Here is a 288,358-nt window from a genome sequence, read left to right as displayed (position 1 = left end):
GGGTGACAGCGACGCTGAAAAAGGGGGTCTTAACAGCCCTACATACGCGTCACCTCCAAAGTTGGAGTGCCCCCCGGGTTTGACAACATTACGTGCACGTGATGACTTTAAAGAGAAAAATGGAAGACGAAATATTTAGAATTTTGATAAGTCCACGACCTCACACACAGGACCATGTGCGAACTGCATCAAGCAATTCTGACAAAATCTAAACAAAGATATTCATCAAATTACACATTTTGCAACTAGACCACATCCAAAATAACTCATATGAAGGATCTATAACATATTCCTGACAGTCTAATATCACTTAAATTCATCCAAACCGCGATTTATGTGAAATATCTAAATTTTTAACAGCGAATCTCAAAAACTTGCCTATCAATCGGATCCGACGAGTAAAAGAAAGATTTCCACGAGGCGGTGAGGAGAGGCCCCGGCCTTCGTGCGCTCTGATTGGATGACGGCGATAATTAATTGAACCGAATATGCGCAGAGGGACCATAAATAATGTGTTTTTCATTTCTCCGTACCAGAAATCAAATTTAAATGGATACTACGCGATTTGGGGGTAGGAAAATGAAAAGGCGATTACCCAAATATAATATTATGTGTTGGCTTGATTTACCAATACCGTTTCAACAATGACAATGGTACCAAAATCTGAATTTTGGTGATATTTACGATCGTCCGGATGAACAAATCACGGAATGGGCCTTTAAATATGCATATGGTTCCAAGATCATTGATTTACTTGACTCGGTGGTTATAATTATCATAGAATGTATATATACCGTAAAACCCCGTCTACAAGCATATAGAGTGCATCTAATGAAAGCTAATGTAATCCAGGCGCCATTATGGAGTTTGAACAAATAAATTACAGCATATACAAACAAGTATTATTATTGTAAGACCAATCTTTTGTATTGGCATGGACAATTTTGGGCCTAAAACAGTGCCGAAATACAAAAATGTCAAATGAGGAATATAAATTGAGAACAAATTTACAAAATTCTGGTCAATCAATCAATCAATCAATCAATCAATCAATCAATCAATCAATCAATCAATCAATCAATCAATCAATCAATACTTTCATCAATCTCATATAAACAGAACAGCAAAGGTAATACAATTATTGTACATTAACGAGTATTGATGAAGGTAGCTCCCGACGTAGGTACATCTCTAAGCCGAGGCCTGGGACCGATACACCACCTTAAAACAAATATAATCTAATCAAAACTACGAATATACTAAAGAAAAGAACCCAACAGAACCCAATAGAACCCAATAAGACAAATTTAAGTAACAAATAATTAAGCAGTATTTGTTTGATAAATAGTAAAGTGAACAATATAAAGTCAGCAAAACATGAAATTATGAGAGGCATTAATTGCTACATTTAAATACCTTAACATGCTATTTTTGAATTCATTACAGTTACCAGTTTAGGGACCGTTCACAAACACTTGTTAGGGGGCCTGATTTTCTTTTCGGGCCCCCTTTAAATACCTCAAAATTTCAACCCCCTCCCTTTTTGACATGAAAATTATGGGTCAACCCCATAGAAAAGCATATAAACTCAATTTTCCCAGGAAAATTTATGGTCATTTTTTTCAGGACCCCCCTTAGGAGTGTCAAAAATTTTCAGGGCCCCCCTTTTTGCATCAGCCCCCCCCCCCAACAAGTGTTTGTGAACGGTCCCTTAGCTTCTTTAATTTCACTTGGCAAACCATTGCACAACACTAGGACCAGTGTTAGAACAGGATGAGTGATTTTATGGATATCATCCCTGGTACCATCTTTCTGGTGTTACAATTGTGAATAGACTTTATGTTTATATTTATGAACATGTTGTTAAATGATCTTGGTAATAAACTCTTATGATATTTGTACATAAATATACCCAGTCTTTATTAAATAATAGTCATATATTAAATAAATAATTTACTTAATATATGACAATTATTTAATTTATTGTATTCTTCGAACAGTAGTTTGGTATGGCAAAGATACGAACAATTGTGATATTTCTTACTGCTCATTTTCGGAGCTTCACAATTTTGTTTAAATTAAAATTATTAGCGGAACCTCGTAATATAGCTTGAGTGATATGGAATGAGCGTTTTGACAGTATTTTGTAAGGAACCTGAGAGCACCTCAGGCGTATCGAATTGCATTTTGAATACAAAGCATGTCTTTCTGATATCAAATAATTTTCATTTTTGAAAATCACGATATAATACAAATTTTATGACAAATTATAAAAATTTGATATTTTTCAAATTTTGATATATAACAATCCTCGAAGTAAATTTTATAAATCTAATGATATATTCTTAAAGTGTATGTAGCTGGGAGAAAAGAAAAAGCCGACGATCAATTGAAAATTTTGACCTTTCATATTGAAGATATGGATTTTTTTAGCAAAAAGACCTAATTTTTTTTTGGTGTTTTGGGAAAAAAATCCATATCTTCAATACGAAAGGTCAAAATTTTCAATTGATCGTCGGCTTTTCATCCCACCTACACGTTAAGTGTAAATCATCAGATTTATAAAGTTTACTTCGAGTACTGTGAAATATCAAAAATATCAATTTTTAATGATTTGCAATAAAATGTGTATTACATTGCGAATTTCAAAAAATCAAAATTATTTGATATCAGAATGACATTCTTCGTATTCAGAATGCAACTCGATATGTCTGATGAGCTCTAATGTCCCACAATAAATACTGTCCAAACGTTCATACCCCTTCCCTTAATATTATAACATTTTTAAATATGGTACGATTAGTGTACAGTACAACGTTCAACTGATACAAGCTTGGTTTTGGTAAAAATAAGTTGTTTACGACACCGATATTCCTAGAACAAGTGTTACTAATGTTGTTAATATGTGGCCTCCAAGTTAGGTTATCATCAAGTAGAATGCCCAGATATTTGGCATCACATACTCGTGAAAGTTTGCATCCATCCAGGGATACATTGTGGATATCGGTTATATTTTTTGTTTGATGAGGTGTTCCAATAAACTGGCATTCATTACACTTAAACCAGTTAACAATCCCCGTCAACTCTTTACTCATATTAAGGTGGTATTGGAGGCATTATAAAAGTGCTCTAAACATGTTTTAAACAGATTAATTGAGTAGAGCAAAGCACACCTATCAATATGCCTTTTGTTTGAAGCAGATTGGACATACGGTTTTCCAAATATATCAATTTATATTTTCTTTATATCTTATTGTTTTTATCAATAATCAATATAGTTAATGAGCTAAAATGACTGAAGAAGCTCATTAACATATAATTTTTTGCCAATATTTTGCTAAAAATCCATGCATAAATGTTCAAGGTACTTTTATTTTGCATACTTTTGCCCTGAAACTTGGTCAAAGTGTTCCTAATGTGTTCTAATGTATTATATAATGAAGCCGCCCCCTAATTTGCATAATTAATTAGCATTTATGCAAATTAGCTCATTATTTATGCAAATATGCAAATTAGAGGGCGGCTTCACTATATAATACATTAGAACATATTAGAAACACTTTGACCAAGTTTCAGGGCAAAAGTATGCAAAATAAAAGTACCCTGAACATATATGCATTGAGTTTTAGCAAAATATTGGCAAAATTATATTAATGAGCCTTTGCAGTCCTGTTAGCTCATTAACTATATTGATTATTGACAAAAACAATAGGATACAAAGAACATATATATTTATGTATTATGGAAACCGTATGTCCGATTTGCTCAAACAAAAGGCATATTGATCAGTGTACTTTTACCCTACTCAATTAATCTGTTTAAAACATGCTCAAAACATTTCCTAATTTCTAGAAAATGCATCCAATACCACCTTAAGCCCACGTTGTTTATCAGAAAGAAAAACAGTTGTGTCATCTGCAAATAATAAAGGTGATATATAGGTTTGATGTTCTACTGATGTCATTCAACATGTTCAATAAACAATAGTGGACCCAGGATGATTTTGCAGAATTAAAAGATACACATTGTTTACGGTTTGACAGATAGTTTCAAATCAGTTATATGGTACACCCTCGAAAGCCATAATGGTACAACTTGGGTAATAAGATGCCGGGTTAATAGTATCAAGGCCTTTGACAGGTCCATGGCGATACTTGAGTATACATATTTTCATCAGTACCTTTAATAAAAGATAATACAGCCATATACGAAGAATGTTTAAATGGAAACCCATGTTGTCGACGTACAGTAATTCTTTGGCACTAATTTTAACATTTGACCTTTGACCTCTAAACTTTGACCTTTGGGGTCATAAATATTTTTAACATGTTAGGAATGTCATAAGGATCATACTTGTCGAATTTGAGCTCGATTGGACCAATTTTAAAACTTAACTTTTTACCCATAAACTTTGACCTTTGCGGCCCTGATTTGGTAAAACGATCTAACTTGAAATTGGGACATTTTGAGATAAATCCATATCATGGGTAATGTGAGGACTCTCTTTCCATTGGTGACATCCTAAGATCACCACCATGCCACCAAATAATGAGATTTTTATATTTCTAAGACATTAGATCTGTTCAATAATTTATTTTATTCAAAAAGAAAAACGTCAAGTGTTCAAACTTTAAAGCTCTTTTTCTCGAAAGAGCGATTTTAATTTCAAGTTAGATCATTTTACCAAATCAGGGCCGTTTGGGGTCACAAATATTTTTAGAACGTTCAGGATGTCATAAGGATCATTTCTGTGCAAGTGGCATCAACATACTATGTTACATGTAACAGATATGAATTTTTGAAGATTTTTAGATTTTAACCGGAAATGACCCCTTAATGACCTTTGACCCCAAATCGGAAATTAAATTTTGTGCACCCGTTAAGGTCACTGTATATGTAAATCCCAACTCTGTACTACTGTGCGAGAAGAAGCATTATGAAGGCATTTCGTAAATGACCGGAAGTGACCCTTTGACCCCAAAACGGAGATTATGTTTTATGTACCAGCGAAGGTCAATGCACGTGTGTAAGTCCCAACTCTGTACTACTTAATTTGTGCGAGATGTAGCATTTTGAAGGTATTTCGTAAATGAATGCTGAAATCACGTTTTTGACCTCTATAGATCTGAACCTAGTCGTACCGGTAGCCGTTAAGCAGAAATGACCCCTAAATGACCTTTGACCCTATTAGGTATTTAACTGTTGTACGACAGCCAACATGGATAGAAGTCCCAGTTCTGTACCACAAAATTTGTAAGAGAAGTAGAATTTTCAAGATATTTCGCATATGACCGGAAGTGACCCCTTAATGACCTTTGACCCCATTTTGAAGGTATTTGGTTATGTGCCGTAGAAACTCCCTTAATGACCTTTGACTGGGTGTTAACCCCATAGGCCCCGGGTATATAGCCAAGGTCAATGTCCAAATCTCATTATTTAGAGGTTAATAACTGCGCATCGGTTATTTGGAGGGCATTGTGAAAAATCTAAACATTTTGCTTTGGACCTCGGAATATTCCTCGGTTCCAAAGGCAAAATGTTTAGATTTTTCACAATGCCCGACATATTACCGATGCAAAGTTATTAACCTCATTCATAACCGTCACTTTAATCTCTTCACCTTACAAAATAACACAAAATTTTGCTCAAAAGTTTATAAAATAGATGATTTTTACATCTTCCCTTGCCAAAAATCGATCAGGCTAAAACAGAACGACCAATAACAAAAGTGCGTATCACAATCTGTGCAAATATGGTAGCGCGAAATCCAAATACGGCAGCCAGCGCGCGCGCAGTTTGTTGGACGCACAATACCGCGCACGCAGAAGTCAATTGTGTCCGTCATTGGAACAATTACGCATTTTGCGGTCAATTGTGAGATATTAATGACCTCGATTTGCGTTCGCGTTTTCGCAAATAATAAAATATGATTGGATCGCACGCATCGCGTTTATTAATGAGGTTATGAATTAGAGGTTAATAACTGCGCATCGGTTATTTGGAGGGCATTGTGAAAAATCTAAACATTTTGCCTTTGGAACCGAGGAATATCCCGAGGGCGCAGCCCCGAGGATATTCCGAGAAATATATCGAGGATATTCCGAGGAATATTCCGAGGATATTCCGAGGAATATTCCGAGGATATTCCGAGGAATATTCCGAGGATATTCCGATCCCTCGGGGCTGCGCCCCTCGGGACATTCATCGGTTCCAAAGGCAAAATTTTTAGATTTTTCACAATGCCCTCCAAATAACCGATGCGCAGTTATTAACCTCTAAATGTAATCTGTAGGAGAAGAAGCATTTTTGATAAAATAACATTTTTAGCCAAAATTACTCATGCGCGACGTTTGACCCAAATGGGTCTGGTCAAATGTAAAGGCTGGGGTAGTGGAGCTTTTGCCCAAGTTTGGTTATGTGTCCAGGGGCGTAGCCAGCTTTCTTGGTCAGGGGTGGCAAAATAAAATTTTGGGGGCACAGACGAAAAAAATTGCAGTTGCATCATACAATAGATAGAGACTGTATGTCTTCGAGCTTCCCGAAAAGGGCCTTATTGGGATGATGTGCGCACTATTTTCGCCCATTATCCGGCTTAAAAAGGGCTTTATTGTTACAATGTGCGCGGGTAGCGCGGAAAAATTTTGTATTTTACACTATTTTGGCCATGAATTTTGCTAGAAAAGGGGCTCCTTGCCCTTTTTCTTTTCCTTTGCCCTCCTGATTTTCTCTTTCATTTTTTGTCAGAGGGGCACTTTTTCTTTCATTTTTTTGTGTGGGCCCCCCTTCCCCCCCACTGGCTACGCTACTGTATGTGTCAGTCTGTACCTCTGCACCATGTAATCTGTAGGCAAAGAAGCATTTTGAATGTATGTGGTTATGTGCCGGAAATACCCCCTTAATAACATTTGACCCCACATCTGTATTTACCCCTTAGGCTCAACTATAATTGATGCCGATGGTCAAGTTTCATTACTGTACCACCATCATCTGATCTGTAGAAGAAGAGGCATTGGTAAAAAAATTTTAGCCAAAAATTTTCATGCGTGACATTTTAACAAAAATGGGTCAAGTCAAATGTAAAGGCTGGGTTAGTGGAGCTTTTCCTTTTGGTTATAATTAGTCCATACAGGACCAACGGAATATTTAGCACCATAATCAACGCCGTCAGGCGTTGGTCCTTACACATTGGGTCGCTACCCCCAGCAGTGCACCCTCATTATAATAAACAGTGACCAAAACCAAACCAGTCGATGAGTTACGTCATGAATCCAAATATGGAAAATAGCCCCGCCCACCATGCGGGCCATCATTCAACCGCATCTATTACATAACTGGGACTCTCAAGTCATCTCTAGTACTTGGTATCTCAATCGATTGATTTTGATAATGCAATAAAAGCAATACAAACTTTTGAGGTCGCTTACCAGTGCATAGTAGATATCTACTATTTCCATGACCAGTGTAAATCGGGCTAGTATGAATTAAATGAAAGTTTGTTGTTGCTATATCAGTGCAGAGATAATGTAGGCATAATCAGTGTTAACAAAAAGTCATTTATATGATTCTAGGTTTGTTTTCTTTTTTATTTAAAATTGTCACATTTGTCGATAGGCCTAACCGTGATACAATTAAAAAAGCTAAAAGAACATTAATTCTACACACCGTTTATTTGGAACTGAACTTTGATTTATTAAAGTCTGAAAGTCATAATGTACGATCTTATATAAATATGAATTTGGCATATTTGTAATGTATACACATGTCACAACTTCCACCTGAATGGAATCAGCCAAATTTGTTGTGTTTGTATGTAAACAGAGCAAAGTTTGACATAAAGTCATAATTCAAGAATTATGACTTTATGTCCTCCTATAGAACTGCGTGTTAAACGGCCAAAATAACAAGCAGTGTTTACCTCGTTATTTCCGCTCAAAATGGACAGAAACCATTCCCGATAATTAGGGCCTATTACTGGTATTATTTCAGCATTTTGAATATATAATGACAAATTTAAAATTTGAAGGAAATCGTACATTAAGCCTTTAACACCTAACTGGAAATAATAGAGTGAGTAAAATAAAACAAAAGGCGATACAACTCGCAAGTACTGTTGATATTTCAAATGCATGTGAAGAAAAAAAGGAACGGAAAAATTACAGTATATTTCTTTAATCCCGAAGGCATGAAAGGGCCTGTGATTACTATTTGAATTTAGGGTTTTGATTTAAACTATTTTAATATCAACTCTTTAAAAAACAACATGGTCCTCTCGTTTTAACCGAGGGCATGGGATTCACCACTTTTAATTGATCAATCGAAAATGAATTGATGATTTAATAAAATAATATAAATTTAATGTAAATAAATAAATATTTTCTTTCTATAAATAAATGGATAAATAAATCAACAAATAATTCGAATAAAATAAATAACAACCATAAGCCTGATAAATGGCAATATATAAATCAATAAATAAATAGAAAATAAATAAATGAATAATAAAACAAATACTGATGAATAGAAATAAATATATATATTAACGAATAATTAATGAATACACATTAGGTTAATTCCTTTTCTTGAAAATAATAAGTTCAGCAAGTTCTTTCTTTCTTTCCTTCCTTCCTTTTTTTCTTTCTTTCTTTCTTTCTTTCCTTCCTTCCTTCCTTCCTTCTTTCTTTCTTTCTTTCCTTTCTCCCCTTCTTTCTTTCTTCTTTCCTTCTTTCTTTTCCTTTCTTTCTTTCTTTCTTTTATGAGTGAAACCCAAAGTTTTTATGAAGCGTGTGCCTCCAATTCTATATTTTTCTTAAACATGTTAAACGAATAGGCCAACTATCACAGTTAATAGAGGTTGTGCATATGACGTATCATATACCGTAAATATGGCGGACTACTCAAATCCATTCAACAAAAGCATGAGTGCAATCTACCGAGACAGTTCGTCTCACATACGTAACAAATGCACTACGATCAAATAGGTTGATTACAACATTTGATTAAATGGACTGCACTGGCCCATGATTACGGTGAAGGACACCGGTTCAAATCCTTTGTTTGTAGCCAATCACTAATTTCAAGCACAATCTCTATACAAAAATAGTAACGAATCGTGGTTAACCAGGACAATATTAAATGTAGTGATGACAAACAAAAGGAATTGATTGTGTGCAACCTACAGGTCAGTGAACTGAGGGTAAGAACAAAACCGAGTATTATAATATCATTAACACATATCAACTGAAGAGGATTAAAAATCAATTTCGTTACGCAATACTTGTGTCAATCCCAAGCTAGAAGCTAGTGCTCTGGTAGCAGGTAGGCAAGCCACACCTACTGACAGCTATTGATGATATTCAGTCAATCGGATTGGCTGAATATCACTAGTAGCTGTCAGTAGGCGTGGTTAATCAGTTTGACATTTCCCCCGACTTTCCGGGAAGGATATGTCTAATGTAGAAGGACCCACGCCTGACGGCGTGGACTATCGTACTAAATGGAGCGTGGTCCTCCTTGAAGGACTAGTTATAATCGGTCCAATAATGAAGCAGTTAATTATGTCAAATGTTGACAGAAAGAAGGAAATAACTAGATATGATTGCGGTCATCTGCAACCGCGAGCATGCACAGCCAGCATATACAACGATATGCCGATATGACAAGATTTGGTAGATATCCAAGAAATTGCTCTGCGCTGTTATGCGAGAAGAATATAGATGAGTTGACGTCATTGCCTGGCATGCGCACGCATCATCACAATTTCCATTGTTTTTTGCATGACAGTATGCGCGCGCATCATATTAAGTTCAGGGCTCGTGTTTTTAAACCTCCCGCCACATCACAATTAGGCTATTGAACAGTCAACATAGTGGTTGCATAAGATTCACTCAAGCATATCGATATACCAGCCCCTTGCCTTTGTGTATAAACATTGAGGTCAACTTATCTATAAAGTGGTATTTGTAGCCATTTATACGCTGGCGAAGTTACGTAATAATCGGGGTAACTACCATAGCAATAGCTGAAAACAATTTTTGAATATACAGCGCTGCACTGATACGTTCACGCGGTACCTCTTCATTGAACCATATCATGCTGATTACTTGCACCTGTAAGATTAGTATCTTTGAAAAGACCAGTATTGTATTCAATCTATGATTGCAGACATACACAGGTGATGAGTGTAACCTACTTGTAGTGCAGCGCGATATGTTCAAAGTTGTTTTCACCTATTGCTGTGGTAATTAATCCGATTAATAACAAACTTCACCGAGCACCACTAATGATGTAATTAGATGTTTTACACGTGACGCGTTTCAACAAATCACAGTGCGCGATTTTGAATAATGGATCGTCGAGGTAATAGAGTATAGTAAATTATGTTCTGATCCACAAGTTGTGGACGAAATCTGTATCATGCCTGTTGTATGCCACAATATTAAGGCAAGTTCATGCTCAGAATTCATGCTCAATGCCCCGGGCTCATTGATACGAATCGAATAATAACAAGTCAATAGACTGCTCGCAGTCAGACGTGCCTTTCATTTTAAAGGGACATGTGTAATAGTTGTAATATTATTGTTGAATTGTACTTTTTACCATTTGGTGATGGAGAACCTGCATATTAATTGTAAACTGTATTCAGAGCACAGAATGTGTAACTATTGTGATCGTAGCTTTGACCAGCATATAGCATGAGAGTAACTATATCGGAACTAGGTATGTCAAATTATTTTGTTTTGCGCATGTATGACCAGTAGAATATTTTGGCGTGCCTTTTGACCAGATTTTTTCAGTTTTGAATTTGTAACATTGTGCAACAAACCGCACAACTCTACACCTTTTAATTATCATGTAAGATCAAAAGACCACACTTCGCTTTTCGCCAGCCCATACGCGGGGCTGGTATCTATTTCTGAGATTGGGTTTGTATACTCAAGAGATTAACTTTATTGGTATTGGTAAGAATTATTTTATTTTACTTTTTGAGGTGGAATGTTTTAAAATTATTGTTATTCGATTTGTAAGGAAAAGTAAGTATGTTTTGCCGTTTCAACGAATGAAAACGAGTGAGTATTACCAAAGTTATGTTTGAACTAATTATGACTTTAAAAGTTCTATAGGTATAGGCCTAAATGTAACACTAATAGTTAATATACAGCATCATCAGATCATTATGGTCAGCAGAAGAAAATTACATCACCTATGATGTCATACCAGTGTCCTTGACCGGGGGTCCTTACTCCTTGACCACTGAACAGCGTGATATCATGTTGATAACAGATCTATAGAATCAAAATCTTCATCATATCACAGATTCTCAACAATCTGTGATCATATGGACCATATTGATGTGAAAGTAGTTATCTATCATATCCTGTGTCGTTTTATGGATAAAAATGACTCAAAATGTTATTGATGAAATGGTTGGTATCATAAACATCAGTTTTGTCTTTTCAATGGGAAAAATCCGATGCAAAATAAAGTTTTTAGGGCCTAGCTATAATATGGGCATAATTTATGCATGTAGGCCTATATAATAGTATTGAACAATGTACCCCATTTGACATGCACTTATAGATAAATAAATTGTCTTACTTTATTACTTTATTAATTTAATAACTTCTTTATTATAAATAAAATGACACATAACTTATGTGAAGTCACTTTCTATCTTTTTTATTTGATTCATAAAATTACATTCAACAAAATGATTGAAGAGAAAACACACAAGGCACTAGGCAGACTGTTATAGAATGGAGTAGGTAAGATGCCATGTCCATAGCTTCGCAGGAGTTTCCGACTAGCAAGCAACATGATCAGCACATTCAGAAAAACACAGTTTAAGAGTGAAGATTGTAGTGAGTAATCAGTCCTTTATAAATGTGCTGGCCACTATCTATTATAATATAGTAGGCTTAAACTATACATTGCGAATTAATATCAAGTTATTTTAAAATAAAATGTACATGTAAGTTAACTCAAACCGGCAGTGTATTTGTGACGTGGTATATCGAAAGCAGTGAAATCGGACATTCCTAAGCGAAGATATTGAGTTCGTAAGTTCTGGTATTACAAAATTGGAAATTGAGATATCGTGGGTAAAAAGCTGAAAAGACAAAAACAAAAAACAAAAACAAAAACAACACAAAAAACAAACAGACCAGAACAATTTGGAGTAATGAATTAAATGAATTAAAGAGTTGACATGAGATTAGGAATTAATGTTTTCTGCTGTTTTAGTGTACATGTTCTCATCGTTGATGGTTTGGTGGACTGTCATGTAACATGGATGTAAGCGTGATCCTAAAAATGCCTTTCACATTGACCAAAACTAATTACAAGACCTCTTCTACATCGAGGCTGGCTTTCCCTTTTAAAGGGAATTTTTATTATATTAAACTATGAACACTTTAATACACTACATTTAATACATTAATTACTGTTACTATTAGACCCCTATTATTATTATTATTATTATTACTATTATTATTATTATTATTATTATTATTATTATTATTATTATTATTATTATTATTATTATTATTATTATTATTATTAACACCACACAAACTATATCATACTATTATATACTATTTATGCCACTAGGATGGATATGATCGAGGACCAATGCCTCTGGATTTAAGGCTTTCTGATATTTACAAACAGAATTGGAATGAAGAAGTTAACAAAATCAGTCAATGTAGTAACTATAAAATAACCGAAGTCATCAACCAGATCCTGTGATCATCCGATTCGGATCTATGTTCGACAGGGATGGGATCTTGCTTCAACAGCGAATCAGGCCATTTTTTAAGGATAGGAAACCGGTTATGGCTTACACGGATCTTCCAAGAAGTATGAAGCAAGACAGAGGTAAGCTGGTCCAACATGGAAAGACTTTACGACGAGAAGGGAATCTTACACGTATTCGAACCATCGGACTGGATGTGATCCTGGAATTCAAGGACAAGGGAAACAGAAGAGGAGATTGGAAGAGATTTAATCTTAACAACTAAATGAAGGAAACTTTCAAACTTAGGTTTTCAGCTTAATATAAGACTTTTCTACAAGAGGCAGTTGAAACTCAGTCATGTGAATATAATGATCTAAAATTGTGAACAATTTACTTCATTTTGTTATACTCCTATGATGTCTGCGATATGAATTATTGCCTTGATGTGCTTTTGGTTTCTTATTTTGATGTCATATTTGCTGTAATATAAAGTTATGTAAACGCAAAAGCTACCCATGTAATCATATTGTTTTTGAAGCTCTTTTAATTTAATTCGTTTTGAATAGATAATTTTTGGGAATATGCATGCGTACCTATAGAGGATTAAAAAAAAAAAAAAGGAAAAAAAGGGATACAAAAATTGAAGATGATCAAAACGTTTTTCTCACACTTTGATGCAATTTGATATGTATGAATATTAGATGTTTACATGTAATGCTTTATTAACAGTCGCTTATCATGCTTATAGCTATAATATAAAGTTATGTATACGCAAAAGCTACCCATGTAATCATGTTGTTTTTGAATCTCTTTTAATGAGGTTTTGAATAGATATTTTTTGGGAATATGCATGCGTGCCTATAGAGGATTAAAAAAGAAAAGAAAAGAAAGGGGGGATAAAAAAAATTGAAGATGATCAAAAACGTTTTTCTCACATTTTGATGCAATTTGATATGTATGAATATTAGATGTTTACATGTAATGCTTTATTAACAGTCGCTTATAGCTATAATATAAAGTTATGTTAAACGCAAAACCTACCCATGTAATCATATTGTTTTTGAAGCTCTTTTAATCACGTTTTGAATATATAATTTTTGGGTATATGCATGCGTGCCTATAGAGGATTTAAAAAAAAGGAAATAAAGGGGATACAAAAAATTAAAGAAGATCAAAAACGTTTTTCTCATATTTTGATGCAATTTTGATATGCATGAATTAGATGTTTACATGTAATGCTTTATTAACAGTCGCTTAGAGGCGACAATTTTTGTGTACGCTCATATTGACGGTCAGACTTTCCTTGACAATTGTCAGTTGATTTTGGGTTCAATTTTTTGCTTTGACCTACCTTTTGGTTTTTGTATTTTGACTTTGTCTCTTTGTCCTTTAATTTATTTTTGTTTTTTTGTTTTTTCTCTGGTATCAGAAAGCGACAGCTTAATTTATATGAAATGTACTATACGCAGTTTTGGCTTCTTATACATGATCAGTCTAAATTAAATAAATGTTTTGCATATGGATAGCTCAGTTAAAATATGTTCTGTAAATTGCAGGGGATTGAATGATAAAGTCAAGAGACGTGATGTTTTTAATTATCTAAGGAAAAAGAAATTTTCGATATATTGTCTTCAGGATATACATTGGGATCAAAATTAGAAAATATGGTCAGGTCTGAATGGGGTTATGAGATTTATATAGCAGGTCACACTACGAACTCAAGAGGTGTGGCAGTTTTGATGAACAATAATTTTGATTTTAAGGTGCGGAATATACAGCGTGATCATGTTGGAAATTGGATTGTGCTCGATATTACTTTGTTATCTATAGATATCACTTTATGTTGTTTATATGGGCCAAATGATGATCAGCCATATTTCTATAGTCGTGTAAAAGAGGTTGTGGAAACTTTTGGAAACCCTTACTCTATTATATGCGGAGACTTTAATTTAGTCCAGAATCAAGAAATGGATACTTTCAATTATGTAAATATTAATAACCCGAAAGCAAAAGAAATGGTTCTTAATATAAAAGAAGACATGGAAATATGCGATCCATGGAGAGTTCTGAATCCAAATATTAGACGTTTTACTTGGAGAAAAAATAATCCAATAAAACAAGCCAGATTAGATTTCTTTTTGATTTCATCTGAATTGCTAAATTTGATCGATTTTGCTGATATAACACCTGGTTACAGAACTGACCATTCTATGGTGATCATTGGCCTAAGTAGTAGATAAAGGGTGAGAAACAGACCATTACCATAGATAATCGGTGCCTTGTTGAGGTATGGTGAGCATGTTAGTCGCTCGGAAGGCGAGACCCCGAAGGGGTCGAGCCTTCCGAGCGACTAACATGCGAACCATACCTCAACATGACACCGATTATCTATGGTAATGGTCTGTTTTGAACCGTTTATCTTACATATACGGTGAGCCAAAATAAACGAATTTGTTGTTATGGTTAATTCATTTTCCAAAAGACAAACTGGAAAAGCTGATATGATTATCTTGTGTAAGTTTATGGTTTTCCAAAAATAAAAACACACCGGGACAGTGTAATATTCTTCCCGTGTGTCCTGCGTTTGAGTCTACGAGTCTTATCTAGTGTCAATTGCAAGTGATTTAATCAAATCAATACAGCATTGATTTTAACCGGAGATTCTATTCATTCACTTGTGGTCATGTCCCACTCGATTATACATATTCGTAATATTAATAATGAATATGTAAATAGTTCAAAGGTCAAAGTGGGTGTGTTTTACCTAGACATGGCGGTAACTCATTTAACACCGTAGAATTTATATTTATCTTTAATATACTTATAGAACAAATGTCCTGAACCAAATCAACGCATATTCCTGGGTACCTTCCTCGACCTTTTTTGGTTGGGGTTGGCCGCAGATTGTTGTAGTTTTTCTACATCTAGTCTTGTGGCCTGTAATGTACTGCATTTTAGGTGCAAAATATCCTTGGTTGAACTTAATTTGTAAGACCTCATGGCTCTTGTTTTGTTACCTACTTTGTCGGAATCTGCGTTAGTTGGGAGAGGGGGACAAAGGTAGATTGACATCCTCGTCCTAATTATACAGGCTTTAAGACATAATACAAACTAATTTGCATTATTCAATAAAGGTGTTCTTGGTGTCATTCAATACACACAAGTATTGTTTACCATCTTCATTTAAATCTAATATGCATAAACTTGCATAATAATTTATGCTGATCGTGTAAAATATATTAAACTTTGATGCATTTTAAGTTTGTTGAAATGTCCAAAAAGTCAAATAATGTGGCCAGTGTTTCTAAATATGAACATGTAGTTCTCTTGTTCAAAATTGATCGACCTGACCAAGATTATCTTGACCTGACCAAGATTATCTTGACCTGTCCAGATTATCTTGACCTGTCCAGATTATCTTGACCTGTCCAGATTATCTTGACCTGTCCAGATTATCTTGACCTGTCCAGATTATCTTGACCTGTCCAGATTATCTTGACCTGTCCACATTACTTGATATAATCGACAGTTGACCAGACTTTGAACAAAAGAAATACAATAGATAAGGTTGTTTTGTTCGATCAAAAGCTAAATGGATAGAAGAAGGGGAGAAACCGTCCAAATATTTTCTTAACCTTGAAAAAAGAAACTTCGTAAATAAACAAATATGTAAAATTACTAAGAAAGATAACACAGAGGCAACATCTCAGGAGGAGATTGAAAAAGAAATTTTGTTATTTTACAAAACTTTGTACAAAGAAAAGGAAGAAAAAAACAATGTCAATATTGATGATCTAAATTTATGTTTCAATAAATTAACGCAAATGCAGTCAAATAATTTAGAAGGTGAGCTGGATTTGTCTGAGCTCTCAATTGCTTTGAAAAATATGAAAAATAACAAAACTCCTGGCCCAGATGGTTTTACAGTAGAATTTTATAAAATGTTTTGGGACGACATTTCCATTTTTCTTCTTCGGTCGTTAAATGAAGGTTTTAGGAAAGGTTCTCTTACAAAAGAACAAAAAATTGGTCATGTTACTCTTCTACCAAAGGGGGATAAACCTCGTCATTTCCTAAAGAACTGGAGGCCTATATCACTCTTAAATGTTTCCTATAAATTAGCATCTGCTTGTATTGCTAACCGCGTAAAATCAGTTTTAAACCATCTAATTTCGGAAGACCAGAATGGTTTTGTTCCAAACAGATTTATAGGCGAAAATATTCGCCTTCTCTATGACTTGTTAAATTATACAGATATTCATAAAATACCTGGTCTGCTATTACTCATAGATTTTGAAAAAGCATTTGACACGGTATCACATGATTTTATATCTAAAACTCTAAAAGCTTTTAATTTTGGGACAGATATTTGTAGATGGTTTGAAACCCTATATAAGAATGCTTCTTCGTCAGTAATAATAAATGGGAATATTTCAAAACCGTTTCAAATTCAGCGTAGTTGTAGACAGGGCGATCCGCTTTCGCCATATATTTTTGTTTTATGTGCGGAAATTTTAGCTTTAATGATAAAAGAAAATAAGAATATAAAAGGAATAAAAGTAAAGGACATGAATTTTAAAATTACACAATACGCAGACGACACAACCTTGATATTAGATGGCACAGAAAAGTCGCTAAAAAGCGCATTTGATACTTTGAATATTTTTCGTGAAATTTCTGGTTTGAAAATTAATACTGATAAAACAGTGGCAGTATGGATAGGATCATATAAAATAGAATCACAAAATTTTGTGAAAATAAAAAACTAACTTGGAATTTTGAGGGCAATTTTGATTTTTTAGGAATTTCTTTCAATACTGATTTGGTGCAAATGGTTAAACAGAACTATGAAAAATCACTTGTACTGATGAAAAAGATGATTTCCAATTGGAAAAAAAGGAATCTTACTGTATTGGGTCGAGTTGTAGTGGTAAAATCGTTGGTTCTTCCTAAGATCAGTTATATTGCGCAGATGCTTCCAAATCCGAGCAAAGATTTTATCAAAACAGTTAATGACATCATTTTTAAATATGTTTGGAATGGGAAGCCGGACAAAATAAAAAGATCTCAGTTTGTACAAGATTATGAGAATGGAGGAGTTAAAATGCCAGATGTCGAATCTCATATAAATGCACTAAAAATAAATTGGATTCGCAGGGTTATTCAAGGTGACAAAAAATGGATAAAATTGTCAAAGTTATGTTTGAATGTGAAGACTAACGATATTTGCTGTACAGGTCTACTCCGATTTAATGCAACGAAAAATAAGGTAGACAATAAGTTCTGGTATGACGTATTTTTTCTTGGTCCTCTTTGATAAATATTGTTAATTATGGTGAATTAGATTTCAATCGTATTGCAAAGCAGTACCTGTGGTGGAATGATAAAATCAAAATTGGTGGTAATTCAATTCATTATGTTCATTGGAAGGAAAAGGGGGTTCTTTTTATAAATGATTTACTGTCAGAAAATGGGACTTTTATGTCAAAAGATGACTTTGAAGAAATGTATAATGTGAAAACAAACTTCCTTGAATACAATGGTATTATAAGAGCAATTCAGTCAAATTTCAATATTAACAAGTTAAAAGGGACAAAATTAGTTTCACCTTTTAGATCGAGTAATATGGACTTATTGTTTAAATATCGTAAAGGTTGTAAGTTATTCTATGATGTCTTTGTAGGGGCTAAGAGAATGAAACAATCGGGTAATAAGTGGAAAATAGATGTTGATATAGAAAATGAGGAGTGGAAACAATTATGTCTTTTAAATTTCAAGTTTTCTGTTGATTCGAAGTATAGATGGTTCCAATATAGAATTAACCAAAGGATTTTAGGAACAAATAGTCTGTTGCTAAAATTTAATGTAAGGGAGGATGATTTATGTACATTTTGTAAGGGGAACCCGGAAACAATTAAACATCTTTTTGTAAATTGTCAGGTCTCCCAAATATTTTGGAATACCATTAAATTATGGATAAAAGAAAAAAACTAATGTGGAATTGGAAATGTCTACTTTGACAATTCTATTTGGTTCTAAATTTGATTTGACTTTAACCCTTATAATGACAATGGCAAAATTCCACATCTATAGAGCAAAGATGATGGAACAATACCCAGATTTAAAAGCTTTTAAACAAGAAATTAAACATTATTATAATATCCTGAAATATCAAGCAACATGTAATTTAGAGCGTAACAAGTTTTCGAAAAAATGGCAACTATGGCGAAGTCTCTGCACTGGTTAATTGGTTTTAAAAAATCCTTTGTTAATCTTTTTTTTGTTAATCATTTAAGTAAAATATGTGTAATAATTATAGTATAGGCCCTATTTAAAGGTTTTATATGTATAACTATATAATAATATATAACAATTATAGTCTTTGCTGTCAGGAAAGTTTTGTGAAGGGTCCGGTGGTTATTTTGTATGTTTTCTTCCCCCACCGGACTCAAGTACAGGGAATAAACCATAGACAGTAACACCATGGCTGTCAAAAAAAAAAAAAAACAAACAAAAAAAAACTATAAAATCTTTAAAACAAGTCTTCAATTTGAAAATTATATCAAGACTCTTGACCAGAATGATCGTATCAAACTTTGCAAATTTAGATGTGGTAACCACAAACTACCCATCACCACTGGAAGGTACCAAGGTATCCCCAAAGAAGATCGTTTGTGCCCTCTATGCACAAAACATCAAGTGGGTGACGAATTTCACTATCTTTTTGAGTGCCCATCGATGTCTAACGAAAGAGATAAATATTTGACAGCACAATTCAGGCATAGACCAAGCGTGTTGACAATTGCATCAATTTTGAACTCTCAAAAAGACAGTGAAATGGTCAATCTGGCCAAATTCTGTATTATTATTATTATTATTATTATTATTATTATTATTATTATTATTATTATTATTATTATTATTATTATTATGCCTCTGGTGCCTTCTAACATTATGTTCCCAAAACTTTTAAGACCATTTGTGGCAGTACTCACACCGATAGAGTTTCTCTTGTTAACTTTGGTGTGAGTTCTGATGTGGATTTTAATTCTTTTACAGTCTACTAACATCAGTCACGTACAACAAATTCCACCAAGAATGGCTTTGGGTAATTGCCGAGACCAGAGTCACCTTCCAGTGAAGGAGGTGGTGAGTCGTCTGGTTTCTTGAATGTGAATTGGTGCAGCAAGTGTGTAAAGAAGATGTACAGCTCCATTTTGGCAAGGTTGTCTCCAATACAAACTCTACGACCTATACGATTAAAAGAATAAGAAATCAAGAAACATCTTTATGATAATGGATATAAATTACAGGCTGTCAGATACAAAATTAAACCTCCATCGGACAAGTAAAGTTTGTTGCGCAAATCTTTATTGATTGTTAAATTGGTTTAAAAAGAGAACATTTATGTCCATCATCACATTAAAAGCAAATCCCAGGCATTTGCGTATCAAACATGATGCATCATAATTATAATTATACTGCACCGTAATGCTTTTGTTTGTTTGTTTGTATGTATGTGGGTGTGGGTGAGTGGTGGTGTGTGGGATATTTCCTATGGAAATCGTAACGATATAGAAGAAATGTATCTAAAGTACTTCCCCACCTCCTATATATCCTGGGGGATATGGAGAGTTTCGGATTAATTACATTCCTCGACTCCTGGGGTTACATGTAGCACTAGGATCCACAACATGCTCATCTATCAGGGGCTCACTTCTTTAACCCCAATTCATTGAATGACCTTTGAAAATCTGGGTAAGGGTAAAAAACCCATACTCTGCAACTTGAGGTCAAATTGTGTACTATGATTGTTTAATTGAGGTTACTAGACTATGCCATTGGGATGAGGCCATCGTGGTCCATAGTCTAGGCATTATGCCCCCACTCTCCCGTTGTTTCTACCATCCAATCCTCCGGGTTGCAGGTTCGGGTGATTACACTAGCTCCACGCCCATGATACCCCTGCAGTGAGCACCAACCAGTGAATCCTATTATGTTATCACCACTACCGGTGCCCCATAATTCCCATCCCGTGGCAGTGGTGGGGTGGGGTGGGGTGTCGGAAATACTAGTCCCACGAATAGGACCTGTTTTTTCTTAGTTACCAACTGTACTCATCATGCTCATGCAAACTCTGATCATGTTGGACGCTCAAGAAAGTGTCGCGATTCGTCTTTCTTGCGCCATATGAGAAAGTAATCATAGTCTGAGCTGAACATAGTTTGGTAAATAAGAAAAAAAAGGTCCTACTAGTCCGACTAGGGAATACTTGCATAATGCATTACCTATTGAGAACGGTATCAGTTCTTCTTTTTCTTGCAATTCTCCGTCTTCGTCTAGAAATCTCTCTGGATTGAATTCATCCGGATTGGCCCACAAATCCGGGTCGTGATGGATGGCCCATAAATTAGGCAAGACTATGCTCCCTTTTGGAATTGTATATGGTCCAATAGTGGTTTCTTCGCCGCAAAAGTGTGCGATTCCCAAAGGTAAAATGGATGCGATTCTTTGGACTTCAAGAAGCGTTGCGCTAGTGAGTGCTAATTCTGTTTTATCCGCTAGCCTTGGTAGGCGATTTCTACCCACTACTGAATCTATTTCTTGATGAATGCGATGTTGAATTTCTGGAAAGAGGACCAGATACGATATCGCCCAACGCAGTGTAGTAGCGGTTGACTCCGTGCCAGCTACAAAGAGATCTCTTACAGTGTGGGACAGATTATTATCATTAACAGCAGAATGCGTGTTTATTTTCTGCCTCTGTTTGATCTCATCAAGATAAACATCGATGAAATCTGTAGGCTCATTTTGGATATGGACTCTCTTGTGTTCGTTCACATTATCACTAATAAATTCCATTATATTTCTTCGATTTCTTGACGTTGCCATAATTGCGCTGCGAGATGATTGTAGGTACCTTGCAAATGGAATCATCCTATTCAGTGCACCAGAGCCAACGGATTTAAAATTATCATTTAACATGCGCATCAGACGCTTAAAGCTAATATCGGAATACTCGAATCTCTTTCCGAAAACCACTGAACAAATGACGTTTGAGGCGGCATTGGTAAAGAAATGGCATGGGTCAAAGGCTTTGCCTCTCAAATTGCTGATCTCTTTTGCTAAACATTCGGCTTCCTCTGAGATGTTTTCTTCGAAGCTTCTCTTGCCTACTCCAAAACTATGCAAAATTGTCAGTGTTAATCGTCTTCGCTCTTTCCAAGGTTCTCCAGATGCCATCGCTAAGCCTACAAAGAAACAATGAGCATGATGAGGACAATAAGTACTCGTGAATCATTTTTATCATCATCATCATCATCATCCAAGTCATTCTCCAGCTAAATTGTATATATGTTACAAATCGTGAACACCTAATTTTGTTTATATGATACATTTTAAGGCATGCGCAATAGAAAGATTAAAATGTAAATATATTACATTTTAAGAAAAATCCGACTTTAGGGTTAGGATTAGTGGGTTAGGGTTAGGGTTAGGGGGTTAGGGTTAGGGTTAGGTATTAGGGTTAGGGTTAGGGTTAGGGTTAGGGGTTAGGGTTAGGGTTAGGGTTAGGAGGTTAGGGTTAGGGGGTTAGGGTTAAGGTTAGTGGGTCAGGGTTAGGATTAGGGTAAAGGGGTTAGGGTTAGGGTTAGGGGATTAGGGTTAAGGTTAGGGTTAGGGTGAGAGTTAGGGTTAGGGTTAGGGTCCCAGTATCAACAAAAACATCAATACAGCAGCGCCGGTATGCCCGTTAGGGTTAGGACAAGAGTAAACTTAAGGGTGACGGGCTGTCGATAACGAAAATGGGATCCTGTTATCGACAGCCCGTCACCATCCATACTTAGAGACAGCCCATCACCCTTTTCACACTTTCTACTTTTTTTTAATTTTTACCCCATAATTTCCCTCATTCTTCAGGCCTTGCCCTCTATCGGTGGCTAATTTACAGTTTAAGCTTGTTTGCTATTGTATTGGGAGCAACATTGTTTCTTTATAGGCCTGCGGCGCAACCTTGAACAATATTGTCCTTGAGCTAACGCCCCGTAGCAACCCTCAGCCAGCCACATACCTCATTTCAGTTTTTAACTTAACAAAATTCTGCTTTTTATATTTTTATAGTGTCACTTATTAACTCAAATATTTATTAACTCTCTTAAAAAGTACTTACTAAAGTGAATTTTGATCAACAAAGGGCGCTATTTACTGCCGTATAATTTGATGATGATGATGATGATGATCCTTGACTACTGCGCATCCATTCTTGCGCATGGTCATCATCATCATCAATTCATCAATATCAATTCATCATCATGATAGTTTTGCTTCCCTAATTGTTATAAATACCATCACGTCCCTTGTTATACTATCGCACTATTAAAATAGTATATTTTTTCATCTTAACTCACCTTCACCGTCATCAGCCTCGTCTACGCGAGGTCTGTCACTCACACTGGGATTGTTCAAACCTTCCTTCACATATTTGAAGTTGTTTAAGACAATAACCGACTTCCCAGCAAGGTTGAGGCTAAACACCGGTCCATACTTTTTGGCCAATAAATTGAGTAGTTGAGCCAGTGGTTGTCCTGTACGATATGCGATAACAAGATTTGGTAGATATCCAAGCAATGGCCAACCCCATGGTCCAGGTGGAAAATCTTTAGGACTTCGTAGCCACCATGATAGAAACAGAAATACCACCACACAAAAGAGGACTGATTGGATTTCAATATTAGCTATGAATATCATGATTGACACAAGATTTATTATGACAAAATCAGAGTTTAGATTTTCGTAGCAAACTATATACTGAGTGATGAACCAGTATAATGTGGTTCCGTATTTATGTTTCTGTTGCGTGTGACTGCTTTCGTCCAGAATTTGTGGAATAGGACCACGAGTATGAACTTACCTATGCAATAATTCATAAACGTGACATGTTGGCACAATCACATGGATACATGGACCAGCGGTCTAGGAATTTGCGGGAATACAGTACTTAAATTGCTGGTTCGAATCTCGGCGCAATCGTGCAATTTTTATTTTTTATTATTTTTATAAGATGTATTATAAACATGATAAAGGATCAGTTTATAAAGAGAAACCCATTCTTTGCAGTGGCGTAATATCATAGGGGCACAGGGGCCGGTACCCCAAATCGGTAATCAGTAAATTCCCGTCAAGCTTGCAGAGGCTTGTGGGTTTAGGGCAAGGGGAAGGCACTCAAATGTAAACTCTAACAATTGTAGCTCTTTAAGCTCAAATTTTGGAAAAAAAATGGAATTTTTTATAGCACCACAGCCTATAATTTGGTCCAAATATCAGTTCTTAAAGCCCCTATTTTGCCCGAAAATCAATTAATAGTTCCGAAAGTTCGGCGCTCAGCACCGCCGGCACACCACTACCAAAATTTAAGTTGAGTGTCCCCCGGGGTTTACAGACGCACCATTTTCAGAGGGGCCATGGGAGTTTGGGTCGGGTAGATTCGTGTGTTTTTTTGGCTGGTCGTGCCTTCTGGAAATGCAATGGTTCGCTCCTTTTGCCTTTGCTTGCGCAATATAAATTACTGTTGTTGCAGTTTTTGTTCTTGTTGTTGTTCCTGTTTTAAACAGTAAATTAGGTCCTGATCCACAAGTTATGGACGAAATCTGTCTCATGCCTGTTGTATGCCACAATGTCAAAGCTAGTGTCTGGTTCTAGTATTTATGTTCAAGGTCACGAATCAAATAATGATAATTCAATTTCAATAGACTGCGTGCAGTCAAGCATGTCTTTCATTTTAAAAGGTCATGTTCAAATATTGAATGGTACTTTTTACCATTTGGTTTTATTGCAAGCCTGCACATCAATTGTAAGATTTTATTTAGAGCCCAGAATTTGTAACTATATATCGTTATGAATTCGGCAGAGTGAAGAATCCAGACTTTTGAGCAAATTTGATTTAATGCCTGCTTCTGACTATGTTGTGATCTTTAGTTTCCACCAAAATAATAATGGAAAATGTCATTCCCCGACGTGGATATCGAAATTTGGATTTGGACAAATCGTACCATACTGCATTAAGGGGTGGGGTATGAACGTATGGACAATATTTATTGTGGGACATTAGAGCACATCAGACATATCGAATTACATTCTGAATACGAAGAATGTCCTTCTGATATCAAATAATTTTGATTTTTGAAATTCGCAATGTAATACACATTTTATGGCAAATGATTAAAAATTGATATTTTTGATATTTAACAGTACTCGAAGTAAACTTTATAAATCTGTTGATTTATACTTAAAGTGTATGTAGGTGGATTTTCCCCCAAAACACCAAAAAAATTAGGTCTTTTGGGGGAAAAAATCCGTATCTTCAATATGAAAGGTCAACATTTTCAATTGATCGTCGGCTTTCCTCCCAGCTACATACACTTTAAGAATATGTCATTAGATTTATAGAATTTACTTCGAGGACTGTTATCAAAAATGTGAAAAATATCAAAATTTGAATAATTTGTCATAAAATTTGTTTTATATCGTGAATTTCAAAAAATGAAAATTATTTGATATCAGAAAGACATTCTTCGTATTCAGAATGCAATTCGATATGTCTGATGTGCTCTCATGTACCACAAAAAAATACTGTCGAAACGCTCAAAACGCTCATTCCAGATCCCTTAACGGAAGTGTAATGAGCGTGAACCTGGTTTGGATTCCAGAGGAAGTGTACCTGTAACAGACACAGCCACCAGAAAAAGACCAGCTCAGATCGCGCGCCAAATAAGTTTGCAGTTCAGACATTTTCTCAGCCTTGAAAAAAAAATAGGCAGAGGTGGGAATCGAACCCGGGACCTCACTTTTATAAAACCCAGTACGTTACCACTAAGCCAATTGAGAAGCTGTGAGAAGTTTGATAGTAATCCTTGATATTCACTGAATAGAATAAATCATTGTCATTGAACTCAAAACAAGCATGGGAGACAACAAAATTTTGTGGTGGTCATGTTCTATACCAACCGAGAGATCATTTGGTTTATTTATAAAGAATATCCTCTATGGGATTTCTTAAGTATCTCATACCAAAGAAAAATGCCTCAGACACCAGACATAACCATAATCTGCGCGTATTTAAAGGCACATTATTTCTTATGATGTTATTATCAATTTAACAACTTCTAGATTCCATGGGAAAGTGACCCTTGACCCGGACAAGACCATAATCCGCAGCAATTTCAGGGCACATGTTATTCCCTATGGTAAATGCCCCAAAGCCAAACATGACCATAATTTGCACTAAATCACATATGTGCCACTTTTTCTACGTAAGAGAGCTGTCATGTAAATCAATGATAGATGGTGTTTATGTGTGTTGCTAATCTTCGAGTATCGAGTTTCGAGTTCGAGTATCGAGTTTCGAGTTGCAATTTTCGAGTATCGAGTTGCAATTGTCGAGTATCGAGTTGAAATTTACGAGTATCGAGTTGAAATTTTCGAGTATCGAGTTGAAATTTTCGAGTATCGAGTTGCAATTTTCGAGTATCGAGTTGAAATTTTCGAGTATCGAGTTGAAATTTTCGAGTATCGAGTTGCAATTTTCGAGTATCGAGTTGAAATCTTCGAGTATCGAGTTGAAATTTTCGAGTATCGAGTTGAAATTTTCGAGTATCGAGTTGAAATTTTCGAGTATCGAGTTGAAATTTTCGAGTATCGAGTTGAAATTTTCGAGTATCGAGTTGAAATCTTCGAGTATCGAGTTGAAATTTTCGAGTATCGAGTTGAAATTTTCGAGTATCGAGTTGAAATTTTCGAGTATCGAGTTGAAATCTTTGAGTATCGAGTTGAAATTTTCGAGTATCGAGTTGAAATTTTCGAGTATCGAGTTGAAATTTTCGAGTATCGAGTTGAAATTTTCGAGTATCGAGTTGAAATTTTCGAGTATCGAGTTGAAATTTTCGAGTATCGAGTTGAAATTTTCGAGTATCGAGTTGCAATTTTCGAGTATCGAGTTGAAATCTTCGAGTATCGAGTTGAAATTTTCGAGTATCGAGTTGAAATTTTCGAGTATCGAGTTGAAATTTTCGAGTATCGAGTTGAAATTTTCGAGTATCGAGTTGCAATTTTCGAGTATCGAGTTGAAATCTTCGAGTATCGAGTTCAATTTTCGAGTATCGAGTTGCAATTTTAATTTTCAATCTGCTTTTGAAGTAGGCTATAGGATGTCCCTCTCCGACATGAAGAGAAAGCACAAATGTTTAACCCTTCTCTATCCAATTTGTTATTACGTTCTCCACGGAATTCGTAAAAGCCCCGGTAAAAGCACACTAGTTGTTCATAAAAAGTGGTAGGCCTACTAGTGGATAGGTATTAACCTCGGGGGTATTACCCTCCCGAGTAGGCCTACATTGATACCAGAATGACTAAAATTAGACTAGGGTTAACTTATATATATACCGGGATATATACACGTTACCATTATATTAAGGGCTCGTGGATAACGAGAAAAAGGAAAATCTGCATCAGAAAATTCAAACTAGAAAATCGTTCATTTTAGCATACTTCAAGTTTCAAACTCGAAAACCTGCAAAATGAGCCTACTTCGAGTTTTATACTCGAAAATCTGTAAAATGTTTAATTTTAGAGTTTCATTTATACCTATTATAATGAAAAGCAAACTACTTCACATCATATTAGATTAACCCTACTCTAACGCAGGGGGTGCATGGTACCGTGGTATCCACCTCCCCTTACGGATGACTTTAACGTAACCCTAAAACGCTTTTATTTAGTTTTAGCACCTCTACTTTTTATATAACTCGAAAATCGTTCATTTTGGCATACGTCGAGTTTCAAACTCGAAAACCTTTAACATGAGCCTACTTCGAGTTTTAAATTCGAGAATCTGCAAAATTTTAAATGTTCGAGTTTCATTCATACCTCATAATGTAAGGTAAACTAAATTTACTTCAGATCATTAGATTAACCATATAGTCCAACGAAGGGGTGGTATCGTGGTATCCAGCCCGGGATCCAACACCCCAACAGATAAGTTTACCGTAACCCAAAACGCTTTTATTTAAGCTTTAGCACACATTTCTTTTGTGCATGCGCATGTGCGAAAAATGTATCATTTGTAACAGGAAAGTTTAACTCGAACTTCGTTCATTTGAGCGCATTTCGAGTTACAAACTCGAAAACCTGCAAAATGAGCGTTCTTCGAGTTAAAAATTCGAAAACCTGCAAAATGATTAATATTCGAGTCTCGTCCATATTTACTATATATGAAAGGCAAAATACTTCAGATCAATCTAGATTAACCTTTGGCCTAATAATATGTGTTTACCACTTTGATTAAGGGCCGCATGTGCGACAAATGCATCATTTGCAACAGAAACGTTTAACTCGAACTTCGTTCATTTGAGCGCATTTCGAGTAACAAACTCGAAAACTTGCAAAATGAGCGTACTTCGAGTTCAAAACTCGAAAACCTGCAAAATGATCAATATTCGAGTGAAATCCATATTTACTATATATGAAAGGCAAAATACTTCAGATCAATCTAGATCAACCTTTGGCCTAATAAAATGTGTTTACCACTTTGATTAAGGGTGATAAAGCTTAATAAAAGCGTTTTGGGGTTACGGTAAAATCATCCGTTAGGGGGGTCGGATACCATGATACCTCCCATTCGTTTGCCAAGGGTTAATGTAAAACTGATCTGAAGTAGTTTGCCTTGCATTATGATAGGCATGAATGAAACTCGAAAATTGTACATTTGCAGATGTTCGAGTTTAAAACTCGAAGTAATCTCATTTTAAAGGTTTTCGAGTTTGAAACTCGAGTATGCCAAAATGAACGATTTTCGAGTTGGAGTTTTCTGATGCAGATTTGCTTCTTTTCTCGTTATCGACGTGCCCTTAATATAATGGTAACATAAGTTAGCCCTAGTATAATTTATCCATTAGTTGTAACTCTCACGAACATAACTAAGGGGATGGGTGTTTGCCACCCGCCCTCAGAATGTCTATTGAAATCGTCATGAGTGGCATCCACCCCATTTACCCGAGGGGGAGATTAGGCCTACCCCGTTTTTGCAACAAAATGAGCGCAAAGGATGTCCCCAGGCCCCAAATAAAAAGGTAATGGGTGCTAAAGCTAAATAAAAGCGTTTTGGGTTACGGTAAAATCATCCGTTAGGGGGGTTGGATACCACGATACCACCCCCTGCGTTATAGTGTTAATGTAAAATGATTTGAAGTATAGTAGGTATAAATGAAACTCGAAAATTGAAAATTCTGCAGGTTTTCGAGTTTAAAACTCGAAGTAGGCTCATTTTGCATGTTTTCGAGTTTGAAACTCGAAGTATGCTAAAATGAACGATTTTCGAGTTTGAGTTTTCTGATGTAGATTTTCAGCTTTTCTCGTTATCGACGTGCCCTTTTTTAATGGTAACATATATAATATAAGTTAACCCTAGTCTAATTTAGCCATTATTTGTAACACTCACGATGGGGGGGGGGGCATCCACCCTCAAATTTGAAATGTCTATGGAGGTCGTCGTGAGTGGCATCCATCCCTTTACCCGAGTGGAAGGTTTTGTATAGGCCAACACGTTTGGCATCAAAATGAGCGCAAAGGATGTCCTCAAACCCCACAGCTATATAAAAAGTAAAGGGTGCTAAAGCTTACTAAAAGCGTTTTTGGGTTACGGTAAAATCATCCGTCATGGGGGTTGGATACCACGATACCACCCCTGCTTTGGACTAGGGTTAATCTAAAATGATCTGAAGTAGTTTGCCTTACATTATGATGGGTATAATGATACTCGAACATTGAACATTTTGCAGGTTTTCGAGTTTGAAACTCGAAGTACGCTCATTTTGCAGGTTTTCGAGTTTGAAACTCAAAATGCGCTCAAATGAACGAAGTTCGAGTTTAACTTTCCTTTTGCAAATGATACATTTTTCGCACATGCCGTCCTTAATCAAAGTGGTAAACACATATTATTAGGCCAAAGGTTAATCTAGATTGATCTGAAGTATTTTGCCTTTCATATACTGTATACAGTAAATATGGATTTCACTCGAATATTGATCATTTTGCAGGTTTTCGAGTTTTTAACTCGATGTACGCTCATTTTGCAGGTTTTCGAGTTTGTTACTCGAAATGCGTTCAAATGAACGAAGTTCGAGTTTAACTTTCCTGTTGCAAATGATACATTTTTCGCACACGCGGCCCTTAATCAAAGTGGTAAACACATATTATTAGGCCAAAGGTTAATCTAGATTGATCTGAAGTATTTTGCCTTTCATATACTGTATATAATAAATATAGATTTCACTCGAATATTGATCATTTTGTAGGTTTTCGAGTTTTTTACTTTATCTACGGCAGGTTTTCGAGTTTGTTACTCGAAATGCGCTCAAATGAACGAAGTTCGAGTTAAACTTTCCTGTTGCAAATGATACATTAGTCGCACATGCGACCCTTAATTAAAGTGGTAAACACATATTATTAGGCCAAAGGTTAATCTAGATTGATCTGAAGTATTTTGCCTTTCATATATAGTAAATATGGATTTCACTCGAATATTGATCATTTTGTAGGTTTTCGAGTTTCTAACTCGAACTACGCTCTTTTTGCAGGTTTTCGAGTTTGTAACTCGAAATGCGCTCAAATGAACGAAGTTCGAGTTAAACTTTCCTGTTACAAATGATACATTTTTCGCACATGCGCATGCACAAAAGAAATGTGTGCTAAAGCTTAAATAAAAGCGTTTTGGGTTACGGTAAACTTATCTGTTGGGGAGTTGGATCCCGGGCTGGATACCACGATACCACCCCTTCGTTGGACTATATGGTTAATCTAATGATCTGAAGTAAATTTAGTTTACCTTACATTATGAGGTATGAATGAAACTCGAACATTTAACATTTTGCAGATTCTCGAATTTAAAACTCGAAGTAGGCTCATGTTAAAGGTTTTCGAGTTTGAAACTCGACGTATGCCAAAATGAACGATTTTCGAGCTATATAAAAAGTAGAGGGTGCTAAAACTAAATAAAAGCGTTTTAGGGTTACGTTAAAGTCATCCGTAAGGGGAGTTGGATACCACGGTACCATGCACCCCCTGCGTTAGAGTAGGGTTAATCTAATATGATGTGAAGTAGTTTGCTTTTCATTATAATAGGTATAAATGAAACTCTAAAATTAAACATTTTACAGATTTTCGAGTATAAAACTCGAAGTAGGCTCATTTTGCAGGTTTTCGAGTTTGAAACTTGAAGTATGCTAAAATGAACGATTTTCTAGTTTGAATTTTCTGATGCAGATTTTCCTTTTTCTCGTTATCCACGAGCCCTTAATATAATGGTAACGTGTATATATCCCGGTATATATATAAGTTAACCCTAGTCTAATTTTAGTCATTCTGGTATCAATGTAGGCCTACTCGGGAGGGTAATACCCCGAGGTTAATACCTATCCACTAGTAGGCCTACCCTTTTTATGAACAACTAGTGTGCTTTTACCGGGGCTTTTACGAATTCCGTGGAGAACGTAATAACAAATTGGATAGAGAAGGGTTAAACATTTGTGCTTTCTCTTCATGTCGGAGAGGGACATCCTATAGCCTACTTCAAAAGCAGATTGAAAATTAAAATTGCAACTCGGTACTCGAAAATTGAACTCGATACGCGAAGATTTCAACTCGATACTCGAAAATTGCAACTCGATACTCGAAAATTTCAACTCGATACTCGAAAATTTCAACTCGATACTCGAAAATTTCAACTCGATACTCGAAAATTTCAACTCGATACTCGAAAATTTCAACTCGATACTCGAAAATTGCAACTCGATACTCGAAAATTTCAACTCGATACTCGAAAATTTCAACTCGATACTCGAAAATTTCAACTCGATACTCGAAGATTTCAACTCGATACTCGAAAATTGCAACTCGATACTCGAAAACTTCAACTCGATACTCGAAAGTGTCAAGTCGATACTCGAAAATTTCAACTCGATACTCGAAAATTTCAACTCGATACTCGAAGATTTCAACTCGATACTCGAAAATTGCAACTCGATACTCGAAAATTTCAACTCGATACTCGAAAATTTCAACTCGATACTCGAAAATTTCAACTCGATACTCGAAAATTTCAACTCGATACTCGAAAATTTCAACTCGATACTCGAAGATTTCAACTCGATACTCGAAAATTTCAACTCGATACTCGAAAATTTCAACTCGATACTCGAAAATTTCAACTCGATACTCGAAAATTTCAACTCGATACTCGAAGATTTCAACTCGATACTCGAAAATTGCAACTCGATACTCGAAAATTTCAACTCGATACTCGAAAATTTCAACTCGATACTCGAAAATTTCAACTCGATACTCGTAAATTTCAACTCGATACTCGAAAATTTCAACTCGATACTCGAAAATTTCAACTCGATACTCGACAATTGCAACTCGAAACTCGATACTCGAACTCGAAACTCGATACTCGAAGATTAGCAACACACGGTGTTTATGCGTCTAATGCACTCCCTCTTCGGGGCTTGTACATTAGACGCATCAACATCAGCGCGTGTGCATTATTTTGTCTATAAGTGTGCAATATGTGTTTATCTTTAACATGTCTTGAGTGACAAAGAGAACAGAATTTATCATGATAAAATCATTGACATGCACATGTATTTAATTTTACAGCAGAATGTGAAATATTTATTTATCTTTTAATCTGTTTAACGTGGAAAAAGAGAAACATTGTTCCTGTATCATGATAAAACAGTAAAAACAGTAATTTTTTGTATGGTTGTGTAATTGATGCATTCTTTTGATTTCACAAAGGTACTCTTGATAAACTTGATGCTACGTGTATCACTGATACATGTAAACCCTCTTCACAAGTAAAAGTGGCACAATTGTGATTTTACCCTTTCGTCGTTAATTAAACATATCTCGAGATTAAAACAAGTAAATTGAACAGAACAAATGGCATTTAAGAGCATAGACTACGCCCTTGACGTTGATGTAAGCATCATGCCACAACGATATTTACTAATTGCCAAAGAGGGCGCTTTTTACTTGCACAATTTATTTTGAGACAGGCTGTAAAGGCATATATGTACATATCACCAAACCCGGGACCAAACCGTACTATAGCTACTTTGATAACACATTTATAGTACAAGTACATAAAGTACCACACCACCAATTTATTGTCGTGTCATTTTCCAAGAATGTTATTGGGGTACCGGTTTTTTCGGTTCCTGCCTCATGGCAAAGGAGGTACAGGTTCTGCTGGGCGGTACGTTCCAACCGGCTCATAATTGATGTCATATCCAAGTGCTCTTGGTCCAATGAACTTTAAGGCTTGTGGAGATGTGAGTAACGGTGAGCAGGGTAGAGCTATAACAGATACACGAAGACCTACATGAACCAGCTCCGTCGTCAGTGGGTTTTCCTCCGTATCCACGACACTGATGATATCGGGAATGCTGGCAAGGTGCTGAAAAATAGTTATTTGCATAAAAGGTGATAAAGGTGATAAAGTTCGGCTGCAAACTATTGTTTTATCCGATCAGAAGGTTTTGCCATTATGTGAACTTTTTAAAATTTGAATAATAATGTAAAAGGTTGTTTTGACATCATATTCCCTGAACTATGCATCCTACAGAAATATGACAACTTGCTTTTTTGTTCCTTATGATGAGAGGAAAAGTTTGAGGTATCCCACAGCATGATCGGAGCAACTTTAACATTTTACATCATTATGATCTTTGACCTAGGCTGGTTACCATACAAAGGACATGCGATTTTGGACACAGGTATTTTTTAATTCTTATACACCTATACAATGTATATAAACCTATTTCCAACTTTTAACCACAATGTTGAGCAAATTTCTATCTACCAAAACACGTTTCAAAACGTAAAAAGGGGCCAAGTTTAAAAAATCTTTCCTGTGTGGCTTTTCACCCTTTTTTAAACTTGGTCCCATTCAGTAAAGTGGTACCGTAATAACATGAAGAATAAGTCCTAATTTCTACATGCAACAATTAGGTTTAAGACTGTTCGAAAGCGGTGCAATATGACGTAAGCTATGTATTATCAAAAACATTTGAAGGTTTATGTTTCATTATATTGCGTGTTCATAAAGAGTAGTAGAGTATTATATATACTTAGCAAATTGACTGTGTGTCAACCTGTTACATATTATAGGCCCTACATCTGTACATAAGGCGCAGGATCGCACAAGACGATGAAGAATTTAACAAAGTGAGTATTTGCTACTTTTCCTTAAATCAAAATACATTATAACGTCTTTACGGAAAAACTTCAATCAAGCACTAACATTAATTAATTTACTCTACAAAATGAACACTGACAACTAAGAAAACAAACAAGTAGCCTAAAGATGACTTCGTATGGGTCTTTAGAAACTTTCATAAATGGGACCAAGTTTAAAAAAGGGTGAAAAGCCACACAGGAAAGATTTTTTAACTTTGGCCCCTTTTTACGTTTTGAAACGTGTTTTGGTAGATATTAATTCTTTTTTTTTTTTATAAAGATATTGCGCGGTAAGTGGTTCTTTGTAGCCATGCGAGGCGAAGTAGTTGGATATCCATATTTCGCGGTTAATGGTTCTTTGTAGCCCTGCGGGGCAAACTAGTTGGATATCCATATTTCGCAATGAGTGGTTTTTGAAGCTTCGAGGGCAAACTAGTTGGATATCCATATTTCGAGGTTAGCAGTTCTTTGTAGCCCTGCGGGCAAACTTGTTGGATATCCATATTTCGCGGTTTGTGGTTCTTTGTAGCCCTGCGGGGCAAACTAGTTGGATATCCATATTTCGCGATGAGTGTTTTTTACAGCTTCGAGGGCAAACTAGTTGGATATCCATATTTCGCGGTTAGCAGTTTTTGTAGACTTGCGGGGCCTATGTTCGATATCCTCATTTCGCGTTTAGTGGTTTTTAAACGACCCGTAACCACCCCAATCAGCTGCATGGGGTAAAAGAATTATTTAAAAAGTAATAGCTGAACCCTATAGACGAATCCAACGAGCCAAGTCATGGTCAGGATTTGGTCGGCCATCTTTGGGTAGCCGCTAGCACCCACCAACCTGGTGTTCTGAGCGCCCTATTGTGCAAATAAAAGCCGCCTAACACCTAGAGAAGTGCAAGGACGAGGAGGGTTATATAGAATAATACAATAGAGATAATTCCGCAGGTAATCCCGTCGCATCTATTCATACATAGTCCTTTTATTCGCAAGTACATCCATTTGTAGCGTTTGATATGGTGTAGTTAATTCGATTATTATGTCACTTCAACAGCGAATAGACCATGTAGAAGCTGTGTGTTTTGCCGAAGGGAACTGTAGGGCCTATTGTATTGTAAACTTTAATCATTCTTTTGTCTACCTGTGTTTTCGCGGAAGATGTAAAACGGGTGATGGAATGCAGTTTAAAATTTCCGCCAAGGCCGAATCATTTCACATTTTGGGTGTATTGTAACCGACGGCTACCCAACTAAAGGCTGTTAGTCAGGTGTAGGAATGCGTGGATTTGGATTCGTCTATAGACGAATCCAAGTAGCCAAGTCATGGTCAGGATTTGGTCGGACATCTTTGGGTAGCCGCTTGCACCAACCTGGTGTTTTGAGCGTCCAATTGTGCAAATAAAAGCCGCCTAACACCTGGAGAAGATGCAAGGACGAGGAGGGTTAATAGAATAATAGCTAATAATATATATAATGGAGATAATCCCGTCGCATCTATTCATATACATAGTCCTTTTGTTCGCAAGTACATCAATGCATAGATACCGCGTATAGTTAATCCGATTATTATGTCACTTCAACAACGAATAGACCATGCTGTGTGTTTTGTCGAAGGAACTGTATTGTGTTATTCTTTTGTCTACCTGTGTTTTCGCGGAAGGTGTAAAACGGGTGATGGAATGCAGTTTAAAATTTCCGCCAAGGCCGAATCATTTCACATTTTGAGTGCATTGTAGCCGACGGCTACCCAACTAAAGGCTGCTAGTCAGGTGTAGGAATGCGTGTATTTGGATTCGTCTATAGTTTAGCCAGGGACTGGAAACGACATATTGATGACTATATATAGAGTGTATTCAATAAACCCAAGCGGAACGAGAGCTGCTAAGTAACCGCTATCCGAACCATAAACACATGAATTATCAGACAACGAGTGTTCCATTTCCTCATAGAGCGTGTTTATAGTGAGCCAGATTATCCGGTATTTAGCGTATAAGTACATCTTATACGGTATTGGTCGCCACTATAAACAGACCAATAGCGCTATTTGCCGCACATATTATACGGAACTGATATCCTTCGATATCGATGGATATTGCAGTATATTTATTCCGTATACGGCCACTATAAACAGACAGGGATTAACGATACCGTTATTCAAGGAAGTGGAGCAGGGTTATATAACTCTCCGAGCTCAAATTTGTCACTGTAATAACACATCACCTACAAATATGGTACGGTGCCCGGTGCTGTAGCAAAATGTTTAAAAAATAGGCCGGTATCGTTTCGACGGCAAACTGTTTGAAATTGGCACCATATTTGTGTCTCCCACATTGCATTGCGGTGACCTCGAACACGCTGAGTTCAACCACCTCGGATTCAGAATAGCGCTATTGGTTGCCACTATAAACAGCCGAGATAACGGATAAGTCACATTCTATTCTAATCCCATATGCGTATAAGGATACCGTATAAATACCGTACACCACTATAAACACGCTCATAGCTTCTCACGTTGTACACACGTCAGTCGAATTTGGCGGTGTTTGTTTGTTAGCCCTCCAAGTTATAACATCGTTCACTTTGTGTTGAACATTTTATGTGGGCCGCACTTTTAATAACATAAAGATCATTCTGATCAGTGTGATGATATCATTTCAAGAGGTCACTTCCCGATTAACATGATTAAGCTAAACAGCCTATGTGGAAGAATTTTATGCATGAGCATTGAGCAACCACATCAATGATGTAGTAATGAATACCCTCTATTGTTATCGGATTAATTTTTACGACCTTCGATTACATGGGAGTAGCAACGAGGACACGGTGTTTGATTTCACTCACATAATAGATCAATATTGACCTTCATCCAGCCAAGCACTACAGTGGCCAAGCACGAAAGGTTTCTTGTTATCTCTTCAAGTATTTTTACCTTAGGTCTATAATCATAATGCAGGCCTAAGGCTAGCTTCAGACTCCGTATTGTACGTACAATATTGTATGTACAATACTTTTCGTGACGTCAAAAAGTATTACACGTGCAATAAATATACGTGCCACGACGAGTTGAATCAGATTAAATAACGCGCTATAACCCTGACGGTTCATTGTTTGCTAAATCCAAGCGAGGTCACCAGAAAATCTATGCAAGAGAAATTTCTACTGCTGCTGATGAAAAATCCTAGAGTGCGTTTGGAGGTTTTTCTGCACTTTACCAGTAGGCCTAATAAATTCATAAAAAAATAAAAATCAAATAAAGATTTAGGGCGAATGTTTTTACTCACTGCTCATCTGATCCACTTTCCCAGGAAACTAAATACCGATACTCCTTAGTTTTTCCCTGACTTTCCAGACATAATTATGAGTAAACATCAAATTTAATGTTTACAAAACAATCAAATATATTTATTCAAGGTTTATATATGAAATCGTGTAATGGAACCCAAATTCTAATCAAAAATAAAAACAAATTTGTTATCAAATACACTAGGCCTATACATTGTATTACAGGAATTTAATAGATGGTGCATTTTAATAAATAAATAGATTAACACGGGTAATGGGCGAGAAATATTTGGCAATACCGGATTTACCACAGAGCCAGTGGATAAAGAAATTAATTAAAATTAAAACAAATTAAATGAGAAAATGAAAGCAAGGACATTTGGTGAAGTATTGTTTTAGAATTCGAAGGAGTCCTAAATGTTATCCTGGCCCAGGACACTGATTAATGTAAATTCGACCCATAGTTATTTTATCAACTTTTGCCAGCATTCAACTGTTCAATGTGATTTATGCCTATTTTAAATAAAATTCCGAAATCTGACGTATCAACGTTGTATCGTGCACAAATTATGATTCGAGACTATTTCATTTGACACAGTTGTATGGATTTCAAAAGATCGGTCCTATAATAGATATAGATTAGAGAATTACAACAAGAGGCTTTGAGGATGCCGTAATCCTCTTGACAATCAACCAATCAGAGAGACATATTTCAGAAATATATTCGTAGAATTAAACTCTGAAATATATATTTCAAGTAATCTCGTTTCACATTTAGCAGCAATCTGGCTTGCAATAAAGCCACGAAGGGGCGGTAATGCTAATATACGATTTCAGTCAAATATTGGTGCAAATATACGATTTCGGTCAACTATTTGGCTATCCTTTGCCCAAAATTATGATATGTTTATTGGTAACAACAACTCTTAGGAGGGTTTTCGAGTCATTTTAGCGAAATAATGAGGTAAAATAAAAGAAAATCCTCTTACAATTTTGGACGCTTAACTGTGGTGTTCTAGGGGAATTAAAATATCACAATTAACAAGTTTAATTCAAAATCGTTGTCCTACAAGAACATGTTAAATGGCTCGATTCATATTAGGTATAAGTTGGCACATTGTCAGATTGTGTGAACATTACAAACACAAACAATAAGGTTGAAAAAAATAGCCATTTAAAAATGATTTTAAAAGATCGTCTATTTTGTAGCTTTATGACACTGAATAGACCAAATATCTGCCTCTGACGAAAAAAAAAATGTTTTCCATGCTGATTTGTTTTTGTAACAAGTACCGTATGTCATTTCAAAAAGAAAGAAAAAAGGCGGATATTACTTTTTTAAACTCAACGCATTACTATTAATACGCCTATAATTAATGAAAAAGTATAGAAGGCGTTGCATCCGGTTCTGATGAGGGGGAGGGGCACAAGCCGTTTTCGGCAGTTTTCCTATGGGATTTTCTAAAATTTCAGATCAATAGGGGGGGCTTCCGTGCCCCTATAACGCTACGGTTACTGCATTAACACGTGTATGGATGTATTGTGATGATCATAAGTAGGCCTATAACATACACCATCATAACATGCCTCAACGATATTAATATGTAAAAAGGTGTTGCAAATTCATAACACAGCGTGTTATAATGTAACGAATGCTATGCCAAAACTTTAAAAAATAACAAAAATATCAGTATCAATAAAATCAGAACCAGAATAAATACAAAGGCCTACAAATAATACTTTTAAACTGACTAAATCAATATATGACTAAATATCAGTATAAATGAATCTCTAAATCAATTAATCAATCAGTAATAATAAACAAATAGGCCTAAATAGATAAATCTATAAATAAATAAATAAGAACTGAATGTGCCATTTATATTATTATTACAATTTTAATATTATTAATATTAGTATTAATATTATTAACTTTAAAAAGGTGCCCATTGATTATATAATAACTCAAGTACAGTTGAATACAAGAAGACATTAAAAGATGTTCATCATTCCGTGCACTCACTAAATTTACCACTCTTAGAAATTTGGCAACTCCGTATCAATTAAGCAACAAATGATTGTAGCAAAATATATATTTTCCCGGTACATACTATTTATTGTATGTGCAATACTTTTTGACGTCACGAAAAGTATTGTACATACAATATTGTACGTACAATACGGAGTCTGAAGCGCGCTTAAATCCCGAGCCTAAATTAAGTGTACTGTTCGAGTAGGAGGATTTGTTTGATATTATTCTTAATTTTGAATAATATTATAGTACCTGTTTGTTTCCATATATCGGTTATTAAAATTAAAATTCACCACATACACATTCCAGTTTGCGAGAGGTTTATAATGAATAAATGAATAGGTGTTATTATTTCGAATTATAATTATTTAGGGAGAGTGTTTTAAGATTTTGTTAGAAAAGGGATGATTGTTGATCATGTTTATTTTATTGTTGTATGTATTTTCCTGTCATTTCCTGCAAACCTAATAAAGATATTTTGATAATTGAAAATAGTCTGTATCATAAATCGTAGAGGTTGAAAGAGTCAACAAGCGTCAGAAATTATAATTTGCCATGGAACTTCGGTCATATTTTATTTGAAATATAACTGGATGTTAGGGTCTGCATGCATGGTATGCATAGTATGATGATATACAGACACTGACCTTTCCCTAAAACTATTAAGCAGGAAGTTGTGTATCACACCCATCATGGGTTCGAACCCCTTTATTGTATTTTATTGTTTAACCTGAATAGCGTGATTACTTTTGAATGAGCGGCAGCACACATATTTTGTTTGAGGATAGCTGGATCTATCTCCTTTTCCTCACATCTTCTCTGTAGTACAAAGCTGTCTTTTTATCTAGTGTTTAGACAATGTTTACTCAACCATTGCTATCAATGGACATTACTCGTTGACTGCCGATAAAACGCCCAATAAAGACTTAGTCACCGGACCGCGCCGGCCAGTTAAAGTACATACCCTATCACACCACTCCACACCATACATAAATTCTCCCAGTCACATTTCCCAAATATGAAATTAAAAAAAGTCAAATTTTAATTTACTTCTTTTAAAGTTTGGCAGAGGCGGGTTCGAACTCACGGCGCAACGCTTAGTACTCTATGAGCCTAGCGCCTTAGACCACTAGGCCACTTGTCTTCTTGTTATTCAGCTGAAACTTATTTAAAAATATAATCGCAACTTCAACATAGGCCTACCACGTGACAAGCAAAGGCAGAAAACTGCTTAAAACATTAATGTGTATTATAATAGAGCTACCATTATTTATATTGTTGAATTCTCAAGCGCATAGAGACAATTAATACGAGCGTCCTATGATACATACACAATACATAAAATCGATTTTGATCTTCGGCATTACTCGGTGACCTCCGATAAAACGCCCAATAACGCCGGTCAGTTAAAAAAAAATGCTTAAGTACATGCCCTATTGAGATAAGCAATCCTTTTGTGATATGTCCATTCATCCATATAATAATAGCAATCAGATTTTTGGATGGATGTTTTACACAGTGATTGGAGAAGAAGCTATGTAAATAATCAAAAGTACATGTCTACAAATTGACAAGGACAACTCCTTTTGTCAAAATTGTTTTCACCTATTTCTCAGTATGTTAATTAATCCGATTAATTACGTAATTTCGCCAGCGTATGATATATCAGTACTAATATGTAGGCCCAAGGAGGTTAGATATAGAAAGAAGAGGAAATAGATTACGTATCGCATAGGGGAGGAAGAAAAAAAGGAAGGAGGGGGGGGGGAAGGAGAGAGAGGGAGAGGGAGACCGATGGAGTCACAGGGCTCTAAATTACATAGGCGTAGATCGGGGGATAAATGCCACAATATTTTGCCAGGGGATGGTCAATATAATCACCCCCCCCCAATATTGACGCCTGTGTATTGGTTTGTGTCGAAATTAACCTCATATTTGGCCATTTTATAGCCACAGAATGCCATTTTTAGCGCTTTGCGCGCATTTATTCCACTTTTGTCCCATATTTCACCAGTTAAGTTTCAATAGGCCTATGCTAAAATTTTCGCGCGCATTTGTACCATAAGGTTCACTGTACTGGGTACTTTTAAAAAATCCTAACCTAACCTAAAACATAACTTTAACCCTTAGATTGGAGCTCTACTAGAAGTAAAAATATAGATAGTGAACGAATTTAGTATTTCTATATCTATGTGAGAATGATACAATAGAGGCCCTGCATGAAATTATTGATTGGCTCCAAACAAAGGTTTTCAACCGGTGTCCTTCACCGTAGTTATGGCGGAGTGCAGTCCATTCAATCAAATGTTGTCATCAACCTATTTGATCGTAGTGCAGGATTATGTGTGTGAGACGAACTGTCACGGTAGATTGCAATCATGCTTTTGTTGAATGCATTTGAGTAGTCCGCCATATTTACGGGATGATACGTCGCATGCAAGGCCTCTATATGACATGATGAACATAGTCATTGATGCATCAGTTTTAACATAGACTAGGCGGTTACCCATATTTGGCGGTTCTCGGCTGGGCGCGATTACCAGGCTGATGGTGACATGCCCATATGACAATTTTTACTAATTTGACCTCAGATGACCCCAGGGTGACATTGGATGACCCCAAAATGACCTAAACTTATAACTCTAAATGTTGACTGTACCTACCAAGTTTCATGCCCATATATGAGCTTTTACTAATTTGACCTCAGATGACCCGTGGTGACCTTGGATGACCCCAAAATGACCTTCAAAAAATGCTGCTTTAAATGTTGACTGTACCTACCAAGTTTCATGCCCATACGACACTTTTTAGTAATTTGACCTTAGATGACCCCTGGGAGGGGACCCCGTGGTCGGATGACTTAACGAACATAGACATCTTCTTGCCAGGACAGAACTACACCCACCCACCGAGTTTGAGCCCCGTAGGACCTAGTTTCATGCCCATATGACAGTTTTTAGTCATTTGACCTCAAATGACCCCTGGGAGGGAGCCCCGGGGTCGGACGACTTAACGAACATAAACATCTTCTTGCCAGGACAGAACTACACCCACCCACCGAGTTTGAGTCCCGTACGACCTAGTTTCATGCCCATATGACAGTTTGTAGTCATTTGACCTCAAATGACCCCTGGGAGGGGGGCCCCGGGGTCGGTGGACTTAACGAACATAAACATCTTCTTGCCAGGACAGAACGTCACCGACCCACCGAGTTTGAGTCCCGTACGACCTAGTTTCATGCCCATATGACAGTTTTTAGTCATTTGACCTCAAATGACCCCTGGGAGGGGGCCCCGGGGTCGGATGACTTAACGAACATAAACTTCTTCTTGCCAGGACAGAGCTACACCCACCCACCGAGTTTGAGCCCCGTACGACCTACGACGGCCTCACATTAGCAGTCACAGACAAAACCTAAATCTACAGAATATATCCATTACTCGTCGATACTCGAAAGAGCTCAAAATAAATAACTTAGAAAATTTTCTTGATGTCCTTTAACATGTTTTCATAGTTAACCATCGTTAGCCATGGATATCTATCATGAGAACTGACCGGTGACTAAGTCCGATTTATTGGGACGTTTATCGGCAGTCAACGAGTAATGTGTTGCCATTTTTGACGACATCTAACTTTTGAAATGCCCAAAATGAATCAATAAAACCGTGTATAAGATATTTGGGCGCGATTACAAAAAATTAGAAAATAAATGGGCACTTCTGGGTTGGGTATCTCAGGAAAGTTGAACAAGAAGGAGCGTGTTTATAGTGAGACAATCTTTCCGTTATTTAGCTAAACTACCGCGCAGTCTAGATTTGCAATGGTTAGTAAAACATAAACAAATATAGACTGCGTGGCAGTCCAGCTAAATACCGCATAATCTGGCTCACTATAAACACGCTCAAGGAGGAAGAACGGAATTATATCCTTGAGATAATCCCGTAGGTTATCCTGTCGCACCAATTCATAGTCCTTTATTCTCAAGTAGTTACACATCTACTTGAAAGTAGCCTTTGATGTGATGTGTGTTGCCGACTACGGTTGATTAATTTTCACTCCAAAATTGAAACCATATCCAATGTTTCTATAGATAATTCCTTGAAAGTATGACACGTGTGTGTTAAGTACCTGATGTTGCTCTGCAGGGATACCACACGTGGATACTATAAGAAAGAAATGTAGTTTTGTAAAGATTCCAAAAAAATCCGCCCATTTTGGAACATATATTAATTATTTAGGAGAGTGTTTTAGGATTTTGTTAGAAACGGGAGGATTTTTGATCATTTATATTTTATCGTTTTAATGTATTTTCCTGTCATTTCCTGCAAACCTAATAAAGATATTTTGATAATTGAAAATAGTCTGTATCATAAATCGTAGAGGTTGAAAGCGTAACCAAGCGTGCAAAATTATTATTTGCCATGGAACTTCGGTCATATTTTATTTGAAATAAACTGGATGTTAGGATCTGCATGCATGGTATGCACAGTATTGATGGTATACGGACACTGACCTTTCCCTAAAACTAGTAAGCAGCAACTTGTGTATCACACCCGTCATGGGTTCGAACCCTTTTGTTGTATTTTATTATTAAACCTAAATAGCGTTTTGCAATGGTTAGTAAAACATAAACAAATATAGACTGCGTGGCAGTCCAGCTAAATACCGCATAATCTGGCTCACTATAAACACGCTCAAGGAGGAAGAACGGAATTATATCCTTGAGATAATCCCGTAGGTTATCCTGTCGCACCAATTCATAGTCCTTTATTCTCAAGTAGTTACACATCTACTTGAAAGTAGCCTTTGATGTGATGTGTGTTGCCGACTACGGTTGATTAATTTTCACTCCAAAATTGAAACCATATCCAATGTTTCTATAGATAATTCCTTGAAAGTATGACACGTGTGTGTTAAGTACCTGATGTTGCTCTGCAGGGATACCACACGTGGATACTATAAGAAAGAAATGTAGTTTTGTAAAGATTCCAAAAAATCCGCCCATTTTGGAACATATATTAATTATTTAGGAGAGTGTTTTAGGATTTTGTTAGAAACGGGAGGATTTTTGATCATTTATATTTTATCGTTTTAATGTATTTTCCTGTCATTTCCTGCAAACCTAATAAAGATATTTTGATAATTGAAAATAGTCTGTATCATAAATCGTAGAGGTTGAAAGCGTAACCAAGCGTGCAAAATTATTATTTGCCATGGAACTTCGGTCATATTTTATTTGAAATAAACTGGATGTTAGGATCTGCATGCATGGTATGCACAGTATTGATGGTATACGGACACTGACCTTTCCCTAAAACTAGTAAGCAGCAACTTGTGTATCACACCCGTCATGGGTTCGAACCCTTTTGTTGTATTTTATTATTAAACCTAAATAGCGTGATTGCTTTTGAATGAGCGGCAACACACATATTTTGTTTGAGGATAGCTGGATCTATCTCCTATATTTACACCTTCTCTGGGTATCTATACGCCGTAGAAGTGACGTCATAATCGGATTAACTACCATAGCAATAGATGAATACAATTTTTGAATATACCGCGCTGCACTGCAGCAGGTTGCACTGATCACCTGTCTTCAATCATATAATAGATTGAATACAATACCGCTCTTTTCAAATAGACTAATCTTACAGGTGCCATCTATGGTTCAATGCATCGGTACCGCATGAACGTTGTAGTGCGGGGCGATATAGCCAAAATTGTATTCATCTATTGCTATGGTAGTTAATCTGATTAACTACGTCACTTCTACGGCGTATAGAGGCATGAAATTATTGATTGGCTCCAAACAAAGAATTTGAACCGGTGTCCTTCACCGTAGTTATTTGATCGTAGTGCAGGGTTATGTGTGTGAGACGAACTGTCACGGTAGATTGCAATCATGCTTTTGTTGAATAAATACGAAACGCCGGCGGTAGACACCAGCGATATCAGGGATTGCCGCGATTCTTGCAGTAGCTTTTATGAATAGAATACAATAGTGGATACAATAGCGGATACAATAGCGGAACAATAGAGCTCTCTTACGGGCAAATAAACCTCGTCGTGTTTTGCTAAATTTCACTTCTTCTTTTTCATGAACTAACCGTTATTTCATTAAGTAACCGTTATTTTTAAAACTTGGCAAAACCTCGACGCGAATTTGTTTAGTAAGATACGACTTTCGAAAGGAATGGATACGTGCAGTTAGCCTATACCGAGAAAACCGCCCCTGTTCTTTTTCTTATATTATTACTTGAAATTTAGTAATAACGGGTATTCGGTTATGATAATAGCTCGAATAAAGAGTAGAGGATGCAACCAATTTCGGGTTACAAGTATTCTTACTCTTTTGTACCTTTTTATTCTCAAGACCTTTGTCCCAGGCCACAAGATTTTCATTCTGGAAATCTATCGCTACCTGGTTCCCTTTTTTATCTACAATTGTGTATACACCGCGGTCGAAACCTCCAACAGTTCTGTGATCAATCTGTGTGACCTATTAAATAATTATAAAAAGTATTTAAACCATTGTTATATAAATTCAACTGTCATTCATTCAAATTCATCATCGTCATCAGCAGCAGCACCATCATCATCACAACATCGTCATTATCTCCCACATCGTCGTTTTCGCACTATTGTAACATTTGCTGAGGAGAACGCCTTTAATATTTTTCAAAATTATGTTTTTTACACGATTGTAATGTACGAGATTTTGAATAAAACGACTGAATAAGACGTTAAATTATATGAAATATTAGTCGAACGCGTACGCGATGTTCATAACACTGTACGTACATGGCGTGCGGGAAGGTCATAACACATCAAAAGCACCGACATTAGTCACGTCCGACGGAGTGGCTTGCATCAGCATTGCCGACATTTTAAACTCCTCAACAAAAGTTTGGAAAGTTTTTTCAAACATCTATATCTCAAATTATTTGTGACTTGTTCATATCGTGTTGCATATCAATGAACAGCTACTTTATTCCCCTTTAATATGAAACCACATTAGAATCAATCACCCTTTTCACGGCTGAGTACACATCTTGTGAAATGTGAATGTAGTGGGGTCTCAAACAGAATGTGCCAAATTTACCAATAATTCTGCACTCAAACAACGCTAGTCATTAACCTCAATAGCGGGTGGAAAATACTCAGCCACAACGGCCAGGCACCTCCTCCTCATGCTGCTCACCAGCCTGGTCACACGTTGCTGTGAAATGGCATTCCATTCTTCAACCAGGATTCGTCGCAGGTCGTTCAATGTTGTTATTCGTTGCATCGGCTACTTTGGCAATGTCTGGCACGCACAACACGACCAAGCTGGTCCCACAAGTGTTCAATCCGGTTGAGGTCTGGGCTGATGGCAGACCATTTCATTCTTTCTACTCCCATATTCCGCTGGTAGTCGTCGACTACCCTGGCACTGTTGGGGGGATTGTCATCTTGAAAGATTGCATTTAAGTCCCAGATTGTGAAGATATGGGATTGCAGCTTGCTGCACAGAATAATGGCAAATTTAGCACATTCTGTTTGAGACCCCACATGATGCAGTCATGTCTACAGTAGAATTCATCTCGACCTTTGCAGGACTTAACCCCATTAAAAGCTATTAAACCAAGATAACACTAATTGAAACAGCTCAACTGATTTAATCGGATCTTCTCTGGTTGTGCACAAGTGACTGTTTTCATGTGCGATATCGCAATAAAGCTGGTATTCATAGCTTCAGTTGGGTAACCGATTATAAAGGAAACGAAAGGAAACAATGTTATGTGTGGCTTTGTTCACGAAATCAGACAATGGCGTGCTTTTTGTAAACCAGCATTCTTGAAAATGAGCAACATAATGATTTTTGACTTAACACGGTTTGGAAATAATTTCTTCATATTTTTGGTGTTATCTGTCGTTTACATGTCCTTCCTAAGACACAACAGTACGACCCTCTCCAAACACCTAAATTAGCTAAAAATTTAGGACATGTTACAAAACTATATTGTCTAGAATTTTAGAAGAGTACTTTTAATATTGGCCGGTTATTTTTCACACAGCGACGTTAACTAGGCAATGTACTATTACCTATAACATTAACTAAAACACCAAAGTACGAATATTTCCAAACATCTAAATTAGCTAAAAATTTAGGACATGTTAAAAAACTATATTTTCTAGAACTTTAGAAGAGTACTTTTTATATTGGCCGGTTATTTTTCACACAGCGACGTTAACTAGTCATATCCCCATACTGTTAACGTAGGGCTATTTGTAGAGGTCACGCGTGAATGGGAAAGAGCACTGTGTATTGTGTATAGGAAAACGGAGAGTAACTGCAGTATGACTACTTTCACGAGACTTGCACTCAGCCGTGAAAAAAGGTGATTGTTTCAAACGTGGTGTCATTTAAATAAAGTAGATACCCATTGACATGCAAAACGATATGAACATGTCACAAATAATCTGAGATATAGATGGTTGAAAAAACTTTCCAAACTTTTGTTGAGGAGTTTATATGCGCTGGTATGAAAAATAGCAATTTTTTTGGTATTGCCAATATGTCGAGCCAACATTAAACGAGGACATATTTGACAGTGATAATTTTGTGGACAAGAAACGCAATTCTATTTCTTATGAAAATGTTACAATATGGCACAATGTTATGCAAAATAGTAGCCGCGGTTTGTTTTTGGGTGGGGCGAGTTCATGTAAAAGGGCGGAGGCTCCACTTAATCCTCAAAACAATTATTTTATTATCAATATTACATGAATTTTAACTAGCTGTCATTTGTAACGACGCAAAAGTAATATCATAAACATGATAAAAAAGAAATAGGTCCACAACTGCATGGTGGGTGAGGACCCAAGCTACCAATATTTGCCAGTTGGGGCGGTTGGGGCCCCTGCCCCTGACAGCTACGCCACTGCAAATACCCTTCAAACTTTTATTACCTTTCCATCCTTGATGAGAATTTTCCCATTCTCATAATCTACGACACTTTCGATTGGATCCTTGTTTTCCTTCTTTGCTGTTGTCATTATATCTCCAATTCTCCATGCCTTACTGATGGTGTATTTCACAGTATAGTTATCCACAGTTGTCTTTGGCATAGGTGCAAATGAAACGGCTGCATATGACCTATATAGAAATGAGAAGAAGTTCAACTTTAGGAAGGCATAATAACTACCTACACTATTAATAAAAGACACTGATGATCCTGATTTTGCATACTTCTTTCCTGTTCTCATATTGCACATAGACAAAAGAATGATGAAAGTTAATTACAACGCATAAAATACAAGATTAATTTTTATGCGGCTTTTATCCACAAATCCAGATTGGTGCGCATGGACCTCGTAAAGGCCGAATGAATTCTGACCACCACTGCGCTTGTTGGATTCGTCTGTTGATTCCTAGATCTATTATATATACATGTAGTCTTGCAGCTTCTTGAAGCTAAACTAGGATGGTAACAGGTGCTACTTATTATTGTTAACATGGTAAATGAATGTGATGAGTGACTTACCCCATTGCCACCACTTGATCTCTGAAAAACGATTCCAGACCATCTGCGGATGGACCATTAAGGGCTACACACCTTTGCCCCTTGTCACCAGTAACTGATGCTGGATATAAGGATTGATCGTACATTGCAGGTCCAAGCATCTATATAAGTTATATAATTACACATGTATCAATAAATAGTTGGGATATTAAATATTCTTTACCTAAACTTGATTTTTGACTTTTGGAGTAACATTAGAAACATCCGAAAAATGAACCTGGTATGTGGCAGATGTTTATGAAAATAGATTAATTAGCCAATGACTCCAAGTGTCATTGAAAGACGCACCAATATGACCACTGAAAGACTAAGGCACTGTTATCGAAAGACCCCTACCAAGCTATATTTAGGCACCACATTCAATTTGGTCGTATAGAACTATCGGTGCCCGGTTAGGTACCGATGACTCTTAACATCACTCCCTGAAGATGTAATACATTGTATCGAGCATAACAATTAACATTTGAATAGTGTTATTGTTTTTCATTTAAATAAAAAACGAATGCACTGTACAAATGTTCAGGGTACGAAAAAAGTGCCTCTTCGGGCACCGATAGCGCTATAGAACCAAAAAAGATATTGTACCTTACAGAACTGCTGATAGCCATGATCCAGCAAACATTATATGTTTATTAAACAATGTCCTAAAGCGTTGATCACAATGCTGTTAGAATTTTTTTAAACTCAAGTCTACATTTTACCTCTAGCTTTGGGACAGCCCTGCCTTCACCATCACAGTCAAGCACTGGCAGGTTTGTTTGTGCGGCTACAACAAGCGCTTGTAGTGTATTATATCCTCCTGATTCTACTGGTATCAATGCTCCAATCTCAAGATTGTCAACTTGGGGAGACGGCGGATTGTAGACGATAGGAAAGTCTTGAACGTATGTAACTTGTTCTTTGTCGCTGTCCTGGAGAACGGTACCAGCTACAAAAGACGCAAGGTTTAGGTAAGACATTAGAAAACCATTAGACAAAATTGAATTGTACTGTTGTTGTTGTTGTTGTTGTTGTTGTTGTTGTTGTTGTTGTTGTTGTTGTTGTTGTTGTTGTTATTTATTTATTTATTTATTTCTTATTTAACCTGGGGTGACCAATCAATGCAATGGCACTGTTCCCCCTTGGTTATAGTATTATTATTATATTATTATTATTATTGTTATTGTTGTTGTTGTTCTTGATAACCATTGGTAATCATTCTTGATATAATAAGTAGGCTAAGCAGTTCAACAGGTCAGGGAGTCCATATGGATCAGGAGAGACGGGCCAACACCATGAATTGGGACCTCGGAAGTTATCATACTCTAGATCACGGGTACACCATCCCACCCTGGCATGAGGAGACATCCGGTTTCCACGGAATATGCAGTGAACTATACACTTTTGAGAAAGCCATCATCGAAGATGGTGAAAGCTAAAGCTGTGAGTATATTTACTGGATTTGATCACCGGTATATTTCTAAAAGCAAACCAATCCTTCAGATGAAACTGTTTATCAGGGCACAGTTCTTTAACCCCAATACATTTGTACATTCATTCATTTGAATGACCTTAAAGGTTATTGAACTATGCCATTGTGATGAGGCCATTGTGGTCCATAGTGCTGTATCTAACCTGGTTTCCATGCAATTGACCAATTGTCTCCGTCTTTTTTGTATCCACATTTGTACAAATCTTTTATGCATTGTAAGGAATTCGTTCCTTCTGAACCGTTTAGATATTTCTCGAGAAGAACGGCAGGGCTTCCCATTATAGCAGTAACTGTTGTCATTTCATCATTTCTGAGCCTATTGAATGATAAAATAAATACAGAACACTCATGCGATACATATGTGACATGAAGTTAGAGAATGAAGACTTTTTCGTTACACGTGATATAAACATATCAAAAAAAGTAACTAACCCCCCTTGAATAATGGCTATTATTCAAAAAGGGGCTATTGCATTACAAATCTGTAAAATGCGTTAGAAGCAGAATTTATTTCTGCGCATTTTGACACCTCATATGATACAATAGCCCAGAAAACAATAAAACACCGGTCAAATTTAATGTAGTGAAGTCCAGATTTGAAAAAATTGAACTTACATACAAATTTTAACAATACAAAAACACTCAGATATCATTACACAGATTTCCTTCCATTACACTGTATACAAAATCAATACAATTTACTGCAACTTTCAAATCTTGGGTTACACTGATTTAAATATTTAGTCAATTGCTGCAAATGAGGTGTCAAAATGTGCAGAAATAAATTCTGCTTCCAACGCATTTTACAGATTTGTAATACAATCACCCGTGTTTGAATAATGGTCATTATTTAAGGGGGGTTAGTTACTTTTTTTTTAGATGTATATAAGAAATTGAAACACACCAGACCATTTAGGACATACCTTTCCGGGACTTTGACTCTAATCTTCCTGCCTTTCTTGAGCTGTTGCAAACCCATCAGCTTTCCAATCTCTGGGCTTCCCCCTCCACCACTGCCAAGAATACCGAGTCCAATACTTAATAATTCAAGATCATATTCAGACAGCACCCATTCACCATCGGAGTTTATGGTCGGGCCACTCACGTTGATACCTGTCATTCCTGTGAACTGAAATAAATAGTTTGTTGTATTAGGTTCATCTGGATTGTCATTTAACACTATTTTTGGTGACATACCTTGTTACAGTTTCATGCTGCTACGTAACAAGGTCGTAGATTTAGAGCCAAACTTCTTTGGAATGTTCTTAATAACGGAATTGTAGGCCCCCACCAAGTTGTGACGCAGGCCGCCTCCTCTGTTGAGTGAAAGCTGTTCTTTCTTGACATAGATCGCTTCCTTTACTCCCCTTTCGTACCACCTGCACTCCCTGTCTAAGATCACAACGTCCTTGTCTGGCAACACCATCTCGCCACTGGTCAGTGACCAATTGCCGACAGACCAACCGACGGCCTACCTAAAGGTGTGAAACCGTTGCCTCTCAAAACCGTGAGTCCAGTTGAATAGTTTTAACGAATCTAATTTTATATTTGATTATACCTGGATGAATGACAACCTTCACAAACGTAAGCAAAAATTTTATATTTTTGGCCTTTATATAATAATGTTATTTTAGCATTTTAAGAAATCTATCGATATGTCAGAAATCTGAAATTATTGCTTTAACTCTACCTGTGGAACTGATGTCATCCTAGCATTGTGTCGTAAGTACAAATTGCGGTCGTTTCTTGAAGATAATTCGAACCGGAAGCTGTGTGGATTATTTTGCCCCCCACTTGTGGCTGCCACATTTCTTCCCCTAGCGCCAAATAACCTCTTTGCAGATTGAAAAAGTCCACCTTCCTTTTTTTGACATGGCAGCAGCACCAACAGCCTCCGCAAACTGAAATGTGAACAGTTTCAAGTGATGAAACGAGTTTCAAGTGATGCAATGCTTGATACAGGTGGTATAGGACATTCGACACGTGAAGTACGCGGGGAAGTACGAGGCTGAAGAAACAAGGCTGACAGCCCGTTCAAAATAGACGGTTAGCAGTTACAAATTGAAAAAAAAACATACTTAGTGGGTTACTTTGTCGCACTGTTTGTGAAGAGTTCATGATTACGAGGTCAAAAATGGCGATACCGCATACGACCCGGTTGATAGGCCTATATCGTGTGCTTAAAGAAATAATGTGGGATTTGCATAAAGAATAGATTCCTATTTAAATGTTTGTTTTCACTGATCACATTATCCCTTTTAAATTTCGAGCCAAACAAATGAGGTATAACGAAGAAAATTTCGATTTCATTCCAGCGCCTACAATGCGTGTACTACGCTCGCCGATCGTATTATATGTAATACTACACAGAGCATCGCGCTCAATGTGTGTACACATAAACTGACATCCACGGGACATGCTAGCAAGCATTCGATCGGTGAACTCTGAGTAAAACCGGGTCTCCCCGATTTTAATATAAATAGTGAAATTTTACTGTTATTAAAGCACTTCAGGCTTAGTCTTTTACGTGGTATTTTAGTACACCACTGGGCATTATAATTATGTAAAAAGTAGAAATCCGAGTAAAATTGAGGTGTCGCTGTGAAGCAAATCACACATTATGGCTTTAAGCTTCCATGTTCTCGGAATATGGAAGTCTGGGAATAAGCAGGTACAGGTACTTTACCTCATAGTGTTGTGGTTTTAACAGTTGAGATATCCCACTCAATGTATCTGTTATCAAAGTACTGCCAAATCCAAGAAACACACCCGGAATATCCTTTGAACTTTCCTGTATAAACGAAGGAAAATAGTCCAAAAGAAAGAAAGAAAGAAGGAAGAAAGGAATGAAGAAAGAGGGATAGAGGGGGACAAAACGGACATACTCGATCATACTCGGGTCAGAGGGAAGCATAACTTAGCGGTGTAATTTGCGTTCAAATATTGCGACAGATAAAGCTGACACGCAAGAGGAATGGTATGTGAGTTATTCCGTATAAAGGATACCCCAATGCTCTATATAAGAGGTGTCATGTCCTCCCCATGTGCATTTGGGGGGGGTTCGGGAGGAGGAAAAGGCCCAAAGCTTTTGGCTTGATACATCATTTGCCTTAACTCAAAAACTGCAAGACCCATATAAATGTGATTATCGGCTTACTTGACCTATGTTCTATAAGATCAATGTATTAATATTAAGCAATACACTGCCGTTTTTTAGTTAAATTGCAGACACTGGCAAAATATGGCTCATGTCATCCCATTTGCCTCATTACGTGCTTTTAACATCATCTTTTAAGAGCATGGTTCAATAGATATCCACAAAAAAGCTTATTTTTTGACATTTTCAATAATTATTGATACTGACGTTGAATTCAGGAGTTATACGCACGAATACATGTATTACAGCGGTCTATAGGGTATACTGTGTTGTAATTTCGGGTTGTAACATCCCAAAAATACAAATTGGACAATATCTTTGTCAAACCAAAGAATCTACAAGAATCTTATGCACACAATCATGGTGTAGTCTTTTTTGGTGTTCAGTTGGGGGGATGAGGCTGTGGATCACAATGTACCCCTTTAATATCAATGAATAATTGTACCTTTGTCCTGTCAATGAGATCCTCTATCATTTCTCGGAACTTTAGCAAAACACGCAGAACCAAATCGCTACTAAGATGCTCCACTTTCCCCGGATCTCCCACACTAATGAGTTTTGCTGCTACTGCTACATCCAGGCATGTTAAAACACTACCACCAAACACCAATGCATCACTGGGTACATCTACGCTATCTGGACCAATGGATTGTACATCCTAAATTGTTGGAAATTCGAAATAGTGTGAATTATTTTCGTTCACCTATTTCATTGAGATATTACCAGTGATGCATACAACAACGTTGGTATATGTATATACAAACAACGTGGGCAAGCATGGTGATATCACCGCATATAGCAAATTGCCACCAAACATCCAAAGGGATGCCATGCTTTGAGTCCGCTCTCACCCAAACACCAATTTATTTACAATTCGTTACAATTAAACCATATTTTTTTATAGTTCACCACCCAAAGACCCATGCACATTTTCTTTTTAGAGCCATCACCCAATCACCAAATGACCGCATCTTTCTTCGAGTGTTTTTTCTTATTTACCATGTTTACAAGAACAAGTGAATTTTACAGCAGCCAAGGACTAGTCTGTCGAATAGGACCTGCCTTTTGCTTAGCCACGGACCATCTACTCAAACTCTGAACCGCGAAAGTCCGAGAACCAGGTTTTTCTTTGGGGTGGTGCGTTTCTCGAATTTTCGCGGTTCGTCTTTCTTGTGCGATCAGAAATTGTGTGACTAAGAAAAAAACAAATCGTTAATAGTTAATAATCAGTCACTCAAAAAACGCCACTTTCATCATGAGTGCTTTGGCCCTGGTATACTAGTATGACTCTCTCATAAAATAAATGTTACATGCGCTTTAATTTGAATTATAACACTTGCCTGCTCTGAATGGTGCACTACAGAAAACATCCCAAGGTTGGAAGTCACCACATACGGACTTTTCCTAAAGGCTTTAATACCAGACACTTCCATGACTGTAGTCTGAAAGTTTGCCTTCCCGTCTTTCAAAACTCCTGCAGTAGCTTGTCTTCCTCCAATGTTGACCACGATGGCATCTTTTGAATCTGCATGTTAAAGAAAAATGCAAATTTGTATTTGTACTAAATCATTAAGGCCCGTGACACATCACATGCATAAACACCATACAAATCCCTGCCTCCTTCCGTGTAAATAAAGTCAGCTGACTGCTTCAAGAGTTGTATTAATAATATAGGGTTCTTTCTTCTCAGATTTGTATAGCCATATTGATTTGAAATAGCGCCTTTAATCACCTCAGCTATTATATACATTGCGTTTATGCAACTTTGTTGAGTATTAAAGGATGTCTCCGGCAATCACAACATTATGCCTTATATGATAGAAAATTAATTATCAAGCACGAATCACGTGGTTTTATTTAAACAAACTCATATTGACCATAAACACGAATTAATACAGCCGTCTCTCAACACACGATATTCATTGAACATTCCCGGGCGCCGAAATTGTACAGTGAAATGACGTCCTAATAATACAATGAAAGCTGACAACAATCGAGCAGAAGTTACCATGACGTCATTAAACTAGAAAATTTCGGCGCGGAAATTTTGAGCATCGCGTGTTGAGAGCCGGCTGTTAATATTCGTTTTTATGGTCAATATGAGTTTGTTTCAAATAAAACCAAGTGATTCGTGCTTGATAATTGTTTTCTAACAATATAAGGCATAATGTTGTGATTGTCGGAGTCATCCTTTAATGTAGATGTAGATTTAGTTGCAGAAGATTAAGAATATTAGTAACATCTTTTTATGATAGTTCTATTTAGATCACGTATCATCACTTTCCTGATGGCATTTGATTTTTCGAGTAATCAGTCAAATCATCCCCCACTTGATTTTGGTATCAGATGAAAGCTCATATTTTTCTCATAAACATATTGAAATTTGGCGTTCCAAATCGGTATATTTCCGAAGAAATCATCAAAAAACTGCCGAATTAGTCTCAAATATGGTATACCACATTTGAGACTAATTAGGCAGTTTTAAAGAATTTGATTTTCCAAATATACAGGCACAAGTAACTGACGTTTGCTGGCGCCGTGATAATGCTTACATATGTTTAATTCACTAACCTGTCAGAAAGTTGGTTGATTTCACGATGCATGCTTCAAGTGGGAAAAAAGTTTGCACTGGAAATTGTGACAATGCAGGACCCAGGTTCTCACCACTGTTGATGTATACAAAGAAAAAAAAATATAACACAATGAATAAAAACAAGAATTTCTGAATTCTGAATAGCGGAATTCTACATTTGTTCGTTCAGTGGAATTCTATATTTTCCCCTATATGTTTATCCTTTCTTTCTTTCTTTCTTTACACAGCCGTGACGTGAGTCACGCTGTGTCTTTTTTCTTACAGGTTCTTTCTTTCTTTCTTTCTTTCTTTCTTTCTTTCTTTCTTTCTTTCTTTCTTTCTTTCTTTCTTTCTTTCTTTCTTTCTTTCTTTCTTTCTTTCTTTCTTTCTTTCTTTCTTTCTTTCTTTCTTTCTTTCTTTCTTTCTTTCTTTCAACCATTACGTTTGCTTTAGCACTCTTATGCTTACATCGACTTTGACCTAACTTGGTCACAATGATCAATGGCCATGCCCCTACATGTCACATGAAACTTGTGAGGTCACGCAGGGGTCATAGGGGGAAAACGTGATTTCAACTCAGAGGGGACACTTTCGGTATAAAACGAAATACCTTCAAATTTTTTTATTAGCTAAGGAAAACATAGGAAAATAACGGTATGTTCACATATGAGTTGCAGTTACCCAGTGTATATGTGATATTTCTTTTATTTGGGGTCAAAGGTCATTAAGGGGTCACTTCCGGTATAAAACGAAATACCTTTAAAATGCATCTTCTCCCACAAATTACATAGGACAGTGACGCCACTTACACACATGCATTGTTATTACTCAGTGTCAATGTGGTGTACACAGATTTGGGGTCAAAGGTCATTAAGGGGTCACTTCCGGTATAAAACAAAATACCTTCAAAAATTTTATCAGCCAAGAAAAATATAGGAGAGTGATGCATGGTATGTTCACACATTTATTGTGTTTACCCAATGTATATATGTGGTATTTTTTCATTTGGGGTCAAAGGTGATGCCACTTGATGCCACGTGCACCCATGCATTGACATTAGCTGATGTCTATGGGGTTTACATATATTTTGGGGTCAAAGGTCATTAAGGGGTCACAACACGGTTGTGTTCTTTCTTTCTTTCTATCTTCCTCATTTTCTTTCATTTTTTCGTTTTTTCTTTTGTTTTTTCTTTGTTTTTTCTTCCTTTCTTTCGTGCGTTCGTCAGAAATTTCTGAAAAAAATTACAGCAGGGGCTGGAATTGGGTAGTCGGGAATCTGAGTGTGTAAGTTTTCTCTCTATAATCGAACAATTATGCTGCATGCTGATACAGTCCCGGCCAAGGATTATTAAATGTGACGATAGCTCATTAGCATGTGTCCAATTCTTATGTAAATAGCGTATTGTTATTAAAATGACGTCGTGACCTTGCTAGAGGGCGCTAATAATGTCTGCCGACAGAGCTTTACTCGAATTCAATGTTAGAACATCTTCTCTGGTTGGGTTAAATGCGCAATTAAATAGCTATTGTAAAACTGGTTAAAATAAATGTAGTCGTTCAATTTTTTGTGTGTAAACTTCAAGTTTGTACGTGACATTTTAGCATCTAAAGAGTCGAGCTCGGGTGGAATCTAGCTAAATCTAGTATTTTAAAATTCTGCTGCATCACCCCCCGTCTGAATGATAGAATTCTATTAAAAATACTTCGAACAGATAAATGTACCGCAAACCACAATTTATAGCTATTTATCAGCATTTGAAAGAGATGCTATTTATCAGCATTTGAAAGAGATGTTAATCGACCAAGATAAACAATCGAGTATACAAATGACAATTAAGTACATGCAAACCAGTCGCCAATCAGGCTGCCCATGTGATTTCCGGGAATCCGACCACGTCACTGCAACCTCAGTGTGACCTCAGTCAGACTGGTTGGTCCATTGGTGCTTTACTTTTAACACCGTAGTCACTATTATGTGATTTTTTACCTACTTATAAAATCAATATTCCAAATACCTTTATATCTGATTAGTGAAGATTGATATTCTTTTCAGACGAGGACATGAATGCAAACACACAAACAAATACGGCGCCATTATGCAAGATCACGTTAGGTGTCACATGTTTTGTGACTTCAAATACTTACTTGCATTTCATATCTTATACTTGTCGTGCATTTCCTTCGTATTTCCACCCGTCGTGACCGTTATAGAGGGCGGTGTCACTCTCTTCAACAGTTACGATTCGCTAAAGAACGAACGACACCAGTCCTTTATGTGGTGACCTCAATCACATGGGCCAAGTAAGGGTTGATGTGAATTATTCATAACCGATCTCACTTTGTTGAGAGCAAGCCAACAAAATTCGCAATAGGTTTGCGTGGCTAATATAAAAACCCTGAATTTAGTGCCACCCCATGGTCCCGGCCATGATTGTCCGGTTCTTATTTGTGCAAAATGAAATATTTCATCAATAGTGGGAAATGATACCTTAAAATAAAAGTTTTTTTCATTGTTTAGACCCCGCTGAAAATAAACCCTTCAAACGTATATAGCAAAAGAAAGCATTGATGTCCACACACTTCCTACGTGATCTGCATTATAGCCGCACTTGCCAAAAATCGCTGTGGCTGTGCATGGAGAAGTCTTTTGTGGTCGCCTACTCCGCAGCCGAAAGATAATGATGAGATATAATATAGATAACATAAAAATGAATTTGATTTTGATATATTTGATTTATATCTCGTGTGTTTACCTGCTGAAATGCTGTAATGGTAATGTCAGCAAATTGTGTCAAACCCTAATAACCGGCATGCGACACTTTGAAATTAAGAACAAACAGCAAAATGTATCACCTTATAAGGTTGTCATCGTTTTGAACCAGGTAAAACGAAGCGTGCAAATCCACAGCTGCTAGAGTCTCGCCAATTTTCTGGACGTAATCGTTGAACCAAGCTTTGACACTTGCATTTAATATGCTAGCATTCTCCCTTTCGAAATATCCAACTTTGTCGACAACTTGATGAGACAGAGTAACGTTAATCTTGGGCTGGTACTTGTTGAAGAGTTTTCCGACCTGTAAATATTTGATCAAAGAACGCTATATTTAAGGGTTAGATTGTTTTTACAGGAAGGCATATATCACAAGTTTGACACACCCATAATTGATTTGTCAAAGAGTACATGCGATGTGAATCCAACAGGACCTTGCGAGTGATAGGATAAGATCGTCCGTCCCAATAGCCTAAGCACGTAAATCAGCAGGTATGCAAAACTATTCACGCCCATTTATCGCTGATTTTATCTAAATTCATACACACTTTCACAAAATATTCCCGATAAAATATGCTAAAAACAACTTCTCCCTCGCTCGATTCGGAGCCCCAAAAGCAGCGACATCTCCTTAATATTATTGTCCTTCTCGATCTTCTAGGCCTATACTAGAGCTCATTTTGTGAATTGTTTGGGGCTTAGTGTGCCATAGGTTCATATAAGTGTGTACAGATGGTGTCATCCGCTCAGGCCCATTCAGTGGTTTGCTCATCCGGACGATCGTACCTTTGTCATTGTCAATGATGTGCTAACATAGCCTGCGAGTGGTTCAGCCGAAAGCCATGTATTTAAGACAAACTAAGACATCTTACACGAATTTTCGTGTTTTTGCCAAATTTGTCATTTCAAAAATACCAAATGACAATTTGAATGACTTATCCTTCAATTTTAAGCAATTTATAAACAATTTTATTTTTTTTTACACTTGCGCTGGAATCACTGAATGGGTCTGTAATGTTAAGTTAGATAGAAAATCTAATTTTTGTCTTCAAAACGTGATCATGTTTTTAAGATATCTTGAAAGAGTTGATATCACTGTAGATTATGACTTACTTCAATTTCTTGATCAGCTTTGTCTGGTGAGTATATCCCGCATATAACTATGTTGTCAATTTGGCTTTTACCAATGTCGTCAATACACTGGAGCACTTCTTCCACATTGATACGAGCAATTGGTTTATTTGTACCTTTGGTTTTGGCGAACTCGTATCCGCCATTCAAGAGATGTATATCCCCCATAATCTACAACAAATAGTACAATGTCTCTGCAAAATTAAGGTGGTAGTTAGTTGTCCCTGAAAGAACTGTACCATTGGCAACTTTTATGTTTGTGAATTTTAATACCTTAATTAAACAGACAATTCACCATTACCCACTTTTTTAATCAAACAGAACTAAATTTGATGCTGTTGAACAATAATTTAAAAGCTCTCATATACTTTTTGAATTTTCCTTATTAATTTAGAGTTCGTGAATTAAAAATGTTTTTGCTTTACTTGGTTGTTCATCAATTTATGGATGATCATCGGTTAAAAAGAAATATGAGATTGATGTGTGCGCATATGGCCGATGAGTCGAATCCGTGCGCGGAACACTCTGTGACAAACAGGACATGAAAGATTGGTCGAGACGCTGGCTGTTGTATTACTGTTGACTATGGACTTGAGTAATTGCCTTTTGGTCTCGGCTTCCTTGATCCTATTTGACTCGGAATTTAGGTGTACAAGAGAGTCAATCAAATTGGCAGTCACTTTGTTGTACAAATTTAATAGCTCCATGGGATCCTATTTCGCTGAAGAACAGGGATGATGCCTCAATATCACAACGAAACGTTTCCAGATCAATGTTGGCAAGTTTGTGACAAGAGATGGTTTTCTTTCACGCTAGTGATCGAATAACAGCAAGAGTAGCTTTAACAGATACATGGCAGGATCAGAGTGAGTTTATAAACGGTTGAAATAACATTAATGTCAGTATTTGTTATGATCAGGTCCATTGTATGGCCACTTCTATGCGTAGGGAAATCAACAAGCTGAGTTAGTCCGGGATTATCCAATAACTGCATGAACACCTTGGTATCTGGATCCCATTAATTAACAGATTATTGTTTCGTGGAGGGATAAGAAATCATCAGAAAACATGGACGTTGTCAACGTCTTCCACCGATAATAAGGTGATACGGCGTGAAGAGGGAAGCGCCCGCTGTAGTGTTGCAAAATCGTGGAACCTATTGTGCATTTTGCCGAAAAAGCACAGAAATTGGCACAGATGTAGCTCTTGATATACTAAACAAATTTGAAGTATCTTTCTAAGATGGTGGGAAAAGGCCATCAAAGTTTGTATAAGGGTCACATTCACAAATTACTGATGTACTAAAGTTTCTCTAACAATTTCGATGGATGCGATTCATAATTTTATGTATACGATAACCCAGTCACTCATGCAATCTTCTTGCAGTATAAAACAGTGATTCACTGACATGTATGGGGTTTTTCTAGAAGGTTTTATTGAGCCGGTGTTTCAGATATGGTAAGATCAATTTAGGAGTTACAAAACATTTCATTGCATAACTTGACATTCATTGTGTTGATTTGAAAAATTTAAAAACTTGTGAATAGAGGAATCTTTTTTCTTTTTTAGAATTTTTTTCTAAAACATTGGGAGGGTAGGAAAACGATTCCTTTATTTTTCAAATCAACGAAATGTATGTCAAGTTATGCAATGGAAAAATGCGTTATCCTTTTTGCTCGACAAGATATTTATGCGTCTAATGCACTCCCCTCTTTAGATGCATCAATATCTCAGTGAGCGCGTTATTTTGTAGATTTTCACTCACAACGGTATAATACGCATTAATTAACCTATAGACACTGATGATGATCATCATGTCGATCATTATGATGGTTATGGGTCGGGTGATGATGACTCTTTACTAAACAACAATGGTTTAGATACGTTCATGAAAGTTCATCTGTGTTGGTATAAATCATGATTTTGATTTAAACTTTTGATCCAAACACAAGGAAATAATTCCTACCTCGGAATTTTCAGATGGTACTCCATCTTTCATCAGCGAGTGAGTGACTATATCAGGTCGTGATTTTCTTGACCTTTTTGACCTTTGACCTGATAACAGACTCATAGACTCCTGAAAACACTCCATTGCGCCCAATTGTCAGCTGCATTGGCTCCATCACTTATAACTGTTCCAAATTAGTCGCGGACATTTTGTCACCTCTTGTCGGAAAAACCAAACATCATATTTCTAACTCGCAGCAATTTGTTGAACTTATCCAAGATCAAAGAGTAGAGGAGGAGGAGGAGTTGAGATCGTATGACGTCAGTGCCTTATTTACATCTGTCCCTGTGGACAAAGCACTTCGGATTGTACGTTCTCGCCTAGAACAGGACAGCGCCCTCGGTGATAGAACTGAATTAACACCTGACCAGATAGTTAGACTCTGTGAAACCTGTCTGAAACAGTATTTTATTTACAATGGAGACTATTATGAACAGTTACACGGTGCGGCCATGGGCCTTCCGCTTTCTCCGATACTGTGCAACATTTACATGGAAGACCTTGAACAGAGAGATATAGCGACAGCACCCCACCCCCCTCTGTGGTGGTTTCGCTATGTAGATGACACCCACTGCAAACTTAAGAAGTGTCACTCGCAAGAATTTACCGACCATCTAAATTCGCTGGACAAGGACATCAAATTCACCACCGAAGGAGAGGAAAACGACTCGCTTGCTTTTCTAGACACTCTCACCGTAATCCAACCTGACAGATCCATCAAAGTCACCATTTACCGCAAAAGCACACACACCGATCAATATCTCAATTTCTCGTCTATTCACCCCATTGATCACAAACTTAGAGTCATCCGAACTTTGTACCATAGGGCCGACACCGTGGTCACTAACCTCCAGGATCGCGAAGACGAGAAAGCACATGTGAACAATGCTTTAGTAAAATGCGGATATCCCAAATGGGCTCTTGATAAAGCTACAGACCCAAAAACTCACAAAACGAGCGACGTGGGCGATAAACGCCCAAATAAAGGTCACGTAGTTCTCCCCTACACCAAAGGCACTTCTGAAGCCATTAGAAGGACTTTTAGCAACTACGGTGTTAGCGTTTTCTTCAAACCGACCCACACACTTGGACAAATCCTCGTGTCACCCAAGGACAAGACAGATAAGAAGGACATTACAGGTCCGGTATATTACATCCCTTGCCAGGGCAAAACTGTTACCGGTACCGGACAGTGCAAAGAAGCCTATATTGGCGAAACTGAACGCTCTCTGAAAACACGTTTCAATGAACACAGGAGACCCAGTAGTACAGCATCAGAGGTCTCAAACCACATTCACATCGAGTCTCCGGGACATTTTGTGGACTTGGATAAAGTCCGCATACTCGGCAGAGACAACAGGTGGTTCCAACGTGGAGTCAAAGAAGCAGTTCACATCAAAGCCAACCAACCATCTCTCAACAAAGACGGGGCCGGTTCAAGCTTTCAGGAGTCTACGAGTCTGTTATCAGGTCAAAGGTCAAGAAAATCACGACCTGATACAGTCACTCACTCGCTGATGAAAGATGGAGTACCATCTGAAAATTCCGAGGTAGGAATTATTTCCTTGTGTTTGGATCAAAAGTTTAAATCAAAATCAATGGTTTAGATACCTTTGATTTGATGGCGTTGTCTGGGATGTTCGCAAATGGTAACAGCAATTGTGACGCTGAGCCACAGAGTCTTACAACAGTGACACGTGACAAATTCTCCTGCTCTATCACTGCATTCAAAGCTTGTGGAGTACCGATGTTTATCTGTTTGACTTCAGCTGAATATTAAAGCAATACATAAAATAAAAGTATACCGGTGCGTGAAAAAGCTCTAAAATTACAACAAACAATGAACAGATAAATTTTAGAAGTTATGAATTACGCTCAATAAAGATCAATCACACTGCATATCATGAAAAGAAGATTAGCAAATCTATCGATAACTTCAAAAGCAAAATAAGTTGGCAAAAGACCAGGCCTCCCACCTCAAACTTAAGGTGGTACTACACCCCTTGATAAATTTGTGACTATTTTTGCATTTTTCTCAAGAAAATAATAAAACACTGGTAATTATAGGGGCAAGGAATCCAGTTACTACACTGGAATTTCAGTGACACAAGACAAGCGGTACTTTATTTATGATAAGAAAAGAGGTACCGCTAGAATGTACCTCATTTCTTAACATATATAATGAACCACTTGTCTTGAATCACTGAAATTTTAGTGAAGTAATTGAATTCCTTGCCCCTATAACATACATAACCTTTGTTACCAGTGTGTAGTTATTTTTTGAGAAAAATGCAAAATTAGTCACAAAATTGATCAGGGGTGTAGTGCCTAGTTTATCACGAATGCATAGTGGTCTAATGTGCAGACAACATGCCACTACGAACTATTGTGAGTTCCATCAATTCACTTGGATACTACAATCTTGCCAAACATCTGGCAGGCATACTTTCCCCTTTATCGAGGAAGGGCACGTCTTACATCAAGAATTCCTAACATTTTGTTGATAAGGCTAGACAGATACGACTACAGCCAGGCGATATTCTAGTTAGCTTTGACGTTGTCTCATCATTTACTAATGTGCCCATTGATGACACATGGGAAATTACAGGTGATGCTCTTCAGCGAGATCCAAGCTTTGACCAGAGAACTAGACTGTTCTGGAATGAGGTAGTCGATCTCACTAAACTATATCTAACCTCTACCTATTTCAAGTGGGAAGGCAAGTTTTATGAGCAAAAATGAAGGTCATGTGATGGGCTCGCCATTATTATTTCCAACATATTTATCTGAGAACGCGCTAGATCTTATAGCCATGTATAGTAGTGTCACCTCCATGATACGTACCTGGATGTATTCCTTTCAGAACGTCTCCCAACACTTGTCTGACTCCATCAAAGACATCAGGTGTCGTTGTCAGCGTAGAAGCCGTAGAGATGATTTTCGATCTTTCCTGTAGGCATACAGCTGTAGTCCAAGAAGTATCTATGTGCATTTTGCCATCCACAAACTCCATTCCTATAGCAAGGCCAATGACTTTGTCATTTTCTGCCATCGTGGAATCTTCAACCAAAGTATCTTTGCTTCAGCAGATTATTCGCTAGTGGAAAGAAACAAGAGAGAATCAGTCTACTCTCTGCAACAAGTCCGTCATTAATAACGCAATTGAAGAATCGCTTTATCCGTATGCTTCGGCTATATTTATAAATACTTTTTATAAATACGCAGCTGTGTTTCTATTTATACATTCCTGTTTTAAATTACCATATACTCATAAACTTTGATTAAAATAGGGCAAAATTGCAGTGACTCTGTTGCAGTGAACCTATTATAATGCATTGTCGTATATTCTGAAGTCGTAAAATTGAAACGGTATTATCTTATAATGTATTTTATTTTATCTATTTGGATTTGTATTTGGATTATATATTTGTATTTGGTTATATGTGTATGTGTGTATGTATGTATGTATGTATATATAATGACTGTATGGTTGATTATATTCTCTCATACCTTTTTGAAGGTAGTTATAGAGTTTAATAAAACTTGTAAACTTGTAATAAAACTTGTAAACTTGTTGCATTTTTAGTCAGCATGCCCAGTGATCATTTAGGTACCTCACACAATGTGTACATTTCACTTACTATGCACAGCAGAAATAGACAGTGCATGCAAGTCAAGTCTGTGTAAGATACTGCTACAGCCATGGTAGTTGACCTGTCATGATAATGCTCAACAATACAGGTTAATGATATGCCAAAACATAATCAGCCAATAATATTGCACCACACATATTAAAATATGTGTGCCATGTGTAGCCTCATGGTCATTGGTTCTCTGAAAAAAATTTTGCATGCGGGTAGGCATGCATGATTGATTCTCAATGAAAGAGGCCATGTGGGTGGGTGGAAATGGCACTGAATACACACCCATAGTGGGTAGGAGAACATGAAAACTAATATGAGATACTGTATTAGGATCACATATTAAGTATCATGTGAGAGTATACTCTTGTACTCCAGAAGACAGGATCACATATTAAATATTTGACACCATAGAATATAAAAACTAGTAATTTGATACGTTAAAATAAGATTTTTAACGGAATAAATCTAAATAATATGATTATGCAGTTTATTCCGTTAAATATTTACCCCATAATTTCCCTCATTCTTCAGGCCCTGCCCTCTATCGGGTGCTAATTTAAAGTTTAAGCTTGATTGCTATTGTTTCTTTGTAAGCCTGCGGCGCAACCTTGAACAACATTGTCTCTTTGTAAGCCTGCGGCGCAACCTTGAACAATATTGTCCTTGAGATGACGATCATTTATTTATCATTGATGTTCTATAAAATCTCGAAGATCAAGGATGTGATGGGAATATTAGGATATTATTAAAGTGAATTGCATCATATGAAAAGATGAAGATCAAGGACGTGACGAATGATATTACCATTTATTTACCATTGATGCTCTATGAAATCTCGAAGATCAAGGATGTGATAGGAATATTAGGATATGGTTAAAAGTGCATTGCATCATATGAAAAGATGAAGATCAAGGATGTGACGAATGATATTATCATTTATTTATCATTGATGTTCAATAAAAACTCGAAGATCAAGGATGTGATGGAAATATAAGGATATGGTTAAAAGTGCATTGCGTCATATGAAAAGATTAAGATCAAGGATGTGACGAATGATATTACCATTTATTTACCATTGATGCTCAATAAAAACTCGAAGATCAAGGATGTGATGGGAATCTTAGGATATTTCATAGAGCATCAATGGTAAATAAATGGTAATATCATTCGTCATATTCTTGATCATCATCTTTTCATATGATGCAATGCACTTTTTAACCATATCCTAATATCCATCACATCTTGATCTTCGAGATTTCATAGAGCATCAATGGTAAATAAATGGTAATATCATTCGTCAAGTCCTTGATCTTCATCTTTTCATATGATGCAATGCAGTTTTAACCATATCCTAATATATCCATCACATCCTTGATCTTCGAGATTTTATACAGCATCAATAGTAAATAAATGTTAATATCATTCGTCACATCCTTGATCTTCATCTTTTCATATGATGCAATGCACTTTTAACCATATCCTAATATTATCATCACATCCTTGATCTTCGAGATTTTATAGAGCATCAATGGCAAATAAATGGTAATATCATTCGTCACATCCTTGATCTTCATCTTTTCATATGATGCAATGCACTTTTAACCATATCCTAATATTCCCATCACATCCTTGATTTTCGAGATTTTCTAGAACATCAATGATAAATAAATGATAATATTATTCGTCACATCCTTGATCTTCATCTTTTCATATGATGCAATGCACTTTTAACCATATCCTAATATTTCCATCACATCCTTGATCTTCGAGATTTTATAGAGCATCAATGGCAAATAAATGTAATATCATTCGTCATATCCTTGATCTTCATCTTTTCATATGATGCAATGCACTTTTAAACATATCCTAATATTCCCATCACATCCTTGATCTTCGAGATTTTTATAGAGCATCAATGGCAAATAAATGGTAATATCATTCGTCACATCCTTGATCTTCATCTTTTCATATGACGCAATGCACTTTTAACCATATCCTAATATTCCCATTACATCCTTGATCTTCGAGATTTTATAGAGCATCAATGATAAATAAATGATAATATTATTCGTCACATCCTTGATCTTCATCTTTTCATATGATGCAATGCACTTTTAACCATATCCTAATATTCACATCACATCCTTGATCTTCGAGATTTTATAGAACATCAATGATAAATAAATGATAATATCATTCGTCACATCCTTGATCGTCATATTTTCATATGATGCAATGCACTTTTAACCATATCCTAATATTCTCATCACATCCTTGATCTTCGAGATTTTTATAGAGCATCAATGGCAAATAAATAGTAATATCATTCGTCACATCCTTGATCTTCATCTTTTCATATGATGCAATGCACTTTTAACCATATCCTAATATTCCCATTACATCCTTGATCTTCGAGATTTTATAGAGCATCAATGGTAAATAAATGGTAATATCATTCGTCACATCCTTGCTCTTCATCTTTTCATATGATGCAATGCACTTTTAACAATATCCTAATATTCCCATCACATCCTTGATCTTCGAAATTTTATAGAGCATAAATGGTAATATCATTCGTCACATCCTTGATTTTCATCTTTTCATATGATGCAATGCACTTTTAACCATATCCTAATTTTCCAATCACATCGTTGATCTTCGAGATTTTATAGAACATCAATGATAAATAAATATGATAATATCATTCGTCACATCCTTGATCTTCATCTTTTTATATGTTGCAATGCACTTTTAACCATATCCTAATATTCCCATTACATCCTTGATCTTCGAGATTTTATAGACAATCAATGGTAAATAAATGGTAATATCATTCGTTACATCCTTGATCTTTATCTTTTCATATGATGCAATGCACTTTTAACCATATCCTAATATTTCCATCATATTCTTGATCTTCGAGTTTTATTTATCAATGATAAATAAATGACAATATCATTCGTCACATCCTTGATCTTCGAGTTTTTATTGACCATCAATGATGAATAAATAATAATCTCATGCAATAAATCCTTGATCTTTATCTTTAAATATGAAACGACTCACTTTCAGTAATTTCATAATATTCCCATCACATCCTTGATCTTCGAGTTTTTATTGAACATCAATAATAAATAAATGATAATATCATTCGTCACATCCTTGATCTTCATCTTTTCATATGATGCAATGCACTTTTAACCATATCCTAATATTTCCATCACATCCTTGATCTTCGAGTTGTTATTGAACATCAATGATAAATACATGATAATATCATTCGTCACATCCTTGATATTCAGCTTTTCATATGATGCAATGCACTTTTAACCATATCCTATTATTTCCATCACATCCTTTATCTTCGAGTTTTTATTGAACATCAATGATAAATAAATGATAATATCATTCGTCACATCCTTGATCTTCATCTTTTCTTATGATGCAATGCACTTTTAACCATATCCTAATATTCCCATCACATCCTTGATCTTCGAGATTTTATAGAACATCAATGATAAATAAAAGATAATATCATTCGTCACATCCTTGATCGTCATAATTTCATATGATGCAATGCACTTTTAACCATATCCTAATATTCCCATCCTTGATCTTCGAGATTTTCTAGAACATCAATGATAAATAAATTATAATATTATTCGTGACATCCTTGATCGTCATCTTTTCATATGATGCAATGCACTTTTAACCATATCCTAATATTTCCATCACATCCTTGATCTTCGAGATTTTATAGAGCATCAATGGCAAATAAATGTAATATCATTCGTCATATCCTTGATCTTCATCTTTTCATATGATGCAATGCACTTTTAACCATATCCTAATATTTCCATCACATCCTTGATCTTCGAGTTTTATTTATCAATGATAAATAAATGACAATATCATTCGTCACATCCTTGATCTTCGAGTTTTTATTGACCACCAATGATGAATAAATAATAATCTCATGCAATAAATCCTTGATCTTTATCTTTAAATATGAAACGATTCACTTTCAGTAATTTCATAATATTCCCATCACATCCTTGATCTTCGAGTTTTTATTGAACATCAATAATAAATAAATGATAATATCATTCGTCACATCCTTGATCTTCATCTTTTCATATGATGCAATGCACTTTTAACCATATCCTAATATTCCCATCACATCCTTGATCTTCGAGATTTTATAGAACATCAATGATAAATAAAAGATAATATCATTCGTCACATCCTTGATCGTCATAATTTCATATGATGCAATGCACTTTTAACCATATCCTAATATTCCCATCACATCCTTGATTTTCTAGATTTTCTAGAACATCAATGATAAATAAATGATAATATTATTCGTCACATCCTTGATCTTCATCTTTTCATATGATGCAATGCACTTTTAACCATATCCTAATATTTCCATCACATCCTTGATCTTCGAGATTTTATAGAGCATCAATGGCAAATAAATGTAATATCATTCGTCATATCCTTGATCTTCATCTTTTCATATGATGCAATGCACTTTTAAACATATCCTAGTATTCCCATCACATCCTTGATCTTCGAGATTTTTATAGAGCATCAATGGCAAATAAATGGTAATATCATTCGTCACATCCTTGATCTTCATCTTTTCATATGACGCAATGCACTTTTAACCATATCCTAATATTCCCATTACATCCTTGATCTTCGAGATTTTATAGAGCATCAATGGTAAATAAATGGTAATATCATTCGTCACATCCTTGATCTTCATCTTTTCATATGATGCAATGCACTTTTAACCATATCCTAATATTTCCATCACATCCTTGATCTTCGAGATTTTATAGAGCATCAATGGCAAATAAATGTAATATCATTCGTCATATCCTTGATCTTCATCTTTTCATGTGATACAATGCACCTTTAACCATATCCTAATATTACCATCACATCCTTGATCTTCGAGATTTTATAGAGCATCAATGGCAAATAGATGGTAGTATCATTCGTCACATCCTTGATCTTCATCTTTTCATATGATGCAATGCACTTTTAACCATATCCTAATATTCCCATCACATCCTTGATCTTCGAGATTTTATAGAGCATCAACGGCAAATAAATGGTAATATCATTCGTCACATCCTTGATCTTCATCTTTTCGTATGATGAAGTGCACTTTTAACCATATCCTAATATTTCCATCACATCCTTGATCTTCGAGATTTTATAGAGCATCAATGGCAAATAAATGTAATATCATTCGTCATATCCTTGATCTTCATCTTTTCATGTGATACAATGCACCTTTAACCATATCCTAATATTACCATCACATCCTTGATCTTCGAGATTTTATAGAGCATCAATGGCAAATAGATGGTAGTATCATTCGTCACATCCTTGATCTTCATCTTTTCATATGATGCAATGCACTTTTAACCATATCCTAATATTCCCATCACATCCTTGATCTTCGAGATTTTATAGAGCATCAATGGCAAATAATTGGTAGTATCATTCGTCACATCCTTGATCTTCATCTTTTCATATGATGCAATGCACTTTTAACCATATCCTAATATTTCCATTACATCCTTGATCTTCGAGATTTTATAGAGCATCAATGGCAAATAAATGGTAATATCATTCGTCACATCCTTGATCTTCATCTTTTCATTCATCTTTTCATATGATGCAATGCACTTTTAACCATATCCTAATATTTCCATTATACATCCTTGATCTTCGAGATTTTATAGAGCATCAATGGCAAATAAATGGTAATATCATTCGTCACATCCTTGATCTTCATCTTTTCATGATGCAATGCACTTTTAACCATATCCTAATATTTCCATCATATGCTTGATCTTCGAGTTTTTATTGAACTTCAATGATAAATAAATGATAATATCATTTGTCACCTCCTTGATGTTCATCTTTTCATATGATGCAATGCACCTTTAACCATATCCTAATATTTCCATCACATCCTTGATCTTCGAGTTTTTATTGAACATCAATGATAATTAAATGATAATATCATTCGTCACATCCTTGATCTTCAGCTTTTCATATGATGCAATGCACTTTTAACCATATCCTAATATTCCCATCACATCCTTGATCTTCGAGATTTTATAGAACATCAATGGTAAATAAATGGTAATATCATTCGTCACATCCTTGATCTTCATCTTTTCATATGATGCAATGCACTTTTAACCATATCCTAATATTTCCATCACATCCTTGATCTTCGAGATTTTATAGAGCATCAATGGCAAATAAATGTAATATCATTCGTCATATCCTTGATCTTCATCTTTTCATGTGATACAATGCACCTTTAACCATATCCTAATATTACCATCACATCCTTGATCTTCGAGATTTTATAGAGCATCAATGGCAAATAGATGGTAGTATCATTCGTCACATCCTTGATCTTCATCTTTTCATATGATGCAATGCACTTTTAACCATATCCTAATATTCCCATCACATCCTTGATCTTCGAGATTTTATAGAGCATCAACGGCAAATAAATGGTAATATCATTCGTCACATCCTTGATCTTCATCTTTTCGTATGATGAAGTGCACTTTTAACCATATCCTAATATTTCCATCACATCCTTGATCTTCATCTTTTCATATGATGCAATTCACTTTTAACCAAATCCTAATATTCCCATCACATCCTTGATCTTCGAGATTTTATAGAGCATCAATGGCAAATAAATGGTAGTATCATTCGTCACATCCTTGATCTTCATCTTTTCATATGATGCAATGCACTTTTAACCATATCCTAATATCCCATCACATCCTTGATCTTCGAGATTTTATAGAGCATCAATGGTAAATAAGTGAAATTTCTTTTCGTTTGCGTACGAAAGGTCGTTGTGCCGTTTACCGGTACACAATAGGCGATTACATAATCACCCATACTACCACAATTGGTTTTCGCTTTTGATAGCTCACTCTCAGTCAAGCAAGCATCCGTGCAACACCTAATTTTCTTCTTTCAACCCAGTGTCTACCACGTATATTTTTGGTATCAACTATGCAAGACGGCGAGCCAAACCCACCGGCTGCCCCACCCAACAGCCACGCTGAGGTACTTGCGGCTATTAACTCATTAAAGGACAGCCTCGAAAGCCGCGTGGAAAAGGAATGAAAAAGACAGTGGCTCACTGAGGTCCCTGCGTTCAAGAGATTAGGAAACGAGCAACAGTTCAGGCATACTGAAAAGTATTGACACACATCCAATCCGCACAGAGCAACCTCGAGACACTCGACGTGGATGAGGCAAAGACCAACTTGCAAGACGCCATTAACGAAATAAAAGAGCGTCAGAAGTTAATCAAACTCGCCGATCGTTCTGAGCTGGGTTGGGGAGTAGTTAAAGAATATGTCACGGATAACCTTGCCTCGGACCCAGAGGACGCCAGGAAGATAAAAAAGGCCGAGAAGGCAGCCGCGGCCAAGAAACCAGCAACCAAAAAACGTGGTAGCAACGCCGCATATTCAAGGCCAGGGACTTTTGCGCCATATATCAGACCCGCAACGAGTTCTTTTGCTTCTACTGCTAGGCAGTCTCCATTTTTTCGTCCCTACCGAAGCTTCAACGACTCCCGGACCTGTTTCCAGTGCGGGCTACAAGGCCACGTCAGATCGTCCTGCCCCGCCCTTCGATCCATTCAGCGGCAGCAGTCAGGACCACCAAGCACAGCCGCAAAATACTAGAGATTGGGAGTATCAGCAAGGGATGTTAAACCACCGGAAGGAGTACAAGGTAGATTGATAAACCATTACTTGTATTGGAAAGATAATTTGAAAGCAAGTGAATTTGTGCTTGATGTTATAAGTTCGGGATATAAAATACCATTCATTGTTACGCCGCCACCGTTTTATGCAAAGAACAATAGGTCAAGCTTGGATCACCCCGAATTTGTCATTTCCGCTATATCGGAACTGTTGTGCAAGCGCTGTATTATTGAAATAGATTCACCCCCCTATTGTTGCAACCCTTTGACAGTGGCCAAGGGCAAAAAAGTTAAGGTTGGTACTCGATCTGCGTCACCCAAATAAGTTCGTGTTCAAAACAAAGTTTAAATACGAGGACTTAAAATACATTTCGCAGGTCCTCGATTTTGATCAATTTTATGCGAGTTTTGATCTAGAATCTGGTTACCACCATGTCGACATATTCCCTCCCCACCAAAAGTATTTGGGATTTGCTTGGCGCTTTGATGCTAACGCAAAGGTTAGATTTTGTGTGTTTAGAGTCCTCCCATTCGGCCTCACAAGCGCCTGTTATTTGTTTTCGAAGCTAACAAGACCGCTTGTATATCATTGGCGCTCACAAGGTATCACATCTTTTATGTACATAGATGACGGATTGATTGTATCTCGCGATTTAGAATCAGCGTTGCGTAACTCCGCTTTTGTAAAAGAATGCGTGACCAAAAGTGGTTTTGTTCCCAGTAAAACAAAGTGTTTATGGCAACCTCAACTCAGTATACAATTTCTCGGCCTTGTTATTGATTCCCGTTCATTAACCTTTACGGTGCCCGCGACCAAAACAGCAAAATTATTTCAATCTATTGAGGATATTTTAGTCTCTCACGCTCGTGCAGAACCGATTCAAATTAAAGCGCTCGCTGCAGTCGCTGGTCAAATAATATCCATGTCCCTTGCCCTTGGACCAGTCACGCGCCTCTTGACACGTGCCATGTATAGATGTATTGAGGCGAGGTCATCGTGGAGAGATTCTTTTGTTATTCCCGATTGCGTAACTGGTGAATTACAATTTTGGCAGTCTAATCTCAATGCTTTTAATGGTTTTGCTATTAAGCATCAACATACACCCACCAGTTAGCAGCCTGGACAACCGATTCTTTAGAAATGCTTAGTCGCGCTGAAAGTCGATCGATACATGTTAAAATCAGCACAATTCAGAGATACACCTTTTTGCTATGAAATTAATTTTCTCGGTCAAATATAAAGCAATTTTTTTTTTCTTCAGTAATGTCAGTTAAAAACTTGGTGCTTGGATATACATTTTTTTACAAATCCTGGTGTTAAAATTAAGCATCAAATTGTGTCTTTTAGTGTGATATTTTTGATTTTTATAGTCCTTCAGTTCGCACGCGAGCTTTTTACGGAATTCATTTTTAGCGTCTCAAACTAATATAGTTTGCTAAAGAAAGATATTTCCCACCTCTGTAAAGCACATCGTGTGGGTCTATATATTATAGTTTTGTTAGAATTTCCGTTTTTATTTTACCCTTTTTCCCTTCATACTCCGAAAATGTCTAACTCATTACTTTTATCTCGAGAGCAACCAACAGAAATAGTCGATATTTCCTTTGTTGTTTATCCAGGTCAATTTTCCATTGAAAGCAAATTGCCCGACCAGCGATTTGGTAGCCCAAATCCCCAATTGAGTGTTCTGGTTAAACATGATCAGTAGGAGCGCTATAGGCCTGGGAATTTCTTTGCTATATTGAAGTTCTAGCAACACTGTAGCCATGCCGGTATTCCTATTAAACCCAGGGATATCGATCCACAATGCTAGTATTAGCCTTAGATTTCACTCGTTGATTTTTGAAAATGGTCAGCCGGCAGTTAAAATAGTGAAATGAAAACGCAAATTCTGACAAAACTATGATATATCGCTCACGGTGATGTGCGTTAGAAAGTTGGGAAAAATCCTTCATTAGCGAACTATCTTACTTTGAAAAGCTAAAAGGTTGATCCAAAAAAGGCTCGCGGACAGAGTTTAAGCCTATCAAAATCGAAAATCTTACACTAAATGACTAAATTTCACGCCTAAGTTTAACACTAGAATTTGAAAAAAATACAGTATCAAGCACTACAATTTTCCTGACATTTACTGAAAAAATGAAAATGATTGCTTTTCATTTGGCCGAGAAAATTAATTTTACATCGAAAAGGTGTAACTAAAAATTTAGCTCATTTCAACACCAAATTCGATCGTTTGTATTGCCTCATTAAATGACTGAGTGAGCCTTGCCAAACAAAAGAATCGGTTGTGCAGGCTGCTAACTGCCACTCGCACCGTATATTCGGACGCAAGCGACTCTGGCTATGGTGGTTATGTTGTTGGGTCTTCCCATTTGCATATCAATGGCTCATGGTCTGCGGACGAGAAATTACGTAGCTCTACGTGGCGCGAGTTAGCAGCCGTATTCAAAATGCTTACTGAACTGTGTGAGGAGTTAGCACATGAAAAGGTCCGCTGGTACACAGATAACACCAACGTCCCTCGTATCCTTGAGCATGGTAGCATGAAACCTCATTTGCATAGTCCTTCAAGGAGGACCACGCTCCATTTATACGATAGTCCACGCCGTCAGGCGTGGGTCCTTCTAGATTAGACATATCCTGACCTGGAAAGTCGAGGGAAATCTCAAACTGATTAACCACGCCTACTGATTAGCTACTAATGATATTCAGCCAATCCGATTGACTAAATATCATCAATAGCTGTCAGTAGGTGTGGCTTGCCTACCTGCTACCAGAACACTAGCTTCCAGCTTGGAATTGACACCAGTATTGCGTAACAAAATTGATTATTAACCCTCTTCAGTTGCATGTGTTAATCCTGTTATAATACTCGGTTTTCTTCTTACCCTCATTTCACTTACCTATAGGTTGCACACAATCAATTCCTTTTGTCATCACTACATTTAATATTGTCCTGGTTAACCTCGATTCCTTACTATTTTTGTATAGAGGTTGTGCTTGAAATTATTGATTGCAGTGCAGTCCATTCAATCAAATGTTGTCATAAACCTATTTGATCGTAGTGCATTTGTTATGTGTGTGAGACGAACTGTCTCGGTAGATTGCAATCATGCTTTTGTTGAATGGATTTGAGTATACCGCCATATTTACGGTATGATACGTCATATGCGCAACCTCTATTAATTGGGATAGTTGACCTATTCGTTTAACATGTTTAAGAAAAATATAGAATTGGAGGACACACGCTTCATAAAAACTTTGGGTTTCACTCATTTATTTACTTTAATTCCTTTTCTTGAAAAAAAAAGAAGTTCAGCAAGTTCTTTCTTTCTTTCCTTCTTTCTTTCTTTCCTTCTCTCTTTCTTTCTTTCATTATTTAATACGGGCCTATAATTACATTTATTTCATGTATCATCATTTATGTTTTATTATTAATGTGTGTTCATTAATTATTCATTTATTTATTTTATTTTCGTTGATTGATTTATATATTGCCATTGATCAGGCTTCTATAGCTTATATCGTGAAATTATGATTTCTTTCATTTTTGCTTGCTTACTTTTTTGTTTAGAGATTTTTAGATCAAAGACTAATCATATCAGAACCAGAGTATTAATGATTATTGATGCTTAATCAGTCACTAATGAATGATTATCATGCATATGAATTATAAAGGAATGCAATTTGTAATTGAATTATAGAATGAATGATTGGTAGATTGGTTGATTGAGAGACTGATTAATTTGAGATTGATGAAGTTATGAGCGGTCAATAACTATTTGGCTGACTGATTGAGATTGCCAGATCTAACACTATGGACCACAATGGCCTCATCCTAATGACATAGTTCAATAACCTCAATTAAATACTCAATAGTGCAAATTTGACCACAAGTTTCAGAGTATGAGTTTTGTATCCAAATTTTCAAAGGTCATTCAATGACTATACAAATGCATTGGGGTTAAAGAATTGTGCCCTTATTAATTATAGATGAGCATGTTGTGGATCCTAGTGTAAGACCATGAAGAGACAATTGAGAGACTGATTATAAATTGAGTGGTTGCTTGACTACTCGATTACTTAATTGATTGATATTTTAACACCAAGATACGGTACATTAATTGCGAGACTACAATGTAATTTGTTAATAATTGATCGATTGATCGAACGAATGATTATTGATTGATACTTGATGAGTAGTTCAATAATTGACTGACTATTATCGATATATCAATCTAATAAGTTATTGTGATTCTATTATATTATATTATTATATTGATTGATTGGATGACCATATCAATTAATTGATTAATCAATCAATTCAATAATGATTCTGATTGTTTTCTTGATTGTTTGTTGAATACTTATTGGACGGATCGTTGGTTGAATGAACCAACGATTGAGTGATTAATCAAAGAATCCCTTGAACTTGAAGAACAGTTTGCATCCATTTTTCGAAAATCGGAGCAACTTTTAATTTTTCACCCCTAGCGTGCAAATTGACCTTGGACCTGTCGAACCTCAAAACTCAATATGTCCTACGTGCGCAATAATGTTGCACTTTTGTGATCCTTAGACCCAGACAAATAATTTGACACGTTTTTAGTGAATTTGGAGCATTTTTGCCCCCCATATGACATGAGCATGTAGGGTGTTTGAGGGTCTTTTGGAGGGTCACGGAGTTCCAATATATATAGCTTGGTAGACCAAAGTTTTGAATTCAGCATACCCGAATTAAACAAAACAATTTGGTTGCCAGCTTTTACGCGAACTTGCCGCTTGATGCTTAAATAAGCACATTTCCAAAATAGAGCCAGACTAAAATAACAACACTGATTTTACAAAATAAATCAATATGATATCACGATTTAGGCCTACACTGGTCGAAACCCAGCTACTTCAAAAGTGTGAAGTGTTTTGATCCATGCAATCTCATAATCAATCGATTGAGATGACTAGCGTACTCGTCCCAGTTACATAACAGATGCGGTTAAATAATGGGCGGGGTTACCAACCATATTTGGAGTTATTACGTTGTCATTAACTGGGTTGGTTCTGGTCACTGCTTATGGTAATTCGATTGCGCTGCTGGGGGTAGAGCACCAATCTATAAGGACCAACGCCTGACGGCGTTGATAATAGTGCTACATATTGCGTTGGTCCTGTATGGACTACATTTGCATGACTTGGCATTGTCTATTTTTTCATTGTCAATGAAGCACAACATCGTGCTATTGCCAGAATGGGTTCCTCGCGATATGAATACCATTGCTGATAAGATCAGCCGAGTTTCAGATTTTGACTATTGGGCCATTCATCAATCAGATTTTGATTACATTGATACTATTTGGGGGCCCCATACTTTTGACCGTTTTGCCTCTCCCGACACCTTCAAGATTCGGAAGTTCAATTCAAGATTTTGGTGCCGCGGCTCATTGGGCGTAGACGCTTTTTGTCATAGTTGGTCGGGTGAGAACAATTATTTGTGCCCACCAGTTTCACTCATAGTGCACTCTTTGAGGCATTTACGAAAAAGTAAAGGTCACGGTACACTCATTATTCCTAGGTGGCCTTCGGCATACTTTTGGCCATCCATATGCCCTGATGGTACCCATTTTGACACATCAATCCATGATTGGCGATTGTTGAATATTTTCATTCATCCCACCACGCATCACGCCCAATTCCATTTTCGGTAGCGCGCCCAATTTCATGACGCTAGCTTTGAGAATTGATCATAGATGCTTACCTAGGAAGATAAACAGAGGGTTTTGTGCCTCTGACCTTGGCTATTGCCAGGCTTGTGTTTAGATAATCACGAGGTCAAAGTACCCATTTAGACCTAAGCCTATATTGGGGCACCAGCTTGGGTATTTGCTTACTCGAGCAGTAATTTTGTATGCATTGAGGAACTTTGTTTTCACTGCCATATTGAGGCAGATATATGTATTATAGGCGCTTGCCACCATATGTATATTTGACGTTTTTTGGATGAATTTAGCCAGTTTGAGGCAAGATACTAAAAGGCTTTTTGTCATGAGTGACTGATTATTTGATATCAGCTCTACTATCGTTTCTATTGCGCATGAGTTCACTCTCGTATCAGTAGCAACATTGCCCTTTCTTTTGCGTTTCTCTACGGCACGGTTTGCGCGCTCGACGCCGTTACCAATTGTTCACCAATAAGATTTTTTCGTGTCCTTGTCTATTTCATTGTTTTATTTCTTGAGGTAGTAATAGAAAAGAAATAAATTTTCTGACGTAAGAATGGAGGAAGAAAGTGAAATTTCTTTTCGTTTGCGTACGAAAGGTCGTTGTACCGTTTACCGGTACACAATAGGCGATTACATAATCACCCATACTACCACAATTGGTTTTCGCTTTTGATAGCTCACTCTCAGTCAAGCAAGCATCCGTGCAACACCTAATTTCCCGCCCAAACCCACCCAAAATTTGCTTTTTCGTTTGTCATTACTTTTTTGTTTTTTCCCTTTGAATTGTTCATACATATTCGGTCCAGGGGGAGTGCACCTCCGTTGAGCGTCCTGGATGCACTCACGTTTCCTCCACCGGGGGTTTTTCGTGGCCACTGAGCGCCAACGCCGCGTCGTTGGCCCGTCGCTCAACACCGAATCTGCACTTTTTAAGCCATAGAGCTGTATTAACTTATAGGCCTACCTCACATTCAGTTTAATATTCATAGAATCCATTGTCACTTGTTATATATAATTGGTCAGCCATCGTAAGAGCATCTTTAACCTCTTAAAGTTATCAAAAATTTAATAATAACTCAATCAATTTGTGATTGTTCTACAGTTTAATCCTTTGTACATGTTATTGTATGCATGTTTTGAATGCCTACAAGACGCTATTAGCGTCATTGTTATGAACCCATTGGTGTCTGTTCTTTATTTTTGCTTTGCAGGTGCTTGGAAATGTTTAACATCTTCGCTTCAAGACCCTACTTTAAAACATCTCGCCAGCGTCAATCTTCCAGCCCTTCTCATGTCAGCAAAGGCTACATCTACCACAAAGAAATACCTAGCCTCGTGGAAAAATGGGAGGCCTGGGCTTCATCAAATCCTGAAGTTTCCACATTTCCCGTTAGCCCTTTTCATTTTTCCCTTTATATTTCACACCTCGCTGCCACAGGTCCAAAATCTATCGCGGTATCCGCGGCAGCAGCCGTCAGTTGGGCGCACGGTCTAGCCGGTATTCCTTCACCAACGTCTAACTCTATGGTGAAAACTGCTTTGCAAGGTTTTAAGCGCTTAAGATCAACTCCAACCGTTCGTAAGGAGCCCATCACTTCAGACACGTTGGTCAAGTTATTTAGCTCGCACGGTCATTCCAACGCAAACTTGGCCGACCTCCGTGTCTTATTCACATGCTTCGTGAGTTATGCCGGCTTTCTGCGTTTCGACGACTTGAGTCTGATCACAAGAAGAGACTGTACTGTTTCAACTGATCGTATGACTATACACCTAGCAAAATCAAAGTCGGATCAATATAGGGCTGGAGCAGACGTGGTAATCGCCAGGACTTCAAAGCCGACATGCCCAGTGGTCGTCGCGGGCAGCGGTACTTCAAAGCGTTAGGCGATCCCCCAGATTCACCTTTGCCTGTCTTACGTAGGCTAGTCAGTACACGTTCGGGTCTCATTCCTTCTTCCAGTTCATTGAGTTATACGCGCACTCGTGAGATCGTTTTAGATGCACTCAGTCCCCTAGTTCCGGACATTACGTTATATGGCCTTCATAGCCTTAGGTCCGGGGGAGCATCAGCTGCTTGTAATGCTCACGTGCCATCCTTTCTGATCTCAAAACATTTTCATATGATGCAATGCATTTTTAACCATATCCTAATATTTCCATTACATCCTTGATCTTCGAGATTTTATTGAACATCAATGAAAAATAAATGCTAATATCATTCGTCACATCCTTGATCTTCATCTTTTCATATGATGCAATGCACTTTTAACCATATCCTAATATTTCCATTACATCTTTGATCTTCGAGTTTTTATTGAACATCAATGATAAATAAATAATAATATCATTCGTCACATCCTTTATAGAGCATCAATGGTAAATAAATGGTAATATCATTCGTCACATCCTTGATCTTCATCTTTTCATATGATGCAATGCACTTTTAACCATATCCTAATCTTCCCATTACATCCTTGATCTTCGAGATTTTATATAGCATCAATGGCAAATAAATGGTAATATCATTCGTCACATCCTTGATCTTCATCTTTTCATATGATGCAATGCACTTTTAACCATATCCTAATATTTCCATTACATCCTTGATCTTCGAGATTTTATAGAGCATCAATGGCAAATAAATGGTAATATCATTCGTCACATCCTTGATCTTCATCTTTTCATATGATGCAATGCACTTTTAACCATATCCTAATATTTCCATTATACATCCTTGATCTTCGAGATTTTATAGAGCATCAATGGCAAATAAATGGTAATATCATTCGTCACATCCTTGATCTTCATCTTTTCATGATGCAATGCACTTTTAACCATATCCTAATATTTCCATCATATGCTTGATCTTCGAGTTTTTATTGAACTTCAATGATAAATAAATGATAATATCATTTGTCACCCTTGATGTTCATCTTTTCATATGATGCAATGCACCTTTAACCATATCCTAATATTTCCATCACATCCTTGATCTTCGAGTTTTTATTGAACATCAATGCTAAATAAATAATAATATCATTCGTCACATCCTTGATCTTCATCTTTTCAAATCATGCAATGCACTTTGAACCATATCCTAATATTTCCATCACATCCTTGATCTTCGAGTTTTTATTGAACATCAATGATAATTAAATGATAATATCATTCGTCACATCCTTGATCTTCAGCTTTTCATATGATGCAATGCACTTTTAACCATATCCTAATATTCCCATCACATCCTTGATCTTCGAGATTTTATAGAACATCAATGGCAAATAAATGGTAATATAATTCGTCACATCCTTGATCTTCATCTTTTCATATGATGCAATGCACTTTTAACCATATCCTAATATTTCCATCACATCCTTGATCTTCTCGTTTTTACTTCGCATCGATGCTGAGTAAATAATTCTATGATTCGTCACATCCTTGATCTTCATCTTTTCAAATCATGCAATGCACTTTGAACCATATCCTAATATTTCCATCACATCCTTGATCTTCGAGTTTTTATTGAACATCAATGATAAATGAATTATAATATCATTCGTCACATCCTTGATCTTCATCTTTTCATATGATGCAATGCACTTTTAACCATATCCTAATATTTCCATCACATCCTTGATCTTCGAGTTTTTATTGAACATCAATGATAATTAAATGATAATATCATTCGTCACATCCTTGATCTTCAGCTTTTCATATGATGCAATGCACTTTTAACCATATCCTAATATTCCCATCACATCCTTGATCTTCGAGATTTTATAGAACATCAATGGCAAATAAATGGTAATATAATTCGTCACATCCTTGATCTTCATCTTTTCATATGATGCAATGCACTTTTAACCATATCCTAATATTTCCATCACATCCTTGATCTTCGAGATTTTATAGAGCATCAATGGTAAATAAATTATAATATCATTCGTCACATCCTTGATCTTCATCTTTTCATATGGTGCAATGCATTTTTAACCATATCCTAATATTCCCATCGCATCCTTGATCTTCGAGATTTTTTAGAGCATCAATGGCAAATAAATGGTAATATAATTCGTCACATCCTTGATCTTCATCTTTTCATATGATGCAATGCACTTTTAACGTTATTCTAATATTCCCATCACATCCTTGATCTTCGAGATTTTATAGAGCATCAATGGCAAAAAATGGTAATATCATTCGTCACATCCTTGATTTTCATATTTTCATATGATGCAATGCACTTTTAACCATATCCTAATATTCCCATCACATCCTTGATCTTCGAGATTTTATAGAACATCAATGTTAAATAAATGGTAATATCATTCGTCACATCCTTGATCTTCATCTTTTCATGATGCAATGCACTTTGAACCATATCCTAATATTTCCATCACATCCTTGATCTTCGTGTTTTTATTGAACATCAATGATAAATAAATGATAACATCATTCGTCACATCCTTGATCTTCATCTTTTCATATGACGCAATGCACTTTTAACCCTATCCTAATATTTCCATCACATCCTTGATCTTCGAGTTTTTATAGAACATCAATGATAAATAAATGATAATATCATTCGTCACATCCTTGATCTTCATCTTTTCATATGATGCAATGCACTTTAAAGCATATCCTAATATTTCCATCACATCCTTCATTTTCGAGTTTTTATAGAGCATCAATGGTAAATAAATGGTAATATCATTCGTCCCATCCTTGAACTTCATCTTTTCATATGATGCAATGCACTTTTAACCATATCCTAATATGTCCATCACATCATTGATCTTCGATATTTTATAGAGTATCAATGGCAAATAAATACATGGTAATATCATTCGTCACATCCTTGATCTTCATCTTTTTTTGATTTATATGATGCAATGCACTTTTAACCATATCCTAATATTCCCATCACATCCTTGATCTTCGAGTTTTTATAGAACATCAATGATAAATAAATGGTAATATCATTCGTCACATCCTTGATCTTCATATTTTCGAATCATGCAATGCACTTTGAACCATATCCTAATATTTCCATCACATCCTTGATCTTCGACATTTTATAGAGCATCAATGGCAAATAAATGGTAATATCATTCGTCACATCCTTGATCTTCATCTTTTCATATGATGCAGTGCACTTTTAACCATATCCTAATATTCCCATCACATCCTTGATCTTCAAGTTTTTATAGAGCATATCAATGGCAAATAAATGATAAACTTAAATAATGTAAAACATTACTTCTAGAGTAGAAAGATGCAAGGAATCGGTATGAGATTTTAAATGCTATCTTCAGTATAGCGAAAAAAGTCCTAGAACGCGGACGGTTACTCTGCGGGAATTAAAAAATAGGCATTCGGCGTATTTGCCGCGTTATTAAAAAAAATAAGGGGAAAAAAAGAGGTACAAATTATAGAGAAACAGGCAGATGCGGAAAGTGATGAATCTGTAATATTGCTTTAAACTTTCTAATCGGGACGGATGTATTATAAAGAAAGAAATCGCCGCTACATGATGAAGTAAAAATTTAGAGAAAATAATGTAAAACATTACTTCTAGAGTAGAAAGATGCAATGAATCGGGATGAGATTCTAAATGGTATTTTCAGTATAGATATAGCGAAAAAAATCCTAAACGCGGACGGTTACTATAGTGCGCGAATAAAAAAAAAATCGGCATTCGGCCTATATGCCGCGCTATTAAAAAAAAAAAAAAGGGGAGGAAGAGGTAATGTCTCTAAATTTTTACTTCATCACTGTAGCGGCGAATTTTTTCTTTCTGATACATCAGTCCCGATTAGAAAGTTTAAAGCAATATTACAGACTCATAACTTTCCGCATCTGCCTGTTATCTATTTTTACCTCTTCCCCCCTTTTTTTTAATAGCGCGGCATAATAGTATACGCCGAATGCCGATTTTTTAATTCGCGCAGAGTAAACCGTCCGCGTTTAAGGATTTTTTTCGCTATATCTCTAATCGGGACTGATGTATCAGAAAGAAAAAATTCGCCGCTACAGTGATGAAGTAAAAATTTAGAGAAAATAATGTAAAACATTACTTCTAAAGTAGCAAGATGCAATGAATCGTGGTGAGATTCAAAATGCTATCTTCAGTATAGATATAGCGACAAAAATCCTAAAACGCGGACGGTTACTCTGTGCGAATTAAATAATCGGCATTCGGCCTATGTCGCGCTATTAAAAAGAAAAAGGGAAAAAAGAGGTAAAAATAGAGAAACAGGCAGATGTGGAAAGTGATGAGTCTGTAATATTGCTTTAAACTTTCTAATCGGGACTAATGCATTAGAAAGAAAAAATTCGCCGCTACATTTAGAAAAAAAAAATTTAGAGAAAATAACGTAAAACATTACTTCTAGAGTAGAAAGATGCAATGAATCGGGATGAGATTCTAAATGCTGGCTTCAGTAGATATAGCGAATAAAATCCTAAAACGGGGATGGTTACTCTGCGCGAATTTAAAAATCGGCATTCGGCCTAAACTGTTAGAATCAATTAGTCATTCATATGGTCTAATTGGACTAATCATTAAATAGTCTTCACTTCAAAGATTAGTCAAATGACTAAATATAATTAGTCTTTTAAAACGTCTAATTGGACTAATTATTTGCTAGATTAGTAATGCACAAACTTTAATTATAGTCATGCACAATGTTTGATTAGTCATGCACTAAATATTAATTAGTCAAGCAAGACAATAGATTAGTCAAAAAACAACAATAATTCGTCTTTCACGCGAGATGTAATTAGGCCTAGTCAGTGATAAAATGAAAGTTGCAGTTCTAATAGACACATTAGGGACCGTTCACAAACACTTTGCCTGATGCAAAAAAATTTCATCGCGAACATTTTTTGGGGCCCCCCTTTTCAGACCCCAAAATTTCAGGCTCCCCCTTTTTGACATGAAAATTATGGGTCAACCTCATAGAAAAGCATATATAAACTCAATTTTTCCAGGAAAATTTGGTCTTTTTCAGCCCCCCTAGGCGGGTCAAACAATTTCAGGGCCCCTTTTTGCATCAGGCCCCCTAACAAGTGTTTGTGAACAGTCCCTCAGCGTAATCTTTGCGTAACAGAAATAAGGGGTGAGTGAAAGAGCATGCATGTGCTCAACACTTGGGGTCTCAGGTGACAGTGATGCTGAAAGGGGAAAGAGGGTTCAGCCCTACATACGAGTAAAGTTGTAGCCCCCCCCCCCCCACCCTAGCTCCCCCTCCCCCCGTATATAGGCCTACACATGGCCTTTTTTTAATAGTTAGTTTATACAATATGGCCTTTTTTTTTTATAGCCACAGTCAGTGGCTTAGATTTCTTTTTGACATTGGGGGATGAGGTCTGAATATTTTCTTGATCATGAATTCAGTCCCTTTTGTCGACAAAATAAAAAAAAATGCCATAGGCCTACTGACTGAAGCTAAACTGATGGGATATGGTGCAAAAGTGGAATATATTCGAGCGAAGTGCGCAAAATGTGCACTTTTGGGGCTAAAATGGTCAAATATGAGGTTAATTTGGTCAGAAACCCACCGTACAAGCGTCACATGATGCAGTCATGTCTACAGTAGAACTCATCTCGACCTTTGCAGGATTAAACCCCATTAAAAGCTATTAAACCAAGATAACACTCATTGAAGCAGCTCTGTTTTCAATGTGCGACATCGCAATAAAGCTGGTATTTATAGCTTCAGTTGGGTAACCGATTATGAAGGAAACGAAAGGAAACAATGGTATGTGTACTTTTGTTCACGAAATGAGACAAAGGCCTGCTTTTTGTTAACCAGCATTCTTCAAAATGAGCAACATAATGATTGTTGACTTAACACGGTTTGGAAATAATTTCTTCATATTTTTGGTGTTATCTGTCGTTTACATATCCTTCCTAAAACACAAAAGTGCGACCCTCTCCAAACATCTAAATTAGCTAAAAATTTAGGACATGTTACAAAACTTTATTTTCTAGAACCTATTTAGAATAATTTAAATGTAGCTTTTACCGGTTTTTTGTGGCATCCTTCAGAAGTGAGCGGTCCGATACCAATATTTTCGGTCAAATCTCCATTCAATTAACACGGGGAGTTGGCTATAGCTATGCCTTGCCCTCACTCATATTTTACAAAAGTGCGACCATTTCTGAACATCTAACCTAGCTGTAATTTTAGGTCACGTTAGAGAAATATATTTGCTAGAAGTTTTGGAGAATAAATAAAATATTGGCTGGTTATTTTTCACACAGTGATGTTAACTAGGCAAGTGTCCATTCTCCCAACATACATCATTTGTAGAGGTCACGCGTCAATGGTGAGAGCACTGTGTATTGTGTATAGGAAAACGGACAGTAACTGCAGTATGAACATTGAGGGGATGATTGTATGGACCACCTTCACAAAACTACAATGGAGTGCTCATCATATTGGGTGAAATATTTAATGGCTCGAGGTGACATCGACAACGCTGGTGTTCTACCAATGAATATCTTATCTTCTAGTCAGGGTGGCTTCTAGTGGTGTGTGCCCTTGATCAGTGGTGACTTTGTTTACATCACGTGATTAATGGCGGACTCCTCAAAATTTGGTGCGAGTTCTGTCTGTAGAGTTTTAAAAGTTTTAAAAGAATATTAAAGATAAAATTGAAAATATGAGCAAAGGAAAAGATGCTAACGGTGAGTAAAAATATCAGGATGGCTGCATCGCCAACGAGTTCATCATCATGTCATGATATTATTGATAAGCTTATTTAATAATTATTCATGTGTCCTTACATGTTACAAGTTACAGGGACAGGGTTTTTTATTTTTACATGCATGCATGTACATGTGTAAGTATATAAATAGCTACCTTCTGGGCGGGTTATAACACTGTACTTCCACAAGGCAGCTATAACATGTAAGAATAAACCTCTAAAGTTTAGCAGTAAAGAAATGCCATTTCATCTTAAGTCTTTACTAAAGTATTTCAGATTTCCTTTTACAAATTAACCACCGCGTATACGTGCGCGACGTCAAGCGTGTGCATTGGACCTTGTGCAAAATAATACGCACTGGACGGCTGCAGTACGCTTAATTTGTAAAAGGAAATCTGAATAATACTTTGGCTTCTTCTTCTTGCGAGTCTTCTTCTTCTTCCTCCTTCTTCTTCCTTATTAGTGCTGGCCTCATCATACATGTATGCGTATTATACATGTAGGTATGACAGGGAAACCTCAGTTAACACATTTGCTAGTCAGCCAAAATGGCCTAAGCCGGCAATACAAATTTACATTGAAATTTAAAAGAACCGCTTGCTCAAGGAAACCATGGACGTATTATAGAGCACGTAGTGCGATGGACTTGCAACTCCGATCATCGATGTGAGGTCAGCGAAACAGCGATCGCACGCTTGCAACATGTGGACGTAGATGGCAGCAGCATTTTTCTTTAATTAGCATATTTGTGACGCCATGTTAACGTAAGTCTCCACAGCACTACGCAGTAGGCCGTGAGGTGGCAGCAGCATTTTTCTTTACTTTTCCAAAATGGCCCCGCCCGGAGACGCCATTGGACGCCATGTTAGTGCAGGGTAATACACAGGGGAAGCCGACGGTGTCGCCACCTTTTTGTATTGCGCTAGTATACGAGTTGCAACGGCCTGAGGAAACCTTCATAAATATGTTGTCTACATGTATACTTCACTTGACCCATGATTTTTTTTGCTGATGAGACACTCGCACATGGAATTTCAGCCCGGGGGTGCCAGTTGAACCGTCAATGAAGTCATCACCGACCAAAATTTCGCGGTAAAAGGGTATCTTTTTAAGCATAGGCCCGTCCAGCGGGACGCTGAAAAGGGTCTCAATTTTGGTGTTTTCTGGAAAAAAGGGTACCTTTTTTACAATAGATATGTCGGCGTTTTGGGTTCATGAACAGGCAAAGTGCAGCGTTTGACGTCAGCCGCTGTTTTCGTTAATGATTGTAAACAACTTCTTACTTCCGGGTCTGTAAGTGTAATATATTAGTCTTGTGCCCGGTCTTGTACCATGATTAAAACTTGGTGATGTTTGTGCATGCTGCCGAAGCGGGCTAAGTAGAGAGACGGGCGAGAGACTACGAATTTTGTACAAGGTACAGATACTGTGTAATCGGAATGGATTACGACATACGTTTGACTGCTGAACCAGATATGACAGGAACCATGCCTTTTGGAAATCGTGAAGTGACATTTGCCATCGCTGTTTGTCACCCGCGCAAAACCGAAGTAAAAAAAAAAAAAAAGTGCTTTATATTTCAGATTTCAGACATAAGTATCATGAAGTAAAGAAATGATGTGCATGTGAGCAAAAGTAAAGAGAGAACGAAGTATTGTGAATTTAATATGGTTCATGTATTTATTGCCAAGAATAGGAAATAAAACTTTTCCACTACAAATAACCTGTTGGTGTATGATCTTCCCAGGATGTACTTGTACTAATTGGATACCAATGAAATGATTGCAGCTTGTTTGTTGTGTATGACCACAATTTTGTGTTAAGGATGATATTCCAGGCTATTTCATATTATAACAGAAATTGTATGTAAAGGGATTGGAAATACACTAGGTAAATATTGCTTTCTACCTTCGTCAGTGAAAAGGGTCATTGGGACATGTAAGGTCAGTGATATGGGTACCTTTGTTTGCACCATGGCTGTGGTCAGTGATTTGGGTATCCTTTTTCATAGCAGGTCAGTGGTAAGGGTTACCTTTCAGCCCCTGGGCATGTCAGTGTTTTGGGTGAAAAATAAAAGTGTCTGGTCAGTGATGACAACATGCAATGGTATATGAGTGGCACCCCCGGGAATTTCAGAGGGATTTTGATAACAGTAACAGTTTAGTGATGTGGTCGACATGCCTTATGTCGACATAATGTCGACGTCGGCACGTATGCCGACATGTCGACATCAAAAAATCATGTCGACAAAAAAATTTTTTTAGTTTTCAAAAAATATTTTTGGCCAGAAAAGCAAGTTATAGGCCCAAACTGACTTGTTATTCAAGGTTGAAACCAGAAAATACTGCTACTAAAAAAAAAAATGCCAATTTTTTTTACAAAGTTGATGAACTTGTACATTTTGATTACCTTTGCTTCTATTGAACAGTCAGGGACACATTGAATTAGTATGCATTGCTAGCTGTTCAATAGAAACAAAAGTAATTCAAATGTACAACTTTTTCAACTTTGTAAAAAAATTGGCATTTTTTTTTTTGAGTAGCAGTATTTCTCTGGTTTCCAACCTTGAATAACAAGTCAGTTTGGGCCTATAACTTGATTTTCTGGCCAAAAATATTTTTTGAAAATTTTTTTTTTAATTTTTTTTTTTAGAATTTTTTTATGTCGACACACTGTCGACGTCGGTATACGAATTATATTGACATGTCGACAATAAAAAACGGTGCCGACCACATCACTATAACAGTTCCATTAAAAAAAGCTGCTATCGTCATGAGACTAAGATCTAGAAACACCCCCGCAGCTGTTTTGGGGAATTTTGCTAGCAGAATCTTTTTGATGAAAGTCAATCTTTGACAAGATGTAACTTTGCTACGGAAAGTGCTATGACAAAAAGGTTTTCAGTGTTGGCTTTCTTTTACTCAAGGGCTTTAATTTGATATATAAAATGATGCAGTTTGATGGCAAATTTGAATTCACCTGGCATACCTAAACACTGTACTTCTACAAGGCAGCTATAAAATGTAAGAATAAAAACCCCTAAAGTAAAGAAACGCCTTTATTTCTTCTTCTTCTTCCTTCTTCCTTCTTCTTCCTTATAGGGCGCTTGCACGAAAGGTTAAAAGCCCGGGGTTAAAAGGTTGATAAAAATGACCTGCATTGAGAGTCAGTCAAGTGCGGTGGAGGACAAACAAACTATTATCATCCTCTGTGAATCTTTGGCGCGTTATTCAAACCCTTGCTTTGTAAGGAATATTAGCACTCTGTAGGTGATATTTCATTTTCATGTGCTCCAATATCGTTGTTGTGCCTCCAGGGCTAGTGACCCGTTGCGTACATGAAACCCCCCCTATTAGTGCTGGCCTCATATGTATACTAGCGCACTGCGTACAGACAAGCTGTACTTATTTTTACTCTGGAACCTACATGTAGAGTAGATGAGTGTATTTTTGAAGTACAGTCAACAGTACTGGGATTATCCCCTGCCGAGAGGCATTACGAGTCCGGGGTAAATGAACCCTTTGATCTGAGCGATGATGGTGTATAGGACTTCAGACATAGGTGTGTGTGTGGGGGATGGAAACAGCAGTAGCGTAAATTTATGACATGGGGAGGGAGGTTGGTGTAAAATGCTTGAACACATGTTCAAAGTAGCATGTTTAGCTGCCAATAATCAAATATGAACATTGAAGGAGACAAATGTGCACGCTTTGCGTACAAATTTGCAATTTGAAAATGACACATTGCTCCCATTAAGTTTATCTTAGCAACTTCTGCGCGAATTGCAGAAAATGTACCAATTTCAAAGACCACAAACTGGTCGTAAAGTCGGCATTTTCCATTTTGAGATACAATCAAAAACAGTATGGATTTGAATAAATTTGTGAATATTCTCAGTCATCCAGGTAGATAATCATAATAAAATGAGTATTAAATCTAATTTCATCTGGACTTACTATTTTTGATGAGACGCGATACTGTCGCTAACAAAAATAGTAAGTCCAGATGAACAGATTTAAGGCGTGTGAAAGTCGATTCCGAGTTTATCGTCCCCCGCCCGCGTCACTTTTTGGAAACCAAAAATACCCGCGTCTAATTTTCAAAAATGCCAAAATAATTTATTATTTTCAAAGCACCAGTTTTAGTAATTAGAAACATATATTTTTGTTTGTAAAAATATAAATTCATAACTTGGAAGCAAAAGCAGGCTCTTTTCTAACTTTTCTAGTCCTTACCCATATAAAAACATGTTTATAAATCAAATTGTATGAGTTTGGCTTTAAATCAACATGCATTTTAGGTCAATAATGAAATCTGATGAAATAATGAAAAATGAAAAATGAAAAAGTCACCTCACCAACCTGGAAAAAAAAAGTAACGATAAACTCGGAATTGACTTTCATGGGCCTAATACTCATTTTATTATGGATTTGAATGTAAAATATTAGGAATTTGACAATTGATGAACCGTAACTTCACTTCCAGATGTCTGATGAAGCTGATGGTTGAGGTGTCATTTTAAAGCTGAAAGTGCATTCTTTCAAAATCTGCAATAAACAGATAAATGATCTAGAGGCGACTTTACTACCACTTCATGGTGGATGGTCACAAATGATCAAGTACATGTATGAAGAGATACCTTAGGCCTGCTTTAATAATGGACAAGAAAAGAGACCTTAAAAGTTGGCCCGTAGGGCTATAGTAGGGTATAGTAAAGCAAAGACAAGATGCCTTAATTACAAAGTATCTTTTCTTTACTTTTTTATGGGCCCTTTACAGGCCCATAGTAAAGTATGTTTTCTTTACTTTTTTACGGGCCCGGGGGTAACACGCCCCTTACCCCCTTATCGGCAGTACTGGTTAATAGCGCGTAAAAGGAAGGCCGATTTATCTGGTGCCGATCAGAGAAAAGGAATAGCAGAAAATGGTGAAAAATTACGTACTTTTACAAGACAAATTTAAGCAACTTTTTAAGGTGCCTTTGGGAAAGAAAGTTTCCTACTATAAAGACCTAACTTTTGAGATGGTTTGTATAAGGTGCAAAATTAACAATAAGGCGCCCGGTTTATACTGCCGGGTTCAGCAAGTCATCATCGCGACACTTGTAAACAAACCATGCTCAAGTTTGATTGACAGATGGCGTCAGACGCCATTTAGTCTTTTTATCTCTGTCTTTCATTATAGGCTGTACCCCCTCTCCCAGGTTGTAATTGGTGCTTCTTGTGATACACCCATCACCTGTCACTGAGGGCTCACTTTCATGACACTGTCAGGTGAAGTGGGCACTTGTCACAAGTTGTCATTAAACTTCAGGGTGTACACCACCAAATGTTTCATTGAAAGTGCTAAAAAATTAATTTATTCAGATGACCATTAGGCCAAAAAAAAAAGATTGTTTGCTTGTCCTCGACCGACCGACCCTAATCTGGAAAATCTGGACAGCAAACAATCTTTTTTTTTTGGGCCTTACTACCCAGTGTCAGGAATTGAGTTTTATAATTCCTTAGGCAGGAATGTCCGAAGTTTTTCCTTTGGCTTACCCTGCCTATGCTTATAATTTCATGTTCAAATGTGCTAGTGTGTCCTGTAGGTTCGCCTTTCCCTTAATATATATTTAAGGCCTATATTTTGTATGAGGTAAAAAGCATCATTAATTTGGTCTTGTGCGCTAGTTTGTAATGTTTTTCTATGTTCCAGTGTACGATGCGTAAGCCTCTTCTGTTGTTTGAATTGCTCACAATTGAAAAAGCTTTTCTTATCACCCTTTCTCCCTTTTGTTTTCAACATATAGCTGCGTCTGCAGTGCTCGACTATCTCAACAAACAGAACAGGCCGTACAGTGCGATAGACATCTTCAACAACCTACACAAAGAGTATGGAAAAACTGTAAGTGCGATTAATTGTTTGTGTCTCTTTATTCAGCTTGTAAATAGGTGAAACTCAATATAAACACCTCAACAAAAGTTTGGAAAGTTTTTTCAAGCATCTAAATCTCAAATTACTTGTGACATGTTCATATCGTGTTGCAATCAATGGATAGCTACTTTATTCCCCTTTACAATGACATCACATGTGAAACAATCACCTTTTTCACGCCTGAGTCTTGTGAATGAAGTGGGGTCTCAAATAGAATTTGCCAAATTGACCATTATAAACATGCATTGACATTTATTTTGGAATTTGTAATAGTTTGCCCATCTGCTTCCTGATAGCGCTTAAAAACCAGTACATTCGATATAAATTTATGAAGGTGAAAAAGGGTCAAAGCTACTGGTGTCTTGCGTCTGTGGTGGTAGTACTGTTAAAAGTCCCACTCCCCATCTTCTTTGATTCGCCTCAAGTTTGGTATTGCCGTCAGTGCTTGTTCGCATTTGCGCTGCAAGTGTTGCATGCGTGCATGTACGCTCTGCACGATTACTGTGAGGTTTGATACTGTTACCAGCGAAATATGCACCTACATTACTACCAAACTTGAGGCAAACCAATGTATAGTATTCTTGTCTGGAAGAAAAGGTCAGTACAATGTGCATCCACATCAAAAGGATGCACTTGTCGGCTGATACTTTTTTTACATATTATCTAGGAATAAGTACCAGACAGTGGCGTAACTAGGGTTGGTACTTGGTAGTGCCCGGGGCAAGAAACAAAATTGGTGCCGCAGCCCCTACCACCCCCAACCGAGAATATCTTAGACACGGGGGTGTGGGAATGGCATCGGCATTATGATTTGGCACCCCCCTAGTGGTAGCATCCAGGGTACGTTGCCTCCCTTTCCCCCCTAGTTACGCCACTGTACCAGACTCAAGTGCAGGTCACTTCAAAACTTCAAATCATCCCCAAGTCACATGGTTTAAGAATATTCTATGTATTCTTAAATCATGTGCCCTGGGATGACCTCCACTTCAGATGAGTCTGGGTTTTAATCCTACATTTAGCTATTATGTAAAAAGAGACACAAGTAGGAGCCGACAAGCGCATCATTTTGATACAGTTGTACACTGTTTTTGTTTTTCTGTTATTTGCTTCCTTTGCTTTTTGTTAATTTTCAGGTTTAGAATTTCAGCGATATTCCACAATTGATTCTTGCAAGGATTGCTATAAAACATTTCTATCAAGAAACACACTTTTCTGAATCTCCAGATTGGTAATAATTTTGCTTGTAAATTGGTGATCCAGTCCCGATCTGTACAAAACCAAAAATAACACGCCCCACACACTTGAGAAATTAATTAGGGGCGCCCTTTATAATCAGTGATTATCAACTATGACTGATGGCAAATAGTTAGAATGATCACAAAGATGTGCTGACTCTTTGTTAGACTGTCAAATGAATTTCAGAGCTTTTTTAAAACTACCTGTAGCTCCTGTTCTGCAAAAATTGTCAGAGTTATTCCTGTGATGGGTATAGAGTGTATGCAATGAACCAACTGGAACGGTATAACAATTGAAATGGCAGCATTGGAGGACAGTTCTACAATGTTAACATGACAGAGAGGCCAAATTTTTTACATTTATATAACTGGAATTGTTTTTTGGAAGGGGTGATACCATGCAGCCTATTCCCCGGACAAGCCCCCTTGCACCCCCGTAATTCCGGAAATTTGGCGAGGTGCTCGCCTTAGGCTCGCATGTTTTTTAGGGAGTGGATTGTTACCTCACTTATATCTCTTATTTTTATAGCAGTAAGCTGGCTTAGCACTCTAGCTCTGACCAAGCATTTTCTGTGAGATCATAAGCACCTAAATCAAGGTGAAAAATCCCATCCCTGAGTCAGTAATCCTTGATTCGGTCAGTTTATAAAGGACTTCTGATAGTGTGAGGAGAGGCGATAATCAATCTTCAGGTTTTAGGGACTATTATAGATATATTGCTCACTGACATCATCATATTAGCACTTTGACAAGATTGTGTATATGATACACATACTTTACCTTGAATCACTTCCTTATTTATTGGTTCTTGTCTTCAGCACCTTTTGCCATTCTGACTGAGTCACATAGAAAAAGATTCACAAGTCCTTGGCTTTTTAAAGGAAAAAATCCATTGATATCATAGCTAATTACCGCAGTGATGTGCATGTGAATGACATGTCATCATTGTAATTAATCGGCAGTTGTCAATTGCAATATGATATCAACACAGGCTAAATAAGTGGACCCAGATGCAGGCTGTCAAGATATTAACTGGTATATTTAACCATCCTGAGCACTACCTGCCAATCTAACATTGCCTCTGATTGGTCAATTACATGATATTTTCACTTTAATCACCAATCAGAATGGAGCTTTGCAAATAATTCACCCCAATTTTTTTGCGTGGTGAAATTATTCTAATAATGTTGCTGATTGGGCCAATTGATAATGAAAACTTCTTTCTGGCCAATCGGCAGGTAGTTCTCATGGGGTTAATCATTTGATGTGTTATCTGGAATATATTGTATGCAGGATTTTTAAATGATACTGAGACAAAGCATGGAACCTATATGGAAAAGAAAGCCTGGTGAAGTAAACGGATCAATGACTGAGCAAAATTTCTTTTGAATTTCGAGTAAGCTCACAATCCTTGTTTCTATTATCGGATTACGGTGGAATTTAGGTATTTTGAGCATGATCTCATGAAAGAAGGTGCATGTATGTAGCTATTGACAACTGCATCAAGGCTTTCAGAGAATTACCAATTTACAAATCATGTTTGGGGGTCATATTTGTTTTCCAAAAAAGCACATATAGTAATAGTATCATGAAAATATATCCATGCATTGATTGCAACAATCAAATGTCCCACCTGAAATCCATTGTGGTGCCACCACTAGAGGGCAGTGAAACACAGGATACATACTTGGACTAATTTTAGATTAGAACATCCAATCTGGCTGATTTGGGTCAAACAGACTTAGTTTGCTGACATAGCCCATCATAAGTATAATTTGGAAACTGGAAAAAGCCTGCTTATGGCGTTGATGTAAACTGCGCAATGTCCCCAAGAATAAAAAAGATTAATTGATAATAAAATCAAACCTATAAAACATACAACTGTAAACTTGTACAGTCATAATAATTTCATGACATATTATAGGCGAGTAATCAAAGGAAAAACCAAGTCATAGAACCTAATAATAATTTCATGACATATTATAGGCGAGTAATCAAAGGAAAAACCAAGTCATAAAACCTATTCTTGGACAATGTATAGGGTTGTGGCACACGCTCTCCCTGTCATCTGTGGCAAATTTGTGTTTGAGTTTAACCCCCGGGTTGCACATCATCAATTTTTTGGTGGGTGTATTTCCCCGGAATTCTCAGATGGCGGGTCTTTCGGAGTTGATGGCGTACCGGTAATAGGGGGGTCTTTCAGAGCTGCGTATGGTTAAAACCTTTCTTTGAAAAGAAGGTGAAATTGTGGTTAGTAGTTCAACATGCAAAATTCCTTTGAAAATTTGTGGCCAAATTGACCATGTTGCAAAAAAAAAATATGTCTGATTATTTTCAAGCATATTTTAATATATTTTCTACACATTTTAGTAATACTTTAATCTACAACATAAAGATAACATGCTGTTGTTCAATTCCTATGGACACTGAAAGCATGCACTGTGTGTGGTAGTTATTTGTGAATTGAAGATACCGGGGAAGATGTACGACTCAACTATTTGTAATGGCTCTCTTCAACTAATTGGAGTATAGCCGAATTGGCACTGCAATGATTATGATTTATTTTGTGTAATTTGTAAATATTGGGAGTGCTGAGAGAGTCGAGGGTGGGGTATAGCAAGCTGTAATTATACAGGGAGTAGCCAGCTGCCTTACTCATACATGTAGGTCTAACATTTTATGCACAAGTTCAAGTGTGATTAGCCTTTCAACAAGGCTTTGCCTGATGGAGCACCGTACTGGGAGCGCCATCTATCTTATTCTACGCTCGCAGTCGTGTCTTTGCTGCTTTGTCGCGTCTTCGGCGCTCCACTCCCCTAGGATCGTGAGGTCTTTGACAAAGACTAAAGTGTGATTCTAAATCTTAGGGGATTTTATGTTTTTATTCATTTACTAATTTTGGTGTTAAATTAAGGGATCTGGAATGAGCGTTTCGACAGTATTTTTTGTGGGACATGAGAGCACATCAGACATATCGAATTGTATTCTGAATACGAAGAATGTCTTTCTGATATCAAATAATTTTCATTTTCTGAAATTCACGATATACAGTAAGACAAATTTTATGACAAATTATTGATATAACAGTCCTCAAAGTAAATTTTATAAATCTAATGATATATTCTTAAAGTGTATGTAGCTGGGAGGAAAAAGTGGAAGCACTGTATTCTTGTAAATCATGCCCATAGTCAGGTTTTTGTTTTTTTTAGCCACGTACTATATCAATTCAAGTTCTCAACAAAATACCATGGTAAACAATGATTTATAGGGTTTTTTTAGGCTTGTTTTTTAAATATCAGAGTTGTGCAGTGCAAATTACAAACAGGTAAAACATTTTCACAACATTTTTGTGTATTTTATACCAAATATGAGAATTCAAATTTTGGAAGAAAAAAAATATGACCCTATTTTTTCTGTTTTTATGGTCAGTCGAACAGGGCAATACAAAATCTTTTTAGGCCTAATAATCGACCACCTCAGTGTCTATTTTCTTTCAGACTATCACCTCTTAGGCCCTATTATCCTGTTTGTCTGGATGAATTAACATCAAATACTCCATTTTTAACTTCTACACTTCATGTTTAATCCATCAATTTCCATTGGATTATCACTACTCCCCATTCCAGAAAAATACAGCACTAATTTTTTTGGATTAAAAAATATTACCCTGTTTTGCCAAATGAAACATAGCTATATCCTTATCCTTTAGTTAGTTCTAACTGGCAATAAAAGTCAAATTTTTTAAATATTTTTGCAATTTGAGGAAAAATGGTCCAAAAACATGCAATTTTGCATGTTTTCTTACAATTGTAGTCACAAATTGTAAGATATTGTAAGATTTGCAATTGTAAGTCTAAAGCATTCAAAATCTTGAATATAGGGTAAGGGTTAGCTCATAATTTTAATATTATATGTTATTTTTGCTAATTGGTCATGAAAAAGATTGGAAAATGTGTTCCCAAAAATTAGAATGCATAACTTAAAATTAGTCTTTGTTCAAGTCTTTGGGCTTGATTGTCACAGAATACGAAAAAGGTCGAAAAAGGCCCTAAAAATGCATGTTTTTTGCCCTTATATCCAAAAATTGACAAAATATTAAAATTTTACTTTCATTGTCAGTGAGGACTAACTAAAGGATTAGGATTAAGCTGTAATGTTTCATTTGGCAAAACAGGATAATATTTTTTTAATCCAAAGAAATTAGTGCTGTATTTTTCTGGAATAGGGTGTAGGTTATATGATACAAAGACAGCATCTAAATGTTAAGCCATATGATTCAAATATAGATCGATTGTAATTAACTTTGGCACTTAATTAAACAGAGACAATAGATATTGTAGCTATTGTAATTGGGTGTGGTAGGTTGATGTAGGCCCATTTCCTCGTAGACAGAGGTTCTACCCCATTCATACTTGACTAATTCTATTATCTGTTCGACTAATGGTAACCAAGAAATTGAATCAGACTCAGAGTAAATGTGATAATTTGTCACCCTTTGTATAATAATTTAGTGTGGTGATTTTAGCTGACATACAGTCTCTAAAAATGTTAACCTGGCTGACACCCCCGGTTTTACACTCTTAATTCTATGATTTTAGCATAGACCGAAAAATTTTAGGTCTTTTGGGGAAAAATGTATGCCGTCTTTAGGGAAGGTCAAAATTTTGAAATGATGGATGGCTTTTATTTCCAGCTACATACACTATGGGTACATATCATTAGATAAAGTTTACTTTGATTACTGTTATATCAAAAATATTTTTAAATTTAAAAAAAAATAATTTGCCCTAACACTTTGTATCATATCGAGAATTTCAAAAAATCTAAATTATTTGATATTAGAAGGACATTAAAATATTCCTCATATTCAAAATGCAATTTGGTGTGTCTGATGTGCTCTCAGGGCCCACAAAATACTGTGCAAAGGTGTGTGACTGATCCCTTAATGTTAGGTACAAAACATCATATGAAACATGACATCTCTCTAGTCCAAAGGTTCCCTAGTCCGAAGGCTCCTTAGTCCGAAGGTTATCTAGTCCAGACACGTAAATTACCATTCATTAGTCCTTTCTGAAAAAGGTTTGCTAGTTCGAATATCAGCTTCTCTAGTCCAAGGATTCACTAGTCTGAATAATAAATAAGGTTCTCTAGTCTGAATATAGAATAAGGCTCTCTAACCCTAACCCTAAACCCTAACACTAACCCTTTATTTTATATTCGGACTAGAGATTAGCGAACTTAATTTGGTTTTCGGTCTAGTGACACTTCAGACTAGAGAACCTTTGGACCAGTGACCCTTTGGACTAGAGAGAAGTCATGCATATGAAAAATTGAGCCACCCACCTTTAATTGATCAATATGGAAATGACCAACTAACTGTATAAAGTATGCTCTGTGTAAATGTATGTATCAGTGTTGTAGTCAAGACCTCTATGTCCGAGACCGAGACCGAGACCTGCCCATCCGAGACCGAGACCGAGACCGAGACCAAACCTTCCGAGACCAAGACCATCCCTTCCGAGACCGAGACCTCTAAGTTCCGAGACCGAGACCGAGACCGAGACCTTTGTTTAATCATGAACTGATATCGGAAGCTCGCATCTGATCCTGAACATGACCACTTTATTGATCCATTTATTGTTAACTCATCATACATGTTATTATCATATGATTTCTGTATCTTTATTCTTAACAATTATGTTTACTCTTTATGAAACTCAACTTCCACGTAAGAATTCCGCTGTTGCATCAGCCCCAGACATTCTCTGATTCAATCTGAAGTTGAACATATAGTAGATTTTATTTTAAATCACTAAAAGCAACAACGAAAGTGACAAACTGTTTTGCATTCAAGGCATTAGCCAGATGGGTGTCCACTGTCAATTATAAACTATTTATCAGTGTACTAATATTTACACAACAGAATCATTTCCTATTTTTTTAAATTAATTAGTGAAAGTTAATAGGCCTATACTGCATTATCTTGCCATTTTACATATAGGCCTATACTGCATTATTTTGCTATTTTACATATAATATAATTAAATGTAAAATAGCAAAATAATGCAGTATAATATATTATATGTAAAATGGCAAAATAATGCAGTATAGGCCTATTAACTCTCACTAATTAATTTAAAAAACAGGAAATGATAATATTATTATTTTAGGGCAAACATGTTTTTGCCAATTTTACGCATGATTACTCTCTCATAATTTAAACTATTTGTATTTAATATGCAGTCAAAAATTTAAACAATTCGCAGTAGGCCTATGAACATGAACAGTAGGGCCTACATATTCAAGTTGAGTGTATTTCAATACAATGATTATTTTCAACATTCAATGAAATTTTGGTACAAAATAAGTTATAAAGAACAACAGAAAATTATATTTTTTTCTTCAGGTCTCGACAGGTCTCGAACTTAAAATCATCCGAGACCGAGACTTTTGATGTCCGAGACCGAGACCGAGACCAGACCGAGACCGAGACCTTGACATCCGAGACCCGAGACCTGCAAAATCAGATCTCGAGATGGTCTCGAGACCGAGACCTGGTCTCGAGACCTACAACACTGGTATGTATAGGAGCTTAGTTCTATTGCAATTGGTATAATATTATTAATAATAACCAAGTAACCAAAACAGGAAATGGTTTCATAATTCAATGATTATACCATATGGGTAAATTAATTCATCATAATATATCCTGTTTTAATTAAAAGAAAAATTAATTACTAGTGTATAATTATAGAAGCTGATTTTGGGGTATATAAGACAAAGTGTAAAATAAGTGGTAGTCGTGTAGTCGACACTCACTTCCCAAATTACTCACAAGACTACCAGCCTGACTATCCTATTTGGTGTCTGGAGGGAAGATTTTGTGTAAACGCACCAAATTATACATATTGGGGTGCATTTTGAACATTTATTGGACACTGCAGGGTGTATCGAAATGATTGGTACCCATCAATATCCAGTGAGCATGGCCAAGACTACCACATCAAAATGCAGGATAACATCCACTTTATTTGTAGATTTATATTACATGTATAAAAGGTCATAAATTATAGTCATGTCAAGAGGATCTTAATGTTGAATGAGGAAGAAGCAGGCTAGGCATTTCATTCTAGACAACAAAGCTAACAGGTACCAATCATTTTGATACACCCTGTACACCCAAACTCACAAATTAAGTGATCTTAACAACAACATGTGTTGCCAGCAAACAAGGACCCTGTACAGGACCGGCAGGATCATGTTTTTTTATGATTTTCTCCCGGTGGGTTCAGTCTTCACGGACAATGTGTACGCATGATGGTTCCAATTAGGGGTACTTTTCAAGAAATGTCTGCAGAATTTTCGAGGACAAAATTGTTTGCGATTGTCCAAATTAGGGGTGTTTTGGAGCAAAATTGTCCTTGAAATGAAAAATAGGGTGTATTTCTAGGACTTTCGTCCGCTTTTACCGCTACAGTTTTCGTTATTGTCCTCATTTCCCTGTGAAATAGGGGGAAATTCAAAAGCGTCCTTGAAATGGTAAAAATAGGGGTATTTATTTTGGAAAAATGTCCTTGATTCCTCGTGATAAGGGGGTGAAATGAAAATGCGTCCTCAAAATGATAAAAATAGGGGAGGTTTTTGGGGACAAATTTTCCTTGATTTCGCGCAAAATAGGGGATAAAATTGCTGCAAATGTCCTCGATTCCCGTGAAATAGGGGTCATTTTCAAATCCTGGAACGGTCATACGTCCTTACCTTTAAATACAAACTGAACCCACCGGGGATTTTCTGCACCTAAATGGGGATGTTAACCCTGTTTTACACACAATTTTTAACAGGGACTGATTTTTATATCAACAATATCATCAATTGCATCACGCCTACATATTATTACACTTACAATCGACCTGATTTTACAAAAGGATAGGGCTAACTCACATGCATTGTAACATTTTCTCTTTTTCTCCTTTTTATCCCTTTTGGGGTGGGCCGGGCCTGACAGATCCCCCTCCCTATCCGCACCTGAAATAGGGAGGATAGAGGAGTTTTCCTTAGACCTGAATAAACCTTTCTTCCTCATCAGTGGTAACTTAAGTGACCCCTACTTTATAACTACAACAGCTGGATCAAAAACTCAAGCAACAAAAATATCATGAAAGTGATATTCTAAGATTTTAGAGATCAACTGATCAAGCCAAGGTTATTTGTGAGTTGGTTGGGCAGTACCCACATGGAAATGTTGGATCAAATAATTAGTCCTCAGCCAGTACATAGATCAGAAGTGGGTCATTTGGAGATTCTTCAAGCATTTAATATGGGGATCTGTTATGTTTCCACCAGTTTGTAGAAATTGGCTGTTGCTAATATAGTATGATCTATTTCTATGGAAACTGTAGCTTTAAAATGCTTTTTCTCAACTTTGAGGTTGTTTTTTTGGCACACATGCACTTACCCAGCAAACACATAAGTTTTTCTTAAACTGTTTATTCAAAACGTTAAATAACATTTAAAGTTCAAGTTATATACAAATCATGAATACGTTTTAAAACGTTATTGTAAAATATTTTGGGCAAAAATTTTTGCAAAATATTTTGTCAACAGGTAAATAACAATGTTAAGGCCGTATAAAATGAATATTTTGGTTCTCGTCCAGAGGATTTTCATGAATTTTTTGCATCACATTTTCAAAAATGTTTTATGAATGTTATTAAAACGTTTTTATACCCTTTTATATAACCCGACTTTTAAATCTTTTCTGTAAAACAATGTGTGTTTGCTGGATAAGTGATGTCTTTAAACATGTGTTTTGAAGCTGCACCCAGTAAAATGCATACTGTCGTTGGTGACTGCATTAGAAAAACAGTATAGTAGGCCGGTTTTAGGTCACTGATTTCCTACTCTCATTTTGTGGGAACAAATCTTTTAAACATCAAAAATTTTTATCAACCTTGATCTTGTAAGGAATACTAGGCAGAACAATGATGTTGTAAGAAATATGATGATGATGACAATTGTCAAATCATCACCTTATTTAGTAGCGTTACATACTATACAGCCCTTTTTAAACAGGCGCGCACATTCCCCCGGGTATCAAAAGAAAACGAAGAAACTTTGGAGAAAAAGAGAAGAGAAACGCCTGTGTGCATGTGATTTTGAAGGAACTTAATCTTGTATTTGACCATTTCAGCTTTAAAAAAAAGCAAATTTGACAATTTGAGCTTCAATATGTTAGATTTACACATTGAATTTAGGGCCATTTTTGTTGCAGGTCGGGTGACACCAGCCCATTACCCGGGTTAGATTTTCAGGATCTTGATCTGTTAGTGTTACCCAGATATATTTCTGAAGTAGCATACTAACACTACTTTTTGGTTCTTTTGCTTTAGTATACACCAGGCACAAAAAGAAACTCGTCAGTTATATTCATCCTTGTTGTTCAAAAACTTGATAAATTTGGATTATTCTGAAATATACATTTTGTTAATTGAACTTTGCTTTCTCATTTGACACACTGTTCGTGAAAAACAAACAAGAATTGACCAAGATATTCGCCTCCAAAGCCTCAAACCCCAAAATCAAAAGTTGCATTTTCAATGATTTTCAATGGGAACACATCGTTGTATTGCACACAAGCACCATGGGCCAATCAAAGCACACAGTGTAACAGGCACAATTGAATCGTTAAAATTGCAACTTTTCATTTTGGGGTTTGAGAGTTTGGAGGCGCATATCTTGGTCAATTCTTGCTCAATATTCACAAACAGGGTGTCAAATGAGAAAGAAAAGTCCAATTAACAAAATGTGTATTTCAGAATAATCCAAAATGATCAAGTTATTGAACAGCAAGGATGAATATAACTGACGAGTTTCTTTTTGTGCCTGGTGTATTATCCAGTGATGTCTAAGAAGTTATTAGTATTTTATCATGTTTATTGAAGTAGTCCAGCCCTTTGAGCTGGCCTATTGCTCCACACTCGTTAAGTCTGTGAGGGCCACAGACTGCGGCTAGTAGCATATGTATAGAAAAGTCATCACTCAGGAATGGAACTTCCAGAATTTCAAACTATTAGCATCCACTCTGCAATGAGTCATTTTGTAAATACCACGCCTATCTACGCCCAGGATCTACAGACCTGGTCAACACCTGAAGTCAAACTTGTGACTTTGTTTGTTAGTTTCAAACAGGACTTTCACCTCTACACTTGCTGGCAGAAAACAGCATTTGTATGAACATTTTGAGAGCATATACATACAGCGTAAACTCGGGGAAGTGGGGTTCTGATTGGCTAATTCAATCATCTGACAATCATAACAACAGACCAGTAATCTGATTGGAAGATTACATGTCAAAGAAGTGATCGCAGAGCGGCGATCATCAAGGTGTGGCGTATGTTGCTCATTTTAAAACCGGGTGCACATGTCGATCAGAGCAAGAAAGTGTCGCACTTCTCTGGAAGCTAGTGTAATTGAAAACCTTTGAAGGGAAAGTTATGTGTACTACTACTAGATTAGACACTTTAAGAATAATTCTTAGTCAGCAATGATGATGAATTGATTTCAATGACACAGATTTGGAGCATGGTCAAAAGTTCAAAGCATGATACCTGGTTAGTAACTAATTTGAAGCACATTGACTGTAAAAAAATATTTAGTATTGATCTTATCAAAGATACTCAATTTGATCTTATAATGCCAGATTTCATAGAATTTACCAATTCATTGATTAATGCTCTGTATGCTGGCCATAGGTTTCAAAATAAAAGGTCCAAGTTCTGAGATATTTTCTCAAAATATCAAGAGCTATCTTAAGAATCACTGAACCAATACTAAACTTGTTTGTACTCATTTTAAGGCATTTTTTATGCTGATTCCAAATATGGTCATTCAAATTTACAATTCTGAAATTTTTGAATATTTAAAAAAAAAATCGAAACTTGTCGTCTGCAGTGAAGAGAGTTAAGAAACATGTAAATATGTTTACAAACATGTTTACAATTCACCATGTTGACAGTAGCATCATATTACATGTTGTATCCTAATTCAATAATTACCTCTTATCGCCTATATTAGGATGTTTTAATTTTAGCCAGCAGGATATTTCATACACATTCATTTACTCTTATGGCATAACCATTCAGTGATGAAACTATTTCCTTCCGTTTGTTAAGTTACAAGTTTAGTGCCCTGGCTTGCCGATGACATTGGGCTTAAACCTTCAACTTGAACTTGGGAGTTGTCGGTCAACCCCTGCTGTGATTGATTGGGCTATTCCAGTTGAAATCCATACACCCCCTAAAACATTACCTTAATCTTCCACACAGTAGGTGTAGATTTCAAATGAAGTCACCCATTCAGGTACTCCCATTTGAAATTCACACTCCCTGTGTGGGAGATTAAGGCCATGTCTGCCATAGGGGTGTAAGGATTTCAACTGGAACAGCCCATTTGTTGTAGTATTGTGAGTTTCATGCTTAGTGTTAGTAATGATTAAGCATATTAAGCATAATTCATTTTGCAGGAGCGTCATAATATCAATTTCCCTTTAAAATTGCTACTGTTTTGACCATTAAAGTCTACATCCCTGTACCTACTATTGGGAAGGGAAGGGGTGTACCATGATATAGGGTAAACATGGCTGACTAAATATTTCCTAACACATAATTAGTCCATAAAACAAGTTTGAAGTTTCACTGTTTTTTGTTAAAACATTTCGTAAATATCTCATAAATAGGAATCATTATGTCCAAAATATTGTCCTGAATATTGATCATATGGAAACCTTTTTAGTGAAAAGGGCCCTATCAAAAGTGGCCTGAACGCACAGGTCACGCATAGTGAACACAGATCGATACTGTCAACGAAGCACTGAAACCTATGATACTATCGGTCGAATTTTTTATTTTGACATACGACTCGTTTATCACTATTTTAACCACTTTATATTGTGTTTTATTGCAAACAAATACACACCTTTATTCTGTATTACTTATTTTACAATACTGTGGTTACAGAATAATAAATTTAATTACAATTTGGCCACAAATACGATAGAATCTACACGAACTTTACGAAGAAGCTTGTCTACGTTATGCACAATAGCTCACTTAACCTCTTCAGCGGGTTATTTGTTTACTTTCTGATCGATTGGCTTTGCGCATTCAGTGCGTCGAAATGTTTAGATCTGTGCAAAAGACTAGGATATGACGGCCTGATGACTAGATTTCAGTCAGACTTCGAATTCACGATGTTTTCTTTCTTGAACAAAATCATTTTTTTAAACAAAACATACTAGGAACTTCATACTTGGTGTAAATGACACTTGAAACCAAAAAATCAGAAAAATGCCAAAAAAATTCTCATTTGCATATTTAATTGGTGGCCATCTTGGATTTTAGGTGTCGGGTTTCAAAATAGTAACGGAACGCAACCGTAGATGCTAGAGATGTATTTTTTTTTAAATGAAAGTTAAAAAGCCGCAAAAAAAAGTGTGGAAGTAGATTTTTTATAAAATGCTTAATTTTGTGAAAAAAAAGTCCCAAACCTGATAATGTCAAAAAATTTCATTCAAATCCATCGTAAAATGGCCTCAAGTTACTCTTTTGAAGGCGTAAAAATGCAAAAACACAAAAAATCCTAAAAATATCCAGAAACACCTTTTTAATTTTTTATGCAAATTAGATGGCAATTTATTACATACAACATGTGAAAGAAGTTGGCACTTGATTTATTACACTCTGTTGTGAAGATAATATGATAAAAGCTTATTTGCTTTTTGAGATACAGATTTGTGACTGTAGAAATGTTATATATCGCCACTTGAAAAACAATAAAATACATAATAAATATCACTGCTTGAAAAACAATAAAATACATTAATAATACATTTGATCGCACAAGATGCTTCACTTCAAATTGCAGTTTCTTGGGAACCGTAAGTGCGATTTTTGTGGAATAAAAAGTATGTGAAAGCAAAAAATCTGCTCTTTTACCTGGAATGACAAGGAGATATGACCATAAATGGGTGTTTTTGCTGCACTTCTTCCCTTAATCTGAAGCCACCAAAATGAATGTTACATCAATGGAAAGCGGTCACATAGAAGAAATTTTACTCAAGAGATCCAAGTGATTAGATGGCGCTGTTTATTTTTCTGGTGAATAGAAGCTGACTAGAAGCTCCCGGTTTTTCAAGAAACGCGAAATTTACACTGAAATTTTCGTGATTTTTGACTAAAAATAAAACGTTTACCCCTAGTTACGCAAGTCTAAACAAGTTTTGTGCATGTTTATTTTTTTTTAATCAAAAGATCACAGTATTAGCTCAACTAGCAGATCCAGGTTATATCACTACAAATTATGTTTCGGTGGCAAGAGATGTAAAAAAAGACCAGATTTTAGCCCATGTTTCTATAGGAGTTCAAGCGTGGAATAGCTCGGAAAATCTTAGTTCCCCAAAGGTTTCAATATGTTACTGACAAGAGATACCACTTTACAGGTTTTGGGGTTTTGCATTTAGCCTTTCAGGTTCATGTTAAAAAGTTAAACTTGATATTGAAAAAAGGCAAATGTTTCCTGAATATAGTTTGATCAACTCATCGGGGCTTATAACATCACAGATTAATATTCAAGTCCCATTTGTCTACACAATATAGACCAAATAGGTCAACTATATCACTCTGGGTCTACTTTTTGACGTAGTGGTAAAAGCCTATGAATTCCTGCCGATTACGATCTGATCAAACTATAGCATCATAATAATGTAGGCTTATATAGTAGCTGGTCGCAAGTCATGATTAGGTTCTCTGAATATGGTAGGTAGAAGTCTCATCTTGCACAGATATTGCAATGAATAACATATATAACTAGCAGTATATATAAATTGTAACCAAAAATGGAACTAATTAATTGCCTAATAAATTAGCAATATCAGCAATATCAATTATACTAACTAGTAACAGTATATGGTCGAATCCAACGAAAAGTGTACACGGCATGTTCAGGGCCATAACTTAAAAGTATTAATCAATTGGCATTCGCTTTTGTATTGTGTTTATTCGCTTGATCATACGCTTTCGCTACCATATATAATAAGACCCCTTCTGTGAAAAACTTAGACACAGAGACCCCAAAACATGCTATTTTTACCCATTTTTTCAAAATATTTCTTAAAGTATTTTAAAAACATCTAAATCAGTTATGAAAAGAAGTCATTGGATTGAATCTAAATTGATTTCCTGAAAGGTGTGTATTCAAAGATTGCCTGTTCAATTTTTCACATATTTGTACATAATTATGAATTTTTTGTGATAATTTTTTGAGTGGTATTTTTTTACATTACCTACGAATACAATTTTTCATAGCACTAGATATATCTTTAAAAAAATGGAAATCACTAATAAATGCGCAATTGATACAAGCTTTCATATGTCCAATACTGAAATGCATTGCATTCGGACATCTTTATTATTGTGTTTAACTGCCAGAAATTCTAAATGGCACAAAGGTAGGTTTGGTAAAAAATATGCATTACCTCCGAATACATGTTAAAAGCTGTGCCATTTCCACAAAGTGAGAGAATAGTAAACAATAGTTAAGCAATAGGTGCAGGGTAATACACTCTTTATTTCTACCAAGTTTCAATAACCTGCGTTTAAATATTTCTGAGATGTCAACAATAAAAGCAAGTATTCGTAGGTAAATTTCGGTAACCAAATGTTACCTACGAATACACTTTGACATCATGACAGTATTGTGAAACACCGCCATTCATGCCAATGCCCATATTCGTACATAACGAAGGCCTGTATGTTTGCTATCAAATCATATGTCAATGAAAGTTGCGAATTCACATACATGCCCACCATGCAAAACTGAATACGGCTTAATTGGTGAAAAATATGTACTGAAATAGACGACGGTCTGCTTATTTGAAAGAAAAATCAGATTCAAAGAAGATTAGAAGGGATAAATACTTGGATTTGTCAACTGTCATGTGTGCTTCATTTTAAATGTTTACCGACCCTCTGGTTTCTTAGTAATTTGTGTCCAAATTGATTTATTCGAAGGTAACTTTTGACGTTTTCGCTAAGGTTACCTACGAATACCATGGAAAAAACGACTGTTCTCATTGTCTCATGATCTAGACAACACATTGATGGACCCTGCTATAAAGCTAATTGTAGTTGCCCTCAAACGAAAGGCCACAAGACGTAACTGACTCCAAGATGGACTTCACAAGTCTGCAATAACGGTTTTAAGCGATTTGTGTGCAATTAAGCAAATTAAAGTCACTTTAGTGCCTTTGTTTCTTACTTCAATCCTCTTTCAACCGCTGTGAACTGACATTATTAATACATGATAGGGTCTAAAGTATCAATAAACGCACATAAAGAAAATAATACATTCAAAGTGCTTTATAAAATGAAGTTTTGATTATGATATCCACCAAAAGTCTAATTCTTACCTACAAATACTGAAATGTTACTTACGAATACAGCATAATAGTATACATGACATGTGTAATGAAGTGTCTCTACCAATGGAAATTAATTGTCAAAAACTTTAAGCGGTACCCCAGGACACTATTATTACCCATATACGGATTCATTCAACAATTATTTATTATGTAAAATTGCTGATTAACTACTTGTATATCAAAATGAAGTGGTCAAAATCTTGCTAAAAGCATCAAAAATTTTTGATCTAAGGTAATAGCATTTATTCATTTGGACGCACCATCTGAAAGGGATCTAAAACTACCATTTTATTAATTCATTACCATAATAGCAAAATTTAAACCTATAAACTCAATATAGATATTGTTAAATCGCTCATGTTACCAACGAATACCCAGGTTTCTTCACCTTTTCATTGTATAAAGCGTTAGGTGCTCGGTGGGGTCACTCCCTGGCAGGGGGGACGCATAGGACCGTTACCACAAGTACAAATTACCCCCTTTCGCAGTCGATTTCAAGGACAAATCATGTAATTTTGCCCCCTTTTTTACTCAAAAACAAGGGCAAAATGGTACTCTGAAACACCCCTATTTTTTAGATTCCGAGGACACATTTGCAATTTTGACCCTATTTCAACATTTCAAGGAAGGGATTTTTAGGCCTATGAATGTTTTTTTTTTCAGTAATTAACAAGGGCATCACAGAATTCAAGTAGTACCCTTGCATATAAATCAGAACCGAGAACAATATTGATCACGGGTTGAGTACAAAGTAGGAAACCAAATTTATTCCTGTGATTTTTTTATCTGGCCACGGGATCAGGAGAAAATAATAAGAACCCCTTTTTTTCAATTTCGCAGACATTTGTGCAATAAAACACCCCTATTTTTCCAATTTCACGGACAATTTTGTCCGCACACATGCCCTAAAAATGACCCCTTTTTCCTTAATTTTGGTAACGATCGTGCGGTCAGTATTGCAAGTTGAGTGACCCCACCGGGGTTAGGTGTATGCATATAATTCCTAATATTCTTGAAAACATATATCATACTCGTTCTTATACAATGTGTAAATTGATTCATACTCATTTGGTCAAACTGACCTAAACTTCATTTTCAAAAATAAACTAGCATAAATTGAATAAGATCATATTTATCGCGTTATAAAAATAAAAACAAATATTTTCTGGTTGAGTTAGCATTTTCCTGACACCCTGTGGTCTACATTACACGAAAAAAGCGTTAATGGGAATATTCCATTTGTTTTAGGTTGATTAGTATTGCGATAGTGAAAGCATCCTAGTGGTATTCGTAGGTAACATTGGGTTTTGATATCACATTTACTATCACACGCCCTGGATTTATTTTTCAAGATTAGTAATGGCACTTTTGGTTAATATAAGGCCAATATGTCATCAATCAATGGGCAAAAGGAAAAAATTGTGGAGACATTTTTATTTCGGACTTTTATTTTTGGCCCGTGGACACTTTTGGTTGGATTCGACCATATAATTGTAACCAAACATGGAACTAATTAATTGCCTAATTACACAGATATTACAATGAATAACATATATAACTAACAGTATATACAGTAATTGTAACCCGCAAAGATTGAACTAACTAATTGCTTAAATATGCGCTAATTAAGACAGTTTTCCCTATTCGTCATAGTACTATTAAGCATGCAGATGTGCTCAAATTTTCTAAATGGCAGATCTCTTGAAGAAGTCACCCTAATCTTGGAAAACTATACATTTAAACTGATTGTATTTAACAAGGAATTCAAAAATACCATTGGTTTATTAGTTTTTGTGAAGGAGATGAAAAAAAGGAGACAGGACAAAGGAGAGAAAAGAGACGACAAAGGGAGAGGAAAGGGAGAAAAAGTTATAATTCAGAATAATTTCACATCCTTTTTATTTTGACTATAAGTATAACCTTTAAAATACTAAAGATAGGTATAATTTTTAATGGTGGGAGAAATTCAGCCGTGTCTTCAAAAATGTGGTATAATGATTCATTTTTTTAAAAAGGTCCAAAATTACCAAAAATTCAATAATTTTTCACCAAAATGTTTGATCCATCATTATGTTTCTAAATAATAAAAATTACATAATATTAATCTAGAGACAAAAGTCTAGTTATTTTAGCTAGTCTCTCTTATTTTTGGAATTAGGTCCTCAAATTTGTTTTATGGCCAAAAATATCCCAAACATAAGTAAAAAAAATTTAAAATGCAGTTTTTCTAAAATGTTTTTTTTTTGTTCAAGTTTCAAAGATACAATTCCTTTCATCAATTCCATTCCAAAAATATGTACACATTTTCATCATGTACTTGTCTTTCTTACTTTAAATGTTACATTGAAAAAGTTAACAAATTTCCCACCAAAATTAAACACCGTCCCGCATGCACCCTTAAATGCAAAGATAGGTATGGTAACCGGGTTATGTGATACAAATGTATTATTAAGGGAATATTTTCAGATAAGTCTCATTTCCCTGTCTCTGTAACAGTCTCACAGGTTGTAAGTAACTTCCTTCATGTAACATTTTGCGACATTTAGACTCCATATTTTAAAATCCAAAAGGTGTCTTTTATTTCTCAAGACCCATGTTTACAGAATATTATGGTAGAATGTTGGCAAATATTAGATATGGCATATTATTTATACACTAAAATTGTTAATTTGATCATTTCAATTAATATTGCACTGGTACATATAAACGAAAAAGCAGAAAACTGGCTTCATCAAATCAATTTTTTATACTGGAACAGAAACGAATTTTATTTACCATGTTTACCCATTTCAGGGAGGGGGGGGGGCATATCATCAATGTTTTGGTGGGTGTACAATGTATGCTCCCCCCAGAATTTTGAGGTGATGGGAGCTGACAGCGTACCGGAAACGGGTTGTCTTTTGGAGCTGTGAATGGTCAAAAGCAAGGGTCTTACTTAGCTTTCTGGTTGAAAATTGCCTGAAAAAAACCAGAAATGCTGTGAGGAATGATTAATTTCTGAAAAATTATTTGAAAACACTTTAAAGTCTATGATGTTAAATCAAGCAAAAAAAAAGTATTATTAGAACCATTTTTTCTCTGTTTCTTTGCTTCCCCCCCCCCATCTATTAAGGGTAGTACTTTCTATATAATCTGGCACACATTTGAATGTGTGGTCGGACAAGGACAGCCTTGTACGTAATAGAGTACTGCACAGGATACTCGGCAATTACTGCTAATCTAAGCAGCTGTTGATGCGCTTTTTATATCATGATTTTAAATATTCATAATTAAAGGCATTTCTGTGTGCTTATTAAAGTTTTGAGTTTAATTTGAAGGATAGTCATGATTTGAGGATGGCGACAACTGAAAGCAAAATCATCATAATTTAGAATCTAATCTGTAAATGTAAACAAGTTCACAAAATTGTGAAGTTCATTGTTAAGGAGGGCAGACATTTGGTTTCAACTCTGATTTCCACCTAAATATAGGCTATACATGTGGCTTCACTGGCTTGATTACTTTTTCACCTGCTAATCATAATTACAGTTTTTGGACTTCGCTGTTTTTCATAAGCATAGGCGTAGTAGATCCCCATATTTTTCGGGGGGGGGGGGTCCATACAATTATCCCCCAAATGTTGATGTATGTGGGTTTTTGACCAAATTAACCAAATACTTGGCCATTTTAGCCCAAAAGTGCATGCTTCACACAAATTTATTTCACTGTTGCACCATATTTCATCAGTTTAGCTTCAATATGGCAAAATTCACATTTATACCGTAAACTTATTCTGCCGGCAAAATGTGCTGGATTCACTATACTTCAAGAAATTTTTCCAACCCCATCCCCCCATGTCAAAAAGAAATCTACACCACTGATGTTTTTACACTTTATCTTCCTTGCAAATTGGATTATTCTTCATCTGTTATTTGTTGAAAGTCTTGTATTTGAAAATAAATGAAAACTTCGCTGTGTGTCAAAGTAGCTTGTAGTTAGCCACAGTTTGCATTTACCTCTCTGGATAGTATACTAACAAAATTCAATTTAAAAACAGATTTAAAAGGTATAATATATTTGAAGCATTTCAGATTCAAAAAAATAATGATATTATATCCATTTTTTCAATTTGAGATATATGCAAATATAACTGGTCAAAGAAAATAATAAAAAAACAAAAATATGTGCTTTTAACAGGTCAAAGAAAATAATAATTAACTGAAAAAAGTGCTACTTTTGATCATTGTGGCCTATAAACTCGTGGCAAATGGATACCGGGGCGTACACACACCTCTTATAAAACCTACATGTATGATGAAAGATAGCAGCAAGTGGAAATAAACTACCTGATATCAGCAGTAGATGTAGGCATTGATAAACTACCTGATATTAGCAGTAGATGTGGGCATTGATAAACTACATGTACCTGATATCAGCAGTATATGTGAGCGTGATAAACTACCTGATATCAGCAGTAGATGTGTGCGTTGATAAACTACCTGATATCAGCAGTAGATGTGAGCGTTGATATATGTGAAGATCGCTGTACATGGAGAAATTTTGTTGTTGCCTGCTCCGCAGCCGAAGGATAATGATGTCAAGAAAAAGTATAGGGTGTCATTTTAAAACTAGCAGTATAGGTCAGACATTGGAGGCCTAAACTCAAAAAGTTTGAAAAGGTGTTATCAGCTTTTGCATTGCGGGAACTCTTCATCTATTGAAAATGTATTTATCATTGTATGTATACAAGTACAAATTGATGCAAACAAAACTTCCTAGATTGAAAATTAATGAACAATTTTATTTCATACTAACATTTATAATACACATACTATCAAATGCACAATACAGGAACATCGCTACTTGAAGTAGCAATTATACAATATTTTTTATGAAAAATATATACACATTTTCAAATAAAACTTACTTTTTTAAATGCATAAAAACATAAAACTGTGAAATAAATATTATGAGATTTGCCCAGCCAAACTACATTGTCAATTCTGATTTCACAAGCATTTCTTAGAGTACATGCCTAGAAAACCAAAACCAATTTCAAATATCACTATACAGTAATGATATAAATAATGGTAAACATAAATAGAAAGCAAAGTAAAACTAAGCTACTCAAATTTGATACTTTCACCAAGACAACCGGCATTTCCAGCAGATGTTATTGCTCTGAAGATTTGTTGTTGTTAGTGATGTTATTGATGCTATAACATCTTTGTATTTGATGTTATAGCATCAAATACAAAGATGTTATAGCATCAATAACATCTTTGTATTTGATGTCATCAACACCTGTGACGTCATCAGAGGTGTCTCAATAACATCACTATAGAAAAATTATTAAATTCATGTACATCGTGGAACATTCAACTACGCTTGTTACTCCGCGACTAAATCATCCTATTTTTTCTATAGCAACAACAAATCTTCAGAGCAATAACATCTGCTGAAGATGCTGGTCGACTTGGTGAAAGCTCTCCAATGAGTGTACAAAATTTGAGTAGCATAGAAGTTTCATTTTACTTTCTAATCACTTTTCAGGTTTTACAAATGTTCACCAACCTGAAATCACTTGTATCAGAAGAGCACACCTATGTGTTAACCAGTAAGGCAACTCAATTTTACAAGTTTATACAAATGTATTCAGAAAACAATAGGCATAGGCCTAATTATATTTACACACAATATTTAAGTTACGAACATTCTAAAAATTATCATACTTGTCTTTACCATGCTTGTTACATGGGTTCAAATTTTAAATATAATATATGCATCTTTATGTAATAATGGCTGTATTTTATATATTCTAATAATATTTAAAACTCATCCTCAATATCTCAGTACATTGTTTTCAAGTGCTTAATTTGTTTGGGGCAACACTTATACAGCCTTAATTACACACACACACCCCACACCCCCCCTACGCACCCCACTCTCCCTCGCACATGCACGTACCATACTGACTTGAGTATAGTCCCACTCCCTCCCTTTTTTTAGGTAAAGTTATTTCAAAATTGGGCCTATATACTCTGTTTTGGAGTGTCCCTGGACCTCAAGCTAAATGCTAGGATCGCCAAATATGAGAACTAAAGAATGAAATGTCAGGACCAGCCCCAATTTTCATAAAATAATCAAACTTGTTTCCCAAATAAATTCAGCCATAGATACATTGTACAGAGAGCAAAATTATTTTTTGCTGCATTGTGCTTTACTATGATTTTACCTAATTCAAAAAATGTGTCACACATTGGTTTTTAGGGTCAATTAGTTTGAGGTAAAATAATAATAATTAATAAATATTGTTTGTCCAGACCTCCAAGGGTCATTAGTTTATCAGACGGTCATAATGACTCATCCTTGGCTAAATAGGCCTATACTTTGATCAGCTCATAACTCGCTGTCGTAGTGCACGTTAATAACCATTGGTTACTGCTCCAAGCCCGGGCTCATACACCTGTTCCGAATTTTGATATGCCATAGGCTTTGTGTTGTGATCATTTCGATCGGTGGTTCGTAACATAGAAAGCGTGATCCAGCTAGCAACGGTCATATTCTAATGTGCACTACGACAGCAAATAGGCAGGGCCCATAACATTGTAGATTGATATAGAATGGTATACCTACACACAGTGCATTGTGTATTTCATGACTAAGGGGCGCTTTTATGATTTAACCACAAGTACAAGTAACAAAAGCCGATCAATATTCACTTCTTAATAAGTTGACCAAAGTATAGCTAAAAATGGCCATTGATTTCATTTCCCTGCATGCAATAATTATATAGGTATGATATTATTAAAACACATTAAGTATGACCACTATTTAACTTATAAATAGTTACATGTATGTGGGTATTATTGAAACACCTTATTAAAGTTTGACCACTATATAAACCATGAAGGTAGTATTGAACATAAATAGGTATGTGTGCATTGTTATACCAATATGCATTAAGGTGGCACTGGCATGATCACTTAAAGTGGGAAAATTTAGACTGTGTTTTGTATTGTGTCTTTAAAGTAATGATGATAATATGCATTTTCATTATTAGAAAGGAAATGATACTACAGTCTGTCCACATAGAAGTACAAACCAAATTTGCGGCATCGGGGGTCGATGCCTTGCGTCACACACGAACGCGACGCGACACGACAAGAGCGTGGTGCGCTCGGCAAGTACAAATCGCGCAGCAGTTGGCGCGCCAAAGAAGCATTGCACTGAAATAATTATTCTCGTACCTCCCGTTTCCGAGGTCTTTTTACTTTGTACTTCTAAGTGGACAGACTATATACAAGGAATCCAACTAGCATGGCAGATTTCTGCAAAAATGAGCAGTTTTTGAGAAAAGCGCCAAATTTGATTGTCCATGCCAAACATTTTCGGTCCACCATAACCTACATCCAAATTGACAGAAATTGCATATTTGTGTACTAAAGACAAATCCAGAAAGGGTTTTCTCGAATTTGTGAAATTTTTCTTTGTTAAAAAAATAAACCTCAAAATATCCAAAATGTTAGTCAAAATTGAAAAAAAAAAGTCAAATTTTGATCCTTTTGGCCCATATTTTTAAAACAAAGGAACAATTCAAAAAATTGAGAAAACTTTGAAAAATATTAAAGACCCATTCAGTGATCCCAGCGAGAGTGTAAAAAAAAATGAAATTGTTTATAAATTGCTTATAAAAAGTGAAGGATAAGTCATTCAAATTGTCATTTTATATTTTTGAAACAAAAAACATTTGGTAACAAACAAAGAAAACAGCAGTATTGACGAAGTTGAAGCCCCATTCAAATACGAGGGGGTATCAAAAAGTTTTAGAAATCTCCCAGAAGTGAAAGAGCTATATCAATGAAATTTTGTCAGTGCAATCACTGGTCCTTATGTACACTATGGTGCAAAAAATGGTCTCATAAGTATGTTTACTTTTTTACAGGAGCTAGATGTGACACTACCTGCCTATGTAACAAGCATAACCAGCAAAATGGAGAAAATTGAGGCATGCAGCATGATTAAGTTCCATTTTAAGGTTACAGAGCCAGAAAATCTGTGATGAAATAAAATTCCTTTTCCAAAAAGCGACAGTGACATATCACAATCACCACCAAGATAACTTTCATTTCATCATCAATTTTCTAGGCACTGCAACCCTTCAAAAGCAGGATCTTAATAATGCTGCTTGCCTCAATTTTCTCAATCTTGCAGTTTATGCGCAGTAACTGGGGCAGCAGGTTATTGGCATCTAGTGCCACCTGTAAAAAAAGTAAACATATCTATGAGACCATTTTTGGACCATAATGTACATAAGGACCAGTGATTGCACTGACAAAATTTCATTGATATAGCTCTTTCACTTCTGGGCGATTTCTAAAACTTTTGATACCCCCTCGTACATGTAGCTAATTTATAAACTATCACTACTTATATAAATTACAGATTCATGTAAATTCCTTATTTTTGTCTTAAATACACGGCTTTCAGCTGAACCACTAGCAGGCTATGTTAACACATTTATGACAATGACAAAGGTACCAATATCTGAATTTTGATGATTTTTACGATCGCCCGGATGAGCAAATCACTGAATCGGCCTTTAAGAAGTACATTTACACTGCAGTTTAAAACTGAAAAATATGGCTTCTGCTATCTTACTCTTATTCTCAATAAACACTGTACTTTTGACATCTTTAAACTTGACAGTTAAAACCTCTGATTCACCATAATGATGGAATTAATTTTGACTTGTTTTGTCAACATAATGACATCAGTACAGTGACAGTTTCCACAAATATCATAAAATCAAACCAGTTTTTTAAAAATATATTTATAAAAAAAATAGGATGTGTGAGTAAGAATGTATGATAGAAATTAATTTGACACATTTCACTTATAATGTACATCAAATGACTTTGAGATGTGTTCCCAAGTGGTTAGAAAAGTTTGAAAATTTCCTACTTCATATGTGACTAATGACCAAGAGTACAAAGTTTGTCCAACTTAGTTGGCTAGGCATTAATACATGATTAGAAAAGCAACACACCCCTTTTTTTATTTAAACTTGTTTAAAATATGAGTTTGAAAATGTAACTGATATTTTCTTTATCTACCCATGCAACTGTGTGTCCAGCAAAGTTGGCATGTACAATATATAGACGACTTGACATGTGACGTCATTGACCGGCAGTATGCGCGCGAATAATGGCAAATATCATTGTGCTTTGCCCTGCAGTGTGCGTACGCATCGTAGTATGCACAGGGCACATGTATTTTAAATCACCCACCACATTTCATATAGTACAAGAAAGCCATTGAACAGTGTAGCGGTTCGTTCAAGCATATCAATAGTCCAGTCCCTCACCTTTGTTGATAAACAATGATGTCAAGTGGTCTATACTTGAGTTTCCAAACAATTTACTGGCATTTTGTTGGGGATGAAATCAAAACTCAACCGGCGGTTGACCACAAAATCCGCCCGGTTTTCATTGTTTAGAACATAGAGACCGGACGCACGGACGGAACAGGTGGTCATCCGCCGGTTCATCCCTTAATGGAGTTTATAAGGCCTTGTCCAGCAAGGTTTTGTGATCATAAATTCATAAATGCTATTCTAATCTCTTGAATATTATGGGAATACCTTCACTTTTGTGAAAATAAAAAGTGATTGCTGGAATTATTTGTGCTGGTATTAAAGTTCATGAATATAGTGGTATAGTTAGGGCGAGGTAACTCTCAAGGGGAAAAACTTTGATAAAAATGGTAAAAAATGGGCTGAACGTACAAAAAAGGCATAACAATCTTAAAATATTAAGGTGACCTAAAGTTGTTTATATATCATAAATATTTGCTTGTATTATGTCATAAATAATTTCTTGTAGCCAGACCTATCTGCTATCAACAAATCAACATAATACAAAAGTTGCATAATTTCTTGACTTTTAAATTTTAAACTTCAAAGTCAGCCAGTCTGGCTTCAAGGAAAACAACTGTGAGGCGACCAGGGGTGTGAGAGTTTAGATTAAAAACTGAATGCAGATTTTTTGATCTTGATTTTGATCTCTTTTTCTGCACTTTCTCTGTACAAAAGTATAGGAGTTGTCCAAATTTCAGATTTTTTCAGACTTTTTTATCTGTGGTCACTCACACCCTGGGCGACAAAGAAAAAATAACTTGTTCTACGGGCGGACGGACAGACTTGCCAAGTAGGGTAGGTTGGTGTGGATTCTTTTCAGGAAGAGGCTAAATGACCCTAAAAGCTTGAAACATCTGGAAAAAATCTGAATATTTTTTACAAACATATTTTGAAAAATTTATGAATTTTTGTCAATAAATCTCAGTTAAAGTTAATTTATTTCAGCCAAAAAAGAGTTGTTTTTTGATGAGATTTGATGAGATTGATGGGGAATTTCATAAAACTAACAAAAAAAATTCGTCTAAAAGCTCGTGCGTGCACAATTTGGAAATAAAGAAATGCAGAATATATTTTTATTTAAAAAAAACTTAATTTAAAAAGAAAATTTTGTGGAAAAATTCAGCGAAAATCAGATTTTTTTTTCTAAAAATACCATAAAAATACCAAGTCGGAAAAAAAAATTGCATTTCACATTTGTTTTCAAACCACTTGTGAGCTTTGAGACAAACCTTTTATTTTTGGGCCTTACTTTCCAGCGCCTAGAACTATGATAGTGTGTGTCGGCAAATCTAATTGGCCGACTTACAAGATTTCGGGATAACAAGATTTTTATTAAATATTTCAGATTTATTCATAATTACAGTACCCAAGGCCTTGTTTTTGCAGATTATTCTATTTACAGTAAAAAAATGTTTTGAAGAAGAAATTGAGGGTGCTCAATCCTCAGCAAATCATATAGTATTGCTTGGGATGCTAATTTAGTCATATACAGTGCCTTATTTAAAAAAAATCAAATAGATGCATAAACATTTTATGATATTTGATAGAGTGCATAATATATTTAACTATTTTGGTCACTGAAGGATTTCCCAGTACTTAATCATTTGTAAATGATGACAATTTTAAGCACATTACATATAACCATATTTTACATTTTTGACATGTTCTTGGAATACTTTTTTGTCTTTATAGTTCTGTAGATCTTACACACTCATATCCTGTGTAAAGGTTGCATAGTGTTCGAAAACGATCGCCCGTTATTCCAATCATTTGAAATAGAGGGCGTCTTCCTTCTAGGGAAAACAGGGGGCGGAATTTTACGCGGTCTGTCGTTATTCTGCAACTCGTTATGATCGTGATTATGATAGGAATAATTAACAGGTTCGTCGTGAGTGTGATAGCCGTTGACACCATTGCCACCGTAGCCATTTGATGAGATTGATGGGGAATGATGATGATGGTGGTGATGATGATCATGATGATAATGCGGCGACGATGTGTTGAAGGTATCCGGTCTGTTGTAGGTATCGGGTTGAGGATCCACATACAAGTCTTGGTAAGAATTACCCCTGTTCAGTGTGCTTACCGGTGTTTCCAATAAGGGAAGCGGCGGAGGGAAATTATTCAACGCTTGCAGATCTTCATCATCTGGGGGAGGAGGGGGTGGGTCTTTACCACCATTGCCTGACACTTTGTACATATTGAGTGCTGGTAGACTGGCACTTAAATTAGGCATTTCTATGTGAACTTTCACATTTGCTTCAAGAGGCGAATTTGGCCCCCCGTTTTGGCCTTGGAATGACGACACCCCTCGTAAAAATGCGCTGTTCTGATGCGCAGTGATAGCTTGGAAGTTTTCGTAATTCCCAACACCGTGGTTGCCGTCGTATCGGTACGAATCTGAGAATCGGCGTGATAGCGCGCTGCTGTTGCGATTCTGGTTTTTGGCTACTGTTCTTAATGTCACAGGAGCGTCGTTGGTTTTGAAGGTACCTCGACGTAATTTCTTACCTTTGGTTTTCCATTTGATGATACAGCATGCAAGGAAGATAGCCCCTATGAACAACAGGAGGACACCGATACCAGGTCCGATAAGAAATCCAATGTTTCTTATCGTGTTCTTTTCTTCTGGAATAATTGTTGCTATTTTTGTTTCATCCGATTGATAAATAGAGCTGGAGTTATCATTAGCATCCACGGGTGTGGTAGTGGTACTGTTATCTACAAAGTTCAATACAGACGGTACAGTGGTAAGATCAGCTGATGCTTCTGCAATCAAGCCCCATTCAGTCTTGACCGTACAGGTAATTTTCACCAAATCTTCTACTCGTGAGAATTTCTGTATTGAAATCACCTGACCATTTTCATACACACTAAGTCCCACCGATGGCACAGGTTTAGAAAACTGCCAAGAATAGTCCGTAACTACGGCTATGTCTTCACTATGACACGTGTAGTTGACGCTTTCTCCGAGTCGGGCAGTTACAGTACCGGGTGATATTCTCGCTGATGCCTTTTGGGGTGTGGCAAGTAACCGGCATCGTTCTGGGTATGGTCCAAGTAAGGCAGGGTCATCCAATGTGCAGTATGCGACAGGAGCCTTTGATTCAGGCGTGCCCTTTGGTTTAGCTTGTGAAAAAAGCGTTGTTTTATTCTGAAGAAAAAATGCATGGACAAGCTCTTTTTGGTGTGTCCAAACATGATACACTGTGATATTACTCCTGGCATGAGTGGTCTCCGGTGGTGGCCTAGGACAGTGCAATGCTTCCGTCTCTAATGGAGAGAGTAGCAGATGCGATTTGGGATACGTGGTGCATTTTGGGTAACCTTCAGCTGGCGGAATCAATACAGTTACAGTGGTGAGACCAGAGAAACTTTCTTGCTCCTCAGTCTGTCTAAAGATGCATTGGTACTGACCTCCATCATATTCTGTCACATTACGAATAACCAATGAATACACCCCTAAGTGTTTGTCCAGTAGAACGGTAAACCGACTAACATGCGGTTCTTGTACATACAGCGCGTAATTGCGACTGATATACTGACCTCTGTCTGGCTTATACCACCAAAATTTCTGCTCGCCTTGAGTCGTATTCCTTCCAGATATAATACAGTTCACCATGACTGTGTCACCCTGAAGGGCAATAATGTCTTTAGGGTCCATTTTCCAGGTTAATTGAGCATCGGTCTGTTGGTGTAAAGTTTGCATGATCAGAAGAGTTAGTAATCCATAGAAGAATGTCATAGTTGCACTGGATGCCATCTTGATTTGAAGTCAGTTGGTATCAACCACAGCAGCTCTAGTGTTATAACAAAATGCTTCGACTAAATGAGAAGTGTTGTGTTTTCCAGAAAACTGCCGAGGTGATCTTTGTCGGTGTCAAAAATGAGTCACACACAGAAGATCATGTCATATCTTGTACGTCAAATTCACTTTTGATTACTGATGTCAGAAATTTGAGGTTGAAGACAAAATATGGTCGTGCTGTTAATCACAATTTTCACAACAGGTGCTCACACTCACAGGTTTATTCTAAATATATCTCTTCCATGTGTACAGGCAGAAGACACGCATGCTTGCTTTAGGAGCGTAGGTGTTGTTCTAACGTTTATTAATCACCTCGTCATGTGCCCTAATTAGGGTAGTGATAGTAGCCAAGTGATTATCTCAATATCCTTAAACTTTCGAACTGTTTTCTCCGACAAATTAATTCCAAAATCGGCTTCTGTATATATGTAGGCTTATTATAATCATCAAGTTGATATTCTTTGATACTTTTTAATTAAGGTGTCATGGATATCAGCATTTGATTAAAGTTGATTACACAAGCTCATTTTATAATTGTTTCATGGTTTCGATGATCAATTCATTATTCCTCATCACAACTCAATCAAACTTGCAACCTGCATCAAATTAGGTTATCAGCATTTATTGGGGGGCGACGAAATATCTGACGAACTTCAGTGATGCAACATACGTTATTTTCCTAAATTAGGTGGTACGATAGCCATCTACAGGAACCTGGTGTCCACTTGAGTCCACTAAGTCTGCTCCTTCTGTCTGCCTGCTAGATCTGTCTGTCTACAAAGTCCACTTATGGAATTCAAATAAGATCGATTGATAGCTTCATCAAAAATAGCTTTTCAGTTTGCTATCTTCTGTAGCTTCTGTTATTTTTATACATCCAACTTATTTCCTCCTTCACAGAGTATTTCACTCCACTTCAACATTATCTTGAGATAAATTGTAGCTGCATTTGTTAACAGTAATGTCAATTTCCTTAACTCATAGTAACTTGATTTGAGTGACCACGACACTGTCTTGTCACAGGTTTTGTGGTCTCGCAGTTCTGCTGCCTGCTTGTTTGTGTTGGTTTTTAGTAGTGTCGTCTGCTACGGTGTGCATGCATGCCACTGCCGCCAGCTTAAAGGGTAAAAAAATGTCACTGACAAAATTCCAACACCCTCATACCCCAACAGCAAAGTAATACACAATTTCCACACTGATTGGAAGAAGAGTCTTAATTAGATAACAGGATATTTGTTCCAATCTGTAGGGTCAAATTAACTGACACGGTTGTCTATGGGGGTCGTTGGACTTTGGCCAGGAAGTTGATATTTTGGTAGTTAGTGAGCATGCCCAGAGGGAGGAAGCTTGAGTAAGCGAGTGGATATGGTCAATGTGATTTCATAGGATAGGAAGTCTGAGATTAACTCATTTGGGACCCGATTTGGGACGTCATTTTAGTTGGATCCTTCAATCAAGCTACTGCTTAATATCATTGCATACCCTTATGTTGGCTTGTAAATAAATGTGCAGGCCATACAGCAATCTATTGTATATGCAGTTTGTAGAGTTTGGAACTTTTCAGAACTGAAATTTACAAGATTAAAGATTTTTTATCATGCTTATGTATGTATTTGCATATGCTTGGGCTAGGCAGGGAATGTAGCATTTTTTCCTTTTCTTTTTTTCTTTTTTGAAGTTGTTCACCTTTATTATTTTCATGAATTTGTTTCTCAGGACCTTGTTTGGTGAAAAATGTTTCTTAGTGTGTTTTGTTTAACTGGTCAACTCTTTTACAATCTCTGTAAAACCTCTTAGTTTATGCTGATGAATGGCAGTAAAGGTACAACGGTTGTGATTACAAGTGTAATTTTTAATTTCCTGGTATTATCCCCCATTCCAGAAAAATACAGGGATATCAAGTTCTTCCAAAGGAAACATAACTCAATGTTTCTTAGTGTGTTTGTTTAACTGGGTGACTCTTTTACAATGGCTGTAAAACTTCTTGTTCATGGTGAAGGTACATCAGTTGTGATTACAAGTATAATTTTTAATTTCCTGGTATTACCTATGATAAGATGTCGGTATGTTTTACATACCGCAAAATGTGTGGTTTGGATTTGACACTGCTTTGTGAATAATGTGTGCGGGTTGTGTGTTTCTCATCCAACCAGAAATGACTCAAAACAGGCTGATATGTGACCTGAAAATGTTGCACTTAATTTACCTGCCAAATAATATATCCCCCTTCCTCTTCTTGTGGGGATGAGATGGGTCGGGATCACTCAATGCTGTCATAAGTTGTCATCAGAGCAGACACTTACTGAATTATCTACCATGAACTGCACTACTTCTACATGTTGATATTGGGATCTAGATTATCACTGACTTGTTGTAAGAATTATAGACCCTGACAGTGGCAGTGGAATTATTAAAATTTAGGGGAGGGGTTTGGGGATGAGCATATTTGTGCATGAAAATTTCAATTTCAGACTATTTGGAGGGGTGTGTGCATATATGTACACAAAAAAATTTCGATTTCAGTTGTCATCAGTGTCCCTAGCAGTCAGAAAATTTTCACGGGAAAATTTTCTGGACACATGACACCCATGGGTGCAGACATATTAGCATTACGGAGCACAGCGGGTAGTCTACCAATGTGTTTGAATAGGAAGAATTCCTCCTTTAATGCAAAATAAGTTACTTGTCGCAAGTTAATAATATTATGGTAGGAGTTTCCGTAGATGAATATTTTTGAAAATTACGTTTTGATGATATTGTGAAGAAATTAAGATTGCATGATATTATAAATTTGCAAGACACAAATTTCTATCGAAAATGCAGCCAAGAATACTATTCCAATTCAAAATTACTAAGACTTGAATAGCGAGGTCACCGCCAGGGGTCAGAGATCAGGCTCGAGGTCACACTTACATTGATACCCATTGGTCATGTGTCCAGACAATTTTCCCGTGAAAATATACCCATTAATGCTGACTGTAAGTTGTCATCAGAGCAGACACTTACTGAATTATCTACCATGAACTGCACCACTACTACATGTTGATATTGGGATCCAGATTATCACTGACTTTTTGTAAGAATTATAGACCCTGACAGTGGCAGTGGAATTATTAAAATTTAGGGGGGTCAGGGGATGAGCATATTTGTGCATGAAAAATTTCAATTTCAGACTATTTGGAGGGAGATGTGCATATTTGTACACGAAAAATTTAAATTTCAGACTGTTTTAGCCACAAAATAAGGTGTTTTCTGCTATTTGATGGGCCAATGCGCATGAAACGTGGAAAATTTTGCAATTGTACCCTATTTGGGCCCAAAACATGATATTTTTGTGCTAAAAAGTAAGATGCACAAGGCAATTATTGTTTTTCTATGGTGTTGACCCATAATTTTTGTGTCAAAAGGGGGCCCTGAAATTTTGAGATCTGAAAGGGGGGGACCCAAAAATTTTTCGCGATGAATTGTGTTTTGCATCAGGCTCCCCTTAACAAGTGCTTGTGACCGGTCCCTAATTGATAACAAAATAGCTGAAATATTGCTGAATGGCTTATATTTTGTCACATGGTTTTGGACCAGAATGACATTTTCAAATTGTTGTAACCATGTCAAATTAAAATCATCCAGAAAAATGTTTTGAGACTTTTTAACCACTTAATTGATCATGCCGGAGAAAGCCAGGCAGTGGCAGGAACATCAAGGTTGTTCGAATTTGCCCATATTTGGTGTAGTAGGGGTGTTTGATGAAACATTCTCACTGAAACTTTTTCAGGATTCTGACCCCCCTTGTTAAGGGTTTATAGCCCTTATTTGTTTTGGTACAATCTACACCCTTAAAAATGGATGAATTTTTCCTGAATTTAAGCCAATTTTGTATTTTCATTTTTTCACAAGTGGTTGAAGTTATTTAAGTAAATTAAGTATTTGTAAGAAATATCTACCCCGGGCATTACAGGGAACAATTGACATTCAACCAACCCCTATCATTTGGCTCTAGGGGGTGTCTGAACATACCCCCCTCAAAATGTCTTGAAAAATTGAATTTTTAGTTGATGAATTCAAATGCAAATATAAAAAATATACATCAAAATTTTGAATTTTTGTTGGTGTCATTAGAGTGACCCAACATGTGGCTGTGAGAAACAAATTAGAATATCTTGGGGCGGTGTTGCTTTTTTAGAAAATACAGTGTTTCTATGTGGTATTTTTAGCAATATTACAAACTGAAAATATTGTAATATTAATGAAATATGTGATTATTTCAACTACATACTTTATTTAGAGCTGGTTATTATGTTGTGTAAGGTTTTAAACTTTAATATCATGGATAACAAAAGCAAAATGTTACTAAAATTTAAGTGTTTCTAGGTTTTATTTGATCTAAAATGAGAAAAACCTAAAATACTTGGTCAAACACTCAGGAATTTTAAAGAACAGTTTGATTGAACAAACCGTTTATGAACAGATTCAAACAAAAGTAAGAAATAAACAATTATTTGGTAAGCAACACCTCCTTAGGATTTAAATCATGATCATACAACATTACTTAGCATCAACATAATAAATATGAGTTATTATAGACCTAGCAATTCATTTTTTTATTAGTGCATATAATCATGATGACACTTTGCATGTTACCGTTCTTTTCGACGCCTAATTGTACTACATGTAGCTGAGGACAGGCAAGTGTCAAAATGATATTCTAGCTTACACATAAGAAGTTGTATGAAACTGAAAGTGCAATGTTGCTTTGAGGAATCGCTACATTAAGATCCATGTATTGTTGTTTTCACGCTGCTTTTGGAAATGTTGATAACGATCGGAGCCTTCTCAAATTGTCACAACGTAGACCATGCCTTATTTGCTTTGTTTTTAACGATTGTAATATACAATATAATTGTAATACAAAAATTATTACCTCATTATACCTCATACATTCTAGTGAACATTATAGTTAGCAAATAATAATTCAAGCAACCCCTATCATTTGGCCTCCCTCAGAACTTCTTTAAAATTTTTATTAAATGAATTCACAAGCATTCTATATATAGAATATACATCCAAATTTTGTTTTGTTTTGATCTTCCTCCAAATGAACCAACCTTAGGCTGTAGGCCTTGTCTGTGGGAAACAAATCAGATTATCTTTGGATGGTGTTGCTTGGTTTAAAGGGGCATTTCGTGATCCACAGCCTCATCCCCCACTTTTCTCAAAAAAAAAGTTGAGATTTTTATATCACTGGAATACTCTGGCTACATAATGTTTATGTACAAAATATTTCTTGCAGATTAATTCATTTAGCAAAGATATCAAGCGAATTTGAATTTCGTTCTGGTGCACCAGAACGAAATTACAACGTATTGTCTATGGAGCAGTGTAATACACATAATCATGCATAACTCATAAACGCAAAATCGGAATCAACTGAAATTTTGGGAATATGCTTTTTTCGTGGCTATGTACTGAGAAATGTCATAAAAAGAGGATGCTAGGATCACGAAATACTCCTTTAATAGAAAATTCAGTGTTTCTATAATATTTTAGCAAGATCACAAAACTGAAAATCTCCGTTAAGGAAGCACATGTCTTTTAATGTATTTCTTCATTATAAAGTTGACTAAAGTTACCAAGCTGATAATAAATGGAAAATTAAACATTACTAAACCTTTAAAATGTAGATGTTTTTATATCTCATTTGATTAAACAGTCATAAAGCTGAAAGATATCGTATGTCTTTCATGCATTATGCCATATTGCACGTATACTAAAATCGAATGAACATGATGTATGCCAGTTATCTTATGCAAGAATAGTATCATAAGAATAAATATTCTTATGTAGATCTTGAGGTTCATTTGCTTCAGCAACAAGTGTCAATATTATTTTCGAGTTGACTTGACATCTAAAGATCTTGTTTGGAGCTGAAAGTGCAAAGTTACATTCCTCTAAGCCATCTACAAATTGTCACAACGTAGATTGGCTGTGCACTTATTTGCTTTGTTTACAAATATCACAATCAGCCTATAAATAATATAATGTAAGAAAACAAAATGTTACCTCATACTGGTGTTTGAAATACAATTATCGTGGCATTGTTGAAAATGTCTATTAATAAGTTACAAAGTAACCACAAATGAAAAAAAAAAACAAAGCAGGATACTTGCAATATTAATTTAGGGTATCTCAAATGGAAATCTGTTACTTTTTGTTGGACATTGCAAAAAAGACAAGATTCTTGGATTTTACTCTCAATCGTCCATTGATATTTTGATCCTGATAATCATGATAATATAGAACAACTCATCCCAACTTACCCAATATTTTATTGAAAAGTATACAATTTTATACCTCAAATATTTCAAGCACAATCTAAGTATTCCAGCCAGAATAGATACTTTGATTAAATCATATACATCAAACATGTTTTACTTCTCAAGTATTTATGATGTCTTGCAGTTATATTATTTCCAGTTCAAAGATGCATGCAGAAGCATTCAAAGGTCATTTTATGACTGTGCAAGTTATCTAGGTTATTTTATTCGCAGGAACAAATAACATAACATGTCTGATATCATGATGTTCCAAGAAGTTTGCTTTTAAATAAACAAAATATGGATTGGTACCAATCGTTTTAATAGAACCTGTATATATCGCATGTAAATGTAGGCCTATGAATTACATTCCAGACAGATGTCCAAAAAATACATTTCTAAAATTTGACCTCTGCATGACCTTTGACCTGACCCGTGCAAAATGTTCTTCTGGTCATGAGGTTTGTTGTCACTGAGTTTGAGCCCCATACCCCTTACAGATGTCCAGAAAAAGAAATGATAAGAAAATGCATTTGTAACATTTGACCTCTGCATGACCTCTGCCCTGACCCCTGTAAAATGGTCATGAGATTTGTTGTCACCGAGTTTGAGGCCCATACCCCTTACGGATGTTGAGATAATACAATTATAAGATTTTACCCCCTTAATGACCTTTGACCTCAATTCTTTGTTCAACTTTCAGACATTAGCTAAAGCCGATGCAGGTATTCACATGACGTCATTGTGTTATGTAATTTGTGGAAGAAGAAGCATTTTGAGTGAAAATCACATTTTGGCCATAATGACCTTTGGATGACCTTTGGCCCCGAGTTGGTCATGTAACATTTGTGCCCCACCCATTGGTCCTTGTGACCAAATATGGTTACATTGGCCTATAGCATATGACTACGATGGCTCATTACATGTTTGACAGAAGAAAGAAAGAAGAACTGTCCAAAAACAGTACAATCGTTTTGCGATTGTAATTGAATAAAATCCTGGTTTGATTTAGTGAATACTTCAGTATTTATAAGGCAGTTGCAGTTCAAGCAGTATAGCATGAAATTGAAGATCATAAACGACCATATCTGCCCCCGCTACTAGCTAGGCCTACTAGAACTACATCCTATGGCTAAAATTCTTGGGCACTTGCAGTATAGTGTTTCTAGAATAATTATTTGTGAATGTAAACTGTGATCCAATTTATTAGAAATGATTAACTTACTCCTTTATAAACTGTTGTGATTTATGTTAGTTATCAGCTATTATCACAGTAGCCAACTAATATCATAGTTTCTTACTCACAACATTGAGGGCTTTTAGGCATACTTTTTATTAATATATAAAAACAATATAATGATATAATTAAAAATGCATACACAATAGGCCTACATAATGGACCTACATTTATATTGCAATTTTGTTCATCATGGTTTATCACAAGGTAGTCTTGTATTCAGTATTTCTGTTATTGTATTTTACTAAGAGAGCTAATTATGAATTGTTTTGTATTTAGAAACACTTCTGCAGACTTGACATGATTCTGTTTAGAAAAATCTAAAACAATGTCACCATATGAAAATATTTTAAGCATTTTAAGACTAAAAATAGAATTGTCACATTCAGTTTCCTCCAATTTTTAGACTTACAATATCATTTTCAAGAAATTTATTAGGCGAAAATACTGTCTAGAAACACCAATTTTATGCAAATTTGTTACACCGCCCGCATCTACCATTTATTGTTTGGAGTAGACCAATATAGCCTCAAAATGTTGACATTATAAAAAATCAATATTTAAGATGTATATTTTCATAAAAGGGCTTTAAAAATTACCCTTTTTTTACATTTTTAAAAATGCTAAAGAGGGGTAACATTGATGACCCCCTCCTGAAAACCCAAGACCCCAATCATTGCAATTTTAAGTTCTATATTACAAATAAACTATGCTCTTGACAAATATTTCAAAACAAAATCCAATCGAAAAGTTGCTGATAGAAAAAAACCTTCATAAACTTTGCCATTTTTCAACTGTTTTCACAGCAATTTACCTGTGTCAAAAGCCCCAAATTAGGGGGTACCCATATCTCCCTACCCAGGGGGGTCAGGTGGGTCTAGTCTGGCATGTGAAAATATGTCATCCAGTACATCAATCTTACAAAGTATGAACCGATTTGGCCAACCTTCATGTTCCCAGATTTTGTCATATTGCCTGGATCTCTCTGGCATGGACAATTAAAGCAATAAATAATGTGCAATGTGCATTAAAATATAGATTAATTATTTAAGCATTTCAGGCTTAAGTCTTTCACAGGGTTTATAAGCATATCACTTAGGTGTTATAACCGTGCAATAAGTAAAATAATTAAGGGCGTGGCTGTGGTTGCCAACATATTTAAAGGGATAACCTATAGCTTATGGGTATTAGATTCACAAGACTAGACCTTTTTTGTAGACTTCACACTAAATATTGGCCATATTTGGGGCTAATATTAATGCTTGAGATAGCGTAAGTTCTTTAACAGTTTTATTCTTGAACTAAATGCCAACTGTTGTATATTTTCAGAAAATTATCCTTGAAGATGGGTTCAATTTGAAAGTAGGTTACACATTTATGTGATACAAAGCCTGATTTGAAATGTCACCACGGAAACATCTTCCTTCATCTTGTTGCATACCGGTATCACATCTGCCTCTTGAACATCCTCTTAAAGTGGCAATTTTCACGTACAGTTATTTTCGCGATTTTTAGTGAGAGACACATTTTTCGCGAATGTTATTTTCGCAATTACCCAGTCCTCACCTATACTTGTAATACATTATTGCATATATTCGCGAGGTGTTATTTTCGCATTTGGAGCTCTAATTGCAAAATTCGCGAAAATAAAACCCTCGCGAAAATTACCACATGTAGAGTATCAAATTTATTGTCGCAAAGTTGAGGATGAATCTAAGTCAATGTTATATTTATCTAGGCAAATATTTAGCACCCAGCAAATTATTTCCTTCCCAGTTTCTGTGCTTCATTCACAAGTATGAGTCAGTTTTTATAAATTTGATGAATATAGAAAATATTTATGAATTGGACACAGATATTAGTAAGAGTGTGTGAAGAGGAAATGTGATTGGCACTAACTCGGTGCAGAATTGAGATGACGAATCTTGACGATTTGCCCCTATCTATTCTAGGCGATATCTAATAAGATATTGTACAATATGGTAGATTTTTTTTTAATTGTTTTAAAATATGATACAATTATGTGTGATATTTTGCATTCCACAGTCTGGCATAATATTATAATGGTTTATGGATTTATGGATCAAAAATAGAAATTGACACCGGGAGGGGGGCGGGGGTTATCATGTAGCACCACACACCAGAGTCCTTTACTAACTGAGCTATCTGGACAATAGAACATTATTGAGTACTACCATAGAATTTACAATCATTATATGCCTCTAAATGAAGGTGTGTTTTTTTGACACAAAGAGGTGAAAGGCAGAAACCCTCCACGAAACATTATGGAGTTTGAGCAACTATATTTCTTATACAGACGGCTGTTCAAACATGTATTATTGTAAGACCAATCAATTGTAATGTCTTTGTGGAGGGTGTCACTCTGCCTTTTGCATCTTTTTTGTCAAAAAAACCCTTATTTTATAGTCATATTCTTGTAGACGGAATTCTGCGGTATATAACAGACAACAACATTTCCTTACGTGTGCTTGTAACTATCAGCTTTTAATCACTGATGAGTGTAACACTAATCACACTATTCTTAGCTTTAGCTTTAGACGCCACAACCTGTTTGTTCCTGGGATTGACCAGCGATACTGCTTTAATGCTTGTAATTAATGACCTATCAACTAATTAATTATGTTATTACAAATAACAATTTAGTCCATTAATTGATTTCATAAAATAGTAATCAAGATTGACCAATCATGGATGTTGGATGGTCAATTGGGCTATTCCATTTAAAATTCACACTACCCCTGTGGAAGATTTATCTAAAGTCTTCCACAGAGGGAGTATGGGTTTTGAATATGATAAACAATTGGTTAACTTCCATTTGAAATACTAACTCCAGTTGTGGAAGATATAGGCAAAGCCATAATACAGAGGGAGTATGGATTTCAAAATGATTAACCCTGACCAATTACATTTGAAAATCATACTCCCTTTGTGTTAAATATTTCCAAAATCTTCCACAGGGGTAGTGTGTATTTAAATGGAATAGCCCATTGCAGAGATCAAACTAATTTGATTGTAAACATAATATTTCACCAGGTTTGCCATCGCAGTAATAAAGGAGACAAGCAGAAAAAGTGATCCTGCCCGGGAATCAAATAATTTGATTTTATTGCCTTACTGTATATATATGGGAACAGTATATTATCACATAATGTGGTAGTCTTGCATCTACCATTAAATTGCATATCTTAGACTAGAAATCTTTGGTTTCATACATATAATCCAAACTCTTAATATGTGATGCGATCAAACAAAATGAGTCTGATGTCGATCAAAATCAAATTTCAGTTTTCAATCTCATTATATGAGCCATTCTCAGAGCTTTATTTTGCTGAAAACCCCATTATAATTAGACTTATGGTTCCAGAGATATAACCATTTTAGTGTTGCTCAGAACAATAAAATGCAAAGGAAGCTGAATACTATTATTGATTATATCAATATTCCCGACATCCGACTCATTTTGCTTGATCGCATCACATATGAGCTTCAACATGACACGATACCAGAAATTCCAGGAAATTGATATCAAATCTTTAACCAACATAACTCGACTTACATCCAAGAAAATGTCCATGTGTTCACCGCAAACCTGGACTATTAACTAAAGCCATCTGATTTTGACTGTTACTGTATGTACATGTCTCCCTTTTTATCTCATGAGAACTGATTCAACTGAATCAGATTTGTAGTCATAGAGAGCCAAGATGATGTAAGGGTCACTTACTTGCAGAGCATTACATTATTTAGGTGCAAATAATTATGTACTGACTAAAATGGCTGAAAATTAGATAATACATTCATTCATTCATTCATCTTTATTTCATTCCAATATAAAATATAACAGCACAACAATTAAACACATACATTGATAGTTAGGGGAAAAAGTTCACTTTGGTGACCACTCTCTGGCTAGTAAGGTTTGACGATTGATTAAACTTCTATGGACCATTTAGAAAAAAATAGCCACCATGTCCCTCGCGAAAATCCCGGCATTTTTTAGCTAGAGGCCAAAATCCAAAATGGCCGCCACCATTTTGAAAATTTAAGTTTTGAACCAGAGCAGCTATAATCATGCACAAAGACACTTTTTCGGATATGTCGAGTACAAGGATTCCGATTCTGACATTAGTTTGACATTACGGCATCATTTTCACCCAGAAATCCAAGATGGTGGAAAAAAGAAAAATTTAGTTTTGAACAAGAGGACCTTAAATCGTGTACAAAGACACTTTTTTGGATAAGTCGACCACAAGGATTTCAAATTTGACATTACTTTGACATTACGAACTCATATTTCCCCAGAAATCCAAGATGGTGGCCGACGGCGCCATCTTGAAAAAAATAAGTTTTGAACCAGATTATCTAAACTTCGTGTTCAAAGACACTTTTTCGATGAAGTCGACCCCAAGAAATCCGAATCTGACATTAATTTGGCGTTACAAAATAATTTTTGCCCAGAAATCCAAGATGGCCCCATTTGGTAGAGCGTAAATGTGATTTTTGAATGAGAGCAGAAGCATAAGTGTGTCATTTCCGCCTTATCTGGGGTTCATGTCCCTTATATGGGGTTTAAACTGCCTTATCTTGGGTTTACATCCCTTATCTAGGGATAAGGCGCCTTACCTGTGGTTTAGACGGCCTTATCCTGGGTTTACGTTCCTTACCTGTGGCTAATATGCCTTAACCTTAGCATATCGCAGTCTAAACCCAGATAAGGCATATAAACCCCAGATAATGCGCCGTAACCCCAGATAAAGCAGTCTAAACCCCAAATAAGGTGCCTTAACCCTAAATAAGGAACATAAACCCCAGAAAAGGCATCTAAACCCCACATAAGGTGCCTTAACTCTAGATAAGGGTTGTTAACCCCAGATAAGAGGTCGTAAACCTCAGATAAGGCATCTAAACCCAAGACAAGGCGCCTTACCCCCAGATAAGAGACGTAAACTCAGATATGGCAGTCTAAACCCCAGATAAGGCGCCGTCTGGGGTTTACTTCTCTTATATTAGATTTATGTTCCTTATTTATGGTTAAGGCGCCTTATTTGGGGTTGGGACTGGTTTATCTGAGGTGTACGTCCCTTATCTGGGGTTACGGCGCCTTATCGGGGGTTTAACTGTCATATCTGAGAGCGCCGTGGAGGGAAGGCGCCTTATCTTGGGTTTAGATGTCTTATCTGAGGTTTACGACCCTTATCTGGGGTTAACGACCCGTATCTAGAGTTTAGGCACCTTATGTGGGGTTTAGATGCCTTATCTTAGGTTTATGTTCCTCATTTAGGGTTAAAGCGCCTTATTTGGGGTTTGGACTGCTTTATCGGCGGTCTATGTCCCTTATCTGGGGTTACGGCGCATTATCTGGGGTTTAGATGCCTTATCTGGATTTAGACTGCGATATGCTAAGGTTAAGGCATCTTAGCCACAGGTAAGGAACGTAAACCCAGGATAAGGCCGTCTAAACCATAGGTAAGGCGCCTTATCCCTAGATAAGGGATGTAAACCCAAGATAAGGCAGTTTAAACCCCATATAAGGGACATGAACCCCAGATAAGGCGGAAATGACACACTTATGCTTCTGCTCTCATTCAAAAATCACATTACGCTCTACCAAATCGGGGCCATCTTGGATTTCTGGGCAAAAATTATTTTGTAACGTCAAATTAATGTCAGGTTCGGATTTCTTGGGGTCGACTTACCGGAAAAAGTGTCTTTGTACACGAGTTTAGGTAATCTGGTTCAAAACTTATTTTTTTAAAGATGGCGCCGGCGCCCACCATCTTGGATTTCTGGGGAAATATGAGTTCGTAATGTCAAAGTAATGTCAAATTTGAAATCCTTGTGGTCGACTTATCCAAAAAAGTGTCTTTGTACACGATTTAAGGTCCTCTTGTTCAAAACTAAATTTTTCAAGATGGTGCCGGCCACCATCTTGGATTTCTGGGTGAAAATGATGCCGTAATGTCAAACTAATGTCAGAATCGAATCCTTGTACTCGACATATCCGAAAAAGTGTCTTTGTGCATGATTATAGCTGCTCTGGTTCAAAACTTAAATTTTCAAAATGGTGGCGGCGGCCATTTTGGATTTTGGCCTCTAGCGAAAAATGCCGGGATTTTCGCGAGGGACATGGTGGCTATTTTTTTTCTAAATGGTCCATAGAAGTCGAATCAATCGTCAAACCTTACTAGCCAGAGAGTGGTCACCAAAGTGAACTTTTTCCCCTAACTATGAATGAGGAGGTTCTCGGAAGGCCGGATGGCCTGTATAAGAACCCCCTGTCCTAACCTTAAAAAGTTTCATACATAAAACTGATATCTGTGTCTGTTCGGAACCATAATGCTTAAAGAGGAAGCCCCAACCCCCCTTCGAGCAGTTCTACTGGGTGAACAAAACTTGCCTGGTTATCAAATTCATCAGTAACAAGGTCATTTCTGCATTTGACAGGTGCTAACTGATGCAATAACATTAAAACATCAATTAGCACCTGTCAAATTCAGAGAATACCTTGTCAGTGATTAGTTTGATAACCAGGCAGATTCGGTTCACCCCAGAAGAACTGCTCTGACGGGGCTTCCACTTTCCTAACCGAACCAAACATCATACAGACCTCAATGCACAAAGCAGCCGCAAATACAAGATTCACACATTATCTGATTGCTATCAAGCGGACACACATATAGGAGCGGAAAACTCATATGGTTGGCCAAGTTACACCCGTGTGACATACTATCCCCAGTGACGTGTCTGGCACCTGAGGGGTCTGTTGTTCAAAACTGCACTTGAGAAAAAAAGTTTTCTCTTCTTGCTTTTTTTTTTAAGCCAGCCCATTCGGGCTGGTACCTGTTTCAGGTTTGGGGTCAGTTTACTCAAGAGATTATATTTTAGTGGTATTGGAATGATTTTTTTTTTTTTACTTTTTGTGGTTTAATTTTTTTTTAAATATTTTAATTCGATTTGTTAGGAAAAGTAAGTATGTTTTGCCGTTTCAACGAACGAAAACGAGTGAGTATTACCAAAGTTATGTTTGAACTAATTAATTATGACTTTAAAAGTTTAAAGGCCTAAATGTAACAATAATAGTTAATATATATAGCATCATATGGTCAGCAGAAGAAAATCTGACATCACCTATGATGTCATATCAGTGTCCTTGACCGGGGTCCTTACTCCTTGACCACTGAACAGCGTGATCTCATGTTGATAACAGATCTATATGTAAGGGCCCCATCAAACCCAAAGTTGGCTGAAAATAGGCCACCCCCATAAATTTTGGTATAGTCCACTAGATGGGTTAAAAAGCTGGTCATGCATTACGTCAGTGCATGATAACTCCACTTAGAAGAATCTTGTCTCATTCATCTTCCCAGGTATGTACACAAATTTTGATGTTTTATATATTTAATGTTTAACTTGCATGAATTGATGAGATAGATATAATAGTGTCATAGTTCAAGTTTCAGTATATTTGGATTATTGATGAAGTTTGAAGCAAAGTAAAATAAGAATAACTTTGACTAAATTGAAGATATCGTTGAGCATATCATCATGATCATTTTGGCTGATTACGAAATGATCATATGTTGCTCTCATTAATTCATGCATACTTGTTGATTAATTAGTATTTGTTTTTATGATTCCAATTATATTTGTAAGCTTTGAGATAATTGGAATAATGATTGTAGGCCATGATTGAAATGCGAGTGTAGAAAGTGCCTACTATAAGTTGTTTTGTAAAAATAGTATTTTCCGATGCTCCATGATTAAATAGAGATATAAAGGAAAATATGTAACCAAGTAGTTCTAGTTTAGGCACCCAATATTAGGTGTATTAATAAGCAATAGGTTTAAGATGATAGTGCACACCCTTTCATATTTTTGATATTTGGGCTCCAAAGGAACAACCCTATTCTTAGAATACACCCAAACAGATTTTGTTGACTTAAGCTGATTCCAGTGAAAGTTCTATAGAGAGATTTAAGAGAATCTTTAGAAATTGTGGTAACCTTAGCAAAACATTGGCCAAGTCATCTGAATAGATAAGATAAAGTTGAAAAGAAGGATTTGCATTTCTCTCTCCCATGGAAGTCTATGTAGAGAGTAATTTTGGTACAAGTTAATATGAGAAGGAAATGCCTATGTGTAAATACATGTACATATGAATATTACTCTAACATACAATTCAAATAGATCTTTTAGGTATTTTATATTTGGTTTAAACAAGTTCAACTCATTTGATTTATCAAATGTGATGAAAGTTGATTTCGAATATATTTGGAAAGAAAGTTATTTGTTTATTAATTCATTTCAACATGCTCAAATCTAACCCTGGCTCTATTGTATAAGTTAAGTTCTGTTTTGGTGAGATGCATGAAATTAGCAAATTGTGACCATCTATATACAGTGATCAATTCGATGTTTGGTTATGGTATTTTGCCAATTCAAGACAGTAAACAAAGGAACATTGTTTCAAAAGGTTATTTAAATATGCAAATTATTATTCAATCATGGATCAATTAAATAACTTTGGACTATTAAGAGATTATTGTATTAAGGCTTGATTGTACAGATACTTTACAAACTTTGTTATTCTGATTCGTTTAATAAGTAACAGTTGTAAATAATAGGATAAAGTATAATGGTAAACATGATCAATAATGAAATGTTATTATTGTTTATTGACATGCAAGCGTGACAATGGGTTTTACACGAATCGCAGTCAGATGCACCACTATTATAGTAGATTTGTCACTCTTTTATTGTTGGTAAACATTAATAAATAGTTAACGTTTTCTTATGATATTTTATTAATTAACATAGTAGTCAGTAAAAACAATAGATTGGATGAATGTTAATTAACATGAAATAGTAATTAAAATAACAGTGCATGATAACTCCACTTAGAAGAATCTTGTCTCATTCATCTTCCCAGGTGCGACCTCCTCTGCCATAAGGGTGTAACAAATTTGGCGATCCTGCCAGGACCTTCAACATGGCTGACGTACAGCAAGAAGAACCGCCTGCAGAAGAACTCCCGGTGGAGGAGGTACCCAACCCAGGACATGCCGGAGATGATGGTGAGCAAAATGCACCCAATGCCGGAGAAGACGAGGAAGTTCATCTCAACCTCCCCGATGGTGACAACCCTCCGAGCGACCATGATGTAAGCAGCGATGGTGAGTCAGACGGTGGACAAGGTGCATCAAATGATGCGTTGATAGCTGCCCTTTCCAAAGCGCATCAAGAGCAGATAAAAGCTCTGACCAACCAAATGGAAATAATGAAAGTATCTTTTCATGAACAGATAAAGAAGCTAACGAAAGAAGAAGACCACCAAGATCAGAGTGTGCTCACTAAACTAGTCACACTTAATAAGAAGGACTTTCACTTAACAGGAAGGATTGGCGACGAAAAGCATAAAGATCATCTTAGTTATTCCAGTCTTGTGCACCAGATTCAAGCGGGAAAAGATAAGGGGTATAAAGATAATGAGATAGTCACAGGCATCATCAAGGCCATATCTCCAAGCAGCTCGCTGCGTAGCTATCTTGAAGGGCGAAAGAACCTCACCTTGTCAGATGTGATAGGAGTCCTTCAGTCACATTATGGAGAACTTGATGCATCAGATCTCTTTCAAGAATTATCGTCTGCTGTGCAACAGCCAAAGGAAGGAGCTCAGTCATTTTTACTGCGACTGATGGACTTGCGCCAGCGAGTCATTTTAGCATCAAGCCAGAGAAACAGCAGACGGTATGACGAAGACCTGGTAAGAGACACCTTCAACCATGCTGTGGTTACCGGTCTAAGTGATGAACATGTAAGAAGTGAGTTGGGTCCACTGCTATTGAAGGACATCTCAGATGAAGTGCTCATGAGTAGATTGGCCAGAATAATCAAGGTGGCTAAAGAAAGAGAGAAAAAACATACCAGGAAAGTCAAGATTTCCCATGTGAGTCTTGACACCCCGGTAGAAGGTACAACGAAGGACATAGCATCGTCGAAGAGTCCCAAGATGAATAAATTCGACGACTTTAGAGAAGAAGTAAAGGAGATGTTGAAGGTGGGTCTTAACAGCATAGAGGAGAGAATAACCTCTCAGGATCCACCAAGTCGACGAGATGTGAGAAGGGATGATAGAAGACGTGATACAAGAGTTTATAGAGAAGATGAGAGAAGAGATGGACGGAGGTTTAGGGACACTAGAAAGCGTCCCAGGGGATGTGAGTCTTGTAGAGGTGAAGGGCGTGGCGACGATTGCCGACACTGTTTCCGATGTGGAAGTGAGGAGCATTACGCTAGAGGGTGTAGGAGTAATAGGTACCAGGAAAACCGGATCGGGTCATCCAGGGGGATCGATGCCTGACCTCTCAACTTAGAAGATCCCCTACTACTAACCATGCTAACATCAACCAGATGACACACCTTAACCCAGCACAGCATAAACGGTTGATTCGTCTTGTTGGCAGGAAGTGTATGATCCACTGTAAATTAAATGACATGGACGTGGAAGCTCTTTGGGACACCGGAGCTCAGGTTTCTCTGATCTCCACACAGTGGTGGAACGAACATTTTCATGGGAAACCAATCCGAAATTTGTCCGAACTTCTGGATGGAGACCTAGAGCTGCATGCTGCCAATGGGACGGAATTGCCATTTGATGGATGGGCTGAAGTAGAAGTCAAGCTATCCTTGGATGGAAAGACCATGCATAACATCGGTGTACCATTTCTGGTGACGTCTATTCCCATCACAGAGCCTATCATCGGATTCAATGTCATATCAGAACTAGCAACAAATAAAGAGACACAAACAAAGGATGACACCCTCATGAAGGCCTTCCCACAACTGACAGCTGGTAAGATCTCCCTCCTCCTAGCTCTACTTCAGGACACTAGAGAGTATTTAAGCTCAGTAACGCTCGGAAGATCCAATGTGAAGATTCCGAAGGGAAAAGGTGTCTGGATAAATTGCAGAGCCCGAACAGGTTGCCGAGAAAAGAGTATTGCTGTTTTTGAGCCTGATATGAGTTCCGACTGGGCAGAAGAGCTGGAAGCTGCCGAGACAGTGGTCGAGATATTACCAGGACCATCTTGTCGGGTGAAGATACATGTTCAAAATACCAGTAATCATGACATTGTTCTGAAGGGCCGTACAGCCATCGGTACGTTGGAAATGGTGAGAAATGTTATTAACATACCAGACTCCAGCATAAACAGAAATAGTGATCTTGGAGAACAGCAGCGGAAAGATCAGAAGAAGCAGGCATCCGAGACTCCAGTACAAGTCTCCAATGTCCAGGTGGACGAGTGTCCAGACTCATCCAATCGATGGGACCCACCAGTTGATCTGAGTCAGCTCTCTTCAGAACAACAAAACATTGCTCAGAAGATGTTGCGTGAAGAAAGCAGAGCTTTCGCTAGGGACGACAAAGACATGGGTGATGCATCTGATCTCAAAATGAAGATCCACCTAAAAGATCACCAGCCTGTTAGACGCACATATGTCTCCATACCACCAGCCCTGTACCGAGAAGTGAAGATATACATTGAAGATTTGATTAACAGAGGCTGGGTAAGAAAGTCAACCTCCTCATACTCATCACCAATCGTCTGTGTCAGGAAGAAAGACGGGACTCTGCGCCTGTGCTGTGACTTCCGGCAGCTTAACCAGAAGACTATCCCGGACAGACAACCCATTCCTAAAGTACAAGACGTCTGGAACAGCTTGGGTGGGTACTCCTGGTTTACCACCCGTGATCAGGGAAAAGCTTATCACCAAGGGTACATGGACGAAGACAGTCGACCACTGACAGCATTCGTCACACCATGGGGACTCTATGAATGGATCCGGATCCCCTTCGGTTTGATGAATGCCCCAGCCGTCTTCCAAAGATACATGAACACCTGCTTAGAAGGATTGGTTGGTGAGACCTGCGTACCCTATCTTGATGACGTTCTGGTATACAGCCAATCTTTTACCGAACACATCGAGCATGTCAGAACTGTCCTCCGTCGCCTTCAACAACATGGTATCAAATTAAAGCCATCAAAATGTTTCTTCTTCAAGAAAGAAGTCCGCTACCTCGGAAGGATCGTATCAGCAGAAGGCCATAGAGTAGATTCAGCTGATACTGCGGCACTGATGGATCTGAAATCTAAAACGCCAACTACAGTAGGAGAAGTCAGAAAGCTACTTGGACTTCTAGGGTACTACCGGAAGTATATTCCCAATTTCTCGAGAGAAGCCAAAGCACTCTACGACCTTCTCAAGACTCCACCAGATGTCCACCATGGCAAGTCAAAGAACAAACGGACTGTAGCCAAGGGAAAAGGCGGACAGGTATCATCAAGACAACCTGTAGAATGGACTGCTGAACATCAGCATGTGCTTGAAGGACTTTTAGATCGTCTTGCAAACCCACCTATCATGGCATACCCTAACTTCGAACTGCCATACGCCTTGCATACAGATGCATCGCGAAGAGGGACTGGGAGCAGTGCTATATCAGAGACATGATGGTAAAATGAGAGTCATCGGGCACGCATCTAGAGCACTGACAGCGGCAGAAAAGAATTACCACCTCCATTCTGGTAAACTGGAATTTCTAGCCATGAAATGGGCAATCACTGACCATTTTCGAGATTATCTGTCATATGCACCATTTACGGTGTATACTGACAATAATCCTTTAACTTACGTTTTGACATCCGCCAAGTTGAATGCTACCGGACATCGATGGGTTGCCGAATTAGCCAATTTTGACTTTACCATAAAATATCGTCCAGGAAAAGCTAATGTGGATGCAGATTCCTTTTCACGCATGCCAATGGACATAGAAACTTACATGAAGACCTGTGTGTCACATATACATCCAGATGACCTAAAGGCTGCAGTCAACGGGATCCTTGCAAATCAGATGGGACAAACATCCTGGACATATGCAATGGGTGTACCGCAACTTGACGCTAGTGAAGAACATGTTGGCTGTACAAATGCCAACATGGTCTCAGCATCCAGTATCTCCTTACCAACCTTTGACACCGTACAGCTGAAGAATGATCAAGAAGGTGACCCTGACATAGGAAGGCTTCTTCAATATAAACAGAAGGGCCGACTTCCCACATCACAAGAAAGAGCTGGCGAGACGAAGAAGACAACGTCCATGATGCATGAGTGGAGAAATTTACATATAGATCAAGATGGCATTTTAAAGAGGAAAACCAAGACCATGAACCAGCTTGTTCTACCGCAAAAGCATCAGGAGACGGTCTACCTGGAACTTCACAACAAAATGGGACATTTAGGTGTTGACAGAGTCGCCCAACTGGCAAGACAACGTTTTACTGGCCACACATGGCAGCCGATATTGAAAATTATATTAGCAAACGGTGTCCATGCCTCAAACAGAAGAAACCATCCAAGCCCGTAAGAGCACCTATGAAGCCCATATGCACCACCGAACCATTCGAATTACTCAGTATCGATTTCCTACACCTTGAACGCAGCAAAGGGGGTTTCGAGTACATCTTGGTTGTGATGGATCACTTCACTAAATATGCCGAGGCCTACCCAACTAAGAACAAGAGTGCAAAAACAGCAGCTAACCTGATCTTCAACAACTTTGTTCTCAAGTATGGCTTTCCAAGGAAGTTACATCATGATCAGGGTCGTGAGTTTGAAAACCATCTCTTCTTTCAGCTGCAACAACTCTCTGGCGTAGGAAGATCTCAGTACTTCACCATACCATCCACAAGGTAACGGGATCGTGGAACGTTTCAATCGTATTTTGCTATCCCTGCTACTACATACATTGGCGGAGAATGAAAAATTAGACTGGAAGGCCCATCTTCCCAAGCTAACTCATGCATACAATTGCACTCGCCATGAGACTACCGGATTCTCGCCATTTTATCTAATGTACGGGCGACATCCACGACTTCCCATTGATCTAACCTTTGGCGTGAACTCAGAAGCTACTACAGATGAAACAAATCATCGAGAGTATGTCAATAACTGGAAGACCCATATGAAAGAAGCATATGATATTGTGGAACGGTCAAACCAGAAAGCATCGAATCGAGGAAAGAAGCATTACGACCTTAAAGCGCATGCAACAGAACTATCGGTAGGAGATAGGGTGTTGATACGGAATTTACAAAAGCATGAAGGGCCAGGAAAACTGAAATCATACTGGCGGGAGGAGATCTACATAGTGAATGAGAAACGGAAAGACTTACCAGTCTATGAAGTCATACCAGAGGATGGTACTGGCTCCAAAAAAGTTCTCCATCGAAATCTCCTCCTACCATGTGACTGCCTTCCCCGGATCACACCAGACCCGGTACCAAAAAAGGCATCACTACCAGCACGGAAGACACAGAAGAATGTACAGTCTCCAGCTGCTGAATGGAGTAGTGACAGCGACCAGGAATCAGACGAAGAAGCTTCTCCAGCCCGGCACACTCGTTCTAGAGTGCGTTTAAATATTCTGGATGTAACCACGACCGATTTCAGAGCACCAAGGGCTGATGAAGTAGTAATTCAAATGGAAGATCACCTTGGTGGCTCTCATCAGTCCGTAAGAAGGCCAGCAACTCTTGAGTTCATCAATGAATTGGTGTACTAGCTATACTGACATCAATAGCAGTACACCTTGAAGGACGAAAGACTGGTGACTGACTGAAAGGAGAAAGCACACATGACAACTGATGGATTGACAATTGTATTGCAGAGTGTAGCAGGCGACAGAGGCGCATGAATCCTCCTGGGCTGCAATATGTCCGTTGGGAAGGAAATGTCCCATAAATTACAATTGTCATATCCATTCAGCATCTGAGAGCTGATCATATTGGTGGTTTGATAACCACAATACCAGGCTGTCCCACACCACAGATGATCTTCGCATCATACGAGGCTACTAGGAGGAGACGTCCAACTAGTGCACCGAAGTAATGTGGCAGTCCTGGGTGATGAACCAGTCTCTGACAGCGTGATGGACCAATCCGTAATAGAGCAGTCCCAGACCAGTCTTAACAGAGATTGTGACCTTCTGACGACAACAATATCCTTTTTGATGAATTGCAGACTGGGAAGGTGAGGACACCATTCTTTTAAGTGGGGGAGGGTGTAAGGGCCCCATCAAACCCAAAGTTGGCTGAAAATAGGCCACCCCCATAAATTTTGGTATAGTCCACTAGATGGGTTAAAAAGCTGGTCATGCATTACGTCAGTGCATGATAACTCCACTTAGAAGAATCTTGTCTCATTCATCTTCCCAGGTATGTACACAAATTTTGATGTTTTATATATTTAATGTTTAACTTGCATGAATTGATGAGATAGATATAATAGTGTCATAGTTCAAGTTTCAGTATATTTGGATTATTGATGAAGTTTGAAGCAAAGTAAAATAAGAATAACTTTGACTAAATTGAAGATATCGTTGAGCATATCATCATGATCATTTTGGCTGATTACGAAATGATCATATGTTGCTCTCATTAATTCATGCATACTTGTTGATTAATTAGTATTTGTTTTTATGATTCCAATTATATTTGTAAGCTTTGAGATAATTGGAATAATGATTGTAGGCCATGATTGAAATGCGAGTGTAGAAAGTGCCTACTATAAGTTGTTTTGTAAAAATAGTATTTTCCGATGCTCCATGATTAAATAGAGATATAAAGGAAAATATGTAACCAAGTAGTTCTAGTTTAGGCACCCAATATTAGGTGTATTAATAAGCAATAGGTTTAAGATGATAGTGCACACCCTTTCATATTTTTTTTTTTTTTGCTACAAAGGAACAACCCTATTCTTAGAATACACCCAAACAGATTTTGTTGACTTAAGCTGATTCCAGTGAAAGTTCTATAGAGAGATTTAAGAGAATCTTTAGAAATTGTGGTAACCTTAGCAAAACATTGGCCAAGTCATCTGAATAGATAAGATAAAGTTGAAAAGAAGGATTTGCATTTCTCTCCCATGGAAGTCTATGTAGAGAGTAATTTTGGTACAAGTTAATATGAGAAGGAAATGCCTATGTGTAAATACATGTACATATGAATATTACTCTAACATACAATTCAAATAGATCTTTTAGGTATTTTATATTTGGTTTAAATAAGTTCAACTCATTTGATTTATCAAATGTGATGAAAGTTGATTTCGAATATATTTGGAAAGAAAGTTATTTGTTTATTAATTCATTTCAACATGCTCAAATCTAACCCTGGCTCTATTGTATAAGTTAAGTTCTGTTTTGGTGAGATGCATGAAATTAGCAAATTGTGACCATCTATATACAGTGATCAATTCGATGTTTGGTTATGGTATTTTGCCAATTCAAGACAGTAAACAAAGGAACATTGTTTCAAAAGGTTATTTAAATATGCAAATTATTATTCAATCATGGATCAATTAAATAACTTTGGACTATTAAGAGATTATTGTATTAAGGCTTGATTGTACAGATACTTTACAAACTTTGTTATTCTGATTCGCTTAATAAGTAACAGTTGTAAATAATAGGATAAAGTATAATGGTAAACATGATCAATAATGAAATGTTATTATTGTTTATTGACATGCAAGCGTGACAATGGGTTTTACACTAATCGCAGTCAGATGCACCACTATTATAGTAGATTTGTCACTCTTTTATTGTTGGTAAATATTAATAAATAGTTAACGTCTTCTTATGATATTTTATTAATTAACATAGTAGTCAGTAAAAACAATAGATTGGATGAATGTTAATTAACATGAAATAGTAATTAAAATAACAGTGCATGATAACTCCACTTAGAAGAATCTTGTCTCATTCATCTTCCCAGGTGCGACCTCCTCTGCCATAAGGGTGTAACATATAGAATCAAAATCTTCATCATATCCCGGATCATATCACAGATTCTCAACAATCTGTGATCATATGGACCATATTGATGTGAAAGTAGTTATCTATCATATCCTGTGTCGCTTTATGGATAAAAATGACGCTGGATGGTATTGATGAGCTGGGTGCTATCATAAACATCAGTTTTGTCTTTTGAAGGGGAAAAAGACGAGGCAGAATAACGTTCTTAGGGCCTAGCTATAATATGGGCATAATTTATGCATATAGTATTGAACAATGTACCCCATTTGACATGCACTTATAGATAAATAAATTGTCTTACTTTATTAATTTAATAACTTCTTTATTATAAATAAAATGACACATAACTATTTGATTCATAAAATTACATTCAACAAAATGATTGAAGAGAAAACACACAAGGCACTAGGCAGACTGTTATAGAATGGAGTATGTAAGATGCCATGTCCATAGCTTCGCAGGAGTTTCCGACTAGCAATCAACATGATCAGCACATTCAGAAAAACACAGTTTAAGAGTGAAGATTGTAGTGAGTAACCAGTCCTTTATAAATGTGCTGGCCACTATCTATTATAATATAGTAGGCTTAAACTATACATTGCGAATTAATTAAGTTATTTTAAAATAAAATGTACATGTAAGTTAACTCAAACCGGCAGTGTATATATCGAAAGCAGTGAAATCGGACATTCCTAAGCGAAGATATTGAGTTCGTAAGTTCTGGTATTACAAAATTGGAAATTGAGATATCGTGGGTAAAAAGCTGAAAAGACAAAAAAAACCAACGACAACAACAACAACAACAACAACAAAACAAACAGACCAGAACAATTTGGAGTACATGTAATGAATTAAAAGAGTTGACATGAGATTAGGAATTAATGTTTTCTGCTGTTTCAGTGTGCATGTTCTCATCGTTGATGGTTTGGTGGACTGTCATGTAGATGTAAGCGTGATCCTAAAAATGCCTTTCACATTGACCAAAACTAATTACAAGACCTCTTCTACATTGAGGCTGGCTTTCCTTTTAAAGGGAATTTTATTCCTTCCTTTCCTGCCCTCTGGACCAAAATCACTTGGGGCATGTTATAGGGGGAATGCAGATTTGATGGCACTGTTGTATCAAATGGCAATAGCCTGTAGGGTCAGTGGCCTGTGCAGAATCTATGTCATGTCAAAGACCTTCAATATAGTGCTCCATGCAGGCAAGACAATCTTATTGTCACTCCTGTGGCGTGCTATTCCCACTCCCCAGTCATGTGTCTGGCACCCGAGGGGTCTGTGGTTCAAAACTGCACCCCCAAAAAAGTTGTTTTCTTCTTCTTTCTTTTTTACTTCCTTTCCTTCCCCTGGTCCAAAAGCACCTGGGGCATGTTATAGTAAGGGGAACGCAGATTTGACGACAGTGTTGTATCAAATGGCAATAGCCTGTACACAGACCCTAGACAGAACTTGGGGTCAGTGCAGTAGCCTGTATGATAAGAATCTAACTTACAATGGGTTCAGTGGCGTAGCGTGGGTCATCATATTGGGGGTGCACAGACCATGATTGGGGGCACCTGGTTTAATTGGGGACACAAGCCGTTTGTTTCGGCTATTTTCCTATGGGATTTTGTAAATTTTGCAATCAATTTCCCCCGAGGTGCTCGCAGCACCAGGTTTATGGAATAAATTACCCATCAGTAACCGAACTTCCAGCTCATTACACAGTTTTAAAAAAGGTCTCAAAACACAATTCTTTCAATAGTAACTTTTTCACTCAGATTGTTGATAATTGTTTTTGCTTGTAAATATTATGTTGTTGCTGTATTATTATGCGCTGTGGTCTAAATGAAATGGCGCAATATAAAAGCCCAGTGTATGTATGTATGTATTTCCCCCTCCCCATGCCCCTATGACGCTACACCACTGCTTGGGGTCAGTGGCCTGTATGATTAGAATCTGTCATACCAAAGACCTTCAATATAGAGAAGTGCTGCATACAGGCAAGGAAATCTTATTGTCTCTAAATCTTTTAAGCCAAAAATCTTTGCTTGGAGATGAGTAAAACGCAATTTAAAAGGTGATGAATGTTTCCCGGGAATGTTTACCTGTTTAATCTTTTAAGCCTAAGATCTTTGCGGAGATAAGTAAAACACAGTTTAGACCTGGTGAATAATGTTCACCTGTAACTCATTCACCATGAGTACAATGGCAAATCTTTTGTTTCTGTAATTAAAATCCTAACTGTGCCCATGGTTTATTTAGAGGTTAATGACTGCGCATCAGTTCTTTTGAGGGTATTGTGAAATATCTAAACATTGTGCTTTGGAACCAAGGAATATCCTGAGGTCCAAAGCACAATGTTTAGATATTTCACAATACCTCAAAAATAACTGATGCAAAGTCATTAACCTCATTCATAACAAATCACTTTTTCACTTTTTAAAATTAAATTTACGTCCACATTTTCTTTTTTAAATTTGAAAACGGAGCACAATTTCAACTTTATCTGTCGTTTTCCCTGAGAGATCAACGGACAGTGGACGCCTGCTGGAGCTTCGTACAAGAACCCTTTGGGGAGATAGATCCTTCGAAGTTGGTGCACCTAAACTATGTAACACACTGCCTGTTGCACTAAGAACATGTGACAATATCGCAACTTTCAAATCTGGACTTAAGACCCATCTATACAATGAGGCATTCAAAGAGTGACTCTTTTAGTATTTGACTCTTTTTCTTATGAACTGTGTCACCATGTTGATATATTTTTCTCAGATCTTTTTGAACTTGTTGTGTCAAGCGCCATTGAGCGTCGAAAGGCGGATACCGGTGCTATATTAAATCGTCATTATTATTATTATTATATTTATTAATATTAACAAATCGAATAGCCCATTAAGGAAATACCGCGGTCATTGTAGAGCGTACTTTTAGCTACGTCACAAGACACGGTCATTATACTTTTTCAATGACCTGCATTTGCGTCCGCGTATTTAAAAGTTATTATCTGTGATTGGATTGCACTTGCTGCGTATATTAATGAAGTTATGAATTGCTATCGGAAGGGTAAGAAGAAATGAAAAAGGAGAGAAGATGAACAAAGAAGTCACTTTGTACCCTCTGATTCGATCCTCAGACCCCTCACATGCTACGCAGAATATCACCAGCCTCTAGTCACGGGGGTTATGCTGGCCCAGCCAGAGATTGCCTGAGTATATATGGCTGATTGCATCATGTAGAATGCGTGCACGAGCAGTGGTTTTAATAGTGAGCTTTAGTGAGCTCTGGTTGGGTTAGGGTTAATAAGATTTAGTCACAAAAATTTCCAATCATTAGTATTTACAATTGAATTAGTATTATGTGACAAGTGGACTAATGGGGTATTGATAATTCTATTTATAATCTGCCATACCCCTGTGGAAGATTTAAGAAAAGTCTTCCACAGAGGGAGTATGTTTTTCAAATGGAATTATCTAGGGTTGTGAAAGTGTGAACTTTCTCATTCTTCTAATGCTTGTTCTCAAATGTAAATTGAAATAAATGATAAATAAACAAATTTAAATTTGAGTTAAAATTGTTTTTGTTTTTGTTCATTTATCTGTTACATTACAGGCAGTTGTACGGGTCCTGGAAGAGCTGGGTAAAGAAGGCAAGATTACAGAGAAAGTGTACGGCAAACAGAAGGTCTATGTGGCTGACCAGGTGAGTGTACTTTGAAGCTTTAATCAAGGAAAAAAATAATTGGCACACTTTGGCAATACTCTTCATTGCCACTCTGCTAGTTCAGTGACATTAGTATAACTACATGTATGCCTTTACACAGAGCATGAAGTCGACTTGAGTCAAATTCAGTGAACTCGACTTCATTTGTGTGTAAACAGGGTTGCTGCATTTTGAACTCGAATGTCGACCTGTAGTAACTTTTCTTGAATTCAAACTCGACTTCAAACTCTTTTGCAGTGTAAATAAACACAAAATTAGAAGTCAAGTTCATAATGGTTATTTGAAGCATGATGGCGTAAAAGTCACAATTAATTTTGAAGTCAACTACCGTATAAACACCCAATGAACAAATAATTTATGCTAATCCTTAGTCGCAATCTGAATTTGATGTCGCAATTGAAGTTGACTTCCCTGTGTGTAAACTGGGTCTATGTATGATGAGAAGCTTACCTACAATTCAATATGAAACTTACAATTCTACCAGACCTGGGGGTGTGTTTTGCTAAACTTTCAAGTCATTGTCCATCCAACCATGCCAATGCGCTCATGTAACCCTTCGCCAGTTATGAACACTCTTTTACTATACAAGAAATTTTGACATCGTACATTAAGGCTTTGGACACAGATATCAAGTAAAACAAATCAAAATTGATTTGGGGGTGACAAATAACCCATTCTGCTTGGTCATGTCACATATTGAATTCAGAAACAGATACAAAGATCAGTAACCTCACACACAGGATATCATTTATAAACTAATCAACCTGTTGTTTCTCTCATTCAGTTATTTCCTGGTAAAATGAGAATCCAACTGTATAAGTCATAATTTCTTATTGAAGAGCCCCACCTACAGACGTAGGAAATCTCACTGTAAACACTGGGATTTCCACAAGAGTCACAGTAAAAAGAGCAGTTGGCCTCATTTTCTGTACTTTAATCCAGGGGAGTTAAGTCAGTGCCGTGTGTCATACCCTCCAGTTTTCAGGTACCGGTCAACCACACAATCAGAAGAGAAAAAAAAAAGGGAACCCCCACAAAAACCGATGGCAGCTGGTGCCTAGAATTTTTGCACAGCAAACATCGAAGTTCAATTTTAAAGGGCAAACTGTAGTTAGGATAACAAAAACAACTGGTAAGAAAGTCTGTTAGATGATCTCAAAAAGTTGATCGTCTGTGAAAAATAAAAATGGTGAAATTGCGACAAGAACTGGGAAGAACTGTTTCCCTTGCAAACAGTGGCGGCGCTGACGGGGGGCAAATGCCCCCAGTCAGAACTGTTGCCCCCAGAAAAAAATTACGAAAATTTCTACTTTTTGCGGTAATTTTGCGCAAATTTTGTTGATTTTGCCCCCCCACCTGATTTTCACTTTGCCCCCCTAATGCCCCCCCCCGAAAAAAAATTCCTGGCGCCGCCACTGCTTGCAAATGAAAATACAGCTTAGTTTAGCGAATGTCAACATAGGGTCGTCAGGAAAAATATCCTAATGAACCAACACCACAGCTATATGGTACTTCACAATAACAGTATGTGTTTACAGTTGGCACACCCTCTGTTGGTCTGAGATATAAAAAAATATAAAAAATTACAGGGCAAAATGGAGGAAGATGATTTTCTTGTTTGCATTAACTTTCTGATTCCACATAAATATTACCAACATTTCGTTTTCAAACTTGTTAATTACAGATGCTACCAGATACATAATATCTCAAAATTTGGGTATAAAATAGTGAAAAAATTGCACATTTTGCACACTTCGCGCGAAATGAACTCAATGTGTATCAACTTTGACTTCAAATAGAATGAAACTGAAAATTGTTGCGCGCTACGCTCGCACTAGCAAAAATCGGGCCGGAATAATGCTCACTGGGCAATTTTTTTCTTTGCCTCCCCCCTCCCTGATAAAGAAGTCCAGGCACACCACTAGAAATGAACTGCAAACTACTTCAATTGGACCTTCATATTGAACATTTTTCAATTTTTTCCAACTAACATTTTACACAATAATGGTGTAAGAAGTGTCCACCAAATGCCTTTATTTCATGCTTATTTTATAAGATTTTCCAACGACTGAGGGGGCACATCCCCCCTCAGTCACCATCCTGTGTCGCGCAGGCGCGACGAGATACCTGCTTCACAGTCATATTTAACAAAACTTGTGTCCCCCCACAATCAACTTCGGATTGACGCCCTGAGGAATATCTTGTGTAAGTCAAAAAAGAATGCATGGAACCCCATGCAAATCGATGGGCCATGCAACTGAGGAACGATCTCTACCATCATAGCAAAGGGGTCTGTTTGGATAAGTTACTCCATCTAGCCATGCTACATGTGCTCACATATGAGCATTTTATGCAACATATGAAATGGTCTCCTTTTTGCCCCATAACCCCCAAGTACTGAATCCAACTATATGGTCCTGTGTCACAACCTGGGGTACCTTTGTGTTACATAGTAAAAAATGAAATGGTTCATACATTTTACCTACACATCTCATTTGAAGTGGTTCATCCTTCTGAGCATTTTGACACCTTTTTTATGGAAATCGGTTAAAAAATGAGAGAGTGCGGCCAAAAACAATCACAAAGTAGGGAGGATGTAACCCCACCTCTTTTTTCCACATTTACAATCATTCTGAGCAAGTATTGGTCTTTTAAATGAACTTTTGTATTTATTCACTTGGTTTAGATGTCTGGGAGTTCATTTAGACATTTTTTTACTAGATTCAAATTTTTAAAGGGGGTTTTAAATCAAATTTACAATATGAATCCCTCCCCCTAATCCTCCCCCCCCTAATCCTCAGCCACCCTTGGCACATTTCATGCCAAACGGCATAAGAAAATAATTGAAAAATATTTGAAAACAGGATAAAAACATGAGTAATATAGAATAAATTAGCCTCAATTTAAGACCTAATTGAATCTTCTAAGTGAAGGAATACTCAAGAGACAGTGTTTTGAAATCCAAACTGCACATCAAAATGTAACAAAGCCACCTTTTTGTGTACCCCAGTATATGGCACAGGATCATATGGGTTTGTAAAGGTTGAGGAATTGCTAATGTCAGATAATGGCTCTCAGACCAGTTTCGAAGTGCAAAATGTGCTAATATTAGGTACATTTGCCGGAAAAAAGGCTTTCCACGTTGCAAGTTCTGCAAATGCCAGAGTGTTTAAGGCTCAGCTTCAGCTTCTATGAATCCGTCAGGATGTAGCTAAAAAACGCAAAATGGTTTCCCATATCACATCATTGTGAATTTTTCATTTGAGCCTTAACACGTAATTCAATGGGATTTGACAGCCATTTTCAAAGTGCCCTCTAGAGTTATTTTTGGGTTATACAAAGTCTACCCACACTTTTATGATGGTCTACTACATTTGTGAAGAGTATCTTAGGGGGACCTCTGACACACATGCGATCTGTCTCAGACAATGGCCTAGAATGGCTAACTCTATCAGTGCTGGCTGTCTTGTCATGCTTGTAAAGATTCAACAACTATCCTATTCAATTGCAATATTTTCCATGCTGCTAATTTGAGCATCAGCATTGTTAGACCCGCATTTATTTCAATATGAAAAAATGATGTATACCAAAGGTGAAAAACACAGCAGCTGATAGGTGTATCCCATCATGCTCTGGGGTACAATAGTAGAACTGCATATGCCATAGAAAGTGTACACAAAATCCCTCACTTCAACTTTCAATTGAATGATCTCTAAAATATTGTGGAACTATCCATAAGTCTCAATATTTAAGCAGCTCTTACTTATATTTTGTATGTATTTGCTATGGAGCAAGCAGATACACTGCAATGCATGATGGGATACTCCCTTCAGCTGCTGTGGGTGAAAAATATAATTTTAAATTAAAAACCAAAAATAAGCAGGTGGTTTTAGCAACCAAATTTAGTAAAAATGCATAAAAATAAATTAGTTTTTTAATACTACCAGGATTGCAATATAAAACATTTGTATAATTAGCCTTTAAGCATTACTTATTTTCTGTAGATTTTAAATACAAATTTATCTTGTGCATATTACGCATTATTGTGCTACCAAACATAATAATGATAAAATTGGATGCTTTACGCCCAATATTTATTGGTCTCGCTATGAGTTTTAACATATTGGACACAACGTTTTAAAACTCATAGCTCAACCAATAAATATGGGCTCAATCGATCCAATTTTATATCAAACGTGGGTCATAGCTGCACTATGGGATTGGGAACCTTCATCAATTGATGGTGTTCAAGGTCATATACTGAGGACAAAGGTCATTTGAGGTCAACTTGTAAATTCACAAATTTGGTCTCATGAACAGTTCAAATCCTATTGCAACCAAATTTGGGTCGTAATTGCACTATGGGAACCCTCATCTATTGGTGGTGTTCAAGGCAGGAGCGGATTCAGGGGGGGCCTGGCGGGCCTGGCCCCCCTCCCAAAAAAAAAGAGGAAAGGAGAGAAGAGAAGAGAAAGAGGAAAAAAGAAGAGAAAAGGGAGAAAAGGAGAAGGGAAAAGGTTAAATTGCACGTATAGTAGGCCCATATTATGCCTAAATCGCAGTTGGGTAAATCTATATAGGTCTGTGATTATTTTGCTTGACGGCGTGTCCTCTGCCCAAAAGCATGTGAAAATTACGGCGGGCCTGCCGATATATAGGGGCCCGTCACATTTGGTCACCAAAATCATGTAGGCCTATGAAGACGGACTCTGTGCCGACTTCAATTCAACATCGATCCATGCATGCTTTAATTGCGAATCTCAAGCCTTAGGCCTATAAAGTGTCAGTGTAACATATAAAATTTTACAAATTGATTTCGGGCCCTTTTCTGTTTTAAAAAGCAATCATGTTATATAGTGTAAAAATGATGCACCAAATGGCTTGAATTGGACCTTCATTTTGGAAAATTTCCAAACTTCTCAGGGGATATCCCCTCAGACACCCCCTCATGTATACAAACATGTGCCCGTTTTAGTGTCTTTATTTAACACCCACCACTTGATGTTTAAACCAATAAATCATACAATAACAGTGGAAAAAGTGAAAAAAAAGTGGCTTTAATTGGCCTGTCATTTCATAAATATTATATTTTCGCTTTTTAAACTAAAATTTTGCACAATAATATAGTGCCAAAATGGTCCACCAAATGGCTTCAATTAGGTCTTCATTTTGCAAAAGTTTCTCACTTCTGAGGGGGGCACATCCCCCCTCTGACACCCCCCCGCGTGTGCAACTATATGTTTATAAAGGTCAAAACCTGTCCACGAATGGCTTCAATTGGGCCGTCATTTCACAAATTTTCGGCCTTTTCAAACATAACATTTGTACACAATAATAGTGCAAAAATAGTCCACCAAATGGCGTCAATTAGGTCTCCATTTTACAAAATTTTCTCACTTCAGAGGGGGAACATCCCCCTCCGGCATCCCCTGCGTGCGCAACTTTATGGGTACATATAATCATAAAGCAAAATTCAGACAATAAAAGTCAAAACTTGTCCTCAAATGGCTTCAATTGGGTTGTCTTTTTGCAAATTTTAGGCTTTTTCAAACTAAAATTTTACACAATAATAGTGACAAAATAGTCCACCAAATGGCTTCAATTGGGTCTTCATCTTCCAAAAGTTTCTAACTTCTGAGGGGGCCACATCCCCCCTCAGACACCCCCCTGCTAGAGTGCATCAAAAGCCCCTCATGTCAACCATATTTTTTCTACCTAGTGTCAAACTGTTCCATTTAACTAGAAAATCATCCCCTCCAAATTTAAATTCAATCGGAGGACGGGAAGGGGGACCACCATGAGCTTAAAGTTCGGACAGAGGCAACCAGTAAAAGTTCGGCCGGCAGCTATTGAATTATATATACAGTTATACATACATATTAATAGCTGCCTTTAGTGAATGTTTTATATTACCTCATGTCTCAGACAATACTCAATAAAATGCAAATCCATTTGAACTAAGCAAAAAGGCAGCTATTTTCAGACATATTTGAAGTTATAATAATAGCTGCCATGTGCATGTTTCTCTATTTACAGCCATTTCTGCATGGAAAATGGGTCCATCGTGTGCTGCGAGCTTAAAGTTTGTGCATTATAGGTGCCTTTTACTAATGACAAAACAATCAGACAGCTATTTAGTTTTCATTACTTTATACTGAACATCACTGTGGCTGCCATATGAATAACAATCATGACAATGTAATAAATGTACTTAGATCTATGTTGCTTATCAGTCCATATGATATTGGCAAATTAGGTAGCATCATTCAGTTTATGCTCTCTCAGATTAGGTGTCTGTTTTCTATCTTGCTCCACCACTTGCAAGACATTTTGATTACTAGTATGTTCCTCACTCTGGGCAGCAGCTAGGAAATCTGCACTGAGTTTCACGCCACGTTCTACTGCATCATTTACCGCACAGTTGACGGCTCTAACATTGCTAAGCAATTGCAGATAAACTGAGGACTCGGGCCAAGTGTCAACATTGTCTGCTAGGAATTTGTTATTGATCTGCAGGATGTTCATAGTGAACCTTGCCTGCAAAATCAGCTTGGACGACTGTTGACTAAGTGATATTCTCAGGGTCAGGGAACTTTGGCTTTCCAAAGCCTGCGCCAAGTGAATACATGGCTTTAGTGCTGCTGCATCAGGTTGAAGATGAAGTAGCCTTCTCGCTAAAGCTTGTCTCTATTGTACTGGTATCTTTCCACTGAAGACAGCAAGCGGTACCATCTCTTCGGTGAGATACATGTACCACAGATGTCTGTTCAGGGCTTTGTGGGTTTGCGTGCACTTGTTGCAAGTTTGCAACACCGAAATTGATATCGGCATACTGCAGGAGGCGCTTGTACAACTGAAGATCGTTCCATGGCGGGCCAGAAGCAACACTGCATGTTATCCAGCAGGAACTTTAGATTATTGTTGCAAATACAACAAATTCACATATCTTTAGTAGCTGGTGCTTGTTGTCACAGTGCCTTGCGGACGCTGTTCAATGTGATTCTGCATTAGAGAGATTTTGATACTATACAACAGTTTGGACATACATGACTGCTTGAATGTAATTGATTGGCCCGAGTCCGTAGCTTTACTGCTAGCGCTTAGCAATGTTAGAGCCGTCAATGTGGTAAATGATGCAGCAGAAAGTGTTGTGAAACTCATACAGATTTCCTAGCTACTGCCCAGAGTGAGGAACATGCATAATCAAATGTCTTGCAAGTGGTGGAGCAAGATAGAAAACAGACACCTAATCTGAGAAAGCATATCATATGGACTGATAAATATTAAGCAATTTATTACATTGTTATTCATATGGCAGCCACAGTGATGTGCAGTATAAAGTAATGAAAACTAAATAGCTGCCTGATTGATTTATCATTTAGTTAAAGGCACCTATCATACACAAACTTTAAGCTTGTAGCGCGTGATGGATCCATTTTCCATGCAGAAACAGCTGTAAATAGAGAAACATGCACATGGCAGCTATTATTATGACCTCAAATATGTCTGAAAATAGCTGCCTTTTTGCTTAGTTCAAATGGATTTGCATTTTATTGAGTATTGTCTGAGATATGAGGTACTATAAAAACATTCACTAAAGGCAGCTATTAATATGTATGCATAACTGTATATATAATTCAATAGCTGCCGGCCGAACTTTTACTGGTTGCCTCTGTCCGAACTTTAAGCTCACGGTGGACCCCCTTCCCGACCTCCGATTGAATTTAAATTTGGAGGGGATGATTTTCTAGTTAAATGGAACAGTTTGACACTAGGTAGAAAAAATATGGTTGACATGAGGGGCTTTTGATGCACCCTACCCCCTGCGTCGCGCAAGCGCTCCGGGATGGCCGCTTCGTGGCCATTAATTACATTCTTTTCCAAATTGGGCCCCCCCCCTGACTGCTCTGGATCTGCCACTGGTTCAAGGTCATATACTGAGGTCAAAGGTCATTTGAGGTCAACTGGTAAAATACCATTAAGATTTTGGTCAAAATTAGGTCTCTTATGAACAGGTTATATCTTTAATGCAACCAAACTTGGGTGGTAGCTGCATTATGGGTACTGTAAAGTATTGGTAGAATCCATGGTCACATACGGAGGCCAAAGGTCATGTGAGGTTGTTTGTTTGCCAATCATACAGCATGACATTCAGCTATTACAGTTTATTTCCGAAATTACATCGCCCCATGGTGGAGGCATCCCAATCGACACCCCGCATCGAAAACTGCGACGTTCCTAGCTTACTATCAACTATTTTTGGATGTAGCCCAGTTGCAAAATGTACAGGTTTTTGAATGTATATTGATATATTAAGAATTATGATTAAGCATCATTAATATAATCGACCTTGTGCATTGGTTTGAATGTTTCTTTGTTCCAGTGAACCATGTATAAGCCTCTTCCCTAGTCAATTAAAAATACCAAATGGTAATTACATTTTGTAACCAATGAACTGCCTAGAATTTATGTATGAGTGATATAATAACTTACCAGTTTTTCCTTAAAACAAATCTGAGCTAAGAAATTTATTTTTTTTAAACCCTGACACAAAGTTTACTTGTACTTTTGCCGACATCCTTTTATCAGTGATCACCAGGGTTGCCAAAAGATTTCAGCCCGAATCGCAGGTCAAATAATCGAAAAGTCGCCCAATTTTTCTCTTTACCATTGGTTTCTATGGGGCATGAAACTCTCGGAAGTCGCGGGAGCCAATGTTGAAAAGTCGCCCAAATGTTTTCTTAACCATTGGTTTCTATGGGACAGGAAATTGTCAAAGTCGTGGGGAAAATCTTCAAAAGTCGCCCAATTGGGCGACCAAATCGCGGGTTTGGCAACCTCGGTGATCACATCCCATAAAATTAATGAATAAGCTACAAAATGTAGGGAGAGTTCATATTGAACCCAATATTAACCCTCTCCACGTGGATGTTGACTGCAGACGAGTTTTTTTTTAACTCAAAAATGTCAGAATTATAAATTTTCATAACCATAATTAGCATGAAAAATGCATTATAATGAGTACAAACAAGCTTGGTATTGGTTCAGTGGTTCTTAAGATAGCTCTTTACATTTTGGGAAAATATACTCAAACTTGGGTTTTTTTGTGTTGGAAGCTTATGGCTAGCATGCAGAGCATTAAGAGCTACATGTATACCAATGTGGATATAATGTGGTAATAATGATAATGGGTGCTGGTAATGCACCATTAATATAGAAATGAACGTTTAATGACTGAAATATTCCGAAATGAGCGCATGATAAAAGACTGATTCAGTATAAAAGGAATTTCATTTCATCATTTCATATATATTTTATTTCACATTCGTGGCCATGGGCCAAATTACAGAGAAATATTACAAATAATTATAATTAAAGATACTTAGAATAACACACAAAATTTAAAACATTCATAATTACACAAGTATTGCACATTATAGTATAAATAAACATGACATGGAAAATATATTATTACAAGGACATAAATATATGAAATTTGCACAAATAAAATAGGCCAATTACAATGTAAAAATCACCAAAAGATTTTGTTAAAAAGCACTAAAAATCAAAATTTAAACCTGCCAGCAGGATAAAACCATTATGTAAAAAAAAGTGTACTGTACATCCATATCAGAATGATGCACCCGTCAACCGCCACACGTGCATCACCCCACACAACAGCCAGGAACAAACACCAGACCCATCTCAAGCGGAGGCCACTTCAAATCATCCGCAAGCGACACAGCCAAGGAATGTTCTCTGCACTCCCAAACCATGTGACCTAGGGATGACCCAAAGCGACCCCCGCCTGAGACATGTCCGGCATCTACTCCCATCTACCATGCGAAATGAGACACATGTAGCAGCCGACAAGCGCACCCCTCTGACATGGATGTACACAAATTGAATTTAGATAAAAGCAAGTGCATGGGGGCAATTAATGCATGTTTAAAAGTGTGACATAAAAGGGGATCGGGCTCTGTTTGAAACGCTTTTGTGTTGGCCCTGAATTGTGTAGTGATCTTGAGCATTGCGCAAACTTCTGCCATGGTAATAAATGACAAGTTCTTACACTGTCACTCAGTCCATTGGCAAAAGTACGCAATGCTCAACCCTTCTGTCTGCTAGCTTTTTAATATTGCACTGTTGTATTGACTTTGAATATGAGATGTATTTATAGCCAAGTATGGTTCTAATTGCTCTTCTTTGTATGCGCTCAAGATCACTAGCTTGTTTTCATCATCTGTATTAATGTAATGGGTTTGTTAATTACAACACGCAAACCTAAGCACATCTATATTTTGTGCAGATTTTGATAAGAGCTCGGAGGAGGTTGGATGTGTTGATAGCTGGTATAAAGTGTATTTGCCTATGATGAACTAAAATGCTGCGACAAATTCTTCTATGCCCAACCAGCAAAACATATACTTCATTAAATTTGCTTTTTGGCAAATCTACAATCATTTGCTGAGTTGATATTGCACTAGGATCCACAACATGCTCATCTATCAGGGCTCAGTTCTATAACCCCAATACATTTGCACATTCATTGAATGACTTTTGAAAATTTGAGTACAAAAACTCATATTCTCCAACATGAGATTAAATTTTGCACTCTGATTTTTTAATTGAGGTTATTGAACTACGCCACTGGGATGAGAATGCACCAACCTGCATTGACAATCTAAAGTACATAAACTGCACTTCTGTATTGGTAAAATCGCCGGATTATAATCATTCTACCTTTTTCTTTTGTGCCAGATATTACTAGAGCAGTACAAAATATTATTCAATTCTGACTGAAGCTTTGTACATTTTTTATTCTCTTCTGTACCATGTACCTGACATTACACATGAGAGTGGACACTCTAGCACCAATTTGGAATTAGAAAACGGTGCTATATGGACACCATCGGTGTAACCTGAGTTTGTATCAGACGTGACTTCATAATTATGCCCATTTTGCAAGGAGAGCCTGCCGAGCTTTGTTTCAGATGAATTGGATGAGCGCTTGATTGACAACTGTGGCCGGACCAATTTGATCTTCTTCTTCTTTCGTATGCTGCTAACGAGGGAGATTCAGATCTCAAGTTTGATGTGGAAACATCTACTTCAGAGAGTCCCTTAATTGGCTCCATTTGGGGGTGATGAAGGTGACAAGCTTTGATGATGAGGTCTGCCCTCTTCTCTTCCTTTCCGCACTTACAATTGTACAATTTAAAATTGTGTCAGCCCATCGATCAAATCATAGTACATAAACTCTGTTTATGTTTACATCTTTTTCTTATGAAAGTACTACTGTAGAATGGACTTGCTTATATATGGGCAGAGATGGATAGTAACACCCAACTGGTTTCCTAGGCAAGTAAATTCTTGGCCTGACATGTCGGATGTCTTGTAGGTGATTTTCCATTGCAACATACACAGCAGCTATTTGCCACCAGTGTCTTCTCCGGCAGCTAAAATATTTCTGCTGCAGAAATGTAGAGAAGGAGAACAAGTCTGAACATTTGAGTGGAATATCAGGGCCGACAACTGAAAGTCAAGGCAGAGAACTGAAAATGCAACATCGCTGTTCTGGTAGAACTTTCTTGAGAGCGCACAAAAAGCGTGCACTCCCTATTGGTGAGCAGTGACTGAATGATGTTAAATCAAATGCACTAATTGTTCAAACAATTTTGGATAAACAAAGTAAAATATCTATCTGTAAAGATGGCCATTTCAAACATTTTGCACAAGTTCCTTATTATTATCACAGTCATATCATTGAAATACAATGAAGTACTGGAAGTATCAGCTCAGATACTGGTGAAACCTCTATGGGAAGTTCCTGATAATGACACCAGCGTATGCTTTGTGAATACCAGTGGAAATGTGACACACTTCAGAGGAACTGCTGATCATTTGTGCAGCCTTCAAGTAACAGCATCTCAAGGAACTCACATCCAACTGCAGATACATGGATCTGTGAATTTCTCCGTTGAACAGCCATTTCTGTACATTGAACGTATTGGGGATCTTAATTATTGCGATAGTAGGTATATAGTTTTTGGTGAACTATATGAACGGTGTAGCTCTATCTTAACTCAAAGAAATGTCACAATAACACTGCAAAATATTGTCAGTCTCTCAATCACTGACAGAGCAGCAGAAGATACAGTGCATGAATGTCCAGAAAGTGATCAAGATATCACAGAAATTCAAGTGAGTCAGAATTATATTTGTAAGAACGTACAAGGGTACTCTAGAAAGCTAAAATGTGAGACATATGATGGTAATGAGTGTAGAATTGCGTTTGAAACTGATTGCGACACAAAACTTGGAGCCAGAGAAGTAATTTATCAATGTAATGACCATGATATGTCCCAGAACCACAGAGTTTTGATTGCTTATCCAGCTGATGTGATCAGTTTAGATCTATCGGCCAATAAGTTAGTCGCAATAAATGACAGAAGTTTTCAAGGTTTGAAATATATTCAGTCTATCAATTTAAATCGCAATAATTTGATGGTACTCTCTGTAGGTGCCTTTATGGGATTACCAAATTTTACAGAGTTGTACCTTAGCTATAATCAAATAGCCCAATTGAATGTAGGGATGTTTCAGGATTTGACCAATTTGGAAGTTTTGGAACTTGATTGGAATCGGATAAGGCAATTGAATGAAGGGGTTTTTCAAGGTTTGAGTAAACTAAAAATGCTTTATCTTCATGGTAATTTGCTACGTACTTTACCAGAGGAGTTATTTCAAGGTTTGACCAATTTGGAAGTTTTGTATCTTAGTTGGAATCAGATAAGTCAATTAAATGAAGGTGTGTTTCAAGGTTTGAGTCAACTGAAATATCTGTATCTTCATATCAATATGCTGGGAACTTTACCAGAGGGGTTATTTCAGGGTTTGACCAATTTGGAAGTTTTGGATCTCAATTCGAATCGGATAAACCAATTGAATGTAGGGGTGTTTCAAGGTTTGAGTGAACTGAGAGGTCTCTATTTGTATAGCAATATGCTGGATACTTTACCAGAAGGCATATTTCAAGATTTGACCAATTTGGAAAATTTAGACCTCTATCGGAATCAAATAGCTAAATTGAATGAAGGGATGTTTCAAGGTTTGAGTAAACTGAAACATCTGTATCTTATTAGAAATATGATTGATACTTTACCAGAGGGCATATTTCAAGATTTGACCAATTTGGAATATTTGAACCTCCAACAGAATCAAATAGCTCAATTGAATGTAGGAGTGTTTCAAGGTTTGAGTAAACTGAAAGTTCTGTATCTTAGTAGAAATATGCTGGGTACTTTACCACATGATATATTTCAGAATTTGACTAATTTGGAACAATTAGGCCTCAGTCACAATAAAATAGTACACTTAGATATGATATTATTTGTAGGACTAGAGAGACTCCGATATCTGTATTTGTTCAACACTATGCTGAAAACAATTCATATACCAGAAGGTGCGTATCAGATCTTGGCAAATTTGGAAGTATTCTCATTTTATTTTACTTTTTCATCTGGTAAAAATGAGTCGCTGGTTTTGAACATGTTGAATAGTTTAAGCGGATTAACTTACTTTAAAATTGGAACTAATAATGTAACATTGGTGCCAAAAGTATTGAATAACAAGCCAGAACTGAAAACACTTCAACTTAGCCATTTGAATATAGTTAGGTTAGAGCCAGGAATATTTATGCATTTAGGCAATTTAACATCCCTCAATATTTCAAAGATAGGTTTGGTGGAATTGAATAAGGGTGACTTCAATGGTGTTTTTAACCTAATACAACTAAATGCAGATGGAAACAATTTGGATAAGGATGTGTTTCAAGGTTTAGTGAAACTATATCATTTAGACCTCCAAAATAATCACTTAACACAATTAGATCAGGGCATATTCAAAGATTTGGGCAATTTGGGATACCTCAATATTTCAAAGAATGGTTTGGTGCAGTTCACTAATGGTGTCTTCGATGATCTGAGTAAGTTAATGATTCTAGATGCAAGTCACAACCAATTGAAAAGTTTGGATGATGGGTTTGTAAATTTAGAGAAAGTAGAATCTTTATACCTCCAAAATAATCAGTTAACACACTTAGACCTTGATCTGTTTAAGGGTACACATCATCTCTATGTTGATTTGTCATCGAACAAATTGAAAGAAATATTAGGTAATAAGATTCAAAATAAAACAGTTGAATTGCGCCTCTTCGATAATCCATTGACATTGGTAACTTGTGATAGTTTTTCTTCCCTTATAAGAGGTTCACAAGTGTTGGTTAGCCAACATGAGGTTTGTGAGTGTTATGTTCCTAGCCATGTAACTTGTTCAGCAACTGATAAGAGATCCCCATATCTTACATGTGATCGGTTGCTCTCCGAGAAGGCACTAGTCGTTGTTATGTGGCTTATTGGTTTGAATGCATTTGGAGGAAATTTTTTTGTTCTAGTTTGGCGAAACAAAGGAACCACACCAAATAAAGTCAACTCAGTTCTGCTGAGTAATCTTGCCATATCTGATTTTCTTATGGGTATCTACATGTTAATTGTTGCATCAGCTGATTTGTACTTTGGAGAGTATTTTCCAATGATGTCTGAAAACTGGAGATCTGGTAATACATGTAGATTTGCTGGGGCTTTGTCAATTATATCCAGTGAAGCATCTGTGCTCCTTGTAACACTTATCAGCATTGATAGATTTATATGCATTAGATTTCCATTTTCAACTAGAAAAATCACAAAAAAGTCAGTAATGACATTGACAATACTAACATGGATTTTTTCCTTCATATTAGGCATTGTACCATCTGTCTTAGCTGGAAGGAATTTCAAATTTTATGATAACTCACATGTGTGTATTGGCCTTCCACTTGCCTTGACTAAAACATATACCACTGACGCTTCATGGGTATGGAATGGGTTTTCATATATTTCAGTACCCAAAAATGAACTTGATGCTGTAATTGATGGGCTTTACTTTTCAACAGCAGTTTTCTTGGGTTTAAACTGTGTATGTTACCTTGTTATACTTGGTTGTTATATTGAGATAGTGAGGGCTGTCATAAAGTCTTCAAAATGTGCAGGACGTTCTAGTGATATGAAGGAACAGATTCGACTTACCGTGAAGGTTTCAGCCATAGTTGCCACAGATTTCTGCTGTTGGTTTCCAATAATTGTTCTTGGAATCTTGGTACAAACAAGGGTGATCACTCTGCCTCCTTCTGTATATGCCTGGTGTGTGACCTTTGTGTTGCCTATTAATTCTGCTATTAACCCATATCTATACACTATAGCTGAGGTCATTTCTAAATGTAGAGAGAAACAAGCTGAAAGCACTATTTCGATAGAAATGCCACTCAACCAAATTTCAGCTCCTCAAAACACACCAAATGTTGGTCAGTCAAAAGTTCCTACAAAAACTGTCAGTGGTTCTGTTGCATTAGGGAAACAAGAGGTTGTTACTTCAGCAGTGTAAAAGCTGGGTTACTGATAATGTTTGTTTAATGTATTTACTGGACACAAAACAAATTACGATCATTTCAGACAAAATGTCAAAAATAAATAATCGAAGAATTGTATCAATCACTCTGAATTCCAATCTGTTGAAACAGCATGCACTGTTCCTCCAGATGTAGCATTATGTGCTACACAACGGTGATTGTGCAAATGCATTTTTCCTGAAAATGGCGTCTGCTGCAGTTATTTTGCCGAGATTACTGATGGATAATATCACGTTTTATGAAATAAATGTTATTTATGGAGTGTTAAAATGAAAATTAGAATATAAATTTAAATTGATAGAACAGGCGCTAACATGTCGGAAAGTAGTCAAATCATCCAACACCTCAGGACCAGTAGTTTTGACTTTAGCCTCAAAACATGTTGTATTTGTCACATATTAAAATTTGTTGTATAAAGTAAGGTGAAATCTTAGGATGCTTTTCTCACCTGTAAGTACCAATATGTTACAAGTATGTGTAAAAATATGATATTTGTTATTGTCCACATCAAATTTAAAGGGGCATTTCATGATCCACAACCTCATTCCCCACTTTTTTTTTTTTTTTTTTTTTAAATGAGATTTGGAAACATCTGGCTACATAATGTTAATGTGCAAGAAAAAAAATCTTGCAAATTCATTCGCTTGGCAAATATATTGTCAAATTTGTATTTACGTTCTGTTAACAGTACAAAATTACAGCAGTGGCCTGTGGAGCAGTGTAATACACATAATCATGGATAACTTGCAAATGGAAAATTTGAATCAACTGAAATTTTGAGAATAAACTTTTGTTGTGGATATCTACTAAAAATGTCATAAAAAGTGGATGCTAGGATCACGAAATACTCCTTTAAGAAACAGGTACATTGTAGAAGGAAATAAAACAGACAAGGTGCATGGATGTTGACCCCTTAGAAAAACATATCTGATGTAAAATATATTAATGGTTTCTGTCAAATTATACTTTATTAAAATATGTTGTGTAAAGATGAAAGGTTAGGTACTTTTCTAACCTATGTATAGAAATGTGTTAAACTATGATATTTGTAATTTGTACATTTGTAATTTAAGAAACAAGTAGTCAACTATAGATAATAAAAGTATAAACTCCTCAACAAAAGTATGGAAAGTTTTTTCAAGCATCTGTATCTCACAATTAATTGTGACATATTCATATCGTGTTGCATATCAATGGATAGCTACAATACTCCCCTTTACAATGACACCCCATTTGAAACAATATCATTTTTCACGGCTGAGTTACATGTATAGGCATAAATTCTGGTGTTAGAATGCTGTTGGTTGGTAATGTTTTCTGTGTGCATAAATATATAAACTGGGCTCAAAAAGAAACTTATAATTTTTCACAAGGTCATATTTTAAAATCCTGTCCATAAAAATAAACCAAAATTTACACACAGGATTACTTCAATACTCTACTCTAAACATGTGTCAGTTACCAAGCAATTATCCAACTGACACAACAGCGAAATGCACTGACACGGAACAACTTCATGAACCACATTCACAGGCAAATAATTGACACCCAACAAAAGAAATCTGTGAGAATGCGTACAAGATCCTTACACAGGTGATAATTTCCAAAGAGTAAGTGGAATAGTGTGGAACGGAGCTGCTTCTGCTTTTCACACACTTTCTTAAAGTAACAGGTCCTTGTTCCACACTATTCCACTTACTCACAGATTTCTTGCGAGGGAGAAAGAGAAGGAGAGACGGAAAGACTAGAAAGATAAGAATTCAAGAGGAGAAAGAAGAGGCCAGGGAGGGTAAGGGAGACCAATTCGGGGGGGGGGGGGGGAGGAAGCAAAATAGGGAGGGGAAGGGTGACACTTCAGCCCAGGCCCATAGCTAGGATTTATTGGGGTGCGACTGGCTCAAAAGGGCTCCTTTTGTGATTTAAGGGTTGATTTTCAACATTTTTACAGAAAAAGTGGACCTTTTCATTCGGATTGGCATTTTGTCACATGAAAGGTCTAATCTGCAATAGGTAGTAATGTCAATACTTTTTCATGGTTGCGCCACAAAGCGTGACAAATCGGCAGTATGTGTGTACGCTCTTAGTCTCCTCCGCAGCCAGTTTGGTTACGCTCCCTCCACACAAACAGTCTGCCAATGGTCACGAACTGGTCCTTTTGATTAAGCTAACGGTTTTCTGCCGGCGTCATCCAGCTTGACGTCAAACAAAGCTTTCAATTGGTCGATCGGCTACGGCTACTTTATTATTCATGAGCAAGTTTGACCCGCCATCTCGCCAGCTAGACTGAGGTCAATCAAGTTCCCGTATGCACAGCTCTACGGCTATATACGTGTAGCCAATCAGAAACGGCGTTATAAGTGGCCATTGGCAGACGGTTTGTGTGGAGGGAGCGGAACCAAACTGGCTGCTGTGGAGACTAGTACGCTCTATGACTAACTTTATGTGCCGCATTACGAAAACTACACAGACATCTTCCACTAATTGCCTCAGCCACGTTTAGCCCACTCACACAGCAACACACAACTGTATAAAAAGGAAAAGTAAAATCGACTATGGCATAGTCTATGGGATGCAGCCATGAACATTTTCTGTGTTTCCGCCGATTTCCACGTTTTTTTTTTGGATTTCCATTTTTTTTTCTGCTAAAATGTTGTTTTTTAGCAGAAACTAAAAATGCGGAAATCTGCGGAAACTCTTAAAATTTTCAACAAAAAAGAAGCCCAAACTCGATCAATGCTGGCTGTCTTGTCATGCTTGTAAAGATTCAACAACTATCCTATTCAATTGCAATATTTTCCATGCTGCTAATTTGAGCATCAGCATTGTTAGACCATTTATTTATTTCAATATGAAAAATGATGTATACCAAAGGTGAAAAACACAGCAGCTGATAGGTGTATCCCATCATGCTCTGGGGTACAATAGTAGAACTGCATATGCCATAGAAAGTGTACACAAAATCCCTCACTTCAACTTTCAATTGAATGATCTCTAAAATATTTTGAAACTATCCATAAGTCTCAATATTTAAGCAGCTCTTACTTATATTTTGTATGTATTTGCTATGGAGCAAGCAGATACACTGCAATGCATGATGGGATACTCACTTAAGCTGCTGTGGGTGAAAAATTTTAAATTAAAAACCAAAAATAAGCAGGTGGTTTTAGCAACCAAATTTAGTAAAAATGCATAAAAATAAATTAGTTTTTTAATACTACCAGGATTGCAATATAAAACATTTGCATAATACATAGCCTTTAAGCATAACTTATTTTCTGTAGATTTTAAATGCAAATTTATCTTGTGCATTTTATGCATCATTGTGCTCCAAAACATAATAATGATAAAATTGGATGCTTTACTCCCAATATTTATTGGTCTCGCTATGACTTTTAACATATTGGACACAACGTTTTAAAACTCATAGCTCAACCAATAAATATGGGCTCATCGATCCAATTTTATATCAAACGTGGGTCATAGCTGCACTATGGGATTGGGAACCTTCATCAATTGATGGTGTTCAAGATCATATACTGAGAACAATGGTCGTTTGAGGTCAACTTGTAAATTCACAAATTTGGTCTCATGAACAGTTCAAATCCTATTGCAACCAAATTTGGGTCGTAATTGCACTATGGGAACCCTCATCTATTGGTGGTGTTCAAGGTCATATACTGAGGTCAAAGGTCATTTGAGGTCAACTGGTAAAATACCATTAAGATTTTGGTCAAAATTAGGTCTCGTATGTACAGGTTATATCTTTAATGCAACCAAACTTGGGTGGTAGCTGCATTATGGGTACCGTAAAGTATTGGTAGTATCCAAGGTCACATACGGAGGCCAAAGGTCATGTGAGGTTGTTTGTTTGCCAATTATACAGCATGACATTCAGCTATTATAGTTTATTTCCGAAATTACATCGCCCCATGGTGGAGGCATCCCAATCGACGCCTCGAGTCGAAAACTGTGACGTTTCTAGCGTATTTTTAATGTTATTATTATTGTTAAATTTTTATCATAATTAATCCTATCAACTATTTTTGGATGTAACCCAGTTGCAAAATGTACAGGTTTTTGAATGTATATTGATATATTAAGAATTATGATTAAGCATCATTAATATAATCAGCAACATTGTTAGAATAATTTCACCACCCAAAAGAATTGGGGTGAATTATTCATAAAGCTCCATTCTGATTGGTGATTAAAATGAAGATATCACGTAATTGACCAATCAGAGGCAATGTTAGATCGGCAGGTAGTGCTCAAGGGGTTAAAACCCTGACACAAAGTCTACTTGTACTTTTGCCGACATCTATCTGTGATCACATCCCATAAAATTAATCAATAAGCTACAAATTGTAGGGAGAGTTCATATTGAACCCAATATTAACTCTCTCAACGCGGGTGTCGACTGTAGACGGGTTTTTCATTGTTTTTTAACTCAAAAATTTCAGAATTATACATTTTCATAACCATATTTGGAATCAGCATGAAAAATGCATTAAAATGAGTACAAACAAGCTTGATATTGGTTCAGTGGTTCTTAAGATAGCTCTTGATATTTTGGGAAAACATTTTCAATTTTTTTTGTGTTGAAGCTTATGGCTAGCACGCAGAGCATTAAGAGCTACATGTATACCAATGTGGATATAATGTGGTAATAATGATAATGGGTACTGGTAATGCACCATTAATTTAGAAATGAACGTTTGACATCCAGTACCCATTTTATTCATGATAAATGACTGAAATATTCCGAAATGAGCACATGATAAAAGCAGTATTAAGGAATTTTATCGTCTGTATTAATGTGATGGGTGTGTCTATTACAACACGCAAACCTTTTGATCAGAACTTGGAGGAAAAAAGTTGGATGTGTTGAAAGCTGGTATTATGTGTATTTGCCTATATGATGAACTAAAATACTGCGACAAATTTTTCTATGCCCAACCAGCAAAACATATACTTCATTAAATTTTGCTATTTGGCAAATCTACAATCATTTGCTGAGTTGATATTGCACAAGGATCCACAACATGCTCATCTATCAGGGCTCAGTTCTATAACCCCAATACATTTGCACATTCATTGAATGACTTTTGCAAATTTGAGTACAAGAACTCATATTCTCCAACATGAGATTAAATTTTGCACTCTGATTTTTTAATTGAGGTTATTGAACTACGCCACTGGGATGAGACTGCACCAACCTGCATTGACAATCAGTGAGTCTATCTAAAGTACATAAACTGCACTTCTGTATTGGTAAAATCGCGGATATAATCATTCTACCTTTTTCTTTTGTGCGGATATTACTAGAGCAGTACAAAATGTTATTCAATTCTGACTGAAGCTTTGTACATTTTTCATTCTCTTCTGTACTGTGTATCTGACATTACACATGAGAGTGACACTCTAGCACCAATTCGAATTAGAAAATGGTGTTATATGGACACCATCGGTGTAACCTAAGTTTGTATCAGATGTGACTTCATAATTATGCCCATTTTGCAAGGAGAGCCTGCTGAGCTTTGTTTCAGATGAATTGTATGAGCGCTTGATTGACAACTGTGGCCAGACCAATTTGATCTTCTTCTTTCGTATGCTGCTAACGAGGGAGATTCAGATCTCAAGTTTGATGTGGAAACATCTACTTCAGAGAGTCCCTTAATTGGCTCCATTTGGGGGTGATGAAGGTGACAAGCTTTGATGATGAGGTCTGCCCTCTGCTCTTCCTTTCCGCACTCACAATTGTACAATTTAAAATTGTGTCAGCCCATCGATCAAATCATAGTACATAAACTCTGTTTATGTTTACATCTTTTTCTTATGAAAGTACTACTGTAGAATGGACTTGCTTATATATGGGCAGAGATGGATAGTAACACCCAACTGGTTTCCTAGGCAAGTAAATTCTTGGCCTGACATGTCGGATGTCTTGTAGGTGATTTTCCATTGCAACATACACAGCAGCTATTTGCCACCAGTGTCTTCTCCGGCAGCTAAAATATTTCTGCTGCAGAAATGTAGAGAAGGAGAACAAGTCTGAACATTTGAGTGGAACATCAGGGCCGACAACTGAAAGTCAAGGCAGAGAACTGAAAATGCAACATCGCTGTTCTGGTAGAACTTTCTTGAGAGCGCACAAAAAGCGTGCACTCCCTATTGGTGAGCAGTGACTGAATGATGTTAATCAAAAATTAATGCACTAATTGTGCAAACAATTTTGGATAAAAGGTAAAATATCTGTATCTGTAAAGATGGCCATTTCAAACATTTTGTACAAGTTCCTTATTATTATCACAGTCACATCATTGAAATACAATGAAGTACTGAAAGTATCAGCTCAGATACTGGTGAAACCTCTATGGGAAGCTCCTGATAATGACACCAGTGTATGCTTTGTGAATACCAGTGGAAATGTGACACACTTCAGAGGAACTGCTGGTCATTTGTGCAGCCTTCAAGTAGTAGCATCTCAAGGAACTCAAATCCAACTGCAGATACATGGATCAGTGAATATCTCCATTGAACAGCCATTTCTGTACATTGAGCGTGTTGGGGACCTTAATTATTGCGATAGTAGGTATATAGTTTATGATGAACTATATGAGCAGTGTAGCTCTATCTTAACTCAAAGAAATGTCACAATAACACTGCAAAATATTGTCAGTCTCTCAGTCACTGACAGAGCAACTGACGATGCAGTGCATGAATGTCCAGAAAGTGATCAAGATATCACAGAAATTCAAGCAAGTCAGAATTATATTTGTAAGAACGTACAAGGGTACTCTAGAAAGCTAAAATGTGAGTCGTATGATGGTAATGAGTGTAGAATTGTGTTTGAAACTGATTGCGACACAAAACTTGGAGCCAGAGAAGTAATTTATTATTGTAATGACCATGATATGTCCCAGAACCACAGAGTTTTGATTGTTTATCCAGCTGATGTGATCCGTTTAGATCTATCGGGCAATAAGTTAGTCGCAATAAATGACAGAAGTTTTCAAGGTTTGAAATATATTCAGTCTATCAATTTAAATCGCAATAATTTGATGGTACTCTCTGTAGGTGCCTTTATGGGATTACCAAATTTTACAGAGTTGTACCTTAGCTATAATCAAATAGCCCAATTATTGAATGTAGGGATGTTTCAGGATTTGACCAATTTGGAAGTTTTGGAACTCAATTGGAATCGGATAAGGCAATTGAATGAAGGGGCATTTCAGGGTTTGAGTGAACTAAACATGCTGTATCTTCGTGGTAATTTGCTACATACTTTACCGGAGGGGTTATTTCAGGGTTTAACCAATTTGGAAGGTTTGTACCTCGATTCGAATCGGATAAGCCAATTGAATGAAGGGGTGTTTCAAGGTTTGAGTGAACTGAGACATCTCTATTTGGATAGCAATATGCTGGGAACTTTACCAGAGGGGTTATTTCAGGGTTTGACCAATTTGGAAGATTTGTACCTCGATTCGAATCGGATAAGGCAATTGAATGAAGGAGTGTTTCAAGGTTTGAGTAAACTGAGACATCTCTATTTGGATAGCAATATGCTGAATGCTTTATCAGATGGGTTATTTCAGGGTTTGACCAGTTTGGAAGGTTTGTACCTCGATTCGAATCGGATAAGGCAATTGAATGAAGGAGTGTTTCAAGGTTTGAGTGAACTGAGACATCTCTATTTGTACAGCAATATGCTGAATACTTTACCAGAGGGAATATTTCAAAATTTGACCAATTTGGAAAGTTTAGACCTCTATCATAATCAAATAGCTAAATTGAATGAAGGGATGTTTCAAGGCTTGAGTAAACTGAAAAGTCTGTATCTTAGTAGAAATATGCTGGAGGCTTTACCAGAGGGCATATTTCAAGATTTGACCAATTTGGAATATTTGTACCTCGAACAGAATCAAATAGCTCAATTGAATGTAGGAGTGTTTCAAGGTTTGAGTGAACTGAAACATCTGCATCTTGATAGCAATATGCTGGGTACTTTACCACATGGTATATTTCAGAATTTGACTAATTTGGAACAATTAGGCCTCAGTCACAATAAAATAGTACACTTGGATATGATATTATTTATTGGACTAGAGAGACTCCGATATCTGCATTTGTTCAACACCATGCTGGAAGAAATTCATATACCAGATGGTGTGTATCAGATCTTGGCAAATTTGGAAGAATTCTCGTTTTATTTTACTTTTTCATCTGGTAAAAATGAGTCGCTGGTTTTGAACATGTTGAATAGTTTAAGCCGATTAACTTACTTTAAAATTGGGACTAGTAATGTAACATTGCTGCCAAAAGTATTGAATAACAAGCCAGAGCTGAGAACACTTCAACTTAGCCATATGAATATAGTTACATTAGCGTCAGGAATATTTATGGATTTAGGCAATTTGACATCCCTCAATATTTCAAAGATAGGTTTGGTGGAATTGAATAAGGGTGTATTCAATGGCTTGTTTAATCTAGAATATCTATATGCAGAGGGAAACCATTTGAAACACATAGATAAGGATGTGTTTCAAGGTTTAGTGAAACTGTATCATTTAGACCTCCAAAATAATTACTTGCCACAATTAGACCAGGACATATTCAAAGATTTGGGCAATTTGGGATACCTCAATATTTCAAAGAATGGTTTGGTGCAGTTTACTAATGGTGTCTTTGATGGTCTGAGTAAGTTATTTGTGCTAGATGCAAGTCACAACCAATTAAAAAGTTTGGATGGTGGGATTCAAGATTTAGTGGAAGTAGAAGCTTTATATCTCCAAAATAATCAGTTAACACACTTTGACCTTGATCTATTTAAGGGTACACATCATCTCTATGTTGATTTGTCATCTAATAAAATGAAAGAAATATTAAGTAATAAGATTCAAAATAGAACAGTTGAATTACGCCTCTTCGATAATCCATTGACATTAGTAACTCGTGATAGTTTTTTCTCCCTTATAAGAGGTTCACAAGTATTGGCTAGCCAACATGAGGTTTGTGAGTGTTATGTTCCTAGCCATGTAACTTGTTCAGCAACTGATATGAGATCCCCATATCTTACATGTGATCGGTTGCTTTCCGAGAAGGCACTAGTAGTTGTAATGTGGCTTATTGGTTTGAATGCATTTGGAGGGAATATCTTTGTTCTAGTTTGGCGAAACAAAGGAACCACACCGAATAAAGTCAACTCAGTTCTGCTGAGTAATCTTGCCGTATCTGATTTTCTTATGGGTATCTACATGTTAATTATTGCATCGGCTGATTTGTACTTTGGAGAGTATTTTCCAATGATGTCTGAAAACTGGCGATCTGGTAATACATGTAGATTTGCTGGGGCTTTGTCAATTATATCTAGTGAAGCATCTGTGCTCCTTGTAACACTTATCAGCATTGATAGATTTATATGCATTAGATTTCCATTTTCAACTAGAAAAATCACAAAAAAGTCAGTAATGACATTGACAATACTAACATGGATTTTTTCCTTCATATTAGGCATTGTACCATCTGTCTTAGCTGGAAGGAGTTTCAAATTTTATGATAACTCACATGTGTGTATTGGCCTTCCACTTGCCTTGACTAAAACATATACTACTGACGCTTCATGGGTATGGAATGGGTTTTCATATATTTCGGTACCCAAAAATGAACTTGATGCTGTAATTGATGGGCTTTACTTTTCAACGGCAGTTTTCTTGGGTTTGAACTGTGTATGTTACCTTGTTATACTTGGTTGTTATATTGAGATAGTGAGGGCTGTCATGAAGTCTTCAAAACGTGCAGGGCGTTCTAGTGATATGAAGGAACAGATTCGACTTACCGTGAAGGTTTCAGCCATAGTTGCCACTGATTTCTGCTGCTGGTTCCCAATAATTGTTCTTGGGATCTTGGTACAAACAAGGGTGATCACTCTGCCCCCTTCTGTATATGCCTGGTGTGTGACCTTTGTGTTGCCTATTAATTCTGCTATTAACCCATATCTATACACTATAGCTGAGGTCATTTCTAAATGTAGAGAGAAACAAGCTGAAAGCACTATTTCAATAGAATTGCCACTCAACCAAACTCCAGCTCCTCAAAACACACCAAATGTTGGTCAGTAAAAAGTTGCTACCAAAACTATCGGTGGTTCTGTTGCATTAGGGAACCAAGAGACAACTACTTCACCAGTGTGAAAAGCAGCTAGGGTTCCCTCGGTCATGGAATTTCATTTTTCAATTTCCAGGCCTAGAAAAGTCATGGAATTTGGTTAAAATTACAAAAGTAATGGAATTTCATTTTGTTTACTGATAATGTATTTACTGGGCACAAAACAAATTACGATCATTTCAGATAAAATAAATACTCCAAGAACTGTATCACATTAATCACTTTGAATGCTGACCTGTTGAAACAGCCTGCACTGTTCCTTCATCACACGTAGCATTATGTGCTACACAACGGCGATTCTGCAGATGCGTTTTTTGTGAAAATGGCGTCTGCTGCAGTTATTTTGCCGAGATTACCGATGGATAATATCACATAAATTTGATGCTTTATGAAACAAATTTTATTTATGGAGTGTTAAAATGAAAATTAGAATATAAATTTAAATTGATTGAACAGACGCTAACATGTCGGAAAGTAGTCAAATCATCCAACACCTCAGGACCAGTAGTTTTGACTTTAGCCTCAAAACATGTTGTATTTGTATACTGTCACATATTAAAATTTGTTGTATAAAGTAATTAAATCTTAGGATGCTTTTCTCACCTTGAAGTACCAATATGTTACAAGTATGTGTAAAAATATGATATTTGTTATTGTCCACATAAAATTTAAAGGGGCATTTCATAATCCACAACCTCATCCCCCACTTTTTTGTCAAAAAAATGAGATTTGGAAACATCTGGCTAAATAATGTTAATGTGCAAGAAAAAAAATCTTGCAAATTCATTCGCTTGGCAAAAATATTGTCAAATTTGTATTTACGTTCTGTTAACAGTACAAAATTACAGCAGTGGCCTGTGGAGCAGTGTAATACACATAATCATGGATAACTCGCACATGCAAAAATTTGAATCAACTGAAATTTTGGGAATAAACTTTTGTTGTGGATATCTACTAAAAATGTCATGCTAGGATCACGAAATACTCCTTTAAGAAACAGGTACATTGTAGAAGGATAAAACAGACAAGGTGCATGGATGTTGACCCCTTAGAAAAACATCTGATGTAAAATATATTAATGGTTTCTGTCAAATGATACTTCATTAAAATATGTTATGTAAAGATGAAAGGTAAGGTACTTTTCTAACCTATGTATAGATATGTGTTAAACTATGATATTTGTAATTTGTACATTTGTAATTTAAGAAACAAGTAGTCAACTATAGATAATAAAAGTATAAACTCCTCAACAAAAGTTTGGATAGTTTTTTCAAGCATCTGTATCTCACAATTAATTGTGACATATTCATATCGTGTTGCATATCAATAGATAGCTACAATACTCCCCTTTACAATAACACCCCATTGAAACAATATCATTTTTCATGGCTGACTTACATGTAGGCATAAATTCTGTTCTCCACTATACTCCCAAAGAACGACACCAATCCCCGCCAATAAAACACTTTGATACATAAGCTTGCGTTGTGTTGGTATTTATTTGCACCGGCCACAGCGAATCGTGAGCTCAATGAGAGCAGGCACAATCATTATATATAATTGTGAATCTTTTTCTTACTCTACTTGTACAAACAATGCAGTGGGATCCTAGACTAATACAATGGGGAAGCCTAAAGCCTAAAAGAAAAACAATCGCGGTAGGAGCGGGCTACGAAAACTCTTGAAAAAACTCCTGAATTAATTTTTGGAGAAAATTTGAGAACGTACGATGACCCCTGGCTTTCTACCTCATGTCAACCTGATGATTGAATTCTTTCCTCCCCGAACAATCAGTCAAAAACCCACCCTGGATAACCGACAGAGGCAAAACATTTTAAAATACACATTAAAAAAATTTTTGGATTTAACAAAATTTTTGAAAAAGCGTGTGCTGCATGGTGCTACCAACCTGAAGTGACTACCAAACACTAACACGCCTGGCAAGCACACCCAAGTCATTCATTATGACGTAACGTGAAGAAAATAAATATATGCTAATTCGCCGAGGGCGCTCAAACGCACATATTTTCATTTCTCCACTATACTCCCAAAGAACGACACCAATCCCCGCCAATAAAACACTTTGATACATAAGCTTGCGTTGTGTTGGTATTTATTTGCACCGGCCACAGCGAATCGTGAGCTCAATGAAGTAAAAGTCAGGGAAATCTACAATCCCAACGATTGGGAAACTGAAAGCAATTTTGGTAAACTTTCCTTGACATAGCCATCTTTGGCGAATCAGACCTCCATCTGCCGTGCCTCTTAAATAACCTTTCAGGCACCCCGCATTAGCTGCCTCTGTGGCACCCCCTGAACGCAGGCTATGAACACCAAATTTTGATGTGTCGCCAACTATTGGCTTGAGCGCATCCAAAATGACTTCGCGAACTCTAGTATATGACATTGGTCGGTTATCCTTGCACAATTTGTAACCCATTTTTGTGGCAACAAACTCCTGAAAATGAATGAACATGAATCTTGGACCTGAGCTAACTCTAAATACTTCTGTAACATACGAACAGGACAAACTCTTGATGCCAGACGTGCTATAATAACTGATTTACCTTGCCTATAAATGTCCGTCTTGCTAGAAGGAATCAGAATTGACATATGGGATAACTCAAATGTTACATGCTCTCTTTTTATCTCAGAAAGTTCATCAAAACGGAGAAACCCTGCATAAGCTATCAAGCACATTGTTACAGTTCTAATAGTAAGCAAATTCTTGATGGACAAATCTGCACAATAGTGATCATATACTTTAACCAGAATTTCTGCTGTTATAGGCTCGTTTTTAACGGTAGGAGATGCTAATTTACGTTTCAAACCCTCAGCAGCATTCTTAACAGTTGGAGAAAGACAAGGATCTGAACTCCCTGCCAATTTATGAGCCCATGAAATAGCAGCAGTGGCTTTCAAAATAGATGTGTTGGCTGAATGACTGACATGAATGAGATATAAAGAAACATAATAGGGATCCGCTGGAATTTTTGACTTTCCAAATCTGTCAGCCCATGCGCACCAATTGCAAAATGCTCCCCCATATTGTTTTATAGTTGAATCGGCTCTAGAGTTTAATGTCACACCAGGCAATTCTGATGCTAATTTGTTCAGTTCATCATGCTCCTCGTATCCCGCATCTGACCATATACCACTCTGGAAGATTACCTGCAAATGAAATGAAAACAATTTTTAAGAATTCCGCAGTCAAATGCATTTAGGCCTACTAATATGTCTAACACTGTCTGATTACTCTACCTACTTACTAATTTTCACTTCTTGTCAATGCTGTCCTTCACGCATCGAGTACCAAATCAATCTTCATAAATTCCTGCTATATTAGCATGTAACTATCTTTCTTCGTTGCAAGCTTTGATATTTGTTGCATTTCATTTATATAAAGTTCTTTGTATTTCCTCGAAAATTCCTTACCAATATCATGGCATATTCAATTTACAGAATATGTTTCTCTTAAAATATCAAAATTATTAGGATTTCAAATCCAACCGATTTTGCTCAACGCATTCGATTAAAACTGGACTCTTACCGCCAGAATAGCACTTCTGGCTATTTGTTTAACGAACTGCTCGTTATTGTATCTGCCACTTACAAACATACCAGGAAAATACTGTAATTCCTGTATATCCACCACTCCAACTATAGGAGTCTGTCCATCTGGGAACAATATCGGCCAAAAAGGGGCCAAATACCACCGAGGGCAAATAAGAGTTCCTGCTGCCCCCGAACGCATCATGTGAAATAGGACTCTCGGAATGAGGTGGATAGGTGGCACTAACCAGTTATTTTCATCAGACCAATCCACAGTAAATGCATCTATATTCTCACAACCAGGGTTCCAAAACCTCGAATCGAATCTTGGCAACTTTGCATTGTAAAAACTGGCAAATCTATCTATTGTATGAGGACCCCATCTTTTGTCCAATTTCTCAAATATATAATCTGAGATAGCCCAATCATCAGCATCAATAATGCGACTGATATAGTCAACTCTTTCATTGTCTGATCTAGGGACCCATTCCACTTCTAAAGATATATTATCTTGGACACAAATTCTGAAAATGTTCAAAGCAATTTCTTGTAAATCAGTTTTCATACTGCCTTTTGTTGCTATCACTGCAACACTTTGGTTATCCGTAAACCATTTCACAACATGATTCCCAAGCTTCTTGACAAATGAAGCCATGACCATTTCTACGGCCTTAAGCTCTCTCCATGCCGAGCTTCGTCTTGAATCAACTTGATTCCATTGCCCATGAGCAATATCATCTGACATATCTACTACATACCCACCGTAGCCAGTGCTACTTGCATCTGAATATACTATTTTAGATGCTGCTGTTTTCGGTTCTACTTTTGCACAATTGAGAGTACGAATATTTTCCCGCCAAAACTCTAATTCATTAATGGCTTCTTCGGACACACACACAAAGGATTCCCAGTTTTCTTTACCTTCTACACAGACATGTAAAGATTTCGTCATTAATCTTGCTATATTTCCAACTGCCAGGCTAGTGGAAACAATTTTTCCCGCCACACTGGCCAGAAGTCTAGCCTTCACATTTAAATTCCCACTATTGTCTTTGTAGTTAAGAATAGTGGTAGTACTTTGATGGATGTCTTGAACTCTTCTTCCGGTGACCCCAAATGCACCCGATTCTAGATCAATATCATATCCCAACCACTCTAATGTTATTTTTGGGCTCCAAATCGACTTCTGGATATTCGGCACAAATCCAGACTTAATCAAATCGGCTTTAATACTATCACTAGCCTCCTTTGCTTCATCTAAAGACCCACAAAAACCTAGACCATCATCTAGAAATACTACAATTGCCTTGCCTTCGCTTCTCCACTTCTTTACCAACGGTCGAACTATTTTAGTAAAAATAAATGGAGCCGAACTCAAACCAAATGCCAGGCAAGAAAATCTAAAATAACGCACTTTACCATTGAGATTCCATGAGAATCCCAAGAATTTTCTATGCATAGGGTGAATCTCTATATGATGATACCCGGACTTTAAGTCGAATTTGAACATGAAACCACCTTTCCTAAGAAACAGCAGTGCTGTTCTCATATCCTCAAACTTAACAGATTGCTTGCGAATGAACTTGTTTACCATCCTCAGGTCAAGAATTAGCCTCTTTTTTCCATTTGGCTGAATAGAAACAGTGAGTGGATTAATAACGTGTGGGGGAGATTGACAAATTTCTACAGACCCCAATTTGACCAGATCAGATATGGCTTCGGACACAAATTCGTGATTATTATACGCAGACCTGTTATTCTTGGATGATTGCATCGGAGGCTCGTCATAAAAAGGAATCGCGTATCCATTTTCAATAGTTTCCATTATAAACTGTGGGGCCCCAATTTCCCGCCAAAACTGGGCGTGGCTTTTTAGCCTACCCGAAACCTTGATACCAATATTACCTTCGCTTCTCTCATAATCTGCATAATCAAATACTATATCATCTGAAATACAGACACATTCATCTACGCTACATGAATTATCATACTTAACTTTAGCTCTATTTACTTTATATGCCTCCTGCATTTTGCGGCTGGTTTGTACTGAACTGCTGCCGTCTGGCTGGACAACTTTCTCTCCAGTGGCCGAACTTCCCACAGAAATAGCAACTGCCTTTGCCTTGCCTGCTGATGGGCCCAGTGAAGGACCCTCCTGCACGAAAAAGCTGACTAGAAGAACCAGGCATACCATAGCCACCACCCACGGAAGCGCCGCCATCTTTTTTGAACTTTTTTGCCGCTTGCTTGCTTGCTTGCTTCTGCTTGATCTTTTTTCCCGCTCGATATTCGGCCCGTTGGATTCTTTTGTGATCATCCTCATCAGCTGCCAACTCGTTGGTTTCATACTCTGCCACGGTCGCCCACCCATGCTCGCTGATGTCAGCCAGTCTTATACACTTCTGTCTAGTACCGATGGTATCTCTCGCTTTAAGTAGGTGCACCTTACCATCTACTGGGTCATCAATGGCCTTGGTTATTAGGTCGTCAACAGATCTATGTTACAAGTAAATAACACGTAACACTTATTAGAGACAATTCATATCAGATCATATACGCGCCAAATCGCACATTTCGCGCCAATCAACCAATTGAGATAATTCATAATTCAAAACATTTCCACGCTGGATGATTCTTTTTACTCAGACACATTAGCTCATACCTATTGAACAAATTTTCTATAAAAGGTGAGCCACGCGTATCACTGCTCTTTTGCTATTGTTAACCTTACACACAGAACAGACCTATTTGATATTACACAGTCCACTGTGACACGGTCCATTGGACCCATTCCAAACTGACCAGAAAAGCTGCTGCCAACCATGTCTTATCAAACATAATAGAATACTTTTAATAGTAACTGAATTATCCTTCTAATAAATGTAATCATTTTAACTTAAGTACTACAGAAACGGAACGAAAACTTAACTGGTTAAACTCGTACTGCCGTTTATTTCCTTCTTTTCAAAACACTCCGCTGTTTTCTTATTTTCTTGCCAAAATTCCTCCTTTGCTGACTGTAGTGACTCTGTAAGCGAACTTTTTAGCTCTGCTTGGCTACTTTTGAACTGATTCAGTAACTCTTGAATGTCTTCTTTCGTTATGGCCGTCATATTCATATAGGCCTAACACCAATGCCACGTCACTGAAGTTGAGACGGAACCGGGATATTGAAAAAGCGTGTGTGCTGCGTGGTGCTACCAACCTGAAGTGACTACCAAACACTAACACGCCCCAGCGCACACCCAAGTCATTCATTATGACGTAACGTGAAGAAAATAAATATATGCTAATTCGCCGAGGGCGCTCAAACGCACATATTTTCATGTGTTAGAATGCTGTTGCCTGTTGGTTGGTAATGTTTTCTGTGTGCATAAATATATAAACTGGGCTCAAAAAGAAACTTATAATTTTTAACAAGGTCATATCTTAAAATCCTGTCCATAAAAATAAACCAAAATTTACACACAGGATTACTTCAATACTCTACTCTAAACATGTGTCAGTTACCAAGCAATTGTCCAACTGACACAACAGCGAAATGCACTGACACAGAACAACTTCATGAACCACATTCACAGGCGAATAATTGACACCCAGCAAAAGAAATCTGTGAGAATGCGTACAAGATCCTTACACAGGTGATAATTTCCAAAGAGTAAGTGGTATAGTGTGGAACGGAGCTGCTTCTGCTTTTCACACACTTTCTTAAAGAAACAGGTCCTTGTTCCACACTATTCCACAGATTTCTTGCGAGGGAGAAAGAGAAAGAGAGACGGAAAGACTAGAAAGATAAGAATTCAAGAGGAGAAAGAAGAGGCCAGGGAGGGAAAGGGAGACCAATTTGGGGGGTGGGGGGGTGAGGAAGCGAAATAGGGAGGGGAAGGGCGACGCTTCAGTCCAGGCCTATAGCTAGGATTTATTGGGGTGCGACTGGCTCAAAAGTGACCTTTTATGATTTAAGAGTTGATTTTCAACATTTTTACAGAAAAAGTGAACCTTTTCATTCGGATTGGCATTTTGTCACATTAATGTGAACCATTTTAACAACATCAAAGGTCTAATCTCTGGCAATAGGTAGTGATGTCAGTACTTTTTCATGGTTGCGTCACAAAGCGTGACAAATCGGCAGTATGTGTGTATGCTCTATGATTAACTTTACGTGCACGATTCTATTATGTGAGTAGCCGCAGCTACATCACTGCGGAGGTGAACTTGAGGGGAGTTTAGTGTGAGATTTTGCAACCAGCACATACATTCAAAGGTCAGTTCATTAGTGTGCATTCATATTATGGGAAAAGAACTGTGTACTGGTTGATGAGCATGTTATTGTAATGCAGAAACGTAATGATGCATGCTTGGGAAAAATTGTCTCTGGTCTCATGGGAGGTTGGAAATGCAATGCGGTATGCAGGTTTTTTTTCTTCAGACTTTCAGATGATTTTGCTGGATAATTTCTTCAAACAGTTCATGGCATAGCCAGGAGGCAACCCTCCCCCCTAAAAAAAATTGTTCAGGGATAAAATGGGGATTGCAAAGAGTAAAATGTCATTAAAATGACTAAAAATGGGACGAAAATGTGACAAATGGGGACAAAAATTTGGCTTTGCCCCCCAAGCCCCCCCCCCCCCCCCCAGCTAAAAGCTTGGCTACGCTGCTGTCTTGAAGAATTTTAAAAAAAAGCGAGGAACAAAAAGATTTTTTCTGTACAAACGTGTGCACACAGAAAAACTTTTTTCTTTATGTAGCATTTCAATGATGTGCCCAACCCAGATGATTTGGTTCTCAATAAGCGGCAGATCTGGCCCGCCAACCATTTATGGTTGGTACTTGAACATTTCTGAAATATGCAGTGAACATTGAAAAACAATCTGTATTTGACCCTCAAACACTAATCTTTGAAATGAGTTTGGCCCTCCATGGCACACAGCCCAATAGATATAATTGAGAACCCCTGTTATAGGGTATGCTCAGCACTGTTATCGTTAGAAAAATGAGAGATGAATTGTGTCGCTTGAATGATGATACAACAAGATTACGCTTTAGCCTTTTCCAATGATTAGGACAACCGAAATCTCTTGTCTCAATGGCATGCCTCCCCTAAGGTCTTTTGCACAATTTCATGTTTTGTTTGTTTGTTTATGTTTACATGACAGAGTCAATTTCCAGATGTTGCTGACAGCGAGTTGAAGTCCATGGATGTACGCATCAAAGAACTCAATGATAAACTTGTTACATCAAGAACTACATGCAAAACACAGGAAAGAGGTATATACTCTTCATTACAAGTGTTTACTCCTGAATTGATCATGTCCACTGTGGGGTTTCTCTATAATTGGAGTCCATCATTTTAAAAATTATCATTTGTTTCAACACAGAAATTCTATCTCTTATAGTTCAAAATTAGAAGATTGTTGTTTTTATGTAATGTCCTGACTGTCCAATAGCTTCCAACTTAGATAAATTTGACAGCTCATAATTTCTTGCAACATAATTTGGGAGATAGCCAATTGTGGTTCTCTCCCTATGTCTTCCAAATAAATTTGGCATCAGGCCTTATTATTAGCATTTTGTTTGATTGGCTTGATCATTCAGCAGGTCCCTTTATCCTTCATACTGGTCACCACTGTAAAATCTAGGCCTACTGATTGACAAGTGGACACATTTGGTATAGTTTGATCAGGTTTATTTTGTGCGACTGGATTTATGTGTGATGGTGTTATCTCATAACTAGCGAGTGGGTTGCCTGTTCAGTGTGTATGTGAAACCTGTTGCATGATTATCTTAATTGCATAAAGTAAGGATACTACATGTGTGTTATTTGAATTTTATACCTTAAGGAACCTAATAATATTTCAAGGAACCTTATATTTATGCCTCAACATTTGTGTAGATCACCCTGTAGGTAATGGTAATGATTGTTCAGACTGTATTTCAGCACATCTGTATGTGCGCCACCCACTTCAAGTTGCTGTTTTAGAATATAATTATAAGAACATTGTTTTAAACTTCTAGTGGCTAAGATTAAGGGCCATGCCAGAAACATTCCCGAAAATATTACTAAATAACGGCAAATTTTCACTTTCAACTCGACGATTTATTTTCGTATTGCAAACGCAGCTTTTAAATCTGTTATTGCTTGTTGGTGTGTGGCTTCTTATTTTCAGAACTCCATATGCTGAACTCAGCTCTAACCACAGAGGAAGCAAAGAAAAGATTAGAAGATGTTACAACACAGGTAATGTTTTGAGTTGCATCTTGAGTGTAAATATCAGTGCAGTGTTAGTTGTGTAATGTGTGCTGCATTTCCTTGGTGAGTTACGTGCTTGCCAGTCAACTTGCAGGTGGACATACGGAGTAAACTGTTCTTAAGTATACTACCAGATTTCTATTGCTGCTGCCCCAGAGGTACACTGCTGCCCAGCTACTTCATTGGTACTCCATGTTGGTACACACATTGGAAGCACATTATACAGTACACACACTGGTACTGAGTTGGTACAGCACTGGTTTCCCAGAGTAGCCACAAAGTAGCTGGGCAGGAGTGTACCCCTGGGTCAGCAGCAATAGTAATCTTGGTAGTGTAGCTGTAAACATGCATGGGATTTGTATTTCAAAAGGGAGGAGGGGCTTCTGTCAGGGACAAACCATTCACTGGCAAAATGTTGTGCCTGTTGGTAAGCTAGGCTAGTAGTTTCTTTGTATGGGTGATTTTTGGTGCAAGATGCAACAAGATCAAACAGCAAAGACCCTTGCTACCGTAAAACCTCGTTTGCAAGCATATAGAGTGCTTTTGATGAAAGCTAATTAATCCAGGCGCCATCTATCGACAAAATTATAACATTGTGATATTTGAGCAAATAAATTACAGATACAAACATATACAAACAAGTGTTATTGTAAGATCAATCTTTTGTATTGGCATACTAACGTACCAAAAACACCCTATGCTTGTGGACATGGTTTTACGGTATTATCATAATATTGCTTATATGTATATTATAACAATGATACTGTTTATGACAAGTGCATTCTAGGATTCACATGTAAAATTTCACTTGGTAAAATACAGAATTTCATACTCGCATACTCGCATTAAGAATGTCCAACAGTCTTCGTTGAATAAAGGGTTTGATCTTTTTCTTGTTTCAGTGTGAACAGAAGCAAAAACGTATTGACAAGATCCAGTCAGCCACCAACCATGTGTCACCAGAAGAGAAAGACAGGATATATACCAACCAGAAAACATTTGTCAAAGAATGGAGGAAAAGGAAACGTATGGTAGGTTGTGCAGGCTCTACAACTTTGTAACCAGGATTGAAATACATATTGCATGTGTGAACAACTTTTAATCTTTGCCCAGAGTAGCCAGCGCACATAAACATTGAAAAAACAAAACAAAAAACAGTGCATCTGGCGGATTCGAACTGGAGACCTTCCTGTTACTAGCACGACGCTCTGCCAGTTGAGCCACAGATGCACACTGGAGAAGAGAGGAAGATTTTAATCTAAAGGTATTATTTTCGTATTGCATGTGTGTTATGCGCTTGTCAGTTGATGTCCAGGCCTCTGGGTAACCTGGAAAGCCTTGTTGAATGGAACTGTCCATATCACCTCATGAAAATATTCTTACCATTGTACTCATAGACATTTAATATTTGTATACTATTTTCTTTTCCAGGCAACAGATGTTGTCAATGCTATCTTGGAGGGATACCCAAAGACCAAGAAACAACTCTTTGTAAGTATATCTATAGATGAGGTTACCTCAATGTTTATCAACAAAGGCAACGGACTGGTATATCGATATGCTTGAGTGAACCCCATGCAACCAGTACACTGTTCAATAGCCTTATTGTGATGTGGCGGGAGTTTTTTTTAAAAACACGAGCCCTGAGTATAATATGATGCGCGCGCATACTGCAAGGCAAAAAACAATGGAAATTGTGATGATGCCTGCGCATACTAACAGGCATTGACGTCAGAAGTCAACTCATCTATATGTGATGCGATCAAGCAAAAGGAGTCATATGTCGAGCAAGATCAAAATTCAATTTTTAAGTTCATTGTATGCACCATTTTTAGAGCTTTATTTTGATGAAAACTCAATCACAATTCGACTTACGGTTCCAGAGATATGGTTATTTTAGTGTCCGTCAGAACAATAAAACACAAGGCAAGTTCAACACTATTATTGGCTGTATCTCAAAATCAATATTAACAACAAATTAAACGACTCATTTTGTTTTTGTGAAATGCCGGGAACCCTGCAGTGACGTCAACGGTTTTATGTGCATATCTATCTATACGTCATCTTTAAAAACATCAGGGATTTTGAGTGAATGCTCATAATTTGCTGTGCCCACTGATATGCACACTGACATAACCGACTTGCCAAGGTGAAAATTGGTAGAGTTGATGACTCAGTGTCCCTCTTGGAACAGGTGCATATATAAACAAATGCTCACTCAGATATTTTTAATCTTCTATTTTCCTTTTAGGAGGACCCTCTTGGAGCAGGTGCATATATAAACAAATGCTCACTCATATATTTGTAATGTTCTATTTTCCTTTTAGGAGGACCCTCTTGGAGCAGGTGCATATATATAAACAAATGCTCACTCAGATATTTGTAATGTTCTATTTTCCTTTTAGGAGGACCCTCTTGGAGCAGGTGCATATATAAACAAATGCTCACTCATGTATTTGTAATCTTCTATTTTCCTTTTAGGAGGACCCTCTTGGAGCAGGTGCATATATATAAACAAATGCTCACTCAGATATTTGTAATGTTCTATTTTCCTTTTAGGAGGACCCTCTTGGAGCAGGTGCATATATAAACAAATGCTCACTCATGTATTTGTAATCTTCTATTTTCCTTTTAGGAGGACCCTCTTGGAGCAGGTGCATATATAAACAAATGCTCACTCATGTATTTGTAATCTTCTATTTTCCTTTTAGGAGGACCCTCTTGGAGCAGGCGCATATATAAACAAATGCTCACTCAGATATTTGTAAGTTCTATTTTCCTTTTAGGAGGACCCTCTTGGAGCAGGTGCATATATAAACAAATACTCACTCAGATATTTGTAATGTTATAATTTCCTTATAGGAGGACCCTCTTGGAGCAAGTGCATATATATAAACAAATACTCACTCAGATATTTGTAATGTTATATTTTCCTTTTGGAGGACCCTCTTGGAGCAAGTGCATATATATAAACAAATACTCACTCATATATTTGTAATGTTCTATTTTCCTTTTAGGAGGACCCTCTTGGAGCAGGTGCATATATATAAACAAATACTCACTCAGATATTTGTAATGTTATATTTTCCTTTTTGGAGGACCCTCTTGGAGCAAGTGCATATATATAAACAAATACTCACTCATATATTTGTAATGTTCTATTTTCCTTTTAGGAGGACCCTCTTGGAGCAAGTGCATATATATAAACAAATACTCACTCATATATTTGTAATGTTCTATTTTCCTTTTAGGAGGACCCTCTTGGAGCAGGTGCATATATATAAACAAATGCTCACTCAGATATTTGTAATGTTTTATTTTCCTTTTAGGAGGACCCTCTTGGAGCAGGTGCATATATAAACAAATGCTCACTCATATATTTGTAATGTTCTATTTTCCTTTTAGGAGGACCCTCTTGGAGCAGGTGCATATATAAACAAATGCTCACTCAGATATTTGTAATGTTCTATTTTCCTTTCAGGAGGACATAGGACTTGAGACTGATGAAGAATACAGTGCAGTTATACCCAGCTGTTGATGTTTAGTGAGGCACTACTGATGTTACAAATCCAAGAAAAAATATGTTACACAACTGCTTGTTACACAGACACATGTTTCTGATTGCAATGGCTTGTGATGCTATAGGTATTATAATTTCAGTTGGATGCACCATTACAAAGCAAACAGTGGATGGATGCACAGTAACAATACTGTGCGAGGCCTTTGATTCCCAAATGATAACAATAGTCTGCATATACTGTTAACCAGCATCGTTGTGGTAAATAATGACTTGTTGATGGTACAACTCATTGTTGCTAATGTCAAACTAATTGTGATTATATCACACGGGGAAATGAGAAACATGTGGTTGTTGGCTTAACACTGTTTCGATATAAGCTCTTCATTTTATCAGACCATGATGGGACCAAGCATTCCAGATGAAAGAATTATGTGTAATTCTTCAGTGAATGTCCATAGTGGTCAAATTGAAACAACAGAAGTATGGGTGAAGGTGTTTTACACTTCCCACAATGGGTTTTATTCCATTTAAAATTCACACTTCCCCTGTGGAAGATTTTGGGAATATCTTCCATAGGGGAGTATGAATTTTAAATGGAATAATCACATTTTGCAGCTCCATTTTAATTTCATAATACCGCTGAGAAAGATTCAACCTGAATCTTCCACTCAGAGAGGGTGGGTTTCATATGGAGCTGCTAATGTGTTCATTCTATTTGAAATTCATACTCCCCCTATGGAAGATATTTCCAAAATCTTCCACAGGAGGATTGTGAATTTTAAATGGAATAGCTCAACGCATTTCTACCATTTCAATTTTCTGTACTAATTTGCTATCAACATGGAAAAAAGTACCCTGATGAACAGGTGTTCCAAAACAAAAAAGTTCATTTGACAATCAGTTTTGTTGGAACCTTTTGATCAGTTTGAATTCACTCAATTCAAAGGAATGCAAAAAGAAAGTAGACAACTGAAAAATATGTTATATTCATTTATTTTATTGCATAAAAATAAACCATTCACATCCTTGATATAATTAATTCACCATAATAATTAATATTTTACTGCCAAAGTAATACATATTTGTATGTAATTGGAGTTGGAAATAAACAAAGTTGTACATTTTAATAATGTTACCCAATAATTAAGAGCATAATTTGAGAAGAAAGAAACATAAACTGGATATATCCAATGTTATTATTTGATTCTTTCTGAAAAATCAATTGACAATCCCAGTGAAAAGAACAGCCTGTATATAAAAAGTGAATGCCCATCTCTCTTTCATTGGCGATAAAATGTTCGTTGTGGAAGTTGCTTTTGCACATAAATTAGCTGCCCCAATGTATATGATGCAATGTGCTATTCTGGTTGAAATCCAAACACCAAGGCATGACCTAATTAATGACCTAATTAAACACAGGGAGTGTGAATTTCAAATGAGGTTACCTGAATGGATAACTCCTTCTGAATTCTGCAGCCCCTGTGTGGGAGATTAAAGTCATATGTTCCATAGGGGTGTGCGTACGATGTGCTCGATTCAATCAGCTAATCAAAGCCCACTTATTCAAAGATTAAATTTCAGCCATTTTAATTACTGACCAATATGAAACATTGTACAAAATATGCACAATGAATTTACCAAATACAAAAATAAAGTTTACATTTACATGGTCCTTCCACCTTGTTTTTATACATTATCATTGGTTATTGCATAAAATGTTTGTAATAAATGTACTCGTATTGAATACAGTGAAAAGTTACTATGTCGGCAGTTGTGATTCCTGTGTGCTTAAGCCCCAGAGTGTTACTCGCATATTAAAGTGCTATGCATATGTGTTAATAGCATAATTCAATCATACAGTGGTGTCAACGTTTTTTGCCGATTAGGAAACAGAAACTTCAAGAAATCGGCCTAAGCCAGAAGCTTAGGCTAGCCCTACCAATGTAGATCCATTTTATTGATTTATCTTTCTATGTGATGTGTGATATGAAATTGTGAGCACAGGTATATAGGACTAATCATGCTTCAAGAAACCGGCCCTTGGTGGTCCATTTTCATCCATATCAACATTTATGGTCTCTTTTTTGCCATCAATGTCACATAGATTCACAGGGGTGTGAGAGTTTTTATTTATGCTAAAATTTACATTGTTTTTTAATTTTCAGCCCATATTAGGAGTTTTACCCTGAATTTATGCTGTTTTTCAGCTTTTTTTAGTAATTTTCCTCTTTTTTTGTACGAGGCCTCTCACACCCCTGGATTCAAAATGCAATGTTACGCCATTTAGAGGGAAACGGTTACACGATTTAGGTATTAAATGTTTACAGTTATGCCATTTAGGGTAGGAAATTCAGTTACACCATTTAGGCTCTGCTTTGAGAGTCACGATTTACAAGCATGAGTATCGCTTTTATATTCGAATACCACCTTCCCTGATTAAGCCCATACAAATAAACTGTGGGTGCATGGAAACTAATTTCAAATCTGTGTTTTGTAACTTACTTGAGCACCATGTACTAGTAAACATGTACTACCTGCTTAAATACTCAAAATTACATTCAAGAGAAAGATCTTCAGGATATACATATACTAAGCCAAAAAAGAAACTTATAATTTTTCAAAAGGTCATATCTTAAAATCCTGTATAACAAAATTACACACAGGATTGCCTCAATACTCTACTCTAAACACATGTCACTAACAATGCAGTTGTCCAACTGACACAACAGCAAAATGCACTGACATGCAACACCTTCCTGGACCACATTCACAGCGCAACAGATATCTTTGGCTGGGTTCCAATTATTCGCCTGTGAATGTTATCCCGGAAGCTGTTCCGTGTCAGTGAATTTTACTGTTGTGTCAGTTGGACAACTGTTTGGTTACTGACCAGTGTTTAGAGTAGAGTATTGAAGTAATCCTGTGTGCAATTTTTGTTCATTTTTATGGAGAGGATTTTAAGATATGACCTTGTGAAAAATTATAAGTTTCTTTTTTGGCTTAGTGTATAATAAAAGAATAACCAGTGTTGTATGTTTATAACAAGTGTATGAGTGCACACATTGTAACCCCAGAGTAATTTGGAATGTCTGCTTGTTTAGACTTCAAATTTTGCTATATAACCAACCATTGGTTGAATCTGCAATTTTGGTCACATAATGATAATCATGCATAGATAGATGTTTTGAAATTTTCATAAATTCTTCATGCGGGTATATCGTTATGAATACGGCAGAGTGACGAATCCGTAAAATCGCTGTTCTGAGTAAACGACGTTTGAAAATATTGGTACCATTCCATCGGCCCTTCTAAAATATGAGAACATTCGTGAGCACTCATTTGAAATGTATATTATAGAAGTAAATGTACCCTATTTTTTTGCAATATTCGCAACTTCTGAAACAATCGATATTTCCCTCAAAACAGGTATTTACAGCTATTCGGCTTTATGCTAAATCCAAAAGTGTCAACCTCTCATAAAGAGTTGTATACGAGGACGAATCCGCATTCAACTACGTGTAAACTATAGCACTCATCCTTGATTTGGGGATTTTATGTTAAAATTGCTGGTTTGACTAAGGCTATAGCTCCTAAACTTGGTATATAAGTTATAATTAGTCATCCCCGTAATATTTAGTGAAAACTCCAGTTGAAATCAAGAATTTTAGAGTAGATATAAAAATATTGGCCTATATTTTGTGTATAATTTTCTGTGATTTCCCAATTTTGCGACGGCGCTCTGACATAATTACGTCATAGCGATATCATGTGGGGAATGTTTGTACTTATTTTGCTCTCACTGAATAGAAGATACCTATAGCTACCCATTGGTATCAACAATAACATTATATGACATGTTATATAAAAAAATCTGAGTTTCCAGCTATACTATACAATTTATCAACCTGTTTTGTACAGCTAAGTATACGATTCGTCTTTTGGTCAAATCTATTAATCGCACTTAGGCGCGATTCGTCCAAATCACAATTTCAATATCTACGTCGGAAGTAAGATTTATCATTAATTTTTGGTGGAAATGAAAGATCGCCTGATACATAATCACAAGCATACAGTAACTCATTTTGCTCAAAATGCTCGATTCGTCACTCTGCCGAATTCATAACGATATGATTTAAATTACATTTGATATTTACATCTCAGTTTTCTGTAATTGAACATTTTTAGAGGTCAAGTTTGCTCATTCAGAGTTTAGTTAAAAGTTTACAACTAAAAAAATAAAAAAACTCATCTTAAAGGGGCACAGCCTCATCCCTTCCAAAAAAGTTGAATTGTATACCATTAGAAACCTAGAATTACATAATGTTGTTTGTGTGCATAACCTTTTTAACCAATTTGGTGGTTTGAATGTCGAGAAAACAAGTCTTTAAACCACAAATTATATATTCTAACAAAATATTGATATAAGTTGGTCTTGCGTTTCTGGTGTCGGAACTAAATGACTGTATAGCCCTTTGAAAAATAACAATAATAATTTGTCTTGCATATCAAGTATCAAGTGTGGCAAGTATCTGAGCATTGCTATAATACTTAATTGATACATTTTGAAAATAAATATGAATTACATATTTGCATATATAATAATGTCTGTAAATTATATTGATGCTATAATATATATATGGCAGCGATAATCAAATGTGAAAGCCAATAAATATCTCCCTGTTTTTACTTACAAAATAACATTCACAATCTACACAATGGAAAAAGTTCTTATGTAGAGATTACTACACAAATCTAAGTCGTTGTGTGATTTAAAAATTGATCGTTGCCTGGTCAACTGCTCTATGTTATTCTGTGTTCGGAAATACGATCAAAATGATCACAACACCAAGTTAATGGATTGCTAACGGGTGTGCAAACCAAGCGTGAACCAGTATCTAAGGCATGACATTCTCTACGATGGCAAATTGATTTGTCAGTGTATGCAGGTATGTAAACCAATTAAGGGAGTACTACACCCCTGGCCAATTTTGTACCTATTTTTGCATTTTTCTCAAAAATTATAGCGCATTGGTGACAAGTGAGATATGTATATTATACTAGCGGCAAGGACTATAACTACTGCACTGAAAATTCAGCAACTCAAGGCAAGTAGATATTGGTTTTCCCTCATTTTTGACTGTAACTCCACAACTGTTGTCTGTGCTGAAATAAAATGTCCAGTGCAGTATGTAGTTGTAGTCATTGCCCCTATAATATACATATCTTACTTGTCATCAATGCTCTATATTTTTTGAGAAAAATGCAAAAATAGGCACAAAATTGGGCAGGGGTGTAGTACCCCCTTAACAATACCACATGCTACTTTTAATATAACCATGAAATGTTCACATGGTCATAGGTCAGCATATCACAGCCAGACGTATGATTGGGGTAAAAGTGCAAGAATATTGCAACAAATCATGAAAAATTATTCTCAATAGCATCTGGTTTTATAGCCAAATACTACCTACCCATCTGTCACACTGGACTGACTGTCTCTGGATAGCACAGCTACCATGTACAATATACCAGCAACTGTGCTGATTTTCATATATATATAAATTAATGTTCTATATATTTTGTTTAAATTTTGATTTTAACAGCCCAAAAGCAATGCATACAATATTTTGCACATATTTTATCTTCTGGCTCTCTGAAGTGCTTCAACAAGATATAGATAGTGCTACCAATAATAATTAAATAATGTAGTTTTGATATATTCCACATGCACAGGACTCATCATTAGGCTATTCTGTTTAAAAAACACACCCCTTGAAGAAGATTTTGAAATTTCAACAGTTTTAGCCATTCCAATCTTTCATTAAAAACAGTGCAAAATTGGTGAATTTTTGATAGACAAATCCCATCCTCCACACTAGAATCATCTGTAACAATCCTACAAATGAAACTCTTTTAACAGTGCAAAATGTGTGAAAGATTTTTAAAAATCCACACAAAATTTCCTAAATTTGGTCAAATCCAACTGGTTCTCAACATTTTCCAATTTTCAGCTGAATTGTAACATTAAAGCAGGCAAAAAAAATCCAGCTGGATTATAGCAGATTCAACCCATCGTGGAACGTTTTTCAAACAAATTCAGGCTAGTGGGCGATCATGCATATCACGCTATGCATGATTGGCAGTTGATTGACCGGCAGCCTGGATTTGTTGGAAAAACTTCCCACGATGGGTTGAATCTGATATAACTGTATAGTTCAACTGAAATTGAGATAGCACACTCATCTTCCAGAGGGGGTGTGTATTTCAAATAGAATGAATACCCCATTATAGGCAATGCCTTACCTGACATCTAAGGCCAAAAAAAAAAGAGGTTTGTCTCAAAGCCCGCGCGCACATTTGTAAAATCGTGAGATTTGGAAAAAAAAAGAAATGCAGAATTTTTTTATTACAAAAAATATTTTTTTAGTTTTTCCAGAAAATTCAGCGAAATTCATATATTTTTCTCCAAATACCATGAAAAAAGTCGGGAATAAAAACAAAACAAAAAAAAACACTTGTGAGCTTGGAGACGAACCATTATTTTTTTTGGCCTAATCATAACACTGGTGTGATGTATAAGCCTACATCTTCATGTTGGTTTCTAACCAAATCTTTCATACACTAATATATAACCAGCACCTTATCCAACAACATGTTTGGCGTTGATTTAAAATACATATTTCTGCATCATACTCATTAGGTATTTTTAAAAAACAAAAATTTCATTAATAACAAAAGTAACTCATTTCAACTATTGGAAGAACTTTGCATAAAATTATATGGTGTAAAAAAATACAGGCTTCCAACAGTTTTGACATAATTTTGGAATGATTGATTTGTGAAAACAAAAGTTGAATTAAACATTGATTCTATTAGACACCTGCAAGTAACTGCCAGTATATGAATGTCTAGTACAGGAATGGGCAACTTTTTGACCACATTCAGGCAGCACAAACTTCAAGTACAGTCAAAAACATCAAGACACAACCTGTGATGCAGTATGTGCATATCCCATGAAAACTTACAATTACAATTACAGGGTAATAACTTGTTCCAAGAACATTGCTTATTATATGCTAACAAAAATATAATTTAAAAAAAAACCCACTTCATTTCTAGATGCTCTTGTAGGCCAAAGAAAATTACCAGCAGGCTGCATGTCTCTTGCGGGCCATATAGGTTGCCCATCCCTGGTCTAGTAAGACACAAATCTACACTTTGTAATATCAGAGAAGATGTCTAATCTCATCTTCTCTGGCACATAGTATGATGTATACATTCACCATATCACTTTTAAAAGAGCGATTAAAGGATTCCACCTGCTGGGGGTATTTTGGTATCACGCCAGTTAGTGTGCACTACCAGCATACCGGTTCTCGGGGTATTAGGAAAATGACTGAGTACCCACCTGACTCATTTTAGCGTGCAAGTATGCTCATTTTCTTCCAAGCATTTAGCTCATAAATTTAGCCTATAATTCTTTAGAGATCAAAATAATAGTTGTTTTCAATAAATAATATATACATTACGTTATAAAAAATATTGAGAACGACTTGGTGGTATGATAAATTCTGTGTCATGCAATATGATATGGGAAACTGCCATGAACTCAACCTGCTAAAGAAATATGCGAGTCCATGACAAACCCGGACCAGACTTACAATTTATAATAACAGGCCAGAAATCTGTAGGACCATGTAGAAATCACTGCATAGCCTTGAATATTGAACCATGCCATGCATCAATTCTTCATTGTTATAAACCATGTTAATAAAAGTTGCAAAAATCATCATCAGGTTCGAAGACGAAGTATATAAATTTAATAACCATGACAGTCCCGGTTCTGTAGTGGCAGTGACGGACCCGGTTTTTAAGACCTGCATATTTCATGCATCAAACCTCACGCATGTTAAATCTCTGTATTGTATACCGTCCATGGGCAGGAAAAACCTCTTATGTGTTTAAAGTAAAAACCTCCTATGTAATCTACTTGCAGTTTTGTTTTAAACATGTTCAAGGGCCAAAGACACATAGGAGGTTTTTCCTGCCAATACATTGCACCTTTGGTTCACCCAATAACTAATCAGCCTCTTCAAATGGGTTATTCCAGTTGAAATCCATCCCTCATACGTACGACATGACCTTAATCTTCCACACAGGGAGTGTGAATTTCAAATGGGGTTCCCTGAATGGATGACTCCATAAGAAATCTACACCCCCTGTGTGGGAGATTAAGGTCATGTCTTCAATAGGGGTATGTGGATTTTAAATGGAATAGCCCATTGATCCTACACACTGACAAATACTAAATTTATACTTGAAGGAGTTGTTCTACTGGTAATGCATCTCGTTCCCCAATGTAACCTGTAGTTGGAAGCAAACTGGCTATGTCAGTTAACCCTGGTCTATTTAAAGTAGAAAGGGTTCTAAATCCAAGTAATCTGGTACTCACTCAGAAATGTTTCAATTCCTGTTAGGAATCTTGATCACTCTGTTGTGGGGTTTCTAGATGTTTGATGATATGGCAACACTGTTTGATCTTGATGACGTTTCCAAACTTCCTTGTTACCGTTTATTGATGACTTGATAGATCTTATCTAGTTTGTAAGCATTTAGAAACACCACAACAGAGTAATCAAAATTCCTTACAGGAATTGAAATATTTTGTGAGTGAGTACCACATCACTTGGATCTCAAAAAGAACCTCTTCTACTATAAATGAACTATGAATGATCCTGAAGAACCCTGGTCTAGCACGGGTGGGGGGGTCTCTCCCATTGTAGCTTGTACACCATCCGCGATAATCAACTTTTGAAAAGATTTTATTCCTTGTGTCAAATTTCATACCCTAAATTTCATTATTAGCAATTGCAATTTTTCTACCCTTATTCTTTTTTTCATGTTTTTGACACCCTAAACACGATACGCGCGTATCGTGCATACCCACGAAAAGCTACCCATTTTACACGTTTTTATTATCACGGATGGTATACAGGCCACGATGGGAATGACCCCCCAGGGTGAGCTTCTATAAAACTATCAGTCTATATCTATGTTTATTGTTAAATAATTAGTCACCTTTTCCTGAGCAAATACTGCACCAATGGTATGTTAACCCCATGAGAACTACCTGCCGATTGGCCAAAAAGAAGTTTTCATTATCAATTGGACCAATCGTCAACATTGTTAGCATAATTCACCACGCAAAAACATTGGGATGAAATATTTGCAAAGCTCCATTCTGATTGGTGATTAAAGTGAAGATATCATGTAATTGACCAATCAGAGGCAATGTACGATCGGCAGGTAGTGCTCAGGGGGTTAATGTCATCTCCATTGTCTGCTACGTTCTGATCTTCCAAATTTACAAATCAACAATTTGTACACTCCAATAGTTTACATGATTACAAAGACTACAACCAAGCAGTATTATAACAAAATATATTGGCAGCATCAGTTGTACATTAAAATAAATCTTCAGCAGTTTTTCTTATACATACACCAAATGAGATGTAAATGGAAGCACCCAAAATATATAAAACTTACGGCTGGTTTCATACTTTCTGCCGCTTGCAGCTGATTAGCAGTGTGACGCTTCATCACATCGCTTGCATTTTTCTGTAAGCGGTGAGTCGCCAAGTGGTACATCGTTGAGCGGCAACGGCATGACTCTGAAAGCCAATGTTGCCACTCTGTGCTCACTGGCCAAAAATTGTATCCTGTGCCAGAGCAGCATCGCTCCCGATTTTACTTGAATTTAACTCGTAGCGATTTGCCGGATATGCCGCCTGGGGCAAAGTAGTGAAGTGATCGATATATCGGTTTACCACTGGTCACCGCTAGCATTTCTGGTACGACTGCACAGTTAAGCAAAATCATTGTCAAAGCAGCAAGAAAGTATGAAACCAGCATTACGTGGAAGGAACAAAGAGACGATCACCAATGCTGCTTGGTATTGGGATATTCCAGTTGAAATCCATATACCCTATGGCAGACATGACCTTAATCACAGGGAGTGTAGATTTCAAATGGAATTGCACATTCAGGTAATCTCATTTGAAATTCGCACTCCCTGTGTTGAAGATTAAGGTCATGTCTTCCATAGGGGGTGTATGGCTTTCAACTGGAATAGACTACTTGAACAAAACATCACCAACGTACATGTACAAGGTTACATTTATGCTTAAATGCCAAAGTTACAACTATACTTGATATGATAGATTGATGAATAAGCCCACTAAATATGGTGCTGTATAATGTTGACTACCAAGCTGTCATCTTCATGTTCCATTATCTGGCAACTAAGATGAAAATCAGCCCAAATTCAACTTTTACAGAGAGTATTTGTACAGCACAAAATGTAACCTATCAGAAGCACACTTTGCCGTAACTCTGGCAACTCTGCTGTAAAGTAGCCCAAGCGAGTAGATAAAGCATAAGTATGGCATCAGTAATACAGTGATCTGTCAAACTCTTCGCAGGTAAATCCTAACATCCACACAATTATACAGTGACTCTGAAATCCATCCCATAATATGTCAATGTTTTCAGGTTGACATCGGCATCATTTTGTGCCAGGTTATTAATGACTCAAAAATGTACCATACATTGCACATTAGCATTGGTATTATTGAGGAAATGACTTACATTTTGTAAGGCATCTGTCAGTTCCAACAATTAGTGATACAAGTTTCCATAAAAAATTCTTGATTTTATGGAACAGCTCACAGCTCAGTTAAACCTGCACAACAGTATGAGTAGGTAAACTGGGAACGTTTCACAAATTTCAGGATTTTCTGACAACACATACTGGCATCTCTGTTTTAGGCAAACATGCAAATAAACAAACAATTTTCAAATCTCAATAAATTGCATCAATTTCAGTTCACCTTTGCTAAAAAACACCAAATATCCATGACAAGACTGGATGAACACAAATTGGGCTATGCCATCTAAAATCCACACTCCCCCTGTGGAAGATTTTGGAAATATCTTCCACAGAGGGAGAATGAATTTCAGGTGGAATGAACACATTAGGTAGCTCCATTTGAAACTTATGCTCCCTTAGTTGAAGATTCAGGTTGAATCTTTCTCAGAGGGTGTATGAAATTAAAAAAGAACTGCCTAATGTGCTTATTCCATTTGAAATACATACACCCCCTGTGGAAGATATTTCCAAAATCTTCCACAGGGGTAGTGTGGATTTTAAATGGAATAGCCTATTTGAATATTCAGTTGTGTCAGCCTCATATATCTTTCATATTTTCACACAAGGAAGTGTCATAGATCTGTACTGCAACCAGTGATTTCTTCTACATAGCTTCCAGGAAAGATTCCCACTGCACCATTGAGTTCTCCTCTCCACCAACCATCCTCATCCTTCTCGTATAGATTAATTACATCATCTGCAAAATAACAAACATATACAATTGAATACACATCATCTTTCCATCAAGAGTTCTTTATCCTTGAGGTATTCAAATAAATTGAAATCAAACATCCTTTTTTGTAAATATGTGACCCACTCCAACATTTTTGAGTTATAGGCTTCTGCAGATGACATTCCCATAAAAATATTCAAATTTTGAAATTCTTAATTTCATGGTATATGACTGGGACTAAGTGCACTTTCAAATCCTTCAAGTGCTTGTAAAACAAGGTTTATTTAATCAATAATGAACAGTTGAACTAGGATAATCCTAATTCAATCTTGTGTAGAGCAGAAAACTAATTGGTCCATTTCTCAGAATAGCAATAGCCAAAAATATAAAGGCATCATTTGCAAAATTATTCATATCTTAAAAAGTATTGATGCTATTTATATAAGTTTGGTATTATTTTAAAGCTTGTTGTCTGGTGCTTATACATTTATATTACAATCTCAAAAATGTGACTTGTTCCTGGTTTTTGTCAGAGTGGGTCACATACAATGTATATGAACATTACTGTCACAATCTTTTCGATCAGCACATGCCCCCAGGGGAGGCACTTAACACAAATGAAAAGACACACATGATTCACATATTTTGACTAATGAGATGCATTCTTATCATTTGAAATTAATTTCTTTCAGGAATATATCCAATACTTTAATTATTTACAGTTCATTTTTGTGAGAGATAATACAAGTACTTACTTTCCCTAATAATGAGTTCCTCTTCCTCTTGTCCATCATAGTCATAAAGAACCCTGCATTGTCCAATAACCTGGTCAACACTTGCTACTGGCTCCGTTTCACCTGTAAAGGGATCTAAAATAGTATGACTGGTTCAAATTATACTCTGTGGATGGCAGTTCAAATATGCTTGAATCCATATCAAAATGATGTACTTGTCGACTCCTACATAGACTACCCCGTAGTCCACTTGCACATTCTGCATATACTCTGGATATTGTATTTAAGCTTAAAACTCTGATTTAATTAATGTGTGCACAATTGATAGATTTTCACATCTGATCTTTTCAGTCACCCTACACCCTCTGTTTGTTAGTTCCCCAAGTGGACTACTGACTTTGGATTGCGGTCAGAGATGCTTAACACGGCTGTCTATGAGCTTCTATGGATGAGATTGTCGGAAATCTGGCCTACTAAAATTGGCCATGATGTAATGCATCTTTAAATGGATCTGGCTTGTGATTGGTGCCCAGATCTCGTTATGGTTTAAATCCTCCGGTACCTATCATTACCATTAATAACTACATGGTACACAAGTATGCCGCCATTGTGTTATGTAATTGCATGAACGCGTCAATAAGTGCATGAGCGCGTATTGTATTTGCTTGCGGTTAAATTTGATTGATAAACAAGTATGATTGACAGTGTGAGTGTTAGGGACTTTGCCCGCTCAAAATCCCGTTTAAAATTAAAAGTCCATAGTCTATTTTTAACCTGGAATTTCGCGATTAATAAACTGGCAGATTTTAAAATCAGAATTGTTCAGTGAAGTGCCAATACAATTATGACATTATGATATGTTGCATTCAATAATATAAGCCTAGTACGTACACTTTACTTTTACTGTCACTAATATAATTATATAAACTTTTTCATAACAATTTTATACTAGTATATATTTTGATGTAATAAATATCAGTATACTTTCGAGTTCATGCTTTCATCATGATTAACATTAATAACATGCTTTTATTTATCAAAAATAGACTATGGCATAGTCTAACTCCTACATGTCTCATTTCACAGCATCTCAAAAGGAGGTCACTTCCAACCATCACCAAGTCACATGGTTATGTAATGTTCTCTGTATTACCATGAGACTGATTTGAAGTGACTTCCACTTGAGATGAGTCTGGTATTTATTCCAAGCTATTATATATATGAAATAAGACACATGGATGTCACTTTTGGCAGATTTGCAATGCAACCTGCTAAATGATCAAATTATATTAGTATGTCAACAAATTCCCTGTTGGTAGAGTATAAAACTCTTGCATATTTAATATGTGGAAAGGCCACTTAAGTTTAGGCATGAGAATGATCATCCATGATAAAACCGGAAAAGTTTGAAAAAGCCTGAAAAATTGTGTGAAACTAGGCTAAAAAGGCCAAAAACAGGCTGAAATTAAATGAAAGTGTGGAAATTTGGACCCCCCCAAAAAAAACCCTGAATTCAGGCTTAGGCCTGAAAATTCTCATGCTGGCAAGTTTCATAGTGTACAAATGTGTGACAAGTAAAATGCAAATAAAGGGTCCTTTTCAGAGAATAAACATGAATTGCTGTCAGGAGGTCAAGTTCACTAGAAAGAGGGTTATTTTTAAACTTCTACTTGGTGCATTTAAGGGATCTGGATTGAGCGTTCCAACAGTATTTTTGTGAGACATGAGAGCACATCAGACATATCGAATTGCATTCTGACATTTGCCATAAAATGTGTATTACATTGCGAATTTCAAAAAATCAAAATTATTTGATATCAGAAGGACATTCTTCGTATTCAGAATGCAATTTGATATGTCTGATGTGCTCTAATATCCCACAATAAATACTGTCCAAATGTTCATACCCCACCCCTTAAGGGTCATTTTATGATTCAGCTGAAAGTATTTCACAAGCATGGCCCCTTGATTCCTCGACATCACCCAAACATAACTATTGAACAATGATTAAAACATGTAATAAGGGATGTATATTATCAAAAACCTGCTAAATTGAAAAAGCCTTTACATAAATTATTCATTTCTTACTTGTATCAGGTGCACCATTTTCTGCCAGTGGTTCTGCTGCCGGTGGTTCCGGCAGTGGCACCGGTGGTTCTTCCTGTCTCACAGGGGGTACTTCATTAATAAGCGGAATAGACGGCGTCATTTTGTTCATTATCTCTATTCACATTGCCGTATTCAACACCGTCTGGGTTATCGTCATTATCATCAAAACTTGTGTCTGACATGAATGAATCTGTGCTTGTCATCCGCATACTCCGTCTATCACTAAAACTAGGCGGTCTCTCACGTGTGCTATATGTAGAGAAAGTGAGAATGGAAAGAGTTGGTTGTGAAACTGACATATACATGTAGTAAGGGAGAGCGAGTTGGCACTGCGGTTGTTCCTGGCCTTTCCCCACTGATGCCTCGGGTTTAAGGTTAAATACCACTAATTATGTATTACACGGGTTTCAATGGGAAAATGGCTAATTTCGGGTGGAATTTTCTCATATTCAGAACTCTCACAGTTCAATGCCACTAATATCAGGTGAAACTATATGATTTAGATGCCAAATGATAAAAAATTCAACATAGGTTGACCTGAGACTTTTCTTGTTTTAACACACTGAACCGTAAACACCTTAAAATGACAGTGCGCCCTCGAAGCTGAAAGTTACAATATGGTGGGGCAAATATTTAATAAAAACCGAAGCCGTGTGTATGAATTTTGGTACTTACATCAAAAATGTCATATAATGAGAGAAAATGTACCATTTTGAAGCATCAAACTCTAAAAAGTACTTTTTTTGCTATATAACTTGATCAATTTCAGCGATTTTAATGCAGTCTTTTTGAATGCCATGAAAACAAATAGTTACTCGTCGTATTTCAATGTATCGCCAAGGCCTATTAGTGGTATTTAACCTTAAGCCTCAGTTCCACATGAATACTACGTGAAAGACTAAGCCTACAGTGCTTTAATGACAGCTTTATTTTAAGTTTTTATATTAAAACCGGAGATCAGTTAGCATATGTGCTTACTATCAAGCGATTTTAAAACATGCAAACATGAAGAGCCCCATCCACAAAAGTGCAAAGGGTTTTGAGCAAATCATCGATACACTTAGAGATATATGAATAAGCAAACCTGCAAATTTATGTCTCAACCCCATTAGCTCAGTTGGTAAAGCGCCAGACTTTGGTACAATCAATTTCATATTTTCAAACACGCACGATAGTAAGCACATATGCTAACAATCGCGTTTTAACGGTAACCAAAACAAGGTAAAATGGCTTGCTGGAAAATATTTAATGATCACAAAATGATAACACTTTAGGTTTTCTGTAATGAATCCTGCCAGTACAGTAGGGGTCATTATGAATAATTGCAGATAGGTTAAACTAAAGCCAAGAATTTTCCGCGTTGCGGAAATTCCGCGAAAATCGCGGAATTCGGAGGTAAAGCGGAAAACGCATTTCTGAGAAAAAAAAAAAAATAATCAAAAATGACCTAGAAAAAGGAAAAAAATACAATTGAAAAGAAATAAATAAAATACTAAATGAAATGGGTCTTCAAAATTCATCAAAATAAAGTAAAATCCGTCATAAATTTACCGTACAACTTCCCATTGCAGCCATGATACCCAATTACCCATCCCAACTTTGCAAATCGCAATGATCGTCACAAGATTCTTGTGAAATTTTATTATGTCAGAAATGTGCTAAAATTACAAAGCGGAGAAAAGCGGAATTTAGCATTTGTAAAGCAGAAAATTCTTGGCTTTAGGTTAAACACACATTGTTTGAAAATTATTTTTTACCCGTACACAAAAATTGATGACCCTTCCAGGCTAGAATCTATCCCTGCATCATTACCACATAATTTATGTGTCACATACAGAATACACCTAGCATTCTTGCTGATCACATCGACCTGTTTGTACTTACGTAACACTTGATGCATCACCTCCTGAATGACCATCTCCTGAGCCACGACCTCCTGCTATCGTTTCCGCCATAGGTGAGAGTGGTGGCGCATTCTTGGGTATTCTTAAGGTTGAGTTGCGTCCCTAAGATGGGAATGATATCAAAATTTAAGAAACATGATTATTCATTCATATTAGTGCTTATTCAGAAAAGATACCATTGAAATCAACAATATTTATTACAAATAGTGAAAAATGCACCGACACCACTTTCACCTCAAATGAGACCAAGCATAGCTATGTCAATATTAGCAACAAGAACCAAGAGGTGTGTTATAAGTTGACCTGATTAGGGGAAGGGGGATCCAGTCTGATTAAAACCTGCCATTTTTTTGTAACTTTTTCCACTTTTATTAATAAGACACCTGATCCCATGCCCCTACCACTAACAGGAAGTGCCAAAGATGCTGACCAATAAGTGATAATGTCCCATGTGAAATATCAGTGCAGTGTCCAATATCTCCATTAGTCTCTTTTATAACTGCAGGCAGTGGCACATAAAATTTGCAGGATTAATGTGTTCCCATAACCAAACCACAAGATTGCAAGAGTTCAATATGTACATTTGATATTGCTAACTCTTTTAAAGCCATATTGTAATATTTCCATAAGAAATTGAACTGAATTTCTTTTCCACAAAAAGTTAGTTTTTACTGTCCGATATGTCCCCCATTTAATACCAGCACCAGTGTAATGTCTCCAGTGCGAGCCACTCTGTTCTAACATGGCCGAGTCAGTCCTTTTCATGTGTAATGGCCTTCCCCAACGCCATGCATCTACAGCATGAACATCGCGTATCTGTTTTATTCAAAATCTTGGATTCTGTCACAACTATGTAAAAAACAGAGTTTTGAAAAAGATTGAGGGCATCCCCTTCAGCAAAATGTTACAATATGGCTTTAAGTGTGCCACAATCTGATCCACCCAGGACAAAGATGGCAATTGTCAAATTATGATACAAGAAAAATTAGGGACACACCAATTATAATTTTATAAAGAAAATGTGTGTTATTAATACTCATAACTTTGCACCAAAGTATGCTAGGGATGTAAGAAATTCAGCAATTCTACACTAGTTTGTTACTGTGGTGGCACAGTGGTGCAGCGGTACAGGCTCTGCCTCGGTAGAAAGTCAATAATGTCACTCCTGACAATTACATCCTTTTGATAAAAGTATATTGACTGCTCAGTGCCAGAAGTGGGTAAGTGCAATAGCTGCCATGTGTAGCTGTCATGTGTAGATGAGTACAATATACTGTTTGTAAATTACCAAATGTTCACAGGGCAGCTATTGTACTAACCCACTTCTGCCACAGAGCAGTCGCTATGAATGTAAACTGAAAACTTAATCTACTTTTCACATGAACTTAGTTAGCTTCGGACGGCAATGTACAGCATACATTGTGCATAGCGAAAAACACGGCACACAATGGCATAGTCAAAGCTTTGCTGGACACATGGAGACAAATGACAAATATTTCAAACAATTATTGCACCTATATAAACTACGGGCATTAGAACTCATTTGTTGTAACCTATTGAAACACTTTGGATATTGAGGTTAAATATGTTTAAGTAAGCGGTGTACTGAATAGGCCCATATGGCTTGAAATACAGGGCCAAATTCTTGTAACAATATTCTTACCACCTCCCTGTGCTGTGTTGTGGCTGCTTTCACATTTTGTGAACCATACAGCTATGACCACGGCCACCTAGAGATACAATTAGTTACACTGACCAAGGAGGTAGCAGATGCTCTTTAAAGAGCACCTGCTACCGCCATGTAAATCTGCAACACCTTGCTAGCTGGCTACTGTTTATATCATTTTTCGCCCTGATGTACGCAGTGGCATCAACACAATGAGGCAGCTGTGTCTTTAAGTGTGCGTATGCCAGCATTTTGAGCGAACACTAGCGATTTGAGGCTGTGCCCAATGAAATGCGCACCAACGTCAATGCCACATCAGGGTGAAAAATGGTCATAATTTATGTATTCAAATCTGCCGGATGACCTTAGCCATAGGTATACAGTATAGTTTCACATAGCGACAACAAGGCCACTCTGTACATGAGGGGTGGTACACAGCTATATACGCCCTTAAGATATAACTCACGACATTGCTATGAGAATTTGGTCCTGGTCAATATAAACCAAACCTATATATCTTGCACCTCAATAAAATTTGATCAAAAGCTGATTTCACAACACAAACAGATGCGACACGTTGTAAGGCATTTAACCAACTGTAAGTCCAAATCCAAAGCGCTATCATGACTTACGCTGAATTTGAAAAGGAATACTGTAAAAGTCAATATTTTCGCGATTTTGACGATTTTGTAAATAGCTCGAGAATTAAATTTCGCGGTTTTGATATTGATACAATAGAAACCTAATGCAAAAGGTTATTTTCGCCAGTTTTTATTTTCGCGATTTTATGTCCACTCGCGAAATTCGCGAAAATAAGAACCTCTCGAAAATTTCTACTTTTACAGTATGACTTGTACAAATGTTAATGATATCACCCCAAGACTCATGATTTGTGTGTTTTACACCATACACGGTTTGGTCCATAAACATACATATCTGGTGCTATGATGCCATGTAATTTCACAATCCCCCCATCTCCCCATGCTGCTCTTTGTGCACCTGTTATACCATTTTCCACCCTGATGTGGCAGTGACATCAACATGTTGAGGCAACTGTACTGTTGCATGTGTGCATCTATGCAGCATCTTTAAGTGCTGGAGTGTGTATGTCAGCGCTTTGAGTGAACGCTAGCGATTTGAAGCTTTGCCTGATGAAAAGTGCATTGATGATGTCACTGCCACATCAAAGTGAAAAATGGTATCTATTCAGAAGGGAGATTTTAATATTGTTGACATCACTGAGAAGTGAATGTGAGTTCCCATCCTCTGTGGTGGTTTTCTACACTGGATCAATAACATCAGCAGCGCTTTGCCAGCAGAAAAGGCATTTTTAACAATATTGATAATAAACTCTAAACACTTTGAGCGAACACTAGCGATTTGAAGCTGCGCCTAAAAAGGGCATTGACATCAATGCCACATCAGTGTGAAAAATGGTATACGTTATAGTATATCCAAAAGTGAGATTTTAAAAATAATGACATCACTGAGAAGTGAATGTGAGTTCCCATCCTCTGTGGTGGTTTTCTACACTGGATCAATAACATCAGCAGCGCTTTGCCAGCAGAAAAGGCATTTTTAATAATATTGATAATAAACTCTAATTAATTTATTAAAGAACTGATAAACTTCTTTATTGCTACAGTTAGTCTACTCTGAAGTACAAAGTACCGGCGCGGACGCACACATTGTGCCGACTTTGAAGGCGCGCAAACCTGCAGCAGAGATGCATTACTACGCACTGTTAACACGCTGTATACGCGTGCGTTGTCACTTTGTACTTCAGAGTGGACAAACTGTACTACCATATTTGTTCCAAGGCACTACAAGTTGGAAAGTTGCTGGGTGGGTGCTTATTGGGCATGGCCACTTATTGGAATGAATATGGTTTTAAAGTTGCATTTTATTATTAGAAAGATAATAAATTATAAGTTTCCCTTTTTCTTACTATTCACCAATCTACAGCAATATTAACATGATATGACATAAGCTATCTTCAGTAGATAGACAAAGACAAACACCAAGAAAGAGCTCAGCGGACTCGACAAATGGTTAAAAATCTGTGGATCCACAAATGATGTTTTTTGCATTTGTTATTGTAGGAACATGCATCACAATTTAACTAGACTCATCACAGACTCCAAATTGGGGTTAGGCAAGGGTAGGCGTAGGATGTGTTACAGTCTTTGTAAAGACTTCATCAGATGTGCTTGGGATTTACAGAGCATAATGTAATGAGTTATAATGCAGATGAGAACATTTTATTTGAATAAATCCATTGTATTTCAAATCTTAGCAATCAATGCTTCTATGACATAATTTTTTTTTCACCCTTACTTTGATAATACATGACATTTGTTGTACCAAAATACACCAATTGAGTATCAAACTTGGGTGATACTGCCATCAGTGGCGTAGCCAGGGGGGAGCCCGGGGGGAACTACTCCCAGAAAAATTTTCAGGGATAGAATAGGGATGGCAAAGAGTACGGTACAATTACTGAATAGGGTGCAACATGCTAGACTTGAGTCCAGTCTTTGTTTACAGAGTTTAGGGTTAGGGGTTATGGTTGGGGTAGGGCAGTCTTGTAATAAGACTAGTAGAGTTGCACCCTATTCGACAATCGCTCCAAGAGTACAGTATCCTTAAAATGACTAATAAAAATGGGACAAAAAATTGACAAATGGGGACAAAAATTTGGCTTTGCCCCATCACACTTAAAACCTGGCTACGCTACTGACTACCATAGACTTGGAGTAATTGCTCTGTTTCATATTTGTGAATATATCATCATCGACATATTCAAATTATTCCATCATTTTTACAAACATTAAAATAAAAAAATAATAAAAATGTCTCGTTTCTAATCTGCATTAATTACTCATTCAACAAACTAATATAAAGCGGCAATTATAATTACCAGCGAGAGTCTACGCCATCCAGAAACAGGAGACTAAAATATGCAAAATCAAATGAACATCTATAAACACTTCTAAAACTATTTCAATAATCAAATATGGCCAGTAAGAAATTGTTGCATTAGGAGGACTTACATTTCTACTCATCTTTTGGTAAAATATTCTCAACCTGAATCCAAATTAGGTCATTTTTACTTGTGAGTTTACTTATGATCAAATGGGTACTAAAAGACCAGGGGTCCATTTCACTAAACGTTTAACCCTACGTAACTCAAGTAACCGTTTGTAAAGTTACGAATACTCAATACTAAGACGTAACTTTACGAAGGGTCCCTGTAGTAAATCCCTATTACCTACAAAGGGTACCGTTTGTAAGTTTAGTGAAATGGAACTTACGACTCATCGTAAGTTATGAACGATTTCGAGACTTTCAAGAATGTTCAGTGAAATGGACCCTAGATCACACAACAATTACTTGTTGGCCTAAAACAAAGTTGGGTGAAATATAGATGATGCGACAGCGATGTTTATAAAAAAAAGGTATGCAAATTGATCCATCGATATGCTTTGGGGAACAGCACACAACCAGTTCACTGTTCAATATCTTATATATTGCCCAGTATTTGATTTGGCACAAGTTTTAAAAGCACAGGTCATCATGAATACAGGATGCGTGTGCATACTGCCAGACAAAGACAGAGATGGTACTTTTCAGGAAATTTCCAGATTTCGGGAAATTTTAAAGAAAATTTAAATTTCAGGAAATTTTTGCACTACCCTTCCTGTGCAAAAGAAAAGTGCATTTTCAGGAATTTTTGACGATACCAAGTGGCATCTCTGCATAAAGAACAATAAACACTGCCGACCAAATATTTGGTTTACATCATCTCACCACATCTATAGAACTAAATAAATTAGCCAAATTAAACACAAATGCATTTTCATAACATCAAATATACATATTTTGTGTACTAATCATTATTGTTCTTATTTATTCCCCATATCATTTTACATGGTTAAGGGGGTACTATACTATACCCCTGCCCAATTTTGTGCCTATTTTTTGCATTTTTCTCAAAAATTATAGTGCATTGGGGACAAGTAAGATATGTATATTATAGGGGCAAGGACTACAACTAATGCACTGGAAATTTTTATTTCAGCACAGACAACAGTTGTGGAGTTACAGTCAAAAATGAGGGAAACCAATATTTGATCAATAAATCAATAACTACTTGCTTTGAGTTGCTGAATTTTCAGTACAGTAGTTGTAGTCCTTGCCCCTATAATATACATATCTTACTTGTCACCAATGTGCTATAATTTTGAGAAAAATGCAAAATAGGCAAAAATTGACCAGGGGTGTAGTACCCCCTTAAAAAGAACAAAATTTTAGTTGCCAACCCAATTATTTTGTTTAATTTTGACAATGTAGCATGTGCATATGCAAATATGAAAGCAGTGACCTGATTAGCCAAATGCATCATGTCATGGCCAATCACAAACCCCAGTGATTATCACAGTGAATACAATGGCAACTACTAATGACTGTGAAAGAGATTTAAAGTATGTTATTGTTTGCAATCTGCATGTAACACGCCACGCGCACTAAGTGCTAAGTCCGCACTTAAGCTGCAAAATGCCTGAGGTACAATATCATTCACCATAGAGATACACACTGTGACAAGGACAAATTTTGAGTTGGTACTCTTTGAGTCTATTCTCTTTGGTGTCATGCCAAATTAAATCCTGAAAATATCCAAAACCATTATTTCAATAACCTTTTCCGCTTTACTGAAATAACATTTAATTTCCTGAAATCAGGACATTCTTTGACAACTTTCAAACCTGTGCTCCAGATGGTAAATAACAAATAGTGTTTTGCATTCTGGATAATGTGAGTTTGCCAATACCACTTTAGCACTACACATAAGTATGTACTACTGAATGGGTAACTAACTCCATTTGAAAACTGCACTCCCTGTGTGGGAGATTAAGGCCATGTCTTCCATAGAGGGTGTATGGATATCAAACTTTCAAACCTGTGCTCCAGATGGTAAATAGCAAATAGTGTTTGGTAAACTATACTTTCCAATGTCTGCTTGTTTGCATTTTGGATAATATGAGTTGGCCAATACCACTTTAGCACTACACATAAGTATGTACTACTGAATCCTTTCTAAATTAACAATAACCATTTGATATATTGGCTTGGCTGAAATATTGGGTTATTCCAGTTGAAATCCATAACCCCCTATGGAAGACATGACCCTAATCTTCCACACAGGGAGGGTGAATTTCTACTGGGATTACCTGAATGGGTGACTCCATTAACCTGAATGGGTGACTCCATTAACCTGAATGGGTAACTCCATTTGAAATCTACACCCCCCTGTGTGGGAGATTAAGGTCATGTCTTCCATAGGGGGTGTAATAGCCCAATGCCTATGTAAGACAATCCATTTTACCAGATTGCTAATAGCATTTTGTTAATAATACAAGAGTCTGCTTTCTTGTGTTGAAATTCATTGTCTTGATTTGAAGTCAAAATTTTGTGAAAATACTTAATCCAAAAGGATACCCCAATAAAATTTCAAATAAGAAGAATACACAGGCTCAACTGTAACAAACACACAACTATTAAGCTTCAAAGCTACCCATAGAATGCACAATCAGAATCCAGTGATAATACTGCATGGAAACAAATTCCAAACTATGTGGGATTGTATGTAGTGAGCATATGAAAAGTGTACAAAGCTTGGTAACTAAACTTCACTTAGGCTGAACAAGTGTAAAAGAGTTTGAAAAGCTTAAGGGATGGGGTATGAACGTTTGGACAGTATTTATTGTGGGACATTAGAGCGCATCAGACATATCAAATTGCATTCTGAATACGAAGAATGTCCTTCTGATTTCAAATAATTTTGATGTAATACACATGTAATGTAATACACATTTTATGGCAAATGATTAAAAATTGATATTTTTAATATTTAACAGTACTCGAAGTAAACTTTATAAATCTGATGATATACTTAAAGTGTATGTAGGTGGGATGAAAAGCCGATGATCAATTGAAAATTTTGACCTTTCGTATTGAAGATATGGAATTTTGTTTCCAAAACACCAAAAAAAATTAGGTCTTTTGGGGAAAAATCCGTATCTTCAATATGAAAGGTCAAAATTTTCAATTGATCGTCGGCTTTTCTCCCAGCTACATACACTTTAAGAATATATCATTAGATTTATAAAATTTACTTCGAGGACTGTTATATATATCAAAAATGTGAAAAATATAAAATTTGTCATAAAATTTGTATTATATCGTGAATTTCAAAAAATGACAATTATTTGATATCAGAAAGACATTCTTCGTATTCAGAATGCAATTCGATATGTCTGATGTGCTCTCATGTCCCACAAAAAATACTGTCGAAACGCTCAAAACGCCATTCCAGATCCCTTAATAGACATTATATGGTTATTGTCACATACCTGTTTTGCTTTGTCAAAAGCAATGTAACTAGAAATGTCGTCATCAGGTTTATCTTGCTTATCAATGAATGCCTTGGCTGCCATGATCTTGAACCGTGATGCACGTAGTACATTCAACATGTCATTGGACTGTGGATGAAGAACAGAAAACTGATTAACAACTTACATTGTTACATTGTTTGATATTTTGTCCAAAAAAATTCGGGCCAAAAATCCTGTTTTTGGGGATTTTCTCCAAAAATTAGCATTTTTAATTTTTATGCCCAAGTTTGACCTCACAGATGAATTCATCAAGTCTTTGCCATTCCAAAAATGTATACTTTTATATTCTTTAGACCAACAATTTAGCAGTTGAGGCCAAAAAGTTTCCACAATTCCAGAGTTAAGACCACCCTTAACAAAACAAGGTAAAATGGCTTGCTGAAAAATATTCACTGATCACAAAATGATAACACTTCAGATTTCTTCAGCTTCAAGTCACTCATAACTTGTGATGAATCCTGCCAATACAGTAGGGGTCATTATGGTATGCTAATATAATAGTATTACTATCACCTGCAAATGTAATACCATACATTATATACCTCATATATAGATTCCTGTCATCTGATTGGTTAAAAGTGCGGTCATTGAATTAGCTATGCCCTCAAAATGAACTATGCCTGGTCATTGAAACCAACTATTGACCGGTGTGCGCCCCGATCAAACTCGATCTACGCAATTGCAATATCCATGTGTGGATGTTGCTATTGCGTATAGTTTGATCGGAACACACACCGCACGTACATCCATTCAGTATATAAAACAAATATTGACTGGTTTATATTCAGGACATGGTTAAAATTATAGGCCTGCTGTGATCTCAAAACCATGCTATGACCCTCGGCTGCACCTCATGTCATAGCATGGTTTTGAGATTACCTTGGGCCTATAATTTTAACCATGCCCCTCATAGCAGTCAACATTTATATAATGTACTCCCAATCACAATTATGGCAAATGCTTTAAATGATGCAGTGATGTTAGTCTCAAGTAGAATTTTTTTTAATCTGTAAGAGGATCTGCCCACACACCATCTCAGATAACGAGACGATGGCTCTTTGATAATGCCATTTTACGTTTTTCGAGTACTTGTACATACATGTACATATTGCACTTCATTCAACAAGGAACATACTTTTTGCATCAGCAGAACATTTATTATTTTGTGTGTAATACACATACATGACCATTGATTGGTGTTATTGGTCACATGATCAATATGCAAAAATGTTGATGAATTTTAGGATGTTCATCAGGTACAGAAAATTGCTGAATAGGCCTTTAGGGCCCATACCTAAATACCAGTGTGCACAGCTTTCCTTATATAGCTTGGCTAAGGAATCCCTCAATCAATGGGAGCATAAGAATTGAATACTATCCGAGAGTGGAATCTTCTATCTGAAGCAGTCATCAAAGCACCATCACCAACAGCATTTAAGGAAGCCCTAAACATTTTAGACTAGTTAGCCCACCACACACACTCCATGACTGAGCCTTCATCAATGAAGTTGACACCAGTTTGGAAGAAGGGAGTCGACCTGCTGTAAGCTGCAGGTCGGCTGCGGAAGGCTGCACACTGGTAAATAGGTATGGGCCCTTAATAGGAATAATGAAGTTGTTATCAATCCTACTCAGTGTTCGAAATATGCCTCAAAAAGTTACAGGCCAGCCGGGCTTGACCTTAAAAAGTTACCGGCCAACCGGGCAGGCAACTAGATGCCAGTCAGAAAAGTTACCGGCCAGGCCAAAAAGTTACAGGCCAATGGCCAGCTGACCGGCCCTATTTCGAACGCTGATCCTACTTACATGTCCTAATTGTTGTGTAGCATCTTGTCTAGCATTCTCATCTGCAAACCCTGGTGTGTCTGTGTATGCACCACACAATTTAGCTATTCCTGCAAAAATAATGAAAACAAAACATGTGTCAATTGGCTACTAAATTGATATTGATATTAATGAGTGGTCCAAAAAAATAGAAAAGTGTGTCGGAACAAATTTGTATATTGGTGATAACGTGTTGAATCAACATATGGTGTAGGTTGGGGAGTATAGGTATAGGTAGGTTTTTTTGTGTATAGCTCATCATTCAAACATGTATAATACATGATGTTTGATTGAATGATACACAGTTTGTAATGAATGATACACAGCTTTCAAAACATAATGAGTCATGAGTGCCAATGTTACAATTGACCTTTTCGGTAAATCCCATATAAGCCTTTTCGAGTACACATAAGATGTCGTCATTTGATGTCACGCCGACTTGTAATGCGCAGTTATGGGATGTTCAATAAATGTTGTGTGCATCGGCGTGACGTCAAATGACAACATCTCAGGTGTACTTGTAAAGGCTTATGGGATTTACCAAAAAGGTCAATAGAGGCCTCATGTTTGTACATTTATTACATGGTGTAGTTTCTCGGTTGAATAGTTCCATTGTTTCAGCAACAATTACTCTTTTTGCAAGGAGCACTGTATCATGATTTTCTTTTTTTTTGGGGGGGTCGGTCAGCTGTATAGAGACCTAGTCAATATGCTCAGATATGTAAGATATTTTTTTTAATTCCATATACCTACCTTCTCGAGCCCTTTGTTCTCTTGATATTTCTGTATCTAAGGTGCGAAGTTTCCGATCCAATAATGTACGCCGCCTCTCTACGTTCATAGTATTATTCAAATCTTCCTCCTAAAGCAAGAGATAATACAGACAAAACATTACACATATTTTTAGAAAGGAAATACACATCATAAAATTAGGAATTTAAGACAATTTAGCTTTTTTCATCATATGTTTAGAGTAGATTAAAAATAGACGCTTCCGGTGGGTCGAAGGGGAACATAACCTAGCAGTATTTACATTCAAATATTGAAACAAATACAGCTGACACACAAGGGGACTATAAGGAGATCCCTAGGCTTGATATATGGAGTGTCATCTCCTCCCCATGTGCATACTTTTTCTCGGGAGGGAGAAAACACCAAAAACTTCTGTTTTTATATAAAATTGGTCCTAACTCAAGAACCACATGACCTATGGAAATATAAATGCAATTATTGGCTTCCTTGACTCATTTTTAATAAGATAAATGCATGAATATTGAAAGTACACTGCAGTTTGTTAGCTGAACATTAACCCCATGAGTACTACCTGCCGATTGGCCAAAACAAAGTTTTCATTTTCAATTGGACCAATCAGCAACATTGTTAGAATAATTTCACCACACAAAAAAATGGGGTGAATTATTTGCAAAGCTCTATTCTGATTGGTGATTAAAGTAAAGATATCATATAATTGACCAATCAGAGGCAATGCTAGATCGGCAGGTAGTGCTCTGGGGGTTATATTAAGACTGGAAATATATGGCTCCTGCCATCACACTTGCCTAAGGGTAAGTGATACTTACCCAATATGTCTTATATTATTTTTCATTATACTAAACAACATAGATATTGATGTATGCTGGTTTCATACTTTCATGCCGCTTGGCACTGAGCGGACACAATCAAGGCTTCCACGTCATGCCACTTGCCGCAGCGGCATGAAAGTCTGACAGGGGCATAATGGACCATCTAAAGATCACTTGGATTTTGCATGTAGAAATTTCACAAGACACCTTGGTTTCCTTGAAAGGTACAAACTGTCAAACAACTTCAATAACAGCTGAAGTTACTCAAATTCAATTCAGGAATTGGATGACCAAACACCAGGTGCAGATTTAGTTTTTTGAAAGAGACAGGCTACTCCAGAAAATATCAATGCAGCATTGCTTGGGGACATTGAATAAACGGGAAGCTGTAAGGCCAATGCGAAACTGTTGGGCATTCTAGGGGAGCCCAAGGGGATTTCCCTTTAAAGTTTTAGAGGGGGATACCCCATGTATTCACCCATGCTCAAGACAATGCTACTCACATAGTTGGTCCTGTGGTTTAGCCTCTTTGCCTTTTACACTGGCTATTGCTATGATATCACCCCCCATGTATCCACCCATGCTCAAGACAGTGCTACTCACATATGAATCATATAATTGTTAGCCCTGGTTTATATTAGTCTCTTTGTCTTTTGCATTGGCTATTGCTACGATATTACCCACCCCCCTGTATGTACCCCAACTCAAGACAGTACTACTCACATAAGAATCATATAATAGTTGGTCCTGTGGTTTAGCCTCTTTGCCTTTCGCATTGGCTATTGCTATGATATCACCTCCCCCCTGTATGTACCCCAACTCAAGACAGTACTACTCACATATGAATCATATAATAGTTGGTCCTGTGGTTTAGCCTCTTTGCCTTTTGCATTGGCTATTGCTACGATATCACCATCCACACTGATAGCTGATGCCGCCCTACTCAATTCTTCAATACACTGAAAAGGAACAAAATTAACATGGAATTATTGTTAAGAAAACAAACCTATTATTGACTGAGGGTAAAATTGATGTGAAAGTGCACTGGGCAGTGGGCACTTGGGTCATTGATGCACTGTATACAGACTAACATTTCTGGTTTGTTTTACATCTATGATCTACCTAAATTCTACTCACAATCCTTGATTATGATCACTTTTTAATAACCATTGTTTTGCTTTCTACATATCAAAAACATTTACCATAAAAGGTCATTTACCATCTACAATAAGTGTCATAAAGGACGGTGTAATCATCACGCATAGCTTTGTCACACATAGCTTTGTACTTTGGATAACCAACCTTGTATGTTTGGCACAAAATGACACTTTATAAAAGGCTTAATGTATCTGCTATCTGCTACCAAGCAGTAAGCTTTGATTAATGACACAGGCTTAATATGGACATGGCAGGATTACTCGGGTACATTTAAAGATGTCAAGTTAATGAAAGTTTCCTGTTTTTCACAACATAGTCACCTAATAATACACTGATGAAAACTAAATCTTGTATACTATCTGGTGTATCCCTACTATATACGGATCTATAAGGTGATACAAAGTGGTTTGTAAAGGCAAAAATAATTTAAACTTGAATATTTGAATTCTTAATAAAGTTTCAGCATTGATGATTGCCACATTGTACATGCCTCTATATACTAAGCAGGCACAAGGAGCAGAGTGCTTTTCTCAGTGGTGTGTGTCACAGCAAAAAAAATGCTACACTCATTAGCTACTACGGGTAACATTAGAGGAGAAATGTTTGAGTTCAAAATTCTTATTTCATGTTGAATTTCAGTGTACCTAATAATTTAATGCCCCAGGCCTGTGATGGAACCGATGGAGGAAATCCAATTATTTGCATCAAATTCGAATGGGGGTCAATGCCCATTGCCAAAGACTTAAGTGAAATGCCAATTCACATTGTACACCTGAAGTCCTGGGTCAATCTATAGGCAGAAAACTTCTTCAATTTTATTTAAGGCTAAACAAAGCAAATATTATGTCTCCAAACCTATGTGCATGTTCGCTTTTCTTTTCTTAACCCATCCATTTCAGCTGAAATGGCAAATTAATTTTTTTATTTCCTTTTTTTTTGCCGTAAAATCACGAAATTCTGAGAAACGTTTTAAAGGAAAGTTATTTAGGTACAAAACAATTGATATTTATACTTCAATTGTGTGAATAAATCACAATTGTATGCTGTGCACTTTTGAACACTCACAAATGACATCTAAAATTCAAAATTAAGTATAAAAAAAATCTTCAACCCCCCCCCCCAAAAAAAAACACACCACATTTTGCATTCATTTTTGAAACTGCCATGGGCTTTGAGACATAACATTTATTTTTATAGCCTAAGACTTATTATATAACACTGATGAAACTGCTGACACATCTAAGCATAGGCTTAAACACTATTACAGAAAGCTTACTGTGTGGAGTGTTGGTTCTATAGCAGCTAAGCCTTCAGAGTACTTTGTTATCATCTGCTTTTGTTCTGTGATTCTCTCCAGTTCTTGATTTTCTAATGCTAGTACTGCTCGAACCAGGGTCCTATCCATCTCGTGTCTGGCACGTTCACAATTCTTGATTAGCTCGAGGTAATCCATATCAGCTTTAGTTGCTTGCTCTTCAGCCTTTTTTGTTTTTGATCGTAACTGGTAATGAAAACGCCCGGGGGGGCCACTGGTCATTGACAAGGGGGTATCATGCGTGGCCAAAAAATCACGTAAAAAGGGTCTTTTTTCACGATCAGGCACTGTACGTGCGTATCGTGAATAGGGTGTCAAAAACATGGAAATTAGAGAAAAGGGTATCTTTTTCACAACAGATTTACGTATTTAGGGTCCGTCCAGACTCCAGTCCTTTTCATGTCCTTCATGTTTATCCCTAGACTTGACTGTGTAGTTCTCTGTTTAGTCTCTTCTTTAAGTCCATAAAGATTGCCGACTTAGCCCAGCTGGCCCTGTTAATATTTTCCATTAACCCATTCAATGCTACACAACCCTACAACATTCAATGGTGATGTACACATGCAGTACATGTACAATGTACATGCACAGCACGTGTATACTCTGATTTTAAGAGTTTTAATTCTCCTTTATAAAGTCCAAAGTTTCTCATTTCATTTTAAAATATTTTTACTATTATTTGAATTTTCTATCTTGTATTATGGATACAAATAAAGATTTTCAAGCTAATTTTCATGTTGTATACAATTATTTAACCACAAATATCTACTGAAGAGGATTGATTGACTTGACCTGTGACCTATTATACACAAAATAAATAAATAAAACCATGCATGTTATTATCGTCGATCAAAAGCATCAGATTTTTGTCAGAATTTTGTCACAACACTGGTCACAATAAGTGATCTTGATTTTATTTAAAAAACAAATTTTAAACTTTTGAATAAATTGTGAAAACATCAAATGAATATTAAAAGGTAAGATGGATATGGTGCAGTATTAAAATACGTTTTTGGATTGGTATCAAATTCTGCAGTCATACACGAATCCTTCAAGTCTTGGCTGAACTGATTGAGCACCATGCATCTCAGTCGCTATTTACCGACTTATTTTCATCCTAATACTTATTCAACTTATGAAATAATACCACTATTATTCATCCGATTCCTTCCAGAAGTAGGCCTTAATTGTTGTCATTTTAAGCGTTTAAAATAAATTATTAATATGCACTTTTCATCTTTTCACAATAAGGCCTAGGTCATAAAAAAAATCTGACCACTATTTTATGATTTTTGTCTCACTTTGAAACATGATTTGTAGGTCTGTAATAATATTTGGAAGATGGAGAATAAATTGTCGAAACTTTAATAGGGCCTACAAAAATGATATAAAAACATTTCTTGACTTCTTTTTCTCTATTTTCGTTTCTTCATTGTTTTTTTTTCTTAGAGTTTTGTAAATTTTCTTTTCATTTAATTCCCTCTTAGGCTCTCTGATACTATAAATCAGCTTAAAATAATGTAACGTTTATTTTGTAATTTTAAAATAGCCATATTCTGCCCTGGTAGGATAGCCATTCTGAGTTACTAGGCCTATTAAAGAAATCAATGAAAATAGAGCTTCAAGTAGTATTACTCGCTTGCTTAGGGTGTCGAAAATATATGTTTTACTTGCTAAGGGGTAAAAAAACGCCAATACTTGTTTAGGGTAGGATATTACACTTGTTATACTTATTTAGGGGTGTATTTTCAGTCGTTGCACATACTTGTTTAGGGTGCTTTTGAAACTCCATGGCCACGCATGATACCCCCTTGTCAATGACCAGTGGCCCCCCCGGGTGAAAACGAAGTAATAGATCATGAAATTGATAGTCAAATAAATATAATACATAACCATCACAGAATCAGGCAAGAGAGCGCTTAACTCTACGTAGCCAAATGAGGTAGAACCATGTTTGCCTGTCGCTCATGGAGAGCAAAGAGATTAGAGACAAAGATAACTCTGCCATGTATATGCTGCCCTCAGTCGTCAACCGTCTGGATTGACGACTGAGAAAACTATGTGGGAAAAAGTGACGGATTTTGCAATAGGATTCCTGTGGCATAGAGCATGTGCAGTTGTGTCCAAATTGACCTTTTGACCAAGTTTGTTGTTTTTACAAGTTCAGAGCGCGATCTTGTCACAGCAGCGCGGTACACGGGCGCCGCTAGTCAGTCACGCTACGGCGCACAACCAAAGTCGCATTGAATAGTTTTCAGAAGTCCGTCACAATATCGACTGTAAGATAATCAGTCGTCACTACGAAGCATACACAGGGATGCGAAGTGTAGACGGCTGATTGGAATTAGTCTAGTATGTGTGTCACTTATGGAGGGTACAGAGATTAGAGACAAAGAGTACAGACTCCGCCATGTTTGCTTGTCACTCGTGGAGGGTAAATAGTGTACCTCCGGATAAATTTGCTATGCGCTCGTCGGCAAACTGTGATTCAAAGTATGTTATTCTTTGCATTGGGCTATTCCATTTAAAATCCACATTCCCCTGTGGAAGATTTTGGAAATATCTTCCACAGGGGAGTATAATTCAAATGGAATTAATACGATAGCAGCTCCATTTGAAACACAGCCTCCCCTCAGTGGAAGATTCAAGTTGAATCTTTCTCAGAGGGTGTATGAAGTTCAAATGGAGCTGCTAATGTGTTCATTCCATTTGAAATTCATACTCCCACTGTGGGAGATTATTTCCAAAATCTTCCACAGGGGTAGTGTGGATTTTAAATGGAATAGCCCTTGTAAGTGTAACACGTTGTGTGTAAATTAACATTTTTAACGCTCAAACTTAGATACGCAAATTATCCTTCAAGTTCAAGCTCTTGTTGAAATACCCAGGGCAATTACATATGGGGCAATTTTGAGTGGGTACTCTCAAGCTTAAATATGCAAAGTATCTTTTGATTTGAAACTCTTGTCGAAAAAACACCAGAGTAATTACACATGGGGCAATTTTGAGTTGGTACTCTTTGAGTATAATGTCTTTGACATAGCTCACCATCTTGGATTGTCATGTCTGGGGACACAAATTGTACCTTTGGCAAATTTTAACACATGATATTTCAAATTTCAAGATTGGTAAATGTGCGCTTACGGTGTTGCTCAAGCTGAAAAATAAGTCCAAAATGACAAAAATAAATTATCTGGAAAACTTTGCTCAAATTGAAAATAAAAAAGGTCCGGATAAAATCGGGAAAACTTGCATCCTTGCTACATACCTTAGACACTTCTTTATCAGATAAGATTTTGCCTCGTTGTGAAGGATCCTCTAATTGTATTGCCATGTGTTCACTATCTTTAGCCTTGGTGTGCGTAGCTTTCTTTGCTCTTAATAACTCATTTTTCTTGTCATGTAATGTCTTGATTGCTTTGTCTACCGTGACTTCAACCTAAAATGAAACCAAGATAATAAAAAAATAAACATAAGAATGTTAGTTTTTATATATTAAGTTTGAATCATGTAACAGAAAAAGCAACAACAAACAAGCAAACAAAGGGTTTTTGTAAAAAGCATTATAGTGCAACCAAGTATTTTGATACCAATTAAAAAATCTAGTTATAATAAAAATATCTAATTATCGATCATCTGAGCCCACTCGGTCCACACAGATACTTGCGTTAAACGTTAAGCACATACTATAGAATAAGTGTGACCATTCAAGAATTGACCAATTTCAGTCTTCGAATGTGGCCATCGCACAATCTTCGAAGGTTGCGATTGTGTTGCGATTCCATGAAAGACACAGTGAACACAGTAGATATGTGCTCTCATGACCGAGAATTAACTATTTTGATTATATATGAAATGATTCTACATTCTACCCCAGAGCATCTAAATATGATCTAACATTTATGCAATACAATATATATTACCATCTTTTTCCAAATAAATATACTTTATTTGTGAAGCATAAATTACGCAGTGCATCCGATCAGATAGATCCAATTGGCAATGACGGTATTCGCAACCTCCAGTAAAAGCAATTTTGATTTTCTATATAACCATTCAATAATGATCCACCCTTTAAGGCGAGTTGCAGTGGTGCTTGAGCTAGTGGTGATTGTATTAAAATATTGAGAAAAATAAAGTCTGCACTCACAGGGAAAGGTACGGGTTATGTGGTTTCATTTTCCCCACATGTGCGGTTTTTTCCTGGGAGGAGAGGTGGGGGGAAATGGTGCAAAACTTTTGTTTTGGCCTAATGTTTGTCTAAGTCAATGACTGCAATACATATATGGAAATATAAATGTGACCAGTGGCTTCCTCGACTCACTTCTTATCAGATCAATGTAGTACCCTGCAGAAATAAACTGTTATAAGCAAAATGACCAAAACTGGACAAATATGACCTGAAGGTTCTGACTGGCCTTAAGAACTTGCCTCACTTGACTTGTATGACTTCCAATGATAAAGAACTTCAAAAAACTACATGAAGATCACATCACATGTAACACTTATCTCCTGCAGACACCTGGATCGGTGGGGGAGGGGGTCTAGAGGTTTTAGGCTCCTATGTTTTAGCCTATTTGAAGGCTCAAGGAGAGCTATTTTGGGCATATTAGATTTCATAAATTAAAATTCAAAGCATTAATACACTGCATCAAAAACTCACTTCCCTGAAGCACCAAATTGCCATTAACAATTTTTTTAGCATGAAAATCTGTTGGGAAATTGTAAAATTCTCAATTCTAATCATATCCTTCGGGTCACTTACTGGCAGCCAGGGTCCAGATTATAAACACTATGGCATTTAGTCAAACATTAGGATATTACGCTTGAAATCTATAAACCCCTATGGACGACATGATCTGAATCTTCCACACAGGGAGTGTGAATATCAAATGGAGTTACCTGAATAAAGGACTCCATTTGAAATCTACACCCCCTGTGTGGGAAATTAATGTCATGTCTTCCATATGGGGAGTATGGATTTCAACTGGAATAGCCCTATCCACCTGGATACATTTAAGGGTCAAAAATGACATACTGGTAATTAGTGTGCCCTACAAAGCAAAAAAGAAAGATAACCCATTCACTCAAGCCTCATAAGGGGTCAGCCCATAATGATCTACACCATCATGCATGCATCACACCAGTATGAGTCAGATGCCTAACATAACCATTAACTAAGTCTAATAATGAATGGGTCAAGATATTATGTAAGGCTGCCTGGAGAAGATTAACAATTAAAGATTAAAGTATTTTGATGTGTCCCATACTCAAACTAGAGTTTTGAAACTGATACATCAGTTTCAATCTCATGAAAATAATTATTTTGAAGGACCCAAAAACATGAATAGAGACCCTATTATCTTATCACCCTTCCCGTTTTGTCAAAAAATAAATAAATAAATAAAAAATCATCATTAAGAGAACTTTTGCAGAAAAGATGTTTAATTTGCAATGTACCCTCTCTGTGATTTTCAATGACATTTTGACACCCATATGTAAAATCTGCTTATTAAGAATTCCAAAATTTAACACATTTCCATATCATTGTTTTCTTTTACACAAAGAAAGGTGAGATATTAATATCTTTATATTCACCGCAAATATGTGCCTCATGTACACCTTTGTTAGTCTAAATATGTGCTTTGAATATAATTATTCATAGATACGATACGATCCTGTACATGCTGCAATACCTTTAAAACAGCTTCCCGACGGTCCCCCATGCTCTGGGGAATTCAATTTATACAGAAACAAAGTCATGTTGTAATTAAAAAATTGTTTTATCAATGACAGGCCTCTTTCAGAACACTTTTGTGTTCTAATTAATTAATGACTGTCAAGAAACCTACAGCATATAACTTGGGCCAAGATAAGCTCAGTAAGTTAGTCTAGAATTCTATAACATGTAACCTGGGCCAAGACATGATCAATAAGTTAGTCATTGTAAGAATGAAAGAAATACATATAATTGATACAAGAAGCAAATACATATATGGAAAATCTGTCTTATTTCACTTAAGGCTCTTTGTCAAAATCAAAACAATAAAAAAAATTTCACTTGGAACACAAATGTTTTCACAGCCAATTGCGAGAAAAATCACAAGGTTAGAAAAGTTTACTCAAAAACATTTTTGAAAACTTGCTGCAGAACATTCTAACATCATAATGTTGAAAAAAAATTTTACAATAGCGTATTTAAAAGGTTGCTTTCTTCATACCAAACACTTACATTTCCTAGCCTTTATAACCACACATTTAATGTTATATTTTAACACATTTTGATCAAAATATTTTGCTGGGTATACTCTGCCTCTGATTTATAACCTGTAGTTCCTTCAACTTGACACAGGGCATTGTGTTCTAGATATCTATCATATCTATCATATTCCATCAAGGATATTAATCATTAACAGATGGTAAATAGCTTGTTTGGCTAGAATACAATATCACATAGCCCAATTGTTCATGATTACTCTACATGTAAGTGAACAAATAAACAAACAAACATGCATGCATGCTTTCTAACCTACATTACACTTGCATTCTGCACGTATAGTCCATATATCTACCTCAAATCACCGGCACTAGGTTTGAAGTTCAGCGTGTTCTGCGTTAGCTTAGCGTTATACTTGGTGCGTGTACATACTTTAAATCTCGCGATCAACATGCTGCATATGTACACACAAGAAACCACGCTAAGCCAATGCAGCACACGCTGAACTTCAAAGCTAGTGCTGGTTACTCGAGGTAGATATATCCCGGGGGGGTACTCAAGTTTGGTTTTGGTAGGGACGTGCCGCTGAGATTTTGGAAGTAGACCCATAAATATACCAATTTTTCAAGAAATTTGGACCCATTGATATACCAAAAGTCAAAATTTTCGGCCGAATTTACCCAAAATTGTCTTAGTTTTTACAAATTTTCCAAAAATTTTGGGAAAATTTGGAAAATTTTGTCGAGATTAAGGAAAAATTGGGCTGTTTTCCCGAAAAAATTTTGAAAAAGGACCCATTCATATACCAAAATAGGCTTTGAAAAAGGGGTCATTGATATACCAGAAGGCTGAAAATGCTACCCATGTTTGCGGCACGTCCCGTATGGTCATTTGTACTGAGTACCCCCGGAGATATATGGACTATAGTCAGGGTTTAAGGACATATTTTGCCAAACATGTTGTGATACTCACTTGAGTCAGTGGGGGAATCCGTACAAATGGCCATACAGGGATGTGCTGCAAACATGGGTAACATTTCTCTGGTTCCAAATCCACTGCTTTACAGCAATATCCCTTCTCTCATAACCCAACTATCAATTAACTACAGTGGGGGGCATTGGGGGGAAGTGAATGTCAGGGAAAATCAACAAATTTTGCGCAAAATTGCCACAAAAAGTGGAAATGTACGTCATTTGGTTTTTTTTGGGGGGGGGAGGGCAAGAAAAATATTTGGATATTTGGGGGAATGCCCCCCTTGCCTCCCCGTAGCGCTACAACTGATTTTAATCTAGTATATAAAAGTATTTTTTCTATTCAAATCTATTAAGTTAAAACTACTATATATCATGAGATATAAAAGACTATGAATGATTTTGTTCTTACCGTTCTTCTATTCTTGACTTGCTGGTCGACAGAAAGCTTCAGCGGCTTATGAACCTCTTCATGTAACATCTCCCCATAAACCCTGAAAATTGCATACGATACACCAAATGATAATATTACTTAATGATCGCATGTATTGTTACTATACTAGAAAGACCGTGGCATATATGTATGTGAACAACATACATATATGCCACTTTAAAATACCAATTTAAAATTATCATCCACTCTGGCTCTGGCTTTAAAAACATCAAGAATTTGTGCATTTCTTTGCCTACTCATCCTCATTTCAGAAAAAAACATTACTACATTTGCACACAGTTGGGCAATCAGGAAAGGGGGTTCCAAGGAGATGCCCTCTGCATGATTTGAATAGAAAAAATACTTTTATTCCACTTAAATTAAAATCATCGAAAGGATGCATGCAGGATCATGTTTTGGCAAGACATTTTTGGAAGCTTGAAGGAAATGGTAAAAGGAATTCAGGTATCTTTAAAAATCTGTAAAAATTACTCAGTTTTCAAAAAGTTTCATAAACATAATCCTGTGTGCACCCGTAAATCTTCTCTCACAACAAAGACAATTGTACAACTTTTCTGGACCCCATTCACACCAGAGATAGTTAATCTTCATTAGCTAATTAAGCGTGCATTCACATTGTGCTTAACAGAGATTGAATTAAGTCCTGTTCATATGTGACATGATCAAGGGGAATGAGTCAGATGTCGCTAATATTGTTTTTGAGATATTGGCAAAACCAGTGTTCAAATTCTTTTTTTTTATACTGTTTTTTTTATGATGATCGAAAGAAGAGATGTGCATTCACATCAGAAGAATCTCATTATTTAATCTTCATCGAATGAAGTCATTTCCCTGGTGAGTCATGTTTTATGTAAGAAGTAAAATAGCTTCAAGGGGCTGTAGCTGATATTGATATCTGTTAATAATATACCATCCCTTGGTCACAGACAATGGCATCACAGATGCACGATGGATTAAATAATATATCGGGAAATAAACAGGTTATATTATATACTTCTCTCCATAAGTTAAAACAATATGTTCTGATCAGATGTCTCAAGATTTAAGACATTCATTATAAGGTTTATACTAGACCTGTAGCCTGGATTTATTTTGGGGGAGGGGGGAGGCTCAAAAAGGGACCTCATGCAAATGTTCCCTTCAAGAAAGAGCTGATTTGAATGTTTTTACCTAAAAAGTGGATCTTTTGTGAATTTTTCCTTTGTAAAAGGGCAGATTTTCAACATTCTTACCAAAAAAAGTGGACATTTTTTTAAATTCAAATTGGCATCAGGGGGGGTCCCTACATCCCACTTTCCCCACTGGCTACAGTTCTGGTATAAACTATTATACCTGTGTGCTTCAGCCTCTGCTCCTAACTGTACACAAACTATATTCCATGCTGACATCAAAGATCTGAAGGAAAAAAAACAAGTAGTATTTCCATGTTAAATTTTACAAGAAAAATAAAAACAATCGGAGCATAGAATCACTGCACTTTACACACAGTTGACACAATCAGCTCCAATGCTTCCAACAATGATTCTTGTGATATGAATGGTTTTGATTTTGCTATAAAAGTCACAGAGGAAAAAAGGAAATTGCACACTTAAACTAATTTCCTCAACAAAGCAATCTTTTTGCTTGATTTCACGACTCAAGGACCTTTCCCAGCCCTGCATCATTCAAAACACAAGGCAATATTCCTAACAAAAATATTTTGATATGATTTATCAATACAATTCAATAGCAACATTATGAAAACAGCAAAATTACATTTGATCAGAATCTATTTTAAGCATTTCCATCAATACAATTGTGAAAATGTCAAATCTATCAAATCTAAAATGCTTTGTATTCATTTGGTAATAAATTTATAATGACTGTCGGTGTCTGTGAGTGGGGGTGAGTGTGTGTTAGAATAGTATTTCCAATATTCAGTGTTTGATATAGGTAATGTAATATTACTATTCCAGATGGTTTATTGCTTTCACTGTGATATGCAATGACACCGCCTTCCATAACAGAGAAAAGTGATAAACTATGTAATGATGTCTGATATATCACAAGGGCTCAACAATTTCCACTAGAAAATAGAAATTCTACAATTCATTAAATGGCAAATTTGTTGGGGAAATTTATTTTAAAACTATTGTATGTAAAAACTAGGAATGATGTGTATGCATTTCAAATGGAATAGCCCATTGCGTGCTAAAGCAGCTGCCACATATTTTTTTGAAAGGCCCCTCCGATCTGGAATTATAACAATTTGAAAATCACACCTCATTTTAAATCCAGTCTGGCCACAATTCATAAATACTGTGCATTGAACCATTCATGCATGTAATACCACTGAATACCCAATGCTTGATACTTCAGGTACAGGACTGCTAAGAATTTGTGGACAGAATTCAAAATGAACTGTCACCATAAAATCTGATACTTCAAGAAAGAAGCTGTCAATTTTCAACATTAAAATAAGTCTATGAAAGCTGTCTTAGGCCTTAAAAAATTGTTTGCTTGGGGTAACCCGACCAACCCTAAAAGTAAGCAAGACCCTAAATTTAAATTAAAAATTTTAAAAATTTAAAAAAAAAAGGTTCCAAGGCCTCTATCAAACACAATTTAAAGCTTTAAAAGTGTGTGTAAATTTGTTTGTTTTTTAATCCCTACCTACCTACCCTTTTTCTTATGTTATGCATGTTATGCCAATCAAACATTTTTAGGCCTTATTAGACAAGTGCATAAATTATTCAATCTTGTTTGCTTCAGAATTAAAAAATACTGAAAAAAATAAATTTCTGATGGAACAGTTCAATCAGTGATACCCTGTACACTATGCACATTCTTTGCACCTTACTTTTCAAAAGGGTTGAAACTATAAAACAGGGATGATGACCAATTTGTGCTACTGTATATCAATATAACTCTATATACCCATAACCAGGGGCAACCTTTACTCTCAATATTATCCTTGATTTATCCATTGCAATCATCTTCAAAAAAAGGATGTTAGGCTATTAATTTTTGCTCTCCATTACTTTGATTAGAAATTGTTCTTGGTCAAAAAAACAAACTAAGTAGTACTTTTTAAGCTTTTTTTGTTCCCTGCTCCCTGGTCTTCTTTTACTTACCCCACAGTATCTTTTGAAGCTTTTGTTGATTTGGTAGCTAATTTAGATAAACCTTTAGCATATGTAGATTCTAATTCAGCCCTGAAAATGAAAAGTTATGAGTATTACTGTTAGTTAAATCATGAAAACATAAAAGATTAAATAAATTTGCATAAGGTGATCACTTTGAAAACATATTCATCAGTTATCAGTCAAATTAATTATTGTCCTTGTCCTTGTCTTTTTTTCTTCTTTTTTTCGTCTTTTCCTTCAGCTTCTCATCCCAATCGCAGAATTCATTATGATAATCCTCACCATCATGGTTATCATCATTATCATTATCATCATCATCATGGTCACCATTTTTTTATAAAATAATATTCTAAAAAGTATTTAGAATATTAGAATTTGGTGTATTAATGTACAAATAGTTTCTTATTAGTTTCTTCCTATTTCAAAATTTGTTGAATTATTTTGTCATCTTCAGGATAAGAAGCCCTTGGATACTATATTTTGGTTCACCTCAAGTTCGGTAGTGACATACATGCGTATTTCGCTCTGTGCTGAGTTAACAGTTTGTCAGCATACTTGTGGCGCAACCACGAAAAAAGCATTGACGTCACTACCGAACTTGAGGGGAACCAAATTATATAGTATGAAGAAATGTATGGCAGAAATCTGTCTTTGAGCTGGATACTTACCTCTCAGCTAATATTGCCAATAAATCTTTACTAAAGTCATGTGCCACTTTCATGTGCTTCCGCAGCTCATCGTAGCCCTCCTCATCCTGTATCATACAAACAAACAAAAAGACAGACACAACGTTAACAAAGAGTTGCAAGAACTTCAATACTATCATTTTCAGCTGCCACCTGGATACATCAAAATACATCATTAATCAATTCACTTCAACCATATACATTCTTACTGCACAAGATTGTGGTTATCTCCAACAGCTTCCCATTTTACGTCTAAGTGTGGTGGTGCAAATATGCTAAACCTTATGCCCAGAAAGCAACTGCTGATGCTCAAATCTACACCTGCATAACTTGCTCCCACTCAACTGCTTCAGTAATGCCATTTTAGCATGTATCTTTATCACATTTTGAACATGTGTTTATACCCTAAACTTGTAGAATCCCTGGAAAATCCTCAGCTTTTCTTGTGCTGGAACGCCAGTTTTTGTAAAGCTATGATGGCAAGGAACAGGAGAAACTACTGGTTTATCTAAAATCCCCATGATGGGTGTAAATGGCTCCTCTACATGAGTACAGTACAATTATGGTAAACTAGTAAAACATCTCCAGTTTCCTTGCCCTTATATTCACCAAATGTTCTATTGTTCTTGGCACAATTCTTGCACATTTCCTTTTTGATAAAAGTGTTTGATTAAATAGGCCTATAAATGAATCTATAGCTATTAATATTATCTTTTTTTCATATTCTCAGAATCTGTAAGTAAGCCTTGAACTATTTTTCACACACATGACATATTGCACATTGTAGCTGGTAATGACGGTCTAAAAGTTCGTCAACCTAAGTAAAAACTACAAGGATGCAAATGACTGTTGACGAAATGGTCTACTAGTATTCAATCAATGTCACTGGCATATCAAGAGGACCATCCGGCCTCAGGGCTGATTCAGTGACCTTTGCTTCTATTTTTAAAAAATTCATTAAAGGGGGGGTAACCCTATCGGTTTAGGATATGGATTCTCTTCAAACTTACACACAATGTCAAATATTATCCCCTTTATCAATCTATGTGAGAAAACAGGAACAATTTCAGCATAAATGTGAATAATTAGCATATTAGCAAGCCAATACACTGGTACGCGTGCATTGCATTCTGGTCAGGCATCTCGATACAACGGCCGGGCTCATGGCCCGGTGGAAACAGGAAGTGTTAGCCTTGGCACTGAAAACCGGCTCGCCGCTGTACACTTTTATACCCTCTATTCATACTGATTAATCTTAAAAAACATTACATATCACTGCGCTCATTATCATTCTTGACAAGATAGCCCATGCTGTACTTACTTCACTTAATTATTTCTTTATTTTTAGCTATATGATGCACATTTTCACATATTTATGATTTTTCTTTGTTTTATTTTTTAACTAATTTTTTAATGGGGGGAGGTGCTCTCATAATTTTTTTCATATTCCTCGTATCATGCTTGACAATATAGGTCATGTTTCCTAAATTTATTTTGCCTCTTATGTATTTCTTTATTTTTGTTTTTTGTTTTATATCATTATTGCGCCATCTATAGTTTGACATTAGGGGGCCTATTTGATGTATTTTTGCGGACGAATTGGTACTGGGGTGAAGTCTTCCTAATCTATTCCGATTTCATTCTATGACTACCCAAAACTCCTGTGTCGTGTAAAATGCGAACAACTGGTAACCTGTAAAAACCGCTGTGTTTCATGATTTCTCCGAAATACATCGACTTGGGCGTCAAATTTCAGGATAGTAATGAGAAAAATAGTATCTATTATGTGATACCAAAACCTCATCAACAATGAAAAAATCGGGGATGATGCTGTCGATCGGGTTACGGACCTTTAACAGCCTCACTTTCAAAATTCATCAGCAGCCCCCCTTCAAATACTGGGACCCGTCACTGTACTTAGGCCTTGCTCCCACCCCCATAGAACAAGACAAGGAAGCGAAAAAAGATGGAAGAATGATGTGAGAGAAGACAACATCAAAGTTATTGCATTACACTCTTTGACACCAGCAATCGCTGCACTTGAGTATTGCCATCAAACTGAGGACATTTGAAACAATGTTTACAATCAACATACCGAGGACCAAAATTGCAGCTTTTGTGGTTTTATAGCTATGTATGATACATGGTACAAAATTTGCCTACCAGCTATGGTCATTATTCTAACCCTAACCGCGTTTAAAGGGCTTTTTGGCGACGGGAAGGGAAAGAAGGAAAGAATAAAGAGAGAAAAGAAAGAACAAAGTTGTTTGCTTTGGGCGGGATTCGAACCCGAGACCCCTCGCATGCCAAGCACTGGGTCAGCAAACACTTTGCCACGGGTCTTGGGCTTCGCTGGCCAGCGAAACCGTGCCTATATATCACTTAGGGCGATTGGGTCATCACACCACGTGGGATGCATGCACGAACAGCGCATATATCAAGTAGTATTTTGTAGCATTCAGGAGGGTTAGGGTTAAGGAAGCCTATACTGAGTTTCGATAGTGGTAACCTAACCCTAACCGCCTAAGGGCTTTTTGGCGACGGGAAGGGAAAGAAGGAAAGAATAAAGAGAGAAAAGAAAGAACGAAGTTGTTTGCTCTGGGCGGGATTCGAACCCGAGACCCCTCGCATGCCAAGCACTGGGTCGGCGACACTTTGCCACGGGTCTTGGGCTTCGCTGGCCAGCGAAACCGTGCCTATATATCACTAGGGCGATTGCGTCATCACACCACGTGGGATGCATGCACGAACAGCGCATATTATCAAGTAGTATTTTGTAGCATTCAGGAGGGTTAGGGTTAATGCACAAAAGCTGATGCATGGTGGCCTAACAGTTGGAGCGTATCATAATAGAGTGTCCGTCCGTCCGCTATCGCGTGGTGCGATATCGCGTGCTCACGGTGAGCTACTGCGAAGTATCAACTAGGGTGTGCGCAGAGTACCGCATCGGGCATCGGAAAGCATTACAGTGTGACTAACAGGTGCATCTTATCGGACCAATAGGTCTATTTTCAAGACATGATTAACATAAATATCATCAGTTATGGTAAGGCCTATATAACCCATTTGCGTTCACATTTCTCCCGATTGAATTGACGGCCTACATTCAGACACTACTAGAATTTCGGGGTATTTTTGGGTCCTCCAATGTGGTAGCAGGACAGGGCTTGGAAGAGGCGAACGATTATGGGTACCGAAGTAAGCGTTACAGCTACAAAACAGAGTTGATTAAGTTGTGTCTTAATCATGGGAGACGTATATCGACATAATATCGTAGTTTGAAAAGTCAGGACAAGTATAATATGGGTAACGGGTGTTGGGTAATTAGAGATAGGCCTATCACGAGAACCTCCCAACCCGAGAACCGTGAAATCTAGTAACTTATAACCGCAAGGTAGCGGGTTCAAACCCCATCAGGGGCAACAAGTTGTGTTCTTGGGCAAGACACTTTACGTTGCTTGTTGCATCATCATTTCTCTCTTTTCTCTTTCTCCCTTTCTGTTCACTCCTTTCCTTTTTTTACGTTTTTACGGGGTGCATCCCCTCTTTCCTACTTTTCCTATTTTTACAGGGGGCATCACCCTTTGGTCCCCCTGGATCCGCAACTGGTCATTTGAGCTACTGTGAGTCATACTGGTGCCGTTGCCATAAGGTATATATCCTACAGGCAGAGGAATATATGTAAAGCGTATTGAATAAATTGAAAAGGCGCTATAAAAATGCCGACATATATTAAATTGCGACCTACAGCAGACCTCCGCGAACTGAGGACAGTGCTCGTTGACAGGTAGGTCCATGGTTTAATGTGAAAATCTTGTGTATAGTGTCGTCGTTTGCAGGCAAACAAACACCGACACACCCACACACATTCACACTGAGCTTAGAGTATTAGACACTAAAGAAAAGTGTTAATATCTTAATCGCTTGGCCAATTATCTCTAATAACCAATGACAGACATTGAAGATACATGGAACATGTGTAAGGAAGACCATAACCACAGTAATTAATGAATTGTATTATGCCTTTCACAAAGTCTAACCCTGTCTAGAGTTTTAATACTAAACATGACATAACCCTTTATCCATATTGCAATGTACGATAGGATAGGAGAGGAAACGGTCTTAATATAATTAGCACTTGATTAAACAAATCAATTACATGTAGTTCCATTTTTGGTTACTTGTTTTTATACTATTGGTTAAATATGTTTTTCATTGCAATGCCTGTGCAAGTTGAGACTTCTGAGATAGATACTTTTTAAGATCCAATGTTTAAAGTAGGCATCTTTTTAGTGGCGGCACCACGAGGGGACATGCGGGGGTCCCCCCAGACAGAACTCTTGCCCTCCTGTTTCCCCCCAGTAAAAACCTGAAATTACGATCTTTTTGCGGTAATTTTGGGCAAAATTTGTTGATTGTGTACCCCCTGAAATTCACTTTGCCCCTCAATGCCCCCATAAAAAAAAAAATCCTGGCACCGCCACTGCATCTTTTTCACTTTTTTTTTGTGCTTCCTCCGCCGCAGTCTCTCTTCCCCATGACGCACCCAGACTATTTCGGACATGAACTTATTCATTACACATCCAAATGACATGAGTTTTGTTTGTATTTTAAAGAGGACATAAATGAAAATAAAATGTAAATATTTATATAGTGCTTTATGCCGTAAACATCCTCAAAGCACTTTACATTTATTCCGCCGTCATTAGAATTTGTCGGAACCATGTTTGCTGCCTACAAATGGCTCAGGGTTCATCAGTACAACAACTGTGACTACCCCTAACAGCTTCCCATTGCACCTGAGTGGGGTGAGGCAAGCGAGGCAAAGCACCTTGCCCAAGGGCGCAACACGGTTGTGGGACTGGGACTGGAACCCACGCACATCGAACAAGCTTTCAGATTATGAATCCAAGGCTGTAACCACTGAACCACCATGTCCTCGACATAATTAGCTACAAAACGATACCAACATTTTTAAAAGTAACACCATCAATATTTCTCAATCAAAGTTAAATTAAATCAAGAAAAAGTATTTTTCCTGTAAACAACTCCCCCCTCCATATTCAGAGGACCTATTCATGACATATGTGATCATGTATAGATATTTCTTTAAAACCAAAGTACATATAACATACTGTACCCTTTTTAACCTGTAAAGTTCATTTTGCGATTTTGAGCCAAGAGAGTAATAATAAATAGCTTAACCATATCTCCTCCACACTAAATCAATTACCTTCAGGAAAGCCCATGTCAACTCTTATCCTGCAGAACAGCATCTACTCCCCCATTCCAAAAAAAAATACAGCACTAATTTTTTGAAATTAAAAAAATATTATCCTGTTTTGTCAAATGAAACATAGCTAAATCCTAATCCTTTATTTAGTTAGTCCCAACTGATAATAGAAGTCAAATTTTAATAGTTTTGCAATTTGAGATATGATGGTGATGGTCCAAAAACATGCAATTTTGCATATGCAGACTTGAAACTTTTCCTCTTTTCAGCTGATATCCTCTTTTTTTATTCCTGAAATTTATGTGTTTTCTTTTATTTTCAGCCCAATTTGAGTCATTTTACCCCAATTTTATGCTGTTTTTCAGCGTTTTTTGAGCATTTTCAGCTTTTCCTTTTATTATAAAGACCCTGTTTCAGGTCTGCATATGTTTTCCTACAATTGTAGTGACAAAATTGTAAGACTTGGCACAAGTCTAAGCATTCAAAATCTTGAGTATAGGCTAAGAGTTAGCTCATAATTTTAATATCTTATGTTATTTTTTGCTAAATGGTTATGAAAAAGATTGGAAAATGTGTTTTCCAAAAATTAGAATGCATAACTTGAAATTAGCCTTTGTTCAAGTCTTTGGGCCTGATTGTCGCAGAAAATGAAAAAGGTCGAAAAACACCCTAAAAATGCATGTTTTTGGCCCTTATTTCCAAAAATTGACCAAATATTAAAATTTGACTTTTCTTGTCAGTTAGGACTACCTAAAGGATTAGGATAAGGCTATGTTTCATTTGGCAAAACCGGATAATATTTCTTGCATCCAAAAAAAATAGTTCTGTATTTTTCTGGAATGGGGGAGTAAGTGGATCCACTACATACATGTAAATACACTAGTGCGATATTAAAGATAGGCTAAATAGAGTTGCTTTATGCTCTGCATGCTAGCTATAGACATATTTCAAAATAAAAAGTTCAAAGTGTCGCGAAATTTTCTCAAAATATCAAGAGTTATCTTAAGAACCACTGAACCAATACTAGGCTTGTTTGTACTCTTTTTAATGCATTTTACATGCTGATTTCAAATATGGTCATGAAAATGTACAATTCTGACATTTTTTAATTTTTCACAAAAATTTGCAAAAAATTCATCTGCAGTCGTCACCCGCGTGAAGAGATGTATCATTAATTTGTGTATTGAAATCAGCAGTTTAGGGGGTTTAGTTTACAGTGGTACAAAATGTATATGTAAATGATACAATCACAAAGGCCTATGTACAATAATCTAACTAAAAACGTATTTCCACATTATTTGGATACATACCTTTTTGTGCATATTCTAAATTATAAACAATTTAAATTATTTATGTATGTTACATATTTCAGCGAAATATTTGCAACTCTGAAAATATAATTATGATTGCAAAGTGAGCACCAAAGTTGTGACATGGGCAAAAGCATGAGGCGCCTCAGCTGTCCTGTAGATTGGGAGTGGCTGTTACGTGGTTCTTGGTGAAACAAGCTACAAAGGCAATAGTAACTGGCGACTAATTTCAGATCTGCTTGCAGACCTGATTTAGGCTAGCGTGGAATAGACCCGGGCCAGGGTTTTAACTGTTATTCATAACCTCATGAATATACGCGATGCATGGGATCCAATCATATTTTATTATTTGTAAAAAAAAGTCATTTGTCTCACAATTGACTGCAAAGTGCATAATTGTTCCAATCTTGCACACAAATAACCCATGTTTGCGTATTTAAACGTGCAAACAAGCACACATAATCACCGTAAGCCCGCATACTTGTTGATCGTGTATAATTTAAATGCGCATTAAATCAGTGAAACGGTTCCATTTTGTAAGAAGCGTTACCAAAAGACCAGGTTGCATAATAATGTTTAGCATTTTCACCAAAAGACTCCCATTTCTAAGGGACTCCCATTTTCAGTCAGTCACTAAAAGACCCCATGCATTTCTGCCAACATCAGATGCCCCATTTTTAATGCAGCCTGTCATTGCTCAGAGTCGGGTAATTGCTAATATAGCTAATGCACTTGTACTTTCATATTTGTAATATTACATGGCCCAAAGCCCAATACAAATCCACTAGTACTATTTAGAGTTTCCATTTATATCCATTTTTTAGAGAAGATCATAATTTCCTGCATAATTTTCTGCACCATTAAGCTAAAATCTCAGTATTATTAGGTTGGTATGCCAGAAAGCTATCTTGTCTTTTCCTTATTCAACACAATTAAACCTGTTTACCAATGCATTAAAACCACTGCATGCTCAACTATAACTGAAATAGTAAACTTACGATAAATGCCGGTTTGAAGTGAGTCCCCTTCTTCTTAAAATCACGGCTAAGCGTGAACGCTCCGTGAGTACTACGGCGCTTCAACATGTTTGAAGCCCTGGACTGCGATAACGAGTACCTACGCATCGGCATAGCATATGGTAGGATAGTCAGATCTGGTCTAGAGATAATTCAAGTATGATCACAGTATCATATATATATATAGCTCCTGCTGTGGAGTGACATTAAGAAATACTCAGTCAACCTGCACAATATATATCCACTTGTGTATGGTATAGGTTTAATATAGCAAGGCATGCAGTCACTGCTTCGAGTATATCCCCAGTCTTGTGTTAATCACACAGTCAAGCAGCGCACTGAGACACACATCCAAGTCAGCTATATCTTGCAAACAAGCCCGTGATAAACATACAACCCTACACTATGGACCACGATGGCCTCATCCCAATGGCATAGTTCAATAACCTCAATTAAACACTCATAGTGTTAAATTTGACCTCAAGTTGCAGAGTATGAGTTTTTGTACCCAAATTTTCAAAGGTCATTCAATGAATGTAAAAATGTATTAGGGTTACAGAACTGTGCCCTAATAGATGAACATGTTGTGGATCCTAGTGCCTAGGACAGGTTACACAAGAAACGTTAGATTAGTGTCGTAGGCCTGTATCACCTGCTGTTTTGTTTGTCAGCTTGTCACTTGGTCATCATGATTGATTTGACTTGTGAGTCAATCTTTTTTTCCCTCAAGAATATTTTTGTCGTATAGATTGACAAAACATCCTGTAAATGTAAGCATACGCACATGCATGCATATTATATCGGCCTACATTAAAGCAGCTACTAGTACTACTGCTTTACATAAATAAGTGCATATTTTTTGCTGTGTTTTTAGATGCACAAAACTCTTCATTGCTTCATCTAAATTACAAGAAATTATATTAATGTGGTCTATAGGGGGAGATTTGCCCCCTACCCCTCAAATGAAGCTCTTGTTCTACCTAACAAGAGGAAATTTGCCTTTGCATTTTTTTTTTTTTTTTTTTTCGAACCTCCTAATTGACAATTCAAACCCCCCCATCGAATTACCTTACTTTTTGATGTATTTTATCCAAATTTGTATAATAAAAATTAAAATAAAATAAATTGATTTTTGTTTGTTCCCTACCCTAAAACAGCAATACCCTAAAACAGCAAAAAACTATCCTTATTTTGCAATTTTTTGATGCTTCATGTTCGAGGTCCTGTCAAACATTTCCTTTTTTCTGATTTTATGATATTTTTGACACCCTAAATATCCATGCATGTACATCGCTTGCCAATTAAAAACTACCCGTTTTATACATTGCACAGTCAGCACAAGCATGATATTCACCTTAGAATACAAGTGCTCCCTCACCCCAACCCCACCCCCACCCCTCCCCTCTGAAGGGCTCTTGCAGAGGTAACATATTTGTGAACGTAGACCAACATAAAGATTTGAATCATAAGAAACAATATTTTCCACTTCAACTTATTTTGCAACAAAAATTTTTATATCCTACAGCAGGACTTCTCAATTAAATCTGCAGGAGACCGGGACAACCATGAAGCTATACATTTGTTTCAAAACTACAGTTTGGCATGCAAAATACACACATCTCTCCATGTTTTTCCTTTTTTTAAACAGTTTTGGTGTCATAGGCCACATACCACTGATTTGCAGAACCATCGTTTTATTTTTTTTCTAGAGTGTTAAAAAAAATATTGCAGATTCAATAGTCCACTTCTGTTAATTTCTTTGCAATGCATGATAAGAATTATTTCACTTTTTTTTAAAAGATTATTTGTGTTAAAAAGTAGGTTGTGTGTGTGGGTGGGGAGGGCGTGTGTGGGGGGAGGGGTGCATCTACAAGCTGTCACATGCATTTACAGTTTAAAAAAGGTAGACATAGAACTAGTTCTAGTTCCTCGAGAGGGGGGTGCGCACCACGAGGCGCTTGCACAGAGGTTTTTGTTACATCAGAGAGGGGTTGTCATGGTCCCATACAGGCACTGAACAAGTGCTAGGTAGACACAATTGAACAGGAATAGTATTATGGTATACTTTTAAGACTCATTCGGAGTCATTCCAGAGGGTGCCAAACAGCCTTCAAAATCATTTAGATCCATGGCAAAATCCCAACCAGTCTAGTATTAATAGCAGTATACTCGCTAAATGTACACCAAGTGGGAAAAAAAGAGTGAAAGAGTGAAATGGAGGACAACCCCTTTTTGAGTGGAAAATTTTCACTCTAAAAGGATTGAAAAAAGTAGTCTGTATACTCTCAAAAGAGCAAAGATTGCCTAAAGAAAATGTACTCATTTTAGAGTGTTTTCCACTAAAAAACGGTTTGTCCTAGTCTTTGTCCAACTCCTTTGAAAAAGTGGAAAAATTTTGCTACACTCACAAATGGGACATTTTTGGTGTAAAAGGGGACTTTTTTTGCCTTTGGCAACTTAGGGGGCATCAACCCCTGCCCCCTCCCTGGTTACAGGCCTGAATGCAAGGGAGAAGGGTGTAGTCTGTGCAGTTTCTATTTGAATTTCATTCAAAAATACAGGAAATAAAAATAATAAAGTTGGCCTTAACTTTTTGAAATTGAATTTGATTTCATTTTCACCATAGATTCTACCAGTAATTACAAGTTGACTATATATTGGAAATGTATCACTAACTATCCTTTCTAACTAATTAACCAAATGAAGCACAAACATAGCTTATTATTGCTTTGGCCAAATTCAAACTTCCGATCAAAGTACAAAAGTTGGTGGAACAAACATTATTGATTAAAATCAGACAGTCATTACTATACCCCACACAGACAAGATATTAATAAAATCATGGGTTTCATCAAAATACACAGCTATTTTGGCAAATCTTCCTATGTAATTAGGAATTACCATAAATAAAAACGTTTTGGCTCATAATGTCTATGCCATTTTGTACTTATTTTGTACATTTTCAAAAATAAATTGGTCTTTAAATCAACATGGCATTGAGCCTGTTGACTAGTAATGAGGACAAATTAGGCTATTCCAGTTACAATCCATACACCCCTTATGGAAGACATGACCTTAACCTCCAACACAAGGGGTGTAAATTTCAATTGGAATCACCCATTTCAGGTAGCCCCATATGAAATTCACACTCCCCATGGAAGATCAAGTTCATGTCTTCCATAGGGGGCGTAAATATTTCAATTGGAACAGCCCATTTAAACTAATCATTAAAACAACACAGATCGAGATAATAGCAAGTCAAGCACGTTGATGTAATCAATAGACAAATAATCCAGAGGTGATCATAAGTTTGTCAACTTAATATCAACAGACTCCTACTTTTTATTTGTATAAAAGTGATAAATTATTATATTTGTTTGACATATGGGTGTTTGGAATTTGATGAACTACAAATGAAAGTTATCTTATTGCAGTGATTATGCTATTCACCCAATCTGAGATTGTGAGTTAAGGTGGCCCTATCGGCTAATGCAAAAATTTAGATTCTTTTTCAATTTAAATATGTTAAAGCTCTTACCTTGTAGATTACAAAACTGAAAATTTTGTTTCAATCGGACATTCGGTTCTCAAGATATGGCCTGTCAAAATGGCGCGAAACCAACAAATTGGCAACAACTTTCTTTTTATTTTCTACATTTTTGACAAGTCCAGTTGCCAGGTAATTTTCTAATTATATTATGCATGAATTATGCAAAGTAAAGTTTTCAGAAACAATTAAAAGAGCTATGGTACTGAGGCTTGGTACATGGGTAGTACACACAACGTGCTACAAAATTACTGTTGCGTTTGGCAAATTTCAATTTGCATAATTAATTAGGGCCACTAATTAGACAAGTTGATTAGGGCCCTAATTAATTATGCAAATGGAAATTTGCCAAACGCTACCGTAATTTTGTGGCATTTCATGTGTACTACCCATGTACCAAGTTTCAGTGCCATACCTCTTCTAATTGTATCTGAAAACTTTACGTTGCATAATTTATGCATATATAATTAGAAAATTACCTGGCAACACTGCATGCAAAAAATAAAGAAAATAAAAAGAAAGTTGCTGCCAATTTGTTGGTTTCGCGCCATTTTGACAGGCCATATCTCGAGTACCGAATGTCCGATTACAATAAAATTTTAAGTTTTGTAATCAAGAGAGTATGGACTTGCACATATTTAAATTAGAAAAAAATCTATATCCGATAGTGCTACCTTAATGTTATGTTCTGATTTTTAATAGGGTACTTTCAAATTTTAAAAATCTTTAAAAGCATTTTGGAACTCATGTATCCATATCCTCGAAATGAAAACTTGATTAAAAGGTGGGTCAGAGGGGATTATAGCCTATAGTGGTGTTTGCACTCAAATATTGAGTTACAAATAAAGCTGACACACAAGGGGAAATGATATGGGTTCAGAGATTCCAAGGCTTAATGACTAAGAGTCAATCATGATAATATAAGGGTGTCATTTCCATCCCATGTGCATGATTTTTCTTACAAGGGGAAAAATATCAAAAAGTTTTGTTTGTTTTGATAATATTAATAATATTTATCATTCTCAATTTGAGCACTAACACCGCTAGCTCAGACACCGATCTGATACACCCTAACCCTAACCCCTAAGGGCTTTTCGGCTGACGGGAAGGGAAAGAAGGAAAGAATAAAGAGAGAAAAGAAGGAAAGAAGTTGTTTGCTCTGGGTGGGATTCGAACCGAGACCCCTCGCATGCCAAGCACTCGGTCGGCGACACTTTGCCACGGGTCTTGGGCTTCGCTGGCCAGCGAAACCGTGCCTATATATCACTTAGGGCGATTGCGTCATCACACCACGTGGGATGCATGCACTGAACAGCGCATATATCAAGTAGTATTTTGTAGTATTCAGGCGGGTTAGGGTTAAGGAAGCCTATACTGAGTTTCGATAGTGGTAACCTAACCCTAACCCCCGAAGGGCTTTTCGGCGACGGGAAGGGAAAGAAGGAAAGAATAAAGAGAGAAAAGAAGGAAAGAAGTTGTTTGCTCTGGGTGGGATTCGAACCCGAGACCCCTCGCATGCCAAGCACTCGGTTGGCGACACTTTGTCACGGGTCTTGGCTTCGCTGGCCAGCGAAACCGTGCCTATATATCACTTAGGGCGATTGCGTCATCACACCACGTGGGATGCATGCACGAACAGCGCATATCAAGTAGTATTTTGTAGTATTCAGGCGGGTTAGGGTTAAATGACCAAAACTGAGAAAATCTGGCTCCTGCCAAACCGCCTTAAGACCTATATTTTTATAATAATCTTGGTCATATTTTTTTATTTATTTATGTTCTAATTTACTATTCTTATGTTTTATCATTTAAACAAATAACAATCTCAATAAGATAAATGATCAATTTTACACATAAGGAAAATTATAAGAAAAATGCATGAAAATGTGCTTTTCTATGTCAGTAATCGTGACAAAAAATAACAAAGCCACATGTAGCAAATAATATTGGTCTTGCAGTGCTATTATCCTGTCTTTGACACATGTAAATGTGCATAGGTTCCATTAAAATAGTCCCAAACAAAAATGTTTGGTAGACTCATAACCGGTGCGATCTTACCTTTCCGATGTTGATTAAGATACTTCTTGCATCGATCCGAGATCGGAAAAAACCAATAGTCATTTTGTCCCACATAAATGAATAAATAACAAAAACCCCGATCCCCGGTGGACTCACCCAAAAGGTGACGTCACACCATATGATAAATCCCTTATCCGACTTGGGATCCCCTACTCGGACCAAACTTGTAGGGGTGGCGGGGTCGGGATAATCAACATCGGAAAGGTAAGATCGCACCGGTTATGAGTCTACCAAACATTTTGTTTGGGACTAGACTCAGTACACGGTCGATCTTACCGTTTCGATGTTGATTAAGATACTTCTTGCATCAACATCTGAAAGATCGATCTAGCAAGTAACCGACGGATGGAGGTACAAGATTGGTCAGCATCTGATCAGGGATCGGGAGCGGGTAACGATGGTTTTCGCGAGGTCAGAAAAATTTTCCCCAGCGGTCGGGAAACAAAAAAGACCACGCGATCACAGACATAAACCTCCTTACTTAATAAGTTTGGTGGTTAAGAATAGCGACACTGGTTCTTACCATGCTGAGTATTCTGTATAGTCTGAAAACCTGGTACCCGTACACCACCGTATTATGATCGCCCGAACAATGTCTCGGTAAACCTCCTGCCCCGTCTCTGATTACTAACGTAAACGGAAGTATCGTAGAGAAGGGCGAAGGTGGCTTCCGGGACACCGCCTGCTAGATCTCCTCAAGGGACAACCGAACGGTACACCCAAGATGATGAGATAGCTCGGTCGAGTGGGTGCGTGGACGCGAAACCTTCGCGATCCCCGGACCCCACCAACACCTGGACCAGCCATTGCGACAGCGGCTGGACCGAGAGGCTCTGTAAGGGTGATGATTGCGGTCGTGAGTCCCTCGCAAGGCTTGTGTTCGGAAGAAATAGTGCTGCAGCGCCTTATCGGACACCCCAGCCTATCTTTGGCTTCAGCGAACCTTGCCCAACCCTGGGGATTGGAGAGGGGCGAATGTCGGTATGCACCGCGCCGTTAAGTGATCACGAGAACAGGGCGCCCGAAACAGTGTCGCTCCAGTGTTTGTGAACACGAAGCTAACCTCGAGACCGTGTGCAACTCAGCACCGCCGTCCCGAAGCCAACGCCAAACCGGAAAGCCATCTTGAGAGTTACGTATTTAAGCGTCGCTTTTGACGGAAGGTCAAAAGGGTGACCCTTAAGGTAATCTAAGACTGTGTTGGGATCCCTTAGGGGATCACTTTCCTTTTAGTAGACACTGTTGAACATACCGTCGGCGTAGACTAATAAGGTAACCATCGGCTATGATAGTCGACCGTCTCGAAACCTCGGTGAATGGAGAGGACAGCTGACTTATAGCTGGCCCCAGTGGCCCGCTGAAGTCTTGCTTGGAACTTTTCTGTCAGAAACTCCGGAACTAGCAGCACAGAGGCTCTAGCGGGAGAGCTATTTGTCTCATTGCACCAAGCGTAGTATGGAGCCAGACTCTGGCTATACGTACGGAGGGTAGACTGCCGTCTAGCCCCGGCGATGAGAAAAACAGCTTCTGATGAAAAGTATCCCTCCGCTGCGTGTTCCCTGGTAAGGGCCATGCAGCTAACTGCAGGTGCTCTAGTGATAGACTGGGTACCTCCGCTCCGGGCATCCGGAGTAGATCTGGTACCTCGGGAGTGCCAGCGGCCTTGCCGCTAGCAGAATGACAATGCAGTCTTCCCACCCGATCTTGGCCACCACCCTCATGAGTAGTGAGATCGGAGGGACTGCATAAGCTGTCATCCTCCCCAGTCTATGGACAGAGCGTCCCACGGTGAATGCTTGGGGTCCGCGACCCTTGAGCAGTACACCGGCAGTGGATGATTGCGATGAGATGCGAACAGATCTTTTCGAGGGTGGTACATCCCTTGAAGATCGTCTGAGCGACCTGCGGAACAAGGGACCATTCTGCTGGTCCCGACACCCTTCCTCGTGACAGATTGTGCGCGAGGATGCTGGTGACGCCCGCGATGTGTATCGCTCTCATCGTAATCTGCCTGAACTTGCACCACCCTATCAGGTGTCGTGCATGCAGGCTCAATCGTGGTGGCCCGGAGTCCCCTTGTCTGTTGGGGTAGGCTACCACGGTTGTGTTATCCGTCAGGACAACAGTATGTGATTCCACGATCACCTCCTCGTGGCGAGGAGGTTGATGTGAAACTCTGTCTCTATGGCCCCCATAGGCCCGAGGCGGAGTCTCCGTGGCTGTGGCCCCCCCAGCCCCGTTTTGGCGCTATGGTCGTCACTACGTGACATACCGGGGTGCAGGAAACCTGACACCCTGGGTCAAATTGGGCTGATGGGTCCACCACCAGAGTTCCTCTCGCGCGATCTCCGACAACGGAACCGCGAGGGATATTGGGTGACGACTGGGCCTGCAAGCAGGCTAGAAGGTGTAGTTGGGTAAGCCTAACGTAGAAACGGCAGTACAGTACGAGGTCTACCATACTGGCCATTAGGCCTACCACCTTCATCCATGCCACAGCGGGTTTTGCCCGAGACTCGCCAAGAGTCAGGCACACCGCACCATGTTAAATCACCCGCTCGGGTGAGAGCACCGCGAACCCCTCCGTGAGGGTGATCTGGGCCCCTACAAATAGTGGTGTCTCGTCGGGACCACGCTGGACTTTTTGAGCTGATCAAAAATCCAGGGTCCCGCACCCTACGGACTATCAACCCCATGAGACCCGTAGTCTTCAGTGGAGTGCGTCCGTATATGAGCCAAACGTCCAGGTAGCAACTGATGTTGACACCCCTGTGCTTCAGGTACGCTGCCACCGCTCTGACCAAGAGTGTTAAACACCCTGGGAGAGATGGACAGGCGGATGGCGGTATCAAAACTGGTAATTTTGATCCTGTACCTAGAAGCGCAGATGCCTCCGATCTTGAGAGGCGATTGGCATATGCATATAGGCGTCCGAGAGATCTAGCGATGCTGTTCCCATGCCCCTGATGGGGCAGGCTAGCACCGCGGCGAGAGTCCCCATTCTGAACCTCTTGGGCCTGAAGAACGTGTTCAACAGCCTGTGGTGCCGGATGGGGCTCCCGTCGCCGGTCTTCCTTGGAGCCAATGGCTCCAAGATCACCCGTAGAACGGGGGTAGACCGGGACAATCGCCCGCTTCGTGAGAAGCTGTGTGATCCCTGTCAGTAGTGCCCGACGCTGGGGGCCGTCTGACGGCACTACTGTGGACCTCTGAAATGTGCAGACGAATGTGGGGAGACTGGGTTGCCAGTCTGTAACCCCACTCACCACTGACCATACCCAGGCGCTCAGAGAGATGGTTTCCCACCTCTGGGTGAAAGCCATAAGCGGTCGTCCACTGGGAGATCCCCTGTGGAAAAACCGCTGAGCCCCCAGGAATGCTCTGCCTAGCTTCCCTTGGAAGAGCGCTTGCTCTTCCTCGGGCTTGCCAGCTGTTCCTGTGCTACCCTTGCGCCTCCCAGAAATGGGTGCTGCAGAGGTAGTGGGCTCGGGTACTGTTGGTGGTGCACGGCCTGCTGAAGTCGGAGCTCCTACCCATGGTAAGGGCAGTTTCCGACCTCTTCAGAGTGCTCCCAGTTGGTAGCTTCTTTGCACGGTCCTCCACCGTGGCGCAGAAGCATCCAAAGAGAAAAAGGACCCTGCCTTTCCATCGCGTTGAGCGATTGGAGTGGCAGGCCCCTCCCCCCGGCGCTGAGTGGACCCCCTATGGGCTAGGCCCATGGAGCTCTCGTTGAGGCTAGCTGTTAGCACCGCTAATAGGCTCACCTCGCGGAAGAGCTCAGATGTTGTCTGAGCGTGATACGCTTGGCGACATCTGGGTCCCTCTCGGATCCCCCTCAGGTAGGTCCCGTGGTCCTCCCGCGTTACACGCAGAGGAAGCGTGCAAGCACGCGGCGTCATAGCTCTACTGAGCTCGACAGCCCTACGATATCTACCCGTGAGGTTTGCGGGAATGAGAGTGCAGGCGCCCCTGTGAGGAAGCAGCAGCTGAGCATCCTACTGAAAGGATCCCTGGTCCTCCTCCATGGACTCCCCCCTTAGGGGTGTCCGGAGGAAGATCAGTGCTGTTGCTCCCCCTCGCGGGGCAGCGGGGAAGGAGACTGTAGTGATGTCACTACGGACTCAGCTTCCGACTCCTTTCCCTCGCCCACAGTATCCGTATCATGCTCCGATGATGACGGTAACTGAGGACGGGCATCTGAAAGCGGGTAAGAAGGCATAACCACTGTGTGGCTCGCCGACTACCTGCCAGCAGAAGAGGGAGTACTCCGCAAGACCCTGAGGTATCCGCCATGGCACCACTGGGTCCGCATGCTCTCGCAGCCGTCGTCCTAGCGCTTAGCAGCACGGGCCTACCCTGATCAAGATCTGGGTTAGCTCCATGCCGGCTGGCCTGGTCAACAGCTGATGTTGGTACTGCGTGGCCATCGCTAGGCGACACTTGCCCACGGTGCTAGGCCGTGGAAGAAACACCCTGCGGCGGGTACCACGGGCATACCCAGCCGGCAGCTGACCCTGAAAGGATCCGCCACCAGGGTAACCCCATGGTACTGCAGTACCAGCACCGCCTCCCCCTTGTTGCCACAGAGACTGTGGCGACTAAAGCGGTGCTGCGGTACCGGTGCGGTATCAGCGTGGGTACCGTGAGGTTCCCAACTGTGGACCGCTGTACCCTCGCCACACTGCGTTCCCTGTTTGGGGGATCAAGCTGTGTGCTGGCGTGGTACCGGCGCGGTACTAGCGTAGGTGCCCGTGAGGGCTCCCGGCTGTGTACCACTGTACCCATGCCTCACTGCGTTCCCCGCAAGGGGATCAAGCCGCAGTGTATGGGTACCCTTCCATACCGGCTGTCCCTTGGCTAGAGGGAGCTTGCCTAGTACCACGGGTAGCTGAGCGTGCATACCCCGATCAATCACCTCGCCACCTGAATAGGCAGCGTCAATCAATGGAGCTATGCCCTGTTGATTTGACAGTGATCGATCAAGAGAGGGTAATTGACCCATTGACGGTAATGGATCACCCACGCTCCGCTGGCTCTCGAGGACATAAGTGGGTTGTTGATCAGCTAGGCTGTTCAAGCTACTTACTGTACCCTCTAGAGCTTCGCCCAAGGTCGCTGTGTGTGGCGGACCACTCACGGCAGCTATGGGCGGGTGCATAGCGGCTACCACTGAAGTCAAGCCGTGGCTCGTCTTTGTAGCTGCCGCCGAAGGCACCTGGGTCGCTGTCCCGTGAGAGGCTGCGAGCCCAACCCCTGAATAATCGCCAGCCAGTCCCTGTGGACAGCCAGCAGCTATTCTAGGGCCCAGGGTATCACTCGGCGGTCCCGCCATGGAACGCTGCCGTGTGACAACCCCAGTTGGTTCTGCTAAGACTACACCCACAGCGTTAGCCAGCGTATCGTCTCTGTTGAACCCATGCATGCTAGGGTTCAACCCAGGCAAGCCCGGGTACCCTTGCATGCTGCCCGTCGCTGGCTACTACTGTGGCTGTTTGAGCCTGTAGATATGCCTGCAACAGACGGGTGTCCTCCTGCTAAAAACCCGTGAGGATTTTCGCTAGAGGACTGGTATCCTCCTGCTACAAACCCGCTTAGGGTTTTAAGCTGGTGGTTACCGCTCTGCTGCCTGCTACTTTGCTCCGGCGTATAGTCAGTGCTTTTCGCTGGCTGCTGAGCCTTTGGACGCCGCTTAGCAGTCCCGAAGGAACCGCCTGCTTGTCCGGGGACCGGAGCCCCTTAAGCAGACCTGCCATGACCCATAGGGGCTGTCACAGCAGAATCTACCGTGATCGACTGGTATCCTCCTGCTGCAAAACCCGCTTAGGGTTTTCGCTGGTGGTTACCGCTCTGCTGCCTGCTACTTTGCTCCGACGTATAGTCAGTGCTTTCGCTGGCTGCTGAGCCTTTGGACGCGCTTAGCAGTCCCGAAGGAACCGCCTGCTTGTCCGGGGACCGGAGCCCCTTAAGCAGACCTGCCATGACCCATAGGGGCTGTCACAGCAGAATCCACCGTGTCGACCTTACCAGTGCCCTTGGTAGATTTCTTCTTCGCCTTATGGCGATGACGGAGCCTATCCAAATCGTCAAGCTGGAACTCGGAGAGTCCTAAGCAAAAGAAAGACATCTAGAAGATCGTGAGCACTCCCTGTGGGTGAAACAGAGCGGGTGTGGGTCCCGCTCCGTCACCAGGGAAGGGCAAGCCCGACAGGGCCGAGGCGGCGAGAAAAGGGAGGGGGCACTACCCCCCAACACGCCGCGACTCAAGCCCAGTAAGCAAACCTGAGCACGGAGGCTGGTCGCTAACGTTAGTGGTAAAGTAAGGACTGGCTAACTTTATTACTAAACAGTCAGGCGGGTCCCTACCAATCCCCACCGTATGAATATCTGATTAACTCGTCTTTATTGGACGGTAATGAAGACATAACGATAGAGTAATCACCCTAACATAGCAACAATAACCTACCGTACATGAAAATACAATGTGTATGTACAAACATCTATTGTAACTTACAGGCTGCAATGGTTGTTTTACGTGGGAAACAAAATGAATGGCGTCAACGAGCGGCCATTTTGAATTGCTCGTGTGTCCCGTATATAAACGGAGGCACGATCTGTAGCTAAGTTTTGGATCGTTTTTTGTCACTTTTTCGCTAGAAAATGCCGTCAAAACTATCCTCAGCCGAACAATACCGGTTTGGTTTTACCTAAGGTGTGAAACTACAACCGTATATCTCGCCTTGGTCGAGAAATTGATACACAGTGCTATGAACAATCGATAGGCACGTCTGTGTCAGTCGGAGACCAAGGAGGATAAGGGATTTCATATGGTGTGACGTCACCTTTTGGGTGAGTCCACCGGGGATCGGGGTTTTTGTTATTTATTCATTTATGTGGGACAAAATGACTATTGGTTTTTCCGCATCTCGGATCGATGCAAGAAGTATCTTAATCAACATCGGAACGGTAAGATCGACCGGTGTACTGAGTCTAATACTTTTAATAGCAATAAAAGAAAGGACCACATCCTAGGTTGTTTAAAAGTTCAAGTACAGCAACCAGTGTTGACAAGTTAGTCAATGTATTATATGAGTACATAAGGATCCACAACACAATTAATAACAATAGGTGTCTATAGAACTGTGTAGAACTCTTCCACAAAAGCGCAACACCCACCAAATGAAACAAATCCAGTCATCACAGGCCCGGACCAGACTGCAGAGGCATTAGACCATGCATGACAAACATAATAATAGAAACCCGGGGAAAGAAAGCTTTTTTTGACCTTGCAATTCTATGCAAATGAACGAACCCTAAAATGAGAAAAGAACAAACAGTTGTGTTTGAAAAACACTGAAAAAGTGTGTATGATTGGCAAAAATGAAGAAAACAAGCTAAATTTAAAAATTAAGTGCATACATTTGCATGATAGATATCGTGTCAACATTATCACCCATGGAGATTAGTCTTACGGAGAAGAAACTTTCTGGAATTTACAGAAGAAAATATTAAAGGGATTCCTCCCTAAGTCTAACCTGCATAGTTAGACCAGGTCTAACGTTAGACATGGTCTAACTTGTTTTGTGCATACTGACCAAAGAGTCCCAACTTTATGTTAAAATGTGTGCTTGTTTGTATTCTATCTGCAATGTGTTGTGTAATATGATGCAATCACCCAAAGTCATATGCCCATGGTTTTGCTGCCTAGGTCAGTGAAACACCCGTGGCTACCGGTCACGGTACACAAGGAGTATTGGGTTCGAATCCTGACCAAAAACAAACAACTTTTTTGTTCATCTTCACTCTTTTCCTTTCTATTCACCAAAAAGCAGCTTGGATATTTTAGTGTTAATGTAAACATGATATACCAATGGTATGCACATGTTTGACAAAACAGCTTTCAGGAAACTGAAGTTATTTATTGATAACTGATAAAAACAGTACAATACAAAGCAAAGTAACATGCATTATAAAAACCATATGTCCGATTTGTTTCAAACTAAAGGCATAATTGATGCCCTACTAAATTAATCTGTTTAAAACGTGCTTGGAGCATTTTCAAAATGCCTCATGATCCACCTTGATTGAATGTTATTCATTATATATGTTGTTTCTGTAATATATTGCACACAAAAAGTACCCGTACACTCACAACAAAAGCAATTATATCTTGAAGACACTAAACCTAAACTAGAAAATAAAATATTCAATAGATAAGTCATTTTGTTCAACATATTTTGATACCTCATTCGGCATGATATGATTTTATTCCCTCAAGTTTTGAATGGAAAAGGAGAACATTTCCAAAGTGACAAATTTGGAATATTTCCTCCTTCAGGGCGATTTCAACCAGCTTTTGTAAGGGATCATTGCAGCGTGACAGATCAAAACTCACTCTCTGTACTCATAATTAGTGTGTTTCGAGATAAAAGTCTACGTAAGCTTATGTCACTTTTGAAATTCTATATTTTTTTCATTAAAACAGGGGTCGATGCGATGCGATGTGTGATGCGCTTGCATCATCATGCGAACAGTCATATGTGACACAATCTGGTTCATGGGGGCCAAAGGTGGCAAATTTGAAAAATATGGAGTAAAAACATAGACATCACAGAACTTCTATAAACTTTAGAATTAAGTATGCTAGACCTCAGTCAATGAGCTTAATGGTTGTATAAGGTAATAATTATAGTAACTCAATTTTCAAAACTGCCTCCTTTGGTCCCCATTGAGCAGATCATGTCACATATGGTCACAGAAAGCTTGGCCGGCCAAGGTGGCAAGGTATGGCCGTGCTTTGGCACACGAGGGGTCCCTGGTTCAAAACGGCACCTGAGAAAAAAGTTTTCTCTTGTTCTTCTTTGTTTCTTCCTTTCTTTGTTCCTTCCCCTCTCACCAAAATAAGGCTTGGGCATTATGGTTACAATATTGCTTTTGTTTTAAGTGTTCAGATACTTTATGTGTCTCTGTGTATGGTTCTATGCCCTGTTTTCAATTGCTTCCTCATATTAGACTCCGGAAATCTTTAATATTAGCAGGAAACCTTCAATAGCAGGACGATTTGCTTTAAACTGCATAAACAGCCCCTGGCAAAATTTACTATGGAAACAATACAACAACATTCATTTTTTTAAATTAGGTAATGTAAACAGACTAGACAGTTTGATACAATTCGTTGTGTTAGAGCAAGTACGTGATGTATCTGCATTGTTGTCATTACACAGGAGAAGCATTTTTGTGTTTCAATTTGTTTACTCATTTATTGTTTTTTAACATTTAAATTATTTATATTAAAAAAATGCAATTATTTGCTTCTTAGATTTGTAAACTAGCTTAAAATGTGTGCAATTACAAATCCATTAATAACTCATTTTCACCCAAAACTGTCAGTCTGTCACTTACGGCATTGTTGCACTGACATGACTTTGTATTGGCTGAGTAATTGTTGTACTGATGTGACTTTGCATTGTATTGGCTGAGTCATATAGATATAGTTGAACACAAAACAGGATTTCCACTGTGATTCCTGAATTGAGCTGCAACATAAATGGCTCTAATCCAACCACATTAAAGGCAATTCCATAAGTGTATAAACAATTTTTAATTTGTAGGAACAGTTCAGGCCCAAAATAATTATAAGGCGGGCCCGAGGGCCCATAGCCCTCACAAATTTTTTTTGAGGGAACCAAAAACAAAAATTTAAGAGCAAGGGCCTGAATATATAGCCCTCAGAAATTCTGGCTTATTTCGAAGCCCACTGACTGAATTTTGGCCTAAAAAACTTTTGTTTTTAATTGAAATCATATCAAACAGTTGTAATAAACCTTCATAGACCATCAAAACATAATCATTATCATCATCAAGCTTTCTCCAACTTTCGTGATTTTGGGCAAGCGAAACAATTTTGTTTGGCTGCAGCATCCCTTCATATAAGTATCTCCCAGGAGGTGCTGGACATACTGTAAGTCCCTGTAAGTATAGTGTGCGTGGCCGCCCCAGTTTCCTCTTCCCATGTGGTGGAATATAAAGGGTATATTCTTTCACAGGCTTGTCGTCTTCAAGACGCAGTACATGGCCGAGAAATTTGAGTTGATGAATCTTGACTCTGGCAACCAGTGGGATGGTGGGTGTTGGTCAGATTGTAGATGGTTTCATTTGGAATCCAATCCACATGATTGGTGTTTAACATGACTCTGTAGCAAGATGTTGCAAAGGCTTAGTGGTGAATAGAGACTGGAATCAGTTAGTCCTTTCTCGTTACCCAAAAGGCTAGAGCAAATATTGTACCATCCAAAAAGGGATTGTCAAGATGCAAGTCTTACGAAATGGCATTTCCTGAAAGATGTAAAAGTTTGTAGAAATTGGCCTACATGTAGTTGGGCCAGCTTGGCGTAGACCGGGGATGGGGTAGTGCGAGCTGTAACCCTCTCCTATGGGGTTGTTGTCGAGTTCCTACGGGAAGATCATTTAAAACAAACAAACAAGCATCAATCTTGTTTTCCATGGCCTTGGTGATTTCCCATGATTCACAATAATATATGAATGTTTCAATGGTCTATGGTGCGGGACTATGGTTACTTCCATGGAGTAACCATAGACTGTAGAACTTGGCACAGAGTATTTCTTTATAGCTGTCATCACTTTCCTGATACATGTAAGTCTCAATAGACTCCTTTCATCCATGCAAAGACATTAGCTTTAAAGAGTGTTAATGCCTATCTGGGGTGCCTATGAAGAGGACTAGTAATTTTATTGGGTAGCTGGCATTCTGTGTAGAAAGAATTATAAAGTTACAACTGAAATAAATTGCTGACTGTCAGACTAAAGTCCGATTCAGACTCCATATTGCAGTGTGATGTCAAACAAATAAATAAATAATAGTGAACAAATTTGTTAGTGTGACTTCAAATGGCTGGTGAGGGGCAAGCAAACAATGGGTTTTTTTTGGCCTAATGCCCTCCCCTAATAAGCACCCCCTACATAATTTTAAGAGTACCAACTGCTAAGCGCCCCCATTTTAATGCTTACTGCACATAAAAATTCTACATAAAATTGCCATTATAAAGACCACCTGGTTCAGGTTTATGATTATTTTGACTTCAGACAGTATTTTCAATATTTAATTGGTCTGTGACTCGATCGACAGACACATCCACATGATTTACCTCTCTGTTGATGAGATTTTGTACACATACCAACATATTGGTTTGCTAATTGTGCTAATTATTCATGGATACATGTACATAAAGTGGGCAATATTATATTATTTGGTATTTTATGTAAGTTTGAAGGCATTCTACATCCTATTCCTAAACCAAAGGGGCTAACCCCCTTTATTTTCAATTTTAATAAGTACCCCCAAAATGACTGACTTAAGTGCAGGGGGACTAATTTATAGGTTGAATTTATAGTCCACGGTGGAGCAGTTGCGTAGCGTCATAGGGGCATGGGGGGCACATGCCCCCCAATCGATTTGAATTTTAAAAATCCCATAGGAAAAGTGCCGAAAAATGGCTTGTGCCCCCCCCCATCAGACCCGGTGGCCCCCCATCATGGTCGGTGCCCCCTCCCATGTGATGACCCACACTACGCCACTGCAGTGGAGGTATAGATTGAGTAATGTAGAAGAACCTAATTTTTGGAATTTGATTGTTTTTTAAACATGTTGCGGGTGTCATCAGTTTTCGAAGAGAATCTGTACAAAAGTATGTGTCCAAAGGGCTTTGGTGTTTACATATATCCAGACCAGAAGTTCACCCTTCCAGTAACATTGACTCTTGGACACATTTTTGAATTCATGCAAATCATATTTTCCTGTTTCCTGCCTTTGTTTTACCAATGACATGCAGATCAATTCTGATCTTTTAAAATGCCCTGTGTGCTAACCATAGACTTCAAAATAAAAAGTCCAAGAGATACTTTCTCAAAATATCAAGAGCTATCTTAAGAACCACTGAACCAATACTAGGCTTGTTTGTACTTATTTTAATGCATTTTTCATGCTGATTCCAAATATGATCATGAAAATATACAATTCTGACATTTTTGAATTTTTAAAGAAAATTTGAAACTTTACATGGGGAGGGTTAAGTTTTTAAATCTAGTTTAATGATAGAGGGGAATGCAAAATAAACTACCCTTTAAAAAGGGGTGAGCCAACAGAGCTTAAAAATTGATCCATCATAAATGGTAGAGCCCAGGATAATAGCTACGAATAAAATATATATCTGTCATGTCTGTTTGTTGTTGTTTGTCTAAATTTATATATCATACTATTATGAACACATTTCTGGGTGTGCATTGTAGGTTTTGAATAAAATAAAGTATGACACATTCTATAAATGAGTCGCAATTCAACAGTATAGTCCAAGTAGGCCACAAAAATGTACCTACACCCCCAAAGTTCAGATTCCAATTAGTACATGTAGGGCCTAGTACTCTGAATGTCTGTACAAATGTAGGTTCATTTCACAATGCTACAAACTTAATTATTGACCCAAATGTACTAATAGGCAGAGATCCGGGGCAGAGATCTGTTTCTGGTGAAGTGTATACATTTTGTACACATGTTTAGATGATGTTTGCCCCTTACAGTATTAAATAACTAATTCAAATAGGTAAAGTTTGTTAGATCAAGTTTATTGAAACACACAATACAATATAGTGGTTAAAACTTGCCTGAAAGCATTATGCAAGATTGTATTTGTGTAGTGAACCATTCTAAACTTTGAGTCACACACAATCATCGTGGATCAAATTTAATTATAAATTGCGTTGTCGAAAGGAACAGAAAATTCTCCCTTTAGATATGTGTGATTGTGTATAGCTTGTTTGGGTAGGAGTGTGGACACATTCTCCTAGGCTATAGATCTACATTCTACAAGTGTATAGCCAGCAGAGTATCCAGCTTTTTAGTGTGAGGGGGCAAAGCCAAATGTTCATCAACCTCATTTTCCCTTTTTAGCTCTTTTTGGTTCCATTTTTAGTCATTTTAATGACATTTTACTCTTTGCCATCCCCATGTGTATCTTGTTTGGTTTTAAAAACACTGAGCAGGATTTGCATATATTGTCGTTGGGTAGGGAAAACCTCCATATGACCTACATGTATGTGCTTGTGGCTATGGCTCCTGAACATGTTTAATAACAAAACTGCCAACAGGTTACATAGGAGGTTTTGCTAAAAACATGTTCAGGGGCCAATGACACATAGGTTTTTCCTGCCCATGCCCAATGACGAAAGTCATAATAATTGTGACCCCAAAACAAATGCCAGCTCGTTTTCTATTTTATTTTTGATATGTCCCGTGTATAATATAAGGCCCCTTGAAACGTTTTATCATTTTAAATTTTAAGTGAATTCAACACGTAGGTCTATTTAAAACATAATATAAAAAAAGTCTGTGCAATAACAAAGGAAGCTGAATCAATCCAGTGCATCTTTTAATCAGCTGGTTGGGTTTTAAAAAGGAAGCACTGAAAGCATGTCAGGAAGTAATCCAGTGTCACTTCACAATCATAGCACTATCACAATTCTATATATCAAAGACTTCATTACATTAGGTATGCAACCGTACATTGTATGAAGAGATTGAGGCATTTGAGGACAAATTTTGTGTGTACTACTGGTATTTAAAATTACATACTGCAATTCTATAAATATATTATGCTGTCGAACATCGCTGTTTCTTCAGTTTTCCAAATATGTTCTTGTATTGCACTTTTATATATATATCAGGGACTGTCTTTTGGAGCCTTCAAAGAGAGGTGTTTAGACCATTTACAATAGAATGTAAGGAAAAAATGGCCAAATAAGGAGAGCTAAAAATCACTCTCTTTTTATATCAGATTTAAGGAGAGCAGTAGAGAGCGATTGCTCTCGCTCTCCTCAAAAGGCAACCCGTTATATAATTACTGCTTTCTTTTGAGAGCCTTTGATCACTTCATGATAGTCCTGTATAATGTACAAATGTAGTCATATATTCAGTGTTCCTAGCGCAATTGTAAAAAAAATGTTTGTAAGTTGCTTAAAAGTGAAGGATAGGTCATTCAAATTGTCATTTGGTATTTTTGAAATGAAATATTTGGCAAAAAAACAAAGAAAATGGCAGCATTGACCAAGTTGAAGCCCCATTCAATAGTCCGACGAATAGGACCTGTTTTTTTCTCAGCTGAACATAGTCTGGTAAATAAGAAAAAAAAAGGTCCTACTCGTCGGACTACCATTCAAATACATGTATCTAATTTATATACAGTCAGTATAAATTACAGACGTATGTAAATGCCTTATTTTGTAAAATACACAGCTTTTGGCTGAACCACTAGCAAGCTGTATGTTAGCATATTATCTGTGACAATCTGAATTTTGATTTTTACGATCGTCCGGATGAGCAAACCACTGAATGGCCTTTAAAGTGCTATTGTAGCATATGACTACATGTAGTAATAAAATTTATCTTCTCAGTGGCTGCCCAGTGCTGCAAAGATGCAGTGATGTACGCAGTGTTCGAAATATGCCTCAAAAAGTTACAGGCCAGCCGGGCTTGACCTTAAAAAGATACCGGCCAGCCGGGGCGGCAACTAGATGCCAGTCAGAAAAGTTACCGGCCAGGCCAAAAAGTTACAGGCCAAGGGCCGGCTGACCGGCCCTATTTCGAACGCTGGATGTACGGATTGCTTTATAGCTCTCAAATATTGCAATATGAAGTTTCTATTTCATACATTGTGCTGTCACTCCCTTCTTCAATTTAAAAAAAAACCAAAATAACATAGAACTAAAACTAAAAGGTGTATGCTTATTGATTGCTTAGTACCTTATTAAAAAGCTAATTAAATGCATCTAGTTCCTCATTCAATAAATCTGTACGCCCACTACTGACTACTATAATGATTTCTACACTGTAGTACTACAAGAATTGCATACATATTTTGTTCACACATATGAGCATTAAAATGTATGCTTTAAAATTGAAGTCTATGAATTCATGGATTTATGCCATGTCTTGTATAAATCAAGGGCGGATCCAGGACTGCGGGGTGTTTAAAAAAATAATGAAAATGGGGGTGTCTGAGGGGGGAATGTGCCCCCATCAGTAGTAAGAAACTTTTGCAAAATGAAGACCTAATTGAAGCGATTTGGTGGACCATTTTGGCAACATTAGTGTGTAAAATTTAGTTTAAAAAAGCCGAAATTTGTGAAATGAAGGTCCATGAAGCCTTTCGTGGACAAGTTTTTCCTTATTATTGTAGGCCTATATAAATTGTTTTAAACATAAATTGGCAAATGTTGAAAGCAGAAGCGAAAATGGACACTTGTTTAATCCGCTATGCAGGGGTGTCTGTTGGAAAATTTTGCAACATGAAGGTCCAATTGAAGCCATTTGGTGCATCATTTTTACATTACTTAAATCATTGTTTAAAACAGAAAAAAGGTTCGAACTCAATTTGCAAAACACAGGTCCACTGACACTTCACAAGACTTGAGACTTGCAATTACTAAAGCGCCATGGGTTAAGGGTAGAAGTATACACGAAAATATCCGCCTTATTGAAGATGTTTTAAGATATGTTGATAATAATAATTTACCTGGTGTTATGATGTGTATTGATTTTAAAAAAGCATTCGACAGTATAGAACGTGACTTTATATTTTATGCGCTCAGAAAATTGAATTTTGGTTCAATGTTCAGAAAATGGATTTCAGTTATTTTTTCCAATACCACTAATTGTATTATTAATAATGGTCACATCTCAAGTTCCTTTGATGTAAATTGTATGGCGTCGTCAGGGTTGTCCGATTTTGCCTTTGATCTTCGTCCTTAGTGTGGAGTTGCTCGCTTGTAAAATTCGTCAATCCAAGCAAATCCAGGGTATTACTTTACCATTTGAGAACTATGAGCGTAAAGAAATTCGCATCTCTACTTTTGCAGATGATACTACCATTTTTGTAAAAGACCCTGAATGTGTTAAAATGGTTATGGATGTATTTGATAACTTTTCAAGATTATCTGGTCTTTCAGTAAATCATGCCAAAAGTGATGCCGTATGGATTGGGTCCTTGAAAAATAATCATTTCGGCTGGAAATTAGCGCCAAATAACACTGTTAAAATCCTTGGTGTGTATTTCTCCCCAAGTATCTCAATAAATCATTTGTCTTGTAATTGGGAGGATAAAATGAATAAGATCGAGTGTTCAATCCGTGCATGGAAGATGCGAGGCCTATCAATGGTTGGTAGAAACTTGATCGTGAAAACATTGTTGGCTTCACAACTTTCATACATTGCTCCAGTTGTAGACCTTCCTGAGAGAGTTGTAAAGAAATTAAACACTATGTTTTTTTAATTTATTTGGAATAGAGTGGAAGCGGTGAAGCGGAACACCATTATTGCAGATTATGAAAGAGGTGGTATAAACATATTTCAGGTTGAGATGTTTTTCAATGCTTTAAAGATGTCTTGGATCAAAAAACTAAACAATTCTAGTCCTGCTTGCTGGAAGAACATTCCACTTTACTATGTCAACAAGTTTGGTTTGGGTATGAATGTGTTTAATTGTAATTGTAGCTTCAACCAAATCAACACTGTATGCAAGAATGTTATTGACACCTTTCCTGTTTTTTATAACAACATGTTTAAAGTCTGGTTCAATACTAAATGTACTTCAAATAAAGCTGACATATCTGATTACTACAATCAAATCATTTGGAACAATGATGCTGTAACTATTAACAAGAAAACACTTTTTTATAGAGACTGGATTGAAGCTGGCTTTATTTTTATAAAAGATCTTTTTGATGATGATGGTTCAATCTACTAGTACTCACTTGAGTATTTTAGGCACCGCATTCACAGCACTGGCAACATTCTTTTTCAGTACTTCGCTCTTTGCAATGCTCTGCCGAATGATTGGAAGAATGCACCAATTCTAGACCAAATTAGGACTGAAGCAATTGTCTTTAATGCAGTCCCTATAGAAGCCTGTTCTTTAAAGTTTTTTAGACATGCCATGGTTGATAAGATTTATGTTCCACCAATTTGTATGAACTATTGGTGTAGAAGATTCCCCAATTACAATTTTGATTGGGAAAAGATTTGGGGTTCAATACCATGTTGTACCAGTGAGGCCAGACTTATTTCACTTAATTGGAAAATTATTCATAACATTTATCCTACAAAAGTTTTATTATGTAAAATGGGGAAAGAAGATACAAAATTGTGCAATTCCTGTAATGCTGTTGATCATCCAGAGCACTTCTTTTATCATTGTTATAAGACCACTCCTATTTGGGAATTTGCTAACAGGGTTATTACACAAAGGCTTGGTAAGAACTTTAGGCTTTCTGTTGAAAATGTTTTATTTAATTATCATAATGACATTACCAGTGATCGGTCAAAATATATCAATTATGTTATATGTGTTGGCAACATGTGCATTGGCAAATTCAGATACAGGGATCATCCTTGTCTTCTGTTCCTCTTTAGGCAGGAACTTTGTATGAGAGGTTTGGTCTGCGATGACTTTAGCTAGTTGATCGCAGATGAACAGTTATAACTTGGATGACTTCCGTGTCTGTTCTTGGCTCTGTCATTTTGCTTAAATTATTTGTTTGATTTTCTTATGTATGTAAATTTGTTTTATAACATCTACTATTATATATGGATTATGTGCAGTGCAATAACTTTTGTTGTTATAATATTTATAGTGTATTTAATGTGAATAAAAGGCATTTTGCCTGACATACTATGTCAAAAGATAAAAAAAAAAAAAGCGCCATGGGTCAATGTTGAAGTCAGCATAGAGTCGTCTTCATAATGACTTTGGTGACAAAATGTGATGGACCCTGCATACCGGCGGGCCCACAGTAATTTCACATGCATTTGGGACGAGGATTTGCCTTCAAGCAATGCCTAAAATAATCACAGCAGGCCTATATATTATAGGGCCTACTTCCGATCGACCCGACTATGCGGTTTTTTTTAGGCATGGACCTACTCAATTATGTGCAATTTAACTTTTTCTCTCCTCCTTTTTTCTTCTTTTTCTCCTTTTACCTCCTTTCTCTTCTCTCCTTTCTTCTTTTTTGTGGGAGGAGGGCCAACCCCCTAATCCGCGCCTGCTGTAAAGCTAGTGACCAAAACGACCAATTCGCGCAATTTGGTGTGCATGTATACTTTTTTTCTTTCTCTTTATTTCTTTCTTTCTTCTCTCTCTCTTTTTTTTTTTTTTTTATGATTCATACCCAGGGTGCTGCAGCCACCAAAGCACCCCCCTGGATCCGCGCTTGGTATAAATTACAAGGAATTCATCATGTCATTCCACACAACCAAACTAAATATATATATGTATGACATCATCAATTAAATGGCAATTAGCAGTAACATAGCAGTAGGCCTACACATTAAACTATGCAGAATAAATTATTCTAAGATAGAATTTACATTATACATGTAATATCTAAAAATTACAGGTAAAAAATAACTACATGTTTCTTATTTATAACATACATGTATAATCTCTAGAAAAAATCCTTGTTAACTTCAGGTTACAAAAAAACAACCAAAAAACATGTACATTGTATCACCTTCTATAATGTAGAGAATCACATATAGAATTTAATAAATAGATCATGTCATGTTTTAGTAAAAGTAAACTGCAAAATTCATTCTTTGTATAATCTTGTCAGAACATACAATTGTCAGACCTTTGGTTTAAATTGTGTTGTAGCAGGAATTTAACTGTGTTATCAGCCATGACCAATTGACCATGGACCGACCCTAAAACAAAACTGCATCATTTTGTGTAAAACTGCAAGTAATGTAAGCTACAATGTAATTAATATTCATAAATATGCAAATTACATGATAGTAGATGACATAAAACTGTAACTTGTACTGTAACCTCTTGGTGCACCTCATAACTTAGTCACACAATCAACTATAAAGTGGAGTTGCATACAGTCTCAAGGTCTCTGATTGCTATCTTACATACATGTATGAAGGCTTGTGCAACTTGCATTTTGTCATGTCATGTTTTATGTATTTTAAAGGGGCATTTCGTGATCCAAAGCCTCATACCCCCACTTTTCTCAAAAAAAGTTGAGGTTTTTATACCACTGTATACCTCTGGCTACATAATGTTTATGTACCAAATATTTCTTGCATATTAATTCGTTTGGCAAAAATATTGCCAAATTTGAATTTCGTTCTATATACCAGAACGAAATTACAACAGTGGCCTATGGAGCAGTGTAATACACATAATCATGCATAACTCGCATACGCAAAATCGGAATCAACTGAAATTTTGGGAATAAGGTTTTTTCGTGGATATCTACTGAAAAATGTCATAAAAAGAGGATGCTTGGATCACAAACTCCTCCTTCAATTAAATCTAGGTACTTGCATTTGAGATCCCTTTTTGCATTCATGTGTGTTTGTATTTTTGCATCGCTTTGTGTGGTGCAGAGAACATAAATCTTGGACCTGCCCCCTTCAATGTTGATTTTGAGGGGGCAGGTAAATTCCATAAAAATCCACCAATGTTTCATCTCTAAAATTAACCACAAGTTTATAGCATTTTAAAAGATATACATGTAGCAGCCAAGATAGCCACAGCAATAATAAACACTATCCATTACATTTAACTTCCCCCTAAGCACCCAACCCGGGGACTTTACTACATGATTGCCCATCATCATCATGTGCATTGTGCCTGAACCAACTACACATCATGATCATGATCTCCCATCATTATGTGCAGGAGTTCAACTACACATCAAACATGGAACCATCTATGTAATTAAAATCAATATTTTAGACCCAATCGATCTCAAATTTAAAAAAATCCCATAGGAAAATGGCAAAAAAACAGCTTGTGCAGGGTCAGAAATTCGCAACCAAGTGCGAGAATCCTTTTGGATTCTCCCGGTGGAATTTTGCAAGAATCCATGGATTCTCGCCAATTTACTTTGTATGATAAATTTAAATATTTACGAGAATCCATTTAGATTCTTGCAATTTTGTTGACGAGAATCTTTGCGAGAATGGATTCTCGGATTCTCGCCGAATTTCTGACCCTGTTGTGACACAAGGGTGAAAATAAGTAGGAGACGGGAGCCGTTTAGCCCCCAGAACCCTGAAATGGCCCGTGGTCCTATCTAAATTTAAGCTGACCAGGGGACACTTTTCTTCAGAAACTGGCCCCTGGTCACTATACCCAAACATTCAATTCCATAGCCAATAATGCATGATAAACTTATCCAGAACAAATATTGGCCCCTTGCTGATTAGAAGTGGCCCCTGGTTCCATGTTGAATGAAGTGAACCAGGGGCCATTTTGTGTAAAAAGGAGCCCCTGGTTCATCATTTCTTATTTTCACCCTTGTTGTGACCCCCCCCACAATCAGACCCGTGCCCCCCAATCATGGTCCGTGCCCCCCCAATATGATGACCCACTATACGCCACTGTATGTACAAAATGTCAAAAATAAGCGCCAAGCCAAAATAACTTTGTTAAGCGCCTTGGGCGGTTAATGGAATGAATACGGTAAGCCATATAATAGGGTGACCATTGAGCTTGATCGAGTCTCAGCATAGATCTGGCGGAGAGGGGGATTGAAACCCCTAACATTTGATGAGGGGAATTGATCCATACAATCATCCCCCATGTTACATGTGGGTGTTTATATAAATATGGAGGCCAGAGTGTGACATTGGGACCAAATTTTCAAATTGGGTTAATGAGAATTTTGTTTTCATTATTTTACACCCTGAGACCCATATTTCACAAAAAAATATTCCGCTTTAATGAAACATAATCCCTATTTGGACAGCAACACAATAAAGTGAGACATAAGACACAAATTAACACCTGTAACAATGACACCAAATTGTTTATTTGTCTTGGAGCTGTAACAAATGTATAGTTGAGGTATGATAATGATTTGCTGGTTTTTAACAAATGTTATCGACATCTTTACTTTGGAAAAAAAAGATCCATAATCCTTTGACAATACTTGTGAAAAATGAGAACTTAATGTCCCAATATTTGGTCAAATTACGACCAATTCGGGCAATTATGTTTCAAAATTACTGTAATGTATACCAAAGTATTATCCTTGCTTTGAAAAGAAGTTTAAAAATCAAGGATGCATTCATTAGTGATTGGCAAGATTCAAAAATACTACTACAATGTCATAAATATATCCAATGCTCAATGTTAAAAAACATTAACACCTGTAACGCTGACACTGGTGTCACTGTTACAGAGTGACATCATGAACTGGCAAAAGCTATCTATCTACACTACCTATTATAATAGCAAGTCCAAAACTAAGTAATATTATGTGAGAAATGTGTAACTAAACAATATTATATTAGTTAACATGCTCAATAATGTAAAATACAAACAAAGTGGCCAGAACTTCTACCTGGGGATGATATAAGTTTCCAAATATTTATTCTAGTTTCCAAATATTCATTCTACAGATCGATGTACATTGCACTATTTAACTTTGATTAAATTTCAGAATAGTTGAATACTTCAAAGATTTATTTTCCTCATTAATAAATGTAGTTATTTTGCTCAGTTTGACTATGGTTCCTCTCAGCAAGCCAAGCTATTACATCTTGTGTTATCTTTAATCACACCTGTAACGCTGACACCAAAGTAGTACCGCTGACATTAAAGTACAATGTAGTACCACAGAATGCAAGGAAATGCGTAACCACATCAGGGCGGAATTATTTTCACAAGACTATTTTCTGACTGAGCAACATTATACATAATTTTAACTATTGTATGGTTACTTATCATTTCGCATGTAACACTGACACCAAGCCTTAAATTTAGTGAGGGTTGGCTTGATGCGTCAAAGTTGAAAGACATTTAGAGAAGTTAAAATGTTACAGCATCATGTTACTCAAGATATTATTCAAAGTAGAACTGAATCATTCAGGTGGTTAATAAACTTAATTTTGCTGTTTTCTGCAAGTGACATATCTTGTAGCTTCTTGTTTACATTGTAATGTTGATGTAGAAACTTAAATAAAAACAACAGTTTGCTTTATTATACTAACTAGAGCGGTTCTCGGCTTGCGCGGTTCTCGACGCAAAGCGTCGGCCGCAATGCCTCCACTTTGAGGCGTATCATGTTGAATGTACCCAACCAAGTTTCATGCCCATACGACGGTTTTTAGTAATTTGACCTCAGATGACCCCTGTGTGAACCCAGATGACCCCAAAATGTCCATCCAAAATTTTAACTTTAAATGTTGACTGTATCCACCAAGTTTCATGCCCATACGACAGTTTTAAGTTATTTGACCTCAGATGACCCCGGATGACCCCAAAATGACCATCCAAAATTTAACTTTAAATGTTGACTGTAACCACCAAGTTTCATGCCCATATGACAGTTTTAAGTTATTTGACCTCAGATGACCCCTGGGTGACCCCAAAATGACCGTCCAAGAATTTGACTTTAAATGTTGACTGTACCCACCAAGTTTCATGCCCATACGACAGTTTTAAGTTATTTGACCTCAGATGACCCCGGATGACCCCAAAATGACCTTCCAAGAATTTAACTCTAAATGTTGACTGTACCCACCAAGTTTCATGCCCATACGACAGTTTTAAGTCATTTGACCTCAGATGACCCCTCGGTGACCCGGATGACCCCACAATGACCGTCCAAGAATTTGACTCTAAATGTTGACTGTACCCACCAAGTTTCATGCCCATACGACAGTTTTAAGTTATTTGACCTCAGATGACCTCTGTGTGACCCCAGATGACCCCAAAATGACCTTAAAAAATTTGGCTCTAAATGTTTACAGTACCCACCAAGGTTCATGCCCATACGACAGTTTTTGCTTATTTGACCTCAGATGACCCCTAGATGACCTTGGGTGACCTTGACCCACTAACCAAACCTACTGGAATTTGAAGACCGCCAACGACCATCCCTCCACCAAATTGCATCACTGTATACCAAGGTTCATGCCCATACGACGGTTTTTGCTCATTTGACCTCAGATGACCCCTAGATGACCTTGGGTGACCTTGACCCACTAACCAAACCTACTGGAATTTGAAGACCGCCAACGACCATCCCCCCACCAAATTGCATCACTGTACATCTTACCAGTTACGAGAAATTGCACCCGCAAGCTCGGACGGACAGATGGACGGACGGATGGACGGACGGACAACCAGGAAACATAATACCTCCGGTGGAGGCATAATAAAACACCACATTTGGGTTAGGCCTATCTATAATAACTTGTATGAAATATTTCAACACTTGTTTCAAAATAATCATTAACATGGAAAGATAAAATCCACCTAAAACTATACTTATACCTTCTGCAGGTATTGTAATTTTGGCTTCAAAGAAAAAAAAAACCCAAATTTTGCCCAACCGACCCTACTTGAAGTTGAAAGGTCCGCCCGCCCATAAAAGTAAAACAGGGTGGTTTTTTTTTGTTGCATTATATATCATATTTGTCTAATTAATTAAATAGCTATCAATGTAGCACAATATTGTGCAGTTGTTTACTACAAAAAGTGCATCTTTCCACCATGGTGAACACTGAACAGGTATGCAAAGAAAACTAATGGATTTGGAAAGTTGAATTGTCATGAAGCTAAAGGGGGGGGGGGACAAAATGTTAGAAGTTCAAATTGGATTAAAAGAAAAGCAAATATTCTTATTTGAACATAAACATTATAAGTAATAAATATAATAAATAAATAATATCAATAATTATCAATGCTTTGTAAAAAAAAGTGCAGTTTCTATGCACTCAAAACAATTTACCCATCCTATCGCCATGTTTTGACAACAAACACACCCCTCTGCTATCAAATGGTCGAGTCCAAAAACGATATGGGGTCAAGGTTACGGCGTGATAAATAAACTCTGTATTTGTTGAAACTTGGGCATTTGGCTAACAGTAAGACAGAAATACATTACCCATTTCATTCAATATTAATAAAAATAGAACGAGAAAGCATTGATACACAAATACAAATATTTATCTCTACAAAAACCACTGTAAAATAGCTCATATCGAACACGCCCGTAACTATGAGATTTGTGTTATGCCAATTTCAGTTACGGATGAAGTTTTCTGTTACCAACTAGTCCGTGATTCGGCGATGATCTTTCGTACTAAAATGGTGTTTCACAGAAATATTCTGCGAGTCGAATCGCATGAGTTATTCGATCATTATAAAAACAATTATGGAGGAAATTTCCAAGATTTTTGTCAAGGGATAGCCGAGAAAAATTCAGAATGGCCACACCGTAACACTGACACCAAGTCCGTGTGTTGGAATGTGACATCTTTCTGCGATTTTTCTCGAGTAATTCTTACTTCAATGCACTACAACGCTTTTGTTTAAAGTCTTGGAACTAATTAAATTCAAATTTATCACTAGAAACGTCACAAAACAATAAACACACGTTAAATGTTGTACACCCCGTAACACAAACACACCCGTAACGCTTTTCGACACGAAGGCAATAAGCGCAGTGAAAAAAAAAAAAAGTTGTCTCCACGTGGGTATTTTTGCACACGGTCGTAAGAGGTCATCATCCGGGCCTGTGTATCATGTGACTTTCATTCATAAAGACACAATGTTTACATTTCTACATCGCAAGAAAATCTCACTCCGTAAAGTGAGTGACACCAAAGTTATTAAAATCTCAATTTATCATTGAATATTTATTTGATTTGGATTACAGGCACATTCCATATGTTTTTTAAGTTAAGGTACTGTCATATTTGTTTCAAAACTCAACTTTCACAATACAGAAAGCTTACGTTTTAAACTGGTGACCGATTGAAAAACTCTTTCACACCCGTAACATTGCTGACACGAAATGTTACGGAGTGGTGTGAAAATCGGCAAAAACAAAAAACACAAACTTCGCAACATTTGATAAAATCTTGTTGACAATCATAAAAATGGACCTCTGTTCATGTTTCCATAGCAAACAAGGTAAGGTTTTAATTATTATATGGGGAAATGTGGAATTTAAAATGTCTCTTTTCATGTCACACTGTTTTCACAAAAAACATGATGACTCCATTACTTTTCGCCCGTAAAATTCTACTATGTCAACAAAAAAAAAAAAAAAAAGTCTTGATTTATTGTATAAATATATATTAGTTAAATGCAATGAAAAAAAATTAGCAGGCTTTTTACATTTTTTCTACAATCTTGAGAAATGCAAAACAAGGCCCATGTTTTACTACTGGCCTCCATATTTATATAAACACCCATGTACATCATACAAAGATGACACATGTTCTTGACAAAATAAACCTCCTGTTTGACCATACATGTACAGTAGCTTTTTGGCAAATGTTGAACACATTTGTTCCAGGGAAGTTCCGCAGTTAATAGTATTTTGGGAGTAAAACTATAAAAGACTCTCTGCTTTTAGGGGTACCGTACACATTAAAATCAATGTTAAAAAAAACAAAAAACAGCCTACCATTATTGTTTTTATTGGCCATGTAGTTAAAGCCGTAACTGTCAGCAAGAAAATAGTACCGGTATGATACATAGTTATTTTTCTTCAATTGGTTTTGACAAATCAAAAACTCTTAAGTAATTAATTACCAAACCTGATGAACCAGTTTCAAAATAAAGCCTAGCTACTGTATATTGTTGCTACAATGTACTTTAAATTCTCAGACTCAGACAAAAGTGTACAAATGTACATGTGAGGAGCACTGTGTCAAATTTGTATGCGTACGCAACACGTACAATTTGTACATGCTTTGCAGAAGCTATGACCTTGGTGACCAGTTGGTTCTAGTAACAACACTGCATAGCATGATAGTTGTTAGACATAGTTCACAGCGTCAGTGTGTTGATTGCACTCTTTGAGGTTGTACATCTTGTGTCCGAGAATTATAAATATACCGGGGTACTTAAAACTATAATACCGGTACCAAGATTTTTAGACCAAACAACTTTTCATACATCTCCTTCCATTCCAACTTTCAAGGTATCCCCAATGCAATGTGGCTTCAATATCATATTAGGGTATTTATTGTCTAAATACTTACGGAGAATGAAGTTGAAAAGTGAGTCATCTTGTCATCTGATGAGCTTTGACATGTCACTTGAATCGCAACTTGATGGTATGAAGAGTGGACGAAGGTCCTATTGCCAAGATGAAATTCCACTCCAGTTCGATAGAATACTATCCCTATGCAGGCTCAGTGGATGAGTTGCTCAAATTCAAAGTTGGAGTGAATCCTTCAGTGCTTCAACTGATGTGCAATCAACACAATAAGGTACAGGTGTCAAAACAATTCCGGATATTTGAATGTTACAAATTTACAATACAAGAATTTACAGGATCATGATGAGGATGAATTAAGTTTACATCTTGCATTTGGCCTATCATAAATATGTTTAGTGCATAGGCAACCGACCGCAATCGGAACTAAAGCATGAAATGCAGTGGTATACAAATATGTTTCACATCACATCACATCATATCATCATCATGATCATCATTGTTGTGTCAACTCGTACAGAATGCTATTGCTGCAGTGCTGCTGTGACAGTCAAAACTTTTCAATTTCATTGAAGAAAGTCCCACAATTCTAACCTGTTGGCTGCCCAGATATCTTGGCTCAATAATCTGTTCAACTCATCTTCCACTTACTGATGGTTTAGTGTAGGATGTGGCATGCAATTTCGAATGGTTCCAGTTCTTTGAGAATACGGAAGTTGAAGGATGAGCACTCTCTCTTGCTGTGGCTATTTTTAGAATTTACCTGTTCACCAACAGCGCGTTATTAATGAATGTGGTTACCGCGCTACTTTTAAATTTTGAATTTGTACTCACTTTAATCGTTTTTAGTGTTAAACTCGTGTATTTCATACATGCAGATATTGCTTAAATATTTTTAGATGCATATAAATTTCAATTTTGAAACCATTAAAAAGCTTGATATTATTATATTGTTTACGCTTAACCTACTGGATTGAATAATATTATTGTACCAACACCTCGTTACTTCGTGTAAACATCATCCTGATCAATTTATTGGAACCAATAAATAATTATTGGAGTCAATTATCGATTGAGCAAACTTTTTCGGAAAGGCCGAGAAGAGGGCGTCACCCGCTTGCCACTCATGGAGCTTCACACATAGGGCCTAGGATTGACCTATAGGGCCTTCAGATTTTTAGACTATGCCATAGTCGATTTTTGAAAAATAAAAAGATTTTATTAAAATCATGATGAACACATTCAGTTCATGTTCAATTGAACTCGAAATTGTACTGATCAGTCCCACCAGAGCAGATCTTCTCAGTGGGGTGAACCAAACCTGCCAGGTTATCAAATTAATCAGTGACAAGGTTATCTCTGAATCTGACAGGTGCTAATTGATGTTTTCAATGTTATTCATCAATTAGCACTTGTCAAATTCAGAGATAAGAGAGCGCACCACCATTAGACGCGCCATTGAAATACACAGGGAAAGACGCACTTTTGGATCGCGCTCAGCAGTTCAAAAACGTAACTCAGCTATCAAGTTTGGTATCAAATTAAAGCTAATCATGTATAGAATATTATTCTTTTAACAGAATATATTGGTGACCATCTACTTTTTTGCTATTTTGCCGCAAAGAAAAAGTGTGCAAATTTAACCTTAAAAATCACTCAATTTTCGAAACCGGACATTGTCCAAATTCGCGCCAAAACTCCATCTCTGAAATAAAACATCGGGACTTTTTCTCATATTTCGTCATGTAGACACTTGTCGGAAGCAAATGAGCTGAAAATGGGCAAATTTTGATTATACGTTTTGAAAATAAAGCTGCAACAAGCTCAAATAAGCGGTGGACTATTTTAACCGAATTTCACTGGTACATAAATCGTGGAGTGATTTGGTGGTGCGCCCTCTTATAAACGTCAATAGTTAACAAAATCCAATTTTTTACTTTTTAAGGTAAACTAGAGACAGTTTCTAGTCATTTTGCAAGATTTCATCCCTCTGCGACATTCCGTTCGGAAGAAATGATGTTCCAAAAATCAGCTCGAGTCACCAAAAGACCCAAATTTCAACATGTTCATCAACACGCAGAGTTTTGCAGATGTTGGACAGAAAATTGAATGTTTGATGCCAAAAGATACTTTCTAATTTTAATTTTTAGTTGTGAAAAGTACAAAATGTTTGCATTCATGTTTTGAATATCTTCAATATAGGCCTATTTACATAATTATGTCAAAGTACGGCGACCCCCGAGATCTACCCTCTTTCCCTGTCTTCAAAACAAGGCCTACTGATGTTGGCAATTGAAGCAAAAATACAAATTTTTTATGCGTTATTCTGATCTGGTATAAATCTACAGCAAAAACACTCACGAAAGTGATTTTTCATGCTTTTCTTAACGTCACAGACTTGTATTTTTTTTTTTTTTTAAAAAAAATATTCCTAAAATTAATCACAAAAGTCATTTATAGCGTTTGCGAATGAAATAAAATGATTTATTAAAGCTTCCGCCCTTTTTCTATGCGCTTTTTGTACAGAAGCGCGTACACCCCCAACACACATTGAAAGCCTTTTATAAGAGAGCGCACCACCATTAGACGCGCCATTGAAATACACAGGGAAAAACGCACTTTTGGATCGCGCTCTCTCTCTCTGTGTCAGGTGGCGCTGTGTAGCGCTGCTGTGGTCTTCACAAGAGTACGCCATCTCACTCGATCCGATGCCAAGTGTGTTGCACCTTGCATTCCCTGGTTAGAAACCAGCTTCACGTCATTAGTCCAAGATGTTGGTGGACGTCCTCTTCCTCGTTTGCCTTCCATGGCCCCTTGCAAAATCTGTTTTTCTACACCTCCATGTTTCCTGACAATATGGCCAAAGTACTTCAGCTTTCTCTCCATTATGCCGCTTCTGATGGTTAGACTTGTACCAATCTTGTAGGATCCAGGAATTTGTTCTCCTGTCTTTCCATGTCACTCGTAGAAGCCTCCTGTAACACCACATCTCAAAAGCATCTACTCTTTTCCTATCATTCTTGGTCATAGCCCAAGACTCGCATCCATAAGTGGCAATGGAAAACACAGTTGCACGAAGTAGGCGTACCTTGAGGTCAATGGATAGGCCTCTGCTTTTCCATATGCTTGACATGCCCTGCACAGTTGTCCTTGCAATAGCCAGTCTTCTCTTAATTTCAGTTGTGCTGTCACCACTGTTGTTAATCATTGAACCCAGATATTCAAATTGCTTCACCTCCTCAATCTGTTGTCCATCTATCACAAACTCATCACTTTTTCTCTCTCTGTCTACAACCATTATTTTTGTCTTCTTTGTGTTCAGGAGAAGGTGTTTTTCTTCACTGGCCTCTTTGATGCGCTTCAAAAGATCAATCAGCTCTACTCTGCTGCTACAAATAAGAGTGGTATCATCGGCGTACCTCAGGTTAGTAATTCTTGTACCGCCAAACTTCACTCCACCTTCAAACCCCTCCAAAGCTGTTCTCATTATGTCTTCAGAGTAGATGTTAAATAGGTTTGGTGATAGCACACAGCCCTGTCGTAAGCCTCTTCCAATCTTGAACCAATCTGTGTCTCCACTACTTGTTCTGACTGCCGATTCTTGGTCTTCATATAAGCAGCTGATCAGATCCACAAGATGACTTGGAAAACCCGTCTTTTTCATAGTTTCCCACATCTGAGGGTGGCTAACACAGTCAAAAGCTTTACTGTAATCTATGAAGCACATGTAAAGAGGAAGTCTATGCTCTCTGCATTTCTCAATCACATTCCTGATATTGACAATTTGGTCCCTAGTACCCCTTCCTTCACGAAATCCTGCCTGCTCATCAGATATTTCCTGCTCCATTTTGTTCTTCATTCTCTTGATGATGATCTTCAGAAGCACTTTACTTGCATGACAAATCAGGCTGATGGTCCGGTGATTGGCACACTCTTTCAAATTTCCCTTCTTTGGCAGTGGAATAAATACTGCCCTGCACCAGTCTCTCGGCCATTTCTTCTTTTTCCAGATGATACCACATAGACGCCACATTAGGTCTATCCTTCTTTCCCAGTTGCCTTCCACAACTCAGAAGCTACATTATCAATGCCAGGTGACTTAGCATTTTTTTTTTTTTTTTTGGCAAGCTCAACTTCAGATCTCAATGGTGGAGGTTCTTCCTCACTCGTTTCACACTGTACATACACCTTGTCATCTTGTGCCTCAAACAGCTGGGAACTATACTGAACCCATCGCCTTTTGATGTCTACACTTTCGGTAAGAGTGTTACCTTTCTCATCATTTATAACATCCATCCTGGGGGTCCACTTCTTGGTAAGTTCTTTGGCAATACCAAAAGCTATTTTTGAGTCACCCTTACATCTTTCCATTTCCACACACTTCCTTTCGATGTAGTTTCTTTTGTCCTCCTTAACACTTTTGGAGACCTCTTTGTTTAAGCGTGCCCATTCTTCCTTTCCTCCATCTGCCTTTGCTCTCTTCCTGTCATCAGCTAGGTTTAAGGTCTGCTGAGAGATCCACGGCTGTTTCCGTTTCATCTTTCTAGGGATGTACTTCTTTGCTGTGCTCTGGACTGCTTCTTTCATGTCTTCCCACAATTCATTTGGGGTCTGCTCCTCTTCATTAACTTTCAGTAACTCATCAAACCTGTTCTTCACATCTACTGAATATTGAGTGGGAATGTTGTCAACATCATACCTGGTAGGTGGTGCATTGTCTCTCTTAGCTCTCAGTTTTAGTTTTACTTTGGCTACAAGTAGCTGATGGTCACTACCACAGTCAGCGCCTGGTCGTGTCCTGACATTTTGGAGTGATGTTCTCCACCTCTTCCTGACCATGATGTAATCGATCTGGTTTCTTGTTCTATCTCCTGGGCTCATCCAAGTCCACAGTCTCCGTGGATGATGCTGAAATAACGTGTTCCCAATGACTAGGTTATTAGCTTCACAAAATTCCTCCAGTCTGTCTCCACGTTCATTTCTGATCCCAAGTCCATATTGGCCTATACACCCAGTTTTCTCCTTCATTTTGCCAATCTTAGCATTCCAATCCCCAGTACGATGAGTAAGTCTCTTCTAGGTATACTATCCATAACTCCTTGTACCATCTCATAGAAGTCTGTCATCTCACTCTCTGATGCATCTGATGTTGGTGCATACACTTGTATGATAGATATATTTAAAGGATGTCCTTGCAGTCTTACAGTTATCACTCTTTCATTTATTGGATTATATCCCAAAACGCACTTGGCTGTGGTTCTTTCTATTATGAAACCCACACCTCCACGTTTCCTTCCAGTATCTTTTCCAGAATAGATAAACATACTTCCATCATCTGTAGTGAACCTCCCTTGTCCAAGCCACCACAACTCTGTTACTCCTAGGATCTTAATATTGTTGCTTAAAGGGGTGCTGTTCCTTTCCTTCCTGGGACCGTCAAGAACAGGACTTCCTGTAGCAGGCTTTAATCCTGATCTGTCATCACCAACAGGTGTACTCTGAGCAGCATCTCTCTCTTCCCCAGTAGCCATTGACGTATCTTCCGGCCTGCGGGTCGCACCTTCCGATACCATCGTTTTCTTTTGACTTTGTACTCTCATGCTTACATTCAAGGCCAAATAGTACGGTGGGTGGCCAGGTCCTTCCGTACCAACAGTAGAGGGCCATTCCTGAGTTCTTACAGTACTAGCCTCCTCTTGACACAAACCATCTCCCTGGATGCCAGATGTGAGCTTTGTGTAATTGTGTTTTGTCGTTGACCATACGGTAGATTCCTCCGGCGCAACACATACATCAATGCTGTTGACCATTGACGACTATTTAAACCATAGCTAGTATTCGCTATTTACCCATAGCTGGGTTAAAGAAGGTTCACCCTACGAAAGTGTCCTTCCTTCTGCCTACTCATACCACACTGGCGAGATAACATGGTAGAGGCTGGATGAGCTCCGAGTTGGAAGAGAGGAGTTCTTGAAGTCAGCTCTTGCTGTTATACTGACAGGGGTCTCAGCGCCCCTGAGAATCCACATCCTACACAAAACACTATGATTGGGACAGCAAGAAAGAAAGATGAAGAGAAGAAGTAAAAGTAAAAGTCACAACACAAGCTGGCACCCACACTAGCTTTTACCCGACAAAAGGAAATGGATAATGTTGTCCGTCTGTGGACAACCTTTTAGTCCACAGTCCGGATTTAATTTGACAGTATCGCCCATTTCCTGATGCCCGTGTGGGGTTACGCTGTCACCTTCACACTGGGGATCTGTGTCCTGTACCGCCAGTGTGATATGATTTATGTACCCATCAGTACTGGAATTCAGCGCCTTTACCCTAGTATGTGGAATAAGAACTCCCATCCTCTACGATACTTAGGACGAAAGCTCCAATCCAAAAACAACACCAGACAAAAAACAAACTACCAAGCCAACTAACTTGGCTCACCTTTCCTAACCAGCTGTGTTGCGAAAGGAAGTTTTAAGGTAGAGAAGGTAGACAGATAGAAGGATGAAAAAATAGAAAAGGATGAAATATAGAGTAGTGTAGGTAGGAGCATCCAAAATGGGACAAGGTGTAAGTACCCAATTGATCGCGCTCAGCAGTTCAAAAACGTAACTCAGCTATCAAGTTTGGTATTAAATTAAAGCTAATCATGTATAGAATATTATTCTTTTAACAGAATATATTGGTGACCATCTACTTTTTTTGCTATTTTGCCGCAAAGAAAAAGTGTGCAAATTTAACCTTAAAAATCACTCAATTTTCGAAACCGGACATTGTCCAAATTCGCGCCAAAACTCCATCTCTGAAATAAAACATCGGGACTTTTTCTCATATTTCGTCATGTAGACACTTGTCGGAAGCAAATGAGCTGAAAATTGGCAAATTTTGATTATACGTTTTGAAAATAAAGCTGCAACAAGCTCAAATAAGCGGTGGACTATTTTAACCGAATTTCACTGGTACATAAATCGTGGAGTGATTTGGTGGTGCGCCCTCATAACCGTTCTTGCCACTGCTTATAACCATGGCAGGTATGGTTCACCCAAGAAGAACTGTTCTGGTGGGGCATCCTCTCTAAAGTAATTAAAAAAGTTTAGGAATAGGGCCTACATGTAGTGACAGTAAAAGTAAAGCCTACGTGTAGGCCTCTGCTTATGTTATAGACCCTCCCTCGTCTCAAATCGTCTCATGCGACTATGAGCGCAGCCAGGGCCGTCGCCATGGAGCTTATATGGGGGTGGGGGTGCGACACCCCCTGGCGATCCCTAAAAAGAGGAAAAGAGAGAGAAAGGAAGAGAGAGAGAGAGGGGAGGGGAGAGAAAGAGAGGGAGAGAGAGAGAGGGGGAGGGGGAGGGATATGTGTCTCTGACATCACATGAGAGAGAGGGGATAGAAACTAAAAAGTTCGTAATTTGGGCCGGTATATTGTGGGCGCGTTGAGCAGATGTGGACAAAGAAATAATGATTTTGCAAGATCGACAAAATATGTCCGCAAACCCACCCTCCGCACGGCGACTTTCATCAGCACTAATGGAGATTAGCCATGGGGCCGGCCAGATTTAACATTGGGCCAGATGGGCCCGGGCACAGGGTCCCCAAAATTGCCCTGTGCATGTTCCTTTTAAACCCCCAAACACCATGTTTTGGACCAAAATATGGTAAAATTGCAAAATGTTGTACGCGCTTCGCGCGCACTGGTTCTATAGCAAAATTCACCTTTATTTTGGGCTTAAATTGTGTGAAATATCGGAATAAAATATGCTCGTTTCCGCCACTTTCTATCTTATGATAGTATGCCCCTTTATTCAAAAATCAAAAGTTGGTTACTTGAGTGCACATGCCTTCCTCATGGTGAGATTGGGGGCCTCCGAATTTTGGCCTGGCCCAGGGCCCCCAAAAAAGGTAAATCCAACACTGCATGGGGCAGGGTGGCAAGTCAGTCCCCTCCCCTGCTCAGTCGACAGAAATGTTCTGAGAACATTTACGATTTACAATTTCCTTTTGGTCTATTTTAGACCAAAATGAACCCCATTTTGGTCCATTTAGTATTAAAATGCCAAATTGCCGCGCGCTTCGCGAGCATTTATCTCTCAGTAAAGCCATTCTATGAGTAGATCTGCGAGACATCCCCTTGGAAATTCCTTTTTCAATTCTTTTCAATATGTCCTTAATCATAAATATGAGTGCTAGGGCAGATCCTCTGATGCCTGAAAAAAAATCCATAAAACACAGCTGCATCAAAATACCGGGACAAAATTGACCAAAAGTTGTAAAAGGCCAATGCATCTTCATTTCGAATTTTGTTCATTTTAGCATGGAAATTGTAATTTTTTCGCGCGCTTCGTGCGTATTTGTCCCGGTTATGTTCATTTAGTAGCAGATCAGTGGGACGATTTGGATATTTTGGCCACTGACTCAGAGACTCCGGTACATCCCCCTTTGAATTTGAGCAATGAAATGGCAAATTTTAGCGCACTAAGCGCGTACTTTATCAAATTTTCGTACGCGAGGCTTTTCCTGGTAAAGGAATTCTGGGGACAGCTTGAAAAAAACTTGGGTTACAGTCCCGGTTACAGTTATGGGGAAGGGGTGTCTTCAATCCAATGAGCCAGGGGTGGCAATCATGTTGCCATGCCCAGGTGCCAGCAAGAGGTAAATCAAGTTATACCAGAAAAATTTATTTCTCGACCCCCCCCCCCCCCCTGAGAAAATGGTCTAGCGACGGCCCTGAGCGCAGCGAGCAAGAAATTGTGCGCAGGGGCTATAATCAAGTATATGGGGCGAAAGACGGGATAACATTTGCCAATTTCAAGCTAAAATGATCAAATTAATATAACATTTTTGCACAGGACAAATCCACGCGAAAATTCTATCAAGGATGGTCACTGTGGCAAATAACACAATTCAAGTGAAGTATATAAGTACAAGTAACAATTCAAGTGAAATATATCATTGAAAGTACGAAGGTCAGTGCTAGTCAAAATGCTGTCTCTTTTTGGGTGGGTGCGGCGTGCCGCCACCCTGTATGCTCTGACTATTGACCTACTTTTTCACATGCCGCAGTGTTGAGAAAATATTCGTGCCGGTGCTGCGTGCAAAACCACATACCTTTGCAAAATATGATATTTTGCATATGCAAAATTACATACTTTCCAAAAGTATGTAGTTTTGCATATGCAAAACTACATACTTCGGCAAAATATGTAGTTTTGCATATGCAAAATATCATACTTTGTAGTTTTGCATATGCAAAATATCATACTTTACGGTCACTATGAAAAAATACATGTTTTGCTGGGAAACCCCGTGCAGTTCGTGTTTGTGAATAAGGGCGCATGTCACAATGATTGGTAACTTTAAATTTTAAAATGCAAAATACAGCGGATAGTGTATGTAACAAATGAATTAGCAATATCTGTATCTGTCTCCACAATCCTAAAGTATTAGCCCGGGGTCGGGAGTATTAGGCTACATATAATATAAATTATTCTTTGAAAGTAGAGAATATTATAATAGTGACTGTATCCATTCTGCCCCTAAAGCCGATACCGAACATAAACAGCCTTGACCTGCGGTTGTCTAAATTCTGAGGGATTTGCATGCTGGTCAGGTAGAAGATAAATATACAGAGTGACCTTCAGCTTCTCCGTGTTTGGTTAGACCTACCGTATAGACCTTTTTCCCTCTTTCCCATCATGCACTATTCCAGGGGGTATGAGTGTCGCAAAATACATCATCTCCCCGGGGGAGTACAGAGTTATGTTCATCACATTCTGGAATACGGACATTTCGACTGGTGCCTTCATCACAAAAAAGGAATCCCCGATAATGATGATAATGGCGCCACCGTCACTAATACCTTTCGGGGCAAAAACAACATTTCTATGCCTTATGGACATGGTGTATTCACCCAAAAAAGGTTCCTGTTAATGAAACCTAACTTTGTATACACTTTATAGACCAAATGGTGAAAAACTGATGACGGGACACGCAGTGATATTTTACCGGCATCCGTTTCACTTTTTTTCGGAGTTGAAAATAAAACGAACACAAAATCTCTTACACAGATGTTCTGCATCGCTCCGTAACTGCATCACTCGTGTATTCAATTATTGCATAATTAGTAACATCGATGGCCTTTACGATAATCCGCATATATGGAATCAGTATGCCCATATTAAGACAAAATAATTGCAAAGGCCTGGCAAAGACCATCGGATGCACACGATCTATGAGGTTGATGAACTACGTCATACCCCCCTGGAATAGTGCATTGTGGGATAGAGGGAAAAAGGTCTATAGGCGTAGGCTGCATGGGGTGTATATCCTGCATAAATTAGTGTTCTTGTTCAAACCCGAGACTATGATACCTCAGGCCCGACCTCAGGCTCAAACAGATGTTTCACACTTAAGTGTACGCTGCATGACTGTATGTTTCTGTTTTCAGGGATGATTATCGTAATGTCTAATAAATGATGAGGGACAGTAATTTGGTAGTATGCACCCTTAAAACACACATCGCACGGTGTTTCTTTATGCACAGACAAAGTTATGCAAAACATGATACTTTGTAAGTATGTAGAAATGAATGCTATACCGGTTATATCCCAAACACCCACAGAGGTGATAGTTTACGGCGAGTTTTGTAATTATTACTTGATGTTGATATGTAAGTAATACGATAAAGTCGTCATAGGCAGTAATGTGTTTGTATTAAAAGAAATAACAAAAATAATTATTTAAGTATTATAGAAATACTATTTGGAAATTGCAGCAAGATTTGCAGATGTTTTTATTTGAACAGTACCAGTTCACCAGTTTTGCTAGTTTTCCTAATCTTTGGGCTAAATTAATAGCATCGTGAAGGTCATATATATCATTTTATACTGACAGCTTCGGCATGTAGAAATACAGCTTGTATGTGCATTGTGTGCAGTGTGTACATAGGCTATTTACTTTTCAAATCTTTGATGCTTGTATAAGGTATTATAGACAAATTATTAGAATGCATGTGTACCAGTAGAAATGGCCCAGGTTGAATAAAATAAATAAACATATGAATGAATATTTTATTCACTGGATTATTTTTGTTGGGACAATATAATGATATAGTTTGACGCTTTGAAATACAGTTATGTTAATCATAATAAAGTTACAAAGTTAAAAAATAATATCGAAATATTGTAAAATCAAACATTTCCCCTCATAAGTTGCAATACAACATATTGAGGAAATTGATATGACAGATTTTTAAACTTTGATATGGAAAGATACCCCAGCCCTGTTGTCTCATCACCAGAGAAGATGAGCAGAAGTCTTTCTATCTGATGATAAAAAAACCCCTCTAGGTATGATTACGAAAATGTTTTAAATAACTATTATCTACAAAAGTTTTATAACCATGTTTTATATAAAATGTTAACATAAAACGTCTTGTGTTATGATGTGAAGGGTTAATATAAAAACAGGAAAATCTGTTCCAACTGACCAGCAGAGAACAAAGGATAAGCAATAGATCAGATTAAAATCAGGAAAATATGACACAACCTCCAATGGGGAATAACAAATGTATAAACGTATAAAGTTAAAAACTCTTTTAACTTTGTTTATACGTTTTGTGTTATTCCCCCATTGGAAATCGATGTTGTGTCATATTTTCCCTGTTTTTAATTGTGAACTTGACTTACTCATTCTTTCATTTCTCTTGACAATTTTTCATTTGCCCACCCTATTCCTTTTAAAGGAATTTTTATCTGTGCTTATTTGGGTCCGCTAGTAGGCCTACTCTCTTTTCGTTGTTTTCATTGGCTGTAAAAGAACAAAGAAAAGAGGCCTATATAATGGACCCATAAAAAGCAAAGAAAGAGACGTTAGTCATTGGACCTGTAAAAAATCAAAGAAAAGATACCATGGAGCCCATAAAAAGAAAGAAACAATACCTTAGTGGGCCTGTAAAGAGAAAGATAACTTAAGGAGGCACACAGGATCACTAATTATCCATTATTATTCACCTCATAACTCGAAAACTATTTATGTAAAGTATATAAAAAGTATACATTTTTTGAACGGAAATGAGCTCATAAATCCATTTAAAATGTCAGTTTTGGGTCAAAAAGTACAATTTTCGAAAAAATCCCAAAAACGGCTTTTTTGACCAAAAATTTTGGTCCGCCATAAAAAATTATTTGAAAATCAAAACTGTAAAACATGAATTTTATTAATTTAGACAAATAAATCTAGAAAGTGTTTTTTTTTTTTTTTTTTATTTTTCTTAGTTTTTAAAATATATGCAAAAAATCAGTAAAAACGTGTGACCCGTGTTCAAATTTTTGAATCATGGGTGATAAAAAAGTTCTAGGCCCTAATTTAAAAAATTAAAAACACTATCTAGATTTTGGCCATATCTAAACGTTTGACTTAAAAACTTACCTCAGTGATGCTTCATTTAGACGCTATGGCGGACCAAAATGGTTAAAAGTGGTCAAAAGTGAACTTGCCGAAAATCGCGATTTAGAAAAATACAGCCGATTTTAAGTCCATTTTGAAGATTATTCCATAAATATATAATCCGGTGACTTGTGACGTTTGGTCAAGTTAGAAAATGAGAAGGGACCTCCAACTGCAGCAGATTGGCATTTTTTTGGGGATTTAGAAGGTAAAATATACAATATGACAAAATTATCCGTGCACATTCGGCAGATGTTTATCCACATGGTGCAGCCATTTTATTTACTGCAGTCTTGTTTCCATGGTGCAGCAGAGCTTCCGGCAAGGCCGCGGCGTCGCGTCGGCGTTTGAGGAGCGACAGGGCGCGCGGACAGACAGACAGGTTACGCGAATAAGTTGCACAGTGCATGGTCGTGTTGCCGCGAACGAAACCATGATTATTTTTGCACAATTTTGTCATGTTCCGTATAAAAAAAGATCATGCTCTGTATTAAAATTTGCGGACATCAGAACATTCAAATTAGCATAGAATAACTGACAAGCAATTATTTTAGCAGATAGGCCTAATCAGGAAGTTTTATGAAATGAAGAATAAATTGAGACATAGGCTAATCATGATAATTGCGATTTCTGTTTTGTACTAATTTTCATAATTTTGTTTTAAAAATGCAATGTTTTTGGTGATTTTCTTTCTTTTTTTTTTTTTTTTGGTGTTGACAAATATTGCATTTTTATGTTCATTGTCCTTTTCTGAACCGCAAACATGATGTTGTTACTACTCGTTGCTTTTTCTTTTTAGTTGGTGCTTGAGAGGCACCACAGCGGCCCGTCCGCGCCAAAGATAGGCATTTTAACGCCCGTTAAAGCTAGGCCTACACCACAGGAATGCCAAGTAAAATTTTAAAAGATTCTGATGTGTCGCATTACTCAATATTCCGTTTTTGTTATTGTAATTGTTTGTTACGGAATATCAAAGTTGTAAAATATTTTGTACCGCATAAAAAGTGAATAAAATACAACAACAACAAAAAAAGTGTGTCTGTTGTTGTTTTCAATCAAATATTTTGAATAAACTTCTTGTAAAACGGACAAAAAGTAAGCCTATATATGTTAAACGGGCAAAACACGGAGAGGTCACAAGAAAACTGAAAAACACGGAAATTTACATAGCCTAACAAAACCGAATAGAAAACGGAACACTTATGGCTTTAAATTAGATTATGGTTTATGCAGTATGTAGGCCTACCGTAGGCCTATATAGGCATCATGCTATAAAGAGCGTTTTAAAACACTGCATGAAAACATTCACGGAAAATGCTTTAAAGCAGTAATTACCTTTTAAAGCATGCAGAAAACGTGAAAGTTGAAAGCCAGACAAACATTGCAAATAAAAACGCATTCGGCCAAAACATTCGCAAAAAGTGTTGTAAAACCAAAAGGTCAGTTATCGCAATCATGGCATGGTAGACCTAATAGGCATACTAATGGAAATGTAGTTAAAATGGGTTATGAAAAAAGCACGAATTTGCGTTTTCGATTATATTTCTCGTTTGAAATTATTATTTAGCATTAAAACATTCATGAAAATGCTTTCATAAACGCGTGCTCGCTATGCCGATTTCAAATATCGACATTTTTGACATAGAGTTAGGCCTATAGCCCTATGCCTAGATGGTCAACATGATGTAGGCCTATTGAAATGTCAACGTTTTTGACATTGCGTTAATGGTCAATCAGGAGTAGAGAACGTTTGAAAACGAATCTTAAATCTTAAATCCGTGTTTTAATAACACTTTGAAACATTATTCGGGTCCTTTCGGTATCTAATATAGGCCTACCGGTAGTAACTGCTTGCCTATTTTTTATGGTCTTCAAAATGAAGACGAGACTGAACGACCGCAGAGGCTCCCGAACCAAGGCTGGGACTGCATAAAATATAAGCTAATATAATAGGCCTATTATTGTCCAACTACACCAACTTGGTAAATCAAATACTAACAATGAAATGAATGAATGAATGAATGAATGAATGAATGAATGAATGAATGAATGAATGAATGAGTTAAATAAAACAAATTTTTAAACATAAAATAATAAGCCTAATGATGTACTATACGGGCTAAGTCTAGCATACTAGCAAAATATTTAGGGCCTACGTTTTCTATCGTATCTACCAGATTGTGTCATCATTACAGGGCTTCTTACGGGTAACTACTTCTTACAGATAAATTTTATCTTTTCAAGTTCAGAATGAAACTTGAAAAACAAAACAAAAACAAACAAAAAATTCACTATATGTTCATATAAAAAAAAAAACCTATAATTTATACCACTATATCAGCACTTTTTTGGCGAAATTTATCGAGTAGGCCTACTGATTCTGGGACGGGGACGGTGGTGGTCTGTCGGCCCGCAGTTTCGCAATGCAATGGTGCAATCTTTACCTACCTTTCAATACGATAAAATACGGTAGTGATCGCGATTGGCCACTCCAGCGCCTCAATCAGTAATCACCTCGCCCATCCAGTTTACACGTGTGCGTGTCTTTGCTAGCTGTACGCCGCAGTACGCGTTACGAGAACGCGATCTATTGCGGGAAAACAATGATTTATTTGCTTTTGCATTTTGACGAATTTTTAATAAAAAAGGGTCTTTAAAATAGCTTTTCTTATGGTTCAAATTTTAAGATTTCTTTAAAATCTATTAATGACAAGATAAAATACGGTTTGAAGATGACATTAGTGATGAAAACTCAATTTTGGCCATGTAACACTTCAGTGATCCTGTGTGCATCCTTAATGCAGCCATTGCATTGTATTCACTCGGTCAGACATCCGGGAACATTGTCCCCTTTGCACAAGCGCGCGCGTAGCAACCAGCTTGAGAAAGGAGAACTGCACGTCTAGTACGCACTCGTTTCTAACTGAAATTTCTGTGAAATCTTGTCCGAGCAGTTCTTGGTGCCACGCGCGCGTCAAACTAAAAACTGCGTGGAGTGTGCGCCAGGCGCTGGTAAGAAGTTCAGCTACGCGAGAGTACCATTTTTATCGCCATTTACCGGTACCAGTGATTTTTGTAAAAGAAAGAAAGATAAGCAAAGAAGGAAAGAAATAACTAAAGAAAGAAATCAAGAAGGAAAAGTGGAGGAGTGAAAGAAAGAAAGAAAGAAAGAAAGAAAGAAAACTAATAAAAGGAAGAAAGAAAGAAAAGAGAAGGAATAAAAGGAAGATAAAAAAAAAGAAAGACAAAGTGAAATAAAAGAAAATTTAAGAATAAAGGAAACTGAAAAAATTAATGTAATCAATCAAATAAATAACAACGACAGAAAGAAGTGAGAAAGAATAATAAGAAGAAAGGAAACGAAAACAAAACAAAGACAGAAGAAGGAAAGGTAAGAAAGAATGACAACAGAATTAAATAATGAGGGAAAATAAAGATAAAATAATAACCAAGATAACAAAATATATAGACCTAGGCCTAATTAGACTAGGGTAAGCCCATTTCAGAAATCCAAAAAATGTATTATTTCATGGAAAAGAAAATTATGATGTAATTAAATGGTATTAGCGTTACACATCTCTCATTTGGTTACCTATAAAGTGGAACTTCGTAATGTAATGTAACACAATTTAACTCAATTTTGGTAACGGCTGGGCAAGTGGAAATCAATAATTAATACGTAAAAATAGTATAGGTATATATAATTATTATAAAACTAGGTCTATATTTTTTTCTTATGCATACTGTCCATTTAAACAGGCACAGTAGGCCTACGAAAAAATATCTAAAAGGGGTGATATCAAACGGCCTTTTTATTTGTCTTATTAACTAATATTAGGCCTATATAACTTATTTATTATAAAGTAGTTTCTTATTTTACTGATTATTAATATAATGAAATTATTTCAATAGTATTTTAAGGTAAAATATTCTGTAATTTGAAATATATATCACATGAAGGTCAATTTAAAAAAAAAATAAAATGGCTATTTTCACATCTGACTTGCTTCGCGTGCAACTGACTTTATAACTTAATGATAAAACGAGAATGATAAGTAGATCGAACCAAGTTGTCCCAGCAAACACAAAAAACGTGAAAACGTTTTAAACATTTGGGTTTTGATTTAAGTAAATTAAATGTCGGGTTATATAAAGGTTATGAAAACGTTTTAATACGTTTTGTATAAAACACACTACAATAATATTTCTAAATTATTGTTTTCAAAGTGTTATTGTAAAAAATATGTTTTGCAAATATTTTTGCCAAATA

The 288,358-nt window shown here is 37.2% G+C and overlaps 7 protein-coding genes and 1 long non-coding RNA gene across 8 annotated transcripts; 3 read left to right on the top strand and 5 right to left on the bottom strand.

Moving 5' to 3' along the window:
* Window positions 1-19,669: 19,669 nt before the first annotated feature.
* On the bottom strand, window positions 19,670-23,538 carry LOC140158265 (cytochrome P450 2J4-like). Its single transcript, XM_072181376.1, has 3 exons — window positions 23,140-23,538; window positions 21,022-21,984; window positions 19,670-19,984 (listed from the first exon to the last, which is right to left on the bottom strand). The coding sequence occupies exons 1-3, from the start codon at window positions 23,477-23,479 to the stop codon at window positions 19,803-19,805; spliced, it is 1,485 nt and encodes a 494-aa protein (XP_072037477.1). The 5' UTR covers window positions 23,480-23,538; the 3' UTR covers window positions 19,670-19,802.
* A 9,410-nt stretch (window positions 23,539-32,948) lies between these two features.
* LOC140159547 (uncharacterized) lies at window positions 32,949-51,793 on the bottom strand. The gene is made up of 8 exons (XM_072183037.1): window positions 51,659-51,793; window positions 51,291-51,496; window positions 50,511-50,683; window positions 49,598-49,824; window positions 48,858-48,997; window positions 48,283-48,469; window positions 45,689-45,829; window positions 32,949-33,242 (listed from the first exon to the last, which is right to left on the bottom strand). Exons 1-8 carry the CDS (start codon window positions 51,791-51,793, stop codon window positions 33,009-33,011), a joined length of 1,443 nt encoding a protein of 480 aa, XP_072039138.1. The 3' UTR covers window positions 32,949-33,008.
* A 361-nt stretch (window positions 51,794-52,154) lies between these two features.
* On the bottom strand, window positions 52,155-54,178 carry LOC140158264 (uncharacterized). The gene is made up of 3 exons (XR_011859746.1): window positions 53,970-54,178; window positions 53,054-53,158; window positions 52,155-52,268 (listed from the first exon to the last, which is right to left on the bottom strand). It is a non-coding gene; the product is annotated as an uncharacterized lncRNA (long non-coding RNA).
* A 6,615-nt stretch (window positions 54,179-60,793) lies between these two features.
* Window positions 60,794-64,747, top strand: LOC140159546 (uncharacterized). Its single transcript, XM_072183036.1, has 3 exons — window positions 60,794-60,863; window positions 62,225-63,150; window positions 64,514-64,747. Exons 1-3 carry the CDS (start codon window positions 60,794-60,796, stop codon window positions 64,745-64,747), a joined length of 1,230 nt encoding a protein of 409 aa, XP_072039137.1.
* Window positions 64,748-79,993: 15,246 nt separating this feature from the next.
* LOC140159545 (uncharacterized) lies at window positions 79,994-81,318 on the top strand. Its single transcript, XM_072183035.1, is given in 3 exon segments — window positions 79,994-80,487; window positions 80,490-81,007; window positions 81,010-81,318. Coding segments are annotated over 3 exon segments (1,050 nt in total). The 5' UTR covers window positions 79,994-80,264.
* Window positions 81,319-87,695: 6,377 nt separating this feature from the next.
* Window positions 87,696-192,230, top strand: LOC140159061 (homologous-pairing protein 2 homolog). The gene is made up of 8 exons (XM_072182391.1): window positions 87,696-87,842; window positions 93,654-93,748; window positions 151,733-151,822; window positions 186,221-186,332; window positions 187,232-187,302; window positions 188,217-188,345; window positions 188,746-188,805; window positions 190,796-192,230. Exons 1-8 carry the CDS (start codon window positions 87,818-87,820, stop codon window positions 190,850-190,852), a joined length of 639 nt encoding a protein of 212 aa, XP_072038492.1. The 5' UTR covers window positions 87,696-87,817; the 3' UTR covers window positions 190,853-192,230.
* LOC140159060 (uncharacterized) lies at window positions 121,003-124,790 on the bottom strand. The gene has a single exon (XM_072182389.1). It carries the CDS (start codon window positions 123,646-123,648, stop codon window positions 121,597-121,599), a length of 2,052 nt encoding a protein of 683 aa, XP_072038490.1. The 5' UTR covers window positions 123,649-124,790; the 3' UTR covers window positions 121,003-121,596.
* Window positions 192,231-201,957: 9,727 nt separating the features above from the next.
* On the bottom strand, window positions 201,958-240,290 carry LOC140159059 (nostrin-like). The gene is given in 18 exon segments (XM_072182388.1): window positions 201,958-202,239; window positions 202,971-203,084; window positions 205,038-205,155; window positions 205,157-205,307; window positions 206,943-207,064; window positions 211,549-211,581; window positions 215,042-215,170; window positions 216,890-216,978; window positions 217,661-217,769; window positions 219,330-219,449; window positions 220,925-221,149; window positions 224,232-224,402; window positions 226,660-226,692; window positions 228,564-228,645; window positions 229,938-230,000; window positions 231,719-231,799; window positions 232,399-232,484; window positions 239,958-240,290. Coding segments are annotated over 18 exon segments (1,938 nt in total). The 5' UTR covers window positions 240,045-240,290; the 3' UTR covers window positions 201,958-202,114.
* Between the last annotated feature and the right edge of the window lie 48,068 nt (window positions 240,291-288,358).

Source organism: Amphiura filiformis, chromosome 8 (assembly GCF_039555335.1).
Source record: "Amphiura filiformis chromosome 8, Afil_fr2py, whole genome shotgun sequence".
Classification (NCBI taxonomy): domain Eukaryota; kingdom Metazoa; phylum Echinodermata; class Ophiuroidea; order Amphilepidida; family Amphiuridae; genus Amphiura; species Amphiura filiformis.
This window is presented reverse-complemented; position numbering and strand designations above follow the sequence as displayed.

Bases quoted from the DNA above. Each gene is read 5' to 3' on its own strand.
- LOC140159546 (XM_072183036.1), top strand. From the start codon at position 60,794: ATGGTTTTCTTTCACGCTAGTGATCGAATAACAGCAAGAGTAGCTTTA. The intron at 60,864-62,224 runs GTGAGTTTATAA...AACTTATCCAAG, and splicing joins AGATACATGGCAGGATCAGA to ATCAAAGAGTAGAGGAGGAG. The intron at 63,151-64,513 runs GTATATTACATC...TTTGTTGATAAG, and splicing joins AGAAGGACATTACAGGTCCG to GCTAGACAGATACGACTACA.
- LOC140159061 (XM_072182391.1), top strand. From the start codon at position 87,818: ATGAGCAAAGGAAAAGATGCTAACG. The intron at 87,843-93,653 runs GTGAGTAAAAAT...TTCAACATATAG, and splicing joins CAAAGGAAAAGATGCTAACG to CTGCGTCTGCAGTGCTCGAC. The intron at 188,806-190,795 runs GTAAGTATATCT...TTTTCCTTTCAG, and splicing joins AGACCAAGAAACAACTCTTT to GAGGACATAGGACTTGAGAC.
- LOC140159060 (XM_072182389.1), bottom strand. From the start codon at position 123,648: ATGGCATCCAGTGCAACTATGACATTCTTCTATGGATTACTAACTCTT.
- LOC140159547 (XM_072183037.1), bottom strand. From the start codon at position 51,793: ATGGTGTTGCCAGACAAGGACGTTGTGATCTTAGACAGGGAGTGCAGG. The intron at 50,684-51,290 runs GTATGTCCTAAA...ATCATTCAATAG, and splicing joins AGAGTCAAAGTCCCGGAAAG to GCTCAGAAATGATGAAATGA. The intron at 48,470-48,857 runs GTAAGTCACTCA...ATTTCTATATAG, and splicing joins GATCAAGTGGTGGCAATGGG to GTCATATGCAGCCGTTTCAT.
- LOC140158265 (XM_072181376.1), bottom strand. From the start codon at position 23,479: ATGATATTCATAGCTAATATTGAAATCCAATCAGTCCTCTTTTGTGTG. The intron at 21,985-23,139 runs GTGAGTTAAGAT...GTTTCTTTGTAG, and splicing joins CGAGGCTGATGACGGTGAAG to GCTTAGCGATGGCATCTGGA. The intron at 19,985-21,021 runs GTAATGCATTAT...TTAATCGTATAG, and splicing joins ACTGATACCGTTCTCAATAG to GTCGTAGAGTTTGTATTGGA.